Here is a 288358-nt window from a genome sequence, read left to right on the forward strand (position 1 = left end):
TGTGTCCCCTGCATTGGCAGGTGGGTTCTTAACCACTGCACCACCAGGGAAGACCCTGAGTTCCACTTTGAGTCACCGTCCTTGAGTGACTCTGTGAAAGTAGGCAGCCCTCCGAGACTGATAAATGTTGAGGAACAAAAGAGAATGACTGTGCACTTTATTTTTTACATCTTTATTGGAGTATAATTGCTTTACATTGTTGTGTTAGTTTCTGCTGTATAACAAAGTGAATCAGCTATACATATACATATGTTCCCATATCTCCTCCCTCTTGCGTCTCCCTCCCACCCTCCCTGTCCCATCCCTCTAGGTGGTCACAAAGCACCGAGCTGATCTCCCTGTGCCATGCGGCTGCTTCCCGCTAGCTGTTTTACATTTGGTAGTGTATGTATGTCCATGCCACTCTCTCACTTCGTCCCACCTCACCCTTCCCCTCCCCGCGTCCCCTCTTCTTTGCAAGATGAGAATATGGCACAAAGACCATATTCTGGACCCCCGGGCAGGCAGCGGCAGCCTCCCCACCATCCTGGCTCCTGCAGGCCTGGCCTCACCCTCCGTGTAGTCTCTCTTCTCCAGCTGTCTGGCTGCTGTCTTCACGGGGGACCAGCTGTTGGAGACGCTCGAGTGTCCCCCAGGGCAGTGTGTGCCTGTGTCAGGCTCCCTAGAAGAATGGCCTGGCTGGAGGGACCGATGGCCGTGCCGTCGCCGGAGCCCTGCCCTTCCCCCGACGGCTGGACGCTCTGATGGCCCCTCGGAGCCTCTGTTCTGCTCGTCTGCCCTCTGGCTCTTGCAGTGACTGTGGGACGCCTGCAGGTTGGGCTCCGAGCACAGCGGCCTCCCACAGTCCTCTCCCACGTGTAGGTTTCTGGAGGTGCTGCAGTTTGCTGTGCTAGAAAGATGGATGATGGATTCAGATCTTGGGAGTGAACAGGCCAATAGGAAATGCCCCCAGCTTCCCGAGGAGGTGTCGCCGTGTCTCGCATACTGAGGACCACACACGTCATTCTGTGATGTGCTGGCGTTTCTCCACGTGATGACATTGGCCCCTGTGATGGCCACGTGCTTGTATCATCAGGAAGATGGCCTGTGGCCGTCCAGCTCCTTCCTCCACTGTGCCGCCCATGCCCCCTGCCAGGTCATCACGCCTCTGTCCTCTCCTAGTCTGAAACAGAAACATATGCATATGACTTAGGACTGGAAGGGACCTCGGGAAGTAGCTGGTATGCCTGTCATGTTACTAGTTTTACGTTGCCTTCATGTACATTTTCTCATTTCCTTATAAAGACTGTTGTCCACCCCGTGGACAGCACGGACACGGACACTGACACCAGGGTCTGGGGAGCACCAGCGACTTGAAGGTCATGCTGACTCCACTCTATGCCCTCCTTGGAGCTGCAAACCCCTGGCCCTTCTCATCCTCTCCCTCCTTGGATCAGCTCCAGCCTCCGGTGTTAAATGCCTCACCACACCTCGGTCCAGCCTTGGCCGTTCCAGGATGGGGCTGTGGGAGCAGCAGTCTGGCTCAAAGCCTCCTGACTTGAACGGGAGTTTGCGTAGCAGCAGCTGGTTCTCCTGAGCCCCGTCCCGGCTGGGAAGTCTGGAGGCCTTTGCATAAATGCCCCACCATGGGGTCCAGGGCAGGGGCAGCCCAAATGCAGACGGTCTGGAATCGTCTTTGGCCACGGGTCATCCTTGTTGAGCCTGAAACCGGCTAAGCTCACGTGAAGCCCTGGTTGTAACCCTAAGTATGGCTAATGATTTCATTTCGAAATCCTCAGTCACTCTTTGGCACATGTGTCCGATGGCCCAGATGCCCGGGACTCTGACCAACCTTCTCACACACACAGACTCTCCCACGGACCTCGGCTCAGTGAGGTCTGTGTGCTCGGGACACCCTCCTTGGACAGTTTTCCAGTGTGAGGATGAAATGCCCAGGACCCGGCAAGGGGAAAGGCCGTGTCTTGGGGCTCTCCACTGTGGGTGTTTACAAACTCAAGATGAAAGGAAGGTCCCTTGTTCCCCCAGGCCAGGTCATCACTGACCATCTGCTCCCCGTGGTCTGACAGGGATTTAGTTCAACCTCAGGAAGTCAACTCTGCTGTCCCCCGCCCCCTGGGAGGCCAGATAAATGGTGGCAGGAAGGGCAGAGTCCAACCTGTGTTTGAAGACCTGGTCAGCCAGGAGGTCACAGATGAAGGACACTGGTTTGTGGTGTTGCTTCCTGACGCCAGTGGGAGTGGGCCGTCTGGTGGTGGACGGTGACTAGAGCCAGCTTGGGGGTGTTAAATTCCTGGGGGGGCAGCTAAGTGAGCTGGGGGAGAGAAGCAGTTGAGGAGTGAGGCGCTTCTGCCAGCCTGGGAAGGGGTGGGGCAGTGGGGTGTGCCCCTCTGGCTGCAGAGAGCGAGGAGGGGCCAACAGGGGGGCCAGCAGGGGCCTCAGACGTGGCTCGAAGGGAACCCATGGGCAGTCTAAGTCGGGCGGGGACATGCCGACCGTGCCAACACCACGCTGAGCTGCTGATTGGCAGGAGGGTGACGAGGGTCCACTTGCAGATCTCTGGCAGAGCGCTGACGCCCAACCCTCAGCCCTCGATTTAAAACAAATGAGAGGAGACCTCGTTGCTCCTCCAGGGCAAGACGTCTTTGCCCAGAGCCAAGAGACTCAAGCTGGCCTTCTCCCCACATGAGAAGTCGGTGTCGTTACGGAGCCAGACGCTCTGGTCTACAAAACGTAGCCAACCCGTAGGCGGCTGGGACGCTTCTAGGGGGTTATTGAGACGGGAGACGCTTTCTAATCGTGTGCTGATGGAGAGATTCAGCTCTTCCTAACGGCTTGCAACAGCAGGGTTGGAACTCTGGCCGTCACCAGTGGCCCCTGTGTTTACAGCTTTGTGGATGGGCTTTGGAACCAGAAGGATGCTGAGGCTCGGGGAGGGGGGCCTGGGGCGGGGGAGAGGCTCCTTTATGCATCAGTGGGCTGGGTGCTCCACGGAATACCTATTTCAAGGTTTCAGATACACAAGAACCTCCGCTCCCCCCCCCCCCGCCACTGCCCACCTCCTCCCCCTAAATCCACTCCTGCACTTGTGACCTGAGAGGCTCTGGTTCGGGCTAAGCCTTCTTTCGCTGATAGATAGTAAGGTCCCGGTGAGGCCGTGGGTTAGATCCATTTCACCTGCCTTCACTAATCAAGGTCGTTTCAAGGCTCCCTTGACCTCCAAGAAGCACGCAGCCTCAAGAGTAAGATGTTTGCCCGAGGTGTTTCCCGGGAACTTGGAGTCAGCTGACTCATCCAGCTCAGTTTAGTTGCAGCTGAGCTGGTTAAGATGGGGGTGGGACCGCCGTCCTCCCAACTGGGCCTGCGCGCGCAGCCGCTCTGTTACCGTCTGAGGCTGGTAGCGGAGTTACGCCTGCGCAGAACGGCCGTGTCACACCTTTTCCTGATCACCCTGATCACCCTTTCGCCGCTCCCTGCGCAAACTCTCTGCTGCCCACTTAAGCCTCGCAGCAGCCAGGCGTGCTGTGCCTCGGACGAACGGACCTGGCTGGGGACGCTGGAAGTCCCTTCTTCCCTCTCACGGGCCTTCGCAGCTTGGAAGAGCTGGCACGAAACTTTCCAGGTGAGCTTCTGTACGGTGAAGGCGCCAGGGGGCTGGATGCTCGAGGGAAGAGGTGGCGGTTCGCCGAGGGGGTGGGAGAGCGGAGAAGGGCCACAGCCTCCACGTGACGTCCATCTAATCTCCATCGGCCTCACAGTCTGTCTGGGCTGACCTGGGCCTTGCCATGTCTCTCCTTAGGCCCAGCAGAGGTGGGATGGCATGACCCCGGGCCTCCTGCTAGACCTGCCTACACCTCAAGCCCCACTTGAAACCCCAAAGGGTAAGTTGTTCCAAGGACACCGAGGCACAGACCGTCCTCGGCTTAGGGCCGAGGTGTGCTCTGAGCGCCGTTTGTTAATGAGGTTACTTCCCTGTAGAAGCAGTGCTCTGCTCGGGGGTGCTCTGGGGTCTTGGGTCCGCCCGCAAAGGCTTGACTGAGCCACGAGGTGTCCGGTACAGTTTGGACAGTGGTCCTGGGCCCCGAGCTTTCCGCAGGAGCTCAACTCCATAGGGGCAGGAGCAGGGCCCTTCCTGGGGAGAGCTTGGGCAACGGAGCGGAGGGAGAAGGGGAAGGAAAGGGCAGGGTGTGTGTGTGTGTTGGCTGGGGTACGGGGTTGGGGGAAGCCAGTCTCACAGCAGGTGCTTGGGGCTGCTCCAGGGACAGAATTGGGCAGGATCGGAGGTGGACCCTCCCCAGAAGGTACAGGGCAGCTCCCAGGGCTGCGGGAGGCCTGTGCCCTTCAGTGCTTCGGGATTTGGTGTCCCTTTACATCTGGTGATGATTCTTCCTACTTCAAAAAAAAGTTATAATTCACATACAGTAAAATGAAACGTTTTAAAAATTGAAGTATAGGTGGTTTACAATGTTTTGTTAATTTCTGCTGTAGAGCAAAGTGATTCAGTTATACATACGTACATTCTTTTTTTAATATTCTTTTCCATTATGGTTTATCATAGGATACTGAATATATTTCTCTGTGCTATACAATAGGACCTTGTTGTTTATCCGTTCTCTGTATAATAGTTTACACCTGCTAACCCCAATCTCCCACTCCATCCCTCCCCATCCCATCCCCCAATCCCCCTCCCCCTTGGCAACCACAAGTCTGTTCTGTATGTCTGTGATTCTGTTTCGTACATAGGTTCATTTGTATCATATTTTAGATTCCACATATAAGTGATATTATATGGTATTTGCCTTTCTCTTTCTGACTTACTTAGTGTGGTAATCTGTGGGTCCATCCATGTTGCTGCAAATGGCATTATTTTGTTCTTTTTTATGGCTAAGTAGTATTCCATCATATCAGTATATATGTACCACATCTTCTTTATCCATTCATCTGTTGATGGACATTTAGGTTGCTTCCATGTCTTGGCTATTGTGAATAGTGCTGCTGTGAACATAGGGGTGCATTTATCTTTTAGAATTGTAGTTTTCTCCAGATATATGCCCAGGAGTGAGATTGCTGGATCATATGGTAACTATTTTTAGTTTTCTGAGGAACCTCCGTACTGTTCTCCATAGTGGCTGCACCAATTTACATTCCCACTGTTGTGTAGGAGGGTTCCCTTTTCTTCATACCCTCTCCAGCATAAAATGAACCCTTTCAGTGGACAGTTCTGTGAGTTTTGATGTAATGTATACAGTTGTGTAACCATGATCACAATCAAGAACATTTCATCACACCCTCACTCCAGGTACACAATAGTTTTTGTAACTGTTATGAATGATTTTACTATTTATTTCTAAATTGGCTAACATAGGTGAAGAACATTATATTAAATTTTGTGAGTTAATACTTTATCTTGCAGTATTGATGAACTCTCTTATTAGTTATAACTCCTGTTGAATTTTCTAGGTAGATTAACCACCTGCAAATAAAGACAGTTTTCTCTCTTCTCTTCAGATTCTTTTAGCTCTTATTTCCTTTTCTTGTCTCAGGATTGCCAGGGTCTCCAGACTTATATTTAGTCATGGTGATGGGAGGCATTTCTAAACTTTAAGGGAATATTTAGGCTTTTCTATTAAGGGTAATGTTTTTCTTGACGAAATATGTTGATTTTTTGATATTTAGATTTTGTGAAAATAAGAAAGTACTTTTATATTCCTAGCTTTTTGAGATTAAAAAAAAATCATCCATGGGTGTTGAATGTCATCTGATACTCTTCTGCATTTATCATCATAATAAGCTGATATTTTTTTGCCTTTAATTCTTAGTACCTTAGCCCTTAATGTTACTGCTTTTCTGATCCTAACTTACGCTTAAATTTCTAGAATAAACTTTTCTTGCTGCTGTTGCATCATCAGTACCTATTGGATCTGATTGTCTAATATTTTGTTAGGGTTCATAAGTATAAAGGACTGTTAGCTTTTCTTGTACTCTCCTTATCCAGTTTCAGAATCAAGCATATGATGGGGATTATCTATTCCTTGGAAGTTTGGTAGATTGCACCCACGATACCTGTCTTAGTCAGTCTGGGCTGCTGTAACAAAAATACCATAGACTGGATGGCTTGAACAACATTTATTTCTCATAGTTCTGGAAGGTGGGAAGTCCAAGATCAAGGTGCCAGTGGATTCAGTGTCTGGTGAGGACCTGCTTCCTGGTTCATAGACCACTGTCTTCTTACTTTACCCTCAAATGGCTGAAAGTGAGTGAGGGAGCTCTCTGGGGTCTGTTTTGTAAGGTCACTAATCCCATTCATGAGGGCTCCATCCTCATGACCTAATCACCTCCCAAAGCCCCACCTCCTAATACCTTCACATTAAGGGTTAGTTTCAACATATGAGTTCTGGGAGGACACAAACATTCAGTCCATAGCAATACCCTTTGTGTCTGGGTACTTTTTGGAATGTTTAATTCAATTTCCCTAATAATTATTGGTCTATTCAATATTTCTTTTTTCCTTGTGCCATTTCAAAAGAATTTTTATTGAGTTAAAATGGACATACAACATTATATTATTTTCCGGTGTACAACAGTATGATTTGATATTTGTATATATTGCAAAATGATCATGATAAGTGTAGTTAACATCTTTCACCACGTAGTTACAAATTTTGCTTGTGATGAGGACTTTTAAGACCTACTGTCTTAGCAGCTTGCAAATATGCAACACAGGATTACTAACCGTAGTCACCGTGCTGTACGTTATTCCATCACCAATGATTGATTTATTTTATAGCAAGAAGTTTGTGCCTTTTGACCCCCTTCATCCATCTTGCCCACCTCCCATTTTTTTAATCTTATATTTTTCCAGAAATGTATTTTGTCTAGATTTTCTACATTTGTTAAAGCTGAGTACTTAGGGCTTCCCTGGTGGCGCAGTGGTTGAGAGTCTGCCTGCCGATGCAGGGGACACGGGTTCGTGCCTTGGTCCGGGAAGATCCCACATGCCGCAGAGCGGCTGGGCTCGTGAGCCATGGCCACTGAGCCTGCGCGTCCGCAGGCTGTGCTCCGCAGCGGGAGAGGCCACAACAGTGAGAGGCCTGCGTAACGCAAAAAAAAAAAAAAAAAAAAAAGCTGAGTACTTAATATTTTTACTATTATTATATCTCTGTTGTGTCATAGTTGATCATCTTTTTATTTCAGCGTTTATTTGATTTGCATTATCTCTTTTTTTCTTGAACAGTTGTGCCAGAGGTATATATACCTGATTAGACATATTTATATTTTGATTTGTTCCTAATAGCCAAAGCAGATCCAATGTTCCTTAAAAATTAGCCAGACCTTTCCCACCTACTGGTAGTTCTTGTTCTTTTTTCAGTTTTCAGTTTTGGGGAATTTTCCAAAAATACTTCTAAGTTTTGGGCAACTTTCCAAACCAGATAATTTCATGGGCATCACATTAAAGGGTTTGAACTATATAAATTAAATGTGGTTTAATATACTATATGATAGAAAAGATACACCAAATTCCTTATCTCACCATCCATCCCCATAATTCAGGGAGATTAGGATCCAGGGGAAATCAGGTTACTATCAAATAATCACACGGCTATGAAAATTACAGCAGTGGTAGGATTTAAGGAGTGGGGAAAGGCTATGAGAGGTGATACAGGAAGCACTGACTCAATCACGACAGTCAAGGAAAGATTCTCTGAGTAAGTGATAGGAGTTAACCTGGTGAGCAGGGGAAGGAGCAGCATTTCCTATAGAAGGAACAGCATGAACAAAGGTCCTGAGGCCAGGAGCCAATGAATGAGGAGAAGGACTAAATAAATAAATTCCAGGATTCCTGCAGTCAAGTCTGAAACAGTGGTGTTGGTTGTATATTTAGACAGAGAAGTGTTGAGAAAAAGTCCTGTGTTATAAACGAAAAGGGATATGCATTAAAGTTGGAAAAAACCAAAAGACAAATTGAAAGATAAAAAATCTTATTTGCATCCTGAGAAAAATAACTGCAAAGAAATATTTTTTGGAGGAGAAAAATCATTTATTTTTTAAATTTGTATTTCATATTGGAGTATAGTTGATCTACAGTGTTGTGTTAGATTCAGGTGGATAGCAAAGTGATTCATTATACATATACGTGTATCTGTCATGCCCTTAGGAAACTCTCCTCTTTCACTCACTACAAATGCCATCACAAAAATGTCTCTGGAAGGGTTAGAAATTGTTCCTACATTGATCTGAAATAATCAAAACTCAAAACGTTGCAGGTTAAAATTAAAAATAATTTTCATTATTTTTAATTTTAAAAATTAAAATTTTTAAACATGTTAGATGTTTAACATGTTTAACATCTAACATGTTAGATCCAGAGTAAAATTTGTCCAGCTTTCCCATCGTTGCATATTGAAGATGAATATATTTTCAACTTATAAAGTAGTATTTGATTTTCATTTAATTTGAGTAAAGAAGAACTGATTAGTTAAGTTTCAAAATGCAACAACCAGCCTTCCCCAAGAGCACAGACTCAGTGGTGTGCATACACGGACACTTCTGTCTGCATCGTGCCATATACCAGCTTTTTGGTTGAAAGATAATATCCACAAACACTAAATATCTCTTGACATGAATAAGCTTCAGGTTTGCCTAAAGGATACAAACTTCAGTTGCCCCTGAAGTGGGCAATATGTGAGTGTCTGCTACAAATCTGAACCAAAAAAGAGGCAAGGAATTGAGATGATGTAATTTACAGCTTCTTTTCCAAAGAAGTCGATGCAAGATAATTTGTTCATCTTAATGGCATTTTAATAGATTCTTTCCATGACACATATTGCAAACCAGCACATTAAACACTGAAGAAGCCTTATTATGACTGCGGATTTAGTAATGTGACAGACAAATTGCCTTGGTTATAAAACCTGAGGTTGCTTCATTTGGTTTTGCAACATATGGAATTCTTCTCGGCAAACCACCACACATGCACCATGCCTTTCTAATTAAAACTAATGATTCCCTTTGTCACCATTTATTCCATCATTTCCTGGTGCAGAAACCTTCATAGCATCCTAGGATAAAGGCCAAATATCATAGTCTAAAATACAGCTGCTCCACGACTTCCTTCCTGGTCTTGCCATCCTTCAGGCTCTTGTAGGACCCTAATAGATAAACAGTCTATATGCTTTCCCTGAATGTAACTTGTGCCTTCCTACCTCTGTAGTTTATGAAATGCTTCCTGGAAAGTTCTTTCTTTCTTCCGTCTTGGCCTGCTGAAATCCTTGCAATTCCTTCAGAATCATCTCAGATGCACCATGCATTCTGGAAGGTTTACCTGGTCTTCCTAATTACAATATGCCTCTCAAACTGGGTTTTTCAGAACACAATTCTGTGATCATATAAGGAGGCTGCTTCCTGGAGAGTCACAAAACAAAAGCAGCATCTTAAATGCTCTGAGAAGTTGTATAGTAAAGACATCTGTTAATTTCTGTTCAGCTCAGCAGTTCCTAAACTTATTTGACCATGGAATTCCCCCCCCCCCCCAAATGGCATTCATTAACATCCCAGCGAGCTTTGAGAAATGCTAGACTGAGTTCCCAGTTCTCAGGTCCTTATTTATTCATTCACTTAGTCAAAAAATATTTATTGACAATCTACTAAGTGTAGAGAAGGATAAAATAATGACTCAGGCTTAGAGACTTGAGGGAAGCTTAAAGTGTAGTAGGGGAACTAAGACAGGAATGGCCGTCCAAGGTCAGCTGTGTCACATGTGCTGAGACAGGCACTGATGAGATGCCATGGAGTCTCAGGGGATGGAAAGTATTCTTTCGCCCCAGGGAATATGTCCGTCTGCGTTCTTCAAGAAGCAGATTCCAAGACAGGACTAATTGTGCAAGGATTGATTAGGGGGTATCAGCTCTGAGAAAACAGGGAGGGAGCAGAGAAAACCTGGGAGAGCCACCAAGCCCGCCTGCAGCCCGACCCCTGAGTGAAGGAAAGAGGAATTGAGGGTTGAGAGGAAGAGAGGGCAGCCCAAGGAAGTTTTGGCCCGGCCATCAGGAGTCCTCTACCCAGCGCCAGCCTCAGAGCTGTCCTGAGGCTCCTGTCACACTCAGTCATGGCCGGGAGCAACCCAGGGGCAACGTGGCCTCCACACGGGGATGGCAGTGAGGCCCCGAGTGAAGCCACGAGTCTGGAGGTCAACCCTGCCATAGCGGGTGCGTGAGGTGTGTTCCCACGGCTGCAGCTGGGAATCGGGGCGGGGGGTGTGTGTGTGTTGGGGGGGGGGGGGCTTTGTTCACAGGCTGGCGCTGGTGCTTGACCTTGCTGTAGATTTAGAACATGGGGATGGGAGGGAAGAGTGTTCCAGGTAAGATGAGCAGTAAATAACACAGAAGCAGGAAAGTATAGAATTGCCCACGGAAAACAGAGCATTTCATTTATGATTAGAATTTAAGGTATGGGACAGTTATCAGCGTGGATTCTGGGGTCAGGCAGCCTCGCTAGACTCTCAGCTGCTCCCTGAAGTTGGATAAGCCCCTTAACATCTTTCTTCCAAACGTGGGAATAGTGATGGGGTGCTTGTGTCATTCCAGCAACAACCAGTTCTCTGATCCTTTGAAATCAACTAGGTACCCTGCAATTCAATTCGATTCTGCCAGTGATGACCCCGAGTGAGCACAGACCCCAAAGGTGAGGGCTCCGTACCACTTAAGCGACTGCCCACGTTAGGAAGGCAGCTGCCAGTGAGGTCCCCAGGCAACTTGTATGTCTGCCCAGCTGGCTGTAAATTCAGGGCTTTCCACACTCCGCACTCAGCTTTGATAAGTCACTAGAATAACTCACAGAACTCAGAATGGAGCTTTACTTACAATGACCACTTTTTTTTTTTTTTTAACAAAGGATGCAACTTAGGGACAGTCAAATGGGAGAGATGCATTGGGCAAGGTTTGGGGGTAGGGTGGGGTACAGGGCTTCCATCCTTTCTCCAGGCACAGCTACTCTACCAACATGATCAATACGTTTACCAACCTAGAAGCTCATCAAACCTCATCGTTCACTGTCATTGAAGCTTCATTACATAGGCAGGATTGATTACATCGTTGAACGTTGGTGACTGAACTCAACTTCCAGACCAACGCCCCCACTGGAGGTCAGGGCATGGGGTGGACGTCCTAGCCCTCTAATAGTGTGCTTGGTGGTTCTGGCGTGGCCAGCCTTGCCCTTGAAACTACCTAAGGGCCCACCTTAAATCACCTTGTTAGTATAAACACAGGTGTGGATGAAAGGGGATTGTTATGAATAGCAAAAGACACTCCGGTCACTCAGGAGTAATGTAATGTTTATGTAACATACACATAACATGAACTGTTCCATTTTAACCATTTTTAACCGTACAGTTCAGTGGTGTTAAATACATGCACATTGCTGTGCAGTCATCCCCACCCATCCATCCCCGTAACTCTCTTCATCTTATAAAACTGAAACTCTACACCCGTGGAACAACTCCCCTTTCTCCTCTTTCCCAGACCCTGTCAACCACCATTATATTTTCTGTCCTTATGATTTTGATTAAGTAATTCCTATCAGTGGGATCATACAGCATCTGTCTTTTTTGTGACTTAGCATAATGTCCTCAGGTTCATCTCTGACATGGCATATTACAAAAGTTATTTACTTTTTAAGGCTAAGTAATATTTCATATGTATCGACCATATTTTGCTTATCCATCATCTGTCGGTGGACACTTGGGTTGCTTCCATGTTTTTAGCTGTTGTGAATAATAGTGCTATGAATGTGGGTGTGCAGATAACTCTTTGAGACTTTGCTTTCAGTTCTTTTGGGTATATGCCCAGAAATGGAATTGCTGGAACTAATGGTAATTCTACGTATAATTTTTGGAGGAACCAATATACTGTTTTTCATAGCGGCTATACCATTTTACATTTCCACAAAGAGTGCACAAGGGTTGCAGTTTTTCCACATCCTTGCCAGACTTGGTATTCTTAAAAAAAATAGTAGCCATCCTATTGGGTGGGAGGCGATACCTCGTTATAGTTTTTTTTTGTTTGTTTTTTTTTGCTTTTTTGCGGTACGCGGACCTCTCACTGCTGTGGCCTCTCCCGTTAGGGAGCACAGGCTCGGGACGCGTAGGGTCAGCGGCCATGGCTCACGGGCCCAGCCGCTCCGCGGCACGTGGGATCTTCCCGGACCAGGGCACGAACCCACGTCCCCTGCATCGGCAGGCGGACTCTCCAACGACTGCGCCACCAGGGAAACCCTCGTTATAGTTTTGATTTGCATTTCCCTAATGATTAGTGATGTTGAGCATCTTTTCGTGTGCTAATTGGCCATTCACATATCTTCTTTGGAGAAATGTCTATTCGAGTTCTTTGCTAACTTTTGAATTGGGTTGTTTGTTGTTGTTGAGTTTTAGGAGTTGTCTATATATTCTGGATATTAATCCCTTATCAGGTATATATTTGCGAATATTTTTTTACCATTATGTGGTTTGCCTTTTTAACTCTGTTGATTGTGTCTTTTGATGCATGAAATTTAACATTTTCACAAAGTCCAGTTAGTCTATTTTTCTGTTGTTACCTGTGCTTTTGGTATCATATGGAAGAAATTGTTGCCAAGTCCAATGTCATGAAGTTTTGTCCTGTGTTTTCCTCTGAAATTTTTATTTTTATTTTATTTTTTTTAACATCTTTATTGGGGTATAATTGCTTTACAATGGTGTGTTAGTTTCCGCTTTATAACAAAGTGAATCAGTTATACATATACATATGTTCCCATATCTCTTCCCTCTTGCGTCTCCCTCCCTCCCACCCTCCCTATCCCACCCGTCCAGGCGGTCACATAGCACCGAGCCGATATCCCTGTGCTATGCGGCTGCTTCCCACTAGCTATTTACCTTACGTTTGTTAGTGTGTACATGTCCATGACTCTCCCTCGCCCTGTCACAGCTCACCCTTCCCCCTCCCCATATCCTCAAGTCCGTTCTCCAGTAGGTCTGTGTCTTTATTCCTGTCTTACCCTTAGGTTCTTCATGACATTTTTTTTTTCTTCTTAAATTCCATATGTATGTGTTAGCATACGGTATTTGTCATTTTCTTTCTGACTTACTTCACTCTGTATGACAGACTCTAGGTCTATCCACCTCATTACAAATAGCTCAATTTCGTTTCTTTTTATGGCTGAGTAATATTCCATTGTATATATGTGCCACATCTTCTTTATCCATTCATCCGATGATGGGCACTTAGGTTGTTTCCATCTCCGGGCTATTGTAAATAGAGCTGCAATGAACATTTTGGTACATGACTCTTCTTGAATTATGGTTTTCTCAGGGTATATGCCCAGTAGTGGGATTGCTGGGTCATATGGTAGTTCTATTTGTAGTTTTTTAAGGAACCTCCATACTGTTCTCCATAGTGGCTGAACCAATTCACATTCCCACCAGCAGTGCAAGAGTGTTCCCTTTTCTCCACACCCTCTCCAGCATTTATTGTTTCTAGATTTTTTTGATGATGGCCATTCTGACTGGTGTGAGATGATATCTCATTGTAGTTTTGATTTGCATTTCTTTAATGATTAATGATGTTGAGCATTCTTTCATGTGTTTGTTGGCAGTCTGTATATCTTCTTTGGAGAAATGTCTATTTAGGTCTTCTGCCCATTTTTGGATTGGGTTGTTTGTTTTTTTGTTATTGAGCTGCATGAGCTGCTTGTAAATTTTGGAGATTAATCCTTTGTCAGTTGCTTCATTTGCAAATATTTTCTCCCATTCTGAGGGCTGTCTTGGTCTTGTTTATGGTTTCCTTTGCTGTGCAAAAGCTTTGAAGTTTCATTAGGTCCCATTTGTTTATTTTTGTTTTTATTTCCATTACTCTAGGAGGTGGGTCAGAAAGGATCTTGCTGTGATTTATGTCATAGAGTGTTCTGCCTATGTTTTCCTCTAAGAGTTTGATAGTTTCTGGTCTTACATTTAGGTCTTTAATCCATTTTGAGCTTATTTTTGTGTATGGTGTTAGGGAGTGATCTAATCTCATACTTTTACATTTATCTGTCCATTTTTCCCAGCACCACTTATTGAAGAGGCTGTCCTTTCTCCACTGTACATTCCTGCCACCTTTATCAAAGATAAGGTGTCCATATGTGCGTGGGTTTATCTCTGGGCTTTCTATCCTGTTCCATTTATCTATCTTTCTGTTTTTGTGCCAGTACCATACTGTCTTGATTACTGTAGCTTTGTAGTATAGACTGAAGTCAGGGAGCCTGATTCCTCCAGCTCTGTTTTTCGTTCTCTAGATTGCTTTGGCTATTCGGGGTCTTTTGTGTTTCCATGCAAATTGCGAATTTTTTTGTTCTACTTCTGTGAAAAATACCAGTGGTAGTTTGATAGGGATTGCATTGAATCTATAGATTGCTTTGGGTAGTAGAGTCATTTTCACAATGTTGATTCTTCCAATCCAAGAACATGGTATATCTCTCCATCTATTTGTATCATCTTTCATTTCTTTCATCAGTGTCTTATAATTTTCTGCATATAGGTCTTTTGTCTCCTTAGGTAGGTTTATTCCTAGATATTTTATTCTTTTTGTTGCAATGGTAAATGGGAGTGTTTTCTTGATTTCAATTTCAGATTTTTCATCATTAGTATATAGGAATGCCAGAGATTTCTGTGCATTAATTTTGTATCCTGCTACTTTACCAAATTCATTGATTAGCTCTAGTAGTTTTCTGGTAGCATCTTTAGGATTCTCTATGTATAGTATCATGTCATCTGCAAACAGTGACAGCTTTACTTCTTCTTTTCCAATTTGGATTCCTTTAATTTCCTTTTCTTCTCTGATTGATGTGGCTAAAACTTCCAAAACTATGTTGAATAAGAGTGGTGAGAGTGGGCAGCCTTGTCTTGTTCCTGATCTTAGTGGAAATGCTTTCAGTTTTTCATCATTGAGGATGATGTTGGCTGTGGCTTGTCATATATGGCCTTTATTATGTTGAGGAAAGTTCCCTCTATGCCTACTTTCTGCAGGGTTTTTATCATAAATGGGTGTTGAATTTTGTCAAAAGCTTTCTCTGCATCTATTGAGATGACCATATGGTTTTTCTCCTTCAATTTGTTAATATGGTATATCACATTGATAGATTTGCATATATTGAAGAATCCTTGCATTCCTGGAATAAACCCCACTTGATCATGGTGTATGATCCTTTTAATGTGCTGTTGGATTCTGTTTGCTAGTATTTTGTTGAGGAGTTTTGCATCTATGTTCATCAGTGATATTGGCCTGTAGTTTTCTTTCTTTGTGACATCCTTGTCTGGTTTTGGTATCAGGGTGAGGGTGGCCTCGTAGAAGGAATTTGGGAGTGTTCCTTCCTCTGCTATATTTGGGAAGAGTTTGAGAAGGATAGGTGTTAGCTCTTCTCTAAATGTTTGATAGAATTTGCCTGTGCAGCCATTTGGTCCTGGGCTTTTGTTTGTTGGAAGATTTTTAATCACAGTTTCAATTTCAGTGCTTGTGATTGGTCTGTTCATATTTTCTATTTCTTCCTGATTCAGTCTTGGCAGGTTGTGCATTTCTAAGAATTTGTCCATTTCTTCCAGATTGTCCATTTTATTGGCATAGAGTTGCTTGTAGTAATCTCTCATGATCTTTTTTATTTCTGCAGTGTCAGTTGTTACTTCTCCTTTTTCATTTCTAATTCTATTCTTCTCCTTTTTTTCTTGATGAGTCTGGCTAGTGGTTTATCTATTTTGTTTATCTTCTCAAAGAACCAGCTTTTAGTTTTATTGATCTTTGCTATTGTTTCCTTCATTTCTTTTTCATTTATTTCTGATCTGATTTTTATGATTTCTTTCCTTCTGCTAGCTTTGGGGTTTTTTGGTTCTTCTTTCTCTAATTGCTTTAGGTGCAAGGTTAGGTTGTTTATTTGAGATGTTTCCTGCTTCTTAAGGTGGGCTTGTATTGCTATAAACTTCCCCCTTAGAACTGCTTTTGCTGCATCGCATAGGTTTTGGGTCGTTGTGTCTCCATTGTCATTTGTTTCTAGGTATTTTTTTATTTCCTCTTTGATTTCTTCAGTGATCACTTCATTATTAAGTAGTGTATTGTTTAGCATCCATGTGTTTGTAATTTTTACAGATCTTTTCCTGTAATTGATATCTAGTCTCATGGCATTGTGGTTGGAAAAGATACTTGATACAATTTCATTTTTCTTAAATTTACCAAGGCTTGATTTGTGCCCCAAGATATGATCTATCCTGGAGAATGTTCCATGAGTACTTGAGAAACATGTGTATTCTGTTGTTTTTGGATGGAGTGTCCTATAAATATCAATTAAGTCCATCTTGTTTAATGTATCATTTAAAGCTTGTGTTTCCTTATTTATTTTCATTTTGGATGATCTGTCCATTGGTGAAAGTGGGGTGTTAAAGTCCCCTACTATGAATGTGTTACTGTCAATTCCCCTTTTATGGCTGTTAGTATTTGCCTTATGTATTGAGGTGCTCCTATGTTGGGTGCATAAATATTTACAATTGTTATATCTTCTTCTTGGATCGATCCCTTGATCATTATGTAGTGTCCTTCTTTGTCTCTTTTAATAGTCCTTATTTTAAAGTCTATTTTGTCTGATATGAGAATTGCTACTCCAGCTTTCTTTTGGTTTCCATTTGCATGGAATATCTTTTTCCATCCCCTTACTTTCAGTCTGTATGTGTCTCTAGGTCTGAAGTGGGTCTCTTGTAGATAGCATATATAAGGGTCTTCTTTTTGTATCCATTCAGCCAATCTGTGTCTTTTGGTGGGAGCATTTAGTCCATTTACATTTAAGGTAATTATTGATATGTATGTTCCTATTCCCATTTTCTAAATTGTTTTGGGTTCGTTATTATAGGTCTTTTCCTTCTCTTGTGTTTCTTGCCTAGAGAAGATCCTTTAGCATTTGTTGTAAAGCTGGTTTGGTGGTGCTGAACTCTCTTAGCTTTTGCTTGTCTGTAAAGGTTTTAATTTCTCCATCAAATCTGAATGAGATCCTTGCTGGGTAGAGTAGTCTTGGCTGCAGGTTTTTCCCCTTCATCACTTTCAGTATGTCCTGCCACTCCCTTCTGGCTTGTAGGGTTTCTGCTGAGAGATCAGCTGTTAACCTTATGGGGATTCCCTTTTGTGTTATTTGTTGTTTTTCCCTTGCTGCTTTTAATATGCTTTCTTTGTATTTAATTTTTGACAGTTTGATTAATATGTGCCCTGGTGTATTTCTCCTTGGATTTATCCTGTATGGGACTCTCTCTGCTTCCTGGACTTGATTAACTATTTCCTTTCCCATATTAGGGAAGTTTTCAACTATAATCTCTTCAAATATTTTCTCAGTCCCTTTCTTTTTCTCTTCTTCTTCTGGAACCCATATAATTCGAATGTTGGTGTGTTAAATGTTGTCCCAGAGGTCTCTGAGACTGTCCTCAGTTCTTTTCATTCTTTTTTCTTTATTCTGCTCTGCAGTAGTTACTTCCACTATTTTATCTTCCAGGTCACTTATCCTTTCTTCTGCCTCAGTTATTCTGCTATTGATCCCATCTAGAGTACTTTTAATTTCATTTATTGTGTTGTTCATCATTGCTTGTTTCATCTTTAGTTCTTCTAGGTCCTTGTTAAATGTTTCTTGCATTTTGTCTATTCAATTTCCAAGATTTTGGATCATCTTTACAATCATTATTCTGAATTCTTTTTCAGGTAGACTGCCTATTTCCTCTTCATTTGTTAGGTCTGGTGGGTTTTCATCTTGCTCCTTCATCTGTGGTGTGTTTTTCTGTCTTCTCATTTTGCTTATCTTACTGTGTTTGGGGTCTCCTTTTTGCAGGCTGCAGGTTCGTAGTTCCCACTGTTTTTGATGTCTGTCTCCAGTGGCTAAGGTTGGTTCAGTGGGTTGTGTAGGCTTCCTCGTGGAGGGGACTAGTGCCTGTGTTGTGGTGGATGAGGCTGGATCTTGTCTCTCTAGTGGGCAGGTTCACGTCTGGTGGTGTGTTTTGGGGTGTCTGTGGCCTTATTATGATTTTAGGCAGCCTCTCTGCTAATGGGTGGGGTTGTGTTCCTGTTTTGCTAGTTGTTTGGCATAGGTTGTTCAGCACTGTGGCTTGCTGGTCGTTGAGTGAAGCTGGATGCTGGTGTTAAGATGGAGATCTCTGGGAGATTTTTGCCATTTGATATTATGTGTAGCTGGGAGGTCTCCTGTGGACCAGTGTCCTGAAGTTGGCTCTCCTACCTCAGAGGCAGAGCCCTGACTCCTGGCTGGAGCACCAAGAGCCTTTCATCCACACGGCTCAGAATAAAAGGGAGAAAAAGTAGAGAGAATTAGTAGAAGTATGAGGAAAGGAAGAAGGAAAGGAGGGAAGGAAGAAAGAAAGAAAGAAAGAAAGAAGGCAAGAAGGAAAGAAGGAAAGAAAGGCAGGGAGAGAGGGAGGAAGGAAGGGAGGAGGGAAAGAAGAAAAAAGAAAGAAAGAAGATACAGTAAAATAAAATAAAGTATAATAAGGTTATTGAATTAAAAAATACTTATTTAGAAAAAAAAAAGGGACAGATAGAACCTTAGGACAAATGTTGGAAGCAAAGCTATACAGACAAAATCTTACACGGAAGCATACACATACACCCTCACAAAAAGAGGTAAAGGGGGAAAAGTCATAAATCTTGCTCTCAGAGACCACCTCCTCAATTTGGGATGATTCGTTGTCTAAAGGAGGGAAGGAAGGAAGGAAAGAAAGAAAGAAAGAAAAGTATAATAAAGTTATTAAAATTAATTAAGAAAAAAATTAAAAAAAAAACCATGGACGGATAGAACCCTAGGACAAATGGTGGAAGCAAAACTATACAGACAAGATCTCACACAGAAGCATACACATACACACTCACAGAAAGAGGAAAAGGGGGAAAAAATCATAGATCTTGCTCTCGAAGCCCACCTCCTCAATTTGGGATGACTCGTTGTCTATTCATGTATTCCACAGATGCAGGTACATCAAGCTGATGGTGGAGCTTTAATCTGCTGCTCCTGAGGCTGCTGGGAGAGATTTCTCTTTCTCTTCTTTGTTCACACAGCTCACAGGGGTTCAGCTTTGGATTGGGCCCCGCCTCTGCGTGTAGGTCGCTGGAGGGCGTCTGTTTTTTGCTCAGACAGGACGGGGTTAAAGGAGCCGCTGATTCGGGGCTCTGGCTCACTCAGGGCGGGGGGGGGGGGTGGGGGGGGCACGGAGTGCGGGGCGGGCCTGCGGCGGCAGAGGCCGCCATGACGTTGCACCAGCCTGAGGCATGCCATGCGTTCTCCCGGGGAAGTTGTCCCTGGATCCCGGGAACCTGGCAGTGGCGGGCTGCACAGGCTCCCCGGAAGAGGGGTGTGGAGAGTGACCTGTGCTCGCACACAGGCTTCTTGGTGGCGGCAGCAGCAGCCTTAGCGTCTCATGCCCGTCTCTGAGGTCCGCGCTTTTAGCCGCGGCTCGCGCCCGTCTCTGGAGCTCCTTTAAGCAGCGCTCTTAATCCCCTCTCCTCGCGCACCAGGAAACAAAGAAGAAAAAGTCTCTTGCCTCTTCGGCAGGTCCAGACTTTTCCCCGGACTCCCTCCCCGCCAGCCGTGGCGCACTAACCCCCTGCAGGCTGTGTTCACGCCGCCAACCCCAGTCCCCTCCCTGCGCTCCAACCGAAGCCCGAGCCTCAGCTCCCAGCCCCGCCCGCCCCGGCGGGTGAGCAGACGAGCCTCTCGGGCTGGTGAGTGCCGGTCGGCACCGATCCTCTGTGCAGGAATCTCTCCGCTTTGTCTCCCGCACCCCTGTGGCTGAGCTCCCCCCTCCACCTCCCGCAGTCTCCGCCCGCGAAGGGGCTTCCTAGTGTGTGGAAACTTTTCCTCCTTCACAGCTCCCTCCACTGGTGCAGGTGCCGTCCCTATTCTTTTGTCCCTGTTTTTTCTTTTTTCTTTTGTCCTACCCAGGTACGTGGGGAGTTTCTTGCCTTTTGGGAGGTCTGAGGTCTTCTGCCAGCCTTCAGTAGGTATTCTGTAGGAGTTGTTCCACGTGTAGATGTATTTCTGGTGTATCTGTGGGGGGGGGAAGGTGATCTCCGCGTCTTACTCTTCCGCCATCTTCAAGGTCCCCCTCTCCTCTGAAATTTTTATTGTTTTAGGTCTTACAGTTAGGTCCTTGATTCATTTGTAGTTGATTTTGTATATGGTGTTATATATGGGTCCAGTTTCATTCTTTTGCATGTGTTTATCCAGGTTTCCTAGCATCATTTGTTGAAAAGACAACATTGAATGGTCTTGGCACCCGTGTCAAAAATTATTTCACTGTATATGTGAGAATTTATTTCTAGGCTTTCTATTTTATTCTATTAGTTTATACATCTGTCTGCCTGTACCACACCCTTTTGATTACTCTAGCTCTGTAGTAAGTTTTGAAATCAGAAGGTGTGAGTCCTCCAGTTTTGTTCTTCTTTTTCAAGACTATTCTGGCTATTTGGGGTCCCTTGAGATTCCATGTGAATTTTAGATTGGGTTTTTCTATTTTTGTAAAAAAAAAATTGCCGTTGGGATTTTGATAGGAATTTCTTTGAATCTGTAGATTTCTTTGGATAATATGGAAATCCATGAACATGAAATGTGTTTCCACTTATTTATATCTTCTGCAGTTTCTTTCAGCAATGTTTTGTAGTTTTCATTGTACACATCTCTCACCTCCTTGGTTAAGTTAATTCCTAAGTATCTTATTCTTTTTGATACTATTGTAAATGGAATTGTTTTGCAATTTCCTTTTTAGATTGTTTATTGTTCGTGTGTAAAAATGCAACTGATTTTCGTATGATGACTTTGTATGGTGCTACTTTGCTGAATTCATTTATTACCTCTAATGTTTTTTTTGTGGAATTAGAGTTTTCTATATATAAGATCGTATCATTTGCAAACAGATCATTTTACTTCTTCCTTTTCAAATGAGCTGTTTTTTATTTCTTTTTCTCGCCTAATTGATCTGGCTATAACTTCCAGTATTATGTTGAATAGAAGTTGTGAAAATGGGCATCATCACCTTGTTCCTGATCTTAGAGGAAAAGCTTTCAGTTTTTCACTGTTGAGTATTTTATTTACTGTGAGCTTTTCATAAACTGCTTTTATTATGTTGAGATAGTTTCCTTCTATTCGTAGCTGTTTTTTTTTATCATGAAAGGGTGTTTTATTTTGCCACATGCTTTTTCTACATCAATTGAGATGATTATGTGGTTTCTTCCTTCACGTTGGTGATGTGCCATATTATGCTGATCAGTTTTCATATGTTGAACCATCTTTGCATTCCAGATGCAATAAATCCTATTTGGTCATGGTGTATAATCCTTTTAATATGCTACTAAATTCTGTTTGCTAGTATTTTATTGAGGGTTTTTGCATTAATGTTCATAGGGATATTGGTTTGTAGTTTTCTTGTAGTATCTTCGTCTGTCTTTGGTATCAGGGTTAACCTGGCCTCATAGAATGAGTTAGAAAGTGTTCCCTCTTCTACAATTTTTTTGGAAAAGTTTGAGGAGAATTGGTATGAAATTATTATTTAAAAGGTATTATAGAATTCACTACATGAAGCCATCAGGTTGAGAGCTTTTCTTTTTTGGGAGATTTTTTTTTTACTACTGACTCAATCTCCTTACTAGTTACGGGTCTGTTCAGTTTTTCTCTTTATTCATGATTTACTCTTGGTAGGATTTGTGTTTCTAGGAAATTTTCCAGTTCATATAAATTATCCAATTTGTTGGGGGTACAGTTGCTCATACTACTCTTATATTTTTATTTCTGTAGAATTGGTAATAATGTCCACACTTTCAATTCTGGTTGTAGTAATTTTTTTCTTAGTTCATCTAATGGTTTATCAATTTTGTTGATCTTTTCAAAGAACCAACTTAAAAAATTTTTTTTATTGAAATATAGTTGATTTCCAATGTTGTTTTAGCTTCAGGTGTACAGCAAAGTGATTCTATATGTGTGTGTGTGTGTGTGTGTGTGTGTGTATTCTTTTCCATTATAGGTTAGTACAAGATATTGAGTATAGTTCCCTGTGCTATACCATAGGTCCTTGTTGGTTGTCTATTTTATATATAGTAGTGTGTATATTTAAATCCCAAACTCCTAAGTTATCCCTCTCCACCTTTTCTCTTTGGTAACCATAAGTTTGTTTTCTATGTCTGTGAGTCTTTTTCTGTTTTGTAAATAAGTTCATTTGTATTATTTTTTAAGATTCCACATATAGGTGATGTCATGTGATATTTGTCTTTCTCTGTTAGTTCATTTAGTATGATAATCTCTTGCTGCAAATGACCTTGTTTCATTCTTTTTTATGGCTGAGTAATATTCCATTGTGTATATATACCACATCTTCTTTATCCATTCATCTGACGATGGACATTTAGGTTGCTTCCATGTCTTGGCGATCGTAAATAGTGCTGCTGTGAACATTGTGATGCATGTATCTTTTCGTATTATAGTTTTCTCCAGATATATGCCCAGGAGTGGGATTGCTGGATCGTATGGTAACTCTATTTTTACAAAGAACTAACTTTTAATTTCATTGATTTTTCTCTATTGTTCTCCTATTCTTTATGTCATTTATCTCTTCTCTAATCTTTATTGTTTCCTTGTTACTCTTAGCTTTGGGTTTAGGTCTTATTTTTCTAGTTTCTTAAGTTATAAAGTTAGTTTGTTCATTTGACATCTTTCTTGTTTTTAATATGTTTATAGCTATCAGTTTCCCTCTTAGCACCATTTTTTGCTGCATCCTGTAAGTTTTGGTATATTGTGGGTTTATAAAAATAATTTAAACAAAATTAAAACTTACAGAAAAGTTGCAGTGCTTCCATATATTCTTTTAACATATTTTCACCAATTATTAGCATTTTGGCACATTTTTCTTTTTGGGGGTGTTATTGAAGTATAATTGACTTACAATATTATATTAGTTTCAGGTGTACAGTGTAGTGATTCAGTATTTTTGTACATTACAAAATGAACACTGTGATAAGCCTAGTTTTCATCTGTCAGCATACGACGTTATTTCAGTTGTAATTTCTTCTTTTTCATTTCTGATTTTATTGATTTGGGCCCTCTGTTTTTTTCTTGATGAGTCTGGCTAAAGGTTTATCAATTTTCTTTATTTTTCAAAGAACCAGCTCTTAGTATCATTGATCTTTTCTATTGTTTCTTTTTAAATTTATTTATTTATTTTTGCTGTGTTGGGTCTTCGTTTCTGTGCGAGGGCTTTCTCCAGTTGTGGCAAGCGGGGGGCCACTCTTCTTCACGGTGCGCGGGCCTCTCACTATCGCGGCCTCTCTTGTTGCAGAGCACAGGCTCCAGACATGCAGGCTCAGTAGCTGTGGCCTACGGGCCCAGTTGCTCCGCGGCATGTGGGATCCTCCCAGACCAGGGCTTGAACCCATGTCCCCTGCATTAGCAAGCAGATTATCAACCACTGTGCCACCAGGGAAGCCCTCTGTATTGTTTTTTAAGTCTCTATTTCATTTATTTCTGCTCTGATCTTTATGATTTCTTTCCTCTTACTAACTTTGGGTTTTGTTTGTTCTTCTTTTTCTAGTTCCTTTTAGATATAATATTAGATTGTTTATTTGAGATTTTTCTTGTTCCCTGAGGTAAGCTTTTATTGCTAAAAAAATTCCCTCTCAGAACTGCTTTTGCTGCATCACATAGATTTTGAATTGTTTTTATTCTCATTTGTATCCAGGTATTTTTGATATTCTTTTTGATCTCTTCAGTGGCCCATTGGTTGTTTAGTAGCATATTGTTTAGCCTCAGTGTGTGTGTGTGTGTGTTTTGATTGTTGTTGTTGTTTGTAGTTGATTTCTAGTCTTATACTTTTCTGATCTGAAAAGATGCTTGATATGATTTAAGTCTTCTTAAATTGATTGAGAGTTGTTTTGTGGGCTAGCATGAGATCTATCCTGGAGAATGTTCCATATGTACTTGAAAAGTGTATTCTGCTGCTTTTGGATGGAATGTTATCTATATACCTATTAGGTTCGTCTGATTTAATGTGTCATTTGAGGCCAGTGTTCCCTTATCGATTTTCTGTCTGGGCAATCTGTCCATTGATTTAAGTGGGCTATTAAAGTTATTATTATTAAAGTTATTATTATTGTGTTACTGTCAGTTTCTCCTTTTATATTTGTTAATATTTGCTTTATGTATTTAGGTGTTCCTACGTTGGCTGCATGTATATTTAAAATTGTTATATCTTCTTGTTGGATCGATCCCCTGATCATTATGCAATGTCCTTCTTTGTCTCTTGTTACAGCCTATGTTTTAAAGTCTATTTTGTCTGATATAAGTATTGCTACCTCAGCTTTCTTTTCATTTCCTTATGTGTGGAATCTGTATTTCCATCGTCTCATGTTCGGTCTGTGTGTTTCTTTACATTTAATATGAGTTTCCTGAGTGCAGCATATTATTTGGGTCTTGTGTTTTTGTTTTTTGTCCATTCAGCCACTCCATGTGTTTTGATTGGAGCATTTAGCTCATTTACATTTAAAGTAATTATTGATGGGCAGGTACTTACTGCCAGTTTGTGAACTGTTTTCAGGTTGTTTTTGTAGTCCTTTTTCGTTTCTGTGTTTTAATTTTGTTCTCTTTCCTTGTGATTTGATGACTATCATCAGTGTTATGTTTGGATTCCTTTCTCAATTTTATTTTTGTGTATTTTTTATAGATCATTTGTTTAAAGTTCACATTTACATATATAGTATAGTTATGCTATATATTATATATAGCATATATGATTATTATATATATTGCTTATTATATATATATATAATAAGTTGCTGATCTCTTAAGTTTGAATGCATTCCAACAGGTCTGCATTTTTTACTCTCCTCTCACCATGTTTAACGTTTCTAACATCATACTTTACAACTTATTGTTTTGTGGACCCTTAACTACTTATTGTGAATATAGGTGATTTTACTAGCTTTGTCTTTAAACCTTCTGCTCTCTTTATAAGTGGTTGATTTACTACCTTTACTTTATGTTTGCCTTTTCCAATGAGGTTTTTGTTTTTATAATTTTCACATTCTAGTTGTGGTCTTTCTTTTTTGCTTAGAGAAGTCCTTTTAATGTTTCTAGTAAAGCCAGTTTTAGTGGTGCTGAACTCTTCTAGCTTTTGCTTGTCTGTAAAACTCTTGATCTCTCCTTCAAACCAGAATGATAGCCTTGCCAGGTAATGTATTCTTGGTTGTGGGTTTTCTCCTTACATCACTTGAACTTATTGTGCCACTCCTTTCTGTCCTGAGAAGTCAGCTTATAGTCTATGGGAGTTCCTTTGTACATAACTATTTGCTTCTCTCTTGCTGCTTCTAAGGTTTTCTCTTTTTCTTTAATTTTGCCATTTTAATTATAATATGTCTTGGTGTGGACTTCTTTGGTGTATCTTGTTGGGCATTCTCTTTGCTTCCTGAACCTGTTTGTTTCCTTTCCCAGGTTAGGGAATTTTTCAGCTATTGTTTCTTTAAATATGTTCTCTGCCTCTTTCTCTGTCTCTTCTCCTTCTGAGACCCCTATAATGTCAATGTTAGTATGCTGGGTTTTGTCACAGAGGGCTCTTAAATTATTCTCCTTTAAAAAAATTTTATTGGAGTATAGTTGATTTACAATGTCGTGTTAGTTTCATGTGTACAGCAAAGTGATTCAGTGTTACATATACATATATCCATTCTTTTTCATATTCTTTACCCATATAGGTTATTACAGAATACTGAGTAGAGTTCCCTGTGCTATACAGTAGGTCCTTGTTGGTTATCTATTTTATATATATTAGTGTGTGTATGTTAATCACAGGCTCCTAATTTATCCCTCCCACCCAGGTTTTCCCTCTGGTTTGTTTGGTTTGTTTTCGAAATCTGCGAGTCTGTTTTGTAAATAAGTTCATTTGTATAATTTTTAAAAATTAGATTCCATATATGAGTGATATATGATATTTGTTTTTGTCTGACTTCACTTAGTATGATAATCTCTAGGTCCATCCATGTTGCTGCAAATGGCATTATTTCATTCATTTTAATGGCTGAGTCACATTCCATTGTATATATATACCACATCTTCATTATCCATTCATATGTTGTTAGATATTTAGGTTGCTTCCATGTCTTGGCTGTTGTAAATGGTGCTGCAGTGAACATTGGGGTATGTGTATCTTTTTGAAGTATGGTTTTCTCCAGATATATGCCCAGGAGTGGGATTGCTGGATCATATGATAGTCCTATTTTTAGTTTATTAAGGAACCACCATACTGTTCTCCATAGTGGTTGTACCAGTTTACATTACCACCAACAGTGTAGGAGGGTTCCTTTCTCCACACCCTCTCCAGCATTTATTTTTTTGTAGAGTTTTTTTTGGCGCTATGTGGGCCTCTCACTGTTGTGGCCTCTCCCATTGCAGAGCACAGGCTCCGGATGCGCAGGCTCAATGGCCATGGCTCACGGGCCCAGCTGCTCCACGGCCTGTGGGAATTTCCTGAACCAGGGCACGAACCCATGTCCCCTGCATCGGCAGGCAGACTCTCAACCACTGCGTCGCCAGGGAAGCCCTGTAGATTTTTTGATGATGGTCATTCTGACTGGTGTGAGGTGATATCTCATTGTAGCTTTGATTTGCATTTCTCTAATGATTAGTGATGTTGAGCATCCTTTCATGTGTTTGTTGGCAGTCTGTATATCTTCTTTGGAGAAATGTCTATTTAGGTCTTCTGCCCATTTTTGGATTGGGTTGTTTGTTTTTTTGTTATTGAGCTGCATGAGCTGCTTGTAAATTTTGGAGATTAATCCTTTGTCAGTTGCTTCATTTGCAAATATTTTCTCCCATTCTGAGCGTTGTCTTTTTGTCTTGCTTATGGTTTCCTTTGCTCTGCAAAAGTAAGTTTAAGTAAGTTCCGTTTGTTTGTTTTTTTTTTATTTCTGTTACTCTAGGAGGTGGGTCAAAAAAGATCTTGCTGTGGTTTATGTCAAAGAGTGTTTTTCCTATGTTTTCTTCTAAGAGTTTTATAATGTCTGGCCTTACATTTAGGTCTTTAATCCATTTTGAGTTTATTTTTGTGTCTGGTATTAGGGAGTGTTCTAATTTCATTCTGTTACATGTAGCTGTCCAGTTTTCCCAGCACCACTTACTGAAGAGGCTGTCTTTTCTCCATTGTATCCTACTTTGTCATAGAAACTATCCTCATTTTTTTAAATTCTTTTTTTCTTTTTTCTGTTCAGCTTGGGTGATATCCACTCCTGTCTCCAGTTCACTGGTCCATTCCCTTGTGTCATCTAATCTACTGTTGATTCCTTCTATTGTACTTTTTAATTTCAATTATTGTGTTCTTTAGCTCTGCTTGGTTCTTCATACTTTCTGACTTTTTAAATCTTCTCACTGTGTTCATTCTTCTGGGTTCATTGAGCATCTTTATGATCGTTACCTTGAACTCATAGGTAGATTGCTTATCTCTACTTCACTTAGTTCTTTTTCTCATTTTTGTCTTGTTCCTTCATTTGGAACATACTCCTCTGCCTCCTCATTTTGTCTAATTCTGTGTTTATTTCTGTGTATGTGTAATCCAGTTATGTTTCCTAATCTGGAAGAAATTGCCTTATGTAGAAGACGTTCTGTGGGGCCCAGCAGCCCACTCCCCTCTGGTCACCTCACGTAGGCTGTGTAGACTGTTATGTTGTGGTTGGTTTGACTACTGTGGGCACACTGGTCGGTGGGCCTGATCCCTGGCCCAGTTGGCTGCATGGCCCTAGCTCACGTGGAGGCTCTTGGCCTGCTGTTAGGTGGCGTGGGGTCCTGGCACAGCTGGTTGCATGGCATGGCGGGGGCAGAGCTGGTGCTGGCCTGCTGGTTGGTGGAGCCTAATCCCTGGGTGGCTGTCTGCCAGTCCTGAGGGGTCCTGGGACTGATGCCAGCCCACGGGTGGGTGCCCTGGGGCTGATGTCAGTCTGCTGGTGGGTGGGTAAGCCCCTGCTGCTAATAGGCTAGAGGGAGGATTCCAAAATGGTGCTTGTTAGCACCAGTGTCCTGGTGGTAGAACGAGCCCCCCAGAATGGCTGCTGCCAGTGTCTGTGTCCCGAGGGGGCACCAGTTGCCTCCTACCTCTCCATGACCAACAAGTGGGTTTGACCCAGACGCCCTTCAGGTTACTGCCTCTGCGCTGGGACTTGCACTGTGTGAGATTTACTGTGTGCCCCTTATGAGTCTCTGTTTCCTAGATTCCTCCGGCTCTCCCATGCACAAGCCCTGTTGCCTTTCAAAGCCACACATTCTGCAATCTTGTTTTCCTGGTGCAGGACCTCCAGGCTGGGAAGCCTGATGTGGGGCTCAGACCCCTCACTCTTTGGGAAGAACCTCTGCAGTTGTGATTATCCTCCCATTTGTGGGTTGCCTACCTGGCGGGTGTGGGTCAGATCATCGTGTATCTCTACCATCCCTAACAATCTCATTGTGGTTCCTTCTTTGTGTCTTTAGTTGTGGAAAACCTTTCTGCTGGTCTTCAGGTTGTTCTCATAGATGGTTGCTCTGTACATAGTTGTAGTTTTCACATGCTCGTGGGAGGGGCTGAGCTCAGGGTCTTCCTACTCCACCATCTTGGCCCCACCTCTGTCGTGTTCTCATTTTTACTCATCTCTGAGTATTTTCTAATTTCCTTTGTGATTTCTTTTTTTTTGATCCATTAATTGTTTAAGAGCATATTGCTTAATTTCTAAAATTTTGTGAGTTTTCCAATTTTTTTGTTACTGATTTCTAACTTTCATCCAGTTGTGGTTAGAGAAGATCCTTTGTATAATATCTATATTTTAAAATGTATCGAGACTTAACTTGTGGCCTAACATATGGTGTATCCTGGAGAATGTCCTATGTGCACCTGAGAAAAATATGTATTCTGTGGTTGTTGGGTAGAGTGTTCTGTATATGTCTGTTAGACTCGTTGGTTTATTGTGTTGTCTTCTGTTTCCTTCCTTATCTTCTGTCTGGTTATTCTGTCCACTGTTGAGAGTAGAGTAGTGAAGTCTCCAGCTATTATTATGGAGCTCTCTGTTTCTTCCTTCGGTTCTGTCAGTTTTTGCTTCATTTATTTTGATGGGCTATCATTTGGTATATAAATGTGGATAATTGCTATACCTTCTTGCTGTATTAAACGTTTTATAATATGTAATGTCATTCTTTGTCTCTTCTAGGCTTTTATGATTTAAAGTCTGTTTTGTCTGATATGACTATAGCCCTATCCCCTGCTCCCTTTGGGTTACTGTTTGCACATAATATCCTTTTCCATCTTTTCACTTTCAACCTGTTTGTGTCTTTGGATCTCAAATGATTATCCTGTAGACAGCATATAGTTGGAACATGTGTTTTTATACACATGCCAGTATCTGTTTCTTGATTTGTGAATTTAATCCATTTATATTTAAAACAATTACTTATGAGGAGGGGCTTACTTCTGTCATTGTTTTCTATATGCTTTATAGCTTCCCCCCCCCCCCAATTTGCTACATTCTTGTCATCTTCGTGTTTAGTTGATTTTTTGTAGTGAGATGTTTAAATTCCTTTCTCATTTCCTTTTATGTATATTCTATAGCTATTTTCTTTGTGGTTACCATGGGGATTACATTTAACATTCTAAAGTTATACCAACTTAACTTTATTAACATACAAACACTGCTCCTTTACAGCTCTGTCCCCACCATTTTTGGTTGTTGATGTTACAGAATTACATCTTTATACATTGTATGCCCCCAAACATAAACCGATAATTATTTTAAATGCATTAGTCCTTTATATTATGTAGAAAACAAGATTTGGAGTTACAAACCAAAGTTACAGTAATATTAGCTTTTACACTAATAATTTTTTCTTTAAATGCGTTAATTTCTTAAACCGTGTAGAAAATGAAAAGTGCAGTAACAAATCATTGTTACATTAATACTAGCTTTTATAATTTCCCATCTGTTACTTTTATTGAGATATTCATTTCTCCATGCAGCTTCAAGTTACCATGTAGTGTCCTTTCATTTCACCTTGCAGGACTCCCTTGAGCATTTATTGCAGGGCAGGTCTAATGGTGAAGAACTCCCTCAGCTTTTGTTTATCTGGGAATGTCTTAATGTCTTCTTCATTTTTAAAGACAGTTTTTCAGGGTATAGGATTCTTGGTTGACAGTTTTTTCTTGTAGCACTTTGAATATATCAGCCCACTGTCTTCTGTCCTGTAAAGCTTCTGATGAGAAATCTGATAATCTTATTGAGGGTCCCTTGTATGTGATGACTTGCTTCTTTCTACATGCTTTCAAGATTCTTTGTCTTTGTTTTTTGATAGATTGATTATAATGTGTCTTGGTGTAGGTCTCTGAGTTCATCTTACTTGGAGATTACTGACCATCTTGGATGTTTATACTCATGTCTTTCATCAAGTTTGGGAAGTTTTCAGCCATTATTTCTTCAACTATTCTCTCTGCCCCTTCCCTCTCTTCTCCTTCTGGGAATCCCATGATGCATATTATGTTGGTCCACTTGGTGTTGTCCCACAGGTCCCTTAGGCTCTGTTCACCTTTCTTCAATCTTGTTTCTTTCTGTTCTACAGACTTGAAAATTTCTGTTGCCCTATCTTCAAGTTTGCTAATTCTTTCTTCTGCCTGCTCAAATCTGTTTTAGAGTGCCCCTGGTGAATTTTTAAACTTGTTATTGTTCTTTTCAGCTCCAGAATTTCTTTTTGGTTTCTTTTTAGGTTTTCTATATTTTTATTAATATTTCCATTTTGTTCACTGTTTATTTTCTTGGCTTTCTCCACACCATCCTTTAATTCTTTGAGTATCTTTAAGACAGTTGTTTTAACATCTCTGTCTAGTAGATTTGCCATCAGGTCTTTTTCAGGGACAATTATGTTGATTTATTTTTTCTTTTGAATGAGCCACACTCTCCTGTTTCTATGCCTTGTGATTTTTGCTGTTGTCATTGTTGTCGAATACTAGACATTTGAATCTAATGATGTAGTAACTCTGGAAATCAGATTCTCCCCTTTCCCCAGGGTCTGCTCTTTGTTATTGTTTTATTTTTATAATCTGTCTCTGAGACAGGGATTGGTCTGAGGTGTAAACGTAAGGTTTTTCTCAAGTCTTTTCTGAGCCTCGTCCTGGGCATGTGCAGTCACTTTCTAATTTTCCCCATATATTAGTTGTTTTTGAATGTCCTCATGTCTGGCTCCTAAAGTGAAAAATGAATGGGGGACGGAAGTCACTTCATCCAGAAGGAGAGGGGCTTGTGACAATTGGGGGAGGAGTAACCACAGTGGCTGCCGCCTCTGTGATGAGAAGCAGGAATCAGCGAACAGAGCACAGGTGTCTGCTATTTGGAGCACAGCGCTCTTTTTGTCCACCCTGGATCCTGCACGCTGTGTGCAAGACACTCCAGCGGCATGCGTGCAGGTGCCTTTCACAGGCTGGGGTTGGGGGATAGGTAGCTGCTCCTGTTGACCAAAAATTAACTTTGGAAATTGACCAAAATTAGCTTCAATTTACTCTCCAAGTGTTCCCTTGGACACTAGTGCCCAGGGTACCAAACTAGTTACATCAGACATATTCTGCCTAGGTAATTGTTGTCTAGGTGGGGAGACAGAGCCTGGCGCTGCCTACTCGACCATCTTCCCACAATCCTTCCCCAATATGTACATTCTTATTATACCACAGGGCCTATCTCATAGTGCCATTATGAGGATTAAACAGGTTATAAGTATAATACAAGCATCCCGGTGTCTGACATAAAGTAAGTGCTCAGTAAGTATGAGCTACTAATTATATTAGTGGAAATTAAGGTGTAACTGCTAAGGAATTTGGCTTTTACTCCATAGGCAGTGGTCACACATGAACAGGGAGCTATAATCAGAGCTGTACTTAAGGAAAATGAATGGGCAGTATGTGAAGATGAATAGTTAGGAGAGAAACTCTTCTATAAAGCACCTACTACGTGTGCATATGCTTGAAACATTTGTACACATTTTCTCATTTAATCCTCACGAGGGAGCATATTAAATACATTTCATAAACGAAGAATCTGAGAAGTGATTCCTAACATTCTGAAATTTAAACCTAGGTCTGTCTGACTGGAAGAAATAAGTATTATGTATCGGAATAAGTATTATCAAAACAGAATAACAAGTGTTGGCAAGGACATGGAGAAATTGAAATGCTTGTGCTTTGCTGGTGGAATATAAAATGGTGTACCACTGTGGAAGACAGTTTGGTAGCTACTCAAAAAGTTTAGCTTAGAATTGCCATTTGATCCAGCAATTCCACTTCTAGGTATACACCCAAAAGAATTGAAAGCAGGAGCTCAAAGAGATACTTGCAAGTCAGTGTTCACAGGGGCATTATTCACAATAGCCAGAAGGCGGAAACAACTAGATGTCTATCAATAGATGAATGGATAAACAAGATGTAACATATACACACCATGGACTATTATTTAGCCTTGAAAAGGAATGCAGTTCTGATACATACTACAGCATAGATGAACCTTGAGGGCTTTATGCTAAGTGAAACAAGCCAGACACAAAAGGACAAACACTGTGTGATTCCACTCATATGAAGTATGTAGAGCAATTCATAGAGATGGAAAATACAGCAAAGTATAATAGAGGTTAAAGAGGCTGGGGACAGGGAGGGAGGAGGACTTTTGGGTACAGAGTTCCTGTTTGCGATGATGAAAAATGGGTGGTGGTGATGGTTGTGCAACATTGTGAATATACCTCATGCCAGTGAATCGTACACTTAAATGTGGTTCAAATGGTAAACTTTATATTGTACATATTTTACCGCAATAAAAAAGAATATACAAGCCCCAAAGTAATAATAATAGAATGTAGCGTTTTCTGAAGCGCCAGATGATTTTTAAAAAATTCTAACTTGCAATTTGCCTTGAATATGTCTGCATTTAAGAGATAGTCCCCTTCCCACCTTCTAGTACTCTAAGACTGAAAGAAGAAACCTACTCCAATAATAGAAATACTGAGTTACTGCAACACAACTCAAATGTATACTTAGAACACAAGGACAGCGCTTACTACCTGTTGTTTTGATCTTTTAATTAATAAAGGAAATGGAGGCTTGGCAGCAAAAAGGATACTTTTTACAGTTTTTACAAAGGTGTATATCTGTGTGTCCACCACACTTCGTGTTATACTTTGCATATCTGCTTTTCAGATTCATCCACGTTGTTATATGTTACTTATGGCTTATGTGTTACTTGTTCCCGTGTATGGAAATTCTGCAGTTGGTTTATTTGTTCCCTGGTTGATAAGATATTTGGGTTATCTCCAGTTTGGCTCTTATGACTAAAACTGCTATGAACATTTTAATACAGTTTTTGAGTGGACATATATTTTCATTTATCTTGGGTAGATACCAAGGAGTGGGCTTTCAAGGTTGTATATTAAGTATGTGTTTAACTTCATAAGACACCGACAAACTGTTTTCTAAAGCGGTTGTACTGTTTTAAATTCCCACCAGCCATGTAGGAGAGCTCCAGCCGCTCTATAGCCCGTGCAGTATTTGGTGTTACTGATAGTCTTAAATTTTGGCCGTTCTCTTGGGTGTGTAGTGGTAGCACATTGTAGCTTTACTTTGCCTCCCCTAATGCCTGATGATGTGGACCATCTTTCCATGTGCTCACTTCCCATTCGTATGTCTTCTTTGGTACAGTATCTGTTCAAATCTTCTGTCCCATAAAAAAAAATTGGGCTGTCTTATTAATATATATACATATATTTTAACAGTTTTGTTGAGATATAATTCACATACCATAAAGCAACCCATTTAAAATGTACAATTTTATGGTTTTTGTATATTCACAGAGTTATGCAAATATCACCACAATCTAATTTGGAACTTTCGACGGTCCCCAAAAGAAACCCATACCCGTTAGCAGTCAGTATCCATTCTCTCCCCACCCCCAGCCCTACTCTACTTCCTGTCTCTTTAGATTTGCCTATTTTGGATATTTCCTATGATGGAATAACAGAATATTTTATCTTTTGTGACTAGCTTCTTTCACTTAGTGTAAGGTCCTCAGGGTCCATCCATGTTGTAGCATGCATCGTACTTCATTCCTTTTTACTATGAAATCATATTCCGTTGTATGGACATACCACATTTATCTATTCGTTAGTTGATTGACATTAGGACTGTTTCCACTTTCTAGCTATTATAAGTGATGCTGCTGTGAACATTGTGTACAGGTTTTTGTGTAGACACGTTTTCATTTCTCGGGTATATAGATATACGTGTGCAAATATTTTCTCCCTCTTGAAGAAGTCTGTGTCTTCCCTCTTGATTTTCTTGACAGTATCTTTTGGAGAGCAAAATTTTAAAGTTTTCATAAATTTTAATTCATCAATTTTTTTCCTCTATGACTCATTCATCCTTTTTGTATCTTATCTAGGAAATCTTTGCCTAATTGAAGGTCACAAAGAATTTATGTTTTCTTCCAAAAGATTTATACTTCTAGCTCTTATATTTAAGTATGCAATCTATTTTGAAACAATTTCTATGTCTGGTGTGACATAAGGATCGAGTTCATTTTCCTGCATATGGATATCTATCAGCAGGACGTTTTAAAAGATGATCAATTAACCATTGGATTATCTTGGCACCTTTGGCAAAAATCAATTGACTATGAATATGTGGATCTCCTCCTAACTTTTAACTCTGTATTCTTGATCTATATGTCCATTCTTATACAACCCTGTATTGTCCATTCAATACAACCCTGTATTGACTACCGTAGCTTTATAGTATTACTAGAAATCAGGTAGTCTAAGTCCTCCAACTTTATTCTTCTTTTCCAAAATTCTTTTGCTTACTTGAAGTCTTTTGCATCTCCATATAAATGTTGAATAAGCCTGTCAGTTTCTACAAGTATGTGGCTGCAGTTTTCACTGGAATTGTGTTGAATTAATAGATAAATTTGGGGAGGATAGGGACTTCCCTGGTGGCACAGTGGTTAAGAATCCACCCGCCAATGCAGGGGACACAGGTTTGATCCCTGGTCCGGGAAGATCCCACATGCCGTGGAGCAACTAAGCCCGTGAGCCACAACTACTGAGCCCGTGTGCCACAACTACTGAAACCCATGTGCCTAGAGCCCTTGCTCCACGACAAGAGAAGCCACAACAACGAGAAGCCCATGCACTGCAACGAAGAGTAGCCCCCGCTCGTCGCAACTAGAGAAAGCCCACACACAGCAACGAAGACCCAACAGGCAAAAATAAATAAACAAATTTTTAAAAAAGTAAAAAAAATAGATAAATTTGGGGAGGATTGTCACAGCAATGACATTGAATCTTCTGATCAATAAAAATGGAATATCTTTTCATTTTCATTGCACCTTTAATTTTTTTCAGCTGTGTTTTGTATTTTTCAGTGCCTGGGTTTTGCCCGTAGTTTACTAAATTATCCCTAAATATTTCATACATTAAAAAATTAAATTTCCATTTTACCCTTACTATAAGAATATGATAGATTTTTGCATAATGACCTTATATCCTGTAACCTTGCTCTCACCTTTTCTAGTTGCTTTTTTGTAAATTCCTTTTTTTCGACACAGACAACCAACCTGTCTGCAAATAAAAAGTTTTACTTTTTTTTCCCCGATCTGTATGCCTTTCATTTTTCTTGTCATGTTGCACCTCGTGGGACCTCCAGTACAATGCTTAATAAAAGGGTGAGAGCAGATATTACTGCCTTGTTCATAATTTTAGGAGGAAAGCATTTAATTTTTCAAAATTATTAACTATGGGGTTTTTTTGCAGGTGCCCTCTATCAGGTTGAGGAAACCCCCTTCTATTCCTAGATTGCCAAGAACTTGCATGACTTGGTGTAGAGTTCAGTCAGATGCTTCTTGTACACCTATTAAGATGATACAGTTTTTCTTTTTGCTCTGTAAATATGATGTAAATGTGTAAAAACTGTAAATTTTTGGTTTACAAGGTGGTTTTTGAATGCAAAAACCACCTTGCAGTCCTGGGATAAATTCCACTTGGTTGTAATGTACTTTCCTTTTGATAAACTATTCAAAATGATTTCCTAGTATCTTGTCAAGGATTTTTTTTTTTTTTTTTTTTTGCGGTACGTGGGCCTCTCACTGTTGCGGCCTCTCCCGTTGTGGAGCACAGGCTCCGGACGCACAGGCTCAGTGGCCATGGCTCACGGGCCCAGCCGCTCCGCGGCATGTGGGATCCTCCTGGACCGGGGCACGAACCCGTGTCCCCTGCATCGGCAGGCAGACTCTCAACCACTGCGCCACCAGGGAAGCCCCATTGTCAAGGATTTTTGCACCTACATCCAGGGAGCTATTAGTGTGTAGTTTTTGTTTCTTGTAATATCATTGTCTGGTTTTCCTATCAGGTTAATGCTGCTGCTTCACAGACTAAGGCGGGAAGTGTTTTCCTCTTTTATTTTCTGGATGAGTTTGTGTAGAATTGGTACAATAACTTCTGTAAATTTTTGGTAGAATTCACCAGTGAAGCCATCTGGGCTTGGAGTCTTCTTTGTGGGAAGATTTTTAACTAGAAATTTCTTTGTGATTGGACTAATCAGGTTATCTATTTCTCCTTTAGTGAGTTTTGGTATTCTGGACGTGACATTTTCATCAAAGTTGTCAAATTCATTGGCATAAAGTTCATAATACTTCCTTTTCATCCTTTTACCCTGTAGAATCTGCAAGAAGATCTTCTCTCTCATTCTTGGTGATTTGTCTCCTTTCTTTTATTCTTTGATCTGTCTGGCTAGAGGTTTATCAATTGTATTAATTTTTTCAAAGAATCAGATTCTGATTTCATTGATTTACTCAATTGTATTTGTTTTCTATGCCATTGTCTTCTATTATTGCCTCCTTTCTGCTTGGTTTGGGTTTAATTTTATTCTTTTCCTAATTTCTTAAGGTGGAAGCTTAGATGACTGCACCTTCTATTTTCTAATAAAAGTTTAATGTTATAAGTTTTCTTACATGCACTGCTTTACTGCACACTGCAACTTCTGATGTTGCATTTTCATTTTTACTTAGTTCTTCATAATTTATAACGGTCATATTTTACCTAGAAATGTGTTGTCTAATTTCCAGTAGTTTTGTGGAGGGGGGTGGATTTTCCAGATGTATCTGTTACTGATTTCTAGTTTAATTATTTTGTAGTCAGAGAAAAACCACTTTGTTTGCAATTCTTTTGAATTTGAGGGTTGTTTTATGGCCCATAAGATGGTTTCTCTTCATGAATGTCCCATGTGTTGTTGGGGAAAAATGTGTATTGAGTGGAATGTATTTGTTCACTAGAACAGAGGAATTTATGCTTTTTTTTTAGGTTCAGAAGACAAAGACCATATTGTGGTTGTTCTAATTGATCTTAAGAGATCTGTTCTGAGTTTGCATTTTCACGTTTTCAGGGCTAATTTTAAGTTTGCACACAGATTTGAAAAACCCTTGCCCTTGCTTTTCTTTTTCACCATGTTATAAAATGTATATTGGCCTTGCTGACATTTTCTACTCATGTTACTTAAGGCCAGGATTGAGTTTAAATGTAGATGGTGTAAGCTGCTCTTAAGTGAGATGTGAGGCAGGCTAGTTGAGGGCATGGCTCTTAGAGTTGGGTGGACCCATGTTCCAGTCTTTATTCTGCTACTTAATATGTCTGTGTTCATGGGCACTCGGTCTTTCAATCTTGCAAGGCTTTTGTGAAATCAGCTTTGACAACAGCAGTGAAGCACCTGTGTGCATGGTACAAGTCAGGGACAAATGACACTCTTGCTGTTACGGGGCTTGGGGGAGTAATGGGAAGCATTCGCGCGGTTTCATTTTCAGAACCTGTGTGATGAACCTGGATCCCTTTCTTAGCCGTTTACCCGTATGTATCGAGAACTCTGCCTTCTTTGAGCTGCTCCTTAGTGATGATAGCACCAATGTCTCCTAAGAAGGGTTATTTACTCTTATTTTCTAATGCTATACAATGCATTTGTTTATTGGGTAGCTCTTCTCAGTGACGGGAGAAATGAGGCACCATGCTGATAGCGATCACCTAGGAACATGAGGCCGTAAGAAGGGGAGGGTCGTCCCATCAGTTCCTACCAGAGGCCTTGAATGCCTGTGTCGTGTACCATTGGGTTAAGCACCAGAAAGACGACACCTAGAAATAAGCTCGCAAATCAGAGGAGAAAGGCGACGGGAAAGGTATAGTTTACAATTTGTCTGCTATGTCGTGTTCCGTAGGGCCTGAGTAAAAAAATTATTAAATTGCTGAAATCACTGAACATACATAGAAGCGAAAGAGTAGTAAAGGCAGACACAGCTGAGCCCTGTTAACGTGCAAATTATGTTCTCGTTTGACCAACGTGGCCGCATGCACTTGGGCCGGGCACTCTGCCGGGCGGGTGACCCAGCGGCCAACACGGCCCGTCCTGGTGGGCGGCGTGCGAGCCACAGCATAAGGGCTGAGATGACGAGGCAGGTACAGGGGCTGTGGGAGCCCCGAGGAAAGGCACCTAGTGCAGGCTTCCCGAAGGGTGAGAGGCCACGGGGTCAGGAGTGAGGGGCGAAGGGGTTCGGGAAGAGGAAGCAAGCTCTGGGGAGGCCGTTCGTTAGTTGTCACCTCTGACCTTCCCAGAAACACCCAGCCGCGGGGAAATGCACGATTTAGCAGGGAACGTCTACACCATCCGGTCTCCCCAGACCCAGCCCAAGATAAACCAAGCACAGGATGACGGTATAGTACCCCCATGTGTGTTACAGAGTTTTCCAGAGAAAATCTTGATAATGATTAAAAGAATGACCGCAAGTAAGTCAGGCTTGTTGATGCATTTTATTGTGAGATGGGGGAGTCTGGTAAAAAACTAGAAAATGACCATGGTGTAACAAGGAACTTAAAAATGAAGAGTCAGGTTTGTAACTTACATACATGAATACAGGAACAAATTGGCACAAAATGTTAAACGTTGTTCCCAACACTGTTTACATAAGGTCGCCCTAGCTTGGCTTGTAAGGAACGAGACTTCATGGTTAGACTAATCTCTTCATAAAACCGCAGAGCAGCATGCTGTTAGTCACACAGTGAATTTCAGAATTTAATAGTTTTATAGTAAAAACTGGGTAAAGGTAAAATGACTTGATTGTAGTTGTAAAACTAATACATTCCCATTTAAATTCTGTTCTACAGTCCAAGGCAAGTATAAATGTTAACATAACACTGTTAAATCAAATCTCAATGCAAGAGAACCAATTGCATCTCTACTTTAAATCTTATCAACTTTCCAAATTTTCATACTAAAATATATTATTGTATTAATACAAACTACAGTATTATACACTACACTGTGTAATAAATAAAGAAATATAAAAATAAGACACATAAATATAAAAGTTTTCTAAAACTAAAAGTACATATGTCAGTTAAGAAGGGTATTAATACTGCCAGGTTTGAAGACATACAGTACAAAAATGCTGCACAGATCTATAAACTAAAAGAAAGAAAATAATACTGATAGGTAAGAATCAGCTAATGTTGTTAATAAACTGGGTCCATAATAACTAACATTTGGAAACAATTATGAGCCAAATAACAATGGCAGGTCCATGTTTGAAATGCAAGTACATGGATAAAGCAGATTAGAAAATTTCCCTTTCATTTCTGTAGAGAAATTCTGAAAGTCAATTAACGCAAAATGAATACGGAGGAATTATTAAAGGGTGAAATGTCCCAGTGTTTGGCTTCTCTGACAGAGTCAGTGGTTCTGAGTTTTATTTTAGAATTTCGATACAAGAAACAAATCAACAAATGCTAGTTATTGTAGGCCACGCATGAACGGAGGCTGGTCAGAGCCTTGAAAATACTGATAAACGGCACTTAGAGCACACAGGTCTTGCTTAAGGCCAAAGGAGATACAAAGCTTCATATCACATCCTTCATATTTGTTTATCACGTACTCAAACACAATTACGAACACCGATCTGACGACTCTGCTGTCCTCACCAGTATCAACACTGTTAGTCCCTGCAATCAGAGCTCAACGGCAATCTTTTCAACTCCATTTAAACCATGAGTAAGAAACTTCAGCTCTTCTATCGGCTGCTTTCTTAAGGCTAACGATACACTTTAAATGAGAATACGCTCTACTATGACAGCTAAATATTAGAAGTTACTACCTTCTAGACTGAATTTAGAAATGGTAGTTAGCACGGTTTGGAACTGCATTATACTTCTCCGTGAAGGGCATTTTGTAGTGCAGAAGTTCTCACATTTTAAAAAACATAATAAAATACTGAAGCGGATTTAGCATATGTTTACCAATAAAAAATTATAAAATTTCTCCCAATTGTACAGCTTAAGAATAAACCAACGTTAAGAGTGATAATTAATACTGATAAAATGAAACAATGCCAGATGCTTGTCTAAGTAATCAGTTTCCTTTGACCTGTTGCATCTTTGCTTTCTGAGTCATTAAGTTTTCTAATCTGCTTCATGTTACAAACTTGTTCCTAACTTTGAAAAATGCATGAAAAATTACTAGGTCTGAGGTTCAGGCACACCCGGATTTTTTTTTGTGTGTGGTTTTTTTTTTTTTTTGGTATTTTGTATTTTTTTAAATTTTTACTTTACACAGTAGTGAACAGAAATCACAGTATACAGGTTACTGTGTTTCCGTGAAAAGCATGTATAACATAGAACAAACTTCATTACCAATTAGAATTTTCTTTCTTTCTAGAAAAACGATCAGGCTTCATTTGTTTTCTCTTCAGACACCTGCTCAGCGCCCTGGCTGACTTTGTGTTCTAAGCTGTGGGCTGGGCTTCCAGCTCCTGCGCTCTCCCTCGCACCTTCGGAGTTGGCTGGCCCCTCCCCCTCGCGCCCCTCCCCCTCGCGCCCCTCCCCCCCCTGCGGTCCTCCACTTTCCTTTTCCTCCTGCAGGTCTTCCATCTCCCTCTCCTCCTCCTCCTCCTCCTCCTCCTTGTCACTGTCCTCGTCCTCCTCCCGCGTGGAGCTCTCCCTCTCGTCCGAGTCGCCCTGCGAGGGGGAGGCGCGGGCCCCCGCGTGGTGCGCGGGCGGGCCCCCTGGGCCCGCGGCCCCTGGCTCGGGCCCCTCGGCCTCCCTCTTGCAGTAGGAGTAGCGGTGGTTCATGTGCTGGGAATAGGAGCCCGAGTGGGAGAAGCGCTTCCCGCACTTGTCGCACTGGTAGGGCTTCTCCCCGGAATGCAAGCGCGTGTGCTCGATCAGGTGATGCTTGTGTTTAAACGCCTTTTTGCAGATGCCGCACTCGTGAGGTCTTTTACCTGAAAATAAGGGCACAGCTATGAAATAAGATGGCATTAAGCCGACAGGCTTCGGGGCACTTCAGGTTGGAAATGGTTATAAATTTGTTTTTCCAAAACTGCCAGGTTCACGCGCATACATACCTGTGTGTTCGTATTTATGTCTCAACAACGAGCTACTCTTCTGGAATATCTTGTCACACAGATCACAAGCATACATTCCATTTTCCGTCTTCCGCATTTTCTTTTTGGGTGGCGTGGAGTCAGAGTCGTTCTGATCTTCTACATTGGATACTCCTTCGGAGCTAGTGTCTTGCCTTTCATCCTAGAGGAGACAAAGGAGGAGGAAAACTTCCTTTCAAATTACAAGATAAACAAGAGACATAAACAAAAGCACAGATTAAAGAACGACTGTGATGTACACTTTCCACAACTTGACCAAAGCAGGCTCCAAGGGGAGGGCCAGGTGACGGGTGGGGCTGACACAGACAAAAGGGAGGGGCGCTACAGCCGAGACCGCAGCAAACCCAGGGCCAGCTGGCGCCGAGAAGGAAGGACACCGAAAAGAAGTAATACAGAACGCAGTACTAACACAGCCCACCTAGTTCCGTATGAATCGTTAACTTATGAGAAGTTGGCAGAAGGTTTTAACTTACGAGTTTGCGGAACAATCACAGGTTCGTGACTGCATCACTTACCTTCACTTTTTCATTCTGGGTTTCACTGAGCAAAAATTAAGATTCTGTTTTTTAAAAAAGTGGTCTTTAAATTGTATCTTCCAGAACCTTCGAGTTTTGTGAACTAGACTCCATTGTCTCCCTATCACTTTTTTAAGGAGCAAGATGGAAGCAATGTAGGAGGGTCCACATCTCTAAACAAGGACACTTGCTAGACAGTGCATCTTCCGAGTTTGCTGACAGTGCATCTTTGGAGTTTCGGGTTAGGGATGGGGTTGGGGAGGAAACTTGGGCCTCCTGCCGGTAGAATAATTCTTCAGGGAGCCTGTAGTGGGATTGGGCCCCTAAGATCCTGTGTCTTTTCTGAAGTCTTCCATTCTAAACTCACAAATTTTCTACAAGTTCAAAGGTTTTCCACGTTTCTCACGGCTTTGTGAGGCGGGAGAAGTGCCGACATTTTTCTGGCATTTGCGAGCTGCTAATGGTGCTAAAGGGACTCGATTTTCAACGTTAAATAACGTTGTGGTTATGTTTGTGGTTCCCTGTTTATTATTCAAAGGCATGAAGAGTGTTTCATATACCCCAAATTTAGACTTAGTGAGAAATTTAGCCGTGTGAAAACTTTTTCAAGAGTTACCACAATTACGGGAAGCCCACTGGTAGCAATAGTTAAGGAGAAAAAAGCAGCAAAACACACTTGAACAGGATACTGTAATTATTTTAGCTGCACCTACTTATAGCAAATATTTGGAAAAAAGGTTGAATCAAATGAATACTAGAGATAAATTCAATCAGAAATTGATGGAAAAAAATGGAGAGACACAAGGTCAGTGACATAGAAAAAGCCCGGACAGTGAGACACACAATCACACGCATTGGTTCTGTCAAAACCGTCATGGATCTGGGGGGAGTTAAAGAGGAAACTGCAAACATAGATTCACAAGTATATTCCCTCATATATCATTATGATTGAACACTATTTAGTTTACAGCTTACAAAATCATTGGTAAATTCACTAGATGAATTCTTTATATACTTAATTTTTGTTTGTTTAAAGTTTTTTTTACAAACAGAGGTGTTAACACATAAAAAGGGATAGCTAAGTTGGCCGGGTGTGAAATGTCTGTGAACAAATTCTCATTTACGAATGATCATAATCGACACAGAACGTTAACGAATTTTGGGATCTGACTAGAAAACAGAAGTCTGATTAGTAAGCATTCCAGGTTTACTTTTCTCTTCTGTCTCTAGTTTCAAACAGTCAATATTTAGCTGAGACTCATCGACCCTTTTCTCAGCAGAATAACAAAACTGCCGTTGAAAAGTACTAAGGCACACATTCATCTATTTCCTTTCAGAAATGACAGCTTAACAAGCTGCTTGGCTCTCTTGGGACTGATTTTTATTAGAAAAATTCAATGAAAAAAGTCAAACGAGCACTTGACCAGTAGAGGCCGAGGGTGCGGGCATTCTTTACCTGATTTCCGTTGGGCTGGGCCACCCTCAGGGCTGCTTCCTGGGCCGCCGGGCTGACTGCAGTCGAGTACGTGTAGGCGACCTGGGGGATCAGCAGGGTCTGCTTGTTGGCCGCCAGCGCTCGCAAGCACGGAACGCTGTTCTGGTCGGCGATGGCCACGATCGTGGGTAACTGGGCAGTGACTGTAGGTATAGCAATATTTATGGGGTTGGCACTTGGTGGGATTACATTTACAACTGGTTCTGAGTCTGTGACACAACTGTCCTTTTGTGGCTCCTTTTTTGCACAAGACAAGTTCAAGGGTTCTTCCTGGACAGAATAAACACTGTTCTGGTAAACACTAGTGATAGTTGACCTTTCCAATAACTCTCCCTGTTGCTTTGGTAGTGAAAGATCAAGAGGTTCGACCTGTGGCTCTTCCTGTGCCCCTTCTGCCGGGTACGAGTAACCCTGTGCGTTTCCGGAGGAGGAGAGGTTGAGGGGGGATGGGGACGATGCGCTGCTTCTGGAACCGTTGACCGCGGAGCCCACTGGTAGGACGGGGGAGCCGGTTATCTTCAGAGGACTCTGGAGATTCCTCGTGCCGTCCGGGGATTCATCTGCGTTTGTGGGCTGAGGCTGGTCATCGTTCTTAGCAGGGATGTTGGCTTTGCCTGGCTCGGGAGAAGATGCCTCAGAAGACTGCACTGACGTCTGTCCCGTCTGCATCTTTTCAAACCACTTTTTCACTACATCCGGCGGTAGGTTCACTGAGTCAGCAATTTTTGAGAGCTCTTCCGCACTTGGCTGTGCATTCAGAGCATAATATGCTTTCAGAAGAGACAGGAGGTTCTTTAAAGGTGGCTGGCTGGGAGACAGGCTGCCGTCTCCGGACCCCGAGGGAGCAGAGGCCTCAGGCTTGGCACCTTCTGGCGTGGGGGGCAGATGGGGCTGGGCGGGCTGCTTCAGGTCATAGTGCTTTAGCTCCGGAAGTGCGCTGATGTCCCCTGGACAGTCGTCACACAGGAGGCAAGTGCTGTCGTTCCCTCCTCCTTCAAAGCTTTTGTCCTTCTCAGATTTAACAGTAAGATCTTCTGGTAACTTTTCACTTTTGCAACTGTTGGTGGGGACTGGATTTTCTTTTTTTAAATTCTGAGGAACAACTTGAAGTTGGCTAGGTTGTTCAAGACTGTAGTTAATGATGATTTTGGTGGTTCCATCTTGATCCACCAGAGGAAGACTGATGGCTGAAATAACAGAATGGCCACCTTGCTGGATGGATGATGCGCTGATTGTTTCTTGTTCTTTGGATGCAAGATTGGCTTGATTATTCTCCAAAACTTGCCTGATTACATTACCATCTACTGCCACTTTAAGTACATTCTGAATATCACTTAAATTGATACTGATGGGGGACACCAACCCCACCGTTGGCAGAACAACGGCTTGCACCACACCCTGAGGAGTACTGGTTGCCTGCAAGGGGCCACCACCACTGAAAACCCCATTCTGTAAAGGGGTTGAACAGTTGATTCCTGAAGCAACCACTATGGGCTTGAACTCATAATCCACAGGCTCCGTTTTGATTTGGTTTACGGAAAGTTGTTCTTGGAAGGGCTTATTCTCTATCTTCTGCCGTATCTGTGGTCGCGTGGGACTGCCTGGTGATGCCGAGAGAGATGGTGAGGGACACTGCGAGGTCTTGAGCCCTGTTCGTGGTCGCCCGTTCACAGGCATCAGGCTGATACATTTCTTACTGCTTATGTGTGAGCTATAGGAACCGGAATGGGAAAAACGTTTCTTGCAGTTTGGGCATTCATATGGCTTCTCTCCTAAACAACAACAAAAAATTACATTCATAAATTTTTACGTATCCACGTTTTTCCTAAAACAAGCAGTATCAATTTCAAAAGAGGTTACCATGTATATTTGTAATATAATTTTATTTAGAATCATCACTTTACGTTCAAAACCTACGTAAATGTCATAAACACCAGTAAAACGTGAGTCTGAACTACGTGCTAACCAATTAAAGAATCTTCTCAGCATATGTGTCCAACATTTCTGCAAACTTTTAAAAGTTCAAATCATTCTCAAATACCAAAAAATTATATCCTACTCTTTCAAGTAATTTTTTTCTTATCCTGTTTCACCAATTTATGTAATTTTCTATACTTTATTCTACTTAACCATCTGTAGGAGAAATTAATATTAGAGGAAAGAAAAGTAAATCTCCCATAAGGCTTAGCATGCATGAACATCTCGCCTTAACTGTGTGAGTCATGAATATCTATCCTTCCCATATCCACAGGTTTCCTTGAAAATATCTTTTTCAATGGGAAGAAAACTTGAAATACAAGGTATTGTTAGAAGCCGTGGCTTATTAAACTGGGATGTATGTACTTCTGGATATATCAGGCAATGTTTTACTGGGTATGAAAAGCATCTTACAGTTTCAATTTTAGCGATAGTGGTTATGGTATTTTAAAACATGTAAATATTAAGACACAGATTAGACTGTGTTGCACAAATGCAACGTTTCTGTGAAACGTTAGGAAAAAAACAAAGAAGCTTCCTGCTTACAGAGGCCTCCTTTAAGTTGCTTCCCTAGACCTTCCAGGGTACAAGGCATTTATTCTTCTTGGCCAGTAGGGATACTTGGACAGAAAATTTTGAGAAGCACTGAGCTACATGAAATATTTACATACAGCCTATTTCTTTTTTCCTTTTGCTTTAACTTATAGTTCATCATTTATAATTTAAAGGTTACTGATGCCCATTTTCAGGGAGGTAGCAAACTCCAGGTGTTGTGGGCCATTTACCTGCACCTGTTACAGTGCAGCTCAGCAGCTCACAGAGATGCTCTTTAAAAACCTTCTTTAGATGAATGAATGGCTAATTATGAAAATTATGAAATGTGACGATGCTGATTATCTACTCAGTAGCAAAATTAAAGCTCTTTATCTCCCCCCCTTTTTTTTTGATGTTTATAGCCACTTTATTTTTCTTAATTGATGTATAGTTGATTTGCAATGTTGTGTTAGCTGCTGGTATATTCAGCTTTATTCTTTTTTTGAATTTTTGAAATTTATTTTTTATACAGCAGGTTCTTATTAGGTATCTATTTTATACATACTAGTGTATACATGTCAATCCCAATCTCCCAGTTCATCCCACCCCACCCCCAACACATTCCCCCTTTCTTTTTAATAATTAAAAGGAAAGCAGCAGGAAAGTCAATGTAAGCTCTGCTAGTAATGTAACTTCAATGTTGTAAACTTTAAAACAAGTGCATTATATTTTCATAGAAATTTATATCTAAGAAATCAGAACTGGAAGGAATCTAATAAGCCCTCTATGTAGCCTCCTTCTCAATGAAGAGTTCATTTTGTATCATCCTTGACACTGGCTCATCTCTGCTTAACCTCCTTCATTAGAAGGAGTCTCCTGCCGCTGGACAGCTCTGTGGAGGACAGTCTCGTCTGGCTCTGCTGAGGACCGTGGGTCTGGGTTCAGATTCTGGCTCTGTCGCAGGCTGTTCTCTTAACCTTTTTAAGCCTCAGTGTTTTGGTGCATAAATGTAGGTACATCCTCGCTGGACTGTTGTAGCAGTTATGTGAGATTATATAGCAAACCTCAGTGTGCTCTCGAGAAGTGTTAGTGATTCCTTCCAAAGGCGGTGAGACAGAGGCTCAATACTAAGCCAGAGTCCGCTGCTTGGAGCGCCTACTTCCCTGCACTAGTTTGCTTCTGATGCCACAGAATTGGGTTAACTTTTCTTCCACGAGCCAGACTTCCAAACTGATGAAGAGCTGTCACGTGTATTCTTCAATTTCCCTTGTGTACGTTGAACATATCCGGGTCTTTCACGCGTTCCTCGTGGGACGTGGTTTTTAGAACCCTTACTCGCTTGTTAACTCACCTCTGGAAATTCTCCAGTTTAATCAGTATCTTTCCAGTGGGATGCCTGAAATATGATTCATTACTCAAAATGCATCAGATAAAAATTTCCAGTGGCGGTAAAATAAGGGATATGTCCTAGTATCTCTCCTATTTTAACATTCTTAATTATTCGGTGGCATTTTTAGGTGAGCTACGCTTGTTCTCCTGCTCTCTAGGAAAATAAGCATATGTAATACAGGTTACTTCTGTCTTTACAGACAGGGAGGTAGAAGAGCACAGTGGGTACGGCAGTGGCTTTGGAGACAGGATGCCTGTGTCAGAGCCCCAGCTCTGCCATGTCCCAGCTGAGTGACTGTGGACAAAGCTAAGCTTGCTGAACCTCCATTTTCTCATCAGTTCAAAAAAAAAAAGAGGAAACGGTAGCATCCACCTCACAGGGTTATTGTGAGAACTATATGACTTAATGCATGCAGATAACTAGAGTGTGGCTGTACAGAGTTAAGTGTTCAGTAAGTGCTAGTTATCATTATGCTTATTGGGAATCACCCTGATACTTTACCACTCCTGCAAAGAAAGTCTGCAGGACAATTATTCTAGAGCCAAAGTCACTACGTTTGTTAGAAAAACTCTTGTTTCTAACTCTGACTTCATAGCTTACAGATGATAGATGAAGCACATCAGCTCGCTTACCAGTCGACCTGGGTCAGTGTTTGTAACCACTCAGCCCTGGAGGTCGTATCAGGAGGGTGTGCTGCTCAAAGTTACATGTACTGCGAACACTGACTTGCTTTTAATGGCTGGGTGGGTGTTCGGGTGCACCTGATGTAAAGGTTTTCCAGGCTAAAATGACTGTGAGGCCGTGGAACAAACCCAGGTTACTTGCTGGGAGGATCCCAGCCCAGGTGCAGGGGCTCCTTTGCACCCCCGTGTGTGGTGTGGTGGCCTTCTCACAGCTCAGTTCCCACCCATGTGTGAAGTTCACATGACGCGTGACACCCGTCTCTGCATAGGGTTCATTTCATGGGTATCAGAAGAGACCAACTATCCGGGCAATTTTAGGGCATATAATCGAGGACCCTGACCCTCAAGGCCTTATGAAAACTCAGCTGAGAAAAAATTACAGAGGATCCCTGAAGGATATGCAGTTCATTCATTCCTAGATACTCTAAACAGTGCTTTCAGAACCATCTGTGGTGAAGGATCATTTGTTTTTTCATTAAAAAACTTTCCAATCTCCTATGGACCAATATTGTATGAAATACAATGGAATTGTCACAGCACTGTCTTGGTATACTAGTTTCTCAATGTATCTGCGATGACACTGAGTAGCCCTGCCTGAACTCTCCCCTTGGAATAAACCATCCGGGAGCCGTAGACTGGGACGGCATCCATCGGCCACCCTGGGACAATGCTTTTTCTCAATTGCACTTTGGTGAAATATCATTGGCCTCTATTGAAGAATCTTATTTTAGAGAGAAAACACTATCAAATGCTCTGCTGTATTATTTTAAGGATATTTCTCAGGATATAAATATTTTGTTCTTTATTCTTTTTTAACTTAATTTTTAACATCTTTATTAGAGTATAATTGCTTTGCAATGGTGTGTCAGTTTCTGCTGCATAACAAAGTGAATCAGCTATACGTATACATATATCCCCATATCCCCTCCGTCTTGCATCTCCCTCCCACCCTCCCTATCCCACCCCTCTAGGTGGTCACAAAGCTCCGATATGATCTCCCTGTGCTATGCGGCTGCTTCCCACTAGCTAGCTATTTTACGTTTGGTAGTGTATATATGTCCATGCCACTCTCTCACTTTGTCCCAGCTTAACCTTACCCTCCCTGTGTCCTCAAGTCCATTCTCTACGTCTGTGTCTTTATTCCTGTCCTGCCCCTAGGTTCTTCATAACCTATTTTTTTTGATTCTATATATATGTGTTAGCATATGGTATTTGTTTTTCTCTTTCTGACTTACTTCACTCTGTATGACAGACTCTAGGTCCATCCACCTCACTACAAATAACTCAATTTCGTTTCTTTTTATGGCTGAGTAATGTTCCATTGTATATATGTGCCACATCTTCTTTATCCATTCATCTGTCGACGGACACTTAGGTTGCTTCCATGTCCTTGCTATTGTAAATAGAGCTGCAGTGAGCATTGTGGTACATGACTCTTTCTGAATTATGGTTTTCTCAGGATATATGCCCAGTAGTGGGATTGCTGGGTTGTATGGTAGTTCTATTTTTTAGTTTTTTAAGGAACCTCCATACTGTTCTCCATAGTGGCTGTATCAATTCACATTCCCACCAACAGTGCAAGAGGGTTCCCTTTTCTCCACACCCTCTCCAGCATTTATTGTTTGTAGATTTTTTGATGATGGCCATTCTGACCGGTGTGAGGTGATACCTCATTGTAGTTTTGATTTGCATTTCTCTAATGATTAGTGATGTTGAGCACCCTTCCATGTGTTTGTTGGCAATCTGTATGTCTTCTTTGGAGAAATGTCTATTTAGGTCTTCTGCCCATTTTTGGATTGGGTTGTTTGTTTTTCTGATATTGAGCTGCATAAGCTGCTGGTGTATTTTGGAGATTAATCCTTTGTCAGTTGCTTCATTTGCAAATATTTTCTCCTTTCTGAGGGTTGTCTTTTCATCTTGTTTATAGTAACCTTTGCTGTGCAAAAGCTTTGAAGTTTCATTAGGTCCCATTTGTTTGTTTTTGTTTTTATTTCCATTTCTCTAGGAGGTGGGTCAAAAAGGATCTTGCTGTGGTTTATGTCATAGAGTGTTCTGCCTATGTTTTCCTCTAAGAGTTTGATAGTTTCTGGCCTTACATTTAGGTCTTTAATCCATTTTGAGTTTATTTTTGTGTATGGTGTTAGGAAGTTTTCTAATTTCATTCTTTTACACGTAGCTGTCCAGGTTTCCCAGCACCACTTATTGAAGAGGCTGTCTTTTCTCCACTGTATATTCTTGCCTCCTTTATCAAAGATAAGGTGACCATATGTGCGTGGGTTTTTCTCTGGGCTTCTATCCTGTTCCACTGATCTATCTTTCTGTTTTTGTGCCAGCACCATACTGTCTTGATCACTGTAGCTTTGTAGTATAGTCTGAAGTCCGGGAGCCTGATTCCTCCAGCTCTGTTTTTCGTTCTCAAGATTGCTTTGACTATTTGGGGTCTTTTGTGTTTCCATACAAGTTGTGCAATTTTTTTGTTCTAGTTCTGTGAAAAATGCCATTGGTAGTTTGACAGGGATTGCACTGAACCTGTAGATTGCTTTGGGCAGTATACTCATTTTCAGTGTTGATTCTTCCAATCCAAGAACACAGTATAACTCTCCATCTGTTTGTATCATCTTTAATTTCTTTCATCAGTAGTTTTCTGCATACAGGTCTTTTGTCTCCTTAGGCAGGTTTATTCCTAGGTATTTTATTCTTTTTGTTGCAATGGTAAATGGGAGTGTTTCCTTAATTTTCTGTTTCAGAATTTTCATTATTAGTGTGTATATAGGAATGCAAGAGATTTCTGTGCATTAATTTTGTATCCTGCTACTCTACCAAATTCACTGATTAGCTCTAGTAGTCTTCCGGTAGCATCTTTAGGATTCTCTAGTACAGTATCATGTCATCAGCATTACTTCTTCTTTTCCGATTTGGATTCCTGTTCTTTTTCTTCTCTGACTGCTGTGGCTAAAACTTCCAAAACTATGTTGAATAAGAGTGGTGAGAGTGGGCAACCTTGTCTTGTTCCTGATCTTAGTGGAAATGCTTTCAGTTTTTCACCATTGAGAATGATGCTGGCTGTGGGTTTGTCATATATGGCCTTTATTATGCTGAGGTAAGTTCCCTTTATGCCTACTTTTTGGAGGGTTTTTATCATAAATGGGTGTTGAATTTTGTCAGAATCCTTGCATTCATGGGATAAATCCCACTTGATCATGGTGTATGATCCTTTTAATGTGCTGATGGATTCTGTTTGCTAGTATTTCTTTTTTTTTTTTTTTACGGTACGCGGGCCTCTCACTGTTGTGGCCTCTCCCTGTTGTGGCCGCCTCTCCCGTTGCGGAGCACAAGCTCCGGACGTGCAGGCTCAGCGACCATGGCTCATGGGCCCAGCCGCTCTGTGGCAGGTGGGATCTTCCTGGACCGGGGCACGAACCCGTGTCCCCTGCATTGGCAGGTTTACTCTCAACCACTGTGCCATCAGGGAAGCCCTAGCCTTTATTTTAAAGTCTATTTTGTCTGATATGAGAATTGCTACTCCAGCGTTCTTTTATTTCCATTTGCATGGAATATCTTTTTCCATCCCGTCACTTTCAGCCTGTATGTGTCCCTAGGTCTGAAGTGCACCTCTTGCAGACAGCACATGTTTCTGTATCTGTTCAGCCAGGCTTTGTTTTGGTTGGAGCATTTAATCCATTTACATCTAAGGTAATTATTGATATGTATGTTCCAATTACCATTTTCTTAATTGTTTTGGGTTTGTTACTGTAGGTCTTTTCTTTCTCTTGTGTTTCCTGCCTAGAGAAGTTCCTTCAGCATTTGTTGTAAAGCTGGTTTGGTGGTGCTGAATTCTGTTAGCTTTTGCTTGTCTGTAAAGGTTTTAATTTCTCCGTCCAATCTGAATGAGATCCTTGCTGGGTAGAGTAATCTGGTTTTTAGGTTCTTCCCTTTCATCACTGTAAATATGTCCTGCCACTCCCTTCTGGCTTGCAGAGTTTCTGCTCAAAGATCAGCTGTTAACCTTATGGGATTCCCTTCTATGTTATTTGTTGCTCTTCCCTTGCTGCTTTTAATTCTTTGTATTTAATTTTTGATAGTTTGATTAACATGTGTCTTGGTATGTTTCTCTTTGGATTTATCCTGTATGGGACTCTCTGTCCTCTTGGAGTTGATTATTTCCTTTCCCATATTAGGGAAGTTTTCAACTATAATCCCTTCACATATTTTCTCAGTCCCTTTCTTTTTCTCCTCTTCTTCTGGGACCCCTGTAATTCGAGTGTTGGTGAGTTTAATGTTGTCCCAGAGGTCTCTGAGACTGTCCTCAATTCATTTCATTCTTTTTTCTTTATTCTGCTCTGTGGTAGTTATTTCCAGTATTTTATCTTCCAGGTCACTTATCCGTTCTTCTGCCTCAGTTATTCTGCTATTGATTCCTTCTAGAGGATTTTTAATTTCATTTATTGTGGTGTACATCATTGTCTGTTTGCTCTTTAGTTCTTCTAGGTCCTTGTTAAATGTTTTTTTGTATTTTCTCCATTCTATTTCCAAGATTTTGGATCATCTTTACTATCATCACTCTGAATTCTTTTTCAGGTAGACTGCCTATTTCCTCTTCATTTGTTCAGTGTCGTGGGTTTTTACCTTCTTCATCTGCTGTGTATTTCTGTCTTCTCATTGCCTAAGTTACTGCGTTTGCGGTCTTCTTTTCACAGGCTGCAGGTTCTGTTTTTGGTGTCTGCTCCAAGTGGCTAAGGTTGGTTCAGTGGGTTGTGTAGGCTCCTAGTGGAGGAGACTGGTGCCTGTGTTCTGGTGGGTGAGGCTGGATCTTGTATTTCTGGTCGACAGGACCGTCCGTGTCCAGTGGTGTGTTTTGGGGTGTCTGTGACCTTATTATGATTTTAGGCAGCCTCTTTGCTAATGGGTGGGGTTGTGTTCCTGTCTTGCTAGTTGTTTGGCATGGCCTGTCCAGCACTGGATCTTGCTGGTCACTGAGTTTAGCTGGGTCTTAGCATTGAGACGGAGATCTCTGGGAGAGCTCTCGCCAATTGATATTACATGGGGCCAGGAGGTCTCTAGTGGACCAGTGTCCTGAACTCGGCTCTCCCACCTCAGAGACTCAGGCCTGACACCCAGCTGGAGCACCAAGACCCTGTCAGCCACACGGCCAGGTATGTGGGGAGAGTCTTGCCTATTGGGAAGTCTGTGGTCTTCTGCCGGCATTCTGTAGGAGTTGTTCCATATGTAGATGTATATCTGATGCATTTGTGGGGAGGAAGGTGATCTCCTCGTCTTACTCCTCCGCCATCTTGAAGGTCCTCCCTGTTCTTTATTCTTAGTGATGCTTCAAGGAACAACTTTCTCTATGGACTTAGTATCAGGAAGGGTTGTGCTTTTTCCAGCAACTGATTCTTTTTACTTACAGTCACTCTGGGTCTTGGTTACTAATTGTAGTTTTCTTACTTCCGAAACCTTAGGGTCTAATTTGTGGTCACTTCTAGCATGTGCAAAGGATTTTATATATTCCTTTTGTTCTCATGTTTACTTCATGCCTGTCTTACTTTCTTAACTTTATTTTTCTTAAATGTTTTTAAAATTTTTGCTGTATTGAAGGTGTACAAGCCTCATAGTAAATAATTTTAAGACTAAGAGACATAAATACATAATGAATGGAGAGCAGAGCACAGTGGAAGTTTTGGTTCTACGATGCAGCCTAAATTTGCCTTATCTTTTAAAGCAGCAGCATACTGTTCGCTTATACAAAGCTCTTCACCATCGAAACTCCTAAAGTTTTTCTGTAGGTACTACAGCTACTAGCTCCCTACTTGATTGAGGTTGATTTTTGAATATCAACGTAGGATTCTGTGATTATTAACTTCTTGTTTCTAGACTTATATTTTAATGTTTGGTGTGATCTGTGCATCCCAACTGCGTATCATCTATAGATCTGATAAGTCCTCTTGTATGACTGCAATAGGACCATATGACATTCACTTTGTAAGTGAATCTTACTTTAGGAAGGGATGCTTCTGAACTCATTCTACAAGGCCAGCATCAGCCTGATACCAAAACCAGACAAAGACACTTTATAAAAATCTACAAACTCATAGAAAAAGAGATCAGCTCTGTGATTACCAGAGGCGGGGGGTGGGGGGGACCTGGATGAAGGTGGTCAAAAAAGGTACAAGCTTCCAGTTATAAGAAGTTATAAGATAAGTAAGTACTAGGAATGCCATGTATAACATGATAAGTATAATCAACACTGCAGCATGTTGTATATGGAAGCTGAGAGTAAATCCCAAGAGCTCTCATCACAAGGAACGTATTTTTTTCTATAATTTTGCGTCTGTATGAGATTATCACAGTAAGTTTAGTGAACATCCATCATTTCATGATGTACGTAAGTCAGATCACACTGTACACCTTAAACTTATCAGTGCTATATGTCGATTATAAGGCCGGAAGAAAAAAGGACAGTGGTGTAAGAGGAGAAAAGGTCCATTTAATATATATATTAATATACGTTAATATTAATATATATGTATAAAATTGATGAAAACTGTTCAATGGCACAGGAGCTGAGAAGCTGAGAAACAGGATCCTATTCCAGGCTCTAAAAGACAATCTTTACTTTCCAGACACATTATAATGTGTAAAAATTTTAAACTGTATTTGTATGAGTCTTGGTTTAAGTGGTAACTTTAACATTATTTAGCCCTCAACAACCAATTCAGCACAACGTCTATAAATGCAATTCCAAAATAAAACACAGATATCACCAAGCAGCCCTCATAAGGCCACCCAACTCTACTCTTCTTGCAGGACATTTGTGAAATCTTCACAAAATAAGCGTGTGCAGACACATAATTTTCCACTCATGAGCTAACCACTGTTTTTCATTAAAATTATTTAAGTCTTAAGTCTTAAGTAATATATCAGAATTAATCAGGAGACTAACAGAGTTCATAATGCAAATGTGGGATACTTGCTAGGTTTTGAGAGCTTTTGTGGAAACAAGTTTCTAAACAGACATAACATTTTTACCATATAGTAATGTTCATTCTGTACATAAAGCTGCAGACAATGACTAGTGTAGAAGGGAAGGGTGAGAGGAGGGCAGAGCACATTTCCCTCCTCTAAGTCCCCCTTCACGCCTCAGTCCGCGCCCTGCTGTGCTGCCCTCTCCCGCTGACTCCACAGCGCCCACTGCCACCTCCTGCCTCGAGTTCCATTTCTACTTCTCTCAGGTAGAGTGTCTTCATCTCCTCCTTTCCTTGTGCACATGGTACCCCGTACCCTTTATCATTCCCTTGTTAACTGTGCAGACATTCACCAGAAAGCTGAAGTGTTTTCAGGTTGTATGTCCGGTTAATGCATGCTATTCTGATGAGGAAATTTGGAGTATGTCCTATTGACTTGCTATACTTTAGTATACTTGCTATACTTTATACTTGCTATACTTTAGTCAAAGATTAAGATTCCAGTAAAATACCATTTACAAGCAGAAGATTTCTCCAGATTAGTCTTTATCCTAAAAGAAAAGCAGCATTTCTAATCATGTGTGTAGATCGCATGTGATACTAATTTATTACCGTAATTGCTATGATATTCACCATAGACAAAGAAAACAAATATTTACCACTGTGGATTCTTAAGTGCTCTTTTAGATGGTGTTTGTATTTGAAAGCTTTTCCACATTCAGTGCACTTGAATTTACGATTACCCCCAGACTGCGTCACATGTCTCTGTAAGAAAGAATTGGTGTTTTATTTATAAAGCAAAAAGGCTTTAGAGATAAAGAACATCCAATCTACTAAAAGTAAGGTTTTGGTGATTCTCAAATTTTAACAGTCACAAAAATCTAACACTAGGAATATTACCAAAAGGAGGTTGATCATGGCAACAGAATTTTGACATAAAGGAAAATCTCCACTTCCTAAAGGATCAGAAGTGTGAAGCAGCACAGCATTAGCACAAACACTACGCATTTCGCTAGGAACTAGAGGCCACGTCGCCTGCAGTCCGATTCACAGATAACGGAACTGCAGTCGAGAACATCCGTCATCTGTCTGTAGCACAGTTACTACGCAGAAGAAAAGGCCGGGCTTTTTCAGCACCGTAGCCTGTCTCTAGTAAGTTTGGTATTTCCAAAATGTACCTTAATCTGATGATTTAGAAAGTACTTCCATGTTTTTCAGCCCAATATGGGTGGTTGCACTAGCTTTCTGCCTGGCTTACCAAGTCCCCACTTCTGTATACTTCGAATCTATCCTGTACCCTCTATTACTCTTACAGAAGCACCACTGGAATTGAACTATTCAACCAATTCTGCTCATAGATTTCTAGAGGATTCCTCTCCACCTCTGAACCCAGATTCTACTACTACAGACGCCAGGTTCATAGCCCCTGAGTTTCCAGGCTTCTTCGCCAGTCCCCTCTCAGGAGCCTAGGTCCCAGTCGTCCAGTGGGTCCCAACCTCCTGCACATGTACTGCTCTTCGCCTCCTCGCTCTGATTTATACTACGCCTTACTTCCTGGCTCTGCTTCCCCTGAATTCTGACAGTTAAGATTCTACCCATCTGTCAAAGGCTCAAGCTCTGCTTGCTGCGTGCTCTCCCTCGCTGGACTCTCCCTTCTTCTGTCCTTCGTACAGGAAGGACAGAGAATGAGCACGTACCATGCTCTCCTTCACCCAAACCCCTGGCTTTGAAACCGAACATACGGTGACAACTCCCAAATGTCTCTCGCTCGACGTCTCCCATCCCCTCAATGCCAGGCCCTCACAGCCGGCCGCTCCCTCGATGGTCCCCACTGGGAAGCAACAGGCCACTGTCAACAGGCCTGCGGTGATGCCTGCATTTCTCTCCTGGAAGAGTCGGCCCTCCCCTCGTGTGTCTCTTACCTCTGTGAATAACCCCCTCATTGATCTGATCATCATTTAAGCCCTGAACTTCGGAGGAATCCCCGATCCCTCTCTTTCCCTCAGACCCTTGTTCAATCCCTCAGCAAGCCACCCTGCACCCACGGTCCCTAACGATGTTGCGTCTGCCACACCGACCACCTCTGGCCTAGACCACAGCCTCTAAGTGGGCTCCCTGCTTCCTTCTTGTCTCTCTCAGTCTACTTTCCACCCAGGAGCCCGAGCTGCCTTAGAATCTAAAGACAAAATGCAGTATCTTTCAGTGGCTTCCCTATCACACTTATTCTCAGAAAGGTCTCCCTACCCTGTAAAAAAAGAAAAAGAAAAACTTTCTATCCTCTTCCTCTTATTTTTTCATCATTCTACCTGCTTGTATAGCTTACATTTCGGTCACCTACTAATACACGCCTTCTACGGGCAGGGACTTGGCTCATCTTTTTCACTATTGTGCCTTTAACACCTACAACAGGCCTCATACAGAATCGAAACTCAGACACTTTTCAAAGGCCAGCAAGGCAGATGGTCTGCCCTTTGGTCCCAACCTAAATTGTTCCCAATTCTGTTTCTCACATTATTACATTTATCACAGCTCCTTTCTGACGTTGGTCTGACTACATACTTCACATATAAAACCGACTACCTTTGCAAAACCCATCGGACAAATCCTCACAGAAAGTGGCCTTCACCCTCGTCAGAGGTCTTACAATTTTATAGCAGCATCTCCTGCCTTCCCCACCAGGTCCATCTGTCCTCTGAAGGTCCCCTCCTTTGACAAGGGCCCTCAGGGTAGACGATGTGGGGCAGCAGAGGCAGGACGGAGCTGCTCCCCAGACATCACCTGGCAGGCCCTTTCCCCAGGGCTTGTCTATAGCATGGTCATGTCGGGACACCAGGGTGGCAAGAGCATGCGTCTGTATTGTCCCTGACAAGACTCGTGCGGGGCAGATGCGAACAGATGGGCTTTGTCTTCCGTGTGTCAGTTTTCTCCCCTCCTGGCGCTCGCTCCACCCCAAGTGCCCTGCGTGGACTGACCCACCTAAGGAGAAGCTTGGTTCTTGCTCCCTGCCTGCCACCCTCCCACACCCCTTATCTTAGTTCGTGAGTGTTGTCCCCAGAGTCCTGAGAAGACAGGCTGACCCTTCTCATCATTCTGTTGCAGTTTTCTGGTTTGGGGTAACTTGTCCTCTAGAGGATCTGTGACTTAGGTGCACACAGAGCAGACTCTCATGCACTCAGGTGGACAGATGTTCACATCCTTGGATATAAGAAACTGGACATAGCCTCAACATACCCTGTGCAGCTGAATATTTACTTGACTTTTAAATCTAGAATTAAGTAGCTAAATTTCATTACTTGCAGTTGATAGTTATCAGGATCTTATAAAAGGACAACTGGCAAAAGCTTCTTTAACTTTAACCTGTACTTAAGTACAGAGCCAACAATTTAAATATAACTTACACTTACAGGATAGTCTTGGTCTGTGCTTCTAGAAATTGAGGCAAAGTGAAACAAGTAGAATAAACCATATGAAAATTGAATCTTCAGATTAAAAATGGTTTAGAGTCTAAACTTTAGATTTTTAGAGGCATGCAGTTTATGTAATCAGTTGTTTTCTCTACACTGAACATTCCAGTAGTATGTATTCTGAAATCCTAAACGTAAGAGAAATATTTGTTATGGTATAAGCAAAACAATTAAATTGAGATGAAAGGGACCTACCTGAAAAAGAAAACTTAGTTACCTCTAACATAGTGTTCATATGTGCTTTTAAAATCAGAAATGACCAGATAATCCAAATGAATAATCACTTTCCTTTCCATAAGGCTGTAGACCAGACACATCCCCTAAATTTTTCAGTATATTAAAACCCTCGCCTTCTGTGGAGGGGTGAGTTCTCAGTGTGGAAATTTCGTGAATGCAGTCATTCCACTTACTTGATCTCTTCCTGATTTGTGGGAGGTCATGTGACGTTCGAGCTGGGTTCTGTACGCAAAGGTGTAACTGCACAGGGAGCAACTGAAGTTGTCTTCGTTCTTTTCATGGCGATATTTAATGTGTTCTTTCAGAGAGGTAAAGCGTTTATATCCTCTGTCACAATATGGGCAGGTGAGTAACTGGGAAAATGCATCTGGTGTTCCTGTAAAAGAAGGATCATATATTTTAAAGTTAAAACGTTAAAAAAATATTGCCAGGACAGACTGTCAAGATGGCGGAAGAGTAAGACGCGGAGATCACCTTCCTCCCCACAGATACACCAGAAATACATCTACACGTGGAACAGCTCCTACAGAACACCTGCTGAACGCTGGCAGAAGACCTCAGACCTCCCAAAAGGCAAGAAACCCCCCATGTACCTGGGTAGGGCAAAAGAAAAAAGGAAAAACAGAGACAAAAGAATAGGGACGGGATCTGCACCAGGGGGAGGGAGCTGTGAAGGAGGTAAGGTTTCCACACACTAGGAAGCCCCTTCGCGGGCGGAGACTGCGAGTGGCGGAGGAGAGCGCAGCCACAGGGGTGCGGAGGGCAAAGCGGGGAGATTCCTGCACAGAGGGTCGGTGCCGACCGGCACTCACCAGCCCGAGAGGCTCGTCTGCTCACCCGCCAGGGCGGGTGGGGCTGGGAGCTGAGGCTCGGGCTTCGGCCGGATCGCAGGGAGAGGACTGGGGTTGGCGGCATGAACACAGCCTGCAGGGGGTTAGTGCGCCACGGCTGGCCGGGAGGGATTCGGGGAAAAGTCTGGACCTGCCAAAGAGGTAAGAGACCATTGTTTCCTGGTGCGCGAGGAGAGGGGATTAAGAGCGCTGCTTAAAGAAGCTCCAGAGACGGGCGTGAGCCGCGGCTAAAAGTGCGGACGCCAGAGACGCTAAGGCTGCTGCCGCCACCAAGAAGCCTGTGTGCGAGCACAGGTTACTATCCACACCTCCCTCCCAGGAGCCTGTGCAGCCCACCACTGCCAGGGTCCCGGGATCCAGGGACAACTCCCCCGGGAGAATGCACGGCGCGCCTCAGGTTGGTGCAACATCCTGCACCAGCGGCCGCAGGCCCGCCCCGCACTCTGTGCCCCTCCCTTCCCCTGGCCTGAGTGAGCCAGAGCCCCCGAATCAGCGGCTCCTTTAACCCCGTCCTGTCTGAGCGAAGAACAGACGCCCTCCAGCGACCTACACGCAGAGGCGGGGCCAAATCCAAAGCTGAGCCCCTGTGAGCTGTGCAAACAAAGAAGGGAAAGGGGAATCTCTCCCAGCTGCCTCAGGAGCAGCGGATTAAATGTCCACCATCAACGTGATGTACCTGCATCTGTGAAATACCTAATTAGACAACATATCATCCCAAATTGAGAAGGTGGACTTTGGGAGCAACTGTAGACTTGGGTTTGGTTTTATGTTTATCTTAGTTTAGTGTTTAGAGCTTGTTATCACTGGGTTTTTTTTTTTTGCGGTACGCAGGCCTCTCACTGTTGTGGCCACTCCGGACGCGCAGGCTCAGCAGCCATGGCTCACGGGCCCAGCCGCTCCGCGGCATGTGGGATCTTCCCAGACCAGGACATGAACCCAAGTCCCCTGCATCAGCAGGCAGACTCTCAACCTCTGCACCACCAGGGAAGCCCACTGGTAGATTTTTTATTGATTTGGTTGCTCTCTTCCTTTTAGATATTTTTCTTTTTCTCTTTTTGTGAGTGTGTATGTGTTTGCTTCTTCGTGTGATTTTGTCTGTACAGCTTTGCTTTACCATTTGTCCTACGGTTCTGTCTGTCTAGTATAGTTTTGAGCACTTGTTATAATTGGGGGATTTGTTTTATGGTTTGGTTGCTCTATTCTTTCTTTCCCCTTTTTTTAAATTACTTTTTAATTCATTTTTAATAATTAAAAACTTCTTATTTTAATAACTTTCTTTTCTTTTTTCTTTTTTTTCCTCCCTTTTCTTCTGAGCTGTGTGGCTGACAGGGTCTTGGTGCTCCAGCTGGGTGTCAGGCCTGTGCCTCTGGGGTGGGAGAGCTGAGTTCAGGACACTGGTCCACCAGAGACCTCCCGGCTTCACATAATATCAGTCAGCGAAAGCTCTCCCAGAGATCTCCATCTCAACGCTAAGACTCAGCTCCACTCAATGACCAGCAATCTCTAGTGCTCGACAGGCCATGCCAAACAACTAGCAAGACAGGAACAACCCAACCCATTAGCAGAGAGGCTGCCTAAAATCGTAAGTAGAGAGGCTGCCTAAAATCGTAAGTCCACAGACACCCCAAAACACACCACTGGACATGGTCCTCCTGCCCAGCAGAAAGACAAGATCCAGCCTCATCCACCAGAACACAGGCACTAGTCCCCTCCACCAGGAAGCCTACACAACCCCACTGAATCAACCTTACCCACTGCGGGCAGACACCAAAAACAACGGGAACTACGAACATGCAGCCTGCGAAAAGGAGACCCCCAAAACAGCAAGTTAAGCAAAGTGAGAAGACAGAGAAACACACAGCAGATGAAAGAGCAAGGTAAAAACCCACCAGACCAAACAAGTGAAGAGGAAATAGGCAGTCGACCTGAAAAAGAATTCAGAGTAATGATAGTAAAGATGATCCAAAATCTTGGAAATAGAATGGAGAAAATACAAGAAACGTTTAACAAGGACCTAGAAGAACTAAAGAGCAAACAGACAATGAAAAACAGATAAGTGACATGGAAGATAAAATAGTGGAAATAACTACCACAGAGCAGAAAAAAGAATGAAATGAATTGAGGACAGAAGAAGAAGAGGAGAAAAAGAAAGGGATGTCCAAGAAAATACTTGAAGAGATTATAGCTGAAAACTTCCCTAATGTAGGAAATAATCAAGTCCAGGAAGCGCAGAGTCCCATACAGAAACATGTCAAGACACACATTAATTAAACTAGAAAAAATTAAATACAAAGAAAATATATTAAAAGCAGCAAGGGGAAAACAACAAATAACATACAAGGGAATCCCCATAAGGTTAACAGCTGATCTTTCAGCAGAAACTCTGCAAGCCAGAAGGGAGTGGCAGGACATATTTAAAGTGATGAAAGGGAAAAACCTACAACCAAGAGTACTCTACCCAGCAAGGGTCTCATTCAGATTCGATAAGAGAAATTAAAACCTCTACAGACAAGCAAGAGCTAAGAGAATTCACCACCAAACTAGCTTTACAACAAATGCTAAAGGAACTTCTCTAGGCAGGAAACACAAGAGAAGGAAAAGACCTACAATAACAAACCCAAAACAATTACGAAAATGGTAATAGGAACATACATATCTATAACTAGCTTCAATGTAAATGGATTAAATGCTCCAACCAAAAGACATAGACTGGCTGAATGGATACAAAAACAAGACCCATATATATGCTGTCTACAAGAGACCCACTTCAGACCTAGGGACACATACAGATGGAAAGTGAGGGGATGGAAAATGATACTCCATGCACATGGAAATCAAAAGAAAGCTGGAGTAGCAATTCTCCTATGAAATAGACACAAGAGACAAAGAAGAACACTACATAATGATCAAGGGATCAATCCAATCGTAAATATTTATGCACCCAACACAGGAGCACCTCAATACATAAGGCAAATGCTAACAGCCATAAAAGGGGAAATCGACAGTAACACAATCATGGAAGGGGACTGTAACACCCCACTTTCACCAATGGACAGATCATCCAAAATGAAAATAAATAAGGAAACACAAGCTTTAAATGATACATTAAACAAGATGGACTTAATTGATAGTTATAGGACATTCCATCCAAAAACAACAGAATACACTTTCTTCTCAAGTGCTCGTGGAACATTCTCCAGGATAGATCATACCTTGGGTCACAAATCAAGCCTTGGTAAGTTTAAGAAAACTGAAATTATATCAAGTATCTTTTCTGACCACAATGCTATGAGATTAGATATGAATTACAGGAAAAAAAAAACCATGGAGGCTAAACAATACACTACTAAATAACTATAACTAAGATCACTAAAGAAATCGAAGAGGAAATCCAAAAATACCTAGAAACAATGACAGTGAAAACACAACGGCCCAAACACAACGACCCAAAACCTATGGGATGCAGCAAAAAGCAGTTCTAAGAGGGAGGTTTATAGCAATACAATCCTACCTCAAGAAACAAGAAACATCTCCAATAAACAACCTAACCTTACACCTAAAGCAATTAGAGAAAGAAGAACAAAAAAATCCAAAAGTTAGCAGAAGGAAAGAACTCATAAACATCAGATCAGGTATAAATGAAAAAGAGATGAAGGAAACAGTAGCAAAGATCAGTAAAATTAAAAGCTGGTTCTTTGAGAAGATAAACAAAATTGATACACTATTAGCCAGACTCTTCAAGAAAAAAAAGGGAGAAGACTCAATAGAATTAGAAATGAAAAAGGAGACACGTGACACTGCTGAAATACAAAGGATCATGAGAGATTACTACAAGCAACTCTATGCCAATAAAATGGACAACCTGGAAGAAAGGGACAAATTCTTAGAAATGCGCAACCTGCCAAGACTGAACCAGGAAGAAACAGAAAATATGAACAGACCAATCACAAGCACTGAAATTGAAACTGTGATTAAAAATCTTCCAACAAACAAAAGCCCAGGACCAGATGGCTTCACAGGCGAATTCTATCAAACATTTAGAGAAGAGCTAACACCTAACCTTGTTAAACTCTTCTGAGGGAGGAACATTCCCCAAACTCATTCTACAAGGCCACCCTCACCCTGATACCAAAACCAGACAAAGATGTCACAAAGAAAGAAAACTACAGGCCAACACCACTGATGAACATAGGTGCAAAAATCCTCAACAAAATACTAGCAAACAGAATCCACAGCACATTAAAAGGATCATACACCATGATCAGTTGGGGTTTTTTCTAGGATTGCAAGGATTCTTCAGTATACGCAAATCAGTCAATGTGATACATCCTATTAACAAACTGAAAGAGAAAAAGCTTTCGACAAAATTCAACACCCAACACCCATTTCCCTCCAGAAAGTAGGCATAGAGGGAACTTACCTCAACATAATGAAGGCCATATATGACAAGCCCACAGCCAACATCATTCTCAATGGTGAAAAACTGAAACCATTTCCTCTAAGATCAGGAACAAGACAAGGGTGTCCACTCTCACCACTATTATTCAATATAGTTTCGTAAGTTTTAGCCACAGCAATCAGAGAAGAAAAAGAAATAAAAGGAATCCAAATCGGAAAAGAAGTAAAGCTGTCACTGTTTGCAGATGACATGATACTATACATAGAGAATCCTAAAGATGCTCCCAGAAAACTACGAGAGCTAATCAGTGAATTTGGTAAAGCAGCAGGTTACAAAATTAATGCACAGAAGTCTCTTGCATTCCTCCCATTTACCATTGCAACAAAAAGAATAAAACACCTAGGAATAAACTTACCTAAGGAGACAAAAGACCTGTATGCAGAAAAGTATAAGACACTGATGAAAGAAATTAAAGAAAGATGATACAAACAGATGGAGGGATATACCATGTTCTTGGATTGGAAGAATCAACACTGTGAAAATGACTATACTACCCAAAGCAATCTACAGATTCAACGCCATCCCTATCAAACTACCAATGGCATTTTTCACAGAACTAGAACAAAAAATTTCACAATTTGTATGGAAACACAAAAGACCCCGAATAGTCAAAGCAGTCTTGAGAAAGAAAAATGGAGCTGGAGGAATCAGGCTCCTGGACTTCAGACTTATACTACAAAGCTACAGTAATCAAGACAGTATGGTACTGGCACAAAACCAGAAATATAGATCAATGGAACAGGATAGAAAGCCCAGAGATAAACCCAGGCACATATGGTCCCCTTAATTTTCATAAAAGGAACCAAGAATACAATGGAGAAAAGACAGCCTCTTCAATAAAGTGGTGCTGGGAAAACTGGACAGCTACATGTGAAAGAATGAAATTAGAACACTCCCTAACACCATACACAAAAATAAACTCAAAATAGATTAAAGAATGTAAGGCCAGACACTATAAAACTCTTAGAGGAAAACATAGGCAGAACACTCTATGACATAAATCACAGCAAGCTCCTTTTTGACACACCTTCTGGAGAAGTGGAAATTAAAACAAAAATAAACAAATGGGACCTAATGAAACTTAAAACTTGCACAGCAAAGGAAACCATAAGGTGAAAAGACAACCCTCAGAATGGGAGAAAATATTTGTAAATGAAGCAACTGACAAAGGATTAATCTCCAACATTTACAAGCAGCTCATGCAGCTCAATATCAGAAAAACAAACAACCCAATCCAAAACTGGGCAGAAGACCTAAATAGACATTTCTCCAAAGAAGATATACAGATTGCCAACAAACACATGAAAGGATGCTCAACATCACTAATTACTAGAGAAATGCAAACCAAAACTACAATGAGGTATCACCTCACACCAGTCAGAACGGCCATCATCAAAAAATCTACCAATAATAAGTGCTGGAGAGGGTGTGGAGAAAAGGGAACCCTCTTGTACTGTTGGTGGGAATGTATATTGATATAGCCACTATGGAAAACATTATGGAGTTTCCTTAAAAAACTAAAAATAGAACTACCATATGACCCAGCAATCCCACTACTGGGCATATACCCTGAGAAAACCGTACTTCAAAAAGAGTCATGTAATACCTACACTGTTCATTGCAGCTCTATTTACAATAGCCAGGACATGGAAGCAGTAGTCTCAGTGTCCATCGACAGATGAATGGATAAAGAAGATGTGGCACATATATACAATGGAATATTACTCAGCCACAAAAAGAAATGAAATTGAGTTATTTGTAGTGAGGTGGATGGACCTAGAGTCTGTCAAACAGAGTGAAGTGAGTCAGAAAGAGAAAAACAAGTCCAAGTACAGGAATAAAGATGCAGACATAGAGAAGGGACTTGAGGACACAGGGAGGGGGAAGGGTAAGCTGGGACAACATGAGAGAGTGGCATCAACATATATACACTACCAAATGTAAGGTAGACAGCTAGTGGGAAGCAGCCGCAGAGCACAGGGAGACCAGCTCGGTGCTTTGTGTCCACCTCGAGGGGTGGGATAGGGAGGGTGGGAGGGAGAAGATATGGGAATGTACGTATATGTATAACTGATTCACTTTGTTATACAGCAGAAAGTAACACACCACGGTAAAGCAATCATACACCAATAAAGATGTTATAAAAAAATTACCAAAGCTACCACCAAGGTCCTCTGGTATGTACCAGACATTATTATGCTTTGTATTTGATCCTCAAAACAACACACTGATCTCCCCCTCTATTTTATAAAGAGAGAACGTGAGGCCCAGAAAAGGCTAAATAACTTCCAAATCACACAGGCAGTAAACGATGAAGTCAGAAGTCAAACGCGTGCTGTGTGACTTTTTCACTAAAACGTATTTCTTCTCTTCGTTTTCATGGTTAATTAGAGAAAAACGACACTCTATTTATAGTCCTTGGAGAGTAAGCAGCACACGGACTATGTTTCTAAGACTCCCTTGCAGGTAGGTGTGGCCCTGTGCCCGAGTTCAGACCAAAAGAGTGGGGGCCGGGCCAGACCAGGCCTGGCCCACTGAGACGCCCCCTGCACGGCTCTTCATGTTCTTTTTCCTCCTGAAACACACCAGCACATCTTCTGTATAGTTTTAGCTGGATGACTATTACGATAGCTTTCAGAAAATAAGGGCATTATGGACGAACTGTAGTTTGTGGAGTGAACTAGATATTTTTTATATATGGAACCATCTAAGCCTGCCAATCCTAAAAATGTAATACTTCTTTGGCCAATTAATATTTAACTAAGAGTAGATTTCCATATTTGATGTATTTCTTCAAAGAAATAAGTTCCTAAGCGACAGCTTATGGTAAATATCATCTTACCTTCATTTTGGATTTCTTACAGAAAAAGACCACCAAAGAAAGTTTCGGAACATTCTTCAAATGCTTCATAAACATGTGATTTATGGGAAATAATTTCCCATTATTGAAATTCAAGTCTATGTAAATTAAATGTCTTGCTTAAGGGCAGGCCTGCAAATACTAAGCTGAGCACCTGACACTACACAGCTAAATACACCAAAATATGTATCAAATATACAAATAAAATCAACCAAGACCCCCACGGTTTATGCTGTTTTTTTTTTTGTTTGTTTGTTAGCAGTTCGCAAGTCACCTGGAACCAGAGTGTTTTTCTCCTAGTGATGACTCTGGCATGACCCCCCTTCTTTGGGGACTAGAGTAGCCACCTGAGGACATTTTGGGGGGGAAATCAAGTTATATTTTGTCTAGTATCAATTTCCTATTTGTACAGACAAGTGGGAAATCAACATTTGGGACACTCTCCTTGCCAGACTGTCTGTCTATCCTACTGGTCTCAGCGGCTAAGGTCAGAGTCCACTGTTACAGGTGTTTGGTCATCAGTACCACAGTCACAGTGTGATTCCATGGTTCAAGCTCCTTGTACTCCTGGGTCATAAGCGGTCTGCTTGCATTACATTCTATTTTCTTCTTTACCTTCATTAATCCTTCCAATCAGTAAACAAAATATCCATAAAATGACAAGTTTATCATATTCAAATAGCAAGTTCTTTTCATAAATCAGTATCTATTGAATGTTCATACTCATAAACCAGCACTGGAATATTATTTTTTAAAAACTCACTTTTTAGCAATGAAGACTTGTCATGTAAGGAAAAAAATGTTTCTTTTTAGAATTCCTATAATAAACTTATGGTAGCAATTCAATACTACTAAAAAAATCCAACCTATATCTGACCATTTTTTGAACAATAATTTCTTTATGTATCTGTGACCATGCATATACTTATTTAAAAAACATTTTAAATTTCTGTATCTTAAACTTCCTTTAATAGGCAGACTGATATAAAACCTGTGAAAAATTTCCTGATTTGTTCCCCACTGAACCAGAATTTGCGATAAATCCATCTGTTGAAGTTTCCCTGTTTACAACTTACGACATGCAGACAGTATGTTTAATCTGTTAAAACACTAAAAACCTAAGTGCTTCTGAAGATAATCACTTTTTCTATGTAAACAGATGTTGCTGGTGTGACAGAAAATCTACTGTGAAATACTGTATTAGCAGTTAAATTAGATTATATACCTAAAAGTAATGAATTCCTGAATTAAAAACATATTGAATAATAATTAGACAAAGAAAACAAAAAATGTTTTACTAATTCAGAACAGTTAAGGCCTCAATTTTTATGGGATTTTACTGCATTGATTTGTAACAATGGACTTTACAAAGTTGAACCTTATTTGATCTATGCAATGGAACGTTTCTTTAGTTTTCATTATTTTCTTTCATGGATACTTTCTGAAATCCTCTTTGTTACACAGTTATACACATCTGCATTTAAAATGTTCTGTTTCCCTTTCATATCTATGGTAAGCTACTGCTTCTTCAGGTGAAATGTTATCACATTTTCTTTAAGAGAAAAACAACCAAGAAACAAAAGTAGAAAACGAAGGCCCGACAGGATTATAATGCCAATAACTACGGACTCTGCAAATATGCAAACAGATCAACAGAACGCATATCATTAAGCTGAAATGCAGTGTCCCCGGGGGTAATTACTTATAGTTTTCAGAAACGTGTCCTTTTGCCACACTGCAGGAAACAATTCCTAGAGTACCCTACTTCTTTTTCCTTTGTCACCAAATTAGTTACAGAAATCCTATCTATTCTGGAGTGAAACTTCTCTTTCTTCTCTTTTGCATAGCTGATTCCTGATTTAAGGAAGGTACAGTTGACTCTTCACAATGGAATCTGTTTTGTTTTCTGTACCATCCTTCTCGATTTCCTTCAAACATTTAAAAGTTGATTGATACAACACCATTTACACTAGCACCAAAAATACTTAGGCATAAATCTAACAAATTATGTATAAGATTTATTGGAGTAAAACTACAAAAGTCTGATGAATAAAATCAAAGAACTAAATAAATGGAGAGATATTCCATGTTCATGGATACTCAACATTGACTCAATATTGTCAAGATGTCAGTTCTCCCCAACTAGGTCTACAGAGTCAATGTAATCCCAATCAAGTTATTTTATGGATAATGACAGACATTCTAAGTTTATACAGAGAGGCAAGAGACCCAGAAGAGGCAACATAACATTGAAGGTGAAGAGTAACGTTGGGAGACCAACACTATCTGACTTCAAGGCTTACTATGTAGCTATAATATTCAAGAAAGTGTGGTGTTGGTGAGAGAACAGACAAATGGGTCAGTGGAACAGAATAGACAGCCCAAAAAGCAAAGGCAACTGGTCATCCACATACCAAAAAAAAAATGTAAACACAGACCTTACACCCTTTACAAAACTCAAAATGGATCACAGACAACAACAGAAGAAAACCTATGTGATCTTGGGTATGGTAATGCCAGTTTAGATACCAAAGGCATGAGCCATGAAAGAGATACTTGATATGCTGGACTTCATTAAATGAAAAAGTTCTGTTCCATGAAAGACAATAACAAGAGAACCAAAAGAGAATTAGAAGATAAGCCATGGACTGGGAAAACTATTTTCAAATGACACATCTGAAAAAGGACTAGTATCCAAAATATACAAAGAATTCTTAAAACTCACTGCTAAGAAATCAAATAATTTAATTAAAAAAATGGGCCAAATCATAGCCCCCTTCCTCCTCCAACTTCATGACAGAGAATCAGGAAATCAACACTGGAACTACTGAGTTCAAGAATACATACTTGAGATTAAAGTAAACCTGGAGGACAAGATGGTGGAGTAGAAGGACCTGAGCTCACCTCCTCTCACAAAGACAGAAAAATCACAACTAACTGCTAAACAACCATCAACAAAAAAGGGCTGGAACCTACCAAAAAAGATAATTCTACTTCCAAAGACAAAGCCACAACGAGATGGTAGAAGGGGCACATTCGCAATACAATCAGATCCCATACTAATTATTTTCTAGTTTGACCCACAAACTAGAAAATAACTATATCACAGAGGTTCTCTCACAGGAGTGAGAGTTCTGAGCCCCACGTCAGGCTCCCCAGTCTGGAGGTCTTGCATTGGTAGGAGAAGCCCCCAGAGCATTTGGCTTTTAAGGCCAGTGGGGCTTGACTGCAGGAACTCCACAGGACTGGGGAAACAGAAGCACCACTCTTGTGCCACAGGGCACAAATAAGGTCTCATGTGAGCTGGGACATGGGAAAGAGTAGTGACTTCATAGGACCCTGGGCGAGACCTACCTGCTAGTCTTGGAGGGGTCTGCTGGGGAGGTGAGGGATGGCTGTGGCTCACTGTGGGTAAAAGGACACTGGCGGCAGAGGTACCAGGGGGTACTCATTGGCATGAGCTGTCCTGGAGGCCGTCATTTTGACACCAAGACCTGGCCCCACCAAACAGCCCTTAGGTTCCAGTGCTGGCACGCCTCAGGCCAAACAACCTGCAGGGTGGGAACACAGCCCCACCCATCAGCAGACAGGCTGCCTAAAGTCACAGCCACCTCTAAACACACTCCTTGACACGGCCCTGCCACCAGAGGGACAAGACCCAGCTCCACCCACCAGTGGGCAGGCACCAGTCCCTCCCACCAGGAAGCCTGCACAAGCCCCATGACCATTCCTCACTCACCAGGGGGCAGACACCAGAACCAAGAGGAACTACAATCCTGCGGTCTGTGGGACCTCAAACACACAAAGTGACACAAAATGAGATGGCAGAGGAATATGTTTCAGATGAAGGAACAATATAAAACCCCAAAAGAATAATTACATGAAGTGACAGACAATCTACCTGAAAACAAATTCACAGTAATGATAGTAAAGATGATCCAAGATCTCAGAAAAAGAATGGAGGCACAGACCAAGAGGATACAAGAAATGTTTAACAAAGAGCTAGAAGATTTAAAAAACAAACAGAGTTGAACAATACAATAAATGAAATGACAAATATGCCAGAAAGAGTCAATAGCAGAATAAATGATGCAGAAGGATGGATAAGTGAGCTGAAGACAGAATGGTGGAAATCACTGCTGCAGAACAGAATAAAGAAAAAAGAATGAAAAGAAATGACAGCCTAAGAGACCTCTGGGACAACACTAAACGCACCAACATTTGCATTATAGGGGTCCTAGAAGGAGAAGAGAGAGACAAAGGGCCTGAGAAAGTATTTGAAGAGATAATAGTTGAAAACTTCCTTAACATGGGAAAGGAAACAGTCACCTAAGTCCAGGAAGTGCAGAGAGTCCCATAAGGGATAAACCCAAGGAGGAATATGCAGAGACATGTTAATCAACTTGACAAAAATGAAAGATAAAGATAAAATATCAAAAGCAACAAGGGAAAAGCAACAAATAACATACAAGGGAATCCCCGTAAGGTTATCAGCTGGTATTTCAGCAGAAACTCTGCAGGCCAGAATGGAGTGGCAGGATATATTTAAGTGGTGGAAGGGAAAAACCTACAACCAAGAATACTCAGCAAGGCTCTTGTTCAGAGTCGATGCAGAAATCAAAAGCTTTACAGACAAGCAAAAGCTAACAGAATACGGCACCACCAAACCAGCTTTACAACAAAGGCTAAAGAAACTGTTCTAGGCAGAAAAGAAAAGCCCATGAGAGAAAACAAGAAAATTATGAATGGGAAAGCTGACTGGTCAAGGCAAATATACAGTAAAGGTAGGAAATCATCCACTCACAAACATGCTATCAAAACCAGCAATCATGAGAAGAGGAGAGTACAATGCAGGATATTTGGAAATGCATTTGAAATTAAGAGACCAGCAACTTAAAACAATCTTGTATATACATACATAGACTGCTGTATCAAAACCTCATGGTAACCGCAAACCAAGAATCTACTTATAGATAGATCCAAAACCTATGGGGTGCAGCAAAAGCAGTTCTAAAGAGGGAAGTTTATAGCAATACAGTCTTATCTCAGGAAACAAGAAAAATCCCCAATAAACAACCTAACCTTACACCTAAAGCAACTAGAGAAATAAGAACAAAAAAACCCCAAAGTTAGCAGGAGGAAAGAAATCATAACGATCAGAGCAGAAATAAATGAAATAGAGACGAAGAAAACATTAGAAAAGATCAATGAGACTAAAAGCTGGCTCTTTGAAAAGATAAACAAAATAGATAAACCTTTAGACCAATCGAGAAAAAAAGGGAGAGGGCTCAAATCAATAAAATTAGAAATGAAAAAGAAGTTACAATGGACACACCACAGAAATACAGAGGATCTTAAGAGACTACTACAAGCAACTATATGCCAATATAACGGACAACCTAGAAGAAATGGACAAATTCTTAGAAAGGTACAATCTCCCAAAAATGAACAAGGAAGAAATTGAAAATATGAACAATAATCACAAGCACTGAAACTGAAACTGTGATTAAAAAATTCCCAATAAACAAAAAGTCCAGGACCAGATAGCTTCACAGGGGAATTCTATCAAACATTTAGAGAAGAGTTAACACCTATCCTTCTGAAACTGTTTCAAAAAATTGCAGACGAAGGAACCCTCCAAAATTCATTCTATGAGGTCAACATCACCGTGATACCAAAACCAGACAAAGATACCACAAGAAAAGAAAATTACAGGCCAATCTCATAGATGAACATAGATGCAAAAATCCTCAACAAAAAAAAAATACTGGCAAACAGAATCCAACAATACATTAAAAGGATCATGCACCATGATCAAGTGGGATTTATCCCAGGGATGCAAGGATTTTTCAGTACCCACAATTATTCAGTGTGATACACCACATTAACAAATTGAAGGAAAAAAACCATATGATCATCTCAATAGAAAAATCTTTTGGCAAAATTTCAACACCCATTTAAGATAAAAACTCTCCAGAAAGTGGGCATAGAGGGAATATACCTCAACATAATAAAGGCCATATATGACCAACCCACAGCTAACATTATACTCAGTGGTGAAAAGCAGAAAGCATTTGTTCTAAGATCAGGAACAAGACAAGGATGTCTACTCTCACCACTTCTATTCAACCTAGTTTTGGAAGTCTTAGCCATAGCAATCAGAGAAGAAAAAAAATAGCAGGAATCCAAGTTGGAAAGGAAGAAGTAAAACTGTCACTGTTTGCAGATGACATGATACTATACATAAAAAATCCTAAAGATGCTACCAGAAAACTACTGGAGCTCGTCAATGGATTCAGTAAAGTTGCAGGACACAAAATTAATGCAGAGAAATCTGTTGCATTCCTATACACTAACAACGAAAGATCAGAAAGAGAAATTAAAGAAACAATACCATTTACCAGTGCATGAAAAAAGAATAAAATACCTAGGAATAAACCTACCTAAGGAGGCAAAAGACCCGTATGCAGAAAACTGTAAGATGCTGATGAAAGAAACTGAAGATGACACAAACAGATGGAAAGACATACCATATTCTTGGATTGGAAGAATCAATATTGTCAAAATGACTCTACTATACCCAAGGCAATCTACAGATTCAATGCAATCCCGATCAAATAACTAATGGCATTTTCTGCAGATCTAGAACAAAAACCTTAAAATCTGTATGGAAACACAAAAGACCCTGAATAGCCAAAGGAATCTTGGGAAAGAAAAACAGAGCTGCTGGAGGAAGCAGGCTGACTGATACTATAAAACTACAGTCATCAAAACAGTATGGTACTGGCACAAAGACAGAAATACAGATAAATGGAACAGGATAGAAAGCCCAGAAATAAACCCACACCCCTATGGTCAATCTATGACAAAGGAGGCAAGAATATACAATGGAGAAAAGACAGTCTCTTTAATAAATGGTGCTGGGAAAAGTGGAGAGCTACGTGTAGAAGCATGAAATTAGAACATTCTCTAACAGCATACACAAAAATAAACTCGGAATTCATTAAAGACCTAAATGTAAGTCTGGATACTATAAATCTCTTAGAGGAAAACATAGGCAGAACATTGTTTGACATAAATTGCAGTAATACCTTTTTGGATCCACCTCCTAGAGTAACGAAAATAAAAACAAAAATAAACAAATGGGACCTAATTAAACTTAAAAGCTTTTGCACAGCAAAGGAAACCATAAAGAAAATGAAGACAACCCACAGAATGGGAGAAAGTATTTGCAAATGAAGTGAACGACAAGGGTTTAATCTCCAAAACATACAAACAGCTCATGCAGCTCAATATCGAAAAAACAAACAACCCGATCAAAAAAATGGGCAGTAGATCTAAATATACATTTCTCCAAATATATGTTTACATTTAGAGAAATGTATATTTCTCCAATATACAAATGTATGTTTATCTATTTTATCTTTCAAAGAAGATATACAGATGGCCAAAAAGCAAATGAAAAGATGCTCCACATCACTAATTATTAGAGAAATGAGAATCAAAACTACACTGAGGTATCACCGTTCAGAATGGCCATCATCAAAAAATCTACAAACAATAAATGCTGGAGAGGATGTGGAGAAAAGGGAACGCTCTTGCACTGTTGGTGGGAATGTAAACTGATACAGCCACTATGGAGGTTCCTTAAAAAACTAAAAATAGAGCTACCATATGATTCAGCGATCCATCTCCTGGGCATATATCCAGAGGAAATCATACTTCAAAAAGGTACATGCACCCCAGTGTTCACTGCAGCACTATTTACAAGAGCCAGGACATGGAAGCATCCTAAGTGTCCATCGACAGAGGAATGGATAAAGATGATGTGGTGTATATATATAGGTATATATACACAATGGAATATTACTCAGCCATAAAAAAGAATGCAATAATGCCATTTGCGGCAACATGGATGGATCTAGAGATTATCATACTAAGTAAGTTAGACAGAGAAAGATAAATATCAAAGGATATAATTTATATGTGGAATCTAAAAAATAGTACAAATGAACTTATTTACAAAAGAGAAACAGACTCACAGACTTTGAAAACAAACTTATGGTTACCAAAAGGGAAAGGCAGGGGTGGGATAAATGAGATTGGGATTCACATGTGCACACTACTATATATAAAACAGACAACCAACAAGGATCTACTGCATGGCACAGCAGACTCTACTCAATACTCTGCAATGACCTATATGGGAAAAGAATCTGAAAAAGAATAGATATGTATATGTATAACTATATAACTTTGCTGTACACCTGAAGCTAACACAACATTGTAAATCAACTAACTCCAATATAAAGTTAAAAAATTAAAAAAATGGGCCAAGGACTTTGTCACCTCATCAAAGAAGATATACAGATGACAAATAAGTGTGAAAAGATGCTGCACATAATATTTCATTAGGGAAATACAAACTAAAACAGCAAGACACCACTACACACTATTAGAATGGCCAAAATCGGGAACACTGAGAACGTGAAATATTGGCCATGATGTGGAGCAACAGGAACTCTCATCATTGCTGGTGGAATGGAAAGTGGTGCAGCCACTCGGGATGATAGTTTGGCCGTTTCCTCTAGAACTAAGCATACTCTTATCATATAATCCAGCAATTGTGCACCTTGGTATTTACCCAAAGGAGCTGAAAACTTATTTCCAGACCAAAATCTGTGCACGAATGTTTACAGCAGCTTCATTCATCATTGCCAAAACTTGGAAGCAACCAAGGTGTCCTTCAGTAGGTGAATGGATAAATAAAATGCAGTACGTCCAGACTATGGAATATCATTCAACGTTTAGAAGAAATGAGTTATCAATCCATGAAAAGACACAGAGGAAAGTTAAATGCATAACTACGTGAAAGAAGCCAATTTGAAAAGGCTATATGACTATATACTATATGACTCCAACTGTAAGACATCCTGGATAAGGCAAAACTATGGAGGCATAAAAACATCAGTGGTTGCCAGGGCAAGGAGGAGGGCAGGATGAATAGGCAGAGCACAGAGGACTTTTCGGGCAGTGAACGTACTCTGTGTGATAGTATAATGATGGATACTTGTCATTGTACATTTGTCCAAACCCACAGAACGTACAACACCAAGAGTGAACCCTAATGCAAATTAAGGTCTTTGAGTGATTATGACGTGTCAATGTAGGTTCATCCTTGGTTAAAAAAAAAAGTACCGCTCTGGTGAGTGATGTTGATAATGGGGGGGGCAGGGGGAATATGGGAAATCTCTGCACCTCTGTACAATTTTGTTCTAAATATAAAACTGCTCTAAAAAGTCTTTTAAAAAGTTGATTATTGGGCTATTAAGCTAAATCTATCCATTAAACTGGGAACCCTGGAAAAACCAAACCAGATTTAGGATCTTAATACTTCAAATATCCTCAAACATTCCAAGCATCTTCCTAGTTCTTGGTACAGATACTGCGTAAAATTTCTTACAGGAATATTTTCATCTGTTTCTAGTGCATGGAAGGCAGAATGACAGCATATTTCTTTTCAGGAGAGTATGAACGCATTATTATTGTATTTTACAACTATATACTGGCTGTTCATATCACAGAGGACCAAAGCAGATACAGGAAAACCATCTGTCTCCAAATATGTTTTGAACCAGACAGCCATGCTTTTCTTGCCAGAACAGTGGAGAATAATCAAAGGGCACTAAGGGTCATCCTAGTTCCCATTTCTACTACTTGCTACCATGTAAGTGAATGGAAATCAATGTCCAGGCACTGCCCTAAGCATTGCACACGTGGTGGCATCACACTATATACACGAGGGGCCACTGACACAATGCTATACTGTTACCGTGGACAGTGTTCCACTCATTAAAGAGATCACTCTCTACAGCCACCTGCAATAAATTTTGGTTTTCAAAAATGTTCCCTCTAGTAGAGTGGGTTCCCACATAGAGTAATGGAAGCAGTAATCCTCTGGAGATGAGAACAAAGCGGCCGTGATGCTTGTTACCGTTTTCATCGTGCCCGCTGGCCTCCGGCGTGCCCTGCCTCTGGTCCTCCTCGGGCGCCTCGGGGTAGATGACTGCAGTGTCTTGTTGCTGCAGGAACTCTTCAACGTTAGGATCATGGTTTTGTTCATTTTCTGCATCTGAGTCGCATTCATCATCTTTTACTAGAAGAAACGCATACTCTGTAAAAACCAACTTCACCACCAAGTTGTTACATAGTTTTCCTAAATAAGAAATTGTTTATCTTGGGAGAATAAATGACTGTTCTTGAATTTGCAGGAAATATTTACAGAACATTAAAAATTTACTCGTTCTGTTCTAATCTATTAAGAAGTCCGTTTTCGTAAGTTTAAGATGTTATAAAAGTCTTGACATTGTCACGATATCCCTTGAAAGCTTTAGGGTTGTACTTCTATTCCATTTTACTGTTGAACAAGACACAGAGAAGGCTGGCTGAATCCTTAGTTTCTGAATCAATGATAAAGCAAGGAAAACAGGAAAAGAGAAAAATGTAGTTCTCAAACCTCAGTCCTTCCTAGCAACCTACTGTTCATATTTAGTTGGAGTTGTGCTTGAAATCTGAACCATTCTCTGAATAACAAACTGCTCTGAAGTTCAGTTCAGTTATGTGATTTCTCAGAAAATAGCTTTAATAGTTCCCTACAGTTGGAAAGACTTCTAATAAGAGTCAAAGAGTATCAAATTGATAAAATTGCTTCCTATCTACCCTGGTATTCAGATACAGGCAGGGCTATTCTTTCTGTGTTTCTTCCTCAGTAAATGTTAATTGTGGGGTGAAGGAGAGGCATTTTCCCTGAGTCAGAAGGTTCCGAGCATTAACAGCACGTCTTCACTTGGAGAAGGCAGCCCAGAGCGTTGCTGTGTTTGCAGAGCGGGACTGGTATCCTGGGGTTCCCGTCCTTTTCCTCCCGGAGGAGGGTCTGCTCCACACTGCTGCTAACTGTCCTGGGTCAGGGTGGCCCCCGGGTGTCTCATGGCTGACCTCTTCACACACTTCAGACTGAACTCAGTTCTAAATTTATAAAGTAGCAGACTGAACTGGTGCTTAAAATGGTGGGACTTCCCTTGTGGTGCAGGGGTTAAGAACCCGCCTGCCAATGCAGGGGACACGGGTTCGAGCCCTGGTCCGGGAAGATCCCACATGCCGCGGAGCAACTAAGCCCGTGCGCCACAACTACAGAGCCTGCGCTCTAGAGCCCGCAAGCCACAACTACTGAGCCCGCGCTCTAGAGCCCGCAAGCCACAACTACTGAGCCCGCGCACCTGGAGCCCACGCTCCACAACAAGAGAAGCCACTGCAGTGAGAAGCCCACGCACCACAACGAAGAGCAACCCCCGCTCGCCTCAACTAGAGAAAGCCCGTGTGCAGCAACAAAGACGCAGCACAGCCAAAAAAATTAATGAAGAAAAATTAAAATGGTAATGTAAGGGCATCCTTTTGTTCGACAGTTACCAAAGCAGTCTTGCAAAGGAGCAGTAGCCCAACTCCTCAGGGTGGCTGCTATTAACAGACTTAGAGCCGATGACATAGTAATCATGATGACTCGTCATTTTTTCCTCCTCTTCAATGCAGCCAAGAGCTATCAATTATTTCGTATCTGCTGTACACAGCTGACCCCTGAACAACATGGGTTTGAGCTGAGTGGGTCTACTTATACTCGGATTATTTCAATAGTAAATACTGTGGTACTACATGACTGTGGTTGGTTGGATCCGTGGATGTGGAACTGTGGACACAGAGGAACCTCGTGTTGCAAGGGCTGGCTGTAAATTACACACAGATTTTCCACCGCGGGGAGGGTCAGGTGCCTCTAAGGCCTGTGCTGTTCAATGGTAACTGTACTGAGAACTGTAGTTTTTAGTTGACGCCTCTGAGCCACCAAACCAGGGTTACTGGATCCGGTGGTGTGTGCGGTGGGGGGGGAGGGGGGGGAGGGGAGGCTCTTTTAAAGGGAAGCCAGTACTGTTGGTTTAAATGGAATCTACTTCCAGATCCTCAGCTTCCATGCACGGTCCTTCCTAGAATCCTGAAGGTTCTTCTTTCTACCCCTGCTTTTCACAGTCCTTTGCTCTAACTTCAAAGAGGCAGATCCCTCCCCCTCCATCCCTTACGTTAATACAGTGCATTGCCTCGGAGTGTAAAAAGCCTCCAGGTTGCCGAAGGAAAACGATTCAAAATACCGATTGGGGAAGACCTTCTTTGTTGATCAGTCAGGGCAACATAAGAGCGCTCTAGGCGTCCAGCCTTTCCTGTTTACATGGATTTCTATCAGGGATAAAGTGTGGCAATTGAAATGGGGATTATTTTGGCCCTAGTTACAAAGCTCTGAACTCAGCTATATAATATATCCAGAGGGAGTGAGAGTAATTTTCCTTTAATGATCTCACCTGTTTCATTCCCTATTATTAAAACATTCACTGCTATTCAGGAGGCTGGTGAGAGCAAAGCAAAGAGTATTCTCGAAAACCCTTCCCAGGATCTGTCATTAGCTAGAACAATAAGCACTTCTGAATAACTAAAGCAGTGCAAGTCTGTGCTATTAGGCCTTTTCAATGTAACTTCAAAGTTTCAAGTTAAACTAGATTAAACTCATGAATGAAATTTATATTTTATGTGATTTCCTATACAGAAATATAGATTTGACAGGTTACTTAAAAATATTTTTATCAGATTATATTAAAAATATTTATCTCAGTTAAACAGTCTCCACTTTTAAAATGTTTATATTTTCTATAGCCTAGTAACTACATATATGCTAGATGACGGTATGATGAGGTTTTAAATAGTATATGTTTTTCAGAATTATATAATCTGTATTTTATACACAAACCTTTCATCTTCAATAAGTTATAAGTTTATCTACACACTGGTTGTAAAGGTACCCATTTGGAGACCAAGATTTTTATAAAGCATAACGATTAGATTAGATCTAAATAATCTTAACCCTCAAAATGTGTATCGATGCATTTATTTTAATTAGAAAAATGAAGACGCCCTTTTTCTTCTGAGAGAAAGTCTGATTTGGCTGATTGGTCTAACAGTGATAACTGGTTTTACTAGTAAGGTTATTAGGTACAGATTTTCCAGAAATTGAATGAACTAAGTCTATAGCTCTAAGGTATTGATCAAAATATAGTTAATTCACATGTTAAAAGGATTTTTATTTAAAAATGTACTGACAGAAGGTACTAAAATTAGCAAGATTTCAATATCTCCAACCATTTCTCAATATATTAAACAAGGTGCCTCAAAGTGAGGGGAAAAAAGTAAGAAAAGCCAAAACAGATATCATTAGTCCTTTGATAAGTAAGTATTGGTAAAGCCTTTTGGCATATGTCCCAGGAAAGGAGGGAGTCAATGATTCTGGTGACTGGGAAACAAATCCTTTAGGAAATTAAGTGGCTTTCCATGTTTGCTTTCAACAAAACTGAAGGAGCATTTAATAGAACTGTCAGTTGACAAGACATCAAAATGTTTTTATTAATAGATAACCATAATTCTTTGCAAATCTGAATATGTAAAGAATCGAATAAATCATTTATAACAAAAATGTATTTCACCTTTTTATTTATGAGAATAAGGTTATCTCAGTGCTAAAGAAAAAAAGGAAACAATCAATGCTGAACACTTTTTCTTCTAGAATAAGCAACATTGAACTACTGATATATGGGCTAATTGAAGAATACTTCAGCTCCTTTAATCTCATTTCCAGTAACATTTTTCTTTAATCAGTAGTTGACCCCTGAACAACACAGGTTTGAACTGCACAGGTCCACTTACACTGGGTTTTTTCAATACAGTAAATACTACAGTTCTACACCATCCATGGTTGGTTGTGGCCACGGGTATGGAACCGCGGACAGGGAGGGGTCCTGTGTACGGAGGGGCTGCGTACACGGGAGCACTGACTCTCAGTTATGTGTGGATTCTGACGGGGCAGAGGGTCAGCGACCCAGTCCCCATGTTGTTCAAGGGTCAACCATATTTATTACAATTTGTCATGTATGCTGTGATCAACTATGTAGGACTAATAATCATAGGATAAATCAATCCATAACGTTTTTTTAATCTTAAGAGCCGTATGGTTTCTGGGAACTTAAGAGAAACTTAGATTTCAATTTCTGTACATGTTTTTCTTGCAAGGAAATGAGAGTTGATCAAAAATATCTTCGAACAGGAAATATACACTATGTTAGCATCAAATTCTATGGGCTACAGAGAAATATGAGTTCAAGGGGTAAACATTATGATATAACATTTCTGACTCTTAAAGAAGAGCTTATTCATATTTTAAAAATGAATGGTATTACACTTCTTTGGATTTCAAATATAAGAGTGATGTTAGAAATGTCATTTTTAATATGCCAGAGATTAGGCTGTAAGTACAGCTGACCCTTGAACAACTCGGGGCAGGTTACTGGTGCCGACCCTCCATGCAGTCCAAGGTCCATGTGTAACTTAGCGTCGGCCTCTGCGTACGTGGGTCTGCATCCTCGACTCAGCCGAGGCCAGACTGCAGCACTGCCGTGTTTACTATCGGGAAAAATCTGCACGTAAGTGGACCTGCACTGTTCAAACCCATGTTGTTCAAGGGTCAGCTGTACTTACACTTAAAATGAAGAACTTTATATGTCCATCAGAAACTTGGGGAGGAATACACGATCCATTTGTATAATATAACATCTGGAGAATAATAACAGCACCTCTTGGGGTAGTTGTGAGAATTAAATGAATTACTACAGTATGTGCTTAGTACTGTACCAGGCACACAGTAAGTGCTGTGTAATTGTCATCTATTTTCCTCACAGCAGCCCTGGCAAGGTGAACATTAAATTGGAGCAGATGATTCAGTATTAGGAGTCTGCTTTCAAATTCTGGCGTCTTTCCAACTAAAGTACACTGTCTCCACGAACCTGCATTTACCAAGCCAATTTCAAGCTAAGACCAGACATTCCACAGTTTCACCCATAAAATTTAAAGTGTTGGGAAGTGCATGTTGTGAAAAGGTCAATTATAAAGCAAAATTCCTCGTCCTAAGACTGATAACCTTACGTGTTTAAACATTAAAGAGATGAGCAAACACAGAGAAACACATAATGATAATTTGGTTTTCTTTCAGGTGTGACAAAACTCAGAGCTAATTGTCAAAGTATAGAACTATAATCATTTGACGAAGTGCAGAATTACAGGGTTATCATCGCAGATTAGAGAAAGCAAGGAGAGAGAGACAAATGTTTAGTGTAAAGACTAAATAACATTTTTAACGTGGCCATCAGTATTTCACTCCCATCAGAATAAAGTGTCCTATCTTTATCCTCCAATTTTAAAACTCTGCACAAGTATCAGCTATATAAACAGAAAAGTGATGCTTAGAAGAACAAAGCCTGTTTTGGGTGATTTTTCACTCTCTGAATACTAAGCTGAGACCATAGTTCTCTTCACTTCGTGAATTGCAGAAGGAAGTCAGCTACAGAAAGAAGCTGACAAAGTTCTAAACTAATGATGGTGACCTTTGTGCCAGGTTTTTGTTGACTCTGTCAGCACATTATTCCCTAGAAGTCAAGGAAGTAACAAAAGTGAAGGCGAAACATAATTTTAAAGTTTAACTGCTCAATAGTCTCAAACGTCTAATTTCCATCCTTCTTTGCTGAAAACTGCACTTGTCGGGGTTTCACTAAATGTCTGTCTACTCCTAACTCCCCATGTTCCAAGGAAATAATGCACAGGACTCATCGTCTTGTGGCAGAGGGTCCTGTGTTTCAGTGGCAGCTCTGGCTGATACACAGTGACTGTATCTTCCAGATGTGACTGTTTTGGCGGGGGGAGGGAAATTACGTATTACTCAGTACTTCAAACTGAAAGAATTCATTCATTTTCGTAGTGAAGAGCAAATTGTGAGGTAAAATACTGTAAACTTGGAACTGTAAATGTCTTTTTTGCTGGCATTTTGCCTAAAAGGGCAAACGATCTTTTACAGAATAACTTATATTACTCTGGTAATGTAAGTCATCACATTTTAACATTAAATAAAAGAGTAATGAACAGCATTCTTTTGTGTTCATTAACACTATTTTACTAATAACAAATACCTCGTTTAAATATTTTATATAATGTGTAAGTTAGCCTGACAAACATTTGATAACAAGCATACCTGAATACATTATTCATGCAAGTCCAACATAACCATGTTAAAGGCAGAATACAAAACCTTCGGCTGCAGGCACCATAAATGATCACATACTCCATTAGTATTTAGTTAATTTGGATGCACCTTCAGGAACAGTACAATGACTTGCTCTTTGTTTTACAGAACTGACAAGTATGGGAGGGCTGACGCTTATATTATGGATGAAAATCTATTTTTGACACATTACTATAAAACACACTCATCTTACACAACACAAGGTAATTTATAAGGCTCTGTGGAATACTCCTAAAATGTACTGCAAAGAAAAAAAAACTATACACGTTAAACCAAAGGAAAAAACCAAAATTTAATTAAAACTATATGATAGAAATATCTAATTTATGGTTGTATATACAGAATACAGTTATACTACTTTTAAGTACAGAATTTTGAGGAAATGTTTTAATAATCTGGAATTTATTTTTGAAGTTTACATTCTAAGACTGACTTATGAGACACAATAATTAAGTGCCTACTCTTATCATATGTAAGATCTGGATTTAAGATTTGCACTTATTCTTTTGCTTCTTAAATCTGATTTGAATCCATTACAGAGGAATAGCCTTAAGTCTCAGAGACTATGTACTTTTAGTCACCTAGAAGCAATTTTCCTGTTTACTATAATTCAACGTCATTTTGGCCTTTTTCAATCACAGTAATTACAAGAAAAATGTTTATTCTCTTGTTTGCTGTGACATGTTCACTCATCAGTGTCCATGATTCTCAGTCTGGTTTCTGGATAAGCGATTATATCTGCTTATTTTTCTCTCTTTTGTCTTGTGGGCAATTCAGTGTAGATCCTGGTAACTAATAATGAAACTCAAAATACTTAGGTCTGTGTTTCTATAACTATGGTAAAAAAATTTGACAGAAGTTTAAATTATCATTCAGATACTTCTTTGGGGGATTATCTGTAGATTACACTTGTCATCCTGATGGATGGAAACCTGTATTACATGAATCCGAAGAATATAGAGAGCTAACTTTCCATACAGTGTCCCACACGCCTAGGTACTTAAACATTTAAAGGGGGCAAGATGAAGAGTAGGAAACAGATTCAGGACTCACAGATGCACAAACCAGTGACACAAAAGGCCTTGTTCAAGGACGACAGTGTGCGTGAAAAAGGCAAGAGTTACCTGTACCTCCCACTTCATCTGCCCGAGCTTCAGGCCCCAGGATTTCTTGTCCTTCCTTTCCTGCTAAAATCAAAGAACAAAGCATTAAAATAGATCCACCTCTCACCAACATTTTAACTTCTAGAAATCTGAAAAGGAAACTTTCAGATTATATTTGGTTTGGATTTTTCCCTTTTATAAGTATAGTAATATCTCCTAGTAAGGAAAAGCTTTTTAAAGAAATTAAGCAGATAGTTTTACAAAACTCAGATATTTTAGTGAAGCAAAATAAGTGAAGATGTATATGTAATTCTGAACGCATACATGTCTTAGAATTCTAAGCATATTTTTTAGGAGAGGAGACCTACCTACAGGCAGTAGGATTCCCTTTTGCATCTCCTTCCCGAAGCACAGATTGCTACGTACTGGGCACTGTACTAGATGCCTTATCAACTCATTTCCTTTAATCTTCATAACTACCTTCTTATAAATTTAAAAAACCCCACCAAAACATGAGGCTTTAAGAGGTTAGACCACCTGCCTAAGGACACACGTTGCTGGGTGGTGGAGGCGGGACTTGCCTGCAGGTCTGAACGGCTCTAAAGCCTACCTGCTACCCCACCTTGGCCCCCTCACGAGACGGAGTCCTGGACAAGCAGAAGGCAGGCTGGACCGAACTGCAGTGTGCCCAGAGCAAACACCTGTGGACGATACTTTTTCTTTCACTGTATTTATTATTCTAACTACTGACAAGTAGTAATAAATGATAACAGTGTAGGTACTAATAAGCATTTTAGGTGTTTATCTGTCTCTGCCACCTATATATGTTTGTAATGAACTCGTAAGATCAGCGTAAATATGCACATTATTTAGGCAAGCAGAAAGTTGGCTTTATATATTTAGGTACATTTTATTCATTAAATAGTTTATTAAGAACCTGTGCACATACAAAAGATAAGTTAAAAACTGCTTTCAGAGTATATATCATAATTATGATCAGAAGACTTACAGTCATATTAAAACATTGTGTAGTTTATCTTCACTCCAATCAATCCCATTGAATATGTCAGTCAAAAATCTTGATTTACATTTCCCCTAAGTTTGATAATTGAATTGAGAAATAGAGCACGAATCAAGTAAAACGTGCTCACATTAGAGCATGTATTTCCTTAAGTGTCCTGGATTGTCGGGTGGATTTATTCAGCGGATTATCTATACTCGTTAACTGTTATGTTACTACTTAAAGATGATCATTATGTGAAAAACAGTTAAAATATGCACAGACCTCTCTAGATCAGCATAAAAACCACTGTCTAAAGTGGATAATGATGAGACTAACTTCTGCCGAAGAATTCTCATTTTGTATTTGCCATCAGCAAAATGACAATTTAAAAATCCCTGGTCAAGTGTTAACAATACTGTAGGATAAACACTAGAATTTGGTAAGTGTCTGAAAATCTCTAATGTCTTTTTTTCCTCTTCCTCCAAAGCATCTACTTAAACTAAAATAAACAGTGTGCCAAGTGGGCAATTATACGATAGTAATACAGGTACTTATTATTGCATATGCGCATTCTCTATTTCTCCTCAAATGAAGATCAAAGCAGGCAGAGTTACGACTTGCTAAGGTGGAAGATAACACTGATATTAAAGTTTAAAGTGGTATTTTGGACCTTATTAATTTTACTACTTACAGTTATTATTATAGCTAATTTAAACACTGTGTGCGATTCAATTAAATTATTCACTTCTTCATTCCTTCTGCTGGAATAAAATCTAGGCTGCTTAGATGAGTATGCGGCATATGTCAGAATCTGGTCCCACACTCACCACATTCGAAACCCGGGAGTGTCCATTCTTTCCCTCATTACTGGGGCTGGAATTTTGGTTCAATAACTAAAACCATGTCAACTAATGAAAACAGAAACGGTGCTGATGCTGGGCTGTAAGGTGGGCACACACCTCTTGCTGCAGACTGCTACCTGGGACAGCCCCCCCACCGCCCACTGCTCTGTCCGGGGATCAGCACGAGGGTGTCTTGGAACAGGGGCTGTTCTAAATATTTCTCAAGCAGCCTTCTCCCTCATGTGTTCTGATCTTACTTCTAGTTTTAAGAAATATATGAGGGGTAAAGTAGTTGAATCTACTTGTACATAAGACTTTCTCTCCTGTAAGACTTAATAATGTCAACACATTACGACTGACCCACCTAAATGCAACTCAGGAAGGAAAACTAGAATGCTGCTGCGGCTTTGGCTTTTAGTCTAAATTCCAAAGCAGATACATAAAGGAAAAACTCCTCAGTAACAAGACTTTAGTTTTTTAAAAAGGGTAAAATATAGCTGCAATAAGTCATAAACTACGACTCAGCAACAAAAAGGAACAAACTACTGATACATACAACTTCAGTGGATCTCCAAGAAATTACGGAGGGTGAAAAAAGGCAATCCAAAACGTTACATACTGTATGATTCCACTTACATAACATTACTGCAATGACAAAATTACAAAAATGGAGAACAGCTTAGTGGTTACCAGGGGTTAAGGGTGGGGTGGAGGGGAGGAGAGGGTAGGTTGTCTGAAGCCAAGTAGGGAGCCCTGTGGTGATGGAATGCTCTGTATCTCACCTATGTCAGCGTTAATATCCTGGTTATGATACTGCACTACAGTTTTACAAGATGTTACCACTGGGGGAAACTGGGTAAAAGGTACAAGGGCTCTCTGTATTATTTGTAGATCTAAAACTGAATTATTTGTGAATCTATAATTATTTCAAAATTGAAAGCTTAGTTTTAAAAAAGTCAAAGGCAGATAGCACACATTTAGATCAAAATAGACAGCACTTGTTCATTCTGCCAAAGGATGAAATTCCTAGCAAGTAAAAGTAAGAATGACAAATGCAATTGATTTTAATTAAAAATCCAGAAGCTTACTATCAATGGCAAGATAGAATAGTGCAAAGTACAGGACTGATTTAACACATGTTCTAAATCCTAAACCTTGCATTTCTGAAATTCATACCAGGGTGTTTCTAACCATTTCACATGTTTCTGTGGGAACACTTTGTAGCAAAGGCTAATAAGGCACAGTAAGTGGCTAAATGAATCAGATTTTCCTTTCCTGCTTTTGTCTCTTCCTTGATGACACACATCCACATATGCCATGCACATGTATACCTGCTTCTTCTCAAGCTGTTTTCTCTGCGAGAATGCTGTTACCCATTCATCTGAGTAACTTCTACTAATCTGATTCTTTAAAGATCAGTTCACATGTCTCTCATTTTGTAAGTCTTCCCTGACCCTGCTCTCTGCTATCCCCACCCCGCTGTTCCTATTACAGGAATACTATCCAAAAAGCAAACGCCGATAGTATAGTATAGTATAGTATTAGTATTAGTATAGTATTCAAACTTTATTTAGGGGTGAAACATTTGTTTCATTATGTACTTTTTCAGAACCTTTCCAGACAGTGCCATCTTCCCTTCTAATATCCTTTAGGTTCTACATATGTATTAATATACTTTTGGTATAACTGCCCATCAATGTCACAGTAAATATAATTCACAACCTCCATGAATACCTGTTAACTTAGATAATGGTAAAAAAAAATATACACCTGGGGTCAGCTTTGGTTAAGATGGAGATAAACCACCTGTGTGTCCCACTGGATGCAGCTAGAGCACCTGGGGGGATGCAGGCAGGGGCAGTGTGAAGCCTCTGGAAGTGAACCACAGCAGGAAGGCAGGCAGGGAGGAAGACTGGGCCACGGAGCTGGAAGTGACCCCTCCCACCCCGGCCTGGGTCCAGGGAGGCCCAGAAGCTGGACGCCAGCACTGAGGCACGAAGCGCATGCTAAGAAAGCCGTCTGCTTTAGGCTCAGGGAGCAGGAAGGGGCTCAGAGAAGGAGAAATACGCATGTTTCCCTCTTTTGTCTAGTGTCCCAGCCCCCAGGTCATTCCACGGTGGTGGCAGAGGCCATGGGGACAGAAGGGGCCTAAGGGTACCTAAAACTCCAAGGGAAAGGGACCTTCTTCTCCAGTCAGAGGACCAGAGCCTGAAGACGGTGCACAAATGTCCACTGAGTTCCTCCTCCCTGTCTTCTCGCAGTCACAGTTGCAGGAAGTACGCATCAGGTATGGCAACAAAGTCCCAGGTTTTTGTCAGAAGACTGAACAGGGGAGTCCCAAGGAACTGGAAATACTGAGGAGACGGTGGAGAGGGAGGGGCATGGGAGAGAGACTGCACAAAGCTGTCTGTGAGCTCCAGGGTGCATCCCAAGCTTCTCACATGTGGATCTGACCACAGACTCTGAGAACTGAAGTGTGGGATAAGATCACTACTCATGTCCCAGGCTGGCCACTGCATGGCACAGACCTGAAAAGCACTGCAAAGGCTTGAAAACTGAACTGATGTTGGAACCACAACCCACAGAAAGGTGCCTGGAACTTACAGCCTGATACACTGAATTGCCTGCTAAACCAAAAATACAAAAATTCTCCACAGGATTTAAATAACAACAAGGGTCTCATAAGACAATACTCAGAATGTCCAGAATACAATCCAAAATCACCCAGCGTACAAAGAACCGGGAAAATCGCAGTGCCTGTGGGAAAAGGTGATCAAAAATGGCAACACTGAGATGACACAGATGTTGAAATTATAGGACAAAGACTGTAAGCCAGCTACTGGAAAGGTGTTCCAAGAAGTAAGGGTGAACACTCCTGAAAAGAGTGGAAAGATAGAAAGTCTCAGCAAACTCTCATCAGCAAATAGAAGATATAAAAAAGAATCAAAAGGAAATTTAGAACTAAAATTACAGTGACAAAAATGTAAAAAAAAAAAAAAATCACTCGATAGGCTCAATAGCAAAATGGAGATGAAAGAGGAAAGATCAGTGAACATGATGATAGAGCAATGAAAAAAATTATCTAATCTGAAAAACAGAGAGTAAATGATTAAAAAATAATCTTGAGATGTGTAGGATAATAATAAAGTATCTTTCATGTCACGTGAGTCCCAGAAAGAGAATGACACAGAAAAAAATATTTGAAAAAATAATGTCTAAAAACATCCCAAATTTAACAAGACACAAATTAATAGATTCAAGAGTTTAACTGAATCTCAAATAGGGTAAAGCCCCCCAAATCCAGGCCCAGATCATGAGTCAAACTCTGAAAATGAAAATTAAAAAAATCTTGAAAAGAGAGAAAATGTAGCATGACTATAAAGGGAAGAATGATTCAAAAGACAGCATATTTATCATTAGAAATTAAGGATTCCATAAGGAAGTGGAACATTTTTAAAGCGCTAAAAGAAAGAAAAGCCTCTCAACCCTAAATTCCACATCCAGTGAAAATATACTTCAGAACTGGAGGTAAAATAAAGAGATTCTTAGAAAAAAGAAACCTAGCAGAGTTCGCTGACAGGAGACCTCATCTAAAAGAACTGCTAGAAGGAGATCTTCATAAAGAAGGGGAAATGCTATTAGAGGGAAACTTGAAATGTCAGGAATGAAGGAGAACATGAGAAATGACAACTACATGTGACAACTACAACATGAAGGAAGGAGGGTAAAGGGACCCAGTGGGTGCAAGGTTTCTATATTTCACTTGGTAAAATACTGATTCTAAGTAGACTGTGAAAAGCATGCAACACTCAAATCTATAGAGCAAAGTAAGTCAGAAAGAGAAAAACAAATATCGTATATTAACTCATATATGGAATCTGAACAAATTGGTATAGATGGTCTTATTTATAAAGCAGAAATAGAGACACAGACGTAGAGAACAAATGTATGGATACCAAGGGGGAAAGGGGGGGGCGGGTTTGGGATGAAGTGGGAGATTGGGATTGACATATATACACTACTGGTACTATGTATAAAATAGATAACTCATGAGAACCTACTGTATAGCACAGGGACCTCTACTCAATGCTCTGTGGTGACCTAAATGAGAAGGAAATCCAAAAAAGAGGGGACATATGTATACATATAGGTGATTCACTTTGCTGTACAGCATAAACTAACACAACATTGTAAAGCAACTATACTCCAATAAAAAAATTTTAAAAAACAGAGCAACAACTAAAAAAAAATCTATACAAAGAGATAGTCAAAAATGAAATACATAAGTGAAAATGTAATACTAAAACATATTCAAATGGTCCAAAAAAGACGGGAAAAGAAGAAACAGAAGAATGAAAAAACGGTGAACAAATAATATACAATCATAAACCTAAACCCAAACACCAAAAGTTACATTAAATATAAGTGGTCTAAGCAAGCCAATTAAGGGACAGAGATTGTCAGAACAGATTTTTAAAAGCAAGCTCCATCTGTAGTTCTCTACAAATAAGTTATTTCAAACGTAGTGATACAGGTATGTTAAAAGTAAAAGGATGGAAAAAGATATACCATACAAACACTAATGAAAAGAAAGCTAGGGGGAGTATTTTAATATCAAAGTAGGCTTTGGAGCTAAGGAAATTACCAGAGATATAGAGAAACATTATAATGATGAGGTCAATTCACCAAGAAGACATAACAGTCTTAAATTTGTATGAATCTAGCAACAGAGCTTCAAAATAGGTGAATGAGAGAACAGAAAGCAGAGGCAAATCCATGATTATAACTGGAGACTTCAATAGTCCTCTCACATTAATTGACAGAACAAGCAGACAGATAAAGTCAGCAAGGATATAAAGAACTAGGTAACATTAACAACTACCAGATCCAATTGACGTTTATAAAACATTCAACCTAATCTTTTTCAAATGCACATAGAACATTCATGAAGACAGATCACATCCAGGATCATACAACAAAACTTAACAAATTAAAAAATATATATAATACAAAGTATGTTCTTACCATAATGAATATAAACTAGATATCAGTAGAAGAAAGAGGAGAAAATCTCTAAACACTTGGGAAATTAACACACTTCTAAAGAACCCATGGGTCAAATGAAAAACAATGTATCAAAATTTGTGGAATGTACCTAAAACACTGTTTAAAGGGTAATTTACATTATTAAATGCTTATGTTATAAAATAAGGACTCAAATCAAAATTCTATGCTTCCATGTTAGAAATGGGAAAAGAGGAGAAAAATAAACCCAGGGCAAACAGAAAGGAAGAAGTATTAAGATCAGAAATCAATAAAATTCAAAAAAGAATAACAGAAGAAAACAATAAAACGTTCTTTGAAAAGATCAATAAAATTGACAAACCTTAAGTAAGACTGACAAAAAAAGAGGGAAGCCACCAGGAATGAAAAGGGGATATCACTGAAAAGCCAGAAGATATTAAAAGGGTTATAAGGGACCACTATGAGTCCAAGGAGTAAACATTAAGATATACATTTCTGGCTCTTAAAGAAGAGCTTATTCATATTTTAAAAAAATGAATGAAAGTATTAAATGAAGGTATTAAATTGCTATGGATTTCACATATAAGAATGATGTTAAAATGTCATTTTTAATGTGCTAGAAATTAGATTGTTTTTGTAATTATTTACACCTAAGATGAAAAATTTTGTATGTCCATTATGAAATCTGTGAGGCAGTACATAATCAGTTTACAAAATATAAATTTGGAGGATAGTAACCGTACCTCTTAGGGTAGTTGTGAAGATTAAATCAATATAGTATATGCTTAGTACTGTACCAGGCACATAGTAAGTGCTATGTAATTGTGAGCTATTTTCCTTAAAGCAGTCCTGTAAGGTTAACATCTCTAACACACATGAACTTGAAAACTTTGAAATGGATCATTTCCTCAAAAACTAGAAACTACTACAAGTCATCCAAGATGAGATGGTTAACTTGAATATTCCTATAACTGTTTTAAAAATTGAATTTGGAGTTTAAAACCTTCCCCCCAAACAATATAAAATTCTAGGTCCAGATGGTTTTACTTTAAATTTTTCCAGACAGTTAATGAATTACACTAAATTTAAATAATATTTTCAAGAAAATAGAAGAGAAAGGAAGACTTTCCTACTAATTTTATGAGGTCCACATTACCCTGATATCAAAATCATGTAACAACATTGCAAAAAAAAAAAAAAAAACCCACCTATAGACCAATATCTCTCATGTACATTGGCACAAAAATCTTCCACAAAAAATTACCAAGTCATATTAAGCAATATATGAAAACACAATGACTAAGAGGGGCTTTCCAGGGAATCAATCTAAGGCCGGTTCAATACTGGGAAGTCCAGTAATGCATTCTACTGTGTTAACAGGCTAAAGAAGCAAAACTGCATGATCATCTCAACTGATGCAGAAAAAGCATTTGAAAAAATTTCACATCTCTTCATGATGAAAACTCTCAGCAAACTAGAAATGAAAACTTACTCAGTTTGATAAAGAGCATCTACAACAAAGCTACAGTTAACATTAGATTTAAAAGTAAAAGATCAAATACTTCCCCCTCTAAGATTGGGGAAAGGAAAAATGTCCATTCTCACCACTCCTGACATCTTTTAATAGAAAGAAATAAAAGTTATACAGATTAGAAAGGAAGAAAAACTGTCCCAATTTGAAGAGAAGACTGTCTACATAGAAATCTCAAGGAATCTACAAAAAATTTCTAGAACTAGCAAGTCTGCAGGATACAAGGGCAACACACAAAAATGAATCATATTGCTTGCTATATAATAGCAATGAACAAATGGAAACTTAATTAAAAACAAAACATTCACAATAGTTTCTCCCTTCAAAAATGAAAGACATAGGTTTTAAGTCTCTCAAAACATGTTAATGACCTGTTTTAAGTCTCTCAAAACATGTAATGACCTGCATTTTGAAACTACAAAACACTGATGCAAGAAATCAAACAATACCTGTGCAGGACAAGAAAAAAAATCAACATACAAAAAATCAGTTGCATTTTTATATACTAACAGTGAACTGCCTGAAAGAGAAATAAAGAAAACAATCTGTTTACAACAGTGTCAAAACCAATAAAATACTTAGGAATAAATTTAACCAAGGAGGTAAAAGATCTGTACACTAAAAACTGTAAAACACTGATGAAAGAAATTGAAGAAGACACAAATAAGTGGAAAGATGTCTTCTGTTCATGAACTAGAAGAATTAATATTGTTAAAATGTCCATACTACCCAGAGGTATCTGTAGATTCAATGCAATCCCTATCAAAATCCCAGTGGCATTTTTTACAGAAATAGAAAAAAAAATCCTAAAATTTATACAGAATCACAAAAGACCTTGAATAGCCAAAACAATCTTGAGAAATAAGAACAAAGCTAGAGGCCTCACATTTCCTGATTTCAAACCATATTACAAAGCTATAGTAATAAAAACAGTATGGTACTGGCATTAAAAACACAGACTAATGGAAAAGAATCAAAGGCCCAGAAATAAACCCACATGTATACAGTCAACTAATATTTGACAAGGGAGCCAAGAATACTCAATGGGCAAGAGATGGTCTCTTCAATAAATGGTGTTGGGAAAACTGGACAGTCACATGTAAAAGTGAAACTGGACTCCTATCTTGTATCACTCTCAAAAACTAACTAGAAATGGATTAAAGACTTCAATGTGAGACATGAAACCATAAAAATCCTGGAAGAAAACACAGGGAAGAAACTCCTTGACACTGGTCTTGGCAGTGATTTTCTAGATATGACACCAAAGCACAAGCAACAAAATAAAAAATAAACAAGTAGGAAGAAATACATCAAACTAAAAAAGCTTCTGCATAGCAAAATAAATGATCAACAAAGTGAAAAGGCAACCTATGGGGTGGGAGAAAATATCTGCAAACCGTACATCTGAAAAGGGGCTAATATTCAAAATATACGAGGAACTTATACCACTTGACAGTAAAAAAATAAATAATGATTTAAAAATGGGCAAAGGACCTGAATAGAAATTTTTTTCAAAGCAGATCTACAGATGGCCAAGAGGTACATGAAAAGGTGTTCAGTATCACTTACCATCAGGGAAATGCAAATCAAAACTACAGTGAGGTACCACCTCACACGGGTCGGAATGGCCATCATTTGAAAGTCTACAAATAATAAATGCTGGAGAGGGTGTGGAGAAAAGGGAACCCTTGTGTACTGCTGGGCATGTAAACTGGTGCAGCCACTATGAAAAACAGTATGGAGGTTCCTCAAGAAAATTAAAAATAGAACTACCACGTGATCCAGGAATCCTACTTCTAGGTATACATCTGAAGGAAAAGAAATTACTGTCTCAAGAAATATCTGTACTCCCATGTTCACTGAAGCATTATTTACAATAGCCAAGACATGCAAACAAAGTGTACATCAAGAGATGAATCAAGAACATGTGGTATGTATACACATACACACACACAATGAAATAGTATTCAGCAGCAAAAAAGAAGCAAATCCTGCCCTATGCAGCAACATGGATGAAACTTGAGGGCATTATGCTGAGTGAAATAAGTCAAAGGGAGACAAATACTGCGTGATCTCATTTATAGGCAGAATCTTAAAAACATAACTCACAGAACAGAATGCAGATTGGCAGCTGCCCAGGGCTGGGGAAAATGGGAGATGGTGGTCAAAGGGTACAAACTCCCAGTTATGAGTAAGTTCTGGGAACCTAATGAATGGCATGATGAATATAGTTAACAATACTGTATTACAGTTCGAAAGTACTAATAAGAGAATAGATCTTAAATGTTTCCGCCATACACACAGTTGTAACTATGTGAGGTAATGGATGTGTTAACTAACCTTATTATGGCAATCATTCCATAATAAAAACATATATCAAGTCATATTGTACATCTTAAACAATGTTACATAGCAAATACATCTCAATAAAGCTGGAAAAAATAAAGATAGGGGCTCCTCAACATATTACAGATGTTAGTTCTCTCAAAATTGATCTACAGATTTAACACAATTTAAATAAAAATATCAGCAGGATTTTTTTATATATATAAGATTATGCTAAAATTCACATGGAAAGGCAAAGAAACTATAATAGTCAAAACAATTTTTAAAAAGAAAATTAAAGGTGGAGGAATGTCATTGCCTAATTTTAAGACTTAGGATAAAGTCATAGTAGTCACATGATGTGGTACTGGCAAAGGGACAGACCCACAGACCACCAGAACAGAGTCCAGAGACAGATCCTCACAATATGGACATTAAGTTTTGACACAAGTGCAAATGCAATTCAACAGAGAAAGGACAGTCTTTTCAACAAACAATATCAGAACAAATGGACAACCATATCCAAAAAAATGAACCTCACCTCAACCTTGTCTCTTATAAAAAATTAACTGAAAATGGATCATAGAGCTGATATAAAAGTGAAGGACACAAAGGAGAAAATTCCAGTAATCTTGGGGTAAGCAAAGAGTTCTTGGACATGACACCAAAGCATGATCCATAAAAGGAAAAACTGTTACAGGACCTCAATGGATCTAAGAGTTTTGCTCTGTGAAAGGCTAGGATAAGAGAATGAAAAGCTATAGGCTGGGAGAAAATATTTGCTACAACTAAAAGGATCACTCAAAACTTACAACTAAAACCCTGTTTATATAAATGCACAAAAGACACGAACAGACACTTCGCTGAAGGGGATATCCAGATGGCAGACAAACACATGAAAAATGTTCAACTTCACTAGCCATCAAGGGAATGCACAGGAGAGCGACACATGATAAAGACACACTTATTACAATGGCTGAAGTAAAAAATAACCGATAAAACCAAGCAGTGGTGAGGATGTGCAGAAACTCCATCTTCCTGCATTACTGGCGGGGTAACAGCCACTCTGGAAAGCACTTTGACATTTTCTTAAAACATTAAACGTACACTTAACATTTTATTCAACAATACCACTACAAGTTAGCCTTAGAGAAATGAAAACTGTTCACAAAACCCCACACATACACCAGTGTTTACAGCTTTATTAATGATCCCCACAAACGGGGAACAGCCAAATGTCCTTCAGTGGGTGAACGGATAAACTGTGGTGCGTCCATACAATGGAACACTACTCTCCAACGAAGAGCACAGTACTTATCCTTGCAACAGGATGAATGGATCTCAAAGGCATGCAGCATGCAGGAAGCCAGACACAAAATGTGTTATGCTGTGATTTCATCTATATGACCTTCTCAAAAAACCAAAACCACAGTGACGGAGAAGAGGCCGTGGCCGCCAGGGTTTGCAGTAGGAGGAAGGTGTGACTAAAAAGGGTACAGTGAGGAGTTCTTTGCTGATGGAACTGTCCTGTGGGGTCCTTGGTCCTACAACCAAAAGGAACTGATTCCACCAATCTCCAAATGAGTAAGGAAATTGATCCTCTCCTAGGATCTCCAGAAAAATACGCAGCTCTGTCAACACTCAGATTTGAGCCCAGTGAGGTCTGTCACGGGCGTACAGCCAACAGCGCTGTGAAGCCATACACCTGTGTTGTCTAAGCCACTGAGTGTGCTGGTGATTTGTTACGGCAGCAACAGAAAACCAGCCAAGCGGTTAAATAGCCTTAGAGCAAGGAGAAGAAAGAGGGCAACATCTATCTGCTGGCTAGCCAAGAAGAAGATTGTGATGTAGGGTTCGATATCAGATACCATAGGCCTGAAAACCAAGAATCATCTAGCAATTACTAGGTCCTGGCCTTGCCGGAGGCCATGGGGATGTTTATAGTCTAGAGGGTGGGCCAAAAGGTTCCTTCAGATTTTAAGTAAAAATAAAAGACACACTTTTCATTTTCACCAAGAACTTTGTTGAACAACATAGTCACCTTTTTGTTCCACTACCTTCTGCCATTTTTCAGACAACTTCATAATTCCATCTTCCCAGAACTTTCTCTTGAGCAAAGAACTGTTCCAGGTGCCTTTTACGGTCTTCCGGGGAATTGAAATTTTTTCCATTAAGAGAATTTTGTGAAGACCGAAATAAATGGAAACCTGAAGGTGCAATGTCTGGTGAATCTGGTGGATGAATCAGAACTTCCCAGCCAAGCTGTAACAGTTTTTGCCTGGTAATCAAAGAAACATGCGGTCTTGCGTTATCCTCATGGAAGATTGTGCGTCTTCTGTTGACTAATTCTGGACACTTTTTGTCGAGTGCTGCTTTCAGTTGGTCTAATTGGGAGCAGTACTTGTTGGAATTAATCATTTGGTTTTCTGGAAGGAGCTCAAAATAGAGGACTCCCTTCCAATCCCACCATACACACATCACCTTCTTTGGATGAAGACCGGTCTTCGGTGTGGTTGGTGGTGGTTCATTTCGCTTGCCCCATGATCTCTTCCATTCCACACTGTTGTACAGAATCCACTTTCCATTGCCCGTCACAATTTGTTTTAAAAACGTAACGTTTTCATCATGTTTCAGTAGAGAATCACATGCAGAAATATGGTCAAGAAGGTTTTTTTCCCGCTTAACTTAACGTGGAATCCAAACATCAGAGCAATTCACATAACCAAGCTGACGCAAATGATCTTCAGCGCTTCATTTGGATATTTTGAGTATGTCGGCTATCTCCTGCGTGGTGTAACGCTGACCGTTCTCAATTACTGTTTCCATTTGATCGCTATCATTTCAACCGGGCTACCCTGGAGCACCGTCCAGCGAGAAATCTCCAGCATGAAACTCTGCAAACCACTTCTGACGGGTTCGGTCGCTCACAGCACCTTCTCCGTACACCGTACAAATCTGTTTTTGCATTTCAGTTGCATATAATAAAGCATAATACGCAGAAAATGTTGCTTTTTTCTTCCATCTTCAATATTAAAATGGCTACACAAAACTTCACCAATTTTGGTAAGTTTTTTTAAAAATGCATACTGATAGGACAGCTGTCACAATACAATCTAACAAAATTGTTTCGAATGAAGTTAAAGACAACTATGCACTACTAGAGCCATCTTATGGAAAAAACCGAACGCTCTGGCCAACTCAATGTAACTTGCCTATGAGAAGAAGGGAATGAAGGCTTTTATATTTAAAATATAAAAATGAAATACAAACAGATATATGAAGGAAACATAAAGATAGAAATTTAAAATAAAATTAAGATTTGGAGGTCATTAAGTCAATTAGAAAGGGGAGCATGAAACAGAGAAGAGTTCAGTGCTGACAGAAGCACCACAGAAGAGATCTCTATGGATGTATCCTATGATGAAATTACATCCTGTTCCTCTATACATGTATGTCACATAATGATGTTATATTCAACGTATATATATATTTTTCTGTTGGTCTATAAGGAAAAGAAAATAGCATACTTTTCAGTCAAATAGATTTGGATTTAAATCTTGGCTTTCCATATTTAATGTTTCATCTTAACAAGATACTTAACCTTTCTGAGGCTCAGTTTCCTTACTTGTAAAATGGAGCTAATACGCTATCTCACAGAGTTGTTATAAAAATTAAAGAAAATGATGTTTGGGAAAGCAGTCAGCAGCAGGCCTGTACAGGTGCATCCACCCGGTGTTAGTTCTCTGTGCTGATGTGTGGAAGTTGGCTTTACAGGTGAATGTTCATGATTGTGCCAGCCTTCCCAGCCCTCCAGTGTTTTTCAGAAAAGATGCATATCTCTCCAAACCCAAACTAGACCCGAATACAAAAGCCCGGATGAAAGGCAGAATGAGCCTGACTCATCCTTGCCCCCAAAGTTCCAGGTATGGAGACCAGCTCTGGGATAAGGCTGCCGGCAACCTGGAGCAGACCGGGAGGACAGTGACGGCCGTGCCCGAGGCCTTCAGGGACGGGACATCAGACATTCTATCAGACAGGCTAAGGCAGGGATGAAGGCCAGAGATCTGGCCAGAGATTCGACAGCACATGCACTCTGTAAGCTGAATTATTACTATGTTTCAGTGTTCCTCCTTTTGTTCTATTATTGTTTATTGAGAAAAATCTTTTTGAAAACTCCAACTTTTTTTTTCAGATATACTAATGAAACTCAAAGAAAAGGGGGTTTTGCTTCATTTTGACCAGGATTAAAAAAAACCTTTTTGATGGATTAAAGACCTAAATGTAAGGTCAGAAACTATCAAACTCTTAGAGGAAAACAGAGGCAGAACACTCTATGACATAAGTCACAGCAAGATCCTTTCTGACCCACCTCCTAGAGGAATGGAAAGAAAAACAAACATAAACAAATGGGACCTAATGAAACTTCAAAGCTTTTGCACAGCAAAGGAAACCATAAACAAGACCAAAAGACAACCCTCAGAATGGGAGAAAATATTTGCAAATGAAGCAACTGACAAAAGATTAATCTCCAAAATTTATAAGCAGCTCATACAGCTCAATAACAAAAAAACAAACAACCCAATCCAAAAATGGGCAGAAGACATAAATAGACATTTCTCCAAAGAAGATATACAGACTGCCAACAAACACATGAAAGAATGCTCAACATCATTAATCATTAAAGAAATGCAAATCAAAACTATAATGAGATATCATCTCACACCAGTCAGAATGGCCATCACCAAAAAATCTAGAAACAATAACTGCTGGAGAGAGTGTGGAGAAAAGGGAACACTCTTGCACTGCTGGTGGGAATGGGAATTGGTACAGCCACTACGGAGAACAGTATGGAGGTTCCTTAAAAAACTACAAATAGAACTACCATATGACCCAGCAATCCCACTACTGGGCATATACCCTGAGAAAACCAAAATTCAACAAGAGTCATGTACCAAAATGTTCATTGCAGCTCTATTTACAATAGCCCGGAGATGGAAACAACCTAAGTGCCCATCATTGGATGAATGGATAAAGAAGATGTGGCACATATATACAATGGAATATTACTCAGAAATAAAAAGAAACGAAACTGAGCTATTTGTAATGAGGTGGATAGACCTAGAGTCTGTCATACAGAGTGAAGTCAGTCAGAAAGAAAAAGACAAATACTGTATGCTAACACATGTATGTGGAATTTAAGAAAAAAAAAATGTCATGAAGAACCTTGGGGTAAGACAGGAATAAAGACACAGACCTACTAGAGAATAGACTTGAGGATATGGGGAGGGGGAAGGGTGAGCTGTGACAAAGCGAGAGAGAGGCATGGACATGTACACACTAACAAACGTAAGGTAGATAGCTAATGGGAAGCAGCTGCATAGCACAGAGAGATCAGCTCGGTGCTTTGTGACCACCTAGAGGGGTGGGATAGGGAGGGTGGGAGGGAGGGAGACGCAAGAGGGAAGAGATATGGGAACATATGTATATGTATAACTGATTCACTTTGTTATAAAGCAGAAACCAACACACCATTGTAAAGCAATTATACTCCAATAAAGATGTTAAAAAAAATATTTCATTCATTTTCTTCTTGTTGGTTTGGTTTCTGACGAGAAGTTGGCTGTAATTTTTAATTCTTGTTCTTCTGTATATAAAGTATTTTTCTCCTCTGATTTTTTTTCAAAATTTTACCTTGCTTTTGATTTTCTACAGTTAGAATATGATATGTATAGGCATATTAAAATATTTTTTATTTTGTAAAAAAAAACCTTTTTGATTTAAAATAATTTTAGGCTTATAGAAAAGAAAAATAGCACTGAGTTCCTGTATACCTTTCAACCAGTTTCTCACATAATCACCATACTATTACGACCACCATTATAATAACATTAATGCCATACTATAACTCACGTACAGATCTTATTTGACTTTCTCCATTCTCCCCCCTTAACGTCCTTTTCTTTTCTGGTTCAGAAATCAATTCTGGATCCCACAGTGCATTCAGTTGTCATGTCTCCTCGTCTCCTCCAAAATTTGACAATCCAGTCGGTCTCCGACAAGTCTTTGTTTTTTATGACACTGACACTGACAATTTTGAAGAGTACTGGTCACTTATTTTGTAAGATGCCCTCAATCTGATTTCTCTGACGTTTTCTAATGATTGGATTGAGGAAATACATTTTGAGCGAAACTGTCTCTGAAGCGATGTGCCTTTGTTAGTGCCTCTCACCAGTGGTGTGTGGTGTCAGCGTGTGCTACTACTGGTGACAGTAACCTTGATCACCTGGTTAAGATGCTGTCACGTTTCTTTATACTAGTTATTATGCCTTTCTTTATAATTGTCTGGTGGGGAAATACTTTGCGACTATGCAGATACACGCTTTTCTCATTTTACTTGTACCCACTAATTTTAGCGTCCATTGATGGTTCTTGCCTGCAACAATTATTACCAAGGTGTTTGCCAAATGGCGCTTTTCCATTCCCCTAATTACTTAATTTACAACTGGAATTACACTGTAAGGAGGAGCTTTCCCTTCTCCCCCATGTATTAAGTATTTATATCAATATGGATGAATGGGTATTTTATTTTATAGATTATAATCCAATACTATCATCATTATTTTGCTGCCAAAACTGTTCCAGATTTGGCCATGGGGAGCTCCTTCCAGGCAGCTCTTGTGTCCCTTGATATGCCTTCATAAACTTTTTAGCACTTTCTTACTTATGTTCCAGGCTTATCTCATATTTCCCCCCCCCCTCAGTTCTAGAATCAGTCATTCATGCAAGGAGCCTGGGTACAGTCATTCTACAGGAGATGGTAGGCGAATCCCAGGTCTGCGCACTGGATACACTCACTGCTACTGCCTCTCACTGCTTCCATGCCTTCTCAGCAGACAGAGCTGGGAGATACATGTATGTACCCTAACACCTGCATATACCCATGTATAATTTTGTATTTATCTTTATAGACATAAAGAACCATGAGTTCACTCTGGTACCTCTGATTCCAATCGGACACCACAGCGTTTATTCTAGCCTCCTTTCTTCCCCTTGTTTGTAACTTCTTTCTGACAGTGAGAAATCTGGGTCTCACCATCCTCAACAAACTTATTTGTTCAATTCCAGTGTACACTTTACGTATAAAATAGTTTCAAAATAATGCATACCTCTGTGAGTAGCATTTTTATTAACTAGAGGGAAAACAGGGACTGGGGGGGGAAGTGTGACACTTGTCTGAGTGTATCTTTCTGCACAGTACACCTTTACAGCCACGACAATGTCCCTGTTCCCCGCTCCACCCCCCCAAAATAAATCACTCAGCAGACAGAATAAAAAATGAAATACAAACATCAACAAAGGAACCTAACTGTATTATAGATGAATGACATCACACACTGAAGGGGGCGGGGAAGACAAGAAAGAACCTAAGTAACTTGGAAAGCAGTACTTGGAACACGCGCAGTAGAGCTGATGACAAAGGAGCTGCACACACTGCTCTCCAGGCAGCTCCTGTGTTTGGCCGGGATTTGCAGGAGGGCAGAGGGCACGGCTGAGGCTCACACTGTGGGCACAGCCCAGGCTCCTCCGCCAGGGCTGTCTCTTAACACTTAGGTATTTAGAGGCACTTAAATACTACGGTTGCATATTAGCGCAAATGGAGTGGGATCCCCTTATAAGCAGAGCTAAGAAGTACCTCCGTGGTCATCTGGCCCAGTCTTTTCATTTTACAGACGCAAAAGAGGCGCTCGAGAGGCACAGAGTACAGTGACGGCACGGAGCCGCGGGGCAGCTTTGTCCACATCACACACCATCCTTGGCTGAAAAGTTTCCAAAGAGTAGGTCAGGCTGAATCTTGAGACATGAGGATAATTTGGCTCGATAATGCGTTATATAGTGATTGATGCACTGTTTGCACAGATTACTTATTTTATTACAACTTGTATTCAAGAGAGCCTTATTGCTATGGACTACAAGATCAGAATTTCAGATGTTTTTATTTTAGAGAAGTTTTCACTGACCTGGCATTTTTGTAAACATGTACATTTCTACAGAGTTTAAAAAACTTCAAGCAGAAAAATGGTTAAGTCGCTACTACTTGGGATCACTTGTTAAACTCAGCAATTTTAAAGCATTAAGAAATAGCCAATCTATTAAACAATATTTTATACTATTGGATTAGTTTCATATACTTTTTAAAAGCTAAAAAAATGAGGGGCCTATAAAACAGGTGTCCCAAAAGTTAAGAGTGTATACATTTAAGAACGTTTAACTGACACAAGCAGGAGAATTTTTGTCTGAACCACAAGAAACTCTTGTCAGATAAGTACAACATGTTGGAACACTGCCAGGTTACACTATCTTCCCTACAAAAAAAAATGTCGTTTATAGTATTTTAAAACAACAGGGCTTAAAGAATCTAGAAATTTCATTTTTAGAAGTGAACATGTCCTAGTTAATTTAGTATCTACGATGAAACTATTGCGTCTTCTCTATAATCTAAGAACTTGAGATTTCACTCCCAGATAAGAAGAGATTTTTAAAGGAGCTTAATGCATAATTAACATCTCGATAGCATATATTTTCCAATATATTTAGACTCTTGATTTGCACTCTGCTGCAGCGGTGTATCAGTTTCATGTGCTGGTCTCTGGCACAGCTAAATGTCACTGACTGCTTTCTTCTTTACTGTTTCCCCTTTTTCTTAAAAGTCTTTAAAGTAACAATTGGCGTAGATGGTGCGGCTCCTGTGGCTTTCCTTCCTTGTTTTTGTTGTTTGTTTTGTCACACTGGGTAGCAGTTTATTAACAGGATGCACCAAAAAAGTAAAGAACACAGACCAGCAGTGGAGCTGGGCCTCCTGAGAGAAACGGTGACCAGGCAGGGGGACTGTCTGCCTCTGGGAGTGAGCTCCACTGGCCGTAACTCACGTGTTCTGCTTCTGCTCCAGGATCAGGCTGGTTTGGTCAACCAGGTCCAATTCGACAGATAATTTTTCAAATTCAGCCACAAGGACCGCCTTGAGGAGCCATAAAACAGTTCAAGGGTAGAAGTGCTCTGGACCCGAGGCCTCATTACATGAACTTTCATTTGAAGGCATGATTAAGGGCCTCAATGGTAGCCAACTGAATAAACCAGTAACCGTTACTAACCTGGAACGTCATGAAGTTAAATTAATTTATTTATTCTGAACCAATATTCCAGCACAAAGTCTTGGTGGCCTTGCACTGCTGGGCAGTGTTGCAAACCTGCTGCGCCCCTTTCCACAGATGAAATCCTAAACTCCAGCAGTGGGAAAGGGTATCTTTACGTGGTGGAAGGCCAGAGTTATCCAGACTGGAGGCTTTCAGCGGCTGATACTGTTTCTTCACTTTGGTCTAAACTATTTGTCAAAAGAACGGCTTTATGTTTATTGGTTTGTTCTACTTGGTCAGGCAAGATTGTTTTGAACATGGTGTGACACACATAAACCTTTATTTACTTATTTAATTAGTTACGGTAAAGCCTAGAAATTAGCCCTTTATGTTGGTTTAGAAATATAGTTTATTTATGAAAGGAATGTATCTCCAAATTGAGGGTTTTTTCTTCAGAGGAGTTTTAAGTAGTTTTCAGTGTCTCTTTAACATATGTTCTCTAAACAATGCATCTTGAACAATAATGGCTCAAATGAAAATAGTTATGTTCAGGTAGGAATTAACGTGTAATTCTCAATACCCTATGATTTGAGTATCAAATTTACCATAAGATTTGGTCAAACAGAACTTGAGGTAGCTTGTACACAATACAAATTAGAAAGTGTTGATATGTACTCTGTCTCATTAATTTTTCCTACCCACACTCATGTTGTTTGCTTTGTCATCACACGTAACTGGAAAATCCAGAAGAGGATATTCTACTGCATGTAGTCATACGTTCACTCTTGCCATTGCGCTTTCTTCCTTCCTGATGTCCCAAGATTTCTCTTCTATCACTTCCTTTCTGTTCAGAGAGCTGCTTTTAGCCATTCACTTAGCGTAGGTGTGCTGGGGACAAACCCTCTTCGTGTTTCTTCATTTGAAAGTGTCCTGATTTCTTCCGCATCCTTGAAGGATCTCTTTTCAGGATACAGAGCTCCAGGCTGACAATTCTTCTCTTCAGCAGCTGAGGTGCCCTGTTTCTGGGTGGCTCCATGGTTTCCTATGAGCAGTCTGTCACTTAAACTGTTTTCCCCTAAAGGTAAAGGCGTCTCCTCTCTACCTTCAGGATTCTTTCTTTGGCTTTAGCTTTCTGGAGTTAATAGCCTACGATGCATCTTGGCCTGGGTTTCTTTGGATTTATCCTGTTTGGGGTGTGGGTGCGTGTCCTCTGCCACATTTTGGAAAATTTCAGCCATTAATTCTCTGAATACTTTTTCAGGCCCTTCCTCGTACTTCTCTCCTGCAATTCTGATGACAGGCACAGCAGATCCAAAGGAGTTGCTTAGGCTCTGTTCTTTTTGCGGTCTGTCTCCTTCTGTTGTTCACGCTGGACGACTCTCCTGTTCCAGCTGCAACCTCGCTGATTCTCCTCCCATCCTTCCACGCGGCTACAGAGTCTGCGTGCTGAGGTTCTGAGTTTCAGTTACTGTATTTCTCAGTTCTAAACTTTCCGCCTGGTGCTTCCTCGTATTTTCTGTTTCTTTGTGAAGACTATCTTTTAGCTTGAAGCATGCTCACAATTGGGAGTTGAAGCACTTTTATCACGTGACCGCCCACGTCAGGTAATTCTAGCACCTTTGTCACCTCAGTGCTGGTGTCTGTTGACTGTCTTTTCTACTTCAGTTGAAACTTTCCTGGCTCTCAGTGTGACAAATGAGTTTTGAATGACACCTAGATATTCAGCTATTCTGTAGGGAGACGGAGACCCGGGATCTCCCGTGGGGAGGCGGGCACGCTCCCATCCTGGGCCGTGGCGGGGGAGGTGCGGGCTCCTCCCTCAGCCTCTGTTCTGCACCTGGGGAGAGGCGCTGCTCTTTCCGGCTGAGCGGGTGGGGTCCAGGCCCCGGCCAGGCTCTCCTGATCCCGCTCGGGCTGAGAAGGGCGAGGCGTCTCATCACCGCGCTCCGCTCCACGTGGCTTCCGCTGGCCCTGCGGGCGGGGGTGGACGCCTTCAGTCTCCACCAGGCTTCCTAGCACGAGCGGGTCAGATGCCTGTCACCACTGCGGGCGATGGGATGGAAGGCCAGGCTCCCACGTAGTTTCCACAGTGTTTCCATGGTCACTGCTGCTGAGTGGGGACCCAAGTCCCAGCTCCCTACTTGGTCTCTGACATCACCATGGGGGGAGGTTCCTTTCAGTGAGTGTGGAAGGCTGGGCTCCCCACTAGCCTCTGCTGGTGAGGGTGGGCAGTGGGGCTGCCGTCTTCCCGTGGCTGGACTAGAGCAGGTAGTGTCCACAAGCCGCCTGCTTACCAGGTGTTGAGGTTCTGATCCACGAGGGACACATGGCTGAGAGAAAGCCCAGGGGACTCACTGCTGGGTTGTTCCTCAGGACCTGAGGCAACGAGCCTGCCTTCTTCCCTCCACCTACCTTCCAGAGTCTTCTTGTTTACATGTAGTATCCACAGGTTTTGGCTGCACTTAGCAGAAGAAACAGGGAAAAGTATATCTATTCCGTCTTACCAGAAGTCTCTATAGTTCTTTTTAAAACAGTTGATAAAGGATTAAGTGATTATCTTATTTTACTACTTCCTAGATGCCTTATACATGGGCCAGCCAAGAAAACGCCTTAATCTCTATTCATATTTTATATAAGAAAAGTTTAAGAAAAGAAAGAAAGCAAAGTGCCACCCAGATGGAGCTTCCAGGTTGCTCAGATTTCAAAAGTAAATTTACAAAGAGCAGAAAGAATGTCACATAACCAAGGATGAATACAGGAGTTTAGGCAACATAAGGTCCAAATAGTGTCAGGAAGATAAAAAATGAAGAAGAACTAAAGCTCTCAAAATGTTAAGGAAAGCAAGGAAGGGAAAAACATTTTCTTGAAACTGATGGTATAACTGATGAAGATTAAAAATAAAAGAAGGAAAACGTCTTACGTCTTAACTCATTCACTCACTTGCAGGAGATTTCTTAAGCATCTAATACGTACTAGGCGTTAATGGTCACAGACAGAGGTCAATATGATACAGTGTGTGGCCTCAGGAGTGTTTGGTGGAACAGAGTGGTCAGTCAGTCACAGCACGATGTGGGAGAGTGACAGACAGACGCAGCTTTGCTGACACTTACTGTGTCTGCGGGGGTCAGACAATGTTTCACAGAGGAGGAGACAGACAGGACAGAAGGACGCCCAGGAGAGGGGACAGGATACGGAAGCTTAGAGGAACGGGCTGGACACAGGGCGTGGTACCACTCCAAGCCTGGGAAGACGTGGTGGAGCTGGGCCGTACCGGCCCTGGTCTGTCATGTTGCAGAGTCTGGATTCAAATCCCACAGGCAGCCAGGAACTAAAAGAATTAGTTTTGATCTTCTCTTCCAGAAAGTATGAAGTTCAAGAAGCAAAAGAGAATCAAACTCATGATAGATACGTCACTGTACGGGAACTCTTGGTCTCCTGGCTCATACAAAATTATCTTCAGAAAATATAGAAGACTTTGAAGATAAATCACTGACCTGATCACTGGTTATGATCTGCGAGTAACAGTGGAGATTAGGAGATATGGACAAAGTCATTCAATTTGCATAGTCTACCTTTGACTTTCTTTTGTAAACTACAGATCAGAGATATTTAACTTCCATCCTGAGAATGTTTTCTAGAATAGATTATAAAGGTACTATGTTGTCTGCACTTAAGAAGAAAAAGAAAACATTGACCACTAGCATTCGGAATGGGTTCAAAGAAAAAAAGTCATATAAACTGGCCTCATATCCATTTTTTAAAGTACTACTAGGAGGCATGATCTCATATGATATTTATTTTTGAAGACATGGATGGATTAAAAAATGGTTGAATAAGTTTATTTAAAAAGTGGTGGTTTAGAGAGTGATGACAACAGAAGAAAGCTAGTGCCACTAGGTGTGTCGTTGGCCCTACTCATCACACTTCTGGATGACAGAGGAAAATGGACAGGACAAAAGACAGAATCAGACTCAAAAACAGATACAAGTGGGACTGGTTCCAACAAGATTACGAGTAATAAATGTGTCATAATCAGCTCCCTCCAAACCTAACTGTAAAATGGAAGAATCCATGGGATCATCTTAAACCCCTCTTCCTCTCACAATCCTGATATAATCCATCAATAAACCCTAGTGACTCTACTTTCGAAGTATAACCAGAATTTGGTACCCCTCACCACCTTTACTTCTACTGTCCTGGTTCAAGTCACTGCCCTGGAGTATTGTAATAACTCTGTGCCGGTCTTTGTGTCCCTACCCCTGACCTCTAGGGTTTATTCTCAATACAGCAGCCAGAGTGCTCCTTGTGAAATGAAAATCAAACCACACCACGTCTCCATTCAAATTCTTCTAATGTCTCCTCATTTTAACAAGAGTACGAGTGTGTCCAGTAGCTTCTAAGACCTCTCAGTGCTCTGGCATCTCACTGCCTCTCTGGCTTCATGTCTGCGGATCCCTCCCTCCCTCCCTCCCTCTGCCCACGAGCCTGCTGGCCAGGCTCCTCAGACGCCAGGTTAAAAATCACAGTGATTCCGGGACACAGACACACTACTAAATGTAAAATAGATAACTAATAAGGACCTGCTGTGTAGCACAGGGGACTGGGAGACTCTACTCAATACTCCATAATGGCCTATATGGGAAAAGAATTAAAAAAAAAACAAGAATGGACATATGTAGATGTATAACTGATTCACTTTGCTGCACACCCAAAAGTAACACAACATTGTAAATCAACTATACTCGAATAAAAAAAGACTTTACCACGTTATTCTCTGAAAAATCCCACACCCTCAGTCTAATTATGGAAAAATATCAAGACAAACCCAAATTGAAGGATGTTCTGCAAGTACCTGACCAGTACTCCTCAAACTGTCAGGTCACGAGAAACAAGGAAAGATGAGAAACCGTCACAGACCGGAGGAGACTAAGGAGACCAAACCAAATGCAATGTGTGCCCTGGACTGGACCCTGGAACAGGAGGACATGAGTGGGAAAACCCGTGAGATCCAAATAAAGTCTGGAGTGTAGGTAAAAGAAGATGGAGTCTTCTGACCCATGGACATGATACACTGCTCCATGCGCTGAGGTACTTGCTAATGCCTCTGATAAGGGCTTATAATTTGTTCGTGTGCTCTTCCACATCTATTTTCATTTTTTAACTCTTGCTGACGTATAAGGATGACTTTAAATTCAGTATATCATTTGTAGTCAGCAAATTTGTCAAACTCTCTTACTAGTACTAATAATTTATCTGTAGATTCTTTTTGATATACACAGTTGTACTATCTGTAGATAGTGAGAGGTGCTCTTTCCTTCTTACCTGCTATCTTTCTGTGTCTGTTCTGTCTTACTGTGTGGGCAGCACCTCCAGAAGAAGGCTGAGGAGAGCGGTGAACGTCCTAATCACCAAGGAAATGTTCTCATCATTCTGTCGTTAAGCGTGATGTCTGTGATAGACTTTACATAGACATACTTCCTTCGATCAAGGAAGTACCTACTTCATTAGTTTTTATTATATCCATTCACAGGTACTGAGTTTTAATAAACACTTTTTTTCTGTGTCTGTTGAAGTGAATTTCGAGTGTTCTCCTTAAGTCTGGGTTAAAGTGGTATTTTTAAATATTGATTTTTGTAAAGATATTTTTTTGATGTGGACCATTTTTAAAGTCTTTATTGAGTTTGTTACAGTATTGCTTCTGTTTTATATTTTTTGGTTTTTTGGCCACAAGGCATGTAGGCTCTTAGCTCCCTGACCAGGGATGGAACCTGCACCCCCTGCATTGGAAGGTGAAGTCTTAACCACAGGACCACCAGGGAAGTCCCTAAGTTGTTTTAAATGTTATTCTGACCTTGCATTTCATACACGTACATGCATGTATACTGTATCGCTAATGTCTTGTTTGGGATTTCCGTGCCTGTGTTCTGAGCAAGTCTGTAACTTTCCTTTCTTATACTTATCTGGTTTGGTATCAAGATTAGCCTCATTTAAAGAGTTGGGGAATCTTCTCTCTTACACTAGTCTTTGGAAGCACTGTCTAAAATTCTAATTATTATCTCCTTGAATATTTAGAAGAATTTACCAGTGATGTCATTTGGGCCAGTTTTCTTTGTAGAGGAGGAAAAAATTTCTCTCTATATATACATATGTACACATATCAAATTATCATGTAGAAAAATTTACTGTTTTTTCTTTTGGTGTACAGTTCTATGAACTTTAACACATGTAGACTCATGTGACCACCACCACAAACAGGACACGGAGCAGTCCTGTTATCCCCGACACCCCCTGGTGCTGTCTATCCCTTCATGGTCACACTTACCCTTTAGCCCGTGGCAACTACTGATTTGTTACCCAGCATACAGTCTGTCCTTTTGAAAATGTAAGGTACGTGGACCCAAACAGTATACAACCTTTTGAGATTGGCTTCTTTCATTTAGTGTAAGGCCTTTGAGATTCATCCAAGTTGTTGCTTGATCAGTAGCCTGTCCCTTTTCATCACTGAGCAGTATTCCATTTCATGGGTGTACTACAGTTTCCTTACACTTTCACCTGTTGAAGGACAATGGGTTGCTTCCAATTTTGGGAACTTATGAATAGAGCTTCTAACATCAGTGTACAAGTTTTCCTAGGGAAAATACCCAGGAGTGGGATTGCTGGGTCATATGCTAAGTGTATACTTAACTTTATAATAAACTGCCAAGCTGCCTCCCCGGGTGGCACAGCATTTGCAATCCTACGAGTCTCAGCTGCTCCATATCTTCACCACTCCTTTGTGGTGAGGTTATAGAACTATTCCTGTTTTCCAATTCTTCCTGAGCCAGTTTTGGCTAAGAATTTCTAATATCCTGTCCCACATTTCCCCTGTAAACTTGTTAATGTCTGTAGTATCTGTAGTTATGTCCACTCTTTCATTCTTGACTTTAGCTATTTATATTTTATTTTTTCCTTGATCAATCTCATCAAAGCTTTGTAAATATTAATGTTTTTGAAGAATAAAGTTTTGCTTATGTTGATTTTTTGTACTGTAGGTTTAGTTTTTTTCAAAAAAAATTTTTTTTTGACGTGGACCATTTTTAAAGTCTTTATTGAATTTGTTACAATATTGCTTCTGTTTTATGCTTTGGTTTTTTGGCCGCAAGGCATGTGGGATCCTTAGCTCCCCGACCAGGGATCGAACCTGCACCCCCGGCATTGGAAGGCAAACTCTTAACCACTGAACTGCCAGGGAAGCCCCCTGTAGGTTTATTTTCAATTTTATATTACAGTTGATCCTTGAACAACACAGGTTTGAACCGCACAGGTCCACTTACACGCTGACATTTTTCAGTAGTAAATACTACAACACTAAGCTATTTGCAGTGGACTGAATCCATGGGTGAGGAACTGCACGGACGGGGGGGACCTGCATGCGCTGAGGGACTGCAGGCATGGGGGGGACAGTACACATGGCGGGGACCACACACGTGGTTGGGGGAGAACTGCAAGCACGGAGGGCTGACTAGGCTGCAAGGAGGGTCGGCACCCTGACCCTCACATTGTTCAAGAGTTAACTGTACTTATTTTGTTTTCTTTTCTTTTACTTTCAAACAACTCAGTTTGCTGTTCTTTTTCTAATTTCTTAAGATAGATGCTTATTAGTTCATTAACTTTTAGCCAGAAACTTTCCTAAAATATGTACTTAAAGCTCTAAATTTTCCTCTAGAAACTGCTTTAACCACATCCTACAAATTCTGATATAGAATATTTTTACCATTCAGTTCAAAATATTTCATTTTCATTATGATCTCTTTATTGATCCATGAACATACATTCAAGTGTATTCCTTAAAACTCCCAAACATAATATTCTATGTATCTTATTTCATAGCTTAATTGTATTGTGTTCAAGGAACATGCTCTGTATGATTTTATCCTTTGAAATTTGTTGAGATTTGCTTTATGACCCCGTATATGTTCAATTTTTACAAATATTCCAAATAGCTTGAAAAAATACTTATTTTGCAATTACTAAGTACACTGTCCGTATATCTTTTCAAATCTTCCGTATCCTCATTGGTTTTGTGTGATTATTCCATCAATGACTAACCAAGGTATGTTAAATCCTCAGCAATGACTGTATATTTGTCTTTTTCTCTTTGTAGATTGCCTATTTTTTCTTCATATATTTTTGAGGCCTTGTTATTAGGTACAAACACATTTAAAATAATATCTGATCAGTGAATTTAATCTTTCACCATTATAAACTGATCCTGTTATCCATAATAATGCTTTTAACCTTCAAGTCAACATCATCTGAAATAAATTTAGCTACACCCGTTTTTTTGGTGAGTATTTTCATGCGAAATACTTTTTTTTTTTGGCCGTACGTGGGCGTCTCACTGTTGTGGCCTCTCCTGTTGCGGAGAACAGGCTCTGGACGCACAGGCTCAGCGGCCATGGCTCACGGGCCCAGCCGCTCTGCGGCATGTGGGATCTTCCCGGACCAGGGCACGAACCTGTGTCCCCTGCATCAGCAGGTGGACTCTCAACCACTGCGCCACCAGGGAAGCCCGGGAAATACTATTTGTTTATCTATCTTTACCATGTACTTGTCATTTTCTCTGCTCTTCTTACACCTCAGACCTCTAACAAGGATTTCTCTCTTCACGCCTAAATAAGGGTCTACTGAGAACACATTTTCTGTTTTCATTGCCTGAAAGTTGTCTGAAATCATCACCTCCTTTCTTAAAAGATATCTTGTGAAGTACAGAATTCTGTATTGGTGGGCATCTTTTCACTATGTCTGGCTTCCACTGTTTTTACAGAGAATTCAGCTGTCGGTCCAACCGCCACCCTCTCAAACATAATCTGAATTTGGGGGGTTTACTTTTAAGAGTTTTATTTTTGTCTTGGATAATCTGTAATTTCACCATAATGTGACTGGGGATAGATTTATTTATCCTTCTTGAGATCCACTGAACTTCTTGAATCTGTGGTCTGGTGTCCTTCATCAAGACTGAAGAAAATCTAAGCCATTATCTCTTCAAATACTGCTGCTTCCCTGTTCTCTCTTCTCCTAGAATTAAGAGTAGAAGAAACTTCTATTCTATCCTTCATGTCTCTTATCAGGATTTTTCTGTCTGTCTCTCTGAGTTACATTTAGTATAAATTTCCCCCTATATTCCAATTCATTAATTCTTTCTTCAGCTCTGTTTACTTTAATGTTATACCTATCCTTTGAATTTGAATTTCTATTATTCTATTCTTTTAATTTTTAGCAGTTATATTTGGTTCTTAAAATCTGTTGATTCTACTGTATTTTATTCTACCACAGCAGGTAATTTCAAGTTTGCATGTGTTTTCTTTAAACATGACAGTCATTTTATAATCTGTATCAGATAGTTAAAGTCCTTATGGGTCAGTTTCTGCTTCCTTTTGTTTCTGGTAGTTCTCACTCACATTGCTGTCCTCTTGCTGAATTATCTGGGAAACTTCTATAGTGCTACGATGAAGGTATGCTCCTCCAAAAGATCTGGCTTTGCTTCTGCTTGGTGTCTATGGGTAGGGCAGCAGGTCCACTTTGGACTCAATTATGGCTTGAACTTTATCAGGCTGCCCAGTGATGTGAATCTGAGCTATAAATCAATGCATGACAGCTTGTGGTTACTGTTTCTCAGAGACAATCCTCCATTCCCCCAATCCCTAGTCAAGGCAATTTTGTTTGCTAAGTCCTGAGGATGGTAGGGGTGGTAGAGGGTTTGCTTTTAGTTCATCATAGTCAGGATGTAGTCCATACTAGGGGAGGATCTGCTACTAACTCTTTGGTGGTCCAAGGCTTTGTTTCTTCTCAGAGGCCTGAAAACCACATCTTAGGTTACCCTTGTGAGGCAAATGTCCTCGAGGCCAAAGAGTCTTCTATGCTGTGCTCTGCTGACCTCTATGGCTTCCTGTATCCACTTAGATATATAATCTGTTAATGTCTTACTATCTAGTTAGCTCTTTAAATCTTTCAAGAAGATTTCTTTCTTTATTTAAAAATTTAATATCATTAGTTATTTTCAGTGAGAACACTGGTCCAAATAATCTATCCGAATGTATTCCCAGAAACAGAACCTCTTCATTGATTTTTTCATCTTTCTTTTTACCTCTATCTCATTCTCTTGATCTCCCCCTTTTCCAGACAAATCATTTCCTTCTTGCTTCTGTATTAAGACTTCATATCAATGACACCAATGGATCAGTTCTGGCTACCAACAGTAAATACTTAAGAAACAGCTGCTCCCCCAATTTCTGAGCTCAGTATTACAATTTAACAGGTTATCAGCCCTGCTGTTAACCAACTGTGATAATGAATAAGCAAGTTAACTTCTCTGGGTTCTACTTTCCAGAAACCTGGGAGTTATGTCAGCCTTTCTTTCTCAATTACACAGAATTACATGGAATCAACCAAATTTAATATATTTTACCCCCTACGTTTCTGTCAACTCTCTCCCTCTTATTCCCATCCCAAGGCCCACTTCTTTAGTTCCAAAACTCTCATCACTGCCTGAACTATTACGCCTCTTTACTGAGGACACTACCTCCTGCCTCTAGACACACCTGTTCCCAGGATTCTTTTTCCATATTGCTACCAGACTTATTTCTAAAGTACATATCAGTGCTGTTATTCTCATAGCTTCCAGGATAAAGTTCAAATTCCTTGACTTAGCACATGATGCCCTTCATAGTGTTTCCCTTGTTTACTTCTCTGAGCTCATTTTCTGCCAACCCCATTTGTTCAAATCTTTGTGGTTCCAACGTATGTCGCGCCTTCTGCTGCAAAACCACCTCCTGTGCCTCTCCTCTGCCTGCTGAACCTCTACTGGTCCTTTGTGACTCAAGCCCAGCACTGTTTCACTCGGAAATCCTTCTAGGACTTCTCCTCTCTCAGGTGTAGGTGTTCCTTCCTCGTGTTTCCACATAACTCTTAAATTTACACCTACATCGAACTATAATGACTTTGTGACTTACTTCCCTCTCCCACATTAAACTGTAAGCACTTTTCACACAGAGACAGTCTTACTCCAGTTTGCAACCCCATTCCTGCAGAGCTGCTGAATGGACAGATGAGTAACGCCGTAAAACAAGGGGCTGATTACGTGATTCCAGAGGTCCTCTGTTAGCTATAAAATTTGTTAACTCCTGTCACCCTGTGCCTACTCTTTGGACTCTTATCTCAGCTTCCACATTTGGTCACCCAGATTCTTGGGCCTGCATACCTGACCCATTTCCCCTGACTGTCTAGCCTGAGTTTTGATATCCTGTTGAGATGATTTCCCTGAATTTGAATCTTGCTGGGCAGCTTCTCTTTGCCTGACCTTGAACTTGGTCCCTTCACCTGCTCCTCTCTGCCTCGGTTGATGCCCCGAGCCTGACCCTCCCCCGATCCCTCTAATTCACAACAGCTGCCACGGCCACATCCTTCTCTTTTTATCCCACTGTTGCTTAAACTCTCACAAGACAGGCTAAATAGTTTATTGGGAAAAGTAGAAAGGAGACATTTTAGAGCTGGAAGAAAAAGCACCTTCATCTGACAGATGGGGAGGAAGGTTAGACACAATGCTCGCTCACTGCAAGGGCACTAGTGGGGGCTCCTTGCTTTCACTGCTCCTTCCACTCAACCATGCTTTACTTTTGTAAAGGGTTCACTCGGGGAGAAATTTAAAGCAAGTGAAAGAACCATAAGAGAGAGACAGAGAGAGGGAGGGAGGGAGAGAGAGAGAGAGGGAGAGAGAGGGAGGGAGAGAGAGGGAGGGAGGGAGGGAGAGAGAGGGAGGGAGGGAGGGAGAGAGAGGGAGGGAGGGAGGGAGAGGGAGGGAGAGAGGGAGAGAGAGAGAGACAGAGACAGAGAGAGAGACAGAGAGAGAGACAGAGAGAGAGAGAGAAAAAAGGGAGAGAGAGGGAGGGAGATGCTTACAAACACTAACAATATTCCCATGATTTACCTGCATTTGGGATTTTTGCACACTGAATTATCTTATAATGTTACTATACCAAAATATACTTTGTTGGTTTCTAAGTAGATTCTTCATTTGAGGTCACAGTATGAAATTAAAGATAGGTTCAATTACATCAACAGTATAGGGAAAGCTTGATTCTGGTTTTTAAAAAACTACCAAAATTCAATATATTATATGGATCAATATATTACATGCAAGTTATGGTCAAAATAACTTTCATCTCTCCTAATAAAATAGCAATGCATCATCAAGTTTAACACAATGAAGGTATTTTCAAATTGTCAATTAGGCCCATGCATTTCCTATTAATTCCACACTGACTTTAGAATGTACTTTTTGGTAAGTAGAAGGAGACGTTCTACTGATTAACAGCAAATAAATTACAGTTCATTTCAAACTTTTCATCCAATTTATCGTTTCAATTAATGTATTTTTTAAAAGAAGATGGAAGAGATATGGAACATATGTATATGTATAACTGATTCACTTTGTTATAAAGCAGAAACTAACACACCACTGTAAAGCAATTATACTCCAATAAAGATGTTAAAAAAAAAAATCCAGAGAATAGAACATTACCAGAAAAACGGCACTCACCATCGTCTTCCCAGCAGCTCTTCACGTTCCCTTCCCTTGCGCTGCTCCCAGGCAGCACTGCCTGGTCTGTCGGCAGGCCGTCCTCTGGGGCGCCACCTTCACAATCTGCTGCATCCGTGATACTTTCTTCTTCCACAATGTGGAGTTTGTCTTCATCGTCTGAATCTGAATTTGTTTCTACCACAGTATTATAGTTTGTAACTGTAATACAAACAAGAAACAAATAATCAAAACCAATTAGTACAAAAGCTGGTTTTCACACCTTAGTACAAAGAAATTTTAAGAAGTACTTAAAACTTTGGTGTTCAGTAATAGTTTTAGACTGTAAAATGTAAGCAGCTAATTTCTTTGATAACATGCACACACACAGCACTTCCTAGATACCAGGTGGACAAAAAGGCAAGTAACAGTAGCCATGCTTATTAAATGCTTAGCTATGCGCACGGGCGTTTTACGGAGAGTAACTCGCCAATTCTTCCAAAAACCTTTTAGCAGCCCCATGACCACAGGATCTACCTACCGCCTACTGCTTATATCCCTGTTCTACAGAAGCGGAAACCGAGGCACAGGGAAGGTAAGTATCTTGTCCAAGACCACACATCTAGGAAGTGGCAGGGTGGGGATCTGAACCCTAGGAGTCTGGTTCCATATTCTGTGTTCTTAACCACTACATCAAACATCTTCTCCAATTGTAATGAGTTTATATGACATGACGCTGCTTATGTAGAACAAGGACTTCAAATCTTTAAAGCATTGCAATTTAAGAAAAGAGTTCATCTCTCCTAATAAAATAGAAATGCATCATCAAGTTTAACACAATGAAGGTATTTTCAAATTGTCAATTAGGCCCATGCATTTCCTATTAATTCCACACTGACTTTAGAAAGAATCAACCAATTTAACCAAATTTCCACATAATTAAGACATGATTTAAGTAATGTTTATACATAAGTCCATCATTCTGAAGGAAAAAAGACCATGACATTTAGTTTTCAAACGGGCACCCTTTCCACATTTTTAATGAGCTTCAATAAACTTTAACACACCAGCATTATAAAGACATATAATAATTCTGAATAACTACAGCTCACAGAACCAAAACAACTTATATAGTATAGGCAATATTTTTTCTTTAGAGTCCTTGTAGTAGTCACTCTAATGCGATAAATTATTTAGAACCTCATGGGGTATGGTCACGGGAATACCTCTTTTCAACAATTAGCCGGGTGATTCTTACTTGCTAAGGTAAGTGTGAGAGGAAGGGGAAAAAAGAAAGCTTTGTTTGCGTAGCTAAGCAACAATCACTTCCAGTTATTCTTTCCATTTCTTCCTTAAATTTTCCAAGCTTTCTTGAAAGAAGATAATCACCTAAACGCTTAAAACGACATGTCTGTGTATATATATATATATACACACATACCCCTTCCCATACACACACACACACCCAAGAACACAAAAGAAGAAACACAATCAAAAGCATGGATGTGTATGTCAAGGTGAGAACTAATAACCACGTCTCCAAAACTGCTCTGACAGACCCTGGGAAAAGCCCTCTGTCCAAGACGGTACTGGAGTTACTCTTTTGCCCACTGGGAATTCTTCCATATCTGAAGAAAAGTGTCAAGTATTGTTGTGTCTGTAATACTTCAGTGTGAATACAGTTTCCCAGATCTTGCCCCAAGAGCAAATAGTTTTCTCTCTAGTTTTAATGTAAAAGTAATACATGTAAAAAATTCAGACAATACAAAACATGTAAAATTAGTAAAATCCCCCTCTCCCAATTTTTCCTTCCTCAACTCACTCTTTCAAGGTAACAATAACAGCAAGGTTTATTAATTACTTTATGCACTAGGCAGGCACGATACTAAGCATTTTACATACCTTATCCTATTTAATTGTAACACAGACCTCACCTTATACACATACATATCATTTAATATCAATCCTATATATAAGTGTATGTGTGCATACTTAAAATACACACATATGGGATCACATTACACTGTTCTGCCACTTAGTTTTTTGCCACTTAATTACATATCCTGGAAGCTTTTCTATGTGAGCATCTGTGGAGCTTTCCCATTTTCCTCTGGATGGCTACAGAGCATTTCACTGTAACAGATAGAACCTAACCAATCACCTGTGGACAAAATTTAGTTTGTTTCCAGTGTTTAAGTATGTCAACAACATCATAATAAATTTTCTTGTAAATGTATCTTTGGACATTCCTTAAATACATTTGTCAGATACATTAGTAGGGGTGGAACTGCTGAGTCAAAGGAAAACTTATTAAGTAGATATGGAAACACGGGGAATTCCTTGCACTCCAGCCACACCAGGAGCAATGCAAATTGTGAAACTGTGTGTGTGGGTAAAGAGCGTGATTCTCAAAGGACAGTCTGCAGTTGGAAAAGGGTTTCCCACCGAACCTTTAACTGAGAGTAAGATACAGGTGTGTGTGTGTTTGAATGAGGGAAAGGGTTTCCCACCGAACCTTTAACTGAGAGTAAGATACAGGTGTGTGTGTGTTTGAATGAGAGAAAGGGTTTCCCACCGAACCTTTAACTGAGAGTATGATACAGGTGTGTGTGTGTTTGAATGAGGAAAAGGGTTTCCCACCGAACCTTTAACTGAGAGTAAGATACAGGTGTGTGTGTTTGAATGAGGAAAAGGGTTTCCCACCGAACCTTTAACTGAGAGTAAGATACAGGTGTGTGTGTGTTTGAATGAGGAAAAGGGTTTCCCACCGAACCTTTAACTGAGAGTAAGATACAGGTGTGTGTGTTTGAATGAGGAAAAGGGTTTCCCACCGAACCTTTAACTGAGAGTAAGATACAGGTGTGTGTGTGTTTGAATGAGGAAAAGGGTTTCCCACCGAACCTTTAACTGAGAGTAAGATACAGGTGTGTGTGTTTGAATGAGGGATCTTACCGGCAAATGATGCGCAATGCTATTAGCTTTGTTTTTACTGTCAAGGGCTCCTTAGTAGTAGCCTACTGAATGACTTACTAAAGTCACTGAAAGTTGGGACAGTATATAAAGGCATTTCTATGCCACAAGCTAAACTTAGAACACAGCTAGTGTTTCCTCAGGGTTAATCGATTCTGTATTCCACTAGACCTGGATGCCACGGAAGGTTCGGCTCACTGCAAAGCTCTTATCGCGCTTGGACATTCACAGACAGCTGAAATTCCTACTATTTTCTGAAGGGAGGTTTCAGTGCTTCTTCAGTGTCTTGAGTTGACCATGGGTTTATATTGCTGCTATTCTTGCCTTTTAATGAAGTATACTCCAGTTTAGTTTTATCATTATCAATTTTGTTAGCTCTAGGTTTTTTTGGTCAACCCTAGATATTTACATGCACATTTAAGAGTATTCTAGGCTTGAAAATTTTCCAAAAATTGGGCTTTAAGACATGTATGCATTATGGTTCAAATATTTACTTGCGTGCTTCATAGTTTTCATTGAGTTCTTTTTACTCTGAGCTGTTTTATTCTGTCTGAGTCAACTGTAGCCTGAAGTCCTCTGAGAACACCTGTCACCGTCCAGGACTCTAGCAAAACTCCTTCCTGTCCCCCAGTGCAAGCTGCCATTGTGGTATGGAAGATTATAAGCCAAATGACCAAACCACAGAGACGGCAATATATTTTACTATTATCTTGTGAATTTTCCTAGAGCATGTTTTGAAGAAGTGGTATAAAACTTGAAAAATCCAGACGAGCAATACATTTTGCTGGCTAAGATGGAAAAAAGACCAATAACTATTTTCCAAGACTTCACACTGTCTTCTGCTTCAAAGTCACTTAGTGGAGAGAAAAAAGAGTGCAAATCACTTACATTAATTATCGTAATTCAGATAACAGGCAAGCCTCCCTGTGTGTCTGGATCTATCCTGTGGTGGACCTACAGAGCTAATCTCAAAAGTACAGCCCCAGCACTAAAAAGCAAAGAGAGTAATACAGGACCTTTATCAATTCTGATAGCCAGTGAGAGTGTCAGTGATCTCAACTGTGCCCATCCATCTCCATATCTCTACACTGTTGCACCCTTTGGCTAAAAAAGTAACATCTAAAGAGAGGAATATTATTAACCATCACAGGTGATCATCACCTCTCGCTTCTGAGTTTTCATTGAAATAATAACATTTTAAGAAAGAAAAGACAAAGGAACAGAAAAGGTAAACAGCTTTTTAAAATCTTTAAATATAATTTATAATACACAATACGAATTTAAATTTCAATAAAAATAGTAACATTTTCAATGCATTCTAGAATGGGATAAGGGCACGCTGACTCTCGGTGGTGATTCCTGTTCGTGCCATTTGCTACCATCAACGCCAGGTGTAACAGCGTCCCCCGCACAAGGCGGCTGGGAGGAGCTACCGACTTAGAAACGCGCTGTGCTTATTAGAGCAGCACCTCGTAGGCAGTAAAGACTGCAGAAGTGCCTGCTGTTACCATCAGCATCAGCAACATCTCACTGAAGCTTACAACAGTTCCTAACAAGTAGGTACTATTACAGCTTCCTTTCATAGACAAGAAAAGTAGCTGAGTGACGTGTCTGAGGTTATGTAGCTACTAAGTGGAAAAGCTGGTCTCCAAACCTGGTCTGCCTGATTCCACAACCCATATACTTTTATTGCTACATACAAAGCCTGCTGACAGAAGATGGTTGCACTAATGATAAATATTTTTAAACTTGTATTTTTGTGTCTAGCCTATTTTGGGACCCTGTAATCCCAAACTTAACAATTTGGCACTAAAAACATTTGCAAATGACTAAAGAATTTTAACCATTAGAATCTCAAAATAATATAACAAACAGTGTATACCATGGGGTAATATCATCATTATAATCAATAAACTTTAAAAGACTAGCATATAGCACATTATTTTTAGTACTGATTGCACGTAGCACCACATCAACTGTGCTAAACTTCTATGTATCTGTTTCTTAAGTAATGTACAATAATAAAAGAACTAGCTACATTAGACGAAGACAGTTCAAGAAGAGAGCAATACAATCTCAACTTCCATCACGAAGATATCTGAAGGCTTTACAAATAGAGACCCCACCAGACACTGTCTACAGTTGCTCTGAACAGCAGGTTGGGTTCCTGCACGTTAAGCGGGAGACTAGGGGTGGGTAGGGGAGTGGGCGGTGGTCAGGTCTGACACAGGTTTTCGGTTCCTGTCCGGTGACAGCGGTGGCATGTGTCGGTTAAAGCCACAGGTAAGGCCACGTTTCGACATAGTTTTGGATGTACAAAGGTGTTTTTCCGTCCAGAGGAGGGGTATTTCATGCTTAACTATGTCCCACTCATTCCTACCTAACCCCCAACACACACTCATCCGCATGGCAGAAAAGAAAGATAAAATCTCTCTTAGGAAAAGACCTAAGACTGGTCCTTAAAAACTAACAGACTCCTTCTAACAAACTCTTCCATATACATCAGTCTAACCTACTGGTATAATTTAAGAAAGACCTAGAAAAAGAGGTACACTGCAAGTCTGCTCAAGATTATAGCTGGACTGAGGAGCAGAATATTTTACACGTGTCTGCACTAGGCTGAGAACAATGTGACTTAGGCGTGAGTGCATGAAACGTGGAGAGAAAGGCGGAGACCAGCACAGGTGCTTCCATTACCCCTCGACATCACTGGGACGGAAATGATGTCACGTCACGTATTTTTCTTGTCCTGAGCAGAGTCCCTGGCACACTCACTGCCTTCCACACGGTAGGTACAGAATTATTTGCTGAACTGAATCTGAGGCCACACTTCTTTTCTTCTCAGTGAAGTCAGTGAGTATATTTAAGTGTTACTGATAATTCAGGAAAATGAAGACAAAGCTGCAGTGACAACCATATAAAGAAACTTGTAAATTAACACACGAAATAGAAAGGAGAGGTTATTTGACAATTCATAAGGTTATAGAAAACTTCTGCAAATACTACTCCAAGAGAGAGGAGCTCACGCTGTCCATAAACACTACGCTCAGTCTACACCGTCAGTATTTGTTAATCTGGCTTTTGACCTGATTTACAGATAAGATTAACTTACTATCTATATTATTTACTGCATAAAGTTATGATATAATATGCATATTTAATATAACATACAAGTAATCTAGTAAATAATGTACAATGTGTATATTATCTAATTTTATATTTAAGTCCCTTAAAAATAGGCATCCCAGTGACCGTAGAGCGCTCCAAGCCCTATGAACATGTGAGGTTTTAATAAACACTAATGGTTCAGCCAGTTTTGCGGGAAGTTATTTCAATTCCTCTCTAGGTAAAATCTTTCTTAACTTAGGGTATCTAATGAACAATAAGCATAGACTCTTTTTACATTTTCAAAGTAATTTGAAAAACGTAACTTCAGTGAAAGTCAATGATTCTGAAGTTGACCCCATGCAAAAGGGCTGGTGGTTTTCAATGCCTCCAGATACCAGCTATTAATAGACTGAAAGCTGACTTGTCTTCTCCCCTCTCTCATCACACAAAAAATACTAGGTTTCCATGGGATCCGTCTTTGGTCCTCTCTCCATCCTTACTCTGGCCCTTCCCCCACTCTCCACGGGTCTGCTGTCTATGGCCCCCAACAAGAGCCATCCCAAGTGACCTTCCCCTTGTCCTGCCGTATCAAAACTCCCACTCATCCAGAGAGCTTATTGCAGCCAGTGTTAGTACAATTCACAAAAAGGTTGGTGGAACAGTTAAACAGCAAAGTTCTCAGCAGATTAAAGTAAATTCAGTCTCACGAACAGGTGAGGAAAATATATGGACTAAAATAACTCACACTAAATTATTAATAACTAATATTTCCTTCATAGGTTAATTCTACATTTATAAAAGGATGCTTTTTAATTTATATTACTTGTTACTTCTGGAACACAGGCAGTATGACAAAATGCAAATAAAGTGTGGAAAAGAAATTAAAAATATAAACATGGAAATTATTGAGTCAAAAAGTAGAGAAGCCATATAATTGATAAATCAATCCAAAAGCCAGATCTTTGAAGTATCAGTAAAATAGACAAGTCACTAGCCCACTTAACACTAGAAAAAAAATTGAGAGGCACAAATATTCGATATTAAAATGCAAATAGAGAAGTAACTCCAACTAAAAGTAATTTAAGCTACTTCCTGTATAAATAGTTTGCACAAATCTAAGCAGGTAAATGTGTAAACATGGATGAAGTAACTTTTCTGGACACTGTAAATGCTTATAGCTACATCTGATAGAATTTATAAAATTATGGAAGAGAGACCAATGGTAGACAGACCACAGAATAAATTTAGGAAGCTATCAAATAGTTAACCAAAAAGTGCCAGATAAGTTTTCCCAGGTGAACTTCAGATCTTCAAAGGACTGATAATTCTGTTGCCTTTTAAAAAGAGAGAGGAAAATGCAAAGAGTCCAAATTTGTTCTATGAAGCCGCATAGTAACAGTCAACTAGAATCTGAGGAACAGGGACTTCCTGGTGGCACAGTGGTTAAGACTCCGCCTGCCAATGCAGGGGACACGGGTTCGAGCCCTGGTTCGGGAAGATCCCACATGCCACGGAGCAACCAAGCCCTGTGCCACAACTACTGAACCTGAGCTCTAGAGCCCATGAGCCACAACTACTGAAGCCCGTGCACCCAGAGCCTGTTGCACCCTATGCAACAAGAGAAGCCACCGCAATGAGAAGCCCGCGCACCTCAACAAAGTAGTCCCCGCTCGCCACAACTAGAGAAAGCCCGTGCACAGCAACAAAGACCCAATGCAGCAATCAATCAATCAATGTCTGAGGAAGAGTACACACATGCCCACTCATAAAATCAGTCTCACTGGTAATCACTGATGTAAAAACTCCAAATAAAATATACTCAACATTAAGAAATATATGAGAGTTCACTACATTAACACTGTAAGGGAGACAATATGACTTGTATAGAAACTGAAACGCTTTTGAAAAAATTCACTATTCCTTGCTGATAAATGCTTTCTCATAAAAATAAAACTGAAGTCAGTATCATGATAAACTATTATGTATTGGAGGCAATTTTAAGATAAAGATGTTTAATGTCATTAGAAGTTAGCAGTATTCTAAAAGAACAAGCTGATTTTTTAAAAGAACAAAAGAAAAAGCACAAATACTGGAAAAGATAAAGCAAAATTATTATTTACAGGTGATATGTTTCTGGAGAATGCAAGAAAAAAATCATTAAAAAACTATAAGTAATTAGAAAATTTGGTAAATGACTAATTATGAATTTAACAGAAAAAAATCAATAGCTTTCCAATAAACCAACAATAACCTGCTAAAGACATAGGAAAATAAAAATTCTATTAATAATAGCTACTCAAAGGATAACACATGAAGGAAAAAAAGAAGCCTGAGGACAGTGGGGAGCCGGCACACCCCCACTGCGTGTGGAAAGATATGGATGAATGAAGACATCCCTCTTTGGGGTGGAATGATTTCATATTGTAAAGATTCAATTCTACCTAAAATAATCTACAAACTCAATGTAATTCTGGTCCAAATACTAACATGATACTTTAGATTCTAAATCTAGATGATTTAGACCAAATGATTCTAAAGTTTACAAGGAGAGCTAGGAGCTCAGTCTCTGGAGCCAGACTGCTCGGTTCAAATCACAGTTTCCCCACTTACTGGCCATGTTACTCAACCTTCTCATGCCTCGGTTTTCTCATCTCTAAGATGGGAATGATAACAGTATGTCCCTAATAGGGTTGGCATAATGATAAAAATAATTATATATGCAAAAAACTTAATGTAGTAGTGCATATGAGTGCTCAATACACGATGTTAGTAATATTATTTTCTGGGAAAATAAACACAAAAATATTCAGGGAAATTCAGAAAACTAATAGTAACGGTGGTGGTAGAAGAACATGGACTAGCCATACCAGATAGGGAAAGCATCTCAAAGCTATAGAAATGGAAAGACATTTTTACAGGCACAGGGACAGGCAAACGATCAATGGACTTGCATAGAATCCAGAAACAGACCTCCAAACATATGGTAGTCTTGCTAATCAGACTCCCACCTCACAACTTTAACCAAAATGAAATCTGCATGAATCAAAGATTTTAATTAACACTAATGAAACCACAGATATAACAGGAAAAAGCACAAGCAAGTCCTTCTACAGACTTGGAATAAGGAAGGCTGTTACAAACACGATGTGAAACCCATGATTATATATAGAAAAAATTCAAGTCGAAAGACAAATGACAAACTGAAAAATATCTGTAATACATGTTATCAAAGGCTGACTTCTTTATTATACAAAGAATTCTTAAATGTCCATGAGAAAAAGATGAACCACCCAATAAGAATATGCAAAGGTAATTCACACACACAGCAATATGAATGGCCAATAAACACGTAAAAAAGACATTCAACCTTGCCAATTAAAGACATACCTACTTTAATCCTACATTGTTATAATATCATTACTTCTTACACACACCTTTAACTCTCCTGCCTTTCTCCGACTTCAAAGCCCCTATTCTGATTAAATCTCACTTTTCCAGACTATACCTCGGTCCCTGTTCCCTGCAAAGCCTCCTGAAAACACTGCCTACACTTGCCTCCAACGTTTCTTCCAATTTGCTCTTATCTTGTGGCTGTGAAGGATGTTTACATTGCTAAATCCAACGACAATCGTCAGGCCTCATGTTACACGACCTCCTAGCAGCCTCTGACATCATCCATCACTCTATCCTCGTCAAAGCCCTCTCTTCTTTTTTTTTTCTTTTTCTTCTTATTTAATTAGTTTATTTTTGTTTAAGAAAATGACCAATCCCAGAGCCTATATACAATAAGGAAGTAATGTGATCTAAGGACATAACATGAACAGCTTGCATTTATGTAGCTTTGACTCTCCTGGTTTTCCTCCTAACCCCTTGCTGCTTTTCTGTTTCTTTCCTCCACCTCCGGGCCTCCATCTGTCTCACGGCCCTAAACCTGCTTCACATCCGAGTCCCGTTTCTCCTCGGAACTCCGGACCTGGGCGTCCACTGCCTACCTGACGCCTCCACCTGGGTGACCAAGATGCAAACCTGCCGCGTCCCAAAGCCGACCCCTGGGCCTCTTCCAGTCCCCTCACTTCAGTAAATGGCAATTCTGTTCTTCCAGTTGCTCAGGCCAAAAATCTTGGTGTCAGTTTTGACTCCCTATTTTCTCTTATATTCCACGTCTAACCTAGAGGGGATGTATCTTAAAACCCATTTGGCATCTGACCAGTTCCTGCACCCCCCCGCCCCCCCGAATATCGTTAACGGGCTCCTCTCAGGCCTTCTTACTGCTTCCTTTGCTTCCCTATGGTCAGTTCTTGGGATGGCAGCCAAGCAACCCTTCCACCACATCAGGGGGACCCTGTCACCCTTCTCCCAACCCAGCCAGTGGGTTCCCACCTCATCCACTGCAATCCATAGGCCCTTCGGGAGCGGTGCCCTCCGCTGCCGCCGCCTGGACTCCACGTGCGCCCTTACGCCCGCTCCCTGCCCTCCGGATGCTCTGGTCAAGGCTTCTGCAGACTGCCCTAATTACAGTTACAGACCTCCTGCACCGCGAGAGCACACCCCGCTCCTGCGACTTCTCTCTTTTTAAAGTACTTATTGCCAACTGCCGTAATATTTTACTAGTTTTTAATTGTCTCCTCTCACTAGAATGTAAAATGCACGTGGGCAAGATTCTTTGGTTTGCTCACTGCTGTGCCCCCATGCATGTGCAATACTGCCCATCAGTACTAACTGTTCATTAACTCACGGTACACGCAGGGGTTGAGGAAACAGATACACGCTTTCACGTTGTGTCAACTGGGCAGTGTTTTCCAAAATTTAAAACGTTTACCTGCTGATCCAGCAATTTCTTGGAATTTACCCTTTAAATGAACTTACACAGGTGTGCACATACGTATACATACCTTTCTCTGCAAACTTGTTTTTAATTACAAAAAACCTGAATAGCCACCCGAGGTATATCCATTTGTACTAACATAGAGGAGTCCTCCAAAACAGTCTGATCCCATTCTGGTAGAAAATACACAGAGTACATATACATGCACCTAAATAACGCATGACACTGCCTAGAAGGACATACAAATGAAGAAATGAAGAAAGAGTGACCTGTTTTTTTTCTATTTTATTCCTTCTATAAGACTGTTTAAATGTTTGTATTACTTAAACTTTTTTTTTTTTTTTGGCTGTGTTGGGTCTTTGTTGCTGCACGCGGGCTTTCTCTAGTTGCGGCGAGCGGGGGCTACTCTTTGTTGCGGTGCGTGGGCTTCTCACTGCGGTGGCATCTCGTTGTGGAGCACGGGCTTCAGTAGTTGTGGCATGAGGGCTCAGTAGTTGTGGCGCACGGGCTCAGTTGCTCCACAGCATGTGGGATCTTCGGGGACCAGGGCTCGAACCCGTGTCCCCTGCATTGGCAGGCAGATTCTTAACCACTGTGCCACCAGGGAAGCCCTACTTAAATTTTTTTTTTAAAAGATATAAGTTTTAAATGTGCAGGAAGAAAGTCTGAAATAATATCAGCATACTGTTGCTAGTGGTGAACATCAGAAAACTGAGCTGGGATCAGGGGAAACGTTTTCTTAATATTTTTGTTACTTGAATTTTAATAACAGTAGATAGGAGGGTATGATTAGAAACAACATGAAGTGAAATCTTAAAAATAAAGGTTAAAAATAATATTTAGGAAGAAAATAAATAATAAGTTGTAAATATACATCCTGTAGGTTTTGAAGTACAACAACTTAAGTTCTTATTAGAAAATAACAGCTCTATTTGTCTTACATATGTGAAAGACGGCTGCCTGTTTTACAGTATGAATAACATTCACCTTTTCTATCCATAGCTACCTAAAAGTGTGACATCACGCAAAATGAAAAAGGAAAGTGACGCTTGCAGAGAGACGTAAGTGACCACCCAGGCCTGTGCCTCCTGCCCTCCCCGCCGGTGCCGGTGCCGAGGGCTGCTGCTCTCGTACTCCGCAGGCGCCCAGGGAGGCCTGTGGAGAGCACTCGCTTCCCCTTGTCAAAGGCAACTAATACTCCCAAAGCACAGGTTACAGCAACACACACACCCATCCACACAATCATATGTTTAGTAGCTTCTACTGCAGGAGTTGGCATGATTCTAAGTTTTCCTCGATTTACAAAGAAGTTTTAAGACATATCTTGTCATTTACCAATCCCAGAAGGCACTTTTTCCCTGACTGGTTTTGAGACTCACCGACTTGTGGTTGAACTGGTTATGAAAAATAAGATGAAGGCAGAGGACAAGAATTTTATTCTAAATCTTTTCATGTGAGTTTTTCACGTTCCCTTCAACTAGTAATACAGTGTGTTTAACTGAAAACTCCCGGCCGTGTGCTGGACACCACTGCTCACAGCTGGAAAGGAAGTCAGGAGAAATGGAATGAAACAGATTGTAACCCAAGGATGGGTGGTCCCTTGCTTCCAGGGCGGGCAGCACACAGTAATCAAGCAGGGCTCAGGGCACCACTGGGGGACCTCGTCTTTGAAGCTTTCCTGAGGGCACTGCACGTGCTCATTCCCCAAGTCTAGCCTCGTAAAGGAGCGCTCTTCACTTCGATATGGACTCATCACAGAAGAACAAGGATCACAGCAGTAAGATCTGAACTGGAATTTATTCTTAATGAAGCATTAAAAACAATTTAATAGGTAACTAGATATTAGTTTTACTGAGAGCTTCTAAACATTACATGTTACAAGCTTGTGAGTTATCAAAGTAGAATGAAGACTTTAGTTCTGACCTAAGTGCTCCAGAAGGTGGGAGGATGAAGACATATGTGGTCTACAGTCTCTGCTTCCGAGATGCATGCAATGCTTACAAAATATGAATGATATATGTTGAATATTATGATGAGAATGTGACAGTAAATAAATGCTAAGAGTGATGTAGAAAATAAATACTATAGGATTCCCTACCTCATTGTGTCTAATCTTTTACGCCTTGTTAATATGCTACAGAAATAAAATTTTGAATACTTTTTGGGTTTTTAATTTGAAATACGTTGTCGAGAAGTTAAATGTATTTGAACTTTGTACCAAAGAATTTCTAGTATTTTCCTGTACCTGATTTATCTGAGAAGCAGTTGGAATGGTAACCATCTTTGGACAGAACCTATTCAGAAAATAAACAATATGCAGTGAACAAGATCACGTGAACTCACCACACCTAAGTTTTCATATAAACTTTATCTGAGCGAGTAAATGGCCTTCATGGTGAAAGAAGTGGAGAATCTTGGAAAAACACACATCAATGGAAACTTTAATACCATAGAGAGGAACAGACAGAGAAAGGAGTATTTTAAAAGTATTTAAAAAGACATTATGACCTACTGAATTTCTACTACTGGTGAAAAGGAAAGTTAAACCAATCAATGCCACTTACATAGAGTTTTGCACCCTGCCCCAAGAAGTACTAAGTATTCTATTTTTTAATTATTTATTTATTTTTTAAACATCTTTACTGGAGTATAATTGCTTTACAATGGTGTGTTAGTTTCTGCTGTATAACAAAGTGAATCAGTTATACATACACATATGTTCCCATATCTCTTCCCTCTTGCGCCTCCCTCCCACCCTCCCTATCCCACCCCTCTAGGTGGTCACAGAGCACCGAGCTGATCTCCCTGTGCTACGCAGCTGCTTCCCACTAGCCATCTATTTTACAGTGTTTTATAAGCACTGAATCAGTTAATCCTTACAAGAGCCACATGAAGAGCTACTAATATTCTTAGTTTATAGATAAGGAAACTGAGACTTAGGTTATGGAACCGCCAAAGGAGACCGGTTACACTGGAGCCAGGACCCCAACCCAAGCCCACGTGGCTCCCGAGGTCCTGCCTGAGCCTACGTCTACTGTGCCCTCCCCGCAGTAGAATGCCAGGGCCAGCGAACGAGCCACACGCCCTCACAAACAAACCAGGAAGAGAGAGAGGGTCATGAGGAATTATTAGACGCTTCACTGACAAGCACTTAATCAAACCTTTCTGACCTCAGAATCTAAGAAAATAAAACTTCAAATGTCCTTATTATTCGTCTTTACATCAGAATGACATTGGAAGACACAAGTAACTACAAATCTCAGTTCAGAGGCTGTTTTATTCTCGATTTAAATTTCCATTGCATACACCATGAATTCCAAAATCCTATATGCAGCAAATAAGGGTCTGTAGACTGTGAACATTACGGCCTCAATTACCTCTTTATCTTCACCCCTACCACTCTGCCCAAGGTCTTCTATTCCCTAGGCAACTCTGTATGTTCACGTTCCCCTTCGCCCCTTATCCTCTACTGCCGAATTCATACTCGTCTTTCAGAGCTCACATCCAAGCCATCAACAGATCCTGTTGGTCATGCCTCTCCACGCCCTTCTCTGGATCCTGTAAGACCTACCTCATCGGTATCCCTGTCTGTATTTACCAGTGGCAGCTAGAATGATCTTTTCAAAACATAAAAGCAGAATATGCCACTCTCCTTCTTGAAATCTTTTAATGGCTCTGCAGCGTTCTGTCATGGCCTGCAGGTTCTGCAAGTTCGGGCCCACACCTTCTTTTCCACTCTTCTGACACATTCTCACGGGATGATCTTGCACTTGGCATGTGTCCAGGCTTCCTGCACCCCAAGCCCTTGTCCCCGCCCTCCCCTCTGCCTGGAGTGATGCTCTGCTCCCAGCTCCTTCCTCACTGGCTCTTTTCTCCACATCTCCACCCCAAGGTCACAGTGTCAAATGATCCTTCCATGGCCACTCAACCTAACCTGCTCCACCGGGGTTCTCTCACATCATCCTATTTCCTTCACAGCATCCAATCCGTAAATGTCTAAACTGTTCAGTTACTTATTTTCTTTCCTTTATATTAGTTTCCTGTTGCTGCTGTAGCAAATTACCACAAACTTAAGAGGTTTAAAATAACACACATTTGTTATTTTACAGTTCTGAGGTCAGAAGTCCAAGACAGGTTTCACTGGGCTAAAATTAGGGTGCTGGCAGAGCTGTGGTCTTTCTGGAGGCTCTGGGGGAGCCTATTTTCTTGTGTTCTCTAACTTCTAGGGGCTTCCCGCACTCCCCGCAGGTGACCCCCTTCCCCCTTCACAGCCAGCGACGGCCAGCTGAGACTCTCTCACGTCACATCGCTGACACTGACCCTCCTTTTGTCTCTCTCTCACCTCCACTTTTAAGGGTGCTTACCCCTGGGCCCAAGTGGATAACCCAAAATATCTCCCTATTTTAAGTTCAGCTGATTAGCAACCCGAATTTCTTCTGCTACTTTAAGTTTCCTTTGTCGTGTAACGTAATGTACTCATAAATTCTCCCTACTATACTTTCCCACTAAAAATGTAAGCTCCATGAGGGCAAAGACATTGTCTCGTTCACTCCAAGAGTTTAGTTCCAAGCATTACAGGGCCTATTGAAGGCACTTAAGAGATCTGTTGAATTAATTAAAATGCTATTGCTTTGGTGAAGTTCTTCTTGACTCTTCAGGACTCGTTTTAATCTTTGTGCTCCTTTATAAACCTTTACATTCTCTGCAATAGTGTGCATATCTCATTATGTTTTCATTATGTTCACATGCTTATATTAGGTCTTTGGTTGAGTGTGAAGTGTCCTGACAATATGTCAATAAAGGATTAAGTGCTGTGAAAGATGTCTACAATCAATGAATTTTAAAGTGAAAGAGACTTTAAAATGTTTCAAAAAGTTTGTTAATGATTCTGTAACTGTTTTTATGGTTTCCTAATAAAGTGTGGAATATTCTAATAACGTGTCAATAAAGGATCACCCTGCTGTGAAATATATGTTAAATTAATAAATTTTAAACCTGGAAAGGATTTGAAGATTAAGTTTCAGTCCCATATTTTACACTTAAAACCCAAAGAAGCTAAGTAATTTGCCTATTTACACACAAAAATTGTGAACCTGGCAAAAGATCCAGTGGACCTTCTATAAAAATCTACCTCCTGAGGTTGCCATGAAGATTAAATAAATACATTTAAAAGCACACAGGGACTTCCCTGGTGCTGCAGTGGTTAAGAATCCGCCTGCCAATGCAGGGGACATGGGTTCGATCCCTGGTCCGGGAAGGTCCCACACGGCGCGGAGCACCGAAGCCCGTGCGCCACAACTACTGAGCCTGTGCGCTAGAGCCCGTGCTCCGCAACAAGAGAAGCCACTGCAGTGAGAAGTCTGCGCATCGCAACAAAGACCCAACGCAGCCAAAAATAAATAAATTTACTAAAAAGGAAAAAGCACATAAACGCAGTACCTCGCACAGAGCAAGTGCTCTATAAATAGTAGGGTCAGTAAGATGCTCTTATTGGCATGATCATTATCATAAACACTATATATTTCCAATTTCTCAACGATGAAAATAACTTATGCAAAGTAGATATTCAATGAATACTTGAGGTAATGAATGATTAAAATGTAAAATACAAATGAACATGGTTAAACGGTTTTTTACATGTTAACTGCTTTCCTACTCACTTTTTTTTTTATGGGAAAAGGCAGGTAAAAGAGAAGCAAAGCAGAGCACGCATATCACACTGACCTCTGTCGTGATGCCTTCCCCAACCTGTCCTTGTTAAAGGTACCTTCCCTCCTCCCTCATCGTCTATACCAGCAAGGTCAAAAGCGTTGCTATAGTACTACTAAGATGCTACATTATTTGCCTTATTTACTACTCTTTTGACATTCTGCACTGATGCAAAGGCAGTGGTGAGTAAAACTGTTGGTTTTGTAGCACAATTCAAAGCAATGGCAACAAACTGTATCCTTGTATCCTTTACTGCCACTCATTTCCAGCTTAAAAATAATTGCCATTTCACCTAAGAATGCCTTGATGGGGGCTTCCCTAGTGGCGCAGTGGTTGAGAGTCCGCCTGCCGATGCAGGGGACACGGGTTCGTGCCCCCGTCCGGGAAGATCCCACATGCCGCGGAGCGGCTGGGCCCGTGAGCCATGGCCGCAGAGCCTGCGCGTCCGGAGCCTGTGGTCCGCAGCGGGAGAGGCTGCAGCAGTGAGAGGCCCGCGTACCGCAAAAAAAGAATGCTTTGATGAAGTAGTAAAAATTATTTTATTAAATCTTTATTCATTAGAACATGTCTTTTAAATATTCTGTGTGACAAAATGGGATGTACACATAAAACATTTCTGCTGGATATCAAAGCATGTACTTGTTTTGAGTTGCCAGCTGAACTAGCCGCTTTGCTCATGGTACACCAATTTTACTTGAAAGAACAACTAATTATGTTTTTTCAGACTTAAGAGTTTGAGAAACATTAAAAAAAAAAAAAGTAAGCCTGTCACTTAAAGGAAAACAAAAGCCCAAATTTGTTTCCAATGATAAAATTTGAGCTTTCAGTTATAAGTTAGAATTTTGGAAAACATGTGAGTTTCACAGCTTCCCAATTTTAAAGACTCTTCTGAAGGGACTAGGGCTAATACTGATTTTTTTGACATGGTAAAATGAAAAGGGTCAACATTTGGAAGATCTATACAACTCAGTGAACCAATATATTCCAAATGAGTAATGCATGATGTTACAGACTCATGAGTGTACAGAAGATCCATTTAAAGTTCAAGATAGACCAATGGATTTTAATGTAACAGACTACGAAATCATTATATGGTTTCCTGTTCCGCTCACACTGCAACTAATGAGCTGCTGCTTGATGAGTTTTGGGGTAGTAATCAAAGAATACCCACAATTATCTGAAAAAGCTAATTCCAGCTACATAACTGTAGTTGTTCCAACTACATAACTGTGAGGCTATGTTTTAACATACTTCAACCAAAACAAATTACAACAGATTGAAGACAGAGCAGATACGTGAACCCAGCTGCCTTTACTGTTATTAAGAATCAATTAATAAATATTTTAAGTGTTTTCAGTTTTAATTTTGAAAAGAATAAATATTAATAAACAAACCCAGATAATCAAAAGCACTTTGAGGTCTTAAAGGATTCTGAAGAGTGTAAAGGGATCCTGAGATCAAAAAAACTTTGAAAAGTGTGCTGTTTAATAAGGTAGCCACTAGTCACATATTATTTTTCACATTAAAGTTAAGTAAAATTATAAATAAAATATAAAGTTCAACCTCATTCATCCTAGACACAGCTTAAGTGCTCAATAACTACATGTGGCTAGTGGCTATTAGACAGAATAGATATAGAACATTTCTATCATCACAGAAAGTTCTATTGGACAGTGCTGATCTATAAGTACATTTGGGAGGCAGTTAATCAGCATCTTACTAAACATCACTGGTATAATATTCTTTCAGTATTTTCGTATCTGTTTTTAACTCTCTAAAAAGAATATATGCCTTTTGAGGGTAGGGACTAAAACACTAATATCTATATGACATGATAACATTTTATACATATATATATATATATATTTTATTATAGCCCATGACGCCTTAAATATACATTACTAGAAATAAATATGCTGAATAAGATACCTGCTGAGCCGAATATTTACTCAGTAAGTATTTATTGAGGGTTTTACATAAGACAGACCCACGTGATTATGTTTACCGTCTTTCATATTTCAATATATTCCTGCCCAAATTTATAAGCATTGGGTCTCCACTTTTTCTCTTCTTATGGGTTTACAATAAACTACTTTGTCAAGGGTCAAGTTACATTGTTTCACTTCATTTGCATAAATAAGTATTTAAAGACAGTCTTTTCCTTTTATTATCTATTGCTTATACTATATAGGTCTTGCAGTTCATAATCATGAACTACTAATTATGACTTTCAAGTCTTCCAAAGACTTCTGCACATATGGGTGAAAAAAGGCAATGTTTTTAAAGTTATATTAAAAGTTATAATAAACAATAAAATGATTAAACTTGTTTTGAATAAATCAGTATCACCTGGGGTTTACAGAATGCTTTTATTTCCTGTATAGCCTTGTAGGATTCCTAACTTTTTAAAATTTTAGCATCTAATTATTTTGATTTGACAATCCTTATATCCTACTAAAAGCAGGGAATGGGATTTGTGGAAGCATATTAAAGTTAAAATTTTAAATAAATTTTGTTTAAATACACTTCTGCGATTTTTACATGCCAAGATAATTGCAAAGTACTTAGGGATACCAAAGAGCTAGAGCTGGCCTGTATTTGCCCTCTGTTACTCCTCACTTAGTAGTTAACAGATTTATAGTGTAGAGTGAACATTGCTTCCTCTTTCCTGTTTAGTTTAAAGCAATGCTCCCTGGCAGGCATAGGAAGGTGAACAGGAGAGATACACAGGCTTCTGGCGGGTAGGTACGTCTCTGCTCAACAACCAAGATCTGTACCTGGAGCCAGGGGAGCGGTCAGCTGCTTGCACCCATACAAAAGCCCTCTGCCAATTTAGGACTCTGCATCATCCCCTCCATACACCCCGTGAAAGATTCTTTTGGGAAAAAGAAGACAATATTTTTTCTTAAATCTACTTTCTGGGTGAGAAGCAAAAACATGATCCGTAAAACTAACATACTCTTTGTACAGCGCGGAGCAGGTACTGATTTGGGGGCCTTACACAATCACCCGTCCTCCATGCAAAAGGATGTGTACCATAAGTTGAATCACAAGAATTTATTTTTTCAATAAAAGCAAATAAAAATAATTGCTATTAAATGAAGTAATTTTTGTAAACTGTAAACTTTATACTATGCTAGCTTCTAAAGCCTGTTTTCAATTTTGTCTTGCTATGTAAGTTCATTCTAAATAATGTTCCTGTAATTAGAAAGGGTTATGATCTAAGTAAGAGTTAACATATTTTCATAAACTGCTTTATTTTCCATATAAAGTGTTTGTGTAGCAAATTATTTTGCAAGGAACATTATAGCTAAGGATAAAAATGTGACACTATATTGGCAGTGGTAGAAATTTTTTAAAAAGTAAAATCAGAGTTTATGGTTCAAATTGGCTTGTTAAATTTTAATATGGAAAAATTAGGAAATTTAGATAAAAGTCATATGACTACTTAAATAATTATTAAACTGAAAAAAGAGGCAATTTTTAGTAAATCACATCATGCCACTAAATAGTAGCAATCTAAGACACTACACTAAAGGGAAGTATTTGGTTCACGTAAGGAGGCAATTCATTAATAAAAGCCATAAAAGTATAATCTAACAATGTAATAGAGGCTTTGGGGTCCGGCTGATTTGAGTTCAAATCATGGGTCAAACACTCAATGGCTGGTTGTTCTTGGATAAGTTTCCTTCTTAAGTCTTGGTTTCCTTACATGTAACACAATAATAACCACTTATAAGAGTGTTTTAAGGACTGAATTAGGCAATTTCTGTAATCTGCTTCACACAGTAAAAGGTGCACAGTAAGTGATTAATAAATGATCCTACACACCACACACAGTTTCCCGAGGACACAAATATATTTACAAGCATTTCACTTTGATTCATTTTAGTAAGCCATACCTGAAATAATATGCTATTTTTTTTTCTTCTTTGCGGTATGCGGGCCTCTCACTGTTGCGGCCTCTCCCGTTGCGGAGCACAGGCTCCAGACGCGCAGGCTCAGCGGCCATGGCTCACGGGCCCAGCTGCTGCGCAGCATGTGGGATCTTCCCGGACCGGGGCACGAACCCGTGTCCCCTGCATCGGCAGGCAAACCCCCAACCACTGTGCCACCAGGGAAGCCCTATTTAATTTTTTTTACTTTGTCAAATATCACTGAGAAGTTTAAATAAGAAATTAAAAGATTTAGATTTAAAAATCATATGCAATTGCCTAATAAGTGTATCAAAAACAGACTCTCAGAATCCTATGAGACACTTTCCCTCACGTGAATTCTGTCTACAGTATTCCTGACAGATTGGTTGACTTTTAAAGCAACTAGTTCAAGTTTTTTATATTGCAGACAGGGGATAAGGGGGGAGGGGGGAAGGGGGAGGAGGGAGGGGGGGAGAGAGAGAGAGAGAGGGAGAGAGAGATCCCTCTAGAGGAAAGAGAGAGAGAATGAGACAGGAGGAGACTGAGATTAAGTCCTGGTAATATAGTTTGAGCCCCTGGATGGATCAATACCTGAAGTCATCACCTCTTGTACTTTGAAGTTATACAAGCCAATAAAATCCATTCCCTGCCCTCCTCCCCTCTTTTTGCTTTTGCCTACTGATTGAGTCAGATACCTAAAACTTACAACCCAAACAGTCTTTATCAATACACTAATTATGGGTGAGAATACAGCAGGTAGAAAAATGGAGGTTTTATTTCCACAATATCCATTAGAATTCTTTAGTAAATGATGGATTTAGCATATTTATACTAAGGTACTGATTCCAGAGCTTGTGCCCTTAATCACATTGCTGGGGTAAATGGCAGCGCTGTCACATATATCCCTGAGATGTAACAATGGAATTCCTTTCTGAATTAAGACAAGGTTGCACACACCTATATGCATCTGTTTTGTAACCATACACTTTGACAGTTCGTAAAGAAAATCAAACAGCAACAGAGAATACAAAGATGCAAATGGTATTTTCCTATTCTCAGCAATTTAGACAAGAAGATAATTAAGACATTCTTTCTTTTTCCAGAGATTTCTGCTACACTCATAGCAAGAGGTGTACAATTCAAAACCTATTTTCTCAGTTATACAGAAAGACTACAGCCCTGTGTTTGTACTTTAGATATGTCTCCCATCCAGATCAACGGGACGTGTTCTGCAAAGTGTGACTGCAGACTGAGCTAAGGATTATCTTATTATATAATCTTGCCTTTTTGAGCTAAGAGACTCACCTACAGAAGGTGTTTGTATAGGGAGAAGGTAAATAAACACGCAAACTAGAGATTTCTGTTGTAGAAGGTGCTATACAATCTGGCATTAGAATTTCCAGGCATCCATCCAATTAATCACAAACAGGATATGGGTGGGATTAGCTAGTGCACCAGGAACAGTCAGATCACAGGACGTTCCAGTTGTAAAACTTCAACAACACGAGGGTTCTCTGTACTACTCCCAGGTTATAAAGTTAGACTGACTCTATAATCATAATATCTTGGTATAGTCTAAAGACTCTGGAATGAGTTACAGACATAAAACTGTCTTTCAAGAGAAGTGCTTCAGAAGGCCAAAACGAACTAGAAGTCAGTGAAATCCATAGAGAGCTCCCCAAACTGTCCTGTTTATCCCAAGTATCTCTTAACTAAGAACAGCTGTCACCCTGAGTCACTCTGGGGAACAGAGAGTAGAGACTCATGTTTTCTCTAGGTCACATGTTTTGTATTTCAGCTGGAACCTTCAGATTGACAAGGAGTAAAACAACCCACAACATCTCCAAACCTTACAACTCTATGCTGCGGTTTATAAACGACAAAGCACTTCAACCAGAACATCCTTAGAACAAAACAGTGAGACTGTAGAGCTGGTGTTCCCATCACTTTTTAAGGAAAAGGCGTATGAAGTATAGTGAAGTTAAAAGCAAACTGCTTAAATTCACACAGAGAGTAAGTAGGAAAGTAAGGATTAAAAGCAGGTCTCTGGAGTTCTCTCCAAAGTTCCATGGTATTCCAGGAATAAATATGTCTCTTGCTAGGTGCTTTGAATTTCACATTTAACTTTTCACAAAACCTTTGTGCTGTCTATATGCATGCATCTACAATTCTGTTTGATAACTGCAAACAATTATTCCATCCTTTGGTAAGCATCTGTATTCCAATTTCTCAATATGTGGGTAGATGTTCAGCTCTAGAAAAATACACCCTTAAGTGCCATGAAAATGCAAGCTGCTACAATAATTTTTGAGACCTGCAAAAACGAAACAAGGGAAAAACCAAGTGAAAAGCTTCAAGCCAGATAGTTTAGAAGCTTTCAAATAGGCACTATTTATGTAATTCAAAATTCGTGTGAGACTGATGCTGTAGATCACCACTGAGGAAAGCGGGTCAGGTGAAGAGTTATTTAGTGGAGGAAGTCTGTCATGCTGAGAAATGTGGGGGGTTTTGGATTTTTTTAGATTAAAGAATTTCTCAGGTTTACTGAGGAATACATACGTAGCAATTTTTCTTATGATTTCCCTAGGCTTTGTTTTCTATGAGGCCTGATGGTCCCTGCTGCACTTCTGTCAATCCCACTCTTTCTAGAAACCTCCCCTCCTGGCTGGTAGGAATCACTGAGTCGTCCATTAGAGTATATGTCAGTGCACCTCCGTGTTACCAAATGAGGAAGTGCTCTGAGTCTGTGAGGATGGTGGGAAACTCATTCGGTTAATTACTGGCTTACTCAAAACTACTTAAAATCTATTCAAAATTTTAAAACACTTTCCTACAGATCCTTTTATTCTTAAATAAAAATACTGTCTAATCTAAATCTGATTAATTCAAATTCATGTCTTCTGGTCTCTGTGTTTACAATTAATAAAGGTTTACTGAAACACCAGGTACACAACTCTTCTTTTTCGGATACATTGTGCTTTCTCAAATTTCTTCGGGAGTACTGACATTCCTCCCAAACTAACAACTGCTGAATATCAACCTTCCAAATATTTTCAAATTTTCTGTAATAAAAGGTTTTTTTCCCATTAAAAAAAATTAAACATTGTTTGCATTTATTGTATAGGAAAGTTGCAGGTAGAAGGCCAAGGCCGTGCTTAAGGCACAGTCCTCTGTCTGTACTGACCGTGTGACTGATAACCTACACTAAGGTTACTGTTATGAAGCATAAAATGTTGATTCATAGGCTGAAGAAGATTTAAAACATAAAATAAATCAATAAAATACTATGATTTGGTAAACCACTTTAAAGAGAAAAACCTACAGAATATATTATGCCAATAACCCACATGTCAAAAAAGAAATTCCCACCTTAGAAAAATAAAGTCCATGTGAGCAGCGTAAACGTTCTAACACGAGTTTAGCTGTCAAGTTCCAATAACCTGTTATTCACACCTCTTTAATCACTGCCACAGAGTCGATTATAAACAGCCTCATACATTTTAAAATAAGGTCATTCTGAAATGAAACAAAGAAGGTAGTAAATATTCTTGTACATAAGGAACTCAAATTCTAATGCACCACAGAACTGTGACTTGCTCAACGTTCAATCTAGAGAAAGCTCAACCACACCTTTTATTAACTATGTCAGCTGTGCGCTCTGCGTAGATTCAGTGGAATAACTAAATTGCAGCACCATTTAAACCCAGAAGTTTAAAAAAAAATCCCTCCCCAACAAATTTCATTACTGAGACGGAAGGCGTTATTCATGGTATAATAAAAGTGAAATATAATAATCAACTTGCTGATCTACCTGAGACAATGCTATGCAAACTCAGGATGAAATGCCTACAAGGAAACTGTGTAGTCTCGCTGAGGGCACTGCTGGCTACTAATTACCCCACACAGCTGGTAACCTGAATGTATTTCTTCAGTGCGAATTTATCTAAACACGTGTTAGAGAAGAAGGTATAAAAAATTTTAACAGAGTGGCAGAATACTTTTCAGAAAAAAATTAAAATTGAGAATAAGGAGATAAAGTACCACTTAGAAGGCAAGGATCTAAAACGAAAAGCTGAAACCAATAACTGAAATGAAAGACAACAGAAACAAAAAAACAGAAGTAACAATTTGGAATTGTATCAAGTGTCCTTCACAACAACTGGTCATCACAGAATTACCAAGTAAAATCTAACGCATCCCCGTTACTCCAGAATGGTGCTCCACCATCACTGCACCCGCTGAAACGAGAGCAGTATGTTATTAAAATCCTGCATTTGAGAACTTTAAAGACTAACAGAATCAAAAGACTGGGCCCGAAGAACATTTGATTCCAAGTAACTATTGATACAATCAGATTTGCCTTTAATTGACTTTTTTTTTTTTTTTTTTTTTTTTTGCCGTTCGCGGGCCTCTACCGGGGCACGAACCCGTGTCCCCTGCATCGGCAGGCGGACTCTCAACCACTGCGCCACCAGGGAAGCCCTAATTGGCTATTTTAAGATTTCCCATGAAGTTTTCAGACTAAAAATCCTAAAGTTTTCTGGATGAACAACTCTCCCGCCCGCCCCGCCATTTTTCCATTTCTTCCTACAAGTGTGCCTGCTTATAGATAAAAGTTACATTTGGGGAAGAGATACACTGGAGGTTGGTGACTACTTAGTTCCTGAACACTGATCCTTATGCATTTACATGATGCAGTAACACATCCTTTTTGGAGTATACCTACTGCATAAACTCTTGTTATCAGAATAATCTGAAAACAAGAAAGAAGTTAGAAAAACTTTTTACAATCTTAAAAAATTCCATGCATGTCCCAATTTCTACTGAGTCATTAATTTCCTTCACCTTGTTTTAGAACTGCTAGCTTAAAAACATTATTTCTTGCCTAATATAAAGTCATTCACCTTCCGGACTCTGTTTTCCATCCAAAACAGATTCATTTTTAAACAAAACTTTTAGTTAATTGTAGTCAGTTAGATACCTTACCTCTGACAAGGTAAGTACCCAGAGAAAATGGCTGACCATAGAGAAAACCGGGAGACTGCTTTCTGCCAATATTCCAGACGAAGAGCTACATAGAGCTGTCTGAAATTAACTCGGCATTGTTATCCATATCAAATTCTCTTAACTCTATACTCCTATGACACAGCCATCAACATTGGATAGAATTAATTCTCACATCAAAAAGTCCACTTCTGATATGGAGGTGATGTTCTTCCAAGGCCGTATTTCTAATGCTGCTACTGCACCATCTTTAATGCTGCTTTTCGACAGTAAAATATATAAGGATCTTCAGTAGAGACAATAATCTAAAGATACTGTGACTTAGCTCTGTTAAGTATGAATATAAAATTAGTTTCCTTAGTAGTCCAAATACTATACAACCCTCAAATTCTTCTGCATTTACAACCTTAAAAATATAGTGTATATTTCAAAATTTGGGGATTTCCAAAGATAATCTTTAGTCTATCCCCCAAACCTACGGATGCTGGCATTGTCGCCCCTGCTCTTCTAGTTCATATCCTCGGAAGTTCACCCGAGTGTGAAGAATTATACTGAAAACCCTTGTCTAGTGCTTCACCCTGTGCCAAGCACTTTAGTTCCCACACTTTCTGGGGTGACTGAGGGCTTCAAGACAACAGGCTTTGCCCAGCCATTAACATCTTTCTGGAAGACTGGTCTTCCGACTTTAAAACATGCTGGTCAGTAGCGGGGAGGGGGAGGGGAAAAAGCCGAGAACTCTACGCTAGAGTAACCAAACTAGCTCCAGAAAGGCTGGCTAGTATGTAGTTCAAATACACACCCATGGCGCAAAGTAAAAACAGGGCTATCAGGGCCACTGTCTGTATCTGAGGGAACCAGATGTGGTCACTTGAAGTCATATGGGTGGAAATATTGTGACCTCGGTTGGGGCAATGACTGATTCATCCATTTATTTAAAACATTTATTGAGCATTTGTCATAGGTCTGACACTATAGTTAAGAAAATGAATAAATCAATTTATATCACCAAGGATCTCACGAGTAGGGTAGACTAACATCTTAAATAAATAAGTTATAAAACATCACGATGGGCGTACTTGATATAAACATGTATGACCTGGTAGAAAGCAAAGAGAGAAGAAGAGGATGGACACTGGGGCAGGTTTCGAGAAATGAAAATGCTTTAGCAAGGAGATGATAATGTCTAAGCTTTCTTTGCTAAGCTGGTTCTTAATGGATAAACCAAGTAGATAAAAGAAGAGAGATGAAGGTCATTTCAGAAAGTGGCAAAAGGAACTGCTTCTTTCAGACAAATTCCACCAAGCTATTCCTAAATTAGGGAAACTGCAGAAGACTGAAGGCGTTAAGTTATAGACAGTATACCCAGTTTTGGTAGAGGACCGAAGGCTGAATTCAGGTGCAAATGCTACACTTAAAATGTAAGAATGTGTTTCCAGCAATATAACTTGAAATCACTGTGGGTTAATAATAACACACAGTTGCCCCAACCCACTCATGTCTGGCCCCTCTCAATAAAAGCCATGAGCGTACCCACATTCTGTGAAGGTGCCCGGGCACTCCAGGGCAACACTCCTCCATGGCTCCATCTTCTAGACCCCCTGCACAACTGCCTAGCCCCTGGGCTGGTCAAGTTCTCCCAACCATCCTCAGGGTTCTCGCCACCATCCATGCACAGCTTACCCTACCTTGAGTGGCTGGAGCTGTAACCAATCATGATAAGATAGGGATCTTCCCCTTTCTTCCCAAATGGATCCTAGAATGGCAGGAAGTAGTATAATAGATAGCTTTTGTTTTATTCGATATCTGATAAGTCTGTGTCGTTCAGCAAGTGATTGGAAAGAAAAGAACCTGCTCTTAGTTTTGTTTTTAGGAGAAGGAAAATGGTCCTCGTCCAGTGGAAAACAATAGATACAGGGTCAAGAAACAGGCTGGCTGGCTAACAGGATGTTCTGGAAAATGTGAACATTTATGGAATGGACGAAGAGAATGGAGAAGGAACCATCGAAGATGTGGAGAGGCTAAGAAGACCACGCCTTGTGGGCGGCCAAGAGATTGGAGAAATTCACAGAGGGGCAAGTGAGGCAGGCAGGATTCTGAGTGACTCCCCTGTGTGAACCCTGCCGTGTGCGTGTGGACGGAGATATCACTCCCATTATAATACCAAGTTACATGATGAATGTGAAGGGGTTTTGCAGATATAATGAGGGTCTCTAATCAGCTGACTCTGTGTTTATCAAGAGATTATCCTGAGTGGGCCTGACTTAATCAGATGAAACCTTTAAAAGAGGGCTTAGGCCTCTGCTGAGCTCAGAAGCTCAGAGATTCAAAGCAGTGGAGACTTTCTCTCTTCTGCTGTCCCTGAAGAAGCAAAAAGCCATGTCTTAACTGCCCATGGAAAGGAGCAGCCTTCCGACAAGGACAAGGAAAGGAATTCCGTCCATAATCTGAAAGAGCTTGGAAGACGACCCTGAACTCCACGTGGGAACGTGGCCTGGCCCAGAGAGGCTGTGCCTGGACTCCTGACCCACAGGAGCTGTGAGATAGTAAGTACGCGCTGTTTAAGCCGCGACATCTGTGGTTATTTATGCAGCAACGGAAGGCTAGTCCGTCAAGTAGGGTCCCAGCTTTTCTGAAAGCGAAGGAGAACTGGAATTCAATCTTCAGGCTGTCAGGTCCCCGACACATTAGGACTCATGAGGGACTGTATCTTCAGCAAAAATATTCCAAGTACAAACCTAGTAGTACAGGTTAGAACCAGTAGGGTCTCCTGGTTCACCCAGGACACTGCAGATCCTGAGGGTGGGACAGCCAGGCTAATTCCACATGGCATCATTTGACAGGCACGAGGCCAGGCTACTGCTCACTTAGCTCGGGTCTGGCTAGCAGACCGGCGGTCACCTGCCGGCAGACTTCACGCCTGTCTTATACACGATTCCGTATATTCAGCTCCCGGTCAGCACCAGGCACGTCTCAAACACTCAAATGTTTGTTGAATGAATGAACGACTTTCTCACTGGCCAAGATGAAGAAGCAAGTCAAAATATCTGAAGTTTTATGAGGAAAAATTAGTACAAGTCAGCACCACTCTTTGTGACTTCTTAAAAATAGTCAATTTAACTCATGGTCAAAGTATGAATAATTTGAGATGTTACGACAGACAGTGATCTAGTCATCACGCAGTAAGCCCACACACACCTGCTGCGCCCGATGCTGGGGTAAGACTGAGGTCTCAACTGATGTCTCCATGTTCATCCTAGCTGTTCTCTCGGCCAGTTTCTACACATCACCCAGAGCAATCTTTTTAAGACAAATCATCTCGTTTCACTTCCCTGTTCAAAACCTTGTAACGGCTTCTCATGATACTGAGGATAGAAGCCCAAGTCCTCAGTGTGGCTCTCCATCATCTGGCCTCTGTCTCCCCCTCAAGCTTCTTTCCTTGTGCATATGCTACACCCCTGCCTGGAACCTTCTGCCTTTGCCCACCTCCTCCTCATCCTTCAGACCCCAGCTTAAGCTCCTACTTAAATGTCACTTCTTCAAAGCGCTCCCGATATAAATTCCCTCTTCTGCACATCAGTTATCACACAGCTCGCGTGATTCCCTCCACGACACTGGAAGCTCCATTAGGTCAGGGACTGTGTCTGCTTTGCTCAGAGAAGTACCACCAGTACTAAGCATATTTAGTACACATATTGTTGAGTACGTAAGAGTAAAGGCCTAGGAGACTAGCAACCACAAATCACGAAGGCTACTGCCACCACCAGTCAGAAGCCCAGAGCCCTACCGTCACTGGAGAACGCGATTCTGAACCTCAGTGTGGGGCGGAGGCAAGCAACGGAGACAACGCCCAGCAGCCCGGCGCTTCCACAGACGCAGCAGAACGAGCCTGAAAGCACCACAACTGGAACAGAGAACTTCTCCTTCTGTCTGTAACATACTGAGCTAGAAGTTTTAAAATTTAAGAATTCCACTGCTAGGAAAACCAAAGTTTTAAAATCACTGATTTAAGGGATCTAAAATGCTTTTTTCAAAAGATGTTTTTAAGAGTAAGAAGGTATAGAATAACATTTTTAAAAATCTGATTAGTATAAATGGGAAAAGAAAGAATCTAAATTGGGCTTAGAACAACGCTGGTAATTCAACAGGATCACGTCATATTTCTTTAGCTTAGAACCTGTCAGTGACTCCCCACCGCCCTCCCGACAGAATGCCAGCTCTCACCAAGGCCCGCAAAGGCTGCCCCCTTCACAACCCGGCCTCTATCAGGACCATCCCCTCACCACCTCCGGGCTCTGACCTCGGAGACTACTTCCCCCGTGAGGCTCTCCGTTCACCACGCTCCCTCCCCAGGAGCGCTCTGGCTCCTCTGTCCTGCAGGATGCCTTCTACTCGCCTGGGCTTAGCCAGCCCTTCCCCTCAAAGGAGCTCCAGAACTTCTACCCGGGTAAGGTTAGGGGTGGCACTCTGGAGGGAGAGAACCCTGGAGACTGGTCTTACAGCTGTGTTTGCAAAATGACACACACCGTACTTTGATGGTCAGACTCAGGTGGTATAGTTTTGGGGTCTGAAGGAGAGTCTCGGGGACTAAACTGTCTTCATTCTCTTCTTGGTGCTGACACTGCTTCTACTGGAAAAGTTTGCTGGGCAGCCCAGCCCTGTCCAGGTACTACACACCACTGTGTATTTCCCTCGATCAGAGAACTTATACTGCATTGGGGTTGTCTGTCCACCCGTCTCTTCTGCTAGCTCATGTACCTGCAGGTAAGAGCACAGACTATGTTTTCATGGCTCTAGTGCTAAAGTCCTATGTCTTGGCACATAGTAGATGCTCAATTAAAAAAACGTTGTTTTTTTTTTTTTTTTGACAGAATGAATCAAGTGTTTTATGAAAACCTATTTGCACAAAGTACCCTATTAGGTGTTCAGAGTGGGGAACAGAGATACTGCCTGGTTAAAACTAGGAAACATAAAATATTTACAATAGCTTCAAATAAAGAAACTACCAGCAAATATGAAATAGATGGTAAAAACTAGAAATTTCTATTAACCAGTATTCCCATACAACTAAATTTCTAAGTGAAACACCTGCTATATAATCAAAGAAGCATTAAAGACATTGCAGTACAGTATATTTTGTTATGATGTGAATTTGACTGAAGACTGCTGTGCACTGTTAACCTATGAAGAAAATGTGATAACCCACTAATTAACTAGAATACTCAATTTCCTGATATTGCTTTCAGGATCCAGAATAAAACGATGATCCAGATTGATGGCTAAACCCAACCTAAGCCTCAAACCTCACCACGTACTTCTTGCTGTGTTGTTAAAACTTGTAAGGGAGGAAGAGGAAGAGGACGAAACACCAAGAAGTGGAAACAGACACAGACTGTGCTGAGAAGAAACGTGACCACGAAGAGACGTGTACCGAACAGCAAGAATAAGTGAGACTCGGAAAACTTTGAATTCTAGGTTGAGTTTAGTTTTGATTTGCTAGTCAGTTAAGGACTATTAACACTCCTAACTTGGGAACGGAAGATATAAAAACATTGCTTAAATAAATGTGTGGCACATGGTAGGTTCTCAAATGCATACGGAACAAATAGATTGAATGTATCAAAGTCTGAGCCAGGGCGAGACTGAGGCACGGATCCCAGCACGGAAGATACAGTAAACTAGGTGTGAAAAGATGAGAGTCGGGGCTGTGGCAACAGCTGCGGAACTGGACAATAATGGTTTTGCAGATTTTCTAACCGCCCAAACATTTGCCCTGGAACTGATTTCATTAATCAGAGTAATGCCACAAATAGAAACTTCTAGGCTGTTGTGGTACAATCAAGAAAATACCTGCTTCCTAGAATCATGTTATTTGGCAAGTATGCGCCGTGTTGCTGAGTCCTTGGATTAACTGTAAAATACGTAACTGAATTCATTCTTTCTATGTACTCCTGTGTTTCTCTCCGGTGCTCTAAAAATAAAATTTAGATACACCTGTAACATCTCCCAGTTTGTAAGGGGCTTTGACTCTTTGGTCAAATAATACATTTTAAAATTTGATTCAATATCCTCTAGGAAAAATGACTAAACAGTTCACAGAGAATTCAAATTCAACATTTTTAATTTCTTGTTTTCCATTTTAAGCAGACTGGTGCGTTACCATCATACAGATAACTCTAAGCTTACAGCAAGACTAGAAAATATACGTCACCACATCATCACGTGAGAGTAAGAAATAATATTTTATTTCTTGAATATTTTTCCTTGAATTTGTTTTTATATTTTAACAGCTTTACTGAGGTATCGTTGACATATAAAAGTTACATGTAGTTAAGCTGTACAACTTGATGTTTTTTGTTTTATTTATTTTTGGCTGTGTTGGGTTTTCGTTGCTGCGCTCGGGCTTTCTCTAGTTGAGGCGAGCGGGGGCTGCCCTTCGTTGCGGTGCATGGGCTTCTCATTGCGGTGGCTTCTCTTGTTGCGGAGCACGGGCTCTAGGCATGGGCTTCAGTAGTTGTGGCACGTGGGCTCAGTAGTTGTGGCTCACGGGCTCTAGCGTGCAGGCTCAGTAGTTGTGGCGCACGGGCTTAGTTGCTCCGCGGCATGTGGGATCTTCCCGGACCAGGGCTCAAACCCACCTCCACTGCATTGGCAGGCAGATTCGTAACCACTGTGCCACGAGGGAAGTCCCTGATGTTCTGATATATGAGAAGATCACCGCATTCAAGCTGAAGTATCCAACACCTCTATGTAGTTACAATTTTGTGCCTGTGTGCGGTAAGATTTAAGATCTAACTTCTCTGCGAATCTCAAGTATACAATACAGTACTGTTAACTATCGTACCCATACTGTACATTAGATCTCCAGAACTTATTCGTCTTGCATAATTGAAACTTTGTACCCTTAGACCTCCATCATCCCACTTCCCCCTACCCTCAGCTCCTGGCAAACATCATTCTACTCTCTGCTTCTAGGAGTTTGATGATTTTAGATTCCACATAGATGTGATATTTCCTTATTTTTTAAAACCTGAATAATATTCCATAAATAATATTCCATTTATATATTCCAATGACATTCCACATATGTATGTATTTATAACATTCCATTTATATATGTAAACATTCCGTTGTGTGTATATCACATTTTCTTTATCCATTCATATGTTGAAAAACATTTAGGCTGTTCGCATATCTCAGCTATCGTGAATAGTGCCGTGTTCAACATGGGAACGTACGGGATCTCTTTGAGATCCTGACTTCATTCCTTTGGGTATATATCCAGAAGCGAGACTGCTAGATCACATGGTAGTTCTATTTTCAAATGTTTAAGCAACCTCCATATGCTTTTCCATAGTGGTTGTACCAATTTATGTTCCCACCAGCAGTGCACAAGGGTTTCCTCTTCCTACAACCTCACCAACACTTGTGTCTTCTCTTTGTGGTAACTGCCACCTTGACAAGCGTGAAGCAGTATTCTTGGTTCTGACTTGCACTTCCCTGATGATCAGAGTTGATGAGCATCTTTACGTATACCTCTCAGCTGTCTGGGTTACTTCTTTTGAAAAGTATCTTTTTAAATTGGGTTATTTGTACTTTTGGTATCGAGTTGTATGAATTGATTGCTCACATATTTTGAGTATTAACTCTGTACTGGATATGTGGTTTGCAAATATTTTTCCCATTCTGTAGTTTGCCTTTTCATTTTGTTGATTATTTTCCCACTTTCAATAATGGATAGAACATCCAGCAGAAAGTTAATAAGAAATTCTTCCTTTGCTGTGCAGAAGCTTTTTAGTTTGACGTAATTCCCCTTGTCTACATTTTGCTTCTGTTGCCTGTACTTTTGGTGTCATAGCTAAAATAATTAGTGCCAAGACTAACGTAAAAGGAGCATTTCTCCTATATTTCTTCTAGGAGTTTTATAGTTTCAGGCCTTACATTTAAGTTTTAATCCATTTTGAGTTGACTTTTGTGAATGGTGTAAGACAGGGGTCCAATTTAATTCTTTTGCATGTAGGTATCCAGTTTTCCCAGTACCATGTGTCGAAGAGACTTGTCCCCTTTCCCCATTGTGTGTTCTGGGAAACTTTATCAAAGATCAGTTGACTGTAAATGCATAGGTGTATTTCTGGGTTCTCTATTCTCTTCCACTGATCTAGGTCTAGATGTCTGGTTTTATGCCAGTCCTCTACTATTCTGATTACTAATTTCGTAACGTAATTTGAAGTCAGGCACTGTGATGCCTCCAGCTTTATTCTTCTTGTTTGAGATTGCTTTGGCTATTTGGGGTCTTCTGTGGTTCTATATGAATTTTACGCTTGTTTTTTCTATCTGTATAAAAACAAAATCATTGGGATTTTGATAGGGATTGCATTAAATTTGTAGATCACTTTGGGTAGTATAAACATTTTAACAATATTAGTTTTTCCAGTCCATGAATGTTGAATGTCTTTTCACTTATTTGCATCTTTTAAAATTTCTTCCATCTACGCTTTATAATTTTCAGTGTATACCTTTAACCTCTTTGGTTAATACCTAGGTATTTTATTCTTTGCATAGCTACATGTGAATGGAATTTTTTTGGTAGTTACTTTTTCAGATAGTTTGTTGTTAGTGTACAGAAATGCAACTGATTTTTTTAATGCTGATTTTGCATCCTGCAACTTTGAAGAATTTATTGGTTTTAACAGGATTTTTCTGTGGAGCCTTTAGGGTTTTCTACATGTATGATCATGTCATTGCAAAGAGGTAATTTTACTTCTCTTCTGATTTGGATGCCTTTTATTTCTTTTTCTTGCCTGATTACTCTGGTTAGAACTTCTATTACTATATTGTTAGCTATATTGTCCTGAGACTTAGAGGAAAAACTCTGTTTCTTCCCCATTGATTCTGATGTTAGTTCTTTTTTATTCTTCTTCATATATAGCCTTTGTTGTATTGAAGTACATTCCTTCTATATCTACTTTGTTGAGAGTTTTTAACCATAAAAGGATTTGGATTTTGTCAAAATTTTTTTCTGCATCTACTGAGATTGATCATGTGGTTTTTGTCTTTCATTCTACTAATGTGGTAAACCACACTGGTTGATTTTCATATGTTGAATAATCCTTGCATCCCAGGGATAAATCTTATTCAGCCATGGTGTATGGTCCTTTTAATGTGCTGTTGAATTCAATCTGCTAGTATCTTGAGGAGTTTGCATCTATGATCATCAGAGATACTGGCCTATAGTTTTCTTTTCTCGTGCTATCTTTGTCTGGCTTTAGAACCAGGGTGATGCTGGTCTCGTAAAATGAGTTTAGGAATATTCTCTCTACTTCTATTTTTTCTGGAAGAGTTTAAGAAGGGTCGGTATTAGTTCTTCTTTGAATGTTTGGTAGCATGCCTTCCGTGAAGCCATCTGGTCCACAGTTTTTCTCTGTTGGCAGGTTACTACTGATTCAATCTCTTTTTTATTGGTCTGTTCAAGCTTTCTATTTCTTCTTGATTCAGTTTTGGTAGGTTGTATGTCTCTAGGAATTTACTGATTTCTTCTGGGTTATCCAGTTGTTGGCATATAATTGTGCCTAATAGTCTCTCATGATTCTTTTTAGTTCTCTGTAATGTCTCCTCTTTCATTTCTGATTTTATTTGAATATTCTCTTTTCTTTCCTTAAACTAGCTAAGGGTGTGTCAATTTTGTTTATCTTTTCAAGAAACCAACTCTTACTTTCATTGATTTTGGGAGTAATGTTTTTATATTCTCCACTTCATTTATTTCTGCCCTAATATTTATTATTTCATTCCTTCTGCTAATTTTGGGTGTAGATTGTTCTTCTTTATCTAGGTCCTTGAGTTGTAAAGGTAGAATGTTTACCTGAGATCTCTCTTCTTTTTTTTTTAATTTTTAATTTATTATTATTTTTTTAATGGCTGCGTCGGGTCTTAGTTGCAGCGCCCGGCCTTCTCTCTAGTTGTGGCGTGAGGGCTCCAGAGCATGAGGGCTCTGTATTTGTGGTGTGTGGGCTCACTGAGCTTCTTTAGGACAATTATTTTGCATTCTTTTAGGCATTCTGTGGATCTCCATTCTTTGGGGGTAGGCTAACTGGAAACTTATTCAGTTCCTTTGGTGGCGTCATGTTTCCCTGATTTTTGTTCCTTGTTTCCTTGCACTGGAGTCTGTGCATTTGAAGAAGCAGTCACATTTTCCAGTTTTCATAAAGAGGCTTCCATGAAGAAAGACCTTCACCTGCAAGAAGGTCTAAAGAGTAGGTGTGTGAGTGCCACTGGAAGGGTGTGCAAGAGTGCACTGCTGCACCAGGTCTAGTTGTACACAGGACATCGAGTGCAGGGGTGTATGGCAGCTCCAGGTTTGGGGGACGGACCCAGTGGTGCAGCAGCTGAGGTCATCAGTGGCTGTGAGGGCTGGGGTCCTCAACAGTGATTCCACCCACGTCCAGTAGTGCGTGTCCTTGGCTAGGCAGGGGCTAGGGTTGGCTATGAATGCATGTGTAACCGTTGGGGTTGGCTGCAGGCATGCATGTGGCAGCAGGGGCCAAGGCCAGCTGTGTGCAGTTGTTCTGCCGTAGGGGTCATCCACAGACACACACTCAGTAGTGGCAGCCAGGATGGTGGCAGGGGCCAGACGAGGTCGTGAGTGGGTGTGCGTAGTGGCGATGGCCAGCTGAAAGCACCTGTGCGGGGACAGAGTTGCAGAGCGTGTTCGCAGCTGTGAGGACCGACCACTGATGCACGCGTGCCAGTGAACACTGAGGCTGGAAGCGGGAGCTGGGCTGACCATGCTTGGCAGTGGAAGCCGGGAGCTAGCTTTGCGTGTGTTACGGTAGCAAAATATAATAATGAGGGCACTCGGCGTGTTTAGTTATTCCAATTTTGGCTTAGAAACCTACATCACAAAGGAGAAGCAGATTAAGAGCCTACCGATAAGTATACCTAAAACTAAATTATCTTTTTTCTTTTCCAAATATATGAAATATTCAATTACAACCAATCAAAAGGAACAAAAATATTTAGTCAAGACAGTCTTTAGAACTATGTATTAGTAGTAACCAGTCCACCATATTTAAAATCTGGGAAAAAAAAATCAGTCCTCAGATAATCACACCTCTACATAGGACACAAACTATGAGAGGAAATAACTTCAAACATTTCAACACATGTTTATACCAACAATGGTAAGGTGAAGCAGAAAGCCAGTAAGGCGTTAGGATTTGTATCTAAGATGATTACAAATAAGTCCGGCCTTGATTAACAATTAGGTATCTCATGTTCTGAAGCCCTCTTATATTTTTGAGTGTCAGCTTGGGTAGCCCTTAAAACACTGGGTAATTCTACGTTAACTTTATCGTTAGTGTTCACAACTGAAGAGAAATTAACACTTGTTGCCAATAATCATTCACAAAGTGTTATGAATCAAAATAATCAATCAATATTAGTGATTCTAGGTTATCTCTGCGAAGGCAAAAAGGGCAACAGATATCCCAAATACAGGTTTTACATTCAAATATCAACTTCACTTTTCTATATTCAGAATCCCTCAAACTGTATCTACAAAACTGTTAAAGTGTCAAAGTATTGAGTAAATGGTAAAGGGCTCTCTATCAATGTCAGAAATGCAACCATAAATGGAAAATAACTGATGATTTAATGAAGTCCAATAAGACGGCACTGTCACTTTTTAAAATAAAAAAAAATTTTAAAGTACAAGAGAATCTAACTTCTACTTGAGAAAAATTAAAGGTAAGGAAAAAGACGTTAAAAGAGATGTGCTCTCACCACCCATCATGACTTTCTGCCCCCCAACCCCGTGAACAGAGACCTTTTTCTACACTATTAGTGTAGCTATGCTAGTCCTAGTAGTGTCAACAGCAGCCAGGATTATTCAGGTGTCCTTGTCTAATTTACATAATATACATGGGCTAAATACTCCTGGCACTACTTCTCAGAAATGTAATTTCTTTATACACATGTATCACGCCAGCTGTCCTTAAGAACTTTTTTGATATTTAAGTTTCTAGAATTAAGTGAGCAAGGTAAAACAAATCTCTCTTTATAGGACCATGCTGTCTCTTCACAGAAATCATGTTCTCTCTCTTGAATAGTAATTATATTGGAAACACAGACTTTGTAGTCCATTGCTGACACTTCAGCAATGCCGACCGAGTCAAAGTTCTTTGTAAGGATGATGGGGGCAGGCGGAGAGAACAGTAAAATGATTCTGAATGAAAAACAATACAGAACTTATAAAACTGTACTGGCTAAAACCTATGACTCTGTTTCTCAATAATCTTGTTTGAATAAAGCTGATGCGCTCATGTTAAGTTTCAGTTCCAATCTTTCATCAATGGTTAAGTGTTATAAAGTATGAACAGTGCTTTTATCATTCTTTGAGATGTGTGCTCAGTCACTATATCAAAAACTCTAGTTGACAATGCTGCTACTATTTATAACCAAGTGAGGACTGAATTTTTCTTTGCTGAGGGATCTTGAAAGACAGAAGGGAGATAGTTGTGACAGGTAAAGCCTTGGTATAAATGTGATGAAGCCCAATATGATGTCAAGGTGACAGGGATATCATGACTCAGATCATCTATATTACAGGCGGGGACGTGCAAACATTCATTCACAACTTCGAGAATCACTGAGTCATCGATGGGGATATGGAATTAGAGAGGTTGCCTTAGTCTCAGGAGCAAATAATTTCATAACTAAAATTAGAATTAAGTATACCCTGTCTCATGTAACAACCCCTCTCACTAATTTTCAAACTTATTTTAAGATAATTACGATTTTATGGGTCCACTGTAGGACAGTGATGCTATAGTTTGTTATGCCCCGATTAACCTTTTAAAACAAGTAAGGTAAAGACAAAACACTTGATAATCTATCTAATGAGAACACATTTACACATAATCCACTGTATAAATGCGAACCAAAATTTTGGCAAACACAATTCATTTAAAATTTTTCCTCTAAATTCTCACATTTTCAGTAGAGTTATGATTACCGGTCGATAAGAGAGGAAAAACAAATAACATCTGCTGACCGAAGCTCAATGACTGTGTGCTATGAACTATGCTGGGTGCTTTCAAACATTAGCTCATTTACTTCTGAAAGAACCAATAAAGTTTTATTATCTCCATGTGACCTATCAAAAAACTGAGGTGCAGAGAGATTAAGTCACCTGCAGAAATCATATCTAGGACTGAAAAGGGTAAAGGGAAGAGAGAAAATAAAAAATGACTCACAGTTTGCTAGTCCTTGGATACACCACTAGGAGGAAAAGGGAGTCTGGGAGGGGCCAGGGGAGGAGCCTGTAGCAATGGACACACTGACGCAGAGCAGGCGACCAATGGAGCTGTTTTAGAGGCAGCTGGAAACACGGACTGGCACAGAGACCAAGACATTTTGCCTGTTCACGTTTATGAATATCAAGCTTAACGACTGTAAAATTATAAAGATGTTCCGTCTACAAAGTTAAACTGTAAACAAATCTCCGTTTAAAGACACAAACCACCTCTGTATTCGTAGCAGCAGTCAGAAATGTTACAGGGAGCCTTAATTAGAGGCTGTTTCATCTCTCTCAAACTCTCTGTCCTGAAGGAAGACCCACAGAGGTGCCTGCTGGTGAACGACACTGTCGCTGAGCCCACCAGCCTGCTTCTGCCTCCGCTGCCTCCTCAGCTGCGTCCGTCTGTCCCGGTAAGCTTTGTTTTTGATTTCTGCACCAGCACAAGCCCGTGGCCTCTGACTCCTGAAGCAGTGCTTCCCACCCTCTACACCTGTAATCACAATCCCTGTCCGCTTTCACTGCACTTGTCAAAAGCACTTTTCCCATCATCTATACACCAACCATCTACAATTCCACCTCCTATGTAAAGTTTTTTGAGGCTAAAGCAAAAGATGCAATTTTTGCTGGACCATTCCAGCGGAATCAAGGGTTTATTACCTGGGAAGCCCAAAATGCACTCACCACTCTGTTCTTTGATTTATGCTACTGGTCTAGTTGTTGCCTATCTTCCACATGCCTGTGTTGATGCTGGATGTTTCAGGCTTATGATGGGCAGACATATATTTAACTTCATTTTTACAGGTATTAATTACCCTGTACAATGTCATGAAAAAATAATGCCTCTAATGTTGTTTATCTTCTATATAATCTAAATATGTAATCTTGTAATTCTGGATAAAAATAAGTGAAATAAAAGAATTCTTGTCCATAATTTAGACTCTGTAACTTTAAAAAAATTATTAGCTATATGACTGTTTAAAAACCTTCTCTTGCAACGTACGGCGAGTCAGCTGACTTTAGGTTGGTTTCCGTCTCTTAGTTATACTTCCAGGATGTAGAAGAGTTTCAACACCTTCACTAGGCTGAGGGCAGGACCCCTGCTTAAACCTTCAGCTTGATGCTTCCTGACAGCTGTTTCAGGATACTTTACAAACCCAGGGAAGACTTTCCTAAGGACTAATACATTTTCGACGGAAGCCAAGGAGATCTAAAATCGACCCGATGAATCCTTAAAATTATATAAGAAGGAGTCTTAAAGAAATGTATTTTGTCCATTTTAAAATAAAAATTCCGCAAGTGTAGTCACCCTACAATGAAAATTTTGGTATTCCCTCCTCTAGCTTTAAAAAGTTAGTTCTTAACTATGTTATTGGACACTTTATAAAAGTGAGCACGTAACTTTTTCTCCATCTGCAGAGAAGCCGCAGTGTTACTCCCCCCTTCTCCCCCACCTACAGCTTTTTCACAGTTTTGCTCCTAAAAGAAAGTACAATCTTGTTCTAATTCATGTGGTTTTAAATATAATGAATTCTGGCTGAGGTCTGTGAATGGTTAATTCAACTTTCAGGAAATCTTATATTGGTTCACTCAGTTTGCAAGGATCCTTATGAACTGAGGCAATCCCGTCCCTCACCCATTACGCCACAGGATGACAGAACGCTCAGCTGAAAGAATGTAAAGAAAGGTTGGTTTTATGTTTTAGCTTGGTTATGCAGTTAAATGAAATCAGCAAACTTGAACAAGGAAGAGATCTGGAAAACGAGTGCAGGTGTGACACAAAGCAATATCTTCCATCTTAAATAGGCAAGTACTATGTCACTACCAAATAAAAGAAAGACACTGACAGAGTTCCCTAAAAACCATAGTATTTGGGATTTTGAATTTCTAAATTTTCATTTCCAAAATCTTTTAAAAATAAACTTTACAAGCACTATAAAGGCAAGAAACCATCACCATGTTAGACATAATAACAATATTCAAAGGAAAAAATTACCAAGTAATAAAGTACTACACTGAGTACAAAATATCAGGCTTTACGGGTGCAGGAAAAGACTACTATGGTCTGCATAAACATGCAGTAGGTTAATTCAGGAATAAAATTCTGTAGTTCCAATCATTGGTACTTCTCAAACTGTGTATATTATGTATTTACTTGGTAAAGTCTCTACTGGAAGTCTGGCCATCTTTGATACGTCTATACGATCATTCTAACAAGCTCCTATCTCCCTCTGTCCAACTCTTCGTTAAGTGGCTGGAGTACACAGGTGCGCACACGCAATCACTTTCAAATTAGGCTCATCTTGCACAACTTTTCAATGTCTGTAAGTCAGCCTTTTAAAAACAATCCCTATCCTGGCACTGGGAAAACGAACGAAGAGCCAAGAATGCAGCAGAAATCTCTGCTTTTTTCTCTTGTTATTTTCTGTTGCAGGATCAGCTACAGAAATTGGGAGATCCAGTGCAATGAAAACGCAGGGACCCCTGTTTGCAAAGTATTTGAAGACGGCAACAGCGGAGCACTCAGCCCAGGGCACGGCCCCTCAGCGTGCTTGGCCCCTGCGACCTTGCCCTCGCTTCGCACCCTCGCCCAGTCTACTGCCGAAGACTCACCTCCTCTCCAGTCAGCCCCTCCGCCCTCACCTCTTCCCGCCACCACGAGGCTGACTGGCAGACCACATTCTCTCTCTGTGCTGCTTCCGCCTTCAGACCGAAATCACAAAAGGAGAGAGGCAAAGGGCAAGGTGCACGGTTTAAGGTCAAATGGTCTGTGAGTGATTTTAATTGTAACCTACACTTTATAGGATAAGAACAGGATATAATAGATGCATAAAAAGATCAACTCGCTAGACAAACTATACAAAGTGCAAAGTAATACTTGAAAGCAAGCAGATGTAAACTTAAAATGTGGTCAAATATATATATTTGTCCCCCTACGAAGGTAAACCGCTCAGGTTGAGGTATGCATTTTGCTTTTAACCGGAGTATTAATCAGTTAACAGCATTTAAAAAATATTCTCAAGGCCACAAAGTTGGTAACATTTTTAGTAAATTAATACTTGCATAGGTAAGTGCTCTGTATAGACAAGTAAAAAAAATGTATAAAGGCAGATAAACAGAAGCCTACATTTACTATTAACAAAAATAACCGTTTATCCCTTCTGAAACAAGAAACAGAATCACTATAATAAAACAGACTTTAAGAAGAGTGAAAAATGAAACGGTTGTGGAAAAGGGTACACACAGCAATCAGAGAGGCAATGATTCACTGTATTAACATACAGCCTTCAACTATATCCGCAATCATAAAATGAATTTGTTATCTCAAACACATTGTTTCTGTTCTGAAAAAGAATGAGTTTTACTATTTTTAAGTGTCCAAAAGGATAATATACTGGATCTTTCATAACTTAGGTGGAAATTTAATATAGTAAATATAGACCAATCTGTCCATAGTCAACACTTCCATATTTTATCCCTTAAAGACTTTGTGAATTTTCAGCAGTAATTTGCCTTTCATATTTTCTCCATTTTAAAAGGTACTTTTATTATTTCAGAAAAGAAGACTTCTGCAAAAACATGACAGTTTTAACCATTACCATATCATCAGCATTATCAATCTGTGTTCCTAATTAAAGCAAAGCATAAAAGCTGTTAAGTATCTAAAGTATTTTTCTGAAATTTTAAAATAAATTTCATGAAAGCAAAGCTGAATATGTAATATAAATAACAGGCCAGCAAACAATCTTGAATGTCCGCAATACTGGTGACCTTTTACAGGAAGCAGTGTAAGAAGGATTCTGTAGCACGCTGTTTCTGTTATTTTGTCAGATCTAGCAGATTACTAGTCTACTCTTACTTTCAAAAATGATTTTTTATATTAGTCTCAGAAATAATGCCATTTTAAATGCAAAAAACAGAAAGGAAAGTCATCTTAATTTTACACAAATAATTCCTCTCTAATTTACGAAAGAGTAATTTTGGTGTTTAAAATAGCAGAAGAAATTAGTTCCAACTCCTTGGAAGAAGATCATTATTTGTCACTATGGTATAACCTGGTAGAGAAAGAGTCATGAGAGCCTTGCCTGGTGGTCCAGTGGTAAAGAATCTGCCTTCCAATGAGGGGACACGGGTTCGATCTCTGGTTGGGGAACTAAGATTGATCCCACATGCCGTGAGGCAACTATGCCCGCGCGCCACAACTACTGAGCCCACGCCCTGCAACGAACGAACCCACAAAGAAGACCCTGCATGTCATGTCGCAACTAAGACCTGACACAGCCAAAAATAAATAAATTTTTTTAAAAAGTCATGAAATTACCCTTAATGCATGCAATTCAAACATCACTAAATTTTAACTCTTTGGGGGTAAAGTAAAGCTATTCTGTTATTAGTTAAGTGTAGCAGTTCTCAAGGTCCGGTCCCTGGAACAAGAGCATCAGCACCGCCTGGGAACCTGTGAGAAGTTTCTTGGAAATTCTGGGGCCCCACCCCAGACCTACTAAGTCAGAGACGATGGGGGAAGGGTCCCTCAATCTTTGTTTAAACAAGTCCTCTGGGTGATTCTGATACAGCTGAAGCTTAAGAACCAGTGGTTGAATGTTTTCAAAACGGATTATAAGGTATTTGAGATAAAACTGTCCAAATCTCGGAGGAAAGATGACATGAAGACAGGAGATGGTCAACTATAAGCCAAGGAGAAAGGCCTCAGAGTAAACAACCCTGCCCACACCGTGACCTCCCAACTTCTCGTCTCTAGAACTGTGAGAAAATGTTGTTGTTTAAGCCACCCAGTCTCTGGTACAGTACTTTGTTTTGGCAGCTCTAACTAACTTAGTGCATAACATTAAAAAATGTTATTTTGGTGGAAAAAAAAAGACTGTCCAAATTTCATGTATGGTTTATGGATGAAGTGTCCCTAGACCACATGAATAGTGTAAGTGCAACTTAGAAGAAACAAGAAATCAATTTTACAAGTACATTAAATCTACTCTCTTCAGCAATGATGTAATCAAACTGTAAGAGAGAGCAATTATGACTGAATGCAATGTCTTGGTCAATAACAGGTAGGAAATTTTTTAAAAGCCACCCCAAATGCTTTATGGAACAGCTGTATAATATATCTTACGCAATGAGAAGTACTAAATGTGCAATACGACTGAGCTGGCACCAGGTACAAAGTGCAACAGAGGAAAGAGAAAGCAATATGCCTGTTCCTTAAGGACCCTGGGAAGAAAGGCATCCATCTGAACACATAGTTATCTTTCTTCGCTTTGAAATCAATTCCTGCATAAAATAGGTCCTCCAATCACATCAATTGGCATAAATAATATTTCCATGTTTTAAATTATTCAAAATGTATTTTCTCTTGAATACAAACAAGTCTTTCTGTTTTGCTTACAAAATACAAAGCATCAGGGTCTTTTTAAAATTTCCTTCTGATATTTCACCTTTTCCTCTTTTGTCTTCCTGACAAACATCTTTCTTGATAAACCAAAAAGTCATTTTCATCCATATTTTCTTATTAGTTTTGAAGCTCATGATATGTCTATATGGTCACTGTTCCCTCACTTATTACTCTTCCTTCCTCCATATGTATCCGAATAAAGAACTTGCTAGTATAAATCAAGTCAGTGAAGCACATCTACTTTTTTCAGATCCCTGAACAAAAATAAGTTCCTAAAAGAGGCCACTGAGAAGCACAGGAACCCTCCTCTAATTAAACACCTAGGGCAGTTCTTCTGGCTCTGGCGTCAGAAAATAATAAATTTGTATACAGTATGACAATTCACTGTTATAACATTATAGAATACAATCGGTAATTTTTAAGGAGAAGAAAATTAGCGCTTCTGATTCCCAAAACAAAACATTTTACATTATACGACCTAAACTCCCTAAAAAGTGCACTTCTAGTAATTTTATTGGACTACCGTCTGAATCTAACAAATGTTTTCACAAAAGCAGCAAAAGACAGAAATTTATAGGGAAGAAGCATTTCTTTAAAAATAAACATTATTCCATCTGAGACTTGAACATGCTTAAGCTCTAGAATAAGAATTTTAAAAATTAATTCTTTAGTTCTACCAAATCATTTAAGCTACCAAAAAATTGAATATTAGAAACCCATGGTGTCTTTCTCCCTCCCTCCCTCCCTCTGTCTGTCTGTCTCGGACTCTGTCTCTGTCTCTGTCTCTCTCTCTCACTCACACACACACACACACACACACACACACACACACACACACACACGATCCTAATTACAGGACAGGAATACAGAATAAGTACTTAATACAGGCAAGATTTTGAAAAAGTATTAACTAAGTATATATTATAATAGCAATAGCAATAACTGTTACTGATAATCGATAAAGGTTAGTGTTCACTGAATATCAGGCTATACGTTTAGTACTTCACAAACATTCTCTCTGATCCTGATGACAAGTCTGCAAACTGAGTACTGCTATTCCAATTTTACATAGAAAGAAACTAAATCACCCTCTAAAATCAAGCTTTTCATTGCAATTTGCCTAAGTTACATAGCTAATAAAGTAGTAAAACTGATAACTGAACATGAAATGACTAATTCCAAAGCCTGCTCTATTCTCTACAGGCTACTGCTTTCTCCATAGGCTAGACTGTATTTATCACATATACTTTATGTATATACTTATATGACATTATTATATTTGTATTGCATTACATTTTTCCAAATAATTTATTGGGATTTATGGTGGCTAAGATAAATAAGAACCCCAAAAGTATGTATTAAAGAAAACTCCAGAATGTTTTTTCAAAGTTTGGCCTTAAATCCAATCTTCTCTGTTCTAAATTTTGATCCATAAGAAGTTGCTCCTGGCAGAGAAAGACAAAATGCAGTGGCAGTTCTGTACTTCCTGTGTCGAAGTGTTTTGAGTATTACGGAAAGTTTCATCTCCAACAGACTCAGGATTGGGCATTTTACACTTTTTCATTTCTTGTAAGCCAAACTTTTTACAAAAGGGCGCGAGAAACCAATCAGAAGAAACAGTAACGGAGTTCAGATGAAACAAAAGACACAGCAATCATTCCAAAGTTGGGAGAGACTTCAGCCACCACCTAGCAGTGGCCCAACACTTGCTTCACAAGTGAGAAAGCTCAGAGCCAGAGGAGTGACCGGCTGTCCATGGTCCCCACGCGACTGATCAAACACTGCAACACTGGCCTGTCTCAGGACACGAGCCAGTGATGGGTCTACTCACAGTGAGGCGTCCTCGTAAACTGAGCTCATCATTTCAGGAGGACCCTCTCCTTCCACTCAGAAAGTCCTTCTTCCTGATGCTCTATTCTTTTCCTTGGATCACTACTCCTTAGCCACTAAGGATAATACTTTGGAGCAATCTTGGACAAATGTTTATTTTATATCCTTTTTATCCTACATTTATGGGAAGAGAAATCCTACTGCTTATATTTATACTTTCTTTTCCATTCTTACTGCCACCTCACTGGACAGCAACCTCTAACAGGAGGAGAATACTTTATTACTAATGAACATCAGCATTCAAAGAAATTGACAGATTTTCTATGCTCTTGGACTGGAAGAATTAATGTTAAAATGACCATACTACTCAAAGAAATCTACAAATGTAATATGATCCCTATCAAATTACCCATGACATTTTCCACAAAACTAGAATAATCCTAAAATTCATATGGAACCGTGAAAGATCCAGAATTGCCAAAGCAATCCTGAAGAAAAACAACAAAGCAGGAGGCATAACCTTCCCAGACTTCAGACAATATTACAAAGCTACAGTAATCAAAACAGCATGGTATTGGCACAAAAAGAGACATATGGATCAATGGAAGAGAACAGACAGCCCAGAAATAAACCCACACATCTATGGTTGATAATCTTCGACAAAGGAGACAAGAATATACAACAGGAAAAAGACAGTCTCTCAGCAAGTGGTGTTGGAAAAGTTGGACAGCTGCATGTAAATCAATGAAGTTGGAACAAACCCTCATCACACCATATACAAAAATACACTCAAAATGGCTTAAAGACTTAAACATAAGACGTGATACCATAGAACTCCTAGAAGAGATCACAGGCAAAACATTCTCTGACATAAACTGTACCAATGTTTTCTTAGGTCAGTCTCCCAAGGCAATAGAAATAAAAATGAAAATAAACGAATGGGACATAATCAAACTTACAAGCTTTTGCACTGCAAAGGAAACCATAAACAAAACGAAACAACCATCTACAGAATGGGAGAAAATAATTGCAAATCATACGACTGACAAGGGCTTAATTTCCAAAAGGTACTAACAGCTCATACAACTCAACAACAACAACAAACAACCTAAACGAAAACTGGGCAGAAGACCTAAAGAGACATTTCTCCAAAGAAGACATACAGATGACCAACAGGCATGTGAAAAGCTGCTCAACATCACTAATTATTAGAGAAATGCAAATCAGAACCGCAATGAGGTACCACCTCACACTGGTCAGAACGCCCATCATTTAAAAGTCTACAAATAACAAATGCTGGAGAGGGTGTGAAGAAAAGGGAACCCTCCTACACTGCTGGTGGGAATGGAAGTTGGTGCAGCCACTGTGGAAAACAGTATGGCGGTTCCTCAGAAAACTAAAAATAGAATTAGCATATGATCCAGCAATCCCACTCCTGGGCATATATCTGGAGAAAACTATAATTCAAAAAGATACATGCACCCCAATGTTTATAGCAGCACTATTCACAATAGCCAAGACATGGAAACAACCTAAACGTCCATCAACAGATGAATGGATAAAGATGTGGCACATATATACAATGGAATACTACTCGGTCATAAAAAAGAATGAAATAATGTCATTTGCAGCAAGCAACATGGATGTAACTAGAGATTATCATACTAAGTGAAGTAAGTCATAAAGACAAATACCATGTATCACTTATATGTGGAATCTAAAATATGACACAAATGAACCTATCTATGAAACACAAACAGAATCGGGGACATAAAGAATAGACTTGTGGTTGCCAAGGCAGAGGAGGGTGAGAGAGGGATGGATTGGGAATTTGGGATTAGCAGATGCAAACTGGTATATATAGAATGGATAAACAATAATGTCCTACTATATAGCACAGGGAGCTATATTCAATATCCTGTGATAAAGCATAATGGAAAAGAATATGAAAAAGAATATATATATATGTATAACTGAGTCACTTTGCTGTACAGCAGTAATTAACACAGCATTGTAAATCAACTATACTTCAGTAAAAAATAAACAAAACATTCCAAAAATAAAAATGAACATCAGCAATATTATTACTCATCTACAAAGATAATGATGAAACATGCAAAACTGGATATCATAATTTAGAAACAAAATGAAATGCATGTTATGACTATAATTATTTAAAATTGTTATGCATGTAGTCAAGACGGACAATAAATATGGAAATTGGAAAACAGCAGTTATTTGGTGGTTTCATGATGGTTATTAAAAATCATTATTTAAAAAAGCAATAACTTTAACAAAAGCTGTATTAGTAGGTCGACTTAGTATCCGTGTTATGCTTTCTGAAGCTTATAAACTTACAAAACATAAAATAAGGATCCTAGGGCTTCCCTGGTGGTGCAGTGGTTGAGAGCCCACCTGCCGATGCAGGGGACACAGGTTCGTGCCGCGATCCGGGAAGATCCCACATGCCGTGGAGCAGCTGGGCCCGTGAGCCATGGCCACTGAGCCTGTGCGTCCGGAGCCTGTGCTCCGCAACGGGAGAGGCCACAACAGTGAGAGGCCCGCGTACCGCAAAAAAAACAAAAAAACAAAAAAGGATCCTGAAGAGTACAGTATGTACTATCTTTATAACTCTTCTGTAAATCTAAATTATTTCAAAATAAAAAGTTTTAAAAACAAAAAAATTCTTAGTATTGTACTAAATGACCAACACTTTTAAAGACAAAAAGATTCTTTAAAAAAAATTCCACATTGTAGCATACTCAAATAACAATCATGTGTAATTTCAAATAATATTTTTTTAGTATTCTACACTTATAAAATTGAATAAGTAAATGGTCAAAACCAAGGACCTGTTCAAAGAAGCTCTACATGTTATAATATCAGTATATACAGTCATATTTCTAATACCTTGGTTCCATGCATGTTGTTCACTGAAATGCTTGAGTGTTTATTAAATCACCTCTGAACTACTTTTAATTTGGAGGCTATTTTTTATTTTATTTATTTATTTATTTTTGCGGTACGTGGGCCTCTCACTGTTGTGGCCTCTCCCGTCGCAGAGCACAGGCTCCGGACGCGCAGGCTCAGCGGCCATCGCTCACAGGCCCAGCTGCTCCGCGGCATGTGGGATCCTCCCGGACCGGGGCACGAACCCGCGTCCCCTGCGTCGGCAGGCGGACTCCCAACCACTGCGCCACCAGGGGAGCCCTGGAGGCTATTTTTTAAACGGCATTCATCCGTTTAGCAAATATTAACCGAGCAGCGTATAGCATGAACCAGGCCCTGAACTTCTATGTGCTGAGGACAAAGCAGTGAACAAAAAAAACAAACAAAATCCTTGCCTTTACATTCTATGTGGAAAAGGCAGAAAATAAACAGGAAAAGTAAAATCTACAGGATGGTAGACAGTGGCAGGGCTCACAAGGAGAGAACCATGAAGGGGCAAGAAGAATGGGGATGGAGAGGATTTGCAATTTTACACTGAGTGGCTGAAGAAAGCCTAAGCTGACATTTCAGTAAAAATCCCCAAGTGATGAGGGAACGAGCCACAGGTAACAGGGAAAGAGATTTGCAGGCAGAGAGAAGAGCCACTGCAAATCCTCTGAAGCAAGAACTTGCCTACACGGTCCAAGACGAGCAAAGAACCAGTATGACTAGAGCAGAGGGAGGGAGGGAGAACAGGAGCTGAGGTCTGGGAATATGCAGGCGCCTAGAGGACGAGCCTGGTAGGCGATTTATCGGGTTCTAGCTTTTCTTCTGATTGAGATGAGAAGTCAGTGGAGGATTTTCATCCAGGTGGTGACATAATATGACACACTGTAACCTAACTGCTCTATGTGCTATATTCAGAACCGACTGAAGTAAACCACAGGCAGGAACAGGTAGACCCACTGTAGGAGGCTTCTGCAATAATACAGGCAAGACGTGAAGGGGACCTGGACCAGAGACGCAGCAGTGGAAGTGGTGATCTGTGACTGGATTCCGGATATTTTTAAGGGTGCGGACGACAGACTGGTGACAGACATCTGGGGAATGGTCAGACACGGGATGAAAGAAAGCTAGGAATCAGAGGGGGCACCAAGGCTGACCGAAAAAACGACACCGCTTTACTGAGACTCGGAAAACTCAGGAGGACGTGGTGAGGGGGCTAAGATAGGGAGTCTGGTTTACTGCAGTACATTCTGAGCTCAGAAAATGACTTCTGCTCATGAGCAAATCGATGGTCATCTAAAACCATGGGGCTGGGTGAGGTCACCAAGGGCGTAAGTGTGAAGAGAAAAGAGGTCCAAATTCCATATGTTGATGCATTCCCAGTTTAGAGGTTGGAGAGGAGAGAAGGACCCAGCAAAGGAGACTGAAACAGAGGCCAGAGACGTGAGTGCAGCATCTGGAAGCCAGATGAAGACCACGGTCAATGCTGCTGCCAGGTCACGGGAGCTCAGGGCCGCAAAGCCCACCACGGGGGTCAGTGAGAAGGACGATTCTGAAGGGGTGGCGGAGGCTACACAAGCTGAATTCCCAATGTGTGGGCAACTCTTTCAGGGAGGTTAGCTGCAAATGAAAGGACCCTGGGCAGTGACCGAAGGCAATATTGGGAACAGGAATTATTTTTAAGGTGGGAGAAAAAAACAGCATTATTTGTATGTTGATGGAAAATATCTAGTAGTGAAGGAAAAATTAACGGTGCAGGAGATGGAAGTCAGGTATTTGATTTAAAACATTTTAAGTCAGGAGAGGAAGAGCTGTTTTTATTAACATCTTCTGGATTGTCAGACCCTTTAAGACTCTGATAAAGTCAACGAGTCTTCCTCCAGAAAAGACATACATCTAAACTTCTGCTTTCATTTCAGAGATATCCAGCCCCACTGAAGCCAATCCACAGATCCCAGGGCAAGATCCTCCGAGCTTAAAAAGTGTAATCACTTTGTTCCTTCAGGTAATTTCACAGATAAAATCTAAATAATTACATATGATAGCAAGTAAAACCTAAGTAATTAACTGATGACAAGTAAAGTAAAATTATACTTACAGATAATCTAAAAATCAATAATCCGTGTTGTTATGTCTGCTGACTTATTGAGCAATTCAAATCCTACTTACCCATCAAGACCCAAAATGAATTCTACCACATCCATCATTTCTTCTGATATCATAGCCCATAATTTTCCCCCCTGGATTCAATGCTTCTTCAACACCATTCAATCAGTTAATCCTATAATAATTTGCATCAACTCACTGTTTCTGTATGTTCTGAGTTTCCCAACTAGAGCACTAGTAACAAAGTCAGAAATACTTCTTGGCATCATTGCCTTCAGCTATAACACTGTTGTAAAACATGATATATATTTCATAAGTATATGTTAAACAAACTAGTTAACTTCAATGGCTTCTGAAAGTACTGGTCTGATTTCACTAGATCAATGTCGATTACAGGCAAAAATTTGAAGGAAAAAAAAACCCCCATGAAATGAAATGGAGTGTTTATTTTAAAAACAGTACCACCTACTAAGTGACAAAGCCCAACGCTGGGTAAAACTCTATTAACTGAAAATCGTGATCATGATTGCTTAGGTTTTTTTTCGCTGACGTGATAAACTGCCTTGATTTTAGTTCAAACTTTATGGTCTAGATACAGCAGTGAATCCTGATTGGTGTAACAGGGGTAAATGGCCACGTCTACTTGGGATTCCACTGTCAGTGCTATACCTATCACTCCTCTTCCGGTAAAGTCTCCCAAGGGTACACCCAGTCCCGGCAGCACTGTAAAGGAGGCAAAGTTCCTTGCTCACAATTCCTATCCCATCCTTTGGCATTCCACGCTGTTAAGATCAGGTTCTTTTGTCCCGTGCTCTGACACCCAGTGTCTTCTCCGTGGCACCTGCCATGGCTTGTGCTCAGGCTGCAGGTTTCACCTCATTCTCATCTTTCTTTCCTTTGCCCTCCCAAAATTTAATGAACATTTATTTCAGTCATGTTAAGTCTTGCCAAGAAAACAGGTTAATCATTTCACAGAAATAAACGCACTTTAAGGGGTGCTTATTGTGCTAATTAAAAAAAATTATGACAGAAACCTAATTTAAGCTCCAAAATACACAAACAGCTCATGCAGCTCAACACCAAAAACCAACAACCCAATCCAAAAATGGGCAGAAGATCTAAAAAGACAATTTTCCAATGAACAATACGGACGGTCAAAAGGCACATGAAAAGATGCTCAACATCACTATTGATGTGATGAGAATTATTAGAGAAATGCAAACCAAAACTACAATGAGGTATCACCTCACACCAGTTAGTCTACAAATAATAAATGCTGGAGAGGGTACAGAGAAAAGGGAACCCTCCTGCACTGCTGGTGGGAATGTAAATTGGTGCAGCCACTATGGAGAACAGTATGGAGTTTCCTTAAAAAACTAAAAATAGAGCCGCCATATGATCCAGCAATCCATCTCCTGGGCACACATCCAGAGAAAATCATACTTTGAAAAGATACATGAGCCCCAGTGTTCACTGCAGTGCTACGTACAATAGCCAGGGCACGGAAGCAACCTAAATGTCCAGCAACAGATGATGTATACGATGTGGTACATACACACAACAGAATACTACTCAGCCATAAAAAAGGATGAAATAATGCCATTTGTAGCAACATGGATGGACCTACAGACTATCAGACTGAGTGAAGTAAGTCAGACAGAGAAAGACAAATATCATATGATATCACTCATATGTGGAATCTAATTTTAAAAATTATATAAATGAACTTATTTACAAAACAGAAACAGACTCACAGATTTCAAAAACAAACTTATGGTTACCGAAGGGGAAACATGATGGAGAGGGATAAATTAGGAGTTTGGGATTAACAGATACACACTACTATACATAAAACAGATAATCAACAAGGACCTACTGCAGAGCACAGGGAACTCTACTCAATATCTTATAATAACCTATGATGGAAGAGAATGTAAAAAAAAGAATATATATATAGGTATGTATAACTGAATCACTTTGCTGTACACCTGAAACTAATCAACATTGTAAGTCAACTATATTCAATAAAAATTTTAAAAATCCTAACACACACACACGCACAGAGCATGAAGGCAATACAATGCCTTTCATATCATGTATATAAGAAAGTGTAAGTCTGCTTGCATATGAAATTAGCACTATTTTAGGGGGGGAGTTTTATAAGATGTGACAAAATCACTCCTACAAACACTTAGAAAGAGTATCTGATGAGATTTAGAAGTGAAGAAAGACAAGATTTACAACATTCCCTATGCAGAAGAGCTCCTTGTTACCACACTATTATGAATGAATGTAAAGTCATGCATTCACTCAGTCAATCAACCGGTATTTTGTTGTGTGAAGCAGACCTATCCACAGTACCTCACACACATCGGATACTGAATTAACTATCCCCCTCTATCACTACAACTCCAGCAACAATCCATTCCCCTCAAGTGTGAGGGCTTCAAAAAGGGACCACCATCCATTTCTGCCCAAGTCAGAAACCCATGAGTTACCCTTGTGTCTCTGTATTCTTCATCTTCTCATCTAACTAAGCCCCAGGGCCTATAAATTCTGATTCTTAAATCTCTAATACGCCCACTTCTCTTCATCCTCACTGTCACCAGACTAGTGCAAACCCAAACGGACTGTGAAGCTTACACCGTCACGTTTCTCTCCTTCCTAGGGCAGATGTGGCAGCCTCAGAAAGCGCAGGTCCTGTGGCACATCGCGATCCATATGACAGAACACACAGGGCCGCGAGAATGACCGGCAGCTACACTCAACAACGCGGATGACTCGCAATCATAACGCTGCGTCTGGCTTCTTTCCTTGACATGAGCGGATAGGGGATGCTCCCATTTCTATAACATAAGAAGGAGAAGGTGGGGGACTTCCCTGGTGGCGCAGTGGTTAAGAATCCGCCTGCCAATGCAGGGGACACGGGTTCGAGCCCTGGTCCTGGAAGATCCCACATGCCGCGGAGCAACTAAGCCCATGCGCCACAACTACTGAGCCTCTGCTCTATAACCCGCGAGCCACAACTACTGAGCCCGCGTGCCACAACTACTGAAGCCCGCGCGCCTAGAGCCCGTGCTCCGCAACAAGAGAAGCCACCATAATGAGAAGCCTGCGCACTGCAAGGAAGAGCCCCCGCTCACCACAACTAGAGAAAGCCCACGCGCAGCAACGAAGACCCAATGCAGCCAAAAATAAATAAATAGAAAAAGAAATACTTTAAAGAAGAAGAAGATTGGCCAGAGGTGTCCTTGGGGGCATGGCGGGGGGCAACACTGACCAGAAAGGAAAGATGAGACGGGACTTCTGTTCCTTCACCCGGACGATGGTCTCATATGTGTATCAGTTTGTGGCGATTCATGGATCTATATACTTAGGATAGGCTCACTCTTCTAGATGTGTATTAGGCTTTAATTAAAAGTTTTAGAAAAAAATACTAACGTGATGTTCAATGTCTTCCGGCTGCTCTTAGCTAAAGCCCCAAATCTAATGTCTAATACCTAATAATGACCTGAAATATATTTCACCTTCCCCTCCCTCCATAAGCCTCTGTCTTCAACGTGCTGGCTCTCTTTCTTCCTTCATGGCTTTCACATATGCTTATTCTGCCTTCCCATTTTGTTTGACTAACTCCTAATAATGCTGAGATGCAGCTAGAATTGCATTTTTGCCAGTAAGCCTTCTCTGACTCGAGATGCACTGCTTCCCTCTGCACTGCTCCACCACAAATCTGTAGGAGACCGTACATTCTCTGAGGGCAGGGAATGTGTTTTATTTCCCACTCTATTCAATTAGTTCTTTATATATGTGATAACTGGTTGAATACATTTATTTCCTATACAAGAACATGGTAGTTAGTGGTGGCAAAGTTTCAGTCCATGAAGTGCAGTATAAACAGTGAAATTGCTAAAAGAGTTTTCAATACAGGAACTTAAATGAAGTAAGAGTTAAATGCTAAATTGTTTATACACAGCAAAGACGTAAGCCATGCACGTGGGCACAGAGAGAGAAGCCACTTTTAATACAGTTCTTAAGTTTATTCACAAGTTCTACTTTAAATACAATCTATGATAATAAACTTCTGGGATAGAATTGACCATAAATAAGCTTTTACTGTCTGCATTCAGATCCTGATTATTTTTAATCTGCTATGAAAACCAAGGCTCCACCGCTGAGTGAACTGACTGAGTAGGTCAACTGTTTCAGTTTCTTTGAACGCAAAGAGAATATTTAATATCTGTCTATCTCAACTTAAAAAAAAATTATAAATATTTGCAATTGTTCCTAAGAAGAATTTGAGCTTTTCTATTTTAAACACTAAATGATTTGTTGAATGAAAAGTAAAAATTTAACTCCTTATTTGTTATAATTACCCATGGTAAGTAACATAGGTGGCCTACTGATTCACAAACTGTTCTTCCTGGAAAAAAACACATTCTGGCTTTCTGAAAAGGTTACTGGCTATAAAGGCCGACAGCATAAGTGATAATCGCCTTGAGTGCTAATGCCCAAAGGAGAGAACAAAACAAAACAAAACGAAACGGTCATCTATTTTGGAAATCAATGCCATTTTCTATAATGAGCTTTATGCTACAAATTTTAGAATCTTTAAGTATAATTAAATTTAAATAAAAAATACAGGTAATATCCTAAGTTGTCTTACTTTTTTCTATTCCTTTTGGGAAATAATTGCTTTCTGTGTATCATCCCTCAAGTTTCTTTTTATTCTAATATTCAGTTCATTAAAATTCATTAAATTCATTAAATCTTGAATTAGACAGACTTTACTGGCCAGTACCAGTACAAGAAAAAGATACTTCCTTTACTTTGAGAAAGAAGTATTAGTTTCCTTTATTAATATAGGCCTTACTTGTCATTTCCAAAGTACTACTGTAATTTTTTTTTATTTTATTGGAGTATGGTTGATTTACAATGTTGTGCTAGTTAAAAGCATCTTACAATAAAAAGAATAACCTTAAAATACTCTTATCACTGAACCACAACTTGAAGCATACAGTCTACTACAGAATTTCTTTAACCAGGGCTCAGAACCAGAAGGGGTCCCAACAGTGCTCAGTGTGATGTTTATTAAGGCAATTAACTGCTTATTTAAAATAATCTGAAAATAACAAAAATAACATTCATCTATTTTTTTGAGTTTTAACTCTTTTTGAAGGGAGGATTTGAAAAGAGAAAAATAGGATTTAAATGATAATAGTTAATTTTTTCTTTACTCCATCTTCAGGAATCTACCACACAGTCTCATGTACTTTACTGAGGAGTCATTTTCATGTGATGACTGGCACAGACTGCAGTCAAAGGGGGGAACAGAAGAAACTACTAGCAAGCCAAATGCTCCCATTTAGGCTGGTATTTCTCAAGTGTAATTAATTCAAGTTAAATCTTTTTCCTTCTAAAAATAAGTACAGTGTTTCTTAGAAATAAACTTTAGTTTTTATGCGTATTAAGTTTCAAACGAATGAAGGCAAGTAATATATTTTTTGAACCCCAGTTTATCAGTGAAGTGATGATGTTAGTCCAGATCAGTGTTTGTTAACCAAATCTTCTGTTACAAAAACCAAGAATATGATGAAAAATACGGACATTCTTCCCAGCAAAAAACACATACATACAAAATTTGATTATAATTTCAGGGTGTTTACAGCCTCTCTGGAGCTCATCCAAATACCACTTGGTAACAAGGGAGCTAGGTTATATTTAAGGTATTGTGTAGCTTTAAATTTTGGTTTCAGAAATAAGGCTAAAGTCTTTAAACAAAAGAAAGTCAGTCTTGAGAATGTGAAAACCCAAATACAATTCATTGATTTACTCACTGCTGTTAAAGATATTAGCTTGGAAAGGCTGAACACCTTATCTGCATATAGATGCAGGTGTTAATTTGACAAAATAATTCATACTTCAGACATCAGAAGTTAGGTGAAGTAAGATTCTTATGTAAAGCTAGGGTATTTCTAGACATGGAAATGTGTGACATTCACAGCTTTCAAATGACAATAAGCTGTCTCCTTCCAACCCTCCCCATCACCATGTTCAACTCCTTCTTAGAGTGAGGAAGAAAAATATTACATAACGTAGGCTATATTTGAGATCTTTTAGGTGACTGATTTGAGGGAAAGGGAATACTTTCAGATCCTTAAATTTCTTATTTAAAAATAACTGTTGGATCACTGCCAGAAAAAAGAAGAAAACTTACCTGTAATTCTTGTTCTCTGAAGGAAATGCAGTAATTTTAAACACATCCACACTCTTGGGTACATTCTCCTAAGCGTGAATGGATTTGGAATGCGCCATGGCTTACACCCAACTGCTAAACTGCCAGACTGCACTGGCAGTGGCTCTCCCTGCCTGGCTGGGAATGAAGTGGAGATGTCACCTAGTCATTCACCCTGGGAGGCAGGTGCGCCCCCTAGAGGGAGTGTGGAGCTGGTGTAATTACTGTCCTTAGAGAACACGAATTATGAATGGTCTCTTCTCTACAGCTTAAGGGGGATGGAGCCACTACTAGAGAAGTTGTTACATGCTTCAAAAATGCCACTAAAATATGAACACTAAAAACTGGTAAAGAGTAAGAATGGAAAGCTGTTCCTATGTAAAAGAAGCCCTGAGGGGGAGCGAATGAAACTGGTATAAGAACTGACTGGTTGTTGACCAGGTTGGGACCTACTGGTCAGCTCCAGAGCAGGGCATCACAGGTACTTAAATACTTTCACCTTGGCATTTAGCAACCTAGAATTTCGTGTTAATGCTTGCCAACTTGAGAGTTATGTGACAGCTGCAGTGGAAACCAATGGTAAGAAAGTAACTCAAAACAGCCAGGACCCTAAAAACTGCTGAGATCATCACCAAGGGTGAATTGTTTTTCATACGGTCTGATACCAGTAATGTGCTGTTAGACAAGTTCTCTTTTATAAACTCAAGCAACTAATCATTCAATTTATAAAATTTAATAAACCTTACAGCTTAATGTCATAATTTAGATTTTAAATGTTTAACTATATAAGGACTGAGTCCCTGTCATATACGCCCCTCTTTTGTCTCTTAAACATCTTAGAGAATTAGGAAGAAATGGGCTACAAATAGTTCTGGGTTGCATACTGATTTTCAGAGGGCTGTAAAACTTCTCCACAGAGGAAAAGATTCTCTATCTTCTAGTCCTGCACGTTTATAGGCAGTCTGATGTCTTCCACTCAGTGAAACCAGGGTAGGACTGCCAGATAAAATACATGACACCCACTTAAATGTGCATTTAAGATAAATATTTTTTTCTTAGTCTATACTAAATATAGCATGGGACATAATTGCACTAAATTATTTTTTATTTATCTGAAATTCAAATTAGGCTGGGCATCCTGATTTTTTTTTTTTCCTGTCTTCTGCTAAATCTGGACACTCTTAACCCAGGGGAGCTCACAGGGTTACCATGGACATCAGCATGGAGGAAGCTAGAATGGGCCCTCTACCCTCAGTCTAGATCTGTACCAACACGGTGGCCACAAGCCACGTGCGGCTATGGAGCGCTCCAACTGTGGCTAGTCCAATATTAAATGTTCTGTAACTGTAAAAGTCACACCAGATTTTGAACGCTTAGTATTGAAAAAGGTAAAACATCTCATAAATTTCTGTACTAATTATATGTTGAAGTATTTTAGATATATTAGATTAAATAAAATATAATTAAAAGTAACTTTGCCTGTTTCCTTTTACCTGTTTCATGTGGCTACAAAGAAAACAGAAACCCTTAAAATTACACATGTAGCTTGTATCTGTGGCTTGCATTACATTTCTACTGGACGCTGCTGGGCTGCATGGCTCCAAGGAGAGGACTGGTCTAGAACTTCCTTGCTGTTCTTTCTCTAAAAAAAATCAATATTGGTAAACACAGGACTGCCTCTCTCACTGTGTCCTGCTCTTAGAGTAGGTAGGGAACATGACCACACCAAGGAGACAAAACTTCTGGCAGGGCTGTTCCCACGGATTGGCTATTACGCTTTAAAAACAAAAACGAAACATGGCATCCAAATACTAGTGAGAGACAAATCAGAAACTTGGTCTTTGATAAGGTCTTATGTAAGTCAAAAGAAGAAATAAACCCTCGTTATGTGCGTGTGTGTATGACTAAGTATGTGCAGGTATGTATAAAAATAAAATCTCCCGGATCCCAGTCCCAGTGGAAGAATCTCTCAGTACTCTCATGTTGGGTTTTCACTCCTATATATTATCAGAATCACAGAACAATAATTTATTTTGTTGTCTAATACAAATTGAGATGATACAGTTATTAATAAGAATTATTGGGAAAAGATCTGATTTATGATGCTCTAGATACTGAAGGCAAGACCCAAAGGTCCCCAGTTTTTGTATTCATGCTATGTAAATGATGTGATATTAGACCACTGGTTCTAGAACGATGAAATAAATTTTTCTATTTAAAAAGTGTGTTGCCAATACTATAGTAAGATAAAGCTCATTTTAAGAAAGACGGGATGGGGGAGGGGGTCTTTTTAGATTAAAAAAGTTTCAGTTATAAAAAAGCTTTAGCTTAGGTAAAAAATAATAACCTGTTTAGTTATTTTTATACCCCACCTTACATTTTCAGTAGGTTTGACTTTCAATTCAAATTTTTTTCTCAACTGGCCCAAAGAGTTAATACATTTGCCTATTCTGTTCCACGCTGTTATAAAGGTTAAAAATATTCAACATGCTCTCAAATTAAAAATTCAAAGAAAATTGTATATAGAGATTTTTTCCAAATACTTAATAATCTCCATTTTCACTAATATAATCTATATCATATCAACTTTGGAGATTGAAATCTTTTAAAGTCGCCTGCAGTTATAATGAGCAAGACTGGTTCCAACTCCTCAACTGTATAACATACAAAAAAACTGGTTCTCAAGGTTTTTCATAAAAGGTCTCAGTGGTATTTTTACTCATTCTAACAGCAAACACAAGTGTACTTCTCCTTCTTAATATCTTTTATTATACAAATATAGGAAAAACTGCTTTGAAAAGAAAGTAAAATTATCATAAACCAAAGACAGGGCTACCAGACAAAAATCAGATTTCTCCCAAGTTTAATAGTTCATAAAAATTTCGCATCTTTTAACGTTTCCAAGATCACTTTAAGAGTTTTAATAAAAGATGAATAAAATCAGATATGGACGGACTTAATTTCTTCATCAGTACTTTAAGTCCTCACTGACAATACAAATGTCCTGGTGATTATAATCTGAAATGTTCCATAGACATTTGGTCTCCTGGTGGTCAATTAGGATCTGACGAAAATTTTATGACCCTATACGTATTAAAGATTAAGAAGACATTCACCTTCACACTTTCTGAAGCTTAACAGAGATTTAAAAAATGGTTTGAGGGACTTTCTCTGAAGTAAAGGTAAGCTTCAAGAAGATCATGAAAAGCAATTCTTCAAAGCTGGTTATATCAATTTAAGCTATTAAGTCACCAGACTGCTTAAATGCTGTCCTCATGTCAAAATTCTTGAATGCAAATCTTAATACATCCAAGAAGAGGTTTTGATGAAGGATCAACTAACTGTGGTAGTTCTTAAACTGATTTAAGTGTAGACTGAAGTGGAAGACAAGTTTTACTATAACTGGAATTTTTAAAAAACAAAACGAAACAAAAAACACCCGCGCATCTCCAGGACATGTGGACTTCTCAACAAGGAGAAGCATCTCTTCCTGATGGGTGTGGGTGTCCTGCCCACAGGTGCTGCCTACGTGCTCTTCTACGAGAGAAGTAACGGTCTCCGAGCCACCATGGAGCATTCCAAATCCAGTCCTGCGTGGAGCCTGGCCCTGAGCGTGCGCTCGCTACTCGGAGCTTACCTTTAGAGAACAAGGAGGCTGACAGAAAGGGACCAAGGGCTCACCGCCCACACCTCCAAGAACACTGAAAAAGACCCGCAGCGCTCTCCTGGTGCAGGAGGGACCTCTTTTTAGTCTTCTGGTGATGGAAGTTTAAGATTTTCCTGAAGAGGAGAGAAGAGTCAAATATTACACCGAGACCATGTCATGTGGTTCAGGTTTACGTATCTAGAATACAAATGGTAGGCTCTGAAGAAATAAATTAGATAAAATCATGAGTCTTCCAAAAGCCATATTCTCTTCTTTCACAAAAAGTATCTTCCCTAAAGGATACTGCCTGCTTCAAACATTCCTCTTTAAACTCCAAACCTTAAGTGACTAGTTCAACTTCTACCTTTGCACTGAACTAATAGTTGGAAGTTAAGAAAAATACAGAAAAACTCTGGGTTGCCAAATGATTATAGTTGTAAATGCCACTAAAAAAAATTAGGAAAGCTAAACTCACTGAAAAGCAATGAGTTCAAAAGAACAAATAGAAATTTTGTCCTGCCTCTATCTCTCTTTAATGACATGCATTTCCTGACAATTAACAGAAAAGTAGCCCTTTGAGTTAAATGCCACATAATCATATATGAAGCAATCTACTAAGTGTAAGCTCCTGGGGGAAAAGAATTTTGGGTGCGTTTTCTTCCTTACACAGATTATCTGCAGAGCCTTAAACAGCTCCAGGCACATACTAAGCACTAAAAAAAATCTGATAAGTAGAAAGAATATTAACCAATTAGTCAATATTCTCAAGGTTGAAACTTACACAGGATGAAACAATTAGAAGCCTACAAATGTTCCAAAGAATTTGAAAACATGTTACTTAAAAATACTATTAACAATATCAACCCCTAATCACACATCAAATAACTTGAGAATATAATGTTTTTAAAATGCTATACCTTAAAATATTTATGAGACAATGCTATAAATATATTATTTCAACCCAAATTCCTGAAAAGGAATGGAATACCTTGTTAAGGTCAGGAAATCACACACTGTACCTTCAAAACATATTACTAAATATCAAACATAAGAATATTAATGTAGAGAAAAAGAAACATGCCTTCTTAATGCTTTAGTATTAATTATTTTTCATCCTCTGAAGAGTAGGTCTACATAAACCAAGTGCTAATACGGTTATCTATATGCATAATTCTGCTTAAGTAAATCATTACCGTATTTTAAAACTGAAATCAGAAGATGCCATTCTATCGGTATGATTTTCATATATATTTTAAGTAAATTTTCTTCAATCTCAAAAAAGAAAACGTAAACAGGAAGTGCTGGATATTATTCGCTTATTTGCTTTCCTATAACTTACAGACTATTACTAAGAACAGAGATTGATTTCTTCCAGGTAGTTTTAACGACTCTTTCCAAATTCGATAAATTAGGGAGAAAACGAAGAAATGCTGAAATCAGTAACAGATACAACAATCCTATTGATAAAGGAATAACATGTATATGTTTTTTAAGTCCAAAATGCAAGGCCACTAGAAGAACAAACTATTACAAAACACTTGATTTCATTTGACCCCAAATTCCACAAATGTGGAACTGGTCCTCAAAACACACTGGACGGTGCACATGGGCATCTCATCTCAGAGCACAGGCAACCATTTAATGTACGGCCAAAACCACAGTCACACAAGACAGGTAGGAAATCTAGGATCGATGCTGACTCCATATCAGTAAGACAATGTTTTAGCTGACAGATTACGCCTTAATTATAGTAGTAAAGAGCTTTTTGTGTTTCACAAAGAATTCAATTTAATATCTCATATCAGGGAATCAGGATTAAATGTGAAAATGAGGAAGAAATTTTAGAGCAAAACTTTAGAAGCTCACTTAATTTAGAACAATTTTCCTATTTAGGTACCTTGAAAAACCTTCGAAACTAACTTTGGAGGAGAGGGGTGAAAACAGCTATGAAGAACTAAGTGTAATACGTCAAAAAGAGCTTAAAAGGGGTAAAGGAAAATACAAAGTTGGAAATTTTGCTGAAAGAAAAAGATTCCGCTACCTGGTTGAATCCCCACGCTCAGGAGGGTGGAAAGAGGAAATCAGTTCCCCAGACAGAGGCACTGACTAGGAGGAACTCCTTTAAAATCCTGGTTCCCACTAGTGGGTAACGGATCCTTTGCCTCATTTCCACTGGCAGGAGGGATGACGTCTAAGTTGACCACATTCAGAGATTTAGTGTTCAATTCTGATTTCACTTGCAAGTATAGGTTGTTAACCTATAGTAACAAGTGATTTAAGTTTCTTACACAATTGCCCTAAGCAATCTGCTTTCCCTTTTTCATCCTGACCAGTGTTTAACATAGTGGAGGATGGTTTTTGGACCCATGCTCACGGCCTACTGCTCATAGCTATTACTCAGCTCAGACCACATGGGGCTTTCCAGGCAGCTTCCTCCAATGAGATAAAACAGGTGATGTGCTTGGATGACACAGAAGCATGACACTGCTGTGAAAGGTTCTAAGCAACTACTGAAATTGAGAGGACGCAGTGAGTCGTGGACAGTATAGCCATCACTACTCCACTGCCCACACTTCATGGAATGCTGATCTGGGTTAAAAAGTAGTGTCTTCTGATACTATCCCTTATACTTTTTTACTGGCTCGAATTTCCAGTTCTCACTCATTTGCGCCCTTCGAAATCGACTGATCAGTTATCAGGGGCTGGTTCCAGTATATCCCTCCCATCAGTTCCCTCTGCAGCACTTACAACAGAACGTTCTGCAGTGGTCGATGTTCTGTATCCGCTGTCCAAACAGAAGCATTAGCCATGTGTGGCTACCTGAAATGTACCAGTGTGACCGAGTGACTGAATTTTTTATTTTACTTAAGTTAAATTAATTTGTGTTTAAACTGCCACATCGGGCTGGTGGCTACCATACTGAACAGCACAGTGCAGAGTGCTGTGTTGTTTTCACTTATCTTCTAATCAGCATTTAAAAAAATCACCCATTTCCTTCAAACCTAGAACAAATATTTTAACTGTGGATATCACTTTCCACATGTACATATAGGTATATACACACTTGTAATCATGGCATATAAACTTACTAGTTTATTTTCACTCACACCTAACATTTCTCCACATTTCTAGAACTGCAATGCCCAGTAATGTGGCCACTAGCCCCACATGAGTATTTAAATTTAAATGCTGTTAAATACAATGAAAAACTCAGTTCCTCAGGTGCCCCAGCTACACTTCAAGGGCTCAGCAGCCACGTGTAGCTAACGGCTATGATATTAGTACAAATAACAGGATATTTTCATCCACACAAAAAGTTCTACTGGACAGTTGTTCTAGAGTCCTCAAAACTAGCCATTTAAAGACAACATAATATTTACACTGATGTTCTATAATTGGTCTCTAAATTGGGTACCTTTCTCTCTATATATAATTAGCACAATATATATTTCCTAAATTCCTACCAGTGAAATATCTAAACATTGCTGTGACTCTGAGCATTTTTGCCTGTATCACTTCCCAGAAGAGTTTGGTATCACTGCTTATCTTGCCAAGATTAGATTTCAAGAAAATTCAGCCCCTTTAATACAATGAAAAACCTGTATCTCTAAGTCATAATTTGCTCAAATTTATTGCTCAACTTATCAAAGGTTTTTGGTAAGTGCATGGGTAAATACTTCCCCTCATATTTATTTATTTTCATATTCTTAATCTGTCATACTTTTTCTCATACGTTAGAATCTTGAAGTCTAAATTTGCATATTCTGCAATAACATAAACCTGCCACAGCTATTATCACTTCCTTTGTAACTTCCGATTTAGATATTTCCACAATCTTCAGTGATCCTTTGAATTGCAATATTTTAGTCTGACAAACATTTTTAATATTCAGGTGTATCTTTACCTTGCTGAGTTCTACTAATGCTTCAAATATGAGATGTAAAGGCATTTTCTATGCTACGTTTTAAAAAATTCCTATGGTGGTATGAAATACGGATGAAAGCCTTTTTTTGTCTTGTCACTTCTGCAGTTATACCACTATCTAATACTGGTGAATGAATATTGTTTAAGTGGCCTCTCCTATAGGGAAGGATATTAAGCTGTTGTAAGTAGATGGGACTAATTTTGGACTCCTCATAACACTCCAGTAATCCATGTTTCACAAGACAGGAAAAAAGTTTACTTTTCAGAACTCCTCTTAAGAAGGTGAAGTGTGTGAACAGAAGTGGGGTGAGGGTGTGGACGGTGATGTTTTGCTCAAAGGCTAAGAAAAAATTTGCTGATTATAGCACCTACTCAGTTTCTAAACCAACAAAATGCTAAATTTTTAAAAACTAGTAGAAGGGGTTGATTTCACATCTGTATTGGCACTGGCAAAAAACAGGGTGAGCAGAGAAGCAAGAAACATGAGCATTAAGTGAGGGACAGGGATCTGCATAAGTCACAGGACGAAGGGTATTTCTCTTAACTCTCACTGACCAGGAAGTCAGGGGTTCAAGGAAAATTTCTGTCTAAATCTCCAAGGAGCAGAAAAGTCTCCTCTACTATCTGGGTTACCCATCTATTCCTGCATCATTACCACTGTTGCTGCTTTAGAAAAGTTTCTGGTATGTAGTAGGGTGAGACTTCCCCTCAGTGTAGAATCACTATAAAATAAATCACTAGAAATTCTGAAAGTTAGAAGTAAACTTAGAAATCTATAAATTGCGTATAGTCAAATAATTTGCCAATATTCTCAAGATTCAGAAACAGTTTCTCTTCATTTATTTGAGTCTTAAAATGTTCTCAAATGTTTTAATAATTTCTTTCTAAAGGCTTAACATTTTTCTCAAATTTATTGTTAAGTATTATACTTTGTTACAATTCTGAGTGGGGTCTTTCTCCATTATTTTTTCAGCTGGTATAAAGATATAGTATATCCAGAACTTTATTTTTATTGTTTCTAAAAATGGCTCTAAAGCTGACTGCCATAGATTTTCTTAATCAATCATGTCATCTAAAAATGAAATATTTGTTTTATTTTTCTTCTTATTTTGTTCATTAACAGTATTAAATAAAAATGGAGTTAGTGGTGGTTGTTGAATAAACTAATAATAAAAATGGTAATTGTTTCCTCCTGAATTTAAGTTTATTAATCTGGCAATATTAAATCATCCCCTATATGCTACCACTCTGCTCCGTGGTACTGTTCAGCTTGCTGACTTAATGAAGCATCTTATTCCTTGAAGTTCAACTTGTCACTCATTACTCAGTGGAAAGCAATATATTTAACCAAGTAGAACTTGGTAGAAAAGGGTCCCAACTCCTAAATGATCAACACTGTATATGCTGACTATATAAAGTTGTCCTAATACTGACAATGTTCATGACAATCAAATAAGAAATATCTTTATTCTATAAAAATCCTATAATTACATGGGTACTTCAGTGTTGTATGCTCTTCGTACCTAAAGTTACTCTTGGATAGTAAACTAGGTATTTAAGAGATGGTATTGAAAGTACCAGGTTTCTTTCTAGGATGAAATACTTCAGGGAAATCAAAAAGCCACAGTTTATGAGGGAAATTTCTTCTTTATAGAAATTTCAGTAATAAATAATATTATTTATTACTTTCAGTAATAAATGTATATGGGGTAGCAGATTAAAATACTCGTTATCTTGCAAACCCTGATGACAGAACTGATTCAAAAACAATCAGCAGTGGGGCGTCCCTGGTGGTGCAGTGGTTGAGAGTCCGCCTGCCGATGCAGGGGACACGGGTTTGTGCCCCGGTCCGGGAAGATCCCACATGCCGCGGAGCAGCTGGGCCCGTGAGCCATGGCCGCTGAGCCTGCGCGTCCAGAGCCTGTGCTCCACAACGGGAGAGGCCACAGCAGTGAGAGGCCCGCGTAGGGCCAAAAAAAAAAAAAAAAAAAAAAAAAAATCAGCAGTGGATGAAACCACAGAGGAAAGGGGGGAAAGTCACCCTGGAGAGACTGGTCAGCACTGACTAATTCTAGCATCGCAAAGAGTGTGACAAGCAGACATCACATGCTACATGACGTGATCCAGTGTGAAGGCACAGCCTCACGTTCGAAGTATTCCTGTCCACCCCACCACAAACCCAAAATCAAAGCGGAACCTGGATCTAACTAGGTCTTTTGCGCTAACTTCTAATTTGCGGGAAATTTAGAGGTCAATGGAATAAATAACTGGGAAGCCACAGAAAAAATCCAGAATGGGGGCTATTCTATGGGACAGCTTACTCAGCCTCTTTAATAAGTCATGAACAGGAAGGCAAGAAAGACGAAGAGAAGAAGGGAAGGAGGGAGGGAAGTAGGTAGTGGGGAAGAAGAGATGTTGCAAATTATGCCGCAGAGTCCAGACCACCAAGCACTACATGGGTCTTGCTGGGATTCTGAACAAACAACCCAAATGTGACGGGACACTTTTGAATCAAATGCAGGGGGGGCTGAATAGGGAGACAGTATCAGGTGATAAATAAATGTTGTTAATTTTGTTTGATGTGATAGAGGTATTATGGTTATATTTAAGAAGTCTTTCTTTCCCTACTGTAGAGCACAGGGAACCATATTCAACATTCTGATAAAGCATCATGGAAGAGAACATGAGGAAGAATGTGAATATATGCACATGTATGTAACCGAAGCACTCTGCTGTGTGGCAGAAATGAACACAACATTGTAAATCAACTATACTTCACTAAAACACATCTTTTAAAGTCTTTTTTTTAAAAAGAGACGACTACTGAAGAAGGCAGGAATAAAAAGACTCGAGGTCTGGGATCTGCTTCAAAATAGCTGAGAAAACAGGAAGTAGATGAAGCAACTGTGGCGAAAACGTGCTAACTGTTAAATGTGGGCCGCAGAGCGCGGGAGCCTCTCTCCCTTTACGCGTCTGAAATCTTTCATAATTAAAACAACTCAGGCCCCCAGAAGATCATCTATTAAGCCAAACACGGTATGAGTAAAAATAGAACTATTATCTACTACCCTGCCAGACATCAAACCTTCTCACCCTGTACAAAGCAAGGGCGCAAAAGATATGACAGACTGCCCTGTGGTTGGCACGGATGTGCCCACGTTGTAAAAGATTCATTTTAAAATTAAATTTGACTTGCATATATTGTTACTGTGTGTATGTGTATTTGTAGAGAAAAAAATGGTAAATTCTAGTCCAACAATACTTTAGGAAACAAAATATCAGAGAAACAAAACAATTTGTACCCTCAAAACAAAAGATACTATGGCTTGTCGGGTACACTGAACCAATCAATGCAAAGTAAATTATTTTGCTATCTTACCTCCTTCATATCTCAATAAACTCCTGCTGCCTTCTGATTTTAATGGTACATATTACTTAGGTCTGTATTTTCAAAAACTATCCCCTGATTCAAACGCCACCCCCTTTAACCAACTGATATTCTCTTCTCTGCATGTGGCTGATTGGTCTCACCTAAGTGACAGGAGGTTGTGTGTTACAGCCCCACTGTGCTAAGTATAAAATAGCATACTATTTTACACACAGCAGGTACTCAGGTATTCAACTGAAAGAAAGATGTAAGTTTAACACCCACACAGATATCTGGATTTATACGCTCCTCCTAAACGTTTAAATGACTCTCTAAGGGTAAAGTATGTGGCAGAGATCCCCTGAGACCTGCCCCTCATATGTTCAACCACAGAACCCCAGTCATCATTTATCTGTCCTCACATGAAAAGTATTCTACAGCTTAAGAGAGAATTATCTACTTATCTTGTTTTCACAGCAATTAGAAACGTTTTTTTTTAAGGTTTTGGCTGCACTTTTACTATTAATGATTGCTTAGTGATGGATAACTTTTTTCCACTTGATACCACAGTAAGCAAATCCTCCAAAAAAAGTTTTCTTTGTTAATTTTATATTCTTATAAACTTCAGTCTTCTTTCATATGACTGCGTGTTAATATTTCCTCCAGACAACTTGTAAATTTAAGTACTATCCTTGTCCAGAAAATGTTTGCATTTAATGCCCTTGTAAGATTTTAACATTTTAAATGTAGTAGCTGACAATATAGGCATTCTTAAATCTTCTATTAAAGTCTATAAAAGGCAGCTATTTTAACTCCTTGATTTTTTTAATATGAAGAATTATTCTAATTATGACTACAGTAGCATCTAGTAGTTCACTAGGCGTACCAACCAACTTCCTATGTTCACTTGGCTCGGAACCCATTGGGGCCCAGACGCCTGCCACACTAGAGCAGAGCTGGGCGATACAGGGGCCTTCAGTTAGCAGCTCCTAGCCACTCCACTCTCCTTTAGCAGGAGTAGGTGGTCTTTTATAGGATTCAGTGAGATCATCTGGTAAAGCAAGTAAGTGCATATATAGATCATGCTTGCTTATGTCTTTTCCCTTAAAATGCTATAGTCTACTTGAATTAGTAAATTACTCTGAAAACTCATGACACCATTTACACAACTATAAGTGCCCTATATTGTTGCAAAGGGCAGAGTTGGTAAGAACTGCTGTAACTATTTAAAACTGGTTTATAAAAAGTCCAGATGTGTAAAAAATAATAATTTGGTACCTGTCTGAAACGTTTACTAGAAAAAAGTTTTAATCATGTAACAAGGAAATGAGTTTGAAATTAGGCAGACTACAGGAATTTTACATTTCCCTTGTGAAGTTATGGAACAGTACATAATTTATATGGGAATATTTGAGAGGCCCTGAAATAGTATATGTAAAAATCAATAATGTATTTTTACTTGAAGGCATCATGTAAAATACTTTGTAGAACAGAATTCTTTACTCAGTATATTTAAACATTAAAAAACGTAATGAATTCTCAGCTTTTCATTTCAATTTGGAGCAACAGCATGGACTGGATATACACCTACTGTGTGTGTACATATGCACAGACACGTGCACGCGTGCACACACACACAAATACTAACACATACATACAAAAGGAGGCGACTGAGAGCTGAGACAGCCGCATAATTCTAACAGGTTCATACATCTGAGATCCCTCTACTTATTAGTGGCAGAGCAGGAACTGGGTCTCAACTCTTCTGCTTGATGTCTAAGATCCTTCCATGGTTTTAGTCTTCCTGAGGCCTAAGCACAGTGACAGCATAATTCTTCTGGCTACCATGACACTACTGTCAGCAAGTGCTAGGTAGCTTAGTAAGTTTTCAATAACTTACTAAGTCGATTAATTCTATTCTGCTCTATTCTATTACTTATTAATTCTATTCAACTAATTGTGGTCACTGGAAACGATACTTGTAGTAGTGAAATAATTTTCTCTCACTGAGATCTTACAATGGAAGAAATATTTCTGTATTGTAAACAAAAATAAAGACACTAGGTTATGAAATTCCTATTTTAGATTTAATTCAAATACTTCATCTGAAAATGATTCATTGAAGTACTTGTACTTATTATAATAATTAAATTGAATTAATCCACAAATATAAAATTTTTCTTTGTACTCTTTTTATCTCCATTTTGCAGATGAGGAAACTGAAGCACAGAGGAGCTATACAACTTCCCTAAGGCTGCAAAGCTTATAAGTATCTCAGTTAATACTCAAGCCCAACCAGTCTGACTCTGGAGCCCAACCTCTTAACCACCGCAGTGTGGAAATTTTTAACGTAAAACTGCTTCATGTAATTGTATTAAATGATCTGTGTAACGTACAACATACAGGATAGGCTTTATGAGTTTGCTCTGCTCATATTCACATTTCTCGGTACCTCAGAAACTTGAAGATTTTTCCACAGTAGTTTCTTGCTTTAAATAAGCTGTACAAAAGCCAAGACTATATATCAGTCCCCACTAATTTCTGAGATCCATCCTCAAAGAGTCTCTGTCCAATTTTATGTCAAAATGAATAACCTCATTTCATGAGGAAAGTAAACTGACTGAATGATGAGCATACTACAGATCAATTCTCAAGGTATCCTTAAGAACGGACTGCTTTGTTTTTTTAATGTCACAACTTGAAAGGGAGGTGGGTGTCCTTCTTTTGAGTGTATCTAGGAAAAACTTAATTTAGAAGTCATTGCAGAGACTGAATTCAACGTAATAATCTGGAGGAAAAAATTAACAACAGACAATTTGGATTTTTGCCACTTGAAAAATACTTAATTTATTTAATATTTTAAATAGCTTACATATTTTAGTAGTAAATTAGGGAAAGATCATTTCTATTATAAAAGTAAACTTTTTTGATTTTAGGTTCATACTAAATAGTATACTCTGATTCAATCTGTTTATACTATCAGCTGAATAAAGAAAAGCTAGTCCTTCCATGAGAGTTTTTTTAAAATGTTGACAGAGCAGACACAGAAAACAACTAACTTCATCAATTTTCAAACATCACTTCCCTTAGACAAGATTCTCTGTGTCCTACAGAAAAAGCGTAAACATTTAGGCATCCAAATGGTCTATCATATGTATTTTCAAAAATGTAATAAATATGTTTTAGAATAAATTATAAAAGAAACGTAAAGTTTACATTCTTTTCTTTCAAAAAGGAATAAAAGTTGATTAAGGAAATCATACTATCATTAAAAAATGTCTGCATGTAACAACTCAATATATAAAGTGAGTGATGGCCTGACACCAGAATGGAAGAGGTGCTAAGGAGGGGACAGTGGTTATTTTATGATTGACATCCTTTAATAAACTTAAATTCGGTTGAAGAAATCAGGGTCTTCATTCACTGCATGCAATCCTACAATGTTAAAGGATCCTATAAGAATTCTCCCCAGAAAATGAAATTCTCACGTAAAAACACTACTTTGACAAGACTTTGTTGTAAATTCTTAAGAAATCTAAGAAAATAGAATAGTAGCATAAAAAAATTTCTCTCTCCATGGTTGGAATTTAGTCTTTCTGCATGTTTCAATTAGAAGATATTCATTTAATAAATGATAAATTTTAAAAGTTCAGAAGACAAGTCATCAGTTCATCTTAATACATAAATGTGAGCTCCCTGCTTTGCTTACATGCCAGCCATACTGCTTCTACTCTCACAGCTACCTACACTTTTCCAGAGTGTTGGTTCCAGCTGCAATTTTACATTCATCTGTGTGATTTTATCTACAGTGTACTCACTGTCTACACTGCAAGTTCCAGAGCAGTCAGGAAGCACCTCTGTTTGGAATCGCACCGTTTTCTTCTCAGCACGTGGCTGAATGGCTGGCACGGAGCAGAGAGTCTCTATGAACCTGAATTACTAAGCAGGCGGATTAAAGGACAGATGCTGCCATCCAGAGTACTTAGTTCACTGTCAGCGTGTGAATGTTTACATGATGACAGCTGCTGTGCAGAGGTGCTTGTCACACGTGCTATTCCTGACATGCTTGTTATTAAGCTCTAGAAAACAGTTAAGAATATGGTCACATTCAACTAACATCATTTTGACACCTCTAATCGCAAAAAAAAAAAATTCAAACTATGTCAATCTCAAAAATTGTAAGTTTGACAACAGAATACAATCTACTATTAATATCTGGCCTTCATCACCATTATCCAGTTATCACAAAGCTACTATGTCCACAGACGCTAGAGTAAGCTCGGATAAACAGTGCTTTTAGACTTCAACCTTTATAAGATACTAATTCCACTCTTGTCTAAAGTTAATATAACTAATCATGGATCTGATAAGACACAGATGTCCAAATAAAGGGATATACAGGAACCAAACACAAGGAGGATAAAAATATTAAGTTTAAGGTCACCTGAAAGATATAAAAATGCAGCTAAATTTGAACTTTTTTCTCAGTGCAAATGTGTGTATGGCAAGGGAGAGATGTCTGATTTTATCAGTACAATTTGATACTGTGCTATATTGTGAACAGCTACTCTATTTTGGCTATACAAACATCTTAAGAATTTAATATTTTCCACAGAGGTATAGTAATAATGATACATTTTAAAGGCCTAATGTTAAACTAAGTCTATTTTATTATTAGATATTATACATTCTTTCTTCTTCCCTATCACTTTATAATGGAAGTAAAAAATGAAACAGGAATCAACAGACTACTTTTTTGCAAAATTTATGACATTTACTGTAAATGAGAAACAGCTGTGAAACTAACAGATAAATTCAGTTTGGTGAAAACTTTACTGAAGCAACACTGAAAATAGGCTATTTTTAAAAGACGATTAACTACAGTCGAACCACAAAAAACTGAACCTGTTAAACTGATTTTCACACTTAATACTGTTTTCTTATCAACATTAAGCATATAAAATCTTTCATAAAACCACTCCTTGCATTTATTTCATTATAAGTGCACCAATAAGCAACAGACATAGAAATTCAAACACTTGGCATTAATTACGTCCTAGATTTTAAAAGCTCTAGAATTTTAATTCAAATACAATGTGGGTTGGTAAGCTTTACACACACGCACTCGCGCGCACACACACTGAGTTAATGGGAAACTCTTACCATGGGTTCTCTTTGGGCAGCTAGTCCCTCCACGGCTCTCTGGATAGGCCTTCCTCTGTCGAGCAGACAGTAGCGAAATCACAACACGCCGTTTGGACGCTCCTGTCTTCAGATGGGAGTTTTCGGCCAATTGCCAGGTGAGAATTTAAACTGAAACTAAATTACCCAAACTTTATTAAGTTGCTTCCACACCCACCAACTGATAATGAACAAAGACTCTAAGCTGGAGAATTAAGTGAGTTGAGTTTGATTCACCTCCTTCCAAGCAGTCTTAACATGTTTAAGAAGTAATGCTAGGGCAAAGAAAAAAAAATCTCTTCAGAGAGCAGTTTTAAGTGAACTTCATTTGCTTCCAAAAAAGTTCCCTCAATTATTCTGTTAACCCAAGTGAACACACGATAAAGATGGTATTTATTCAATGATGTGTCTATAAACTATAGAGTCACAAACTTAAATTCTGTCAAACAGTGACTCTACCTGAAAACTATTTGTAATGTTGGGCAACACTTTGACAGTATCATCTGTAGTTATAAAGTATTTATTAAATCATCAACTACTTGCAGTCCATATCATAAGAAGTTAAAGGTTACATGCCCTGCCTGCAAGCCTCATCCTCTGTACTGAGAAGAAAAAGTATCTGGCTACCACTTCCAACAATAGTGCACAAACAACTCGGGCCCTTTTCTGCACCAGCTTAGGCTCCTTTTTTCTTAGTTATTATACCTAATCTTTGCAGTGCCTGTCAGCTACATATGATCTTCAACCATCAGGCTTTCCAATTAGGTTTTTACAGTCTCTGTCTTGATACTTCTCAAGTATTCGGCATATTACATTGCTCCCAGATGTCGTTGAGGTATACCCCAGAGTCCCAACAGCATTTCTGCCCAGCTAGAAGTTGGCCCATTTCAATAATTATTTTTTCCTATTTACAGCTTCAGCAAATACCCAATAAAGCTAAAATGAGGACAGGAAAGAAAAGAAAAACACGGTCTTATTTTCCTAAAGTATTGTGTTTACTGCTGATTAAAAATTGTTTCCGAATGTCAACTATAACAGGTCCGAAACTCAGTGCACATAACTAGACAGTCATGCAGGACTCAGATCGTTAACACTGACCGTGACGCGTCACCCCATCCACATTCCAAACCCGTCCTCCTCTCACATGCACATAAGGGCGTGTGCACGCGCACCTCTATCCCTCCTACACCCTGACAACTCTCCCCATCAGTAACCTGACACTGAGGTATTACATACAAGAGAATATAAGGTGAATAATCAATTTGTGGTTAAACTAGGAGAAACTGACTTCAGAACACAAAGCCTAAAGCTTGACGAAACAGCAGTGACCCCAAACAGTTTGATATCCTAGAAACAGGCTTACTACATTCTATCCAATAATTTTAATCCCAAATCCTCAGTAGCAATAACACTTATGAACTATTCAGAGACTAACAGAGTTCTTTCCTGGGTACTACGAGATACACAGGAAATGTTAAACTCCTTTCTCAAGGAGTTTTATAATACACAGCTGAACATGGGGGTTAAGGAGGAGAAAACAGCTCATGAAGACATATGAATGGCTAGACTTGCAAGAAAGAAACAAGCACACAGCGGCAGCTTACATTGTTTGAAGAGACTTGTCACATGGCGGTTGATCTGAGAAGACTTTGTATCAAGAAGCATTTTTAAAAACAGAAAATATACAACCACTTTAGTTAGCCTGATGAAGCCCACAAAGCAAAACCTGATTAAATATGGACTGTGACTATGGAAGTATGCACGTCCTCACTCTGGAAAAAGATCAAGGATAAATTCCTTAGCCAATTGAAATTACACAACACGAAAATACTTGAAAAATCATGCATTCAGGATAAGAGAAGCAAAAACTCTAAATTTGTTCACGTCACTCATCCTAATGATGCCGATCATCATGGCAGTAATTTAATTTTCAGTACAAGAGACGTAATTCTGAAAAGTTACTATCAGAGTAACAAAATCATGAACCAAAAAGCAGAGAATGCAACTCTCTTGGTGTGAATAACATTATCGGTAACACACCTACACAACAAAGCTGTTTCACGGGCTTCCCTGGTGGCGCAGTGGCTGAGAGTCCGCCTGCAGGGACACGGGTTCGTGCCCCAGTCTGGGAAGATCCCACATGCCGCGGAGCGGCTGGGCCCGTGAGCCATGGCCGCTGAGCCTGCGCGTCCGGAGCCTGTGCTCCGCAACGGGAGGGGCCACAGAAGTGAGAGGCCCGCGTACCGCAGGAAAAAAAAAAAAAAAAAAGCTAGTTGGTTTCACATTCTAGCAATGACGACTTGCCAGTGTGTTTATGTGCTTGCGTATAATCTTAAATATATTCAACTAGTCCACTTATAACAGTTTCAACATGTGACACCACGCTTCATTTTAATGAAGAAACAGGTCCAGAATAAGAGGACATTATTTGCCCAAAGTCACACAGCTAGTCTGCAGCAAAATCAAGACCCCTTAAGAACAAATGCTTCTTTTATTATAATCAAGGAAAGAAACAGTTATGCCTCAGAAGGAAATACAATTTTATGAGGAAGATTTAAACCTTTTAACCTCAATACTAAATCTCAAACATACACATCATTAGCCCCAGAAAAAGGCAAAGAATCAATTCGTAAAGTTAGGGGAAGAACAGTGTATGATTAATTTAAACCTGATACTCCCTCTTTATAAGCTTTAAGGCAGGCAATTAGTCTTACATCCAACTCTTACAGACTCAGAACATGGGTCTAAGGAATACATAAAATTTTATCAAAAGTTTCTATACAAAAGACAATTCGGTAGATTTTCCCCTGGCATCACATCTATTTTTATTTTACCTCCTGGCACTCTATTTATCCAGTTTTTCTTAGGATTGTCTAGCAATTTAAGCACAGCACATGGACAGCATTAGAATTGAAAAGTCTTATCTTGACTGCTTGATAAAACTCATCCCAACTATATATAAATCGGCAGTAAGAGAAGTTCAGAAAATGTGTAAATGGGAAATATAGAAAGAAATAGTCAAAAACTGCTTAGATTTAGTTGTAAGGATAAAAGTTGGCCACTAACTCAATTTAGCTTTGTAAAACACAGCACACTTTTTTTTTAAGTACAACTGGTATCCAAAGCCAGAGTGCTCATTAGGCAATACCTAAAATCAATCACCAAAACTCTTAGAACAGGTAACGACACCAACAAATTAGTTCCACCCACCAGCATGACACACTTCCCCTGACCAGAGTCTGGGAGACAGCCAAAGAGCGTGAAATACTCTTACCATTTATTATTAAAAATAGAATAAAATATTCTAGAATATAAAATCCAGATCTATCTTATGCTATTTAAGCAAAAAATATGTGCTTAAGGAGTTTTACTTATATTCCATTTGGTCACAAAGTAACATCTCAGTATATTATATGTATCAATATATACACGTGTATATGTACGTCTATATTTGTAGTAGAGAGCGGTTGAGTTGTGTCACAACTAAGACCCAACGGAGCCAAAAAAAAAAAAATTCATGCGAGTTTATTAGAATGTGTAATTTTTAAAAGTTTTCCTCAATGTGCTAAGTTTGTGTGTGTGTGTGTGTGTGTCTACTTTTTCACCAAGAATTGTGACTGGCCTCCTTAAAGCAACATAGGGTTATCTATGTTGAGGTCTAGCTGTTGAAGTATTCTATATAGGGTTAGGATATTGATATACCAATACACGTAAGAAGAAACAGCTTCTTTGTATCATTCACATTATTCACAGCAATCTTTGAGAGAATAGGATTTTTTAAACCAACCAAAGAAATATGCCTCATCCTTTTCATAAATTTACCATGTTTATAGGAAAGTCATCTGGGGGGCAAGTTATTTGACTTATCTCTACCTGAGTTTCTCCATCTGAAAAATGAAGCTAACAATAGCACCTCACCTCACAGGCTTGCTGTGAACATGAGGTAAGTTAACAGCTGTCCACCGGCTGAAGGAGTGCGCCAGGCACACAGCAGCCTTCAAAGCCGTCACAGCCATGGTAAGCACCATGACCACCACCATCACCACCTTTGGAAGCACCTTCAAGGAGTCTTAGTAAGAAAGCAGACTAGGCCACACTCCCAGAGATTCTAATTCAGTATCACACCAAAGTCTGAAAATGCTGTATTAAAGAGAAAGCAAATAAATATGCAAAGCACTGCTTGTACCGATATGACATTATGAAGACAGTATCTAGAAACAAAATACTTTACAACAGAAAAGGCTCCAGCTTTAAAAGTCCAGTAATAGTGTTACTTCCTTCTCTAAAACACACAGAACCCACCCCCAAAGCCAAGCGTTATTTTCTAATAAGCCAACTGCTCTACAGGGTAGACAGGAATGCAGAAGTAAGTAAGGGGTCCTGGGTTCAACAAACAGTTAAAGAAGCTTAAATACTCCATTCCTTCTTGGGTACAGAGTTGCAAGCAATTTTACAAAAACGTCCTGTGAGTAAGGCAGTTACCAAACATTTGCACGCTCACTTGAGGTGGTGTTCTCTGCTAGGTATTAAGGGGGACGGAAGCACGAGATACGAAGCGTTACTGGAATCTCAGCAGGAAAATCACCTCTCATCACGGAAGTCCGGCTCCAGCTCATGAGTAGTATGTGCTCGGAGCTCAGAGAAGGGATTTTGATGGGGAAGGCTTCACAGAAAAGATCTTTGCTAGACCTTATAACAAACAAGATTTTTACAGGTAGAGATAAACTCCATTTCAGGTCCAAGAAGTGTGAGCAGGAAGCAGAAACTTGGAAAACCACCGCTATCCCAGGACAGCGCACACACCGCAAAGCACCTACACTGCACCCCGCAGAGCCTGATCATCTACCTCACTTTCTCTGCTCAGAAACCCAACCAGTCCTTCAGAAAGCTTGTATTGGCAACGGCGTGCGTAACGGGGTATGTTACGACAGTCCAACCCTGCTTTTGAAAAGGGACAGAGACGGGAATCGAAAGGGTTATTTTAATCCATCAATTGACGGTGAGGAACAAAACAGGTACTAAAGATGGTTTAAGTTTTAAGTCGGGTTTTTCCAGCAACTCTCTGTTCTGCCCTGTCAGCCTAGGATGAAGGAAATGGTAGACAGCAGAAGCCGTGGAAAGCGGACTTGGGGTGGTCTTGGCGGCAGGCGGTGAGGACTACCCCGTGGCAGCAAAGGCAGAGCAGCTCCAGCAAACACTTGGAAGCCTGCTCCGGTTTACCAGAGCCAAGCGCTCACAGCTGCTTTTTCTTGACGACACTTCAAAAGGCCTTAAGGGTGTGACTGACGAAGAAAGAAAAGGAACAACAGTTTGAGACACGGAATGCCTAAAAATGTCGATCATCTGGTCTAAAGATTATGTTCCCTATATTTAGTAGGGCACACAAACGCATTCTACTACAGTTTATGACACAGTCACAAATTCCGCCTGCCCAACAAAAACGGATCAACAGTAAAACTGCTTTATTCAGTACAAATAAACGTATCAAGTACTTGTGAACAAACCTCAATAATAAACAAAGCTCATTTATTTCACTGGAAGTGAGAATTTTTGCTTTGTTAGACTGGACTCACCTTTAAATTTCATATCATTATTCCTGAACATAAGAAAAATATAAGTCATATGTGATTCTCATTTAAACCCTACCTCACCCCACCCTCCGCCCCCTGGCCTTTTTTGGAAAGTTGTTCATAGGTAACGTTCATAGACATCCATGATATCACATGTTTGGATCTTCTCAGTCAAGCAGGTCACATCACTGAGATGGCTCCTTAAAAGCAAAGGCTGTGCTTTTCTGGGTTTTGTCTATCAAAACTCAATGGCACTAGGGGACTTCCCTGGTGGCACAGTGGTTAGGAATCCGCCTGCCAATGCAGGGGACACGGGTTTGAGCCCTGGCAATTAGGAAACTAACAAGTGCCCAGCTCTATGTAAATACTTTTAGAAAATTATAAAATTATTTTTACCTATCCCTGGCTTTTAAAGAAAAGTGCTATATATTTTTTTCTATATTTTCGTAATTGCCTACTATGACTGTGTATTACACGTGTTACTGGGAGGAGAGGATTTAAAACATCGGAATGTACCAAACAATTTGACATCTTCCTGATCATTAATATAAAAGTTAAATAATGCTTTCAGTATAGTAATGCTTTCAAGGGTCCATGACCTACTCAGACTGCTCTTTTCTTATACTCTGAGTTTTCTCTGACATCAACTGTGTCTTGTTTCTGCTGTACTTTGCTGGGAACTGGTTAAGAGAGAACCACTAAAAACAAAAAAAAAAAAAGAGAGAAAGAGAGAGAGAACACCAGACGCCCATCTATATAGCTCACTGGCTCCCTGCTCCCCACACATCCCGCTCTTGACTTCCCAGTTAAGCACATTCAGACAGCTGAAGCTGCGAGAAGCGTGCTCTGAAGCACAGACGAATTATTCTGGTGACAGTGAATCTCTTTTTGAACTTAAACTAAAAATCAAACCTAGATAGTTTTGTACTTTATATAATATAAAAAAAATTCCTCATTTCCTCTTTCCTTTTCTTCTTTCTTTCCTTCCTTCTCTTGGCATTTACTTTACCTAGAAATAATTCTGACCTTTTATCTTTGTATTGTGATTGCAGACCTCTATAAAGCAGAGGCTGTAACATGAAGGCCTGAGGGCTAAATATATTCTACCGTCACATTTTTCCCTGTAGTGATGGTTTTAAAAAACATTTGAGGGCTTCCCTGGTGGCGCAGTGGTTAAGAATCTGCCTGCCAGTGCAAGGGACATGGGTTCGAGCCCTGGTCCGGGAAGGTCCCACATGCCGCAGAGCAACTAAGCCCATGCGCCACAACTACTGAGCCTGTGCGCCACAACTACTGAGGCTGCGCTCTAGAGCCCGCGAACCACAACTACTGAAGCCCGCGCGCCTAGAGCCCATGCTCCACAACAAGAGAAGCCACCGCAATGAGAAGCCCGCACACTGCAATGAAGACCCGACGCAGCCAAAAAAAATAAATAAAAATAAAAAACATTTGAATTAGTTACTAACTAATTTACACACAAATCTGTATTTCAGGATACTTTTGAAAATCTGGAAAATGTGGGAACACTCAGCCTGAACACTCGCATGGCCACAATCAGGTGGAAAAGAGTACTAGCCGCTCCCCACCCCCTCACTTAGAGGAGCATAAACTCCCAAGAACCCCAGGCTCCAGATCATTTCCCTAAATGCTCTAATTCTTCCTGTCAAAGCTCTTACAGGTATTTGTCTATACGACCCCGATACAACAGACTGACAGAAGCCGTAAGTACACAAAAAAATACTGCTGGCTAAGAAAACAGAGCAGATCGTAAGGCAATCAGGCAAGCATGCTTTTAAAACTCTTCCCTTCTGAATCTTCTAATTTAATTAGGAGCCTATTTCTAGAACCAATGAGCCAACTGTAAATTCTGATCATTACAAAGGAAAAAGTGTTTCTTAATAAAATGCTATTTGAAACAAAATGGTTTAAATCTCAGTTTCAACCAACCAATCAGCAATAATAAAATCCTAAACATTCAGTCACCTTTCTAATCTGATGTTGATTAATAAGTGAACCAAGTAACATGCACTACATGGGTCCACATCGTGTACATACAGAACTGCTTACATGCTTCACCATATAAAGAAGATGTAAAATTCTCTTTTAAACTAAGTTCTCCATAGACTACTTAATGGAATCCACCAAACAGTAACAGGAATTAGCTCAATACACACGTTATTTTTAAGGAGCAGTGCTTTCTCAATTACATTCTGTGTCACAGTCACTCCCTGGCATTGAGCGCAGGTCACTCAGAGGATTCTGGAAGCGACCTACAGACGGGACAGCGACAGGACTAGTGCTGCGGCCCGTCAAGTCCCTAGGCCTGGTCGAACCTCCCACAGCTCACAAAGCTGCCCCTCTCCCTCCAGCTCAGCTGCTGGACCCATCATCTCCAGCCTGGTCTACGGCAGCAGCTCCTAACGACAGGCTTCAACTTGCACTGAGGTCAGACTCAATGGTTTTCAAGTGAAAACCGAATCAGCTCACCCCTCTGCTTACAACCCTTCCACGCCTTCCAATATCCTTTAGGAAAAAGGCCGAAGTCCTGAACAAGGTCGCATAATCTGCTTCCTGAATTCCTCTCCACCTTTACGCGTCCTCTTTCTGATGCTCAGCCGCACTGGAATCCTTTTAGTTCTTCTCTTGCTTTCGCAGAGGCTATTACTGCTGCCTGCAGCGCTCAGACTCATGCTGATTCCTGACAACCTCAGCCTAGAGGTAACTCGCCTTGTCCTTCCCTGACTTGCCCATCAGCACTGCCCACCACCAGTCCAGGCCGGGTTAGGTCTGCCTGCTACATACTCTCCTATCACCTTGTGACTTACTTCTCCCTTAACGCTCATCTGAGTTGTAGCTACTTTGGTCTTTTCCAAAGTTGCTGGTTTCATGAGGACACAGACCTTAACTTCTTATTTACTGTCTTACGATATCATTTAGCAGAATGCCTGGCACACACTAAGAGCATTTAGTAAATATGTGAATAAATGCATCTCACTAAATTTAAGTTGAAAAGGTGGCATAGTACAGTAGACAGTACACGTATCTGGATGTCCTGAAGACCCGGTATGTAATCCCAGATCTACCGCTTATTGCGTCACTAAGTCTCAAACCCTCAGATTCTTTACCTCAATAAGAGCAGTGTCCAACGCCCTCTCTGTCTTCCTTACGTAGTTGTGGGGAGGGAAAAAAGAAATAGTCTGTTTTCGAAATTTTACAATGCATGTATTTTTCACTTTAACACTTTTCAAATCAAGAGGAGTCTTACAGTAGACATGAAAAGAAACTTGCCAGTTGTTACACATCATAACACCTTGTCACTGCCTATCCATGTGTGAACTTGGACATGATTAAGAATATACCTTTTATCTATCACCTCAATTATCTGCATTGATAGAACCACATACAGTTGAGTTTTAACTTAATGTTAAATCCCTAGTTACCTCTTAAAATGTCTTTATAAAGATCGCTATAATGCAGCACTGAAATAAAAAGTTATTGTACATGCAGAGCTGCCTGTAACATGTGGCTAATTTATGTTCAGTGAAGATTTACTAAGTGATAATTCTGAGCAGGTACCAAATACCTGTCTGTGAAATTCTCCTGGATGACTTTCAAGAGAAGTTACTTAACTTCTAGTGATATGTAATATAACTACTAAAAAAAACAAAGCTACAAGCTTAATTAAATAGGAAATGGAAGCGAAACCAAAGTAATTCCTGGGTGTGCCTCAGAATTATGCTATCGACCTGAAAAGTGCTTGAGGTCAAGAGCAGCACCCCTACAGCTGAAAGAAATTCAGAATAATCCTTAGATAGAACGCTCCTCCCCCCTCCAAAATAAGTGCTTGATTTTTTCGAAAAAGAGAGTAAAAAATGCACTAAAATCAAAGGATATGTCTTACAATCGTCGTCTCTCAGAATCAAAAAAACGTAGTAATATGCATGAACATGCTCTGCAAATTAAGTGCCACAAATAGGTAATTTTAAAGGCACCCATTGTGTGCCGTGTACAAAAAGCAGTGCTTTCCATAAAACTTAGAAGCTTCTGCCATAAGTCACTTACAAAGTCAATGTTTAAAAATAAGAAGGTGAACAAGATTCCAATGTTATTGATTTTTTTAGAGGAAATGAAACGTTCCCTCTAACGTTCAAAAGACAAATACACTTGACAAAACTAAGTCCACTTCTTTTGCCCTGTTCGCACTTTCAGCACTTTCCACATAATCCATAACCCTATCATACGTTCAATTCTTTAAAATATTCTCCTGGGAAATCTATTCTAACATCTAATGGTTATCACTGTCCAAAAGTTCTTCCTTACATCTATCTCCATTCTTCCAATTGTCTACTGTATTTAATATAATATTTTATTTGGTTTTATCTTTGTAGATACTGTTTAAAGCCAAATCAATATCCTCTTCAACCTGATCCTGAACAGCAAAAAGCAGGACTTGTGCTTTCACTTATTTTTTATAAGCGGCACTGATTTTCTGACTCTCTTACCTGGTGACCAAAACTCTGTAATGACAACATGACAGGTTGGTGGCACTGGTGACTCCCAAGACTAGAACAAACAGCCGACTCAAACTGAATCAATCTTTGACTGTTAGCACCATGGCTGTATCAACCAAAGCAGCCAGTATTCACATCCTTCATATAAATGGCCAGTGGAAAATGACGTATCTCTTCAGACTTCTTCCTCTGATTCGGTCTGGTAAGCCCTACAGCAAGGGACTTGTCAATCAGATCATAAACAAATTCTGGCGACCTGAAAAGACGGCGTGGGAAAGTCACACGACTTCTCTGCAAACTGGAAGGCGGATGGAATGCAGAACGATGGTAAATGGAAACAGCCGATTTGCTTAAACACTTCGACCAACCAGCAGCCCCCTACAGTGGGAACAGTCTGTACAGAACAGTTATAAAGAACTTCTGCACGAGGTAGATGCTTACATTAGAGCTATCCATTAGATGACTACTGTAAACTTTATTCAGATTAGAGCTAGCAAAATACCTTGATAAGACGGATAAGACGAGATGAATTATCACTTGTCATTTAAAAAACATACTTCCAAGGACCCTCATCACAAATACAAATATTAATCCAACATGCAGGACAGGGGAAAGGGACGTGCTGGGAGCAGCTGGTGCTGCAGCAGGCCGCCGCGCGCCTCCACACAGCCATCTCATTTAACTGTCGCATGATCCTGCGGGGTTGACACTACTACTGCCCCCCGAGAACATGGCCGCGAACAGCTGTTCCGTGATTCTCGTGTGGAGCCAGCACACGCCCCACACGTGCCCGGTGACGCCAGCTTGTGACACGTGGTAACAACGAGAGCCTACGTCCCACGAAAGAAAAGCTCGACTCCCCTGCGGTAGTCCAGGTTCCCAAGGAGGGCGGCGACAGCACAGGCGCCCCATCCGGCAGTGGAACCACCCCCCACCCCCCCTTGACCTGAGCTGGCCTCGCGACCTCTTCTGGCCAACGGAACGCTCAGGAATGGCTCCGGGTCGCTCCAGAATCTGGGCCTTCACCTTCCGGGGCCCTCCTCCCTGAAAGCCAGCTAACCAACTGGGAGAAGCCCGAGAGGAGCCCCCCCGGAGAAGCCGCCCCCGCTGCAGCCTGCATCCCGGCCGTCCTTCGAGCACCGCGACCACGACCCCGAGAGGCATCAGACGCGGCCGGGCAGCCCTCAAGGGCACGAGGGATGAGCAGCCACTGCCGCGTTAAGCCAGAGCCTCAGTGGCGTTTGCTGCGCAGCAACTGATCAGTGAAAGGCGCTCTGTCCTCTCAGGAACGCGCTTCAGCGATACAGCATCAGCACGTAGAAGGCCAGTGAAACCCCAAAATATTTGGTCTCTGGGACTAGTGAAGTAGAATTGTGAAACACCACAGTAAAGCCTAAGTTTTAAGAATTACTAAGGATCACACCTAATTTAGATCAAAAAAACCCAACATGGTTCAGCACTTAAAGTCAGTGTGAATATCACAATGACTGTTTATGAATAAAGTTAATATTGACTGAATCTCCAAGTCCTAAAATAAGCAAATAAGAAGGTATCACTTGAAGTTTGAAAAAGGCAAATAGGTAACACGGCAAAGTTCGGTTACATCACAATACAGCATCTGAATCAGCCTCATCAGCCTACACATTATGGGTTACTGTCACATGGAGAAGAGCACACGATGAAATGTGTAACACTGAATTACGCTAAACGTATTTATCTTACTTAAAAACTTGTTCAAGGATAAACATTTCACTGGTGAAGTATCAGTACACTACAGAAGCAGCAAAATATCAACTAATAAATATTTCCAGTTGATGGAAGTGTGGATTACAGTCTAATATCTTACTTTAAATTTCCATCACATAAATGTAAAGTATTATTACATCATGAAATGTGCTGAATATACACAAGTTTGAAGAAATATTTTTGGATAATCTCTTAAGATATCCGGATACTAATTTATTACAAAAAATAAGTATGCAGTTGATTTATGAAAGATAGCCACCATCTCCAGTGGTGTCACCGACCAAGAGGCTATCGGGCTGTGGGAGAAATCGCTTTGATCCAGTAAAACACTGAGTCTCTTACGACTTAAATAGCAGAGAAAATAATCTAGCATAATTCCTACTTTGGTGCTGTAATAAAAGGTAGAAAAATGGAATTTCACATAAACATTTAATATTATCTTCATAATTCTTAGAAAATAAAAAATTCTCAAATGGCATGTAAAGAACTAAAACTCTGACAATGTCACAGTCATAGTGAAAACGTTTCTGAAAAACTAGAAGAAATGCAATGATTTACTCAATTTTAAAATTCAACTTTGTCTTGAGGCAGACACTATGAAAGATACTAAAGCCAAAAAGAAGAACGTGTTTTGCTAAAGAAAATGCCCCAGGCAACTTCACCTAGGGTAGGGTCTGACAACGTGTAACTACGACAATGCATAACTACTCTGCACCTTTCTAGCCGCTACTAGAGAATATACATTTAAGACAGATTCCTCCCTTTCTCTGGTGACCCCAGTTATGCAGCTAACACTGAGGCCGCAACCATCCCCGAGCCCTTGCACATTCACACAAAGTTACTCTTTGGCTGTAAAGGATCCTTTTAAAAGAGAGAAAGCGAATAATGGGGGAGAAAGGAACTGGGGAGAAAGAAAAAGCCGCTTTTGTGCCATATGAATTATTTATTCAGTCAAGCAATGAACTCACTATTTCTACCGCTAACAGTCCATCAGGGAACTCTAAATAGTGAACTCAAAGACTAACAAAGTTTAAAAACTATCACTATTCAGTAAACTTCTGCTTTTTTTCTACTTGAAAACACTTTTAACACTGTAAATTATATTTTTCTAATTTATAAATTTTATAAATCAGAACAAAAGTGTCAATTTTAAAACAGACCAGCAAATCAGCTAAAAATTTTCATCACGGGATATTAGAAACCAAACTATTTTTTGTTATTCTTAATTGAGGAAGCTAATTACAAAATGCTCATTTATCAATCTTTTAATTTTTATCATTATTTGTGTCCATTTAATAATTAAACGTCTTAAACTGGTTCAGGAAAACCTCTCTCCACTGGTGACAGTGTCATCGAGATTTACTTTACAGAAGTCTCTGCTGGGTAGTCCCGGCACTCGATGAGCACAGCCAGGCTACGGGTCAGGTTTCTCTCACAACTCTTAATGATGTCTGGTTGCCTAAATTATTAATAGAGCTTAAGTCTTCTTTGAATATAGGCAGAGTTAAGGTGGTTGCTTCTTGAAAAGAGAAATAACCAGGTTTATTCTCTGCCCAGGTCCCCTTTTCCTACATATTTGAGATCACACACAACTTCTGCCCCCTTTCTCATCACAGAATGAATAATTTACTCTAAAAATATGAAAATAGTTTGCCTTTGTGTGAATATCTGAATCTTTAACAAAATTCTCTCTTTTTTCTTTGGCTTCGACTGAGTCATTTTGTAACCTACAACCTACACAGGACACAACTTCCTTCGAAAAGTTATGTACATGTCTCCTTATACTTTCATTCTCTACTTAAAATTATTTGAAAATCCTTCTGTCTCAAGAGAAGTTGTCTACATGATGTAATTAGACTGGATCCCATTTTTCTTCTCCCGCTAAACCACCTGAAGAGTGAACCACACGTCTTGTTCCTTCGGCCCGGTGCCCTCCCTCCTCCAGGTACATCTGATACTCCCTACTCCTGCCTCCTTCCAGACAGATCACCTGGTCAGATGCCAGCACTCGTCCTCCCTGTTCAAACCCGTTTTGTAATAGAATGAGAATTAGAGCTGGGAGAGCACTTAGAATTCATCGAAGCTTATGGTGAGGAAACCGAGGCCCACACAGCTCAGGTAACTAACCCAGACATCTACATTAGCACGTGGCGGGACAGAGACTAGAAACCACGCTTCCAGACACCACCTGGTGCTCTGTGCTACGCGTCCTCACCAGCCTCTCAGGAGGATTCCAAATTCATACTGGAGAGTACCGACTGACGAAGCCTTTTGCAAAGAGCGTTAGCAATATGTATTAGGAGGCTTAAAAGGGTCTGCCCAATAATTTCACTCCTGGGACTCTATATCCCAGGATAAACTGTCAAACCAACTTTATATACAAATATTCATGTCAGGTACTTATAATAAGGAAAACAATTTTCATAACGTATGTCCAATAAGAGGAGCCGGTATATCCACTAAAAGACCTATAATGGAGTAATCTGAATTGTTTATGAAAGTTTTATAAACTTTATAAAAGGTGCTTTCCTATGTTAAGTGGTATATGCGTGTGGAGGGGACAAGTTAAAAAACTCATGAATGTTTTCAAACAAATGAACCCTCAGCTCTTCACTGAGTGAGATTCGATTACATTAAGACTGACAGAAATAAGAGAAGAATCATCTTATTTTAATAAGAGGAGGTTATGGGGGGAGGGGAGGGAGGGAGCGAGAGATCTTCCTCTAAGAAGTACATTTGTTTTTTTTAAATCGGCATTTCACAATTCATTTTCTTTCTCTAGCACTTTATAAGGAATAAAAACCTGCCCTCATAATCACTTTAGAGTAGAAATAAAATGAGTTTCCTAAACCCTGACTAAAACCTCAAAAACTTCCTTATCTAAAGCTGAACTGCATTTTACTTAGAACCAGAATAAATACCCTCCAAGTGTTTGGAAAATTTTTAAAGTTCTCTTTTAAAGCACCAAATCTCACTTATCAAAGCTTCAAACAATCCTCAGTGGTTAGAGGCCTTTCAAAAATCACACTCTTAAAATTCTGTAAATATTGTCTAACCTTAACTCCAAGGAAAGGGCTGAATGAGCAAAAGTACAGTGTTAGGGTAGAAAAATATTTTGTGCATCTATTAAATGGGCAGTGCAGAAAAATGTGCAAAGAATATTCACATTATTTAAGACTCAAAGGTCTGATAACACATTTACTTATTCTGTAACCTATAGTGAAGGAAAGACCTGATAACTGACATCATTAAACATGTATGGTTATACCTGAAAGACAGAAAATAGGACTTATGTGTAAGTTGACAAGATTTATTAAGTTCCTTTTACACAATAAAGAATAACCAGACTAACAGACAGTGAAAAACTTTATCTTTTCTCTGACAGGATTTTTTCTATGTTAGTTACTATTCCATGCCTCTCTTCAACAAGTGGTCTGTCCTTAACTAATCAAGACATAATAGATAGTAACATTAAAATGCTTTATCCACCTCCAAAAGCGAAAAGAAAAGGGATACATGAAAGTTGTTTATATATTTACTTTTTGTTAAAAGAAATACTATTAGTCCCAAATCCATCTAATTCAAGATAAATTGTTAAGGGCAACTGTTAAAACATCTCAAAAAGTTCCTGTTTCATTCAAATTTTAAGTACTAAACTCATATAATTCTGCCTTTATTTTGGGTCTAGGGTTTCCATATATCAACAACTCTTATATGCTTTTGTCTCCCTAAAAACTATCCAGTTCCTAGAAATAACCCTAATGGAGTTGAAATACTCAAGTCAGCAAGACATTTCCCATAATTCATGTTTGTACAAAGGTCAGTCTTTCACACAAGTCAATGAATACAGTTTTACTTCTGAAACAGTGTATAAGGAACAGTGAACAAGCTGTAAAGGTAACTAGTAGTCCTTTTGTCATACGATCCCCTATAACCTCCTCACATTTTAACAATGACTGTTCACACTTTTACCAACCAAACCCAATGAGGAAATGGTACTTTTGGCTTCAAACTAGCTCTATGATCTACACACCAAACCACCTAGCTTTCTGACGTTCTCAGAAAGATAGGTAGACAAATTCCTATCTATAAAATGACCAAATCAGCTGGATTTGTTTAAGGACCTTTCCAATTTAAAAATCTGTATTTCATTTCTCTCACTCTTTTTCAAACCCTTTTCAAAAGTGATAGTAAAAGAAAATGTTCTCACCTTTTTCTGTTAGTCTGCACAGAAAAGTCTTCTAGGATCTCCCAGCATCTTCAAAACCCTCCTTAAGATCTAGAGAAGCTGATTTCCTTACAAGATAATGATTCTCATAAACGAATGAGGCTTCTCTGCTAACAGCCTCCTTTTTTTTTTTTTTTGGCGGCATGCGGGCCTCTCACTGTTGCGGCCTCTCCCGCTGCGGAGCACAGGCTCCGGACGCACAGGCTCAGCAGCCATGGCTCATGGGCCCAGCCGTTCCACGGCACGTGGGATCCTCCCGGACCGGGGCACGAACCCGTGTCCTCTGCATCGGCAGGCAGACTCTCAACCACTGTGCCACCAGGGAAGCCCAACAGCCTCCTTTTTTGATCTCCCTCCCTTTAGACTACTGGTCCCCTCGGTGTTCTGCTTAGGCAAGACAAGTCACATAACCCCCATCAGGGTTTCTCTCCCATAAAAGGTGTTAGGATTGGGGTTTTTTTGTCTTTACAGCTTTATGGGAAACATCAAAACTACTTCTGGAAAGTAGTTTTGTGCAGCTGGACAACTTAGAGCGTGTAAGGGTCTATATTCACCATACTGGCCAAAAAACTGGATGAACTTAGAGAAAAAGAATTAATTCTAGGTTGCTAGTCTACCTTCCTGCCGCCACACAATTCTGATGAGGGAAATTAGTGCTCCTGTTTTAAGCAGCTTTAATAATAACACAATGCCCTCCCACAGCTGTTTTCATCTATCGCAATGTATGCTTTAAGCTTCAGCTAAACAGACTTAACTAAAGGAAGCGACTTCAGAGCCCTGTGAGTGAAGAAACTCGTCAACAGAGATGCTGCGAACACAAGTGGCTCAGTGAGATGCTACAGGCTTGGATACTGAGCACGTCAGTGGTTAATCTGGGCTCAACCACCTCTTCAGCTTCCTTCCCCTACTCCAAAATGTTAAAATCAGAAAAACCTCTTCTGGTAGAAAATGCTTTCTTCTAGTCAAATCTTATTATCTAGAGAAATCATCAAATATTTTGATTTTCTATGTTCTCTCATATCAAAATTATTCAAGATCTCCTTTTATGTTACTAGTTTTCATTAAGTTTCAAATCGATATTTATTAAGTCTGTTAAAAGAGCTTTAATCACCAAACAACTGATTCAGCAAAACAAGAAAAAATGAGTTAAGTTCTGAACCATTCTGAGACTACGGTTCAATATGTTCAAAATAGCCCTGAACAAGCCGAAATGTCCAAGTTAGCAAGAAGTCGCCCACAATTCTTGTCTAAAAGGAGGAAGAGTCTTTTCACCCAAGGCACTGAATAGAGCTTTTCTTCTGAAACAAAGTGTACGAGGTACAGCGAACAAACTGTAAAGGTAGCTAGTTCTTTTGTCATATGGCCCCCCTACAACCTTTTTATATTTTAACGATTAGTGACTATTTGTAGCTTCTAATCAACTATCACCAATAAGGATGTAGCAGAAGCTTCTGCTACTGAAAGTCATGCGAGCCTAAGTATATTCTTAATTTTCAAACAGATTATCAGAACCTAAATCAGAAAGTTTAAAAGAATAAGATTCAAGAATTTTCAATTTCATTATTGTAAAATTAAAATACTAATTACTTAACTATATTTATATTTAAGCATTTTACACTTAAGAGTTGACAAACTGGCATAATTACCAGGCTTACAAAAATCCTCACAGAAAAACACACATATAATCTTTTATCATATATACTATACACATACTTGGACACATGAAAAACCTCTTATGCTATTAACCACTGTGAGGCAATCTAATCTAGCTTACTGATAAGGGAAAAGGGAGATGCCCCCAAATACAGTGCCTTGATACAGAACCCTTAACGTGTTTATGATAAAACAGGAGTACCTGGGTCAAATGGGAACCACAAATACCAACCAGCAGCCCTGGTCTGCTCTCCATTAGTGTATGCAAAGTATAGAGGAGAGGACAGCAAGCCCACCTACACTTGGCTTGCACTTCCTCCTCTGAAAGGACCATCACCCCATCCCACAGCAAGCCTCCCTAACAGAAAAAGATAAATGGGGTGGAATTATGGCAAGTTGGCTCCAAGCTCTGTTCTCCTCCTCAAGACACGTTCAGTAAAAGACTGGAGCGCACATCTGGTCTGACAAGCACTTAAGCTTACAGAGGAGGTAAAAGTGAAATCATACGTGGGGCACTCCTGGCTTCTGGGTCAAAGGTCGCTTAGCAGTATTTCAGCTGCTGCTTACTAAGACCCAAAGTAGGCCAAGCACAGAGAACCACAAAATCATGGTACATCTGCTCCAAAAGGCACCTTTGGAAATCATGGGCTCCAACCTTTTCGTTATACAAACATATTGTATAGCATATTTGATTAACTCTGAATTTCCTAAGAGCTATTACTCATCTGTCGAAAGACACACACATACATAAACAAAAGGATAGGCGGGCATAACTGTCCAACCACAAAATGAAAAAAGTCTATAAATCAAAAGCTATGATTTAAATTATGTAATAAATAACAAAAATTTAGGTTTAACACAATCCTGTAATAAATTACTGGGTTTTTGTATTTTTCTAAAGGGAAATATTCAGGACAGAAATAACAATGCTATGAAAATAAATTAAAGCCTTTTAAAGCAGATGAAATATCAGGTCGAATAATCTTTTTAAAATGAACCAGAATTGACTGCTTAGGTTTACTGAAACATGCTGAAAACGTTCAACTGAAAATGTTAACTCTAATTCAGTGCTAAAATAAATTTTGCTTTTTTCTCTGCCACCAGTGTAATGTAGAAAGCTCTCAAGAGCTTTTTGAAACAGAAGCATTCAAAGGGCCTGGGGGGAGGGGCAGGGTAAAGGGCCAGCAGGGAACTGGGGACAAATGGCCATCCACTGGGCAGTGCCTGAGGATTAGAAGAGCAAGTGCGTTTTGTTCCTGCCATTCTTGGGATGTGGACTCAACAGCCACCAAACAAAAATCCCTGATGCTACAAACACAAAAAAATTGCCCTACTACTATAAAAAGCGAGGTAGGGGTTTTCCTTGCAGGGGAGAAATGCAACATTCAGAATTCATACTTTAAGTATGGCTGGAATGTGAGGCCAAATTTACAATTTTTGTGTTTTTATTCTGAGTACTTTTGCAGCTTTCCCGCAGGACTGTCCACGTGCGGGAGGCAGTGAAGCCAATCTCTCCCTGTCTCTTCAGCAAACCAGCTCTCACCCTTATGTCCAAAAGCTGGGAGTCAAAGAAAGAAAACGGCACTCACCTCTCCACCCTCTGCGGCCCCTCATCTGCACAGAAGGGCGCCTCACCTACTGAGGACTGGGTCACTCTCTTCCTTGCCATCCAAACGTCTGCAGAGAACATCCTCCCCTCCACTCCACTCCGCCCCCGAGACCTGCCCCTTGGTCACCACCCAGAACAACCCACCTTCACCTGCAACACCTAACTCCCTGACCATCCCTCCTCTCTGTCTCTCAGGGCTTGGTCCCCACCACACGTCCTAGACAGTCCCAGAACGCCTCCATTCTCTACCAGCTCCAGGTCTCGGCTCACTTCCTTCCCTCCCAGCTCTGTCACTGAAGAGCATGAGTTTCTGAATCTCTCCTTGCCCAGCTTCCACCTCCGTAAAATGGGAAAGATAATATGTACTTCGTATTCACTCATTTATTCAACGAGTATCTGAGCACATTCTGCAGGTCAGGCACCGAGAATACAACTCCTGTCCTCATGGAACTGATGCTATAGACTCTCCTGGGACAACGATGGTTGCTGTGAGGATCAAGTGAGTGGATACATATAAAGAATAATGCACAGCACATAGTATGCAATACTCGCCAGAGCTGATCGTCCCAACGGCTCTAACTCCAGCACAAGCGTTTCCCCAACTCGCAGCTCTCCACTGTGCCAGACTGCTGAAAGCTCAGTCCTGGATTAACGCTACATTCTCACCTCCATCACTGGTTTAGGCTAGAGAGGGCATCACAACTGTATCGATCTGTTCTGTTAAAAATGGGGCTCACGTTACCAGTCTCAGGTGGACCCTCAGGCGGGCTCACTGATTACTTCATTTGCTCTCAGCTGATTCCTTCTCTCCTTTGTGGGGCTCCTCCTTCCCTGCTTGACTCTGAAACACTGAGATTCCCCAAGAGCCCGTCTCCTGCTCTCTTCTACGTTCTCTGCGCACAGGCGCTCCGCGCAGGGGCTCGTGATTTCAACGGCCTCTGACACGCTGGTTCTTCCAGCCCAGGGTCCTCAGCCACATCCCACAGGGTCAGATTCAAAAAGCCAACTGCCTTGTTAGACCCGAAACTCAAAATGCCCCAAACTGGCTCCCTTAGCTTCGAAACTGGTCCTTACTCATCATGTATTCGCTCTGTTTGGTGTCATCACCACCCACGCAAGCACCCGGCGAGAAACCCTGGAGTCAATCTTATCTACTCCTGCCCACCACCCGCCCCGCCATTCCCAAGCATCAAGTCCTACTGAATTTACTATTAACCAACAACAAACACACAGAGTCTGAAATCTGTTCCCTCTTCCCCATTTCTGTTAACACCGCCCTAAAGTCCTCATCAGCTCTGATTAAGCCAACCACCTGGCCTCCCTGCCCCCCATCTTTTTCTCTTCCAATTACCATCCACGACAGCTATCAGCGTAACCCATTCAGCTTGCCTGCAATCGAATCAGCGCCTGCTTCAAACTCTTCGATGGCTTCCCGAAGCCCAGAATGAGAGATGAGTTCAAGCTCCTACAAATGGCATAAAAAAGCTTTCTGTGATCTGGTTCCATAGCTCTCCACCCTCTCGGTCCCTTACTTATACTCCTACCAACACACACACCTGCGTGCACTTCCAGAACACATCTGCTGTTTCTCACCAACATGCCCTCACTCCTCTTCTCCCATTCCCTCCCCCCCACCTCCATTCTCATACACACACAGACACGTGCACAAATGCTAATTCTCTCTCTCTGATCCTTTAATATTCAGTTCAGACATTATCTCTTCCAGTAGTGCTTTCTTTGGCCATTCTTTCCATTTCTCTGTATTACAGTGACTGTACTGTATCACAAATATCTGTTTTTGTGACTCTATCCATTGTCGACTGTGAGTTCTCCTAACTGCAGGACCACAGCTCTATCCATCATTGTAACCCTAGCAATTAGCACAGTGCCTACCACACAGATGGAAATCATTAAACGCTGGTTACTTACACTGTCTAGTCTCATATCAAGAACAGCAAGTAAGTCATCAAGCGCCAGATTGTCAAATCATATAAAACTGCAAAGGAGAAGTTAGGTGATTTACTTCTCCTTTCTGAACGTTACGTGCTGTTACTAAAATGTTACGAACGAGGCTTAAAGATTAGCTGCAGCTCCAGTCAACAAAAGTAAAAAAAAAATCAGACTTTTGCTATAGTTTATCCTCCAAATGGTTTCAAGCCTGTACCAAAGGAAAAAGTTAACAATTCATACAATGTATCCCTCAGTGTTCTGACATCTGAAAGAAAGAGGTCTTGTGCCCAAGGCAGGATGTGCCTGGCAGGGGAAGAGTAAGAACATGGAGTTATAAAACCCTTGAATTTATATTGCAATTTCCATAAGCTAACATCAGATTCTCAAAAGGGTGTGACCCTCAGTGGGTAAAGAACTATCGCTCTGAAGGATCTGTCTGATTCTTCTCTCTTTACCTCTGGTGCCTTATTTCCAAATATTACTACTAGCTTCTTCACAAACCACTTATAATTGCCCAATTCTCTCTATTCACAGTCTAACTCTACCTGATTATAAGAATTTCCCAAAAGTATCATCATGTCAACATCCCTGAATCAATATTGCTGTCCCAAATTTACACATGCTACCGTTAAACTTTCTTATTTTAGACTATGACTCCATCAACTCATCTTCAGAAAAAGAAAGGAAGGTCACTACCACCATTTGTGCACGTGGTCAGACCTGCAGGTAGACTACCAGGTACTTTGACCCATCCACTCTTCTCATCTCATGAATACACGGGCACAAGTTTCATTTAGGAGTAAATTTAAGCAATGGCTGGAAATATATCATTTACTCATGTTACTTTTCACATTCTAGATAAAAGAAAGGGAATTACATAGTCTCATAGTCTGATAACATGCTGGCAACCTCCAGCAACAATACCCTATTTATTAAACAATGTTGAAAATGCTGGCATGCTCCCCTTAGAGATCTACTTCACATGAGCTTTTGTAGCTCAGTGGTCTGGAGCCAAGCTGCCAGGCTTTCAGGCTCACTTACTAGCTGTGTGACCTTAGGAAACAGCCTCTCTGTGTCTGTGTCCTTGGCTATAAAATGAGAATAACAATCTCCTCCTCACGGGATTTTAATACAGATTAAATGAGTTAATATTTTCTAAGTGCTTAGAATAGTGCCTGACACATAAAACTATTAAGTGTTTTATAAATAAATAAAACAAAACGGTAATATTGAATGCAAGTGCAATTTGCACCCACAAATGCAACCGCAGGAATAAAAGACATCATACATGTTTTAAGTTAGAAAAATATAAGGTAAGGCAAGGCCTTTCTCAAACTTCTTAAAATGCAGTCAATAAGTGGAAAACATATGAAAGTAGAAAACTACGTAAATTCAATGCTTAGAAAAATGTAAAAGAATTAAAGTTATCTGTACCCCTTGAAATAAATGACTACATGTTGGATGGAGTACCTCACAACCAGCATTAGAAACTGTTATGCTCTATTAGACACAAAGATCATATTAAAAACTCAAGATACCCAAAAGGATTCACTTTTCTGTTTCCAGTTACTATTTTCAATTAAATATTGACTATCAGTGATTAATTTTATAAGTAATTATTAATGGCAAATACTAAAAAACATTTCCATAAAATAAGTTTAAGGTATAAAGAATAATACAGTACATATGAGTATTCACCATCCAGTTTGGAAAAAAAAAAAAATTACCCTTACCTCTTATATTTACTCTGTGTCCTCCCCCAAAGTAATGTTATTCACTTATCCCAAAATTCTGTATTTATCATTCCCTTTAGAGTTGTACTACATTGGTATCCTTTAACAGTATATTACTTCACTTTGCATGTTCTTGAATTTTATATGAATGCAACCATGCTGCATATTCTTCTACGATTTGTTTTGTACCAACAGTCCATTCCTCAGATGATCTAAGTTGTTGAACACAGCTGTAACTCATCCATTTTCAGTAATGAACAGCATTCCATTGTATGAATATACCACTTTGCATCCTACTGTGGATTTGAGGGTTTTTTGGTTTTGTTTTGTTGTTATGAACAGTGCTGTATGGACAACTAGACACATGACCTGATACGTCTATAGAGAGATTTCCCTAAGACACACTTGGGAATGGAGACACTGGATCATAATGTATGTGCGTCTGCATCTTTATTTAATATCACCAAATTTTTTCTAGTGGGTATTTTTTCTAGCAAGTGTTCTAGTCACTCCATATGAACAGAAATATCATTTGGCTTTTAATCTTTGAGAATCTAGGAGAAATGAAATGCCTTCTCATTGTGGCATTTGGTTAATAATATGGTTTTAATATGCACTTCCCTGATTACTCATGAGGTTGAATCTCTTATAATATGCTTACTGGCCAAATGACTTATTCTTTTATGAAGTACACATTTAAACCCTTTGCCCAGTCTTCTGTTACCTTTATTCCACTGCGTGGCAGATCTTTATTTGTGAATACTAATCCCTATTGTCTTTAGATATCTATTAGTGAAAAGCAATTGTTAATTTTGATGTCGTCATGTTTGCTCACCTTTTGCTCTACTTATGCATCTTTACCGTATTTATTCAGTCATTAAAATGCTCTGCTCTGTCATCTTTAGAAGGTGGAGTGGTTTTACTTCAACTACGCCTTTACCCCACCTACAGATTTCGATCTATAATTCAGCCCAAGTGATTTCTCTGAATATTATGAGGTGATGCTCCAGCTCAACTTTCTTCCACCTAATTAACCAACTACCCCAATTTTTTTTTTTTTTTTTTTTTGCGGTACGCGGGCCTCTCACTGTTGTGGCCTCTCCCATTGCAGAGCACAGGCGCCGGACGCGCAAGCTCAGCGGCCATGGCTCACGGGCCCAGCCGCTCCGCGGCATGTGGGATCTTCCCAGACCGGGCACGAACCCGCATCCCCTGCATCGGCAGGCGGACCCCCAACCACTGCGCCACCAGGGAAGCCCCCAACTACCCCAGTGTTTGAAAGAGCCATCCTGTCTCCACTGACTGGCAATACCAATGCTGTTACTGATGATCACGTTTCCTTAATGAGCATCTCACTATTACCCCTTGGATATTTTGTAGAATTTTCTAGTAACCTGTGTGGAGCTAGTATTTTTGAGAGAGTATTTTTCCTTTATGTTTTAAGAACATTCAGTTTTCTATCCCTTCTTGAGCCAATCAATATGAGCTATATTTTTCTAGGCATTTGTCCATTTGATCTAAACTTTCAACTACAGGAGCATAAAGCTGACCGTTCCCGAAACAGCTATCGGAACACACCCCCTTCTTCATTCCAGAAGTATGCTGCTTTGTGACTTCTCTCTTCCCTTGACTGATCTTGCCAGCAGTTTTCAATTCTGTTAGTCTTTTCAAATAATCTACTTTTAGTTGCATTGTTTTCCTCTCTGATTTACTTTTGTTTTCTATTTCACTAACTTGCATTTATTTCCCTTTTATGTTACTTGAAGTACTCTTTTATTCTTCTTCTAATTCTTAAGAATTCAGTTATTTTTCAGCATTTAGTCCTGTAAATAAGCATTAAAGTCTACAAGTTTCCATAAAGTACCACTTTAGCTATATCACACAACTTCTGATATACAGTATTTTATACTGTTAAATTATAAATATTTTCTAATGTTCTTTTTGAGTTTTTCTTTGGCCTAAGAGTTATTTTGTAAATAATACATCTGAATTCCCAAATATACAGGGAAATTATGTTATAGTTATTGTTATATATATTGTTATGTACTTATAGTTAATGGCACTGTAAAGAGAGAATGCAGTGATGCCAATATACTGAAATTTGTTAAAACTGGCTGTATTTGACCAGAATATTATCAGTTTTTAAAAATGTTCCCCATGTGCTTGTAAATGCTATTATTAAAATCTTCTATATTTTTGTTGATTTTTCTCTGCTTATTCCAACACTAATAAGCAGAGAAATTATTTTAAATTTATTAAAAATCAATTTAAATCTCTCTTTAGTAAGGGGGACTGTTTTTAATAACTTACAAGGCTGATGGATTTGCCTGTTTTTTCTGTGGTCCTACTGTTTGCTTAATATATTTTGAAAGCATATTATCAGGTACACAGCAATTTTAAATTACCGTTCTTTTTATCTTTTTGTCATTATTTGGTGACCCTCACTCTCTAGGATACTTTTTTTCTCCCAAAGTCAACCTTACACCATATTAACATAGCCACATAACACAACCTTTCTTTAGTATTATCAGGCATGTCTTATTTTTATCCTTTTTATTTTCAAGTTTTTATATCCTTTTTAAAGGTATGTTTCTTATAAAGAGCACATAACTAGATTTTGTTATTTTATCCAATCTGACAATCAGCTTCTGTTAACAGGAGCATTTTTCCAATTATATGCATTTAATTTCTAATATATTTGCATTTATTACTACTACTTTATTTTGTGCTTTCTACTTGTATCCCCTTTTCTATGTTTCTTTTCTTCTTCCTTGTCTTTTTAAAAAAATTGAGTATTTTTTCTCATTCTATTTCCTTCCTCTACTAGTTTGGAAGATACACATACTATTTCTAGATTTTTATTCCTTATCTCAGAAATTTTAACATGAATATATAACTTATCAGGGTCTACAGCTTATCAGTAATTTTACCCTCCTCCCAAATTTTACAGTGTTTGTCTAAACCTACCCTTATTTATCATTTCCTGGGTTTTCTATCCTTACATCTCAGACCTTCCATCTGCAACCACCTTCCTTACCCGTGAGACTACGGTGATCAGAAACTCAGAGAACGTAACGGTAGAAGTATGACCATGACTGATAACTGACTGCTGCCTCAACCCAATACACTAAGGACAGGTGGCAACCCCAGGCTCTCACAACTCAGGTGACCATGAACAGGTGGGGGTTAGTGTGGCCCTGAACCCTGAAAATAGCCAACACCTTGCTTCCCTCCCCACATGCCTAAGGTACTTCCAAAGAACAGACTGCCGAAGTCTGCCTTCCTGCCATAAACCATTTCTGAAGTTAGTCCAGTAAACTCCACACTCGTCCACTACGGATAAAAAGGAGGCGGCCGCTCCTCACTCAAAAAACCAGCTGGACGTGGTAAGAGCTAAAATTACGAAGCACTTCACAACAGTTAAGTTTTACTAATGTCACACATGGTATTACGTTTTATTGTTGTCACACATGGTAAGTTAAACATATAAATAAGGTACAAAAGGTACAAATGAATACTAGTAAGATGAGGTTACTTTTCTAAGTTTTGATTTAAAAATACAGTTTAACATATAGAGCGCAAAAGCCCCTTAATTAACATAAAATTAGGTCCAATGTGAAATACTTAGAAAACATATATAAATAAGATGGTATTTTTTACATAAGAATTATTACCTTAGTGGATGAAACATGATAAAAGTGTGCTTTCTCAGCACTAGGTCTAGAGAAAGGCACTAGTTTTCATCTATCCTGCAGCATACAGTGAAATTTCCCAAAGAAGCCTGAATTTTTGTTCGTTTGTTTAATAAGAAAAACACACACCAGTCCTACAGCTATTCTGAATCAGAAACATTCAGGTAAACAAAGTGTTATTTTATTTGGAATATGGAAGTTTTGTAGATGCCTAGTTATTTCCATGTAGACAGTAAAAGAGCCAGCTCACTACCAGCCTCGTCTAACATAGGGAAGCAGGTACTGGATCATGCCAGCCAAGAGAACGGCAAGCATCATCTACCTTATTTTACTAGATACCTATGGTAGGGAGCCGATGACAAAGTACGTATAACAGGTTCACGAGACAGAGCTCTACACAGACCATTAAGGAGTGCCAGGAACGATCCAGAAAACTGTCTCGTAGTAATAAACGCAAAGGATTCTACACCTCTGGAGAACCATAACGCATGGCAGCAAAACCATCTTATCCCATAGGACCGTAAGTCCACAACACATTTGCACTGGTTGTGATTTACTGATTTGAAAAGAGGAAACAAATAAAAATACAAAATTCCTCAAAATAGTGCAGAGCTCGGAAGCAGCCAACTCGGGGCACAGATTTTAGCAATCACCTCCAACCAAGGCCACTTCCGCTTCTAGTGAAGTAAGCCTTTTATTCATAGATGCAAAGCGGTAGTGGTGACAGTCATGATGGTGGCCACACCATCAGAGCAATTACTGTGTGACTCTCTGAGTGTTACAGTATACAAGCAAAAACTCGGGAACACAGGAAAAATCAGTGTTTACTTTTATACTTTTCCCACTTTTAGTAAAGCAAGCGTATATCTTCTTGGATTTTTAATCATTTAACTTTTTTTTTTTTTTTTTTTTGCGGTACGCGGGCCTCTCACTGCTGTGGCCTCTCCCGTCACGGAGCACAGGCTCTGGACGTGCAGGCTCAGCGGCCATGGCTCACAGGCCCAGCCGCTCTGCGGCACGTGGGATCTTCCCGGACTGGGGCACAAACCCGTGTCCCATGCATCGGCAGGCGGACTCTCAACCACTGCACCACCAGGGAAGCCCTAATCATTTAACATTTAATACATAAAGAGGATGATGAAGTATATAATCGTTGTCACTCTCTGCTTCAAGACCTTTGGCAATTCCCCACCACTTCCAAGATAAAAAACGATCATGGCAATATAAAGCTTTCTTTTCATTTGCTTCCCATCTAATTCTCTAGCCTCATCTCTAGCCATTCCTCCACTCACCCTACAGAGTTTGCCCAAACATGACTTGCAGGTCCCAAAATGTGTGTGTGTGTGTGTGTGTGTGTGTGTGTGTGTGTGTGTGTGTGAGAGAGAGAGGGAGAGGGAGGGGGAGGGGAGGGGAGAGGGAGGGGAGGGGGAGGGGAGGGGAGGGGGAGGGGAGGGGGAGGGGAGGGGAGGGACGGAGGGAGGGAGGGACAGAGGGAGGTGCTTTTGCACATACAATACCCTGTCTGGAATATTATTTTCCACATCTTTACTAAGACAACCGACACACATCCTTTACGACGTGGCCATCCCCTCCATGCGTGTGGGACAGAATATCACATCAGTTACCAAACTAAATTCTTAAGGTTTGTTTTCCTATGTTTCTTCCCTAGTACTCTGGAAGCTATTCAGGGCAACATACTGTATCTTTCATCCTGAGAGTCTCACTGCCTTGCACACAGTAATCCATCATGTTCATTCTACAGATGAACACACTTGGGCCCAAATAAATTGAATTATTTTCCCAATTTCATAGGCCAATTAATGGCAGATTTAATATTAGAATCTAAGACTTCTATCTTCCAGTTCAATGCTCTTTCTGTAAGTGCACCAAAGGATACCAGATCAGAAGGAATTATGCATTAATATCTATAACGTTCAAGCCAGACACAGAGCTAAACGGAGTATAAAAAAGTGAGAGCTTTACGAATAAAAATAAGATACAAGTTAGTTATAAAGAATTTTCAAGGAATAGGGATAGGTGATAAAAATAAACAGAAGCGTTAGATAGAAAAATACTATCTTAAAAATAAGAATCACATAGGAGTTAGTCCAGTGACATATAAACATTTTAGGACACGAAAAAGATAATAAGTAAATAAATATATCTGTAATCAACTTCAAAGTAACTAAACACTTCTTTCCTTAAACAATATAAGAGGTAAAGTATGTAGCTAAAAATCAACAAGATCAAGCATTTACGCCTCGGTAAAAGGAAAGCAGCCTTATTTGGTGTATAAGTTACCTTTTATGGGAAAAAACTTACAGGAAGCAAGATTTTAACTTAAATAAAAAATCACCAGTCCAAGAAGAATGAACTGAAAAAAGCTCTCAATTGAGTAAAAATAATATTAACCAACTCAAATGTATACACTTTTAAATATTATAAAATATATAAAATTTTTAACTAGTCTTTCAAGTTACCCTTGGGGCAGAGGGGAGCAGCGCAATAAAATTCTTCTCCCAGGGTTAATCTTCATTCAACAAGCACTGAATGCCCACCATGTGCCGGTTCACTGAGAGGCAAGAAAGGGCGCTGGCTACAGGAGTAGAGACTCTAAATGGATTCAAATCCCGCTTCTACTGCTTATCAGCTGTGTGAACTTGGGTAAATCACTTAATCTCTTTGCCTGTTTGCTCACCTACAAAAAGGGTCTAAAAACCATAACAGAATCACTGTGAGAATCCAATGAGCTAGTCAGATGTAAAGCACCTGGCACGCGGACAGCAGTGTAAACGCGGTAGGGCTGTGCCTGCCACATCATTACTACCACTCGACTACCCCCTGGCATGCCAGGGTGAGGAAGACAGTCTCCATCCTAAAGGAAACCAGGGTCAGATAGGGAGGATGACACAGAAACACACCGTAACACAGCAGAAAAAGCACAATAATACAAGTATAAAAGATGGATCCGGGCTTCCCTGGTGGCGCAGTGGTTGAGAGTCCGCCTGCCGATGCAGGGGACATGGGTTCATGCCCCGGTCCGGGAAGATCCCACATGCCGCGGAGCGGCTGGGCCCGTGAGCCGTGGCCGCTGAGCCTGCGCGTCCGGAGCCTGTGCTCCGCAACGGGAGAGGCCACAACAGTGAGAGGCCCGCGCACCGCAAAAAAAAAAAAAAAAAAAAAAAAAAAGATGGCTCCACCGGTGTAACAGAAGAGAATTAACTTTTTCTGACAAATGGAAAAGGGATCACAGAAAGCATTTCAGACGAAGAAATACCTGAGATGAACTCCTGTCCACCTTTCAAAACATACCAAAACATATGGGGTAGTGGGGAAAAAAGTGTGTATCAGGTAGAGAGAACAAAAGTACCTCCAAAGACACGGAGAAAGACCCAGAAATCTGTAGGTCGGAGGGGCCACCAGAGAGAGGAAAGAAACAGCAGAGCAGGACCACAAACCAGGGCCTGGGATCTCATGCGAAGGATCTTGGTTTTGTCCTGTAAGTTAATAAAGATCCAAGGGGGGGCGCTTAATTGGGGTAATGACTGAATCAGACTTTTTCCACAGAGATAATTTTGGCAGCAGCCTGCGTGACAGACCAGAGGAAGGAGAAGTAACTGGCTAGTGTAAGAGTGAAGTGCTAAGCTCACTGACACCACACAGGAGTAAGAGGCCATCAAGAGAACATCCACACTCAGCTCAACTCCGGCTACTCTCTCTCAAGCATCCTTCCCGGAAACTTTAGCCTTGAACGTCTCCGTGAAGTCAAAGTGTGTTCAGGACACAGAAAACTTGAAAACGCTGACTAGACACAATGGAACCGTGCTGTTTAAAAATGTATAAAACCAGGAAAGCAGGATTTGTGTTCCTCTACAATCAAGAGCGTTGGTTCTTCGGTTCTGAAAAAATATTCTTAAAAAACCTCAAACAGAAATTCTCATACTGAATTTTGATGAGTAAGATCAAGTTTTTGTCTCTTGCAAACTACTCAAGGCTATCTCAGGCAGGGTTGCAGATGAAGATCAAAACAAGGTAGAGACAAAAATTAACCTGAAATGGATCACAGACCTAAATGTTAAAGCTATAAACTTAAACAAAACAAAACATAGCAGCAAATCTTCCTCAACTCGGCAAAGATTTCCTAGAATACAAAAAGCACAAAGCCTAAAAGAATAAAATTATAAATTCGACTTCATCAAATGTGGTACAAGCCACAGAAAGGGAGAAAATATTTTAAATATCTATATACAACAAAGAACTTGGATCCAGAATATAAAAAGAACTCTTGCAACTCAATAATAAAAAGACAAGCAACCCAATTAAAAGTAGATAAACGATTAGAACAGATATTTCCGAAAAGAAAATACAGAAGTGGCCGTTAAGTACATCAAAAGATACTCCAACATCATTAGTTATCAGTGAAATCCAAATTAAAACCAAAAGGATACTACTACACACCTACTGGAATAGTCTAATTTATTTTTTTAACATCTTTATTGGAGTATAATTGCTTTACAATGGTTAGTTTCTGCTGCATAACAAAGTGAATCTGCTATATGCATATGTATATCCCCATATCCCCTCCCTCTTAAACCTCCCTCCCACCCTCCCTTATCCCACCCCTCTAGGCGGTCACAAAGCACCGAGCTGATCTCCCTGTGCTATGCGGCTGCTTCGCACTAGCTATCTATTTTACGTTTGATAGTGCATATATGTCCATGGCACTCTCTCACTTCGTCCCAGTTTACCCTTCCCCTCCCCATGTCCTTAAGTCCACTCTCTAACATCTGCGTAGTTATTCCTGTCCTGCCCCTAAGTTCATCAGTACCATTTTTCTTTTAGATTCCATATATATGTGTTAGCATACGGTATTTGTTTTTCTCTTTCTGACTTACTTCACTCTGTAGGACAGACTCTAGGTCCATCCACTTCATTACAAATAACTCAATTTCGTTTCTTTTTATGGCTGAGTAATATTCCATTGTATATATGTGCCACATCTTCTTCATCCATGGAATAGCCTAATTTACAACGTGGACAAACATTTGCAAGGACTGGAGCGACTAGAACTTTCATACACTGTGAAAGGTGAAATGCTACAAGCACTTTAGAAACTAGTTTGGCAGTTTCTTGCAAAGTTAAACGAACACTTACTACATGAGCCGGCAAATTCTACCCAAAAGAAACGTAAGCATATATTCACAAGAAAAATTGGACGTGAACACTCATATCTGCTTTATTCTACAGCAAAGTACCAGAACCAACTCAAATGCAGGCATACCTCGATTTATGGCACTTCACTTTACCGCACTTCGCAGACACTGCGGGTTTTTGTTGTTTTTGTTTTTTTTTAACAAATTGAAGGTTTGGAGCAACCTTCTGTTATCAGATGATGGTTAGCATGTTTCAGCAACTAAGTATTTTAATTAAGGTATGCACACTGTTTTTTAAGACAATGCTATTGCACACTTAACAGAGTACAGGACAGTGTAAACATTTTATATGCACTGGGAAACCAAAAAATTCATGGGACACACTTTATTGTGATATTCATTTTATTGTGGTGGTCTGGAACCAAACTCCAAGGTCTGCCTGTAGGAAGCCCATTGTAGATGAAGAGAGAAACCAATTCCATCACACAATGAAAGACTACTCAGCAACACAGAAAGAATGAACTACTGATACATGCAACAACACGATGAAAACGTTATGCTGAGCAAAAGAACACAGACAGCACATACTGTACGATTCTGTTTATATGAAACCTAAAGCAGTAAATCCACCTTCAGGAATCAAAACCAGATCAGTGGTTGCTTGGGCAGAGGCAGGGAGGATTGACTGAGATGAGGTACAAGCAGGAAACGTTCTGTATCTTGACTGTGGTGGTGGTTACACTGGTAGCCACAGGTATGTCAACACTCACCAAAATGGTACATGCATACTGGTGTATACATACAGCCTTCCTCAAGCTAAAAAACATATACTAATAGCTATAAGATGAAGCTTCAGTGTAGAACGCAAATTATACCTCAATAAAGTTTATTAACACACACACAAAACACGGTAGTGTTTTAACTTTTGTCTTAGGATTGCCTTGATCCACAAGCATAAGAACATACTATGTTTTAGGAAGACATACAACTGTCTTCTTCAATATATTCCAAACTAAATGAATGAAACCACGAAAAGTTGTGGATGCCACATTCATTAAGCTACTCAATTTTTTTTCATCTTTTTTGGAGTATAATTGCTTTACAATGTTGTGTTAGTTTCTGCTGTAAACAAAGTAAATCAGCTATACGTATACATATATCCCCTTATCCCCTCCCTCTAACCCTCCCTATCTACCCTCCCCAGGTCAAGGTTCTTTGTTTTATGCAATTGAATAATACTGGGACATTACCCTTGAAGTTCAGGTCAATATTATACATAAAGTAATATGGTGAGGTCTCTCTCAATATAATGCTCTTTAAAAAAGAGTTCAAGGCCGCCTTCCTCAAGCTAAAAAACATATACTAATAGCTATAAGATGAAGCTTCAGTGTATATTACTATTCTGTTACTGATTTAACAGACAGCCTTGTTCTTAAGGCCAGAACAACTAAGCAATGTTTACGGTCAAAGTTATAGATGCAATGAATAAATTTTATAACAACATCCTTTCAGATGGCAGTTATGTCAGCTAAAGTTAATTGTGGACAAGAGAATAAGGAATTAAGTGTCAGTTGATGCAGATGCATTTAAAACAAACATCTAATAATATAAATAGAACTTTAAACAAACATTTACTGAATGCTTAAAACTGTGCTAAGCGCAGTGCTTCATAAACTCTAAGGTTACCATCCCCATTTTACATATGGGAGAATTCAAGCATAGGAGACTAAGTAACTTGGCCAAGGTGACTCATCTAGTAAATTATAGGATCAACCCAAACCCTTAACCACTACGTTTGCTCCCCTTCAGAAAGAAACACTATATTCAAAAAGTGAACTCCAGATTCACCAGAGACCTAAATATGAAAGGTAAAACTACAAAACTATTAGAAGAAAATCTAAGACAATATCTTTGCAATTCATGGATTAGGAAGGACTTCTTACTACCCACAAAGTCAAAAATTTGACAGATGTAAATATATTAAAATTAGGGATTTCCATACCATAGGCAAAGTCAACAGGTGATTGGGATTACTATCTCAAATACACAAGGAATTCTAGGAAATCGACAAGTAGAAACCGAGCCAAAAAGGAGGGCAAAGAGTATGAGTAAGCCAGACATGGAAAGGGAAACTCAGATGGCTAGCAAGGATATGAAGAAATAATCAACCTCGCTAGTAAACAAGAAAATACATATTAAAGCAACTACAATATTCTGTTTAACAACTGTCAAACTAGCCAAATGCAGACGTTGTACAATACCAAAAGCTGACAAAAATGTGAGAAAATAGGAATTTTTATGTTAACACTGGTGAAGGTAAAAAGTGGTGCAGCCGTTTTAGAAATAATCTGGCAGAATTCAGTGTATTAACTATGTGACTAACCTATAACTCAGCAATACTGTGCCTGGATGTATGTTCCCTAAGAAACTCTTCCACAGCCATTAGCAACATGCAAAAAGATGTTTTTTACAGAATTATTTGTACCCAAGAGTTGGAGTCAACCTAGGCATCCATCATTAGGGGAACTGATGAGTAATTGACAAGTGCTGACACAAACCATGAAATACTGCACAGCTGGAAGCAATGAACTAGATGTACTTACAGGAACATGAACAGATCAGATCTCGAACAACAGGGGTGGCGAAAGTAAAATATACAGCAAAATATCAGGTATACAGATGCAAAACACACAAAGAACTAGATAATTTTACAAGGAAAGAGACATAGCCAAGGACGTATATAAAACACCCTAGATTGGGTGGAAGTGAGGGTTGGGAAGGACAGGGTGAATGGGAGTTGAGGTAGGGAATGAAGAGGGAAAGTTACAATCCAAATAATGGGAGCATACGCCTCTAAGCAGACCAAACCTACTCTCTGCACCCGAAATGTTTTAAGTGGTATTGGCACATTAACTGTTAAATTTGATGGATTTATGGGAATAGATTAGAAATCCATTTTCATGAGATGATTGAGTATTCTACACAATGCATTTGGTTTTTACTTTGACAAATTGGAAAATTCGCAGCTTCTACTTCTTCATTGTTATCATCATAGATAAAACGGTCTAATAAAGGAACACCGAGCTACCGGCCTGAGAAGCTGTAACCTGGTCCAAGCAAACTAGTAACAGGAACTTGGCAAAGTCCTTTTACCTCTTTGAACCTGTTTGCTTATCTGAAAAAAATGGATTTGGATGATTGTCCCGAATCCCTCCAGCTCCACAATTTTTATTTTTATTTTTTTTAATTTTTATTTTCTTAATTTTTATTCATATGAAATTATTTTCTCTCTGCTCCAACTATTCCCTCCCCCGCAATCAAAAAAAAATAAGAGTATCAAAAGAGATTTAGAAAAGTGATGCAGCAATAGGAATGAATAGCAACTTAGTTTTTTAGGGTAGAAAGGAGAAAACATCAGAGATACAGTGACGTTCAGAGAGCCTTGGCAAGTACCTAAGTCAGAGTGACGTTAACTCGAGCCCGGGTTCTATTCCGGGCACTCTATTCCGTTAAGGATTTTACTACCCACTATTCCACGCGTCACCACTGCCCCTTCTCAAAACACACGTTATAGTCTCGTATGGAGTTTCTACTTGAAGGCCCTAAATTTCAGCTTACCTGTATCAATTTTCAGATTAAAAATGATGATTCCCTAAAAGTCCCTTCCATATTAAAAATGTAAGATTCCAAGAGAATGATGAATTTTTTAATCAACAAACTGGTCCCCCTGAGCATTTAATAAAAAACCAAGCATTCAATTAGATCTGTGGATTAAATGGATATAAAGACATTAAAAATAAGGGAAATTAGACTATTGTGGCTTGGTGACCATGAATAGTAACTGAGGTATCTAAAAATTAGTGGTGTCACATTTTATAAAAAGAAAATTGATATCACAATATTTAAAATATCTCAAAAAAGCTGGAATTAGAATATACCTAAAATCTTGAAACTGGAACATTTTAAAAGAGAAAAGAGATGTCTTGCAATATTTTTAGAATACAATAATAAACATGAGAAACTGACATCATTCCCATATTTATCTTCATTCACACTGAAGTTTAAATATGGATGGGGAGGGGGAGGGGGAAGGGGAGGGGGAATTAAGAGGTCACGAAACATCTGTTCCTAATAATTCCAGCACAGATGCAGTTGTTGCAGCAAAAGCGAGGATGAAGGTCCTCCAGGCTGCCCTGCTATGAGGTCTTCCACCAACAGCTACAGTGCAGACCCCGAACCCTGCACATCAAGTCCCAGGAATACACAGAGTTGACTGTAGGAGAAAAATGTATGTGTACATGGACAATTAACTGCATTCCCTATGTCTCCAGAGCACCTGTATTAAATAACAAGGAAACGTCTGAGGAAATAAACGAGAGGAAAACAACTTCTTAGAGAATGAAAAATAAGAATCTAATAAAACGTTTCATAGCTTGGACTTGAATTCCGCTTTTTTGGCTGTTCCTTCTGGAATCTTTGGATTTATCTACACCTAAATGATATACTCCAAAATACGTTGTAACAAAATTAATGAAGTGAGTTGTAAAAATTAAATTTTTTTCTCTGAACACAATCCACAGGCAAACTTTACTCATTAGAGAGCACCGTGCTATTGAAGTATGTTGCCGTACTTCCAAGAAACTCCGTTTCAGGTTAACAAGCAGTATAACCCATCCCATCACGTGCACAGCATACTGAAAAACTGTATTTGGTAAAATCCACGTCCTAAGAATGCTTCCTTTGCAGATACAATTCTTCAAACGCTGTCCCATAGAGATGTCTGTCAAAGGGTACAAACTTTCAATTATGACACGAATAAACTCCGGGGAACTGATGCACAGCACAAGGACACTAGTTAACAGAACTGTATGCTGTACGTGAACGCTGCTATGAGAGTAGTTTTAATGTTCTCACCATGGCGACAACAGAGTGTAATTACGTGAGGCGAAGGGTGTGTTAACTAACCTTATCGTGGCAAACATGTGCAATATACACATGTATCAAATCGTCACACTGCACACCTTAAACTTACACGATGTTGTACGCCTATTACATCTCAATAAAGGTGGAAAAACTTAGAAAAAAAGCCACTGTCCCACCCAAAGGAAAGAGTATTTCCTATAGCAATGCTTGCATAACAGATCACATTTAATTTTAACCAGGGTTGCTACAGAACTTTTCCTACTATGTGTATATCCATTTATTTTCTACTTTTAATATAACTAGTTTAATGATCATTTAGCTAGTTATAGGCACAACATACAGCCTTTTAAAAAGTATTTAAAAATACATTTTATTATATTTCCTAATCAGGGTATCTTTCTAACTTAAAATATTTTACTTCTCTTTCAACAATGAACTTTTGTTTTATTTAGCTTATAGCTCTATTAGAGATGAACATACATTTCCCCATTAAATTAGTGATCATACTGCAAGGATTAAGAAACCTTTTTCAGTCCTAAATACTATTTCTACCATTTCACCAAGTCCTCTAACCTCTCATTGCACTTTCGCACACCAATGTGTATCTTCTTCTGACATCTGCATGACTTTTCTTCTCCTCCATTGCAATTCACTACAGGTAGTTAAGAGTAGCTAACGATATAATTCCACGATATTGCATCTGTGTTTACATCTGGCTCTAATCACATGCTTAGAAGTGATTTATACGGGGGAAAGCAAAAAAGGAGGGAAAAAAACCCACAACTATGAGAAACAATTAAGTTGTTATTTTAAATGTATCATTCCCAACTTGATACAACTTTCTCACCACAGGCTTCAAAGTTACTGAAATTGCAAACATAGGGTATGGCATTTCAAAAACACTGGATATAAGAAAGAAAAAAAAGTACTAACCAAATATTTCATATGCTTTTATACTAGGATCATTTTAACAAGTGATTGGTACTTTCAATTTATAAGATAGTTTAAGTTTTGCTCCATGCTACAACTGTATATGTCATGGCTCTGTGGTAAAGTTCCTCAGTTCATAAAAAAAATAAGTTGATAGTAACCAAACTTATTCACTACTGAACTCTAGGAATTAGAACACCACACTCAAGAACTGTGTCAGGAAATGTAAAACTATATTTACACACACACACGCACACAAACACACACTCTCTCTCTCCCTCTCTCTCGAAGAACTATGACACCCTAAAATGAGAAATTCACACAGGCTTACCTGATAATTCACATAATTCCTACTTATTTCAAGATAAAGAGTATTACTGTTGCATTATGGTACTGGTGTTGGTGCATTTACAGAAATACCATTAAAAAAATATTTAGGTAAAAATACCTAAAAAACATTAGGGAAGTAAATACTTCTAACATTTGACCTAATGAAAGGCTTCTAAAAGTTTACAGTAACATTAACATAATTATATAGACACAGGCCAAAAAGACATAACTAAATACATTAAATCTCATGGAATATAAGTTACAATACCAATTTATATTTGTTGAAAAGAATTCTTTGAAAACAAGCACACAATAATTAGTAAACTACAGAGACTCTTAAATGCATTTAAAACTTCAAAACAAATTTACATTCCTTAATTTATAATTGGTAAATTTAAAATTTATACACTACCTGATTCTGAATCTTAATCAGAAGCGGAAGGAAAAGATAAAAATCGCTAACATCTGAGTGACCGCTGTTAAATACCTTCTTCAGTAGTTGTCTGCCAACCCATGTATAGTTTTAAGTCTATCTAAGTTATGAAAAAATAATTACACAATATCACCAATTAATTTCAAATTTTCTTACCATATCCAACCATTTACATTTTTTAATGTCTAAAAATATATAATTCCAGGGATCTTACCATGAATGAAAAAGGAGATTAAAAAATATAGTAAGAATGCAAAACAAATACGGACCGATCATTACATATTCTTCTCTAAACCTAACAACATAAAACTTTCTTTAAAACAGCAGTAATACAACTGGTCTACAGCAAGACTAAATTGACAGCAATCTCAGCTGCAAGATTTAAAAAGACCAAATTTATACAACTGTTCAAGCTAAAACAATCCTACTTCTTTCCAGTCCTAGCAGACTAGAAAATGCTTTTGCCTAATTTACCCAGGGCTAGTTTTAAATAAGGGTAAGACCCGGAATTATACTGAAGGTCCCTATCAAAGCAGAGGTCCCAAATCAACAGGAGATAGACAGATTTATGGTATACTACACCAATAATAATTTTTGTTAGCATCCTCTACTGGTGGTTTCCAAAGACAGCAAGTAGAAATGCAAATGACAGAAGATATGTACCTGCCAGTCCATCTAGAGTGAATTAATCAGTATATGGTCATTAGCAGCTAGAGTACATTTCTCAAATAGATAAATAAATAAATAAGTAACCACAAAGAGTAGAAGTGGAAAATGAGAAGGCAGATTTTTAAAATACAGCAAACAAAGCATTACATTATAAACGGTTAAAAAAAAAAAAAATCAATTTAAGCCACTAACATCATCACCATAGAGTTACTACATAAGGTTTCAGGCTTTGGCCAAACCTTGCTCAACTGTTTTACCCCTGTCAAGTTACATTACTTGATGCTCCCATTAACATCCTACTCTGCAGATATATTCCAGAAAGGAAATTAAAATGTTTTACTGAAGGCTTAGCAGAAAATCTGCATGCCTTATTTTAAAATGAACAAAAAATTATTTACATATAAATTACAGTATAAAGTATCTCTATGACCACCTCCCACTGTATACATCATTTATTCCTTCATTAAAAAGATTTAAGAGTTAACATTTTCCAAGCGATTCTCTCCAATAAACAACTGCAACTTAAATATGACTGCGTTGCTAAGAAATCTTAACCAGCACCTATCATGAGGTTTCACAACACAATGGCATACAACTTCATTTTTAATTTGCAAATCATGAGGCTTAATCAAATAGCGTGGCTGTAATAATCAGCAATGGATGAAATGCATCTGAGAACAAAAAGAAATACAAGGACAGAGCCAACACTGATGAAAATGGAAGATACCTGTAGTAGCACAGTGCTATCTGAAACACCTTTTGTTTTCTGAGAGTGATGCACACTGCAGACGAGACATTTTGTGCTAAACAGCCCCAAATCTGTTTCTCTAATAGTAAACACAAAGGAAAAACACTGACAGCAAGCGCGGTAAATAAATCGCTCCCTTGAGAATGAAAGCAGCAGACTGGAGGGGCTGACACGCGCAGGGGAAAACTAAACACCATCTTTTTCTACCTGCGCAAGTTGCCATTTACTGCAGCCGTCCAGCAGCTCTCTTTCCTCCTGATTTCAAGTACCTTTCGGGATCGCTTTTTCCCCCTAAGTCAGCTGTTGATATGCCTTATGGGTGTAATATTCGTATCACAGGATCTTTAGGAGGAAAATCCATCCTTTCCTGCTCAGGTAAACATGTTTACAGCAGCTGCACAGACGCTGGGTGGTTCAGACTCACATGTCACACACATGTCGTCAGCAACAAGAAAAGCCCCTTTCTCTGGCGACGAACATTTTAAATAAGGTAAAACGCGAACAGCCCTTTCCAAACCAACTTACCTTTCATAAAGCCACAGCAGCAACAGCTCGATATAGCACACACACTATTTGACGCTAAAACAGGAAATTAAAATTGCAATAGCCTGTGCTCCGCTGCGGCCGTAACAAGTCATCTCTCCACAATGAGGACGCCCAGTATTAGTTATCGATCATAACTAACGGAGGTCTTTAAAATACAAACGTGTATTTGGATAACTAACACCGTTCATGAAAGCGGTGATTCTAATGTCGACTCGAATATATTAAAATTACGTTTACGATTGGAAGGAAACATCTTGAAACCGCCTAAAACCTTCGTATCTGCTTCGAGACAGGAAATCCCACACAAAATCTGAAATTGCCAGGAAAGGTTACAAAACCTCGCGTTTCGCATCCCAGAGGGGAGGGAGAAAAGGGGCCCAGGCGTGGGGGTGGGGCGAGCGCCGGGTAGTTCTGACTTAAACCCGCATTTCCTCATTTTCTGGCGGACACGGCGATCCCATTTCAGGCGCCTTTATTTCCCGACTCTCAGAAACTCGTTTTAAAAATAACGCAGGAACCCACACGAGCCCCTCGGTCCGCTAGGTCCGTGCAATTCCTTATATAGACTCGGCCTCAGCCGGCGGCAGGGCCGTTGCCGCCCATTATTCTCCAAACAGGTACCGGGCGGGCGGGGGCCGCGCTCCAGCCTCGGCCCTGTCGCCGCAGGAACTGTCCAGACAATACCCACCAGCAGACGTTCGCTGCCGAGCGGTGGGCGGGCGGGCGGGCACAGCGGCGCCCGAGATAAGCAGACATGCAGTCAACTTACACCGTCTCTCCCAACTGCAAAAGGCGACTGTGCAAACCACCACCACATGTTCGGGGCTTGCGCTCGCTCTCTCGTCATTATTGTTATTTTTCTAAACTCTCACGCCAGGCAGGGCGGGTGTGCGTCCCCGGCGCAACGGCACTCATCAGTAAACACCGCGGCCCGCAGCGCAGGCAGCGGCGCCCCGCGTCCGTCGGTCCGGCCGCCCCTCCCCCACCCCCCTTCCACCCGAGACCCGGAGCGCCGTCCAAGCTCCGTTCGCCGGCTTCACGCCCCGCGCGTCCGGCCCAGGTAACAACTTCCCCAAACCGAAAGAGCACAAGGGAGGCGCACGCTCGGCACCCCATCCCGGCGCGGAGGAGGCGTCCTCCCGGGCGGGGACCTGTCTGCGGTGCTTCCCGGTCCCGAGACCAGGTAACAACTCCGCAAACCCGCCGGCCCCCGCGGCTCCCGCGGCCGCAGCTCCGCGCTCGCCCCGCCCGCCCGCGCCCCCGCCGGCTCCCCGCGGGACGCGGACCGCGCTCGGGGCGCGGCGGCGGCCGCGGGCGCGGGAGAGGAAAGGCGCTTAGGCACCCGCGTCCCGCGCCGCGAAGCCCCGTCCCGCGCCGAGCGCGCCTCGCCGGCCGGTCCCAACTTTACCGCCGCCGGCCCAGCCCGTCCGCGCGCTCCGCGCCGCCCGCGCACACGCGCGCACGGACGACACGCAGCCCGCGGCCGCCGCTCCCGCCGCCGCCCGCCCGGCCGAGCCGCGGGGCCCGAGCGCCGGCGCCGGCGGGGCTGGGGCGCGCGGAAGCCACTCTACACAGGCAGCGCCGGGCACAAGTTAGTTCCTCGGCTCCGGGGCCTCGGCGCCGCGGGGACGAAACGCCGAGGGCGCCGAGGAGGAGGGGAGGGGGGCGCCGAGGGGGCACAAGAGTGGGGAAAAGTGCGGAAAGAAGCAACAGCCGCTCCCCCGGAGCCCAGAAAAGTGGACGCCGCGTCCCGGCCGCCCGCCTGCGCCGGGGATGCGGCGGCGGCGGCGGCTAACGGTCCAGCGAGGCGGCAGGGGCGGCGGGAGCCGCTAGGCGGAGAGACCAGGTAAGAGACATAACGGTTCAGGGAGAGCGGGCGGCCGCGGCGCGGCTCCCGAGGCGGCGGCCCGGAGGGGGGCAGAGAGCACTACTTTCTACTTTCCCACTCCACTTGGCCCGTCCCTACCCGGCCGCCCCCAGCCCGGCTCGCCCCCCTCGCCCCCGGGGGCGCCCCAGCCGCCCGGCTCCCCCTGACTCCGCCGCTCCCCGGTCCGCTCCGCCACTCACCGTTATTGCGCCGCGGGTTCGCCTGCTTTCTGCGCTTACACCTGGGGCCATCCGCCATGATCCTCTCGCTTGTGTCTAAATGCTCGAGTCACCTCCTCCCCCTCCCTCCCTCCCCCTTCCCCCCCGCCCCTCCGCCTCCACCCCTCCCCCCTCCCCACCGCACCTGGTTTACGACACTCGCGGCTTTACGACATCACCTTCCTTACACCTAGAGCCGCTCGCTCTACGGCCGGAACCTTGTTGCTAGGGAGAGGACGGTTTGCGGCCGCTGGGGGAGCGGCCGAGTTTGCATTGAGGGGCGAGGGAGAAGTTTCCCCCAGGTGTCGCGGGTTGGGGGCGGGGGCGATGGGGATCGGTGCGGACGTGGTCCGAAGGGCGACTGGCCGTCGGAGTGAGAAAGGTAAAGTAGGAGGCTCTGAACCGGCCACACCCGCCGCGGCCGCCAGGGGCACGATCGGGTCTGGCTGATTCTCCCCGGGATCCGGTGTCCTCGGAGCTGCCCCCGGAGTGGCCGGAGCGACCTGTCCTCCCTCCTCCTCACGGGGGGCTCACGCACCCCGGGCCGCCCGGGGACGCCCCGGGATCGGGGCAGGCAGGTCCGGGGAGCGGAGAGGGGCTAGTTCGGGACACGCGGTGCCAGGGGAGAGGCCACCTGACCCCCGCACGTCTGCCTCTCTGCCCCTCCTCGGACGCACGGTTTTCCCCCGCGCGACCCGGGATGGGAAGTGACTTCAACGAGATAGAAGTCCAGCTGGAGCGACGGAGGGGCGAGGAGTTCCGCTTGCGAGCCACCTCGGCGGTAACGCGGCCTGAGTAATGCCCACGCCGGCCTGTCTCACTTCCTCCTCCGCGCCGGGCGCTCACCTGCTGTCACCTCGGCCGCCCCCGCCCCCGGTCGGCCAGATCCGAGGCTTCCAGACTTAGAGCTGAGGTTATCGACAGGCCGCGATTTAGTACCTAGACGGGCAGCTGTGGCTGCGAAGGACCTTCCGGCAAGAAACGAGGGCCGGCGGGGGCGGTCTTGTGGGCAGAGCGGTTGCGATCTTCTCTGAGTTCTTTGTACAAGTTCGGGGACTTCTGAAGGGCCACGTAGATAACACCACAAATACCAAGAAAGTCAGGTCTTAAGTGCTCGGTAGGGACTTAGCTTTCCCCTCCTCCCCGCCTTCAAATGAGGAAATGTCTTTGGGACCAACCTTACGGAATAAATGAGCCGGGCTGCACTTCGAATCGTGCAGTTCCAAGTGAACACGGTAAGAGATGACAGAGAAATTGAGGAGACCGGAGCGTGACGAAGTATGAGAAACAACCCAGTCACCTAGCACAGTGCTGTCACAGTAGGTGCTCAATAAATTCATGCCTATAATTTCTGCCGTGCCTATGGCTGGACTTTTTTATTATGTTAATCTTCTAAACACTCTCCAGACTTTTAGAAGATTCATTAATAATCTCTTCACACCTTTCAACTGAAATTTACAGCTGAAGTCTGGTAATTTAAAATTAGAAAGTTTAATCCTGAATATAGATGAAAATTCTCTCCCACGTTTGCTGTGGCATTTTGAGAAGTGAATGCATTATTTATTGGTGCGTGAAATGTGACTGTAAATATCCTTTGCTATACATTATGTCTATATGTCTGCTCCCTTCCTCAAGGCCACAACTAGAATTATCCGTCTTAATGATCATCTTAAGTACAGGCAGCCCTGCCTTTCCTCAGCACCATGTTAATTGACCTTGTACATGTGAGGACCAGAACCATGTTGGTGCTTTGCTTGGTTCAAGTGGTGCTTTTTCCCGACCCTCTTAAGAGCTGTGTGATGTTCTTCAATTTCCTTCTGCATCAGCTTGTAGACTTTATCCTTTGCTGGCATCTCCCCGCTCCCCCCACCCCAGCACACAGGCAGACACACACACGCACAGCTTTTTTACAGCTACCCTAATTTCCAGTCCGAAAGGAAAAAACAGAACAAAACAAAACTTTCTAACTCTAGTGCACGTTTCACGTACTTTTAAACTTAGAAAGTGTCCAACGTCTTTCTGAGGTGCCTGTCCTGACCCCCCGACTAGGCTTTCTTCGTTGTTCATCCTTACCTTGAAGTCAGAGAGACCAAGTCAAGCGATAAGCCAAGTGGAAGTCATCTTCCTTACTTTAGTGGTTACTGGTTTAGTTAGTTTGGGCCAGACTATTCAACTTCTTGCGGACAGGTACCTTTTTTGCGTTTTGTTTTTGCTTGTTCATTTCTGTGCCCTTAGCACTTAGCAGAGTACCTAGTCACAGAGCAGATGCTTGGTAGGTAAATATTTCTTTTAAAAGTGAGTATCGTTGACTTTTTCTGAATCTCTTCTTGGCTCTAACATAAGGGTTGTTTATCTGCCTTCATCACATTAGTTCTTAGGAGCAGTTGAAATCATGAATGTGAAAGCCATTTTCTGTCGTTTATATTCTGCCTTATTTTGAGGCTAATTGCTCTTGATTTTAGATTCTCCATAATCATTTCTCCCAAATGATTAATCCCGATCACTTCTGGTTTTTAAATATGCACAGGAAATATTGATGTTCCAAATTGTCTAATACAGAATTTCAATTTTGTAAAATCCTACAGTAATTAGATATAGATTATAAATTTAATATGTGGTTAATGCGCTTTATTTGCTGTAATGTTCCCAAAATTATTGAACGCTAGACTGGAAAGAAAGCAGGCAAAAGTAAATCTCAAGATAGATTGCTGCTTTAAACCTGATGCCTATGTGATGGTTGCTTTCTCTCTTAAATGTAACTAAAGAATTGGAAAAAATCTTGAGAATAACTTTAGAAAAGGAATTTCTAAATAAATGTGTTAAACTTTAGGTTTATTTAGTCAATTATACCTCAATTAAAAAAAATTAGGCTTACTTTATTCAAACATGGTGGGGATACTAGAGTTTAGCATGTGTCCTGTATCGTTGTTGGTTTTTAGTAATCGTAGTGTCATTGTACAGTATGTATTCAATATGTGCTCCTAGCTCTAATGTCACTGAAGTGGTAACACTGCTTCCAGGGAGCGCTGGGATTGCACATGTTGAAGGAGAGGTAGACTGCTAAAACTGAATTCCTGTAATCTTTTCTAAATTCACAGGGAAAACGTAAATGGGCAGAACATTTTCAATATTGAGTTTTTTCTATAAATTTTTCATAAACCCCTTGCACCTGCTGTTTGCGTTTCATGTAAGATTCATGTATAAGCTAGGATAAAATTTGACATAAAATTATTTTAAGTTTAAAATGTACATACTGCACAGTGTTCCACGTGGAGCATATGATTTCCGTGTACCTCACTTCCTGAACACATTTGAGGAGTAGAACATAATGTGATTCTATAATCTTTGTTAAAGTAAGAAATCGGTTATTTTCACGGCAAGTTAATATATGTATTTCATGAAATAAGTTGACTTCGCTAACTTGTCAGGCTTTAATCTTAAAGTCTTGAGACATGTTGTCCATCAAAGGACAGCATGGAGAAGCCCCTGGAGAGCGGCCCCGCAGTCCGTGCTCAGTAGTGACTCTGGGTGTACGTGGGTCACCATGCGTTGCAAGAGGGCAGTTCACCAAATTCTGTGTCACCAGATCAGGAAGGAAACAAGGCTACGGGGTGGCACAGAACCAACAGTTGTCCTGAGGACCCACACATGCTTTTCTAATGAAGCCTCCCGGGAGGTAATAATAGGGACAGGTGTTTTCCCCAAACCTCCCTGTGATTTTATTATATATTGCATCACAAAACTGTTTTTCCCTCTCTGGGGAATAAGGCTCCTATTTTTAATATAAGTCCGTGAAATGTTAACCCATGGAGCTTCTAATCTGGGGGACAGTTTTTTGGGAACATGTCTAACATAGAGAGATGTTAAATATAAATAAACGTAGAGAGAGAGAGATGTTTGAAGGCTGTTAATGAACATCCAAAAAGTAAAGCTGATCTTTTCCGTAAAGTCATAGTGATTAAAACGATTGCATTCAAAGGCTGCCTCTACAGAAGATAGATTAGTTTCTGTTATTGAAATCACTTGTGAACATGAGTGGCATGTTTTTTCTTATACTTAACAACTATAGGTAGGTAATTTGTACTAGAGAAAGCAACATGCATATTTTGGATTTGAGGGAATTTTAAGAATCTACCGTGGTATCAGGGGTCTGATATCAGGTTTCTTATATTGTTTTGCTGTTTTTTCCCCTTTGTCTCAATGCATTTCTTTTCTCTGGCATCTTGGCTTATTTTTAGCAGCCGACTGGTTCTGCTGCAGAGTATTGCTATTTCTTTGACCTACAGTCCTAGCCTTCTGTATTCCACAGACCTTCAGTCATAATCACTGCCACTATTCAATCCTTTGAGTATACATGTTAAAAATATTTGCAGTCAATAACAGGTTTTAGATGTCCCACCACCGTGTTAAACTCACGTGGAAAAGTTGGCAATGAGAAACACACTGTGTTCAGACATAGCCACAACTTTAAGGCCCCTGGTCAGGCCCTTCAGAAGTTCTTTCGTCTTACGCCTCCATTTTTCTTCGCTCACTCTCTTTATCCCACTTACATTAGTAGAGCACACCTGGGCCCCTCTCTGCTCTTTCACGTTTTAATCATTCTCTTCCTCCATCTTTCTTCGTCCCAGGTCTTGCCCAGATCTGTTTGGATCGATTCCCTTTTTCTTTTTGTTCAAGGCCTTTTGAACCATCCCCACCCTGTGAAATATCAGTACTTTTCCATATTATGCTGGTTATATCCTCTGTCCCTCAAAGTCCAGTCTCTGCCTTTCTGTGCTCTGAAAGGCTGATTCCTGTGGACCACATCACCCAGGCTCCTTTGTCCTTTGGTTTCTATTTGATTTCAGCCCATTTGGAGGCATTGGCAGATGATCAGAGGAAGGAAAGAGAGAGAGGTCAGGATATTAATTTCACCTTCCCCCACACTCCCTCCTGCCTGTCTGTGGCTTTTGGCAGGCGCCTGGCTCCTCTACCTAAGGCCGTGGCTCGGGTCAGACAGTCCTGTCCCATGGCTACAGGTCTTGGCAAGTTCCAGAAACCGTGCCTTCCCTTTGTCCTTTCAGGCCTAGAGAGGGTAATGGTTTCCTCCTGCTGTGAGTCCTTGGGTACTTCATCCCTTATTGGTTCCCCTAGAGCCTGCCCACGTCCATGTAAGTAGTCTCTTCATCAAACTCTCTGCGATTTACCCTTGGGGCATGCCATCTGCTTCCTGTCAGGCCCCTGAGTAGTACACATCTAGAAATAAAATACGTTTTTAGCCTTACTTCTTTTTTTTAATGATTAAGCATTTTTTAAAATTTTATTTATTTTTGGCTGTGTTGGGTCTTCGTTGCTGCGCGCGGGCTTTCTCTAGTTGCGACGAGCAGGGGCTACTCTTCGTTGCGGTGCACGGGCTTCTCACTGCGGTGCCTTCTCTTGTTGCGGAGCACGGGCTCTAGGCACACGGGCTCAGTAGTTGTGGCGCATGGGCTCTAGAATGCAGGCTCAGTAGTTGTGGCGCACGGGCTTAGTTGCTCCGCGGCATGTGGGATCTTCCAGGACCAGGGATCGAACCTGTGTCCCCTGCGCCTTATTTCTTATTAGTCAAGAATTCTGTTTCCATCGATTACAACACTAGAGTTTGAATGTGATGTCATCACTGACAGGCATATACTCATGTTCTAATATGTGTACATGCACAATCTGGCAGAGCTTAGGAATGTGCCGGAGTCTATGACATCGTAGTTATTCAGTTACTGGTTTTGTAATGAGGGCCCCTGCCTTGGTTGACCTAAAAGTAGGAGAGACTACTTCTATATACTTAAAGCAGTGAGTGGGAGGGCATCACAGCACTGCAGTATTAAGGTGGAGGTGGCTGGTTGTCCCCATAGGTCTCTTCCCCTTTTAATAATGGAACCCGCCACACTTGTCACGTGGCCCCTGGCATGGCCGTTGCACGTACCTCGCTGCTGCTGTGCCTCTCAGTTCTGGCCCGTGAGATGTGAGTGATGCCCTGGTTGGTGAGGTCCCTCAAGAGGGAGCGGTTCACCATTCCTCAGAACTCCTCTTCTTGCTGGCTGGGATCAGACGTGCCGACGAGCGCTCCTTCAGGTTAAGGGAGGCACGGCAGCAAGACTGAAGGAGCCCGAGTCCTTGATGGTGTGGGAGAGCATTACCAGCCCTCGACTTCTGCTGCCAGAGCCCTGTTCTGGAGAGACAAGTAAACTTCGATCTTCTTTCAGCCGCCACTGTCTTCGGTTCTGTCATATGGAGCCAAGGTTAACCTTGTCCGATGTGTTGTAGGTATTGTAGGTTAGTTTCCTGTTGCTGCTATAAAAAAAATGACCACCAACTTGGTGGCTTAAAGCAACACACACGTATTATCTTACAGCTCTGGATGTCAGGAGTCCGGAGCGGGTCCCGCTGAGCTGGAATGAAGGTTTTGGCAGGATTGGGTTTTTTCGGAAGGCTCGAGGGGAGAACCCGTTTCCCGGCGTTTTCCAGCTTCTGAGGCCGCCCACGCTCCTTGACGCCTGGGCCTCCTCCATCTTCTAGGCCATCAGCCCGGGGCCGAGCCCATCAGCCCGGGGCAGAGCCCATCCTGTGCTGCCAGCTTGCTGGCTCTCTTTCTGCTCGGCTCTTCCAAGTCTGAGGGCTTTTGTGGTTAAATTAGGTCCACCTGGATCATTCAAGGTATCGTCCATTTCAGTGTCAGCTGATAACGATTAGTGAGCTTAATCCCATAGGCAGCCTTAATGTCCCTTTGCCGTATGACCTAACATAACACACAGTCTGTGCCCAGGGGATTAGGGCATAGACATCTTTGGGGGCCACTATTCTGCCTACCAGAGCATGCAAGCTCTCAGTTTCGTGATTGAGAAACATGTTTGTATCGATTAATTTGTTCATCTTTAATTGATAAGCAGCTCTAAAGCCTTTTGCTAAGTGGTCATTACTTTTTATATAACATTGAACATTGTGCCACATGGAAGTTCTAATAGTAATTCATTGGTTCATCTATTCACCTAATATTCTAGCATTCTAATGTGACAGGCACTGTGTGGGGCTAGGAATGCCTAGTACGGTCCCTGACTTCAAGCAGCTCACAGGTCTGTGGAAGAAACACACTGACAAAGAGGCTGTTACACAAGGGTCAGGTTGGTATAGTGCACACAGGAGAGACATCTGAAGTACCCTGGAGTCAAGGAAGTCTTTCTTGAAGAAGTGATGGAATTTGTCGGGAGGAGCAGGGAAGAGTGTTAAAGGCAGAAGTGACAACAGAAGTCTCCGGATGAAGGTCCTGTGCTTTGGGGCGGGGGATGGGGGGGCAGTAGGGGGTGTGAGGAGGTGGCAAATCCCATGGAGGAACCACAGCAAATAAAACCCCGCGTGCTCCCGAAAAGGCCGCAGAGGTGGGTAGGCAGGAGCCAGATCCCGGGAAGGCGCTAAGGTTTGGGGACCTTATGCTGACGAATTGTAAGCCACGGAAAGGTTTTTGTAAAATCAAGGGTGTCCACGTTATATGTGTTGATTAGTGTCGTGGGTGCCGGGCATGGGGAGCCGGTGAGCAGAGCAAGCGTCAGGGATGCTGCAGAGGTTTCTTCCTCTGGAATAATCAGTCACTGAGGAAAAACTCAGCAAGTAAAAGTGCACGTACGAGCTGTGACTCCAAATGAAGCACAGGTGAAAGAACATTTCCACAGCAAGTAGTGTAATCCTGCTGTGAAAAGCAATGCAAAGCATAATCACTATTGAGTATTTACATTATTAATAGAGTTGTTTCAGTTTATACATTCTCATGGTGCTCTTACCAGCTCCCAGTACTGCAGTAGTACATGGCAGACCCTCGAAATTGTATACTAAATGAATGAATATTTTAAAAAAGGGTCTCCAATGTGTCTTTTAACACTTGCTTTTCTTCCCCAGTAGTATGTTTACTACAGCCTCATGCACAGAAGCTAACATCCTGCCCGTCCAGATTCTGCGGTCTCCCGATCACCTGACATATCTCCAGGGAGGCAGGATAGTTTTCTTTCCGTGGATTGCACATTCTCTCAGCAGTTTTCTGATACAACTTATCAGAACTCGCGGGAATTGGGCAACCAGCCCCACATAGCTAGTAATTCCCTCACACCCTTCAGAGCACTTCCTACCTACCACTGTTGTAGCATTCACTACCTTTACTGGGTGATTGACATCTCTCTCCTCCCAGCCTGAGCTTTTCATCTTTGTATTTCTGATACCTAAAGCAATGTCTGTCTAATGGGAAGTCCACTCAGTTAATATGGAAAAGAGTGAAAGTTCCTGCCATTTGTGAATCATTCTGGTGGAGGGGTTTTGTGAAGAGCAAGTGAGAACACTGTATGTGAAGTTTACATGGTGCGTGGCACATGGCCAACAGTAAATGATAGATAATACGGCAAAGGCAAACTCTTGGGCAAAGAGCAGAGTCAGATATTAAGAGCATAATCCACTAGAATTCCTACACAGTGCCTTTCTGTTCAGGGTAAAAGATAAGATGATTTTTATCCCTGAAAATGTCACTTCAGGTGTAGGTGGAATGATTCTAATTAAAAGGCAGAAAGAAGAGATGATATTAACATGTTGTTTGTTTAACGTTAGCTGGAATATTTGTTATATTGTCTAGAGATACTGTTGGCTCCCATTAGCTGTATTATCTATGGAAAATCTATCTACACAGTAAGTGAACTTCCTTCCCTAGTATGAGTAACGCTGTTTGCAATGCAGTTGGATGACGTGTGGCACTTTTAAAAAATACAGGTTAAAAATTACGAAAGGAATGTAAAAACTCTCTTTGTTTTGTTTTCTGGTTTGTGTGTAGCAGACACCAACTCAAAGTGGCCCAAGCGAAAAAGAGAGGGATTTTTAATGAGGATGTAAGTGTGTGGGCTTTTGGCCATGGAATCCGAGAGCAGGGGGGCAGCCAGGTCTCAGGAGGGAGGAGCTGGAACACCTGTAGACCTGCAGGTGGTGTCCCTCCCTTTCTCACCTCTGCGTCTCTCTCGCATCCGATTCATTTTCTTTGCAGACCTCCTGCTGGGCACGAGGGTGGGATGGACACAGGAGAGGTCTATTACGCAAGACTTAGGGTGCAAGCAGTCATCCCTACTCCTGCACCATGTTGGGATTATTCACTTTTCACATATAGTTTATACAGTTATAATAATGCCTAGTTTTTGCCATATTCATATATAAGAACCGTGTATAATTTAGTCGTATTATACTGTTTTCACTTAACAAACACATTTTCCCAGGTAGGCACAGAACCTTTATGCTTGAATTTTTTTTTTTTTTTACTTAACTATAACATTCCTCAAATTGATATACTATAACTTACTAAACCAGTTATATATTGTTGAACATTTACATTATTTCCAGTTTTTTTGTTTTGTGAAGAATGGACACTATTGTATGGTTTTTGATCATTTCCTAGGGAAATGTTCTCAAAACTGGAATTATTTTGTCAGTGGGAATGAACATGGTTGTATCTTTTTAAAGCTATTGTCAGCATGCTTTTGAAAAGGGCTGTACGAACGTATGATGCCGCTAGAAATATATAAGAATTTGTCTCACCAAGACTAAAAATTTTTGAAAGTTGGTAGCTTATTCACACTGATTGGAAACATACGAATCACTCTGTGTTTTAGAATATGTATACAGGAAGACACTTAAATGGACTAAGGAAGAACATATATGACTATATAGTAAATTCCCTACTGGATTGAACCATTAATAATTCCAGCCCTGGACCTTGAGACCTATTCAAGCCCTTTCATACCTAGTGTTTTTAAAATATGTGTATGTTTATTCATTTGTTTATTTAAAATTCACTTATTAGTGAAAGAACAGTTTGTATTTTAGATTCTAATTAAGCTTATCACTGGATTTTTAAATAAATGTCTAGTAAAATAACAGTATTTAGAATTTTTGTGAGTTTCACATTCTCACTTGCTCTTATGAAATAATCAGTTAACTGCAAGTATCCTTTTTCTATGGGATAGCAAAGGTTAGCAATTTTGGAATACTTGAAAAAGTATACTTGGCTATCAAATAAATTAGAGCAGGGGCTTCCCTGGTGGCGCAGTGGCTGAGAGTCCGCCTGCAGGGGACATGGGTTCGTGCCCCGGTCCGGGAAGATCCCACATGCCGCGGATCAGCTGGGCCCGTGAGCCATGGCCGCTGAGCCTGCGCGTCTGGAGCCTGTGCTCCGCAACGGGAGAGACCACAGCAGTGAGAGGCCCGCGTGCCGCAAAAAAAAAAAAAAAAAATTAGAGCGTAGTCCAAAGGAATTCCTAGGAATACTATGCCATCACTTAAAAAGAATGAAGCAGCCAATCTGAAATTAAAGTCAGATAAAATGGCATGATAAAGGACAGCGTGAGTAGTTAGCTACCATTTATTTCATACACACACACGGCTGTGTGTAAGCTAGAAAGATGACGATACTCAAAATCATGATAAAGTGATTCCATTAAAAGCTGTAAGGTAGTGATACAGCCAGCTCTTAGCCGTAGGCATAGCATGGTCTGACAGAACTGCAAATCACCATTAGCCAATATTTTTACTTTTGATCCACATCCAGGCTGTACAACTCTGGCCAGTTTCCCATTTTGCTGAATTTCTATGGCGAATTCTTAACTCAGGTGGTTTTTCTTTCTCTGTCAAGATTGCCTTCATCTGGCAAAGGGAACTTAGGGAAGGAAGAACAGTTAGCAAAAGGTGGATGAACGAGTGAATGAATAAATGAATGAGATTTGAGAGTCCACACTCAGTAGTTTACTGTAGGCATAACCTTGGGCAAGTCACCTCACTTCCTTGAGCCCAAGTTCCTTCTCTGTGGGATTAAGCCTAATTCCCCTACATAAACCAAAATTCCCTACATATTCATAGGGTCTTGGTGAGTATGAAGTGAGATCATGTGTGTGGACGTTATTTTGAAAACTGTTAAGACATCGAATTTTGAAGTTTTACTGTACAAACCTGTATCATTATAAAAAATTCTTCCTAAAGCCAAATATTAATGAGTTTTGAATAATTAGCTCCTTTGTATTTTATTTGAACCTCTGTAGTATTAACTCATTTCAGCAACATATACTGAGTTATTTTTAATTTCTTTCGTTTCTCTTGCTCACCCTCTAATGGAAGTGCCTTTAAACAATGAAAAGGTCAAAAACAAAATAGATGCAAAAGACAAAGTAACAAGAGGTCTGAACTAAAAAGGTGTATCAAATACTTGACGATTACGTCACAACCACCCTGATAAACTTTTGGAAAATATTTGCTTTTTATTTCTGAAGGTATTCGCAAAGGACTGGCTTTGGTTTTACGACCAGTTTTGTCTCTGAAATTGTCTGCCAGGATTTCAGCCAGCTGTCAAATGCAATTGACTTTAGTCACATTCTTCCTTCTAGGTTACTTTATAAAGTGTTCCTACAGACCATTTTAAAAATGCCCACAAATAACACAATTATTGTTTACTCCTAACTTTGATATTGTTTTACATTTTTGTTGTATAACTTTAGAGAATTATGTTTTTTTACCTTCAGTAGCAATATTTTAGTTACAGGTAAAGTCATTCCTATTTAAAATAGTATGGAACGCATGCACATTTGGAATCAATGTTATTCAACATGTTTTGCTGTTACTTACAACTAGCAATTAATACCATTTTAATGTAAGCAGTTGTGGAGTTTAGTCATTTTATGTACATTGAATTAATTAGTCATTAAATAAGTATCTTTTCTCTTTAGTGGCTCAACTAATTTCCTGATTCTGCCCATCTGATATGTGCTTTTGATTGGGAAAGTCACTGACAGATATCTGTTATGGTCTTTCGGATACTGTTACAGTGATATGAAAGATCTTCTGGCAGATATCTTTATTAGCTAACCGGTGGCATATTTAGTAAATGCCAAAAGGTAATATATGAATATAAAACATCCAGTGCTCAGCAGAAAACTTATAAGTGGCAGAAATGGTGAATAGGAGAAATCACTCAGAAATTGTTCGCTAACAGAAAAAGATAAAAAAAATGGACTATGTGAGAAAAATGTAATTAGTCTCATGGGATGGTCGAATAAGCTGATTCGTTCTTCCCTGTTTTATTTTATTTTCTGTACCTATAGAAGTCGTAGTAAATCAAGAGAACATATGGCCTGAGTTTTTGTTTTCCTTATTCCCTAGTTTACTTATATTTTTGTCCTCCCTCAAACTTATTTTCTCCAGACTTCGGGTATGTTATGGACGTAAATCAAACCACTACAATCCACTTTGGGGGTTAATGTTGGTTGTAAAGCCTGTCCTCGTTTGCATCTGCTCCCCTTCCATTGCTGGTCAGCATTGAACTGACCAAAATATTATCAACCAGACAGAAGCGCTAGATGTTGGACAACCCATTAGCTAGAAAACCATCCCCTGGATAATTCAAAATCTACTGAAGCTCTTCCCCATATACAAACTTGTGCTGTAGTTCCATTCATTGTTGCAGTTTTCCTTTGCACAGCCTTGGAGAACACAGATCAGTGGGGTAGCAGCAAAAGACATCGTGATACCAAATAGGGAACGAGCTTAACCTCTTAATTTCCAGGCCACTTGATAGCAGATACAGTTCATTACACAGGAAAATTGCTTGATCTTGGGATAAGAGGGTGCTGGAGGTGAGGGAAAATGAGTTAGTCACCAACACAGTTCACCTTGCAATTCAGTCATTTAGATCTAACTGGAGAATGATTGCTGTCGCATTCCAGGTGAAGGATGAAAGCTTATTTCCGCAATAAAATGGTGAATCATGTATCCACTGTGTCTAGATTCGAGAGCAAAAAGGAAGGAAAAGGAAGGAGGGAGATATCCTACGTGCGCTGATGCACACTTACCAGCATAATAGAGAACGTACCATTGGTAGAGCCTTTGTAACCTACCGCGATGGCTTTATCTGAGCTTTGTTACAGCACTAATAGGTATTATTTCCGTCTCATATGTGTGGAAACAGAATCAGAGAGGCTACCGTCACCTAGCTGATGATAGTCTAGGCTGGGATTCCAACCCAGATTGTAAGTACAAATCCTACGTTCAAATTCTCTTGTACTCGATAAACATAAAAGCACATCCAGGGCTTTGCCAAAACGAAGTTCTAAAGCATAAAGGAAATGTTAACATTCAGAAAAATAATTAGGAGCAGAAATATTTTGGTGAACATTTTGTCATACATCAAGCATTTCTATAAGTCTTCTCATGATGTACAAAATTTTGAATGACTTGTAATTCTTTCTCTATCCCCTCTTCTCTACTTGAGCAGTTCCATGAACACGAGACATTCTCTCCTTCTCTCATGTTTCAGAAGATCCTTTTTCCCCCCATCCGCATCCCTCCTAATCTGCTCCATTGATTTCTCTAGTCTCCAACAGCAAAGTTTTTAATCACCTTTATTTCATAATCAATTGTTCCCTGTCTTCTCTCTCATGCTCCATTATAAACTCTTTTATGATAGAGACCATGGCTGATAACTCCTGTTATAGTTGATGACTATGTCTGGAACGTATATGTATTTTTAAATATCTTCTATGGTAGATAACAACCATCAATGGCTGGTATAAGAAGAGGGTCCTGATTGGAAGCTGATACAGAAGGACAGCACAACTTGTCTCAGAGTAATTGACCTGAACTTAACCCGATAGGAAGCAAAAACCTGGAAAAGGGGCAGCCCTTTTAAAATGAGCTACTGGGGATGAGGCATCACATTTTATACCATTACATGTGGTATTAGTACATCTGAATTCTGAGAGCCAAGGAGGAAAAGATTCGTTTGGGGAGCAGACGTCTTTGACATGACTAGACCAAAAGGAGGAAGACAGCAGTCAAAAGTTGAAAGATATCCATCACCGAAAACAACTTAAATTCTGAATTAGAATTTAGGAGCCCTGGAATAGAAAGGGATCTAGATTGTCCATGAAAGTGGGGACACATGACAATACAGCTTGGGAGTTACGGAGACAGAAAAAGTCAAGAATATATCTTCTAGAGTGAATACTTCTAACAGGCAAAACTAAGAGTTTGGGGGAAAAAATCTAACATCCCATTGTTGCTAGCATAACCCACAAACATAATACAAGGATTCTTTTGAAACATCATTTTAGAGTTTTTATCTTAATAGGATACCTGGGGCCAAGAGTTCATAACTGTGGTAGCTCCTCTTGGGCCAAAAGAAATGGCCAACCGGATAACAGAATTAATTGCTGGGACTGTCGAGGTTCTGTGCCTTCAATGTGTACATTTTAAAGTAGCCAATAGAAAAATTAAGGACTGGCAGAAATACAGATGTCGGGGAGGAAACGTTTTTTCAGATAGCACAAGATGCTTCAGTTGTCATGGAAGGCAACTCCAGCAGCAGGGCCAGACCTCAAAAACACGCACCACTCACAGCATCCTGTAACCTACTTTTTCAAACCAGGGCTCTCTGTAGGCAAAAACAAATGACTGCAGAGTAGGAAGAAATCTCAAAAGCCTACCCCCAAACAGCTTTAAAGGTAAAAGTCAAAATGTTTCGAAGTAATTGTGTCTCAACTAAGACATTACTACGAGAATAAAGATGGTTTTATATAGATGCACATACACGTAAGATGTAATGATTAAGGATTTGAAAGAGTACAATGAGATAAACAATGTATTAACTGGATGTCTAAGAGTAATGATAAAAAGATAAGGGTCTAGTCACACTATCCAAGAAGAAAATTTGGAACAATATAGATACAGGCGCTAGTAATTTTCCGCAAAGAAACGTCAGCAGAGAAAGAATGCCTTTTAAAAGTCATCCAAGTCATTAACAAAGGTCTTAGAACAAAAGAAATCATAGTGAAATAGAAAGATTTCTGGGTGGAGCCAACTATTGGTTTAAGGCGTAAGAATTATTGTTCTCTCAGTATCAAGAAGGTCAGTGTGGTAAGCTCAGTACAGGAAATACTGCCGGATTGTTTTTAGAAAACTGGACAGCGCCGTGCGCCAAGTAAGATAAAACAGATCAAATATTAAGCCCAAGATGTCAAAACATGCCATTTAACCTTATACATCTACCTTGGGACCAAGGGAGAGTGTCTAATCTTTTTAAAGAGGGACACTTAAGAAGAATTCATTTTTTTTCATTCATTTGACAAATATTTATTGATCTGCTTCTGCGTGCCAGGCACTGTTCTAAGTTGCTGGAGACACCAAGGAACCAGACAGACAAAAATCCTTGCCCAGCAGAACTTAAGCGCTAGTGGAATGAGACAAATAATAAGCAACGAATACAATAAGCAAATTGTATGACGTGTTAGAAGAGGATTAAATGCTATGGAAAAGGAGAACGGGGTAAGAGTAGTTGGAGACGCAGAGGGGTCATGATTCCCCCTGGTAAATTACTGAACAGAATTCCAGTGCGCTGGTAACACGTTCTCAGAAAGGTGTGTGCTGGTATGGCCAGGAGGGTGTCGGGAGAGCCGGGCAGGTAGGAGGTGTTCAGTCCACGATTGCTTGATTTTAACTGCTCGGTAAGTCTCGTTTGGTTCAAAGCAAGTGTCAGAGCAGAACATGTAAGGTGCGGAATTCTCATAAGAATATATAGTTTGTTACAAATGCTATAACGAAACCTGTGGTGTCTCCCATTAATTGACTCCCTAACACCTGTTCTCTTTGTTTACTTTTGTTTTTCATTATGTTAGATACCATTTCACTACTGTTTTAAAACAAAGTAAGTGAACATATGTGCAGTTTTCCTTATAAAACATTTACCTTCTTTCCATCAGTGTTAATGATGATATAGTTGCCTGTGTTTGTATGTTGGCAAAAATAGGGCTGATGTCTTTAATTACCGAGACGGAACATGTAGAGCTTCATCCATTTGCACAGGGCCCTGGAGAATGTGGAGGGGTTTGCTGGCTTGGGCCAGGGGCCGCAGGCTTCATGTACCTTTGCATGGCTCTTCTAATGTCATCCAAGTACGTCATCCGTGACACTAAAGTCCAAACCACATCGATGTGGGGACTTCTGCCTCCTTTCTCAACCCTTGAAGGATCATTAGAATTAGGAAGCTGATGGATTATTCTTAAACTAGTCATCATAGTTCAAAGAGCTTTAGGCTTTGACCACTGAACATCTCGCTTGATCCTCAGAATAACATCATGATGTCAGGAACATTCTTTGGGAAACTGAGGCGCAGAGATGTTGTTTTCCCAAGGTCCCTCACCTAGTGGGGTGGACGTGGAGAGCATGGTGTGTGCGGCCCAGACGAATACTACACTGATCTTAAGAAAAAGAAACCCGTTAAGTTATTTAGGGTTAAGAGATTTGGTTTTGTTGTGAAAACCGGAGCAGTATTTAACAGAGCTTACCAAATCTGGGTGCTGCGACGCCTAGGTGAGCCTCGTCCTTGAATGACTAAGCACCTTTCCCCGCTTTGTCCACAGTTGGTTCCTGTTTCTCAGCAGCTCAGCTTACCTCACCCCACCCCTCCTTTTCATCCCCGGGGAGCAGGGTGCGGGTAGGACCAGGACTGTTATAATCTCTAATAAAGGAAGCAACCGAGTATGCACGAGAACTTTAGTTGGCTTCTTTTAATGTTATGGTCACCTAGGATACAAACTCTAGAATTTTTTTTTTTCTTTTTTTTAACTTGGCCGCACCGTGGGGCTTACGGGATCTTAGTTCCCCAACCAGGGATTGAACCCATGCCCTCGGCAGGGAGAGCACGGAGTCCTTAACCACTGGACCGCCGGGGAATTCCCCTAGAATTTTTTAAAGAATGAAACATCTCCTGTACAGTCATTCTTAACAATTCACGATTTTTTTAAGATTGAAAACAATTTCAAACTGGATATTGTAAAAAATTAATATTTGCAAGTCAGTGTTTTGCTGGTTTGTATGTGATGTATGGATCGAGCCAAACTTTTAGAATTTAAATGTGTGGAATGTTCCAGTCTCAATACTCGTGTTAGTACAGAAGCAGACCTGCTAAACCCTGGGCCATTGTAGTGCTTTACTGTGTATTAATACACGTCTGGAACGTCCACGGCCATAGGCTTTGCCTCAGGTCTCTATTTCCAACTTGGTCATGAAGCTTGCAAGAGAATATCCTACCCCATTTTGTTTAGGAAACAGTGAAAAAAAGAAAAAATACTCTCCTTGAACTCTAAAGTTTTTTTCCCTGCTGTTCAAAAATGTTCTCGGGGTGGGGGGTGGGGGGGGGTGGTGTGTGTGTGTGTGTGTGTGTGTGTGTGTGTGCGCGCGCGCACGCTCTCCTGAGGGATTGGTAAACAAGTTTAATTGCACATTGGATAATGGGATGAAATTTAACATTATCCAGCAGGAGTGCCTGACCCCACTCCCAGGTGCAAAGCATTATATTATTTATGGAGCGTCTCTAAAGATTGAAGTAACTACCCCCGGGAAGGAGACTTAGGACCTCATTCCAGACTCCTACAGGTTTAGGATATTCTTCCGTATTGCTTACTGCTTTGTGTTTTTGCCTTTTCATCTGGTTTCCTCCTTAACTGGCAAGAAGGCCAGAACCAGACCCCACTGCGTGTGTACTGAACCTCGCAGCCTCTCCTTCACCCAGGGACGGAAATTACGCCCTCTCCTCTGCATCATGTCCCCTTCAGCAGCACAGCTGCTGCAGCATCGCGAGAGCCGGAGGTTACTTCTCAGTCCTTGTGGCAGCAGAGCTCACGGCTGACCCTCTGTCCTCCCTGAAAGACCTCCTGCACTTGGCCTTTACGAAGGCACACTGGCCTGGATTCCCTCCTGCGTTTCAAGCCACTCCTTCTCAGTCTGTCTGACTTGTTCATCTTCCTCTCTCCAGTGTCTAAATATTAAAGTGCCAGGGGTCAGTCCACGGACATCTTTCCTTCTCGGTCTGCATGCCTTCCTGAAGTGATCTCCTCTGTGTCCTTGGCTTTAGTTCTGATCTCTTGGCCAGTGGCTCCCAAATAAATATTTCCAGCCTGGCCCTAATCTGTGAACTCTGGGCTTACTTGGCCTCTCCATCTGGATGGCCAGTAGACAGGGCTGCACACTTAAACTGCCCCAAACTGAGCCTCTGGTATCAATCCCCCTCCCCCAGCCTGCTGCTCCTGCGGTCTTAATCTCTTATTTCACACAACAATAATCTCATCCTTCTAAAAGGCTCAGGCCTGAGTTAAGCTTGAGTTAACCTTGGAGTTAATCTGGACTCCCCTCATTCTTAAACCCCTTGTTCAATTTTTCAGAAAATTCACATGTTCTCCTTTCAGAATACATCCAGAATTTGACCACTTCGCATCAGTTCCCCTGCTGGCGTCTGGGCCGAGCTACCATTATCACTCGCCTGGACCATTGAAGTCACCATTGTCCCTCATGGGGTTTCCCCTGCTTCTGCCTTTGTCGCCCTCCGGCCTGTTTCAGTAGGACCGGTCAGAGTTACCCTGTTAAAACAAGTCAGCTCACGGTCTTCCCTCCAGCCCTCCAATGGCTGCCCCTCTCGGTAAAGTCAATCCAAATTCCGCACAGTGGGCTTCAAGGTCTGCAAGATCCGCCCACACCCAGCTCTCCAGCCTTACCCCTGCAGCCCCATCTTCACTCCTTTCCACCGCACCGGCCTCCTCAGTGGCCCTTGTATGTGCCAGGCGTGTTCCTGCCCTAGAGCAGGGGTAGAACCAAGGTCTCTCAGATTCCAAAGCCTATTCGTAAATCTACATAATTTAATAGAGAATCTCCAGAAATCCTAAGCAGAATGTTCTCATAGAGACATAGTACCTAACTCATATACTAATTTTAAATGCTTTTGTTAAAAGGAATTCTAAACGTACGCTTCATTGTGCCGGGCTGTTTCCTAACATGTGACATAAACAGTTATGGGACTGAAAAGAAAAAGATCTAACAGAGTTCTGTGATGTATGATATATACAGTCTAATTAATATAAAAGCATCTAAATGCCATCAGCAAATGTTTAGTGTCTATTAAGTGCTAGCGCCTACGATGCCACCGTGGGTATTAAGCCCCATCTTGGGGGAGATGCAATGGTGAATGAGAGGAACAGACAGAGACAGAGAAGGAGGGGGAGGAACTGGAGAGGCCCAGGTGATTTTGCAAAAGGGACTGTCAGGTACCTTTGTCCAAAAGGGAATAGGACATACGACTGTTAAAAGAATCTGGGAATGCAAGTCTTATTCAACATTATATTATCAGTTAATGAATTCATCATATTAACAGGTTGAAAGATAAAAATTGTTAGATACTCAGTAAATGCAAAAAAAAAGCATTTGATAAAATTCAGCATTCATTTGTGATTTTAAAAAAAAACCCAAACTCTCAGGAAACTAGAAATAGAAGGAAATTTACTTAATCTGACAAAGAGGACCTATAAAAATAGCTTATATCGATCGTTGTATTTATTGATGAAAACCTTCTCACTAAGATCGGGGTGAGATAACCATGCCCATTGTCAATGTCCAATCAATATTGTGTTGAAGGTTCTTGCCAGTAAGGCAAGAAAAAGACATGAAACACAGAAGGATAGGAAAGTAAAAAGTAAAGGACATTGTTCACAGGTGATATGATTGGGTCAAAGAAAATCCAAAAAGATCTTCAGGTAAATTTTTAGAATTAATTAGAGTATTAGCAAGAAGGCTGAGTATACGATCAGTATACAAAAATCAGTTGTATTTCTCCATACCCAACAGTAAGTAAGGCCTAGAAAAAAATTAAAGATACCATATAGCATAGTTTTAAAAGCATCAAATGCCTAGGAGTAAGGTTAATAAAAGATGTACACCTCTACATAGAAAAACCGTAAAACATTCTTAAAAGCAAAGCATAGAAGACCCTAATAAATGTGTGTGCATTGGAAAACTCAGTGTTGTAAAGATGTTAGTTCTCCCTAAATTCAATGAGTTTCATGTAATGAACATATTCAGACAAACCCAATAAAAATTCCAGCAGGTTTTTATGAAACTGACAAGCTGATTCTAAAATTTATATGGAAATGCAAAGGGCCGAGAATAGCAAAGAATCTTAAAGAAGAAAAAGAAGTATGGAGGAACCATGATTTATTTTAAAACAAAGTAATTAAGAGTGTGACCTGGCAAAAGGATTGTAAAAAGACCAATAGACCAGAGAAGATAGTTCACAACTAATACATATACGTGTATGGACTCTTGTGTTGTGACAGGTGGCATCTTTGATAAATGGTATTGAGTCAGTTGGCTACCCATACGGTAAAAGATGAAACTGCACCCTTGCTTCATACCATACACAAAAATCCATTACAAGTAGATCGTAGATATAAATACGGAGTGTTAAACATTAAATCCTGCAGGAAATGAAACACAGGATTATCGTTAGGGTATTAGGACAGGCAAAGTTTCCTTAAACAGAACACAAAAAGCACCAACTAAGAAGAGTGATTGATACATCACATTAAATAGATTACATTCAAATTAAGAACTTACTAACACTCACAGAAATAGAGAGTGAAAATGAAAGCCACAGAGTAAAAGGCAATATTTGCAACCTGTATAACCAACAAAGAGCTCATATCCAGAATATGTGAAGAACTCTTAGAGATCAATAAGAAAAAGATAGATAACCAAAAGAAAAGTGGGCAAGAGACTTGAACTTCACAAAAGAGGATATCCAGATGGCCAATAAAGATATGAAAAGCTGACACCACTGCCCTTCAGGAGGATGGAAATTCAAAGTTACTTCAAATCTACCAGAATGGCTAAAATAGAAAAGCCTGGCAGTACGACGTGGGGAGGATGTGAAGCAATAGGTACCCCTATGTTGCCGGTAGGAGCGTAAATTGATACTGGTAAACTAGAAAACTATTTTGTATTATCTACTAAAACTGAGCAGAGTCATACCTTATGACCCAGTTAATTCCACTCCTTGGTGGAAATGCATACACATGTGCACATGCACCAAAAGACATGTATAAGAATGTTCATAGCAGCATATACGTAAGTAACATTGTAAGATGTCCATTCAAGAAATGCAAATGAACTAACCCTTGTTATTCCATCTATATAATGTTAAAAATAGGTAAAACTAACCTATGGTGATAAAAATCAGAATATTGATTATCTTTCAGGAGGAGGGAGGATTTAGAAATGGAGAGGGACCAAGAGGGGGATTTTAGGGTGGTGGTAATGTTCTATTTCTTGACCTAGGTGGTAGTCATAAAGGTGTTCCCTTTGGGATAATTCACTGACATATATTAAAGTGAGTTTTCACTTTAATATATGTCTGTTATACCTCAGTAATTTTTAAAAGATTTTTTAAAATTCCCACTGCAGTATAGCAACTATTACTTATTAGGTACCATTTTTACCTATTTCGTCAATTGATTTATTTCTGTTAACAATGTCCTGCAGTTCTCGGGAACAGCATTATGTGAACTAATAAATATAATAGCACCTCAGGAAATTATACCCTTGGCCCGAGAAATGACTGGGTTATTTTACTGGATATTTTGTGTTAGCAAGCATGGTTACAAATAAAATTTTAAGAGGCACTTATCAAGTTAACACTTTTTCAAATAATATTTTAATTCCAAAGTAATACATGGTTCTATGGCTCCACAATTAGGCCATGCCTGTGTTTATCAATACATGTAAAATACATACGGTTTTTAAAAAACGAAATGTGATCATAACTTACATACCGTTTTGGGGTTTATTTGTGTACCTGAAATATACATGTGAAATCATTCTGTTCATTTATTTATTTTTATAAAGTACATGTTGTTATTCAAACTCAAAAAGCTATAAGAATGAAAAGTAAATCCCTCTTTACCCCTCCCCTCACCCTTCCCTGCTTCCCAGAATTAATCTTGTTAACACTTTCGTTTTTTGCATCTTTCCGTAAATTCTCTGTGTGTATGCTGGTGCAGTTTTTTTCTTTTTTTTTTTTTTAACAGAGTTTGAGACCATGCTCTTCTGCAACTTAATTTTTTCATCAGTATAGTTTTAGCATATTTATGTGTTTGCATATCAGTGCATAAATAACCTGCTTTTAAATATATCTTGTTTTAAGTATAGATAATGTCTGTATCGTATTTTTAATGGTTACATAATATTCCAACATCGGGAAATTTCATAATGTATTTAGCTTTTCTCTTACTAATAGGTATTGATATCACTTCTAGTTTTTTGTTATTACAGAAGTGTTACAACAAATATGTTTGTGTGTGTGTATGTGTGTCTTTATGTGTCTGAGAGAATATATGTATAGGAATTCCTAGGTCAAGAGTATAAATATTTTTTGACATTCCAAATAACCAGAACCACACTTTTGTGAGTAGTCTTTGAGAATTGGGTACAGCAGCATAGCAAGACATTAATTTCATCAAGAATTAAAGGCACCAAAATGGGAACCCATGAGAGTCATTTAAGGCAGGTAAGACATGTTAAATGTTAGTGGTACGAGGTTTTAGTGGAAAGGAAGACATGTGGCAGGTAGTGTTCCCTGCCCCAAAGTCACAACCACAGGCCCCATTTGAATGTCAACTATAGAATGTCAAACAACTTAACACGAATCTACAGCCAGTACTCACAAATGGAAATTGTAATACAACATAATTAAATCATCAATTTATAGTACCTAATAGTCAAGTTAGGGTATTTCACTTAGATTCCTTAAATTTAGAAATTGTCTTCTCAGAGTCAGGCTACATTTGCTCTAAAAAGCCATCAGTTTTGAGTCATGCTGTTCTAAGGATTGAGTTTTTCTTCTAATGGAAAACTGTTGATCATTTAAGTCTGTACCTACTGCTGATAGCGGTTCTTAGTTTAACACCAGGAAATGAAGGTATCAGAACCTGTTAGAAATGAAGCAGCAGACACTATATGTATTAATGTGCTCTGAAAATCGTTGGATTTAGAAAAGAATAAATAATATTTCTTCTTTACAGCTAGAAAATTAGTTCCCCGTCTCTGTGTTATTTACCTACACTATGCATCAAAATGAAATAAAAGGTTGTTAATTGTAAGAACAGAGGACACGGTGGACTCTATATACCTGGATGATGTTAGCCTTTGTGGATAATCACAGCTAATATTTGAGTGTATGCCATGCTTGGTGCACTGATAAGTGCCCATCTGTGTCATTCCACTTACCTGTCGTGACAGCCCTGTGAGTTGGGTGTTACGATAAGCACCGTTTTGCAGATTGGGAATAGGAAGTGTAGAAACGCTACGCCAGGCAGGAGACCAATGAGTAGCCGATCCAGTGTTCACACTCAGAGCCCCTCCCCCTAACCATTTCACCAGAGCTGGAGTCTCATCTGGTCCCGAACTTGTGAAGCCCAAGGCTCCACATCTTTCCTGCCTTCACAGCACACAGCCTCAGTGGTCATGAGATTTCCCCCTGCCATTGGGAAGAGGAGCTGGACAAGGGCAGAGGTTTCTGTGTGTGTGTGTGTGTGCGTGTGTGTGTGTGTGTGTGTGTGTGTGTGTGTGTGTCGTTTGTAAGAGGGGTGTCTTCACCTTGCCTTGCCTTTTAGCATGCCTTGTTATTTTTTTGCAGAAAGCCAGATTTGATCCAACTGGCAATAGGAACTGGGTTAATCAGGCTTTTAGTGTGAGGTGTCAATCTGGCCAGGAGCTGGGCCAGGGGCTTCTGTCTCCTCTAGGGTTTTTTGGTTTTGTTTGTTTTGTTTTGGGTGTTGTTTTTCCCTCCCCTGATGTCTTTAGGTTTCCCTAAGGGCTCCTTCTTAAGTAGAGCCTGTGTCTTGCAGCTCCCTTGATTGTAATCCACTGATATTACACTGGAGCCTTGTTGACGTGGTGGTTAGCGATGGGGGAGGGAAAGTGTGCTATAATCTTAAGGATTACGTCTCTGCCACTTCTCATGGAAAATTGCATAGCTGTATACTGTAGACCTGATGGTATCTGAATGAGGTGACGGCAATGTCCAGTCACACACATAAGCTGTGGTGGTACCTGGTAGGCCTGGCATGCCTGGCTGTGCCCAGTGGACCCGGCAGTGCCCAGGAGGTGAGGTGCCAACTAGTCAGGGGGCCATCGGAAGCAAGAAGGGGCTAAAGCCTTACACGATGACTAATTCTCTTCTTCGACTCTAACCTCATGGTGAAAACTGACCAGACTTGTTAAGGAGCTCGTGTGAGACAGCCCTTGTGAACTTCCAGAACCCCTTCAGGCAGATTTGCAGAGACCTAGGGTGTTGTATTAGCAAGTGACAGATCCACCAAAAGCAGGAGGGCCGCAGTTAGCTATAGGTAAATTTTTAACGTTAGTATTAAAATCCATAAAATAAGAACTCTTAAACATTCTCTTATTTTTGTCTGTTTTTGCTCTCTGAAAATCCTTATTTGCCATTAATCCAGTTCTTTGATGCGACTGCAAACCTGCAGAGTAGATAGTTTAATTTTCTTGGTTCAGAGCTCAGATCTCCACTAGAAGACCGTGCAGAAGGCAGCCAAGGACGTACCTCCAGGACTTGGAGCTTCAAATGCAAGCACAGGAAGTCTCATCCTCTTTCAAAGCTCTTGGCTCAGTGGGGAGCAGGACAGGCTGAATTTTTATTTATCTTTTCTTCTGCCCCTTCCCTAAACTCCATCCAGGCTCAGTATCCTGTGGTCTTGTTAAAGGTAATGGATGTTGAAAATGTGATGTCAGTAAATGATGTTTGCAGCTATGCTTCCTTAATTTTCCCTTTGGGAAAGTTTCTGTCGTTTGTTCTGAAATAATTGTGTGTTTTGTTTTGTTTTTCATGATTGTTGACTTAGGAAGTCAGTGGCTATGTGTGGTTGCCTCCCCATCAGCCATTATTACCGTAGTTCCCAAATTGCACTGATGTGCTCTGGGGCACCACAGAGAACTCACAGGAGCACTGTGAGATATTTGACACTTTCAAGGGAAGCACTGTAACGTTTGTTGAATGCTGCATGAACTACAATTATTAAGTTGTTTGGACCTGACTACTTAATAATAAAAGCAATAAAAAAGGATCTGTAGATTATTTCTTTTGACCTAGAGGCACCATGAGAAAATTACTGAGGCACTAAGGGCACTGTGAACAGAAGAAGTTTAGCACCTCTGCATTACCTTCTTCCCAACAACTCTTTGGGGATCCATGTGAATCTGAGACATTGGATACACCACCAGATTTGAGGGAGGGATGGCATGATCAAGCTAAATTAATCAGTGCAGTCTACCTTCCAGGCCTTCTGGAGAGGTGAATATGTGTCCCAAATCAGCCCAGTCAGAGTAAATCTCAAGTCTCGTACAGTCTCCATCTCAATCTCCCTGCCTCTCTCTCTCTCTCTCTCTCTCTCTCTCTCTCTCTCTCTTTCTCTCTCTCTCTCTCTCTCTCTCTCTCTCTTTCTCTGTGTGTGTCTTTGGCTGAGAAAGCATGTAGCCGTTGGAGCTATTGACAACCATCTTCAGACTGCAGTGAGAGCCAAGTTTGAATGAAGTTGACACTGCATAAGATAGAGTGGAGAAACTGAAAGAAACTGGGTCCTTGGTAACATTCTTGAGCCCCTGGATCAAGCCCTGCATGAGGCCTGCTAGTTCTTTTCATTTAACTTTTCTTGCCTTATTGCACTAACTAGGATCTCTGATACAATGTTGAATATAAATGGTAGTATTGGACATCATTGTCTCATTCTCAGTCTCAGAGAGAGAGCTTTCAATAATTCACTAATATTATACTTGCCGTACATTGTGTTTTGTTTTTGTAAATACTCATCAGATTAACAAAATTCCCTTTCTTGTTGCTAAGAGTTTATATCATGAATGAATGTTGAATTTTATCTTTTGAAGCAGCAGTCATTGCTGGACCTGCTGCCCCTCTCCTGGATTGCCCAACAGTGCTCTGGGCCTAGAACATTCTCTTATCTGGAGGCAGGGTTCCAAGTTGTCACTTGGCCCTTGATTCGTCTTCCTTATTAAAGAAACCTTTCCCCTGTCCTGGGTACACAGTGAACTTCCTTTTATTTCTTAAATGTGTGTCACATGGCACGTGGATAATCCCACCAGTGTATCTGCCCCTTCTCCTTGGGAAGGGAGTGAGGTCTCCACCTGCAGCATGAGAGAGGTGCCTGAAGTCCATAGCCCTGCACTGGCTCTCAAGAGGGACATCCTGGCCATGGGAGACCAGCACACTCTGCAGATACTGATTTTGCTGCGTGTATTCTCCTTTCTGTGAGTAAAACATTGTTCCAACCACTGCCTTATATGCTGAGTCCTTCTTGGCGGCTTCCAACCCATAGAAGGTGGAGTAGGTTGAGGTCTGTGGGCTCCTACTTCTCCTGGTCGGCGTTGTTATGATCTTTGCTGTCCTCCACTTGGTGGGAATCCTCTCTGGGGATTGGTAGCTGCATCTTCCTGCTCAACATTATCAGATGCTTTTTCTGCATCTACTGAAATGACCATATCATATTTTTTTTCTCCTTTTTTCTCTGTTAGTGAGGTAAATTATATGAACTAATTTTCAAACGTTATACTACCCTTACATTTCTGTAATAAACTCCACTTAGTCATAATCTAATGCTGTTTTTATACATAGCTGGATTTGACTTGCTATTATGTGGTTTAGGAATTTTGCATCTGTGTTCAAGAGAGAGATTGGTTTGTGATTTTCATGTAATATCCTTGCAAATTTCGATATCAAGATTATTCTGGCCTCATAGAAAAGTTGTGATTCATTCTGTCTTTTCTTGTTCTCTAGAATTTGTTTATTTGCGACATTTCTTCCTTACAGTTTTTGGAAAACTTTACCAGTGAAGCCATCTGGCCTTGGAGTTTTCTTCATGGGAAGGTTTTCAAAAACATGGTTAATTATTTAACATATATACGTGTGTGTGTGTGTGTGTGTGTGTGTGTGTGTGTGTGTGTGTATGAGTATTCAGATTTTATATTTATTCCCTTGTCAGCTGTAGTAAATTCTATTTTTAAAGAATTTGTTATTTCATCCAAACTGCCAAATTTCATGGCATAAAGTTGTACAGATTAATACCTTAATACATTCTTTATGTCTGTAAGATCTGTAGAGATGTTCATTTTTTTATTCCTGGTGTTGTAATTGTGTGCTTATTTTTTACTGATTGGTCTTGATAGGTTTTCATCAGTTTTATTTAGGGGATTTCTAACCTCGTGTTTATTATTTCCATTCTTTGATTTTTCTTAGGCTTTAAATACTTTTCTTTTTCTAGCTTCTTGATATTGAAACTTAAAACATTGTTTTCCAGCCTTTTTTCTTTGCTGATAAGTGTGTTTAAGGACATAGTTTCCAAAGTAAAGCTTTAGCTGCATCCCATGAGTTTTGATATATTATTGCTTCATTATAATTCAGTGCAAAGTATTTTATATTTATTTTAATTTTCTTTTTTTCCATGAACTATTTCATAACATAATTTTGTTGTTGTTTTGTTGTTGTTTATTTGTTTGCAGAGAGTTTGGGTTAGGATCTATTTCCAGCTGAATTCCATTGAGGTCAAAACACATCTAAGTGATTTCAGTCTTGTAAAATTTATTGAGACATTTTGTGTGACCCAGAATATGGTTGAATTTGGTAAATATTTCATGTACATTTAAAAAGACTGTCAATTCTCTCCTTCTTGGTATATTAACTAGACCAACTTTGTTAATTATGTTGTTCAGATTTTTCTATAGTCTTCCTAAGATTTGCTTACCCTGTCAGCTACTTAGATGAGGGTATTAAAATCTACCCCTTTTATTATAATTTGGACCATTTTTGTCTTTTAGTGCTGCTAATTTCTGCTGTATATATTTTAAATCTTTGTCTTTGTGTGCAAATAGACTTAGAACTTTATATTTCCTGGTGGACTGATCCCTTTATCATTATGAAAAGTCCCTCTTTATCTCTGATAATGCTTCTTGTCTTAAAATCTATTCATCTGATACTAGTATTACTAAAGCAGTTTTTTCCATACTTTTACTTTCAACCTATGTCTTTATATTCAAAATGTATCTTTTGTAATCAGAATGTAATTGAATTGTTTTTGTTTTTGCCCTGTGAGTCTTTTACTTGGAACGTTTAGCCCACTTACATTTACTGTAATTGCTGACACTATTGGGTTTAAATCTATCTGCTTCCTGTTTTCTCTCTTTGACTCACTTGTTTCATATTCTTTTTTCTCTCCTTTCTTGCCTATTATTGTACTAATCAGTTTTTTATTATTTTGTTTCTATGTGTTCATTTGTTAGGTAGTTATCCTTTAACTCTTCTTTTGTAACTACCCTAGAGATTACAATTTATATCCTTGTTTTGTTACAAGATAATATAAAGTATTACCTTTGATACTTCCCAGGTAATCCATTTATCCCCCTCCTGCCTTTCGTACTATTCTTACATGCATTTTAGTTCTTTATATAGTTTAAACTCTGTAAGACATTATCACCATCGTCGATTTGTACAGTCAATATTCAGTTGTATTTATCCAAAATGTTTACCCTTTCTCTAACTCTTCATGACTTTATGATATTTGGTGTTTTCATCTATGATACTTTTCCTTCTCTTGGGCTACTGACAACAAATTATCTCAATGTCAGTTTTTGTTTTCTAAAAAGTCTTTATATCACCATCATTTTTGAAGGACTTTGCAGAGTACAATTCTAGATTGGCAGTTATGATTTTTCACCAGTCTTATTTATGTCATACTAACACTATCGTTTTTTGGTTTCCATTATTTCTGTTGAGAAGTTACCAAACAATCTGTGGATCCTTTTAAGGTAAATTTTTCTCTGGCTGCTTTAAATATTGTCTTTTTGTCTTTTTAAAGGCAGTTTTATTCTGGTGTGCCTGTAATATTTATCCTTTGTATTTTTCCTTTTTGAGGTTTAAAGGCCTATTGATCTGCATTTTGATGTCTTTCATCCTTTGGGATCTTCTTCTTTATCTCTTCCTGTTTTGTTTCACTCTCTCTTCCAGCTCCTAATGAGACTCCACTTACATGACTGTTGAACTTTTTCGCTGCACTTCACGTGCATTTCATATTCTTGTTTCTTATTCTTGTTGTCCCACTCATTTTTTCCTCTGTTCTTTAGTACTGATGTTCTACACTGACTTGTCTTTGAGTTTACTTTTCCTTTTAATCTCTGTAATCTGTTGTTAAACCTATATGTTGAGTTCTTAATTTCAATTCTTGTCTTTTTCAGTATTTTAGTATATTTTTGTCTTTTTTCTTATATTTCATTGAACATGTTAATTACAATCATTTCAGAGCTCTTGTCTGCTAAGTCTAGTCACCAAATCTCAGAGGTCTTTTTTATCTCTTGAGTTTGGGTTGTATGATCTTTTTCTTGGCATGCTAAGTAATTTTGTATTAATTCTGGACATTGTGTGATAAGAAATCATAGAGGCTCCAGATTATGTAATCTTTCTCCAGAGCAGTTCTACCTTTTCCTCTGCTGGGCAGAGAGAGTGAAGACTGGCCATCTAAACCCAATCAAGGACTGTGTGGTGTTCACAGGAGGTCACAGTCTCCCCAGATTCCTGATGGAGGCCTCCTGTGCTCACCAGAGCCTCTCCTTCCATCTAGTCCCTAACTTTCTTTTCTTTCTTTCTCCTCAATCAGAAACTCAGATCTGATTTTTGCAGTCTTTTTTGTTCTTAGATTCTCAGTTTCCCCCCTCTTGCAGCTTCAGAATTCAGCAGATGTCCTGGGGAAAACCGACCATGTGCCAACGCTGGTGCTTCATGTGCCCCTGCTCTGACTTGTTAAATTAACTTTTGTTAAGCTTCCCACAGGGTGCTGGCGTGGTTCAACAAAAAGCCACAAGAAATCGAAATAGGGAAGTTTATCACTCACAGGTCCTGGAGGAAGTTCATGGTACGCTTCGAGGGGTTACACGGGGAGGTCAGGGCAGGGGGCAGGCAGAGAAAGAGGCAGGACCTGGGCACATGCCTTTATTAGGGTCTGTGGGCAGAGTGCTTTGGGGTTCCTGGGCTGAGATCAGATTGGTCAATTTAAACCAAAAAGAGTAAGGTTTGGTTAAGCTCCAAGGGGCACACAAAGAAGGCCTTGAGAGGCAGGGAGACTGCTGGTGGGGAAGTCATATCAGGAACTCAGGTTGCTTGTGACTCTGGGGCTGTTATCTAGGGAATGCTCTTGCACGAGGGGCTAGTGTCAGTGTAAGGCCCCTGCAGGCCCCTTGGTCAAACCAAATGTCCACGGGGGCAGTGATACCGTGCAACAGCTAAGCTACACTCTCAATGGTCCCTTTTCAGTCGAGTACTGGCCCTTCAAGTCTCTGATTTTGTGTCCCAGTGCTGCAAGCCCACCCAGAACTCTGCTGGTGTCTCTCCCCAGTAGCCCTCTGTCCAGGCAATCCTCAGACTCTAGGATCCAGCATTGGCAAACTTTCCCAGGGAAGAAGCAGCTACAGACTCTCACCTGCTCTTTCCCTGGTTGTCCCTTTTCCAAAAGCTTCAGAGTCTCGGCCTCCCTTCTTCCTGGTTCCTTCCATTGGTCACTGATGCATTTAAATAGATGCGTGTTTTGTGCATCTCATTTTTTTCTATTTTTCTGTTTTTTCTTAGTGGGAACATTGATATACTCTAAGGTACCCCATCACATCCTGAAATGGAAGTTGATTTATTTTTTCACATTAATCTTTACAACTGAACCGTGTTTTAAGGGATCCATGCTTTCTTTGTGTTGCTGAGTGAGGTCAACTAACACCATTACTTAAGTACTAAGCACTTATTTCAGATAAGTTCCACGTACTTTAGAAGGAGTCTGGAAGTAGTTCTTACTTAAAGGAAATACTACAATATTTTTAGTGTTTGTAATCCAAACAGGACATTTCAAAAAATGTTTTCGAAATTACAAATAATTTAAGAGAAATCTCTGTACGTTTTGGGAAGGAGGTGCTGGTCAACAACATACAGAAACTGCATTATCTCTTTTCTTCCCCGTGATACCCCCACCCCCTAGGGTTAGGGACAGGGAAACATCTGACCCATATCAGAAAGACAGGAATTCTGCTGACTCACAGGAATTGGTCTAATGGCCAGTATCAGAAAAGCAGACTGAGAATTTTCTGTCATTAGAAAGAAAGAGCCAAGAAGATAGAATTCCTCCAAACAAAGACCAAATAGGCAATGAAGGCTACGCTACTGGGCTACAGCACCGATCTAGAGTTAAGGGTCAGTAATAAAGGTTAGGATAAGCTGTTGCTAGCATATGTGAACAGCTAGAGAGATAAATATAGTAGAGATTTCCAATTTGCCGTGAAGGTTATCTTTCTGAGTCTAAAGGAACCCTGTCCCTCACGTCACTCCCATTCCTAACGTCCCCAAACACACATTTATATCTAAAGTCAAGGTAATGCACGTTTCTGGAACCACCCTGGACCTGGTAGCAGAAAGGAAGGGATCTGAGGTTGTTAAATCATCAACTTAATAGTGTCCAGTCAGTCAATTCTGCAGTGATATCCCGGACTCCCACCTGCTTCCCCCAGTTACCGATCCTTCTTTGACATTTAGAAGCCTTTCCAGCCTACTTTTCTGGCCTTACCTTCTCCTGCTGCGCTGCTGGTCCATGTACTCCAGCCACAGGGGACCGCGTGCGTTCTGCAAATACGCCCTGGATTTGTTACACCTCTAAGCCTTTGTTTATTTGGTCTGTCTTCTTCGAAAATAGCCTCTCGTTTCATCCGACCCCTGTGCTTTCCTTCTTCCAATCTCTCTGTTTGTGGTAATCTGACTTATTTTTTAGTCCCCTCTCCCATGACTCTTTCTCTATTAAATATTTCTGTTCCCAGCCAGATGTGACCTGTTCTACCTTTAGACTGCCGGAACACTTTGCTCAGGTCTCTCTTAGGACTTTTTTTTACTGTCTGCCTTGAAGACAAACTTGGTGCTCTTGTGTTTTCCTTCTTATTAGACAGTCTGTCCTCTGAAGAACAGAACTGTGATTTTTTTTTCAGTCCATAGAAGGGCCACTAGATTGTTACAAATACTAGTCATTGATAAATATGCGTCCAGCTAAATATAGGTGGCATGTGGTCCCCACAGCCAGCGCACAGTAGGATGTTGCCTTCTTCCAGGCCAGCTGAAGCGTGCTTCTCTGACTCCTCACAGGCCTTTAAAGACCCGCCTGATTAGGTAAGACCCACCCAGGATAATCTCTCTTCTGATTACTCAGAGTCGACTTTTTTTTAAAACAAAACTTTTATTTTACATGTTGTGATAGTTTCAGGTGTACAGCAGAGCGACTCAGCCATCCATATACATGTATCCGTTCTCCCCCAGACTCCGCTCCCATCCAGGCTGCCGCATAACACTGAGCAGAGTTCCCTGTGCTATGCAGTAGGTCCTTGTTAGTTATCCTTTTTAAATATAGATATCCCTTCCCTCCACCCTTCCCACCTGGTAACCATAAGTTCATTCTCTAAGTCCGTGAGTCTGTGCCTGTTTTGTAAATACGTTCATTTGTATAATTTCTTTTTAGATTCCGCATATAAGCGATATCATACGATATTTCTCTTTCTCTGTCTGACTCACTTCACTCAGTATGACAATCTCTAGGTCCATCCATGTGGCTGCAAATGGCATTATTTCATTCTTTTTTCATGGCTGAGCCATATGTCAATTGTATATATGCACCACATCTCCCTTATCCATTCCTCTGTCAGAGTCAACTTATTATTACTTAACCATGGCAGTGAGATCTCATCATATTTCCAGGTTCCACCTGTACTCAGGTGGAGGGGCACAAAGATAATGGGGGCCATTTTAGAGTTCTGCCACCCATATGCCCCTCCCTTTTCTGCATCGTTTTCTTTTTAATTTATGTATTTATTTTTTACTGAAGTATAGTTGATTTACAATGTTGTGTTAGTTTCAGGTGTACAGCAAAGAGATTCAGTTATATATGCTCATATATATATATGTGTGTGTGTGTGTGTGTGTATATATATATATATATATTCTTTTTCAGATTCTTTTCCCATGTATAGGTTATTACAGAACACTGAGTAGAGTTCCCTGTGCTACAAAGTAGGTCCTTCTTGGTTATCTGTTTTATCTGTGGTCGTGTGTGTCTGTTCATCCCAAACTCCTAATTAATCCCTCCCACCCCCCACCTTTCTCCTTTGGTAACCAGGGCTACTTATACTTCTAGAATTCTCGTGAATATAATTAGAAAGGATTAAAACATGACGTGTAAATTGTGGAATAAGCCGTCTGTGTATATGCTTGCCTTATAGAAAAGGTAATGCAGTTTTCTTCTTTTCACCCAGTTGAAAGGGCTTCAGACTTCAGGAACTATAAATAATGGTGGTGTCAAAATGGCGACCTTTGCTTTAGAACCACCTACCTGTGACTTAGAATCTCCACAGTGTTGCACAAGCTTTCAAACTTCACAATGCATTGGATGAATGGAAACGAGGCTTGAAATATCATTTTACCCAGAAACTCAGAACATTGGGAAATTGATGTAGCACAAATATTTATTAAAGTAAATTTAATTCAGAGTCAAAAATTCAGAAAGGAAATTTAATTCAGAGTCAAAACCTGTTGCCAATTAGGGGAAAAAAAGAAGAACCCTACATTTCCGAGTAGACTTTTTCCCAGATCTTCATATCCCCTACATCGTCCCGTGCCCCAAAGAAGACCCGTCTCCTGCCTTGGAATCCCGCTACTCACACACACAGGGGAGAGCTCTCAGCCTCTTTGGAAATGCTTTTTCCCTCTCAAAGTGTGTTAGTTTTCTTCACTCTTTTAGGTATATGTTTTCATGAGCCTCCGTTTTAAGGCTCAAAAGAAAAAGAAAAAATCAACAACTAGTTTCAAATCAATTACCAGTAATCTTAAAAATGCTTTATTTGGGCTTCCCTGGTGGCGCAGTGGTTGAGAGTCCGCCTGCCGATGCAGAGGACATGGGTTCGTGCCCCGGTCTGGGAGGATGCCGCGGAGCGGCTGGGCCCATGAGCCATGGCCGCTGAGCCTGCGCGTCCGGAGCCTGTGCTCCGCAACGGGAGAGGCCACAACAGTAAGAGGCCCGCGTACCACCAAAAAAAAAAAAAAAAAAAAAATGCCTGCAAAATTTGCCTGCATTACATCTTTTCCTTCCCATTACTTCCCGTCTGTGCACCACCCAGGTGGGGACGACCAGCACATGTGTCCGTGACTCTCGCTCCTTTCCCAGTTCCTGCTGAGTAATGAGCCTGTCCACAGTCCCTCAGCCTTCAATGTTTACTTCTTTCTCAAGTTCTTTTTTCTAACTTGCTATTCTTTTGCTTTTCGCTCTTTACTTCTCTTCCTCTTACTAAATATCTCTCATCCTTAAATCTTCTGCTCCTTTTCTATCAGTCTGGGGCATTCCAATCAACTTCCTAAATTCAGATTTTTTTTTTAAAGAGCAGAAAACTGTAATCTTTAACCATCAGATCGGAATCACCTAGTATGACTCTAAAAGCAACTTCTTCATGTTAGTAGCGTCTCTGATGAAGCTACCTACTCAGGATGAGCCCTTCTTAAATGTGTTATTTTATGTGTTTATCTTTATACATGAGCATATTTACATCTTTTGAAATTAAAAAGCCTCAGAGTTCGAGCGCCTGGAAATGATATATTTTTATATGTCAGTTATACCACAATTAAAAAACAAAAAAAAACAAGCCCTGAAAGTCTTGTTGAAAACAATCCCCCTCACTGTCCCTCTCCACCTCCCAGACTGAGGATCCCAGGGCAGCCAAGTTCAGTCCTTTTACCTGCTTCTCCACCTTGTAAGTAATATACTTAGAATACAGTTCCTTGGTTTGTGAATTCTAGGCAGCGTCAACCTGCTATTTTGTAGGTGAGGCTATAGTTACAGTCTCACCCTCTCTCCATCACCCCGCCCCCGCCATCTTCCCAATAGAGTGAAATTTCAATTTGTGGCTAAATGAGCAGTCATGGTTTACATTTACAGGACTACATAAATCTTTTCTGTTGCTCATACAGGTAGTGTACTTTGATTGTTTCCTTCTTTGTACAAGTTTTTATTCTTCCTAGAGTTCATGATTGCCCTGTTTATATTTTTATTTGCTTAGTTTCTGTGTATCTGTCGCTCTATATATTTTTTCTAATGTTGTAACATACCTGTCAAACAACTAAAAATTAACTTTTCCAAATGCCACACATAGCAAATCAATCAGTTCCCTTTCCCCCCTCTCTGGAGATTTCTCTCCCATGGCTTTCCATCTTGCCCGAACATGGACCTGCTGTCCAGGGCTGCCACACAGCTGTCATTCCGGAACATTCTTTCAGTGCCCCCTGGGAATTTCCATAGTCTCCTAAATCCTCTGTTTCCTGTATCACACGTCTTCCTTTTTCTTCATTTACTTCCTCTTTTTTTTGTGGAGCAGATGCTCTAGTACTTTCCTGAGAAAGAGAATATATAGGAGGTAAAATTTTTGAGCCTCTAAAATATTGGAGATACAGCCTCTAAAATATCGTAAAATATTGGAAATAATTAACAATTTGTCTGGGAGTAGTGTTTTAGGTGGGAAAGAATTTTGCCTCAAACCTTTGAAGAATCTTCCCCATTGTCCTCTAGTTTGTCCTGTGTTGGCAGTTGGATGCTATTTGACACCTGACTCTGCAAACGGTGTTTGCTTGCTTGTCCTTTGGGGTTAGATTTTAGGATCTTCTCTTCTTTCTGATTTTCCTAAATTTCACTGGTGCTGTGACTTGGTGTGGGTCTTTTCTTCTTTGTTGGGCTGGCCTCTTCAAATGTGGAAACTCTTTTTTTTTAAAATTAATATTTATGGCTGCATTGGGTCTTTGTTGCAGTGCGCGGGCTTCTCTTGTTGCAGAGCACAGGCTCTGGGGCGCACGGGCTTCAGCAGTTGTGGCACGAGGTCTCAGTAGTTGTGGCTCGCAGGCTCTAGAGTGTAAGCTCAGTAGTTGTGACGCACATGCTTAGCTGCTCCGCGGCATGTGGGATCTTCCCGGACCAGGGCTCGAACCCGTGTCCCCTGCATTGGCAGGCGGATTCTTAACCACTGTACCACCAGAGAAGCCCCAAATGTGGAAACTCTTATCTTTTAATTTGGGGAGAATTATTTGTTTATATTTTCCCCTGTCCATTTTCTCTGTTGTCTCTGGGACTAGCAAATAATTTCAGTTTCTAATCACATCTTTATAGAACTGTTCAGACCATAAGGCTCATTTATGGCAAACAGTTTTCATGACTACCTATTAATTTGGAGAATGAGGCATAGGGGGAAGAAATCAAGTTAAAAGAACTAAACATCTAAAGAATGTTTAGTTTATTCAATTTTTTTCTTACTCAGTTTTTCTTATGTTTCTCATTTCTCTTACTTAGTTTTTTCCTATATAAATCTTGCTTTTATAATTTTTTAAAGTGAAGAAATTCCTGTTGTTTTACTTCCTTTCCTCGTTAAACGTGAATACTTCTAACAGTGATAATGACATTGTGGTGATTGATGGTAACGGCTCCCGTTGTGGCTATCATCATGACTCAGGTTCCTCACTGTAAAATAGGATCACAATAGAATCTGCTGTCCCTTAATGCTGTTGTGAATATGAAGGGAGTGTCACACATAAAGTGCTTGGGCCAAACGCTGAACACAGTGAGTGCTCAGTAAGTAGTAGTTAACCTATTTTTATCACTATTTATGATCCAGTTTCTGTAAGGCTGGTATTGTCCCCATTTTACAGAGGAGGAAGCCGAGGCTCAGAGAGGTTAAATCACTCGTACAAGGTGACACAGCTAGCAGGGGCTCTTCCCATTTGGCTGTGTTACCAGTGGGGAGGCCTTCTTGTCTTTGCATCCATGTCCTTTTTCTACTCCCTTATACAACGCTACTACTCCCTTATACAACCTGCCCATCCTAAAACCCAACAGTGTGCAAGGTCAGCATTGGATCACCAAACGCTAGCGTCAGCAGGCTTTCTTGAAGGCACTCAAGAAGCACGTAGAGAACTTTGCCCCAAATACGTCCAGTACCCGCTGTGTGGAGGCAAGGCCTGGAGCACACGTTCTCCACACGTGCTGTTCCGTGACATCACGGAAAGCCTAGGGTGTGTCTCAGTTAAGACCGTGAGGATTTCCCCGTTGGTGCACAGGGTAGGATACCTGCAGCACGTGCTCCACAAGCAAGACACGGATGGCATCCTCTCCAGGAGAACAAACAGACTGGCCATCCATGCTCTCTATGACACTTCCCAAAAGAAAAGGTTCCATGTGTGACTATACAGGCAGTGACCACATTTTCCCAGTCAGGCACACAAAGTCAGTCCCTCAAACCTCCCCTGAAATATCCCCACGTTGTGGCCAAGCGCACTGGGGGCTGAACACCCTGCTCACCGTCAGACCTCGCCCTGGAGAGCCAGCTCTGCCCCGGGCCCAGGGGCATCCTGTGTGCTCAGCACAGCTGACTGCTGTGGGTTGCCTTCTAATTTTGGAACTGGACAATGTTCTTTTTGATAAACGTGGACCCACTTTTGGACAGGCCCATTGCACTAGGCAATTTTTGCACTAGAAATAATGTAAATTAGTATGAGATGAAAAGTACCCTTGCCTCTCTCCCCATTCAAAACCTCTTAAAAGTTTTAGCAAGTGGAAAAAGGAACCAGCATCGAAGGAGGTGATGGGCTGTGTTATTGTGATCCTGAAAGGAATCATGTGTCCTAGAAAGGAAAATTCCCGGGACAAAAAATTAAAGATGCTGGAAACACAAGAAACAAGAACACACAACATTCTAAATACTGGTCCATCCATTTCCTTATCCTACCCCATCCTTTTCTCACTGCAAATCCAGTTCCTCAGGACTGCTTTCATGGTTTTGACACTAATGAAACACCCAAGAGTCTGGAAGCCAAAGAATCAGGCTGAGAGGAAGGCCATCATTTCTGGCCTCAAGGTTTGCCTTCGTGAAAATGACGGGCCACTGAGCCAGAGTGAATAGAGCGGAGAGAAGGGGCACCAGCGGGGGTCCCGCCCGCCTGGACCCCGTCCCCACACGTCCTCCTCAGTTCCTCAGCTCGGTGAGGTGGTCATTTCTGTTCTCACATTACATGTGAGGAAACTAAGGCGCTTAGAACTCACCCAGAGCGTCTAGAGGAAGAGCTGGGATTAGTCTCATGTGTAGTTTTCCAAGGACCTGCAACCCAAAGGCAGAATACTAGCTGAGTCCCTCACGGGAAAAGATCAGATTAAGAAAAATGCAATCCTGAAGGTAGGCAGGGGGATGGAAAGAGCTTTTTCCATTTCGAATTCTAAATGCCACACAGCCATCCTAGTCTTAATTATAGGACAAAGAATCATTATTTGTTGAAATTCTTCTGCGAGTAACAGTTCGTTAAGGCTTTTGAGGAGAAATTATTTGGGAAGTGTGTTTAACTCACTTCTACTTAAAATTCACATCAGAGCAACTGTTTTAAGTACAATGAAATGCCATTTTAATAATTTCATAATATGTTTTAGTGATGGATAGCTACTTTAAATTTACATGCCAGCGATGTAAATGGCCGTAAGTGATTTTTTTGTCATCCTAAATGAAAGGATGGTAAGTAGCTCGAGATACCAACGTGAGTATGACGCAGGCGTGCCATTTATAGTTGATTAGACTAAAAGGATGCTAATCCGTCTGTATATTTAAAACAACACCCATTGGGGAAGGAGATTGATTTGCTAGGATAAAAAGTTATTTTTTAGAGTTAGAATGAACTGTAACAAGGACTTAACTTTAATAAGTATATTTGCTAAGGATTCTTAGTTTCACCTTAAGAAATGATTGTACCCTTAGAGCTGAGTGGAGTGAGATCTGGGGGGAGTCTTTGTAGGATTTCCTAGTAGACAGACTGGCAATTTCTTCTCTTCTCTGGCATAAATAAGACACTCATGAAAGCATCAGCCCTGAAAAGCAGTGTTTGTATATTGACATCTACGCTCCACACTATCTTTGGTTTTACTTTTTTTTTTTTTTTTTTTCCGGTATGCGGTCATCTCACTGTTGTGGCCTCTCCCGTTGCGGAGCACAGGCTCCGGACGCGCAGGCTCAGCGGCCATGGCTCACGGGCCCAGCCGCTCCGCCGCATGTGGGATATTCCCGGACCGGGGCACGAACCCGTGTCCCCAGCATTAGGCAGGAGGACTCCCAACCACTGCGCCACCAGGGAAGTCCTGGTTTTACATTTTTAAAAAAGGCTCTTCACAAAGCTTTACTATTAGAAGTAGTGACATCAAAGCAGAAGTAGTTTAGCCTTGAGCAAGCAGCAGTGCAGCCTTTTAAAAATCATTATTTGTGAAACAACATGAAATTCTGTTGACTCTTCTCGCGTAAAAAAAAAAAATTTGGCTGAAGTCTTTAAGTTACCTGCAGTGACTAGAGATGAATTAAATAACATTTTTAAAGTAAATCTGTTTTTTCACACAGCTAATTTTTCCAAGGAATGCAGGATAGATGTACAAATTGTTTTGGCCGGGTTTTGTCAGCAAAGAATCAGGTTTGTTTCAGTGGAGGATCGAGCTCTTTGATGCATATTGATTACCTTTTATGGAACACATATTTGCAGTTAATTGTTATAGCAATATTTTAGCTGATTTGGAAGTTGATAACTTTTCTTGGGAAGAAGAAAGGATAATTTTGGATGTAAAATTAGTTTAAATGTTAATCCATAATTTATCCTTGAGTGTATTACTTTACAATTCTATGATACTTTAAAAACTGGAAAAAAAACAGAACCCAAAGCATTATCATATAGGTACCATCTTTAAGAGTCATTTCATTTTGTGTCCTTTCTGCATTTTACCAACGTTAATTGTAGGCCTGTCATGACGTGTGAAGGACAAACCTGCCAGAACATAATTTTGTCTGATGTCATTTAAAAATTAAAAGTATGTAGGATTTTAAGCTTTTAAATACTTCTCTTGGGGCTAACATTACACATATATGGATTTCATTTATTCCATCTTCATCCCAATAAGCAATAAGCTACTGAAAGCTTATTCCATATAAACCACTGAGCTGAGTCATGATGAGGTTACAGAGAGGAATCAATACAGCCCCTGCTGCATGGGGAGTGTTCGTTAGGCTTATTACGCAGCTGCTGTAACAAAGAGATCCAAAATACAGTGGCTTAAATAGGATAGAGATGTATTTATTCCCCCTGTAGCAACCCATAGGTGAGTATGTCCAGGGCGATGGAGGTGTTCTGCCGCCCTGAGTGTGTGGCCTCCAAGGGGCATCCAGCCACCAAGTCTTCCAGCCAGCAGGACGGAGACATTCAGGACAAGCAACTTGCCATTAAGGGGGTGGCTGGAGCTCACATAAATTATTTCTTCCCACTTCTGTCACCGGAGTGAATCTAGTTTTGCGGCCACACCTGAGGCGTGTAGTCTCTAATCGGCAGTGGGAACCCAGCTAGAACTTAGGGGACTCCGTCACTGAAGGGGACTCAGTAAGTAAAGGGGTCAAAATATCTTTGTTAATTGAAGTAGAGTCGATTTACAATGTTTTTTAATTTCTGTTGTACAGTAAAATGATTCTGTTTTTATATATGTGTGTGTGTGTGTGTGTATATATATATATACACACACATTCTTTTTTATATTCTTTTCCATAATGGTTTATCTCAGGATATTGACTATAGTTCCCTGTGCTATACAGTAGGACCTTGTTGTTTATCCATCCTATATATGAGTTTGCATCTGCTAATCCCACACTCCCAATCCATCCCTCCCCCTGGCAACCACAAGTCTGCTCTCTATGTCTGTGAGTCTGTTTCCATTTCATAGATATGTTCATTTGTGACGTATTTTAGATTCTACATATAAGTGATATCATATGGTGGTATTTGTCTTTCTCTTTCTGACTTACTTCACTTCGTATGATAATCTCTAGGTCCATCCACGTTCCTGCAAATGGCATTATTTCGTTCTTTGTTATGGCTGAGTAGTATTCCATTGTATATATTTACCACATCTTCTTTATCCATTCATCTCTTGATGGACATTTAGGTTGTTTCCATGTCTTGGCTATTGTGAATAGTGCTGCTGTAAACATAGGGGTGCAGGTATCTTTTTGAAGTGTAGTTTTATCTGGATATTTGCCCAGGAGTGGGATTGCTGGATCATATGGTAATTCTATTTTCAGTTTTTTGAGGAACCTCCATACTGTTTTCAATAGTGGCTGCACCAACTTACATTCCCACCAACAGTGTAGGAGGGTTTCCTCTTCTCCACACCCCCTCCAGCATTTGTTATTTGTAGACTTTTTAATGATGGCTATTCTGACCAGCATGAGGTGATACCTCATTGTAGTTTTGATTTGCATTTCTCTAATAATTAGCGATGTTGAGCATCTTTTCATGTGCCTCTTGGCCATCTGTACATCTCCTTTGGAGAAATGTCTGTTTAGGTCTTCTGCCCATTTTTTCAATTGGGTTGTTTGCTGTTTTGTTGTGGAGTTGTATGAGCTATTTGTATATTTTGGAAATTAAGCCCTGTCAGTCACATTGCTTGCAAATATTTTCTCCCATTTCGTAGGTTGTATTTTTGTTTTGTTTATGGTTTCCTTTGCTGTGAAAAAGCTTGTTATCTGGTACCGTTTTTAAAGTCAAAAGGGTTTGCTGCTGCCTTTGGGGAAGAGACCTCACTTGTGCCCAGCAAAGGGGCCTAGGACTGGAGGGTCGGTTAGCATCCTCTGCCCTCACCCCAGTCCCTTCTGAGCTGCCTCCAGGCAACTTCCCTTCTCCCCAGATGCTTGTGAAGGTCCCTCAGGGCCCCATCCTTAGCAGTAAGTTACTCTTGTTGAAAAAGTGGTTTGAGAATGGGCAATGGATGTCCTCCAAACTACCCCGCTCCCACTCCGTCCTGCCAACCCCCAAAACTTAAGCTCTTGTTGGACCAGCATTAATACCCTGGGCCCTGTAAGCATCTCCAGTAGATCTGTAGAGGGAATCGCCTCGTTTTTTGACACGCCGTGAGCCTGAGCATCTGGGGTGATCATTTCACGTTCAAGAGAATAGACTGTGCGGGTCTGGTTTTCCTTCTTCTTCAAAGGACTTAATGAGAGCCAGGTGGAAAGTTTCTGGCCTGTGATGCTGAGCTGTACACGGGGGTCTAATATGTGCAACCCATACCCGTTCTTTGTCGTGATGATTATTCTGGGATGTTCTGAGCTTTGGGTTGGTCCTTGTCTGACCACAGAATTGCTGCATGCCCTTCAGAGGTATTTTACTATGCTCCCCCGAGCCTAGCTGTACTAGTGTTATTATATGATATCAGATTTCTCCACAAAATGCCGTTGCCATTGGCTATTCGTTTGTGCACAACAACAAGATGATTTTACTGTGCTGAGTCCATTTTGTAGTATTTGGTGACCTTCACCAGAAGTTCAGAGTTCTTGGCAGGCGTCTTTCCCCTTGGCCACAGAGGAACCCTGTGTTTCCCTGGATCCTTCCAAGAGATGGGAATGCAACAGCAGCAGCTGAAGATATGAAAATGACTAGGAACAACACAGACACAAATTCAGAAAAGTACTGGGAAAGAATGGTCAGCTGAAGTAGTTCTCTTTTGACCCCGAACATTCTGTAAGAATCATTGGTAGGTTGGCTGTCACACAGCAGTTTTTTGTTTGTTTGTTTGGTGGGTTGGTTTTTTTGCGGTACGCAGGCCTCTCACTGCTGTGGCCTCTCCCGTTGCGGAGCACAGGCTCCAGACGCACAGGCTCAGCGGCCATGGCTCACGGGCCCAGCCGCTCCACGGCATGTAGGATCTTCCCGGACTGGGGCACGAACCCGTGTCCCCTGCATCGGCGGGCGGACTCTCAACCACTGCGCCACCAGGGAAGCCCACACAGCAGCTTTAAACAGGAGAAAAACAACTGCCTGTGTCCTGACATGTGATTTCATATTTTAAACACAGATGATAGAGTTCTGACTACAGATTTGACTCTTAGGCCCATGTGAGTGACTACCATTATATGCTGAAATCCATGAAATAATGAGAATCTAACAGAAACTTCTAATATATATATTTTTTAATTCTGTTGAAGTATAGTTGATATAAATGTTGTGTTAATTTCTGCTGTACAGCAAAGTGACTCAGCTATACATCTGTATGTATTCTTTTTCATATTCTTTTCCATGATGGTTTATCACAGGATACTGAATATGGTTCCCTGTGCTATCCAGTAGGACCTTGTTGCTTATCCATCCTATATATACTGGTTGGCAATTGCTGACCCCAAACTCCCACTCCATCCCTCCCCCAGCCCCCTCCCCCTTGGCAACCACCAGTCTGTTCTCTATGTCTGTGAGTCTGAGAAACTTCTAATATATTTTTAATCAGACACAAATAAAACTTTAAGATTTCCCAAAAAGAAATGAATCGAGTGGGTGGATGATGTCAGCACCTAAATTTCTCTCAATGCTTTCAAAGTGGGCTTTTTCTTAATGTTTAACAACAACAAAAAAATGTTCCACTGATTGGAAAGCCAGCGCTTACTGAGATACACAGTGCCTTTGAGCGAGCGTTCCAAAAAAGTGTATACATCCTTCTGGCCTGGATCGTCCTCTCCTCGGCGTTCCCAGCTGACACAACCGCATTCCTCCAGTTACATGTTCTGTTACCCTCGAGACTCCGGCGCCGTCCCACCCAGAAGCATTAGCGTTGCTCTATTACCATAAAAGTCCGCCCTGTGAGTGCTGTGTAAGAGACAAAGCAAATGGGCTGCACCGACACATAAAAGCAGCCCCCCCCTCCCGGATTGAAGAACACGCGCCCTCCACACTGTGACTGCTGGAGTTTCTGTCTTCCCGGAAGGATGATGGCTCCTCGAGTGCAGAAAGCTTCGCCCCAGCACACAGGGATGGCCACGACCTCTGCTTCTGTCTCTCGCATTTTCCCGAAGGTATTTTAACGCACCAAATCTTAAATCTAAAACTGTGTTTGAGATCAAGAGAAATATTTATAACATTTATGCGTTCAGTTCGTGATTCAGAGATTTATTTATAAGACTGTTGACTTGGGGACACCCCACTCTTGCCTTTAAACTGCCGAAGTGAGTCATGTTTGTACGAGGTAATTGTACCAGAAGGTACAACTAACTTGTAAGCTTCTCTTTAAAATGTCCATTCACAACCTACAATCACTGTAAATAACAGGCTGCCAGGAATTTTGCTCGGTTTTATGGCCGTATATCTTTATTATGCGTGCATTAGGCTGTACCCAAACAGACTTTTGTCACAGAGGGGTTCTTGGAGGAGAAGCGAGTCCCTTTATTAGCGTATCAGTATAGAGTTCTGAGGGTGTAGGATTGGAAAGATGCAATATCTCAAGGTCTCCCTTCCATGATAGGGAACGAAGCCGAGGAAACAGCTGGCGCAGAAGAGAAATAATAGATTCCAGTTGGTGGAAGGTGTACACGTATGATTCGAGCATCATTAAAGCTCAGCTGCAACCCACTGTCATCATGGTGGGCGCTTCCCTCTTTAACACCTCAGTGCCTCGTGCTGGCTGAGTCTGTGTCCTCCTGGGAGGCTCTCTGACTCTCCACTGAGAGATTGATGAAGCCCACGCCCATCTGACCCCCAGCACAATGGGAAGCTTCTTGTGGCCACAACGCCAGAGTTTCTGAGAACATCCTGCCGTTGGAATACCCATGACTTAGGAGGAAGACCTCACCAGCCAGAGCTGGTGTTGTACGAAGGAGAAAGAGTAGGAGGGGATTTGGTGTCTGAAGTCAGCTTGTTACACAACGGACAAAGGCCCGCTCTGGCCGCGTCGAGGTTTCACTGTGCCCTCGCTTCACCTGCGTTCGACTCAACCTTGCTTAGCACACACACCTCAGCTGTGATACCGAGGCCTCCCGGTCTCCCCTGAAGCTCCCTTGACTCCTGAGCCAGACACACTTCTTTGGTGGGTTTGAGACTCAACCGGCTCTATTACCAGCCTCCTCAGGCTGCCTGTGACCCAGCCTGTTCACATTCATTCATTCATTCGTTCATCCACTCATTCTTCACTCGTTTACTCACCATTCATTCAATAATGATTTACTGTCTCCCCTGTGTGTGTCAGTCATGCTGGGTCCTGGAATGTACCTGAGAGCAAAACCCAGCCCCTGTCTTTGAGGAGTGTCCTGCCTGGCTGGGGAGATAGCCGTGAAAAGTGGCAACTTCAAAACCACATGATAACTGCTACGTAGGGGTGAGTGGATGCTACGGGGACACATCAGAAAGGTGTCCTACCTGATCTTGGGGAGCCGAAAGCACTTCCCATGAGAGCCCACGTTTAAGCCAAGCCGGGAGGGAAGAGCAGAAGACAGGCAGGAGACCTAAGGGGGAACGAAGATAAGGAGAGAAGGTACAGTATTCTATGGGGAAGGAAAGGGGCAAGCCAGAGCCTGTGAGGGCCAGGCAGATCCATGTCAGAGAAGTGTGAAGAGTTCACAGTGCGGGGCGGGGAGCAGAAAGGAGAACAAGTAGCGGAGAGATGACAGAGGAGATGACGGTCCGGGGGAACCAGACGTGAAGGGCCGCATCTGCCACGGTAAGGCGTTGGAGGTAATTGGGATCAGTCAGGGGATGAACCCCATGGACCGTGTTTCCATCAGAGCAGCCGTTTCCTGATTTGTCATAAGCTCGTATCTAAGCACGCAGGCTCTATCCTGAACAGGTTAGTGGACTCTAGCCATCTGGCTGGCTTTCATGCCCTCCTGTCTTTCCACAGTTAACCAAGGCTGTGACCACAGCTCGCCCACTGTTTGCGTCCCCTGACTGGTGGCCTCGCCCAGTTTGTTGTGCCTCCTATGGTCACACGCTCTGTGCTCCATCTGGGCCCACGACACACCTACAGTGCTCCTATTTTATGCACTTTCATCAAGATGTCTCTCTTAATTTTAACTCAAATTTAAATCTGAAACGTGTAAAAATATAGGAGCTTACCATTCCTTCCACAAATATTAGCGTAACTACTCTGTGCACGAGAATGCTCTAGGAGATATAGTAATGACTAAAAAGGACTCAGCCTCCAGCTTCGCGGGGTTGCAGACAGACAAACAAGACAGCAGAGGGTGACAGGTGTTACGTAGAAAATCGTTAGGAGATGATGCTTGTTCTGTAGAAAACTTAAGCAGCAAGGGTTGCTGGACCATGCTATTTTTCTGTAGGGTTGTAACATATACACACAATAGAAAAGACAGGCTACCATTACTGTAAGCCTGTCTCAGGAAGTTTTTTAATGACCTCAGGATTCAAAAATCAGAATTCACGTAACTAGTTACAAATCATAGATTTGGATAGTAATGTTATTGTCGCTTATCAATTTCAGTTTTTAAGAATCTTTCTGATTTTAAGTTTATTAAATTCAGTGTATGATTATAATTTTAGCCTTGTAGTGGCATAAACAGGATTTTGCCATAATCTTATGTTCTAAATGTCCCTGATCTAAATGCTGTGACTCAATGCATTTCTGAATTAGGATTTTGCTTTAAGCAAATAATAGTTAAGCACTTCACTGTTTATATTGTATCTTAATTTTCCACTTAGAATGATGGAGAAACATTAGTGGTACAACCCTGTGGGCGATAGTAGGGACTTTGATAGGGAGGGACACAAGTCCTCCAATATATGCCCAGTAGGGGTGACAGGAAAGAGGACTGGAGAAGCAAGATTTGAAGAAAGAAGAGCTGAAATTTTCCAGAATCGTAAGACAGCATGAATCCTCAGATTAAAGGGACAGCCAGTAGCAAGCAGGAGGAAGAAAAATAAGTACAATAGTGAGGTTGAAGAACACCAAAAATAAAGAGAAAAACTGTAACAGAGAAGAACAGATCTGACTCCATATTAGATCTGTTTCTTTTGCTTTAACCTCCGTGCTCCATTGCCTGTGCTTAGTCCTGCGGGCTCTGTGCCATTTTAAAAAGAATGTTGCCTGTAGCCTGAAATACATCCCATTCTCAAGGCTCTGACCTTTAAAGGTGTAACACCTTTCTGTTCATATAGAGATAAAAAGTTGTAGAACAGAGAATCACATGTGTGTTGCTGGAGGTTTACAGGAACATCGTGACCTGATCTACGTGGACAGTGGCAAAAACAAGGGATTCCGGCACCAGGAAGTTTGCAACAGCTAACCACGCCCCTCCCTCACCTGGCCTTTAATATGCTTAGCTGAAACCCTTCTGAGAGTTCGGGGTTTTGGGGGCGCAAGCCACCTGTCTTCTTGCACGGCCCTGTGATAAACCTTTCCCCGCTGCAGCTGTGACGTTTTGGTTTCTTTGGCCTCACTGTGCGTCGGGCACACAAACGTGGGTTCGGTAGCAAAAACTTTAAAACTATCAGAGACAAAAAGCAGATTCCACGCAAAGGAGCACTCAACAGACTGACAGCAGACGTGTTATTATTACAACAGATGTGGGGAGACGGTAATGTTCTCATCACCTGAGAGAAATTAACCCTCCATCTAGCATTTTAGACTCTGCAAAACTATTAAAAATGCAAAAATAGACATTTACATAATTACAAAGATTTAGAAAGTTAACCAATCATAGACCCTCATTATAGGATATACTTTAAAAAAAAAAGAACCCAGAAAGTATGGACCACAAGATAACAGCAAACACAGATGTTGATAGAAATAAAAGATAGTATATCAACTATTCCAGTCCCTGGGAGCTCCATCTCAAAATCAGGAGAAAGTCAACATTCTTATCAAAACAATCTATTGTAAAGACAACACAAATCAGAATGAAGCCTTTCCGATGTGGACCCAGCTGCCAGGAGGGATGAGCATTGGCCGGCCTGTGTGGTGACCCTGGGGCTCATGGTATAAGAGGTCAGGCTTGGGGGGAAGCCAGCACCTCTCAGCGGCCTGAGGGTGGGCGAGGGCCCTGTGTAACCATCCGTTTATCTTTTAGTCTTTAATAGTACAATATGATTATTAGAAAAGTTTTTGGTGTTATATTAGATAAATCTGAAGTTCTAAATAACAGTATGAAGTATTTAGTGGGAGAAGGTTAAATGCTGACCAACTTTAGACTTGGCATTAAAAACATAGGGAAGAGACTTCCTTGGGGGCGCAGTGGTTGGGAGTCTGCCTGCCGGTGCAGGGGACACGGGTTCGAGCCTTGGTCCGGGAAGATCCCACATGCCGTGAAGCAGCTAAGCTCGTGCGCCACAACTGCTGAGCCTGCGCTCTAGAGCCCGCGAGCCACAACTGCTGAGCCCACGTGCCACAGCTGCTGAGGCCTGTGTGCCTAGAGCCTGTGCATCCACAACAAGAGAAGCCACCGCAATGAGAAGCCCATGCACTGCAACAAAGAGTAGCCCCCGCCCGCCGCAACTAGAGAAAGCCCGCGTGCAGCAACAAAGACCCAACGCCGCCAAAAATAAATAAATAAAAATAATTGTTTTTTAAATAGGGAAGAATATATTTAAAAATTTTAACAGTAGTCACTAAAAGAATAGAATCTATAGCTTCCAAAAAAGTAGCAGGGAGAAACAGGAAGACCGAAAACTTTTATCAATCCAGCAGAAGACAGAAAAGGAGAAAATTGCAAAGGAACAGGATAGTAAATTAAAAGTAGAAATGTTATGAATATGCAATGAAACAGCAATCACAATAAATATGAGTGGATTAAGCCAGGAGTTGGCAAACTTCTTTTCTGTAAAGGACCAGATAATATGTAGGTGCTGTGGGTCACATATAATTTCTGCAGTTCTTTAAAAACCTTAAAACCGTTCTTAGCTTGTGTATGGCTTGAAAGCCATACAAAAACATATTTCAGGCCAGATTTGCCCCTTGGGAGTAGTTGGTCAACTTGTGGATTAAATTTTTATCAGACAAGACAAGTTTTTCCATTTATATTTATTTATTTGCTTAATATTGAAGTATAGTTGATTTACAATGTTATGTTAGTTTCAGGTGTATAGCAAAGTGATTCATACACAAATATATATATTATTTTCCAGATTCTTTTCCCATATAGATTATTACAAACTATTGAGTATAGTTCCCTGTGCTATACAGTAGGTCCTTGTTGGTTATCTACTTTATATGTAGCAGTCTGTATATGTTACTCCCAAATTCCTAATTTCCCCCCCCCCTCCACCTTTCCCCTTTGGTAATCTGAGTCTGTTTCTATTTTGTGAATAAGTTCATTTGTATCATTTTTTTAGATTCCACATATAAGTGATATCATATGATATCATATGATATCTGTCTTGCTCTGTCTGAATTGCTTCACTTAGTATGATAATCTCTAGTTGCATCCATGTTGCTACAAATGTCATTATTTTGTTCTTTTTATATGGCTGAGCAGTATTCCATTGTTTATATGTACCACATCTTCTTTATCCATTCATTTGTCAGTGGATATTTAGGTTGCTTCCATATCTTGACTATTGTAAATAGTGCTGCAGTGAACATTGGGGTGCATGTATCTCTTCAAATTATGGTTTTCTCTGGATATATGCCCAGGAGATGGATTGCAGGATCATATGGTAGCTCTGTTTTTAGTTTTTAAAGTAACCTTTGTACTGTTCTCCATAGTGGCTGCACCAGGAGTGTAGGAGGGTTCCCTTTTCTCCACACCCTCTCCAGCATTTATTATTTGTAGACCTTTAGATGATGGCCATTCTGACTGGTGTAAGGTGGTACCTCACTGTAGTTTTGATTTGCATTTCTCTAATAGCGTTTAGGTATCTTTTCCTGTGCCTTTTGGCCATCTGTATGTCTTTGGAGAAATGTCTATTTATATCTTCTGCCCGTTTTTTGATTTGGATTGTCTGTTTTTGTGATATTGAGCTGTATGAGCTGTTTGTATATTTTGGAGATTAATCCCTTCTTGGTTGCATCATTTGCAAATGTTTTCTCCCATTCTATAGGTTGTCTTTTCATTTTGTTTATGGTTTCCTTTGCTGTGCAAAAGCTTTTGAGTTTAATTAGGTGCCATTTATTTATTTTTATTTTCATTACTCTGGGAAATGGGTCCAAAAAGACCTTGCTGCAATTTATGTCAAAGAATGTCATTCCTATGTTTTCCTCTAGGAGTTTTATAGTATCTAGTCTTACATCTAGGTCTTTAATCCATTTTGAGTTTATCTTTGTGTATGATGTTAGAGAATGTTCTAGTTTCATTCTTTTTCATGTAGGTGTCCAGTTTTCCCAGCCCCATTCATTGAAGAGACTGTCTTTCCTTCATTGTATATTCTTGCCTCCTTTGTCATAGATTAACTGACCATAGGTACATGGATTTATTTCTGGGCTTTCTGTCCTGTTCCATTGATGTATATGTCTGTTTTTGTGCCATTACCATACTGTTTTGATGACTATAGCTTTGTAATATAGTCTGAAATCAGGGCAGCTGATTCCTTCAGCTCTGTTTTTCTTTCTCCAGATTGCTTTGGCTATTCGGGGTCTTGTGTGTTTCCATTCAACTTTTAAAATTCTTTGTTCTAGTTCTGTGAAAAATGCCATTGGTAATTTGATAGGGATTGCATTGATGGGGATTGCAATGACTGCACTACCCAAGATTACCTTGGGTAGTGTAGTCATTTTGACAATATTGATTCTTCCAATCCAAGAATATGGTATATCTCTCCATCTGTTTATGTCATCTTCGATTTCTTTCATCAGCATCTTATAGATTTCAGAGTATAGGTCTTTTGTCTCCTTAGGTAGGTTTATTGCTAGGTATTTTATTCTTTTTGATGTGACGGTAAATGGGAGTGTTTCCTTAATTTCCCTTTCTGATCTTCCATCATTAGTGTATAGAAATGCAGTGTCTTTCTATGCATTAATTTTGTATCCTGCACAGACAGAAGTTTTCAGATGGGATTTTTTTTTAAAGCTGGCTGTATGTTTCTCACAAGATAAGAGCCTTTAAAAACACATAAAATATTTATAATAAAGGGTGGGAAAGATACTCTATGCAGCTGACCCTTGGACAACACGGGTTTGGCCTGTGCAGGTCCAGTTCTATGTGGATTTTCTTCAATAGTAAATACTACAGCACCACACGATCCCTGGTTAGTTGAGCTGAGGATGCGGAACCACAGATAAGGAGGAATAGGGAATAGGAGAACCCAACTATAAGTTAAATGTTGTGATTGTGCACTGACCCTCTGCACAATCAGGTTCACCCTGGCATCACTCATTCAAGGGTCAACTGTATTAAGCAAAAGAAAGCTGGTTGACAGACCTGGAAGCAAGGTTCCAAGTACAGACTGTTTGGGAGGTGATTCCGGGAAACACAGGTAGGGAGAAGGGAAGAGAAGGAAGCCAGTCCGAGATGTTATTCGCCACTTAGCACCATGGCCACTGGAGCTCCGCCCTCTGAGGGCTCTGAGAGTCAGAGCAGGATGTGGCTCCAGGCTTCCACCTGAGGAGCAAAGGATCTCGAGCGCTGGCTCTGGGGACACTGGCTCTTCGACTGTCCTGTCTTGCCTTGTGGGTGAGTAAAGTGTCCTCCCATGGCCAGAAATGAAGCAGCCTTTGCACATAGAGGTGAAGGTGAGGGACTCTGAGTGGGGCAAGGAGCGCCTTCAGCCATGCCAGTACAACAGCATCAGTATGAGTCAAGACTGAATTCAGGGCAAAGGGCACTACTAGGGATAAAACGGGAAATGACCTAAGGATAGAGGAATAATCCACCAAAAAGCCAAACCAGTTCTGAGTTAGCTCAAGACCTAGCATCAAAGTAGGCAAAGCAAAAAGTGACAGAGTTACACGGGTACATTGGAAAGTGCACAGTTAGAGCTGAAGGTTTTAAACAAACTCTATTAATAGACCAAGCAAACCAAAACGAGTAGAGAAAGCAGAAGATACCGTGGGAAATAGTAAATTGTGATATAACTCAAACTAAGAATGAAAATGGGGGAACAAGTTCCGAGTCAAATGGGTTCCTCTGGGCTAACACCCAGGTGTGGGTAGGGCTGCATTCCTTCAGGAGGCTCGGTGGGGGAGACCCACTGCCTTGCCTTTTCCAGAGGTCACGTGCGAGCCCCTTCCTCCATCGTCAAAGCCAGCTGCTAACACCTTCCAAAAGGTGCTGACTCCCTTGCCTTTCTTTTTCACTTCTGAGGACCCTTGTGATTACGTTATCCTATTGGCCAAGTCCCTTTGGCCATGTAAGGTACCATATTCACAGACTCCAGGATTAGCACGTGGACTTCTTTGGGAGGGTCACCATTCTGTCTACCACACAAGCTATGTCAGCTGTTGCAAAATGTATATTTAGAGACAAAGAGACGCATCAGTGTACTCTTGAGATCAGGGAAAACATAGGAAAAGGAAACCATAGACCCATTTTATTTATTCTGAATAAAATAGTAGCAAATTAAATTCAGCAGTGTTTATGTTCAGGTTGGGTTCATTTCAGGAGCAGAGGGGTGATTTCAGAAGGGATTCCAAAATCTTTTGATGTAATATGCTGCATTAAGAGATTTTAAAAATCTCTCTGATCATCTCAGTAATTCCATGATAAGCATTTGATTTAAAAAATCAGCATTCAGCATGATTTTCTAAAATCTTAGCAAACTAAAAAAAAATAAATAAATCTTAGCAAACTAGAAATAGAAGACAACTTTCTATACCTAATATCCAAAACCTACAGTAATCGTGTATTGATGAAACTTTAGAAGCATTCTCATTAAAGTCAGGGACCCCCCCCCCCAAAAAAAAGGATATTTCATGTCATCGCTCCTTTCAGTAATGTACTGAAGGTTCTAGACAACCCAACAGATAGATAAAAACATAAGAGATCCAAGTATTGGAAAGAAAGACATGAGGCATATTTACATACTACAAAACCTAAGAATTAGTATTTTTCCTAGTAATGAACCAATATACAATTCTAAAACTAATTTGAAAGCTGGTGCATATTTTTGGATAAAGCTGAGCCTAATAACATGCCTAATAATCCATTAGAAAAGCAATACACAAAACATACTTTCTGCAATGACAACAAAAACTATAATTTACCTAAGACTAAATCCAACAAAGATGTATTTGATAATCAAAAAGAAAATACAGGGCTTCCCTGGTGGCACAGTGGTTGAGAGTCCGCCTGCCAATGCAGGGGACACGGTTTTGTGCCCCAGTCCGGGAAGATCCCACATACCGCGGAGCGGCTGGGCCCACGAGCCATGGCCGCTGAGCCTGCACGTCCGGAGCCTGTGCTCCGCAACGGGAGAGGCCACGACAGTGAGAGGCCCACGTACCCGCCCCCCTAAAAAAAAAAAAAAAAAGAAAGAAAATACAGCATTATTGAAGTAATGGAAGTCTCAAATAAATGGAGAAGTGCTAAATAAAAACCGTGTTTTTGGATTGGAAGTTTTACTATAGTAAAGATAGCAGTTTGCTCCAAATTAATTTAGAAAAACAGTTTAAAATGTAATTCCATTTAACATATCATCAGAGTTTTATATACAATTTGATAAGTGTCCTTAACATTTATATGTAGAGAAAAGGACAAGAATAGCCCCAAAAAAATCTTTAAAGAAGAGCAAGGTAGGGAAGAGATCAGTACTTTTTGTAAAATTATAGTGATTAATACAAGGTGATTTTGGCACAGATTTGGAGGAGGTGCCCAGTGGAAGAGAATAACAAATGGAATATTTGTCAGGCGTGGCATTACTGATCAGTGGGTTAATAAAATGGTGGTGGGAACATTAGTTATCTGTATGGAAAAGATAAAATTTAATTCTTACCTCATTCCCCTGGCTGGATTAAAAACTCAGTGTGTGGATCAGTATTTCAAAAATTTAGAAGATAGCATAAAACAATATTCTTAAGACCTGAGGACGGAGAGAGAGCGTTCTTAAACAATATACAATAGCAGTCAAGGAAAGAATTGATAAATTTGACTCCTTTAAAATGTTAAACTCCTTTAAAAAATATATTTTTAATGCTATAAATAAAGTTAACATAAAACACAGACCAAAAGAAGACATTTACAATGCACATAGTTGACAAAGGATTAGCTGTCAGAGTATGTAATGATTGCCTGCAAAGTAAAGAGAGAAAGAACTGACTTGATAAAAAAAAATAGGCAAGGTTTCTTTTTTTGGAGTGGAGAGAGATGAATAAACGGAACACAGAGGACTTTTAGGACAGTGAAAATACTGTCTGACACCATCATGACGGATACATGTTGTCATACATTTGTCCAAACCCATAGAACGTACAACACCAAGAGAGAACCCTACTGTAAACTATGAACTTTGGGTGATAATGATGTGTCAGTGTAGGTTCATCAATTGTAACAAATGTACCTCTTTGGTGGGGATGTTGATAATGTATGCTTGAGGGCAGGGGGCATACGGGAAATCTCTGTACCTTCCCCCTATCATTTTGCCGTGAACCTTAAACTGCTCCAAAAAAAAAAAAAAAGTCTTACTTAAAAAAAAAAATTAGGCAAAGTTATATGAGGTTGCAGTTTATAAAAGAGGATTGCCTAATGACCAATAAACATGAAAAATTGTTTCATTTTTACTGGTAATCAGAGACATGTAAAATAAAAAAGTAAGTTGCTGTTTCACATCATGAGGTTAGAAAAATATTTAAAGCCTGACAATACCACATGGTGACTTGAATGTGGAGCAAGGAGAACTTTCAAATATTTCTGTTGGAAATGTTAGTTAGTACAAAATATTTGGAGAATAATTTGACCATGTCTCTCAGAGATGAAACTCGGCATTCCCTGTGTCCCAGCATTCCAGATCATTCCTGAAGGAATTCTTGCAGATTGTTGCACAGAGGCACTTGTACAGGAATGTTCACTGTAGCGGTGCCAGTAATGGTAACAGTCTGGAAAAGAATGAGCTGGAACCACGGGTAGCAACCTCTGAAAAACATGATGTAGAAGGAAAAAAAGTTGTAGAATGATACGTAGAGCATGGCGCCACTTATGCAAAGCTATAATCCTTCACAACAATGCTATATAGTGTTATGGAACTCCCTAGATAGGTAGTAGCAAAGCGCAAAAACTTACATGAGAAAGATAAATGCCAGATGACTGACAGCAACTATCATTAGGGATGGAGAGAGGGGAACAGGATCCAGAAAGGATACACAGGGGTTTCCGCTTTGTCTGCAGTATTTAATTTCACAGAAGAAAAAATGTGGAGCAAATATGGCAGCATGTCCACATTTGATGAAGCGTGGGGGCACCACCGCGCTTTCTGTTTTGATTTATGTACTTCTCGGTGCCCATGCTTTCCAAATGAGTATCTCGCATGTGCCAAACACAGTTTTAAGAACTAGGGATAGAGCAGAAGCCATCAGCCTCGCAGACTGTATATTCGAGAGTGTTTAAGATATTTCCTAATTTTTAAAGGGAGAAGCAGAGCAAGAGAAAAATGAAGAAGTGAAGACGAGTTTTTTGAGAAAGATTGGTTGGAACTGTGTAGATTCAGTTGTGCTTGTTGGTCATCAGTCTGTAGTCAATGGGGGTTAAGCAATCGGTTCAGTAACGTGATTTTCTCCAGTGGGATTCCACTGCCTAATTGCAGGCAGGTAGAAGAAGAGCAGTTGGGTTAGTTCAAAGGTTTTTCCAGGTAGGGAAGTGTAATTACCAGGCCGAGGTTCAGAGAGGGTTCTGGGAAGGTGACAGAGGAGGGAGCATCAGGAACCTGTCTCTGCACCCAGACAGCAATTGCACTGGCAGACTCCATCCAGTGTAACCATCTTGGAACTCTGGAGTCCAGCAACTGCTAGCGGAAGGCTTCATGGTAAATTGTGGTTAAATTCAAATCAGTTTCAGCGCCCAGCATGGT

At 40.4% G+C, this 288358-nt stretch overlaps 1 protein-coding gene across 1 annotated transcript; it reads right to left on the reverse strand.

Annotated features, from left to right (window-relative positions):
• Positions 1 to 38873: 38873 nt before the first annotated feature.
• On the reverse strand, positions 38874 to 232677 carry ZEB1 (zinc finger E-box binding homeobox 1). Its single transcript, XM_060006348.1, has 9 exons — positions 232612 to 232677; positions 116694 to 116894; positions 84281 to 84343; positions 76935 to 77096; positions 58944 to 59146; positions 55729 to 55834; positions 43485 to 45295; positions 41475 to 41655; positions 38874 to 41351 (listed from the first exon to the last, which is right to left on the reverse strand). The coding sequence occupies exons 1-9, from the start codon at positions 232667 to 232669 to the stop codon at positions 40795 to 40797; spliced, it is 3342 nt and encodes a 1113-aa protein (XP_059862331.1). The 5' UTR covers positions 232670 to 232677; the 3' UTR covers positions 38874 to 40794.
• Positions 232678 to 288358: the final 55681 nt, after the last annotated feature.

Source organism: Delphinus delphis, chromosome 2 (assembly GCF_949987515.2).
Source record: "Delphinus delphis chromosome 2, mDelDel1.2, whole genome shotgun sequence".
Taxonomy (NCBI): domain Eukaryota; kingdom Metazoa; phylum Chordata; class Mammalia; order Artiodactyla; family Delphinidae; genus Delphinus; species Delphinus delphis.

What these genes read in the sequence shown, in the direction of transcription:
- ZEB1 (XM_060006348.1), bottom strand. Translation starts at nt 232,669, where the DNA reads ATGGCGGATGGCCCCAGGTGTAAGCGCAGAAAGCAGGCGAACCCGCGG. An exon ending in ACAAATCAGGAAGAGATCAA is followed by an intron (nt 55,835 to 58,943) that starts GTAAGTGGAATG and finishes TCTTTCTTACAG; the next exon opens with AGACATGTGACGCAGTCTGG. An exon ending in CCCAGCCCAACGGAAATCAG is followed by an intron (nt 41,656 to 43,484) that starts GTAAAGAATGCC and finishes TGTCTCCTCTAG; the next exon opens with GATGAAAGGCAAGACACTAG.